General features: G+C 40.6%; 1 protein-coding gene across 3 annotated transcripts; it reads right to left on the reverse strand.

Moving 5' to 3' along the window:
- Positions 1-43,344: 43,344 nt before the first annotated feature.
- On the reverse strand, positions 43,345-216,063 carry NXPH1 (neurexophilin 1). 3 transcript variants are annotated; one of them, XM_038390849.2, is made up of 3 exons: positions 214,706-216,063; positions 213,848-214,009; positions 43,345-45,273 (listed from the first exon to the last, which is right to left on the reverse strand). In XM_038390849.2, the coding sequence occupies exons 2-3, from the start codon at positions 213,899-213,901 to the stop codon at positions 44,512-44,514; spliced, it is 816 nt and encodes a 271-aa protein (XP_038246777.1). In that variant the 5' UTR covers positions 213,902-214,009; positions 214,706-216,063; the 3' UTR covers positions 43,345-44,511. The 3 variants fall into 3 exon arrangements, with proteins under 3 accessions (XP_038246777.1, XP_038246778.1, XP_038246780.1); XM_038390850.2 differs by having other exon boundaries at positions 214,753-215,850; XM_038390852.2 differs by lacking the exon at positions 214,706-216,063 and adding an exon at positions 214,457-214,527.
- Between the last annotated feature and the right edge of the window lie 72,295 nt (positions 216,064-288,358).

Below are 288,358 nucleotides of genomic sequence, written 5' to 3' on the forward strand. Positions count from 1 at the left end.
ATCCCCTGCCTCCAGCATACCTCTGACATGCTCTCTCTGCCAGAGTAAGTGGCATAGATCCAGCTAGGCCACAGGTATACCAGCCAATGGGGAAGAATTCCTCAGCCAGCTTGTAAAGCCAGCTTTATGTCCCCTTTGCACCACTGCACAAAGAGACTATGGTCCGGGGCCAAGATTAGGCACAAGAGTCCTTAATGTTATTCTAGAATTGAGGGTTTGATGTTTTTGTTTACTTTAATTTTGTCTCCTGCATAGGGCTTGAGATGGGGGAGGGACAACCAGCAATTAAAAAATATATTTCCATGTTATGTAACTTATTACAGAAGACAATCCCGCCAGGAGAAAGTTTTTGTGATAAGAATTTTCATCTAAAAATAGCTCCCCCCGTTTGGTTTGTTATTCATTCAGTTGACAGAAAATCCATCATGAGAGAGTTTTGTGATAGGAAAAGTTAAAATGGTAACGCAAAAGCTAATGTACCTGATGCTTAGTACACTGTCAGCTATTCAAAGGCTTGTGCTACCACAAATCTCAGTTAGTTGAGCACAGCAGTAGTTATGAGGAGCAAAGAGCTTGCCAGACATTTTGAAGTGCCCTCCTGCCGTGAGCTGTCAATTTAAAAACAAGGAGCCAGCAATGGCCAACAATTGGCCGTTACTGGCATTTAAACAACAATAGAACAAAGACCAAATAAACCTACTTAATACACCAGAGATTCTTTAATTGGTAGGTGTTGATCCAAAATATAAATGATCCTATAGTTTCACTAGTGACAGGACCCCTTATACAAGGAATAGCTGTGTTCTGATTAGAAAGACAGTTTAATGTCTGAAGGAATCAAAGGTATATAATATCAGGACCCTTTCTTGCATGCTTTTCTATAGCCTATTTTCAAAACAGAAGGGTGTACCATGGTAATTCTATTATGTATAACACCTATTGGTGATGAATCCACAGTAAGATAGAGCTACTAGCAAAATGCATATTTTTTTTTGTAATGGAGGTACTGTTGGTGATCAGATTGCCCTTGTCCTCTGCATCCACCCCCACCTCCCAAAATTGAAATTGAGTAAAAAGTATCCATGACCAGCCATTGTCACCATGCTGCACACCAAGGTCATTCATTATTTCATGCTAACAGAATGGTTGAAACTACACTTTTCTGCTTCTAAATGCCAAGCCCCTACCACTTGAATTTTCATTAGGCCTGGTGTGTACTTAAAAGTGTTACCAGTATAACTATTGGGTTGGGGTGTGACTTTTTCACCAATGTAATTATACCAGCAGAAGTGATGTGGGGGGAAACACGTGGAGTCATGTCCCCCCATCCCCCGATTTCTGCCTGAGTTTTTATATATACAAGGAGTGGGTTCAAAATACACACACACACCCCATCACAGTTACACATCACCTCTGTTACCAGTATAAGCCCTAATGTGAATACAGTTTATACTGATGTAAAGGTGGCTTATACCAGCATAGTTAATCCCTTTTCCATACATAATAGTTATACCACTAAAAGGCACCTTTATACTGATATAACTGCATCTACATTGGGGTGGGTCAAGGGAGGGTTTACAGCTTTAACTCTATCCATATAATAAGTGGTACAACTTTCTAGTGCAGACAGGCCGTTAGAATCTTCACAAGCTGTGAGCAGGATAGGGCCTATGTCATACAATTGAGCATCCAACAGAAGGCAGTGGTACACAAATGCACTAGATAGTTTATAACTTAGCAAACCCTGCCACAAAGGGTAGGTCTATACTTTTAGTGGGGTGTGGCATATAGGCACAGGGTGTCCAGCTAGCACAGGTATAAATAGTAGAGTAGATAGAGAGGCACCGCTTAGGCAAGTAGCATAGAGAAGAATTTCCTACATGACTGAACCCTAGGGTATATACTGACAGTCTCTCTACATGTCCAAGTAGTGTCTCCCATGTCTACATTGCTGTTTTTAGCAGTGTAGTATCCTGCTGCTGGAGCCTTTCTCCACCACAGTGAAAGACTCTGGCAATGGAGGAACGCTTTGGCAGGGGGGAGGCATACTCTGCTAAAAATTTCAGTGTAGATATGGGAGGCATTGTTTGGGTGTGTACAGAGACAGGCCGGGTACCTACCCTAGAGTTCATGCATGTGTATGTGCATGTAGCTGCACAGGTCAGAGCCTGCCTTTCCCTGCAGCATGTAGCTACAGATACCCTACACGTTGCCACAAGTGTAGGCAAGTGTGGACAAGTTCGAAAATAGTCTAGCCATTTTTAAAGATATCTTTGGAGAGGTTGAATGAATCCTCTCAGTTGCAGAATATTTCTTTGAACTTACTAGATACTTTCCCCGCACCCGTAAGCTTGTACCTCCTCGATGAACTATGTAAAACTAGAAAATACTGGATGGACATCTCAATATGATTTATGAAAGCAGGATCTTTTACTGATAATTATTCTTATAGTAATTCTATTGAGATGTTAGGGCTAAATGTAAAACAAGAATTTCATTTCACAAAAAATGTTGCGGTTTCAATATTTGTTTCCATTCTGCACTGGAACAAAAACTAGACCTTGCAACATTTTTCTTGACAAATTCTGAGAAAGCCTATTCCAGAATAGCTAGTAACCCAAAATTAGGGCACTCATCTGGGACAGTGGAGACCCGTATCTGAATCAGACAGAGCAGGGTTGTAAATCTGGATTTGCCACTTTCCAGATGAAGGCCCTAACCAACAAGCTACTAACTATCCTTTAGTGGGGCTTGCTTCTCTTTCTCTCTCACACACACTCTTATAAAAAGAAAAGGAGTACTTGTGGCACCTTAGAGACTAACAAATTTATTAGAGCATAAGCTTTCGTGAGCTACAGCTCACTTCATCGGATGCATTTGGTGGAAAAAAAACAAATACAGACTAACACGGCTGCTACTCTGACACACTCTTATATAAACTCTAACAACCACATCTACATTTTGACCACAAATTACATCCAGGAACTAAGAATCATTCCCAATGAAAGGTTTGCTGAAACTGATACGTATCCATGAAAAAAATTCATTTAAATAAAACGACATTTTCTAAAAATTTAGCTGAAAAATTCCCAACCAGCTCTAGTTCCAACAAACATTTAATTTATTTTCTAAAAAAAATAGATTATAGCACTGCTTGCTTATATACACCATTTTCCTCTTTCCAAACAAATTAAAATGGGTGAAAATTAAATATAGAACTCCAATACCTTGGAAATACCAAATCAGCTTCCGGTAAAGTGACAGACTCCAGTATTTGATGAGGAGAAGTGAACATGGAGAATATGAACTTTTCTTGTTAAAATTTTGAATGGCATCAGTCCTGTAATTTTGATGGCTTCAGCTAATATCAGCTGTGATTGTTGCGGTGAATGGGAGATTTCATGTTATTCTGAATTATTCTTCTGCTGTTATGGATAGATGGTTTGTAAGGAGAGAGGGTTAAACTCACCAGACATTTAAATATACATAACAAAATTGAGACCTAGCACAAACAGCAGCTCCTCCACTGATACCAGGTCTGAAATTGGCCCATTTTGCCTGGTTTGGCACAGATCGGGCCAAATGTTCTTAGGAGAAAAAGGAGACGTTTCAACCTTATTTTGAGCCGAGTTCTGCCTGGATTCAATAGGGCTACTCACTTCTCCACATGTGTAAGGGTGGCAGAATATGGGCCATATTAGTATATCAGGCAAATATATAATTAGCATTTTTTTTAAATTGAGCATACTAGAAAAATACCTATGTATATATGGGGCCTGAAAAATACTGTTTTTCTGGCTCCTTCAGAGCCCATCACAGTCTATTGTTCCAAGGCATATTTAAAGAATTTGAAGTCCACCGATTAATGATCTGATCCTTTAATAGCCCTATGGGAACCATTACAATTCATCATACCAATGCTGCTAAGAGAATTTTTTGGTTCACAGATCACTAACCTCATAGAAAATGCATCTTAAAACTCCTGACTAATTTTCCCTTTATGGTTTTCTAATTAAAAAATGGCTAAACAGATTTCTTTCAAATTAAAGGTGGGGAAGGAAGCTAAGGGTGAAATACCCACTGGTGTGGATGGTAAGAACAAGAGCCTCCACCCTGGGTTCAGAATGAGGCTTCCTGGGGGAGGAGAGGAAAACTGACATGTGCAAATGGTCTGCTGCACCTTATGCATACAGTACTATGGAGGGATGCTATGGACCCGCCTTGCCCATCAAAGGCAGTGACGGGGATGGTTCATGGGAAGGGCTAAAAGGTATACAGATCCAGAAGCCCTAATACACTGTGCAAGTAGCACAGAAGAGACTGGAACATTTATTCCAGGTACTAAGCTGGAAGAATGGCCAAGGAGAGAATGGGAGCAGTCTTTGCTGCAGCCTAGAAACCTGGCTATGGACTGGGCGAGTGGATTTTCTGAAGAATTCATGAACTAATCCTGTTTTCCAAGCATACTCTTTCTATTCAAAAGTATTCACTGAATTCACTGTATGAATCAATTTCAGTCTCTGGTTTGCCTGTGAACTACATCTTACATTTCTTATTTGATATCTATGGTATGCAATTATGTGTCATCTGTGTCACATCGTGTTGTTTCTGCTCCCTAATTGGAAGATTGAAACTTTTGAAACAGAAGACTAACAAAGGAAGAATAGCAAATAATGACAACTGAGTAATACTCTTCTGGTAGGAGTTTACACAGGCATCTTCATTCCTGCTCAAATTCCTTCAGGCTGTAGGATTCACAAATATTTTCACAGCTTAATCTTCTACATGTTAATGAACAAGGAAGAAAAGGGAAGAAACTCACTGCACTGTTTCACAAAAATATTCACAATTCACTTCTATGCTGTTCAGCCAGCTCTTTGACTCAACTTTTCTTTGTCAGTTAAGGAATGAATGTTCTTATTAAACAAGAGAATCCTTTATATTTCCAATGGATGTAAGGAAAACTACAAACTTCGTTTTTAAGCACAATTGAGCCCTCTGGAGGAAATAGTTTTGTGTCTTAGTTTTTAAAAACATGAAAGAAAAACATTGGATTTAAGAAAAAATTTTATTCTAATGCAATATTTTAAAATGATGAAAATTCATTAAAAATAGCAACTAGTTAACTGTTCTGTAGTTTTGATTGGATAGTACTTGACTGCTAAAGCGGGAACAGGCAACTGGCGATGTTAAGGTGTCTAGTTGGATACTAATACTAAGGCTTCAGGGCTATAATGAGCTCCCATGGTGCACGGGTCTGGCTGTGTTTGGCTTATTGCAAGTTCTGTACCTCTGTGAGACAGTGCATTAGTTTTGGTGTTAAACATATATTGAAATCAGTGAGGCTCCATATATGTACAACGGCCCACCTTCACAGTGATGACTATAGGATTAGAAACTAAGGGCTTGTCAACACAGCAAGTTGCTGTGCTGCAAGTCAGAGTGCAATGTCACATGTGGACACTGCCAGAGTGAGTGTCTGGGAGTGAGTCTGAGCATACTGCTACTTCAAAGCATAACAGAGAAATGTTACTTTTAGGCCAAATGGAAGACAGTGTGGTATAATGGCTAGGGTATTAGATTAGGATTCAGACCTGGATTCTCTTCCTGACTCTGCCACAGACCTGCTGTATGACATTAGGCTAATCATTTTGTCCTGATCTGCCCCTATTTCCCCTTGTATGTTGCCTGTTCCACCTGTAAGATCTTCACAGCAGATAATAAATTTGTTAGTCTCTAAGGTGCCACAAGTACTCCTTTTCTTACAGCAGGAACCTAATCTTCCCATTTGTATTTACAGCACCTATAACAATGGGTCCCCAATCTCATTGAGTCCCTGAGACGCTACTCCAATATACATGACAAAGTGTTAATAGTAATTCTGTGCTAGTATTGCTTGCTACAGCACATGTGGGGTTATTTTTCATTAACAGTTGGGCTGAATATAGCATAATCATGAGCCTGATCCTGGATGAGCTTGTTCCTACAAAGGCGATGAGTATGGCAACTGCAAGTTTGGGTGACAAATTCATGGACGATTCTAAAATCAGAAGGCGCCACTTGCAAACACACAGGAAGAAGTTCTCCTCTGTGCACCTTGACAATTTGTCATTGGTTCAGTTAAGCTATCTGTGTAGATGGGTTTTTAAAAATGTATTTATAATCCATTTATCAGACATTTTTTAAGAACTGTCCATGCAGAGATTATCCTTCCCCCAAATATTACCCTTATGGTCATTGTCTAAAGCTTTGAATACCTTGGCCACATACTCAAAAGGCTGATTCTACATGTTATGCTAAATCCTCAGCCACTTTGATTGGTTTTTCCTGTTTTGGATTTGTGCGAAGTGCTTTTCCCCAATGAAAGGGTTTCTCATTGTACAATAAAAGCCAGGTCCAATATCAGCTTTGTCATATTGAGTGAGGCATCGCATTCTGGCTTCAAATAATTACTCCAATATAGCCCTCTGCAGCGCATGAGTCCCTATCAAAACTAAAGGAGTACTTGTGGCACCTTAGAGACTAACAAATTTATTTGAGCATAAGTTTTCGTGAGCTACAGCTCACTTCATCGGATGCATTTGGTGGCTGAAACCTATCAAAACTGACATTCTAAAATCAAAAGACTACCCACTTTCTGAGCCTGATCCTCCACTGCCTGATCCTCCACTGCCACTCCACTGTACACTGTCTAGTCATTTACATGGGTACAATGTGGATGTAAAATGCTACCACAGACTAGCACTAGCACTACACTCAATTGGATACAGGTGTAAATGAATACACAAAGTGCAAAGCTGTGGAGGATCAGGCTCTATGGGCTAAAGCATTTTGAAGCAGCTTCTAAACTTCAATTTCACACTACCAGCTGCGCCTCTGGTTTTCTTTTTGTTTTCTTTTTTTTAATTCCACTTACTCAATTTTTCTTTCTTCTTTTTTTCCCCTCCAACTTTCCTATTTCTGATCCTGATCCATGCTAGGCTGCCTGTTCCATCTCAAGCTTCTCAGCTCTTTCCTAATTGGCAAAACCCTCTTGGGAGGATAGCTTTCCGCCATTTCAACATCTTATATTATTTCTGTGATCTTTTCTACAGAAGGGCTGCTAGACACAAATGATTCATGTTCAGTTTGCCAAATGAGATGACTAATAGGAGTGGACAATAGATCTGTGATGGGCCTTATTGCAGCATTTACCCAGTGTATGTACAAATATATTATTATTTAGGTGACTGTCATTTTGCGGGGATGGCAGGAATTATTTATAAACTTTGGTTATATATTCAAACCAGAAAATCATCCTCCTATTTTCAAAATTGTCATCTCTCAGAAATTATATTTCCTCAAAGTCATATTAAATCCTAGTGGCAGAATATAAAGGTTTTTCCTAATTAATTCAATTTGGTTATGCAGATTTGGCTCTGTCTACATAATTTTTCATAAAAAGAAAAGGAGTACTTGTGGCACCTTAGAGACTAACAAATTTATTAGAGCATAAGCTTTCGTGAGCTACAGCTCACTTCATCGGATGCTGCTGTAGCTCACGAAAGCTTATGCTCTAATAAATTTGTTAGTCTCTAAGGTGCCACAAGTACTCCTTTTCTTTTTGCGAATACAGACTAACACGGCTGCTACTCTGAAACCTATAATTTTTCATATAGCATTTTTAATGTTACCTCTGTTACAAAGAGATTAGACTGCAGACATTAAAAAAATCTATGTAAAAATAAAATGACACATCTTACATTAACCCTAGTGTATACTGCCCTGCAAAGTTCTATATGCAGAGGAAATTAAAGTTCTTAAGTTGAAATGTAACTGCATAAATCATGCAAAACGATTCAAAGTTTCTAGACATCAAGAGATTTGCAGACTTGAGGTGTGATTGAAGAGTAATAGTGTACTTTTGTCAGTGAGTTAGCCTGGGTCTGAAAAATGGACTAGCTGATTGAAGGACTTGACCTAATGATCTCATTCTTCTATCTCCATTTTGTCCCCATGTTTCCAGTTCACTCTAGATCTTTGTTCTCAATTTCTTAGTAGAGGGAAATTTCCCTTCAATTCTACTTATGCAAATTTATTTCACTGAGCCTGTCAGTTTTGGTGAGATCAGCTTTTACACTGCCAATACTGATGTTACAGAGCTAGCTAAAGGTACCACAGGTGTCTGTAGTATGTACATGGGGTGAAATCTTTATTCAGTAAAATCCCAGATGCCTTTGATATAAATTTGTTTGATTGGTATAACTATACATTGTACAAGTATACAAGGTTCCAGAAAATATTAACCCCTGATCTCAAGATAAATGAAATTACACTTGTTTAGATATGGATACTTAAATTACAGTTATCTTGACTTCTTTGAATGATAGAAAGCATTGAAAGTTTCATATTTCCAAGAGCTTGCTTTATATATTTTTCAATAAGAAATGTTTCAAAATCAAGAATAATTTTAAAAAAAATAAATTCCCAGTAGTTCATTCTGGCCACATAACATGGTTGAGCTTCAACAATGACCCTGGCAGGGAATTAAGTTTCAAATAATAATAATAATTAATAATAATTTATTACTTGTATTGCAGTAGCACTTAGAAGCTCCAGTCATGGACCATAATCCCATTATGCTAGGTGCTATACAAATACAACAAAAATGAAAGTGAGGCCTAAAATAAATAATTTTCTTCACTTTCACAAAACCATAAACCATATTTTAAATTATGGGGGGAAAGATTTAACATTCTAACCTAGAGACTAAACTGTAAATAAAGTCTAGATCTTAGAAATAAATACAACATATATAATTCATAATAATGTATGTGGGAGGGAAGAAGGTCACCGCGTGGAGGGACACCAGAGCACGAGTGTTGGCTATCCATGCTTCCTTAGTGGACCCCAATTTAATCGACCCAGAGATCCAAGTGACAATTCAACCCTTCAAGTCCAACTCTTTCAATTTGTGTACAGCCAAGTTGCCTGTCCAGTACAAAGGCTGGTCAGGAATGTGGACTTTTGCAGTCTATGATGATTATCCCATCCCCATGCTGTTGGGGGAAGACTTGGCCAATCATGTGAAGCTAGCCAAGAGGGTGGGAATGGTCACCTGCAGCAAGGCTAAGCAAGCCATCACACCTAGCTCTGTTCTGGAAACTTCTACCAGGACCCGGTCAGAGGTGATGGACCCGGACCCCAGACCAACATCTGCAACAGCAATAGTGGATCCAGTCCCAGAGACCCAGAGAGAGCCAGTCCCAGAAACGGAACCGGCAAAACAACCGGCACCAGACCCATTGCCAGCACTGAATCTAGTACTTGCAACCTCAACACCAGAGGGCCCCACCAAACCTGAACCAGCAGCAGCCAATAACCCTACACCAGAGGCTCAGCCAGAGCCTGAACCCCAACATAGTGGACCAGCGGAGAGTGGTGCACAGTCAACGGAACCAGCCCTATTCCATACATCGCTTCCAGAGGGACCAAGCTAGGTCCACATTCCAATGAGGAACTGATGTCTCCGGCATCAAGGGAACAGTTCCAGACCGAACAGGAAGCAGATGAAAGCCTCCAGAGAGCTTGGACGGCGGCACGGAGCAACCCACCACCTCTCAGCTCTTCTAATCGATCCAGGTTTGTTGTAGAAAGAGGACTTTTATACAAGGAAACTCTTTCTGGTGGACACCAGGAAGACTGGCATCCTCAGAGACAGTTGGTAGTTCCAACTAAGTACAGGGTCAAGCTCTTGAGATTAGCCCACAATCATCCTAGTGGCCATGCTGGGGTGAACAGGACTAAAGACCATTTGGGGAGTCATTCCACTGGGAGGGAATGGGCAAGGATGTTTCTACCTATGTCCAGTCTTGTGAGGTATGCCAAAAAGTGGGAAAACCCCAAGACCAGGTCAAAGCCCCTCTCCAGCCACTCCCCATCATTGAAGTTCCATTTCAGCAAGTAGCTGTGGATATTCTGGGTCCTTTTCCAAAAAAGACACCCAAAGGAAATCAGTACATACTGACTTTCATGGATTTTGCCACCCGATGGCCAGAAGCAGTTGCTCTAAGCAACACCAGGGCTAAAAGTGTATGCCAGACACTAGCAGACATTTTTGCCAGGTTAGATTGGCCGTCCGACATCCTCACAGACGCAGGAACTAATTTCCTGGCAGGAATTATGGAAATCCTTTGGAAAACTCTTAGGGTAAATCACTTGGTTGCCACTCCTTACCACCATCAAACAAATGGCATGGTGGAGAAGTTTAATGGAACTTTGGGGGCCAGGATATGTAAACTTGTAAATGAGCACTCCAATGATTGGGACCTAGCGTTGCAGCAGTTGCTCTTTGCCTACAGAGCTGTACCACGTCCCAGTTTAGAGTTTTCACCATTTGAACTTGTATATGGCCACGAGGTTAAGGGTCCATTACAGTTGGTGAAACAGCAATGGGAGGGGTTTACACCTTCTCCAGGAACTAACATTCTGGACTTTGTAACAAACCTACAAAACACCCTCCAAACCTCTTTAGCCCTTGCTAAAGAAAACCTACAGGGTGCTCAAAAAGAGCAAAAAGTCTGGTATGATAAACATGCCAGAGAGCGTTCCTTCAAAGTAGGGGACCAGGTCATGGTCTTAAAGGTGCTCCAGGCCCATAAAATGGAAGCATCCTGGGAAGGGCCATTCATGGTCCAGGAGCACCTGGGAGCTGTTAATTATCTCATAGCATTCCCCACCTCCAACCGAAACCCTAAGGTGTACCATATTAATTTTCTAAAGTCCTTTTATTCCAGAGAATTAAAGGTTTGTCAGTTTACAGCCCAGGAAGGAGATGATGCTGAGTGGCCTGAAGGTGTCCACTATGAAGGGACAAGTTCTGGTGGCATGGAAGAGGTGAACCTCTCCATGACCCTTGGGCGTTTGCAGTGACAGCAGATCAAGGAGCTGTGCACTAGCTACGCGCCGACGTTCTCAGCCACCCCAGGACTGACTGAACGGGTATACCATTCCATTGACACAGATAATGCTGACTCAATTAAAGTCCAACCTTACGGGGTGTCTCCTCAAGCTAAAACTGCTATAGAATGGGAGAGCCAGGATATGTTATAGATCGGTGTAATCCACCCCTCTGGCAGTGCATGCAGGAAGGCCCAGATCAAGAATTCCACCCTGTAGTGTTTCTCAGCAAGAAGCTGTCTGAGAGGGAAAGCAACTGGTCAGTCAGTGAAAAAGAATGTTACGCCATTGTCTACACTCTGGAAAAGTTGCGCCCATATGTTTGGGGACGGCGTTTCCACCTGCAAACCGACCATGATGTGCTACAGTGGCTTCATACCGCCATGGGAAATGACAAAAAACTTATTCGGTGGAGTTTAGTTCTCCAAGATTTTGATTTCGACATCCAACACATCTCAGGAGCTTCTAAGAAAGTGGCTGATGCACTCTCCTGTGAAAGTTTCCCGGAATCAACTGGTTAAAATCGTCCTTGAGATGTCGAAAATATTGTTAGTCTTTATATTCTTGGTAGTATATTTAGAGGTGTATGCGTCTTATTAACTCTGTTTTCTCCTGAGCTCCAGGAAGAAATCCCAGCCAGCGTTTCACCCTATCTGTGATTTGGGGTGTGTGTCATAAATATAAAGGGAAGTATAAACACCTTTAAAATCCCTCTTGGCCAGAAAAAAAAACCCTTTAACCCGTAAAGGGTTAAGAAGCTAGAATAACCTCGCTGGCACCTGACCAAAATGACCAATGAGGAGACAAGATACTTTCAAAGCTGGGGGGGGGAGAAACAAAGGTTCTCTCTGTCTGTGTGATGCTTTTGCTGGGAACAGAAAAGGAATGGAGTCTTAGAACTTAGTAAGTAATCTAGCTAGATATGCGTTAGAGTCTGTTTTGTTTAAATGGCTGAGAAAATAGCTGTGCTGGATGGAATGGATATTCCTGTTTTTGTGTCTTTTTGTAACTTAAGGTTTTGCCTAGAGGGATTCTCTATGTTTTGAATCTGATTACCCTGTAAGATATTTACCATCCTGATTTTACAGAGGTCATTCTTTTACTTTTTTTTCTATTAAAATTCTTCTTTTAAGAACCTGATTGCTTTTTCTTAAGATCCAAGGGTTTGAGTCTGTGTTCACCTATGCAAATTGGTGAGGATTTTTATCAAGCCTTCCCCAGGAAAGGGGGTGTAGGGTTTGTGGAGGATTTTGTGGGGAAAGACGTTTCCAAGTGGGCTCTTTCCTGGTTATATATCTGTTAGACGCTTTGAGGTGGCAGCAATAAAGTCCAAGGGAAAAAAGGAAAATAGTTTGTACCTTGGGGAAGTTTTAACCTAAGCTGGTAAAAATAAGCTTAGGGGGTTTTTCATGCAGATCCCCACATCTGTACCCTAGAGTTCAAAGTGGGGAAGGAATCTTGACAGGCTAAATTAATCTAACTGCAATCATCATCATTATTGTCACTATTGAAGACTCATTCTATCTTTCATAAGATTTATGTGGATGACACTATATTAATCCACAGGTAATTCTAGAAGGTCCTCTGCTCCTGTTGAAAATATAGTTCTGATTTAAAATGTTCCAAATGTGAATTTTGCTAAGATATGTGCTTTAATTTAGATGTATCTAGGAAAAGCTGGTAATTACTAGATACCTCCTTAAATGTGATTTCCTTCAAGCCGATCTATCATGGAAAATGAAGAGATCATTTTACAATAGAATTCTGAGAAGCAAACATTATCAGTTGTTTACCCTGTGCTTAGGTCATTTAAAAATAAGAACAAAATCATTGAAGTATTGTTGCTCGAGATACTGCTGCTTGAAATTAAGGGGCAGCTATTTCTGAAGGTTTATCATTTTCAGAGTGCAGTGAACAACCCATTTGTTTTAATATGTATTCATAGAGTGAGGAACTGCTGTAATTTTAAAAGTGCCATTTCCTTATCTTCCACCAATATAATATCTTTGTTACATCCCACAGAAAAGATACCGGCATCTATAGGAAAATGAGTCTATCTCACTTGGTCTAATATATTGTTGCTGATTTATTGCTTCAAGGGGTTTCATTAAAGTTTCTCCATTGTAGCTTAATTTTTAAAACAAATTTTACTTCTTACTAGATATTCCCGAATACAATTAATCAGCATCGTAGCCATATATTTTCAGCAAAGAGGAGGTGAAAGTTACGTATGTGCCAAAGACCTGCAAAAAGCCAAACACACTGATTATGCCCTTTACTCAGGGTTTAAGTGGTGCAGCACACTGACCCTGTATTGACAGGCAAAAAATTGTCTTTGTCAATGGTCCTAGCTCCACAGCATTACCTCAACCCAATTGAAAAGCGCCATTGAAAGACTAACATGTTTCAAGCTCTGTTAGTTGGCCATGTTGTAGCCTAGAGAGTAAGTGTAGGGGAGATACTACGCTACAATATGACCAGCTAACACAGCTTCAGATATGTTATCCTGCATCTTAACAGAGCTTTTCAGTCATAGTAAGCTAAACCAGTTGAGCTAACACGATTGAAAAAATCACACCCATTTCATCCATCCCCCAGAGGCATAGTAAGTGTGGGGTGGGGCTGGTGAATCATTATTTTACAGATCTTCCCATCCCCATGGGGAAGGTTCTAATAGACTATTGCAGCTCTATGAACTGTATTTCCCTTTGTTGCTTATCCAAGCCAAACTTGAACTCAGGTCTCCAATATTGACAGGAAAGTATAGTGTTAACCCACTGCACCACTTGGCTGTCTTTCATAAATATTTGCATGGCAAGCTCCTTTCAATTCCTGTGAGATATTAATCCCCACTCCTATTCTCTTTTTATCTTCCAGTTCCTGGGGGGAGGCGGGGGGGGGCATAGGGAAAGAGAAATGCTGCTATGAAATAATCCAGGTTGCCTTTTGAATTAAAGCATTTTATAGTGATATTTTGATATTCACCTTCACACTCTCCTCCCTCCTCCTCTTGTCGCTGACACAGTAACCTGACTAACTACAAGCTTCTCTCTTATAAACCATAAACCATATTCAGAATTATAACATGATGCTGTGGATCCTCAAAGAATTGCAATGTGCAGTGATTTTTTTTAAAATGTGCACTGACATTTTAGGAATATGCACAGTGGTATGTGGAATATTAAATAAACCCTGAATTTACTACTCATTTCCCTGGTTAGAACCATCATTTTTTCTATGTTGCATCTAGTGCCTTTTAAAATCTGTCTGGGCTCTGCCATATTATGAGGAAAATGGGTGGCCTTAGTTGACTTATTAGATCTTTTCCATTCTGATTCCTGTAATTCTGTGATCTCACTGTGACAATAACATAAGCTTGTGGCTCAACAGTTTCATTGATTCCCATGTGTGGAGAAGTTTACATTTTCCAGAAATATGATTTCACACACACACACACACACACATACACACACACTTACTTGTGCTGGCCCAGATCCCAAGATTTTGTGCCCTCTGTGCAGGTGCAAAGTAGCCTTAAAAGTAGTGTTATAGCTCTAAGAGAATCACCTGTCTCAGGAGACCCTATGCCATACTACATCCTGAAAGCCAGACTAGGGGGTGTGGCTGAGTACTAGGATGCTCTGTTGATCTATATCTGCCATATCAGCCCCTTCAGGCAGCTCTAACTTAACTTATGCTGGGCAAGTGCGATTAACATTCACCCAGCAAGGTCTCTCACAACTCCATTACAATAGTAATTATGTAGACAGTTCACTGAAAATCTAGATTTTAAAGCAAAACTGAATGTTTTCAAAAATAGATGGACAGAATCAAAGACAGGTTATTTATCCAATAAGAATGGTTTCATTTATTTTATAAAACCGGAAGAATGAACCATCACAAATACTAAATGGCCATACAGAGCCAAGCAGAGTAATTAAAACAAGACTTGTGATGAGCCTTAGGTTCATGCTGTGTGATATTGACAGTGTTAGGGATAAATTGCTTTTATGGAATGGAAGGCTAGAATAATGCAGATGTGTGTAAACAACTTTCTCAGCAATGCAGCTAAACCTGAATGAACATAGACATTCTTTATTGAACTAAAAGTACCATTAAGAAGACAGACTTGCAGAATAAAGTTTGGGCGGAGAAGTCTGAACATCTTTAGAACTTGGCTTGTTTCAGAGTAGCTGAGTAAAAATATGGGACCACGTTCTTGAGTCCAGTAACGGCCACACCACCAGCAGAACATGACTGTAAAGTTGGCATAGGTACAACACCAGCTGTACATTGCTGGAGGATCTCCCTACATGGGGCAGTCACCCCATGTAATAGGATCCTCCAGTAGTGTGGAGTTGGTGCAGTGGCTCTTATGACCATCCCACCCTGTTCTCACAACATGACCTTGTACTGATATACGTCTAAACTCTTATGCTCTGACTCGCGTACTGTGTGCGTAATACCATGACTTTTAATTGGACTGTTCATGGAGTAAAATACCTTTATTCATGTTGAATTGTATCAGAATTTGGCCCTTAAGGGGATGTGGCCAGGGGACAAAGGGATAACTAGGGTTTCAATATGCCCACAGATCCCTGGATGTTATATTGTTTGTGTCTTCACTGGGCAGGGGACCAGCTAGGTCTAGCACAAGCCACCCAGGGTCATAGGAGCACAACATACACTTTGTCACCATGCGCTGCCTGCTATTTAGCCTAAGCCAAAGATGTGGGTCATTAAGAGGCTGAGAAATTTCTTGCAGGCAGCCCATCTGGGCCAGCAACACAAGTAGGAAAAATGCCAAGTCACATGCATTCTTATAGGTGATAAAAGCAGCAAACATGATCTCACTTTGAAGGGCATCAACAAATAATAACTCATGATTAGACATGAGTTCATGCCTGCTGTTGAGATAGTATTTGTTAGCTCCATCCAAGGCGACAATTAATCTTTGTAATTAATCCGATGCCTGAATCAGAGCCTATGGTAATAACCTGAATGGAAATTCTTCCATAAGAGTTAATACTAATAATAGTAGGTTACAATTTAGCTCCTTCCTGCTCTTCTCTAGTTTTACTCAGTATATGGGGTAGATCCCTGGACTGGGCCTCTGGAGACCTGTGTTCTATTCCTAACTTTGTCACTGGCCTGCTGAGTGACTGTGGGCAAGTCACCTTCCTCCCTGTGCCTCAGTCTCCCCCTTGTAAAAAGGGAGTAGTGAAGCTGACCTCCTTTGTACAGTGCTGAGAGGTCTGCAGATGAGAAATGCTATAGAACAACCAGGTGCCATTATTATTATTATTATTAGCAACCAGACCAAGTTATTCATTTGGATTCAGTTTTGTGTTCTTTTCCGACACCTATCTCTGTGTTTTCTTTCACATTGCCATCTCTCTCTGGAACTCCCTTTCTGACCCGGATGTTGACCACGTCCACCATGCTAATCAGATAGCTAAGCAGAATTATACAAATCAAAACATTTGCATTAGCCTCCCACTTGACCTAGTAATTATTTCTATTCTGCATCCTCCTTCCCCCTTCCCATATTGTCATCTCCCCCTTTTGTCTCATCTTTATGTAAGGTCAGACTTGATATTAGTTGTATTAAGGGATGCAGAATGTGGCTCTTCAATCTGAAGTACTTAGGAAAACATTGTCATCTGTTTTGTAAAACACCAGCCACATCTATGGCATCACATAAATACTTCAATTATTATGAGATGGCAGCATCAAGAAACCTTTGAAAAGGTTCCATCTAACCAGGTGCTTTGCAAACTTAATAAATGGATAGGCAGCCTACTTACTGTGTGGGGAATTGTTCCACCAACCACTGAAATACAGGAACCTCTGTACTGAAAAATAATGTGTACTTGCATACATACTGGCATCAAGTGAATCTTCTAGGCATGCACATAAAGCAAATAATCTGACTGAAAACAAAACCTGTAAAAGACTTGCAACCATTAAGCTGTGTATGTAGTGAGCCTGCGTAACCAGGTAACCTGCTTCCCTTTTGTCCTTTCTCCCCTTCCTTCCTCCTTTCTTTGTTACACTCACTTGTTGCAGCTCATTTTATATTCTATTCTGAGCTCTTCAAAGCAGAGGTTGTATCTTTCTTTGTTTTGCACAGTGAAAATTGTTTTACCTCAAATTTATTTCTAAGAAATATTCAAACCAGCTATAGAGCTATTTGAATACTGTGAAAAATGGTTTGTCTCCTAAATGATTCAAAGAGAAACAGCAACTTTCACTGAATTATGTGTTTGTCAAAGAGTATTTGACTAGCTCTCATAGTGTGCAATTCCTCTTGTAATGGATCCTGGAGGAGAAGCACATAAAAACCTTTGTAAAGGCTGCCCTTTGCCTCTGAGACCACTCTTCCTGTTAGACAAATGGTAACTCTCTTTGACGTCATGCTGTCAGCCATTCAGACATGGATTTCATTGCACTACTATGTCACATATTGAGCTTGTAACAATCCCCTTGCTACATACATACTCACAGTTGCCAGCTATGCTACATGACATGGTTTCATGAGCTTCACAGTCTTAAACAGCAATAAAATTTTTGGTCCAAAACTCCCCCAAGTCCCTACCTACTAAAGTGGGGTAAAGAATAATCTGTGCTTTAGCAGTATTAGAGCTAATCTCTCTAGGTCAGCCAGTAGAGGACAACATGATTTTATACCCCATGGAGTTTGATAGTATGTATGCACACTAGCCAGTATATTATAAACTAAAAAAAGACACATTCTCACTGTGTTTCATTACTGAATCTCCAACTATCACAAGTCTAATACGGGAAAGGAGAAAGAATAGAGGACATTTAATTATTTATTACTGTTATTTTGTGTTTTATGTTTATGTTTGAGCACACTGGGCAGTGATTCCACTTTGGGAACAAATGAGAAGTGACACTGACAGTAGAAAAAGTCATAGTTAACACAAAGCAAAAAAGCAATCTATATCTTAGTTATTATTATTGTACAAAGACTAGGCACATTAACCAAAGGTGTTTAATGTTTTCAATAGTGTATGGCAAAACATTATGTTTAAAGGAGGTGCAAAGTACAGAAAAATCAACCTGTACATGCAGGTATTAACTTATGCTCTTATACACATACATTATGCACACAAATACACAACATATGGCATACAAGAAAGACAGACAATAACTGAAGCAACAGAATTTCAGAATATACAAGTTATACAAAATGGTAATCAGATAAGGCAATGCCTAAGCACCACCAAAATGTATTGGAACTGTTTATATATTTAACTTCAAACTGTCTACTGTATGGCTGAACTAGTACTAGAGGAATTATACAAAACACAAGAGCTTTTGTATAAAGTGTTTCAGTGGGGATGGAAGCTATTTCATAAAGCTGGTTATCTCATTGTCACTTCTTGGCAGTCTCCAGCAGAATTACCCATTATCTAATAGCCTCCTCCCCCCGGCATAGTAGGTGTGACTGCAGAATAGGGCATGGCCAAAGAAAGGGATGTGGACAGAATGCTGTCAGAACAGCCCACTGGGAGCTACTGCAGTTATCCATAACTTAAAGCAGGCTCCAATCTGCTCCAAGTGGCACCAGGGGTCCAACCAGCCTGCAAACAGTGGCAGGATTGAAAGGGTATAAAAATGGCAGATTACAGCCATCTTGATCCCACCCCCAAGACTTAGTTCAAGCTTCATAGTATTTGTTGCCTAAATTCTATACCTAATTCTGTAATTAGCCACATAAATAAGTGGCCTAATTTTCATAACTGCTGAGCACCCACAACTGCCTTTGACGTCAACACCTCTGAAAACCAAGCCACTCTAAAAACAAGGAGTTAGGCACCTATATGTTAAAATCCTGGCTTCAGCTCCTACTTGAAAGTGCTCAGCAAAATGCAGGATGAGGCTTACATTAGTATCCAATTAGGTGAACTCAAATAAAGACCAGTTGGCAGTTAAAGAAATTTGATTTTGACGAATTCATAGTGAGACTGGTCAAAATACAGGAAAAATAAATATTTGTGAAATATATCATGAGAGATATGTCCCTTCTTTTCATCCACCTCTTTTCACCATTCATTGTGTTAGTCTAACTGTTTAAAAAACAAAATAAATAAGTAAAAACGTTAAAATTGCTAAAACCTTTTTTTCACTTTCAATGAACCTGCATTTCTTTAAAAATTGGGCATATTATTTTGTGTTGTCTTTGTTTTGCTCCACATACTCTTTCCAAAAGTATCAGATGACCTATCCTGTCAGTATGAGCCAATTTATAACATTTCAGGTCCAAGACAGGCACAAATTCCCATTTTGTTTTACTGTCGTATTTTACATTATTCCTTTGATTTGTGATTTGCTGCAATTTCATCTACAGTTGGCACTATCCTTCTATGGAAGATCAATTAAAGATAACAGGACAAATTCTTTCAAATTCTATTCAGAGTCAATTTTAATATTACTTACATGAGGGGATTGTAATCTTATCAAAAATGTAATCTCTCCAGTTTTGCTTGCACTTACTGGGAGCCTTAAGCATTGTAATTCAAACCAATATGATATGCAATATGAGCAGGGTCCAATTTATCGGTGTTCCATCATATAAGCTAAATAAATAACAGTGTAATGAAGAAAAATCAAAATTAGAAAAAAGATTTCCTTTAAGCTGCACAGCAATGCAATGAAATTTTTTGCCACTATATTTTAAGAGGCAATGAATCCCAGACCCAGTGCAGTCACTGAAACTGGAATTCAAAATAATACCAATTTCATTCAGAGGGTAAATGGCTTAGTGGATTAAGCATTGGCTTTGTATTGTCTTTATATTCAAGAGATGACATGGGATAGCCTGGAAGGTACAGAACAATGAGCTAACTTGCTAACCTTAAATGAGGATGAGCCTTTTGCCAGGAACTTCACTACTCAGCTGCCTACACTGAATTAGTCTGCTCAAATGTCAAGGGCTTCCTTTTGTAGGACACTGCACAATTGGCCAAAGGTCAATGGTTTCAAACACAGATTGAGACATGGGTGTGAGTGCAGCACTTCTGAGAATCCGACCACTTATTTAGTCATCCAAATTTGATCGATTTGACCATGAGGGAATACGGATTAGCAGTCTATTTCATTCTTGCATTCATATTTATATTGTTACAATATCAAAAGGCACCACAAATCTAAAATGGATGCTGTAGACATTTGAGGTCTGCTGCAGCAATTCAAACTCTGCTGAAGGCAGTAATATGTTTGTAAATAGTAGTTCAGATCTTTAAAATAGACTTATAGGATAATCATTTTTTGCCATTCATCATTTCCATATAGGTCTGGTTTTCAAGCACTGCTGAAACACATTTGGACCTGGAACATGGAACCCTTACTCATCCTGGTGAGCCACTGTTCAGACAAGTAGTCCCACAGACCAGAATGGGACTACTCCGATGGGTAAGGGCTCAGCAGCATGAGTAAGGGCTCCATGTTCTGGCCCTTTATGAGGGTGTGCACAAATTAGTTGTTTTTTTAAATTATTTCTGCTTAGTATTCATTGAATGCAAGGCAAACAACTGCTATTTTGAGAGGACAAACGAAGGCTCTGGACTGAGACTCAGGAGATTTTATTCAATAAATAGCTCTACCACAGACTTCTTGTGTGATTTTGGGCAAGACAGTTAATGCCTCTGTGCTTTGGTTCACCCTCTGTAAAATGGGGCTAATAACATTTCCATTCTCCCATCCTTAGTCTGTTTTGTCTATTTTGTCTATAAACTTTTGTGGGCGTGGACTATCTCTTACTATGGATTAAATCCTATCCCCATTGTAACCAAGGGCCATTGACTCAATGGAGCTCAGATTTCACCCTATGTGTTTGTATAACAAGTGACAAAATGGGGTCTTATTTGGGACCTGAAGCACTACCAGAATGACTTATCATTACATCCTTCATGTTCTGCTTACTTGGAATTCTTAGTTGCTGGCCATTGAAAAGGGCAGGATACTAGCCTTGCCTAATGTGCATCTGTGTTACATCTAACTCAGACCAAAACTAAAAGTTGATCACTTTCATAAGCACTAAGCTGATAAAAAAATAATTTAAAAAGCCCCAAAATATTGGGAGGAACACTACTATTCAGCCCCTTGTCTGTTCAAATTAAGCAGAACCTGAAACACCATTCTCATCAGTGCTGTGCTATGTTTTCTATTGTAATTCTTTTGTACTGTATTGACATGTATACCGCCTACTTCTCTTGTTAACAGTGAGACAGATAAAAGCTAAGTCCCAACGTCAAAGATTTAAAGCCCTTCCTATATGTCATGAAAATTGGTGCAAAATTCTTCTCACGTATAGTAAAAAGGAATATTTGCCCTTCAGTTTTGCATATAGATGCTACAGTATATTTCACAGGAGCCTTTAAGCCACCCTAAATTGTCTGCATTTGTTCAGTGAATTCAAATATATATTTACTACTCAACATGTTTAACTATGAAACAGAGGGCTCATCAGTTTATTGTACATTTTTGCTAAAATGAAGCTTGTAATTCAATTATGTATTCATCGGGGGTGAAAATGGAATATGTTCCAACCAGCAGCCCCCACTGTCCACATGTGCATTCTCAGATCAAACAGTTATAATAATCCCTTGTTAAATTCATCATTTTCCATTAGATGAGCAACTGTGGCTGGTAAAAGGTAATGGTTACAGTGTGTTACACAATTAACACAGTGTGAAATGAACTAAAATATGTTTTCTAAAGCTGATTTTTAATGGAAAGGAATTATTTAGGTACTGAATATGAAACACGTACCCAAATGTGGAATCTGTTAAATGCTTTTACCAAACTGACAGTGCACCTATTCATTGTAAACCTTCTCAGCTCCCATCAAAATTAGACTCTTGTCAAAATCTGGCAAGCAGCCTGTCAAATATATTCTTTAGGCCGATGAAAAAGAGTATTTGTATTTAAGGAAAAATCACTTAAAATTTCCCAGATGTACATAACTGATGGAAATGTTTTCAGCCTCCATAATGATTTCTACTCCCAAAATGCACTAAAGAATTCAGATAATCGCTGGAGTGACCTAGATGACAGACAACAAGTTTAGTATGAGTGGAGTGCATGCAGAAAACAAAATGACATAGCTCTGCAAAAAAAACAAAAAAACAAAAAAAAACAGAATAACCATAGGTGGGAAGGAGATGACAGATACAGAGGCAGCTGTGGGAGTGACTCCTGCAGTGAAAGACACATTGAGGATGACTGGATGTGGAAGCTGTGGTATGTACATGATCCTGGAGGGGGGAACCGGTAAGAGTTTTTTCTGCATGAAATGCCGTCTGATAGAGCTGATGGAGGAAAAGATCCGAGGTTTGGAGATGCAGATGGAAAGTCTGGTTGAGTTTAGGAAGGGGTTTGAGCAGATGATGGAGCAAAGATATGAGGTATCTGAAGGGAAAAGCTCAGACTCACAGATGGAACCAGGGCTGGGGAATTTTGAGGAGAGACTGGATGAGGAAAGTGGTCAGTGGAAACATGTGACTCAAAGAACCAGGCAGAGAAAAAGACGGGCTAGTGAAGGAGAAATAGAGCTTAGGAACAGGTTTGCAGAGTTGGCAAATGAAGAAGGGGCTCAGCAGGTGCTTGTTGAAGGTGGAAGGGTAAGGAAGAAGAGAAGAGAGGCTAGCCCTATAGAAAAAGGGGAAGAGTCAAGGGAGACTACACCAAATATGAGCCCCAGGAGGATACAGGATGGGTTGAAGAAGATTGTAAGGGAAAATAGGAATGGAAAGAACTTGCAGCCAGAGGGAACAGGGGAGACACTGGAGAATAGCACTGTCACCAGGAAAAGGCAGGTCTATGTGATCGGGGACTCTTTATTGAGAAGAATAGACAGGCCTGTAACTAGAGCTGATCCTGAGAATAGAAGGGTGTGCTGTCTTCCGGGTGCTAAGATACGGGATGTAGACCTGAGGTTGAAAAGGATCCTAAAGGGAGCGGGAAAGAATCCCCTAATTATCCTTCATGTGGGAACAAATGATACGGCTAGATTCTCGCTGGAAAGTATTAAGGGAGACTATGCTAGGCTGGGGAAGACGCTTAAGGAAATTGAGGCTCAGGTGATCTTTAGCGGGATCCTTCCTGTTCCTAGAGAAGGGCAACAAAGGTCTGACAAGATTATGACTGTCAACAGATGGCTTAGGCAGTGATGCTATAAGGAGGGCTTTGGGATGTATGACCACTGGGAGGCATTCATGGACAGAGGTCAGTTCTCTCGGGATGGACTTCATCTCAGTAGGGAAGGAAATAGACTTCTAGGATCGAGGCTGGCACAACTGATAAAGAGAGCTTTAAACTAGGAATTGGGGGGAGATGGATGGGAGATGTCCAGAAAATCTCCACGCCAGATTTTAGCATTGAGAGGGAAGCAGATGAAGTAAGAATGGATACAGCCGTGGGTAGGAGAATGTATATAAGGAGTGAGGGCGGTGTGGATACTAGTCTAATAGGTTATACTGGATGTAGAATGACTGTGCCTAATAGGGTACAAAATGTGAGCGAGGCCAAACAGCAAAAATTAAGATGTTTGTACACCAATGCGAGGAGTCTAGGTAACAAAATGGAGGAACTAGAGCTACTGGTGCAGGAAGTGAAACCAGATATTATAGGGATAACAGAAACATGGTGGAATAGTAGTCATGACTGGACTACAGGTATTGAAGGGTATGTGCTCTTTAGGAAAGACAGAAACAAAGGTAAAGGGGGTGGAGTAGCATTGTATATCAATGATGAGGTAGAATGTAAAGAAATAAGAAGCGATGCAATGGATAAGACAGAGTCTGTCTGGGCAAAAATTACATTGGGGAAGAAAACTAGTAAAGCCTCTCCTACGATAGTGCTTGGGGTGTGCTATAGACCTCCGGGATCTAATTTGGATATGGATAGAGTCTTTTTTAATGTCTTTAATAAAGTAAATACTAATGGAAACTGCGTGATCATGGGAGACTTTAACTTCCCAGTTATAGACTGGAGGACCAGTGCTAGTAATAATAATAGGGCTCAGATTTTCCTAGATGCGATAGCTGATGGATTCCTTCATCAAGTAGTTGCTGAACCGACTAGAGGGGATGCCATTTTAGATTTAATTTTGGTGAGTAGCGAGGACCTCATAGAAGAAATGGTTGTAGGGGACAATCTTGGCTCAAGTGATCATGAGCTAATTCAGTTCAAACTAAATGGAAGGATTAACAAAAATAAATCTGCAACTAGGGTTTTTGAATTCAAAAGGGCTGACTTTCAAAAATTAAGGAAATTAGTTAGGGAAGTGGATTGGACTGAAGAACTTATGGATCTAAAGGTAGAGGAGGCCTGGGATTACTTTAAATCAAAACTGCAGAAGCTATCGGAAGCCTGTATCCCAAGAAAAGGGAAAAAATTCATAGGAAGGAGTTGTAGACCAAGCTGAATGAGCAAGCATCTTAGAGAGGTGATTAAGAAGAAGCAGAAAGCATACAGGGAGTGGAAGATGGGAGGGATCAGCAAGGAAAGCTACCTAATTGAGGTCAGAACATGTAGGGATCAAGTGAGACAGGCTAAAAGTCGAGTAGAGTTGGACCTTGCAAAGGGAATTAAAACCAATAGTAAAAGGTTCTATAGCCATATAAATAAGAAGAAAACTAAGAAGGAAGAAGTGGGGCCGCTTAACACTGAGGATGGAGTGGAGGTTAAAGATAATCTAGGCATGGCCCAATATCTAAACAAATACTTTGCCTCAGTCTTTAATAAGGCTAAAGAGGATCTTGGGGACAATGGTAGCATGACAAATGGGAAGGAGGATATAGAGGTAGATATTACCATATCAGAGGTAGAAGCGAAACTGAAACAGCTTAATGGGACTAAATCGGGGGGCCCAGATAATCTTCATCCAAGAATATTAAAGAAATTGGCACCTGAAATTGCAAGCCCATTAGCAAGAATTTTTAATGCATCTGTAAACTCAGGAATAGTACCGAATGATTGGAGAATTGCTAATATAGTTCCTATTTTTAAGAAAGGAAAAAAAAAGTGATCTGGGTAACTACAGGCCAGTTAGTTTGACATCTGTAGTATGCAAGGTCCTGGAAAAAATTTTGAAGGAGAAATTAGTTAAGGACATTGAAGTCAATGGTAAATGGGACAAAATACAACATGGTTTTACAAAAGGTAGATCGTGCCAAACCAACCTAATCTCCTTTTTTGAAAAAGTAACAGATTTTTTAGATAAAGGAAATGCAGTGGATCTAATTTACCTAGATTTCAGTAAGGCATTTGATACCGTGCCACATGGGGAATTATTAGTTAAATTGGAGAAGATGGGGATCAATATGAACATCAAAAGGTGGATAAGGAATTGGTTAAAGGGGAGACTGCAACGGGTCCTACTGAAAGGCGAACTGTCAGGTTGGAGGGAGGTTACCAGTGGAGTTCCTCAGGGATCGGTTTTGGGACCAATCTTATTTAATCTTTTTATTACTGACCTTGGCACAAAAAGTGGGAGTGTGCTAATAAAGTTTGCAGATGATACAAAGCTGGGAGGTATTGCCAATTCGGAGAAGGATCGGGATATTATACAGGAGGATCTGGATTACCTTGTAAACTGGAGTAATAGTAATAGGATGAAATTTAATAGTGAGAAGTGTAAGGTTATGCATTTAGGGATTAATAACAAGAATTTTAGCTATAAGTTGGGGACGCATCAATTAGAAATAACGGAAGAGGAGAAGGACCTTGGAGTATTGGTTGATCATAGGATGACTATGAGCTGCCAATGTGATATGGCTGTGAAAAAAGCTATGCAGTTTTGGGATGCATCAGGAGAGGCATTTCCAGTAGGGATAAGGAGGTTTTAGTACCGTTATACAAGGCACTGGTGAGACCTCACCTAGAATACTGTGTGCAGTTCTGGTCTCCCATGTTTAAAAAGGATGAATTCAAACTGGAGCAGGTACAGAGAAGGGCTAGGATGATCCGAGGAATGGAAAACTTCTCTTATGAAAGGAGACTTAAGGAGCTTGGCTTGTTTAGCCTAACTAAAAGAAGGTTGAGGGGAGATATGATTGCTCTCTATAAATATATCAGAGGGATAAATACAGGAGAGGGAGAGGAATTATTTCAGCTCAGCACCAATGTGGACACAAGAACAAATGGGTATAAACTGGCCACCAGGAAGTTTAGACTTGAAATCAGACGAAGGTTTTTAACCATCAGAGGAGTGAAGTTTTGGAATAGCCTTCCAAGGGAAGCAGTGGGGGCAAAAGATCTATCTGGCTTTAAGATTCTACTCGATAAGTTTCTGGAGGAGATGGTATGATGGGATAATGGGATTTTGGTAAGTAATTGATCTTTAAATATTCAGGGTAAATAGGCCAAATCCCCTGAGATGGGATATTAGATGGATGGGATCTGAGTTACTATAGAAAATTCTTTCCTGGGTATCTGGCTGGTGAATCTTGCCCATATGCTCAGGGTTTAGCTGATTGCCATATTTGGGGTCGGGAAGGAATTTTCCTCCAGGGCAGATTGGAGAGGCCCTGGAGGTTTTTCGCCTTCCTCCGTAGTATGGGGCATGGTTGACTTGAGGGAGGCTTCTCTGCTCCTTCAAGTCTTTGAACCATGATTTAAGGACTTCAATAGCTCAGACATGGGTGAGGTTTTTCATAGGAGTGGGTGGGTGAGATTCTGTGGCCTGCGCTGTGCAGGAGGTCGGACTAGATGATCAGAATGGTCCCTTCTGACCTTAGTATCTATGAATCTATGAGTGAGGAGTTTACTGTATTTTCTGCATGATATGTGCCAAATTACCCAAGTATAACTGAAGTAGTCAGTGAACCACAGTATACAGCCATTCATAGATACAGAAGTTGCTTATCAATTCATGCAACTTCTGTCTGTCATAATAAATAAAGATAGCAGGTCTGGTAGCAGATATCTGATCTGAAAAAAAAGTTCCAACAGCCCTTTCATGTAGTATAGCATTTTTCCTACTTATTGGCTAACTGCAACACTATGAAATTTCAAGCTATGTGGCCCTTTAATTCCACATCTTCGCAATGAAGCACTTTTGGAAGTTACCAGATGGCGCTATTAAAGATAGTGTTGCAAGTTCTGTTCACTGAACGCATAAATGGTTAACTCTTGACATAAATGAATATTGTCAGCTGTACTGCTATTCTTTTTACATACTGAGCATATTTCTGGTAAAGTCTGTTCAGACGTAATCTCCGGGACCTTGGCTAAGACTCTTTTATGATCTGCTGCCGACAGGTTATATCCCCACAAACAAGCAAAACATTACAAGATGCCAAAACATTACATCACCTCCCCCAAATTTCTCACAGTGGGCCAATTCAACCTTGCTGTAAATGGTCAGAGTTCCACCGAGATCAATGCATCCATCTGTGCTTGCTTACACTAGGGCTGTATTTGCCTTTATATTTTGGGGAGCTAAATTATATGGAATGAAGGCACTAACTTTTCACCTCTGACTTCTCAAGTTCAACTCAGATCTCACACTACAGAGTAAATGAGTTTGGAGAGCTCATCCAAGTCTTTAATGACTGATACATCACACAATTTATAGTGCTTTATGATCTGTGTTAAGGATGCGCAAGTATAACTGTAGTGTTGTACAACGTTAAGAGGTAATCTGGCTGAGTTGTCCCAGCCTGTATACAGAATGTCTGGTTCTGATACTGCAGGGGCTTTAAGACCTTCACTTGCATGAGCATCAAATTTCTACAAACATATGTAAAAGAGATCTCGGACAAATGACATTCTACTAATACAAAGGCTAATTAGTGGTGGGCTAAGGTCTAAAGGAGCAGAGGAGTTGTTTTAATTTGGACTGTCTGTTTGCATATCTTAAGCATATCTGAACCTCGACCTTTTCAGTTTTCAGTCTCTTCTCTGTGCATCAGAAAATAGTGCTTCTTACTTCCCATAATCACCCATCCCATAAAATCATCCTTTTCTGAAAACCCCCAGATAGGCCGAACTCCACAGTAGTCTTTCCCAGAGATAACTGTAAAGTTATACTGTAAAGTATTAAACTGCGCTTCTTCCAAAAAGGCTCCAAGTTCATCATAATACTATATCCCCAAGACACCCTCCTCCCATCAGGTTCTCTGAACTTCATAGCCCTTCTTGTTCCAAGTCTCCAGACACATCAGGGTCTTCTCTACCACCTCTATCCCATCAAAATGTACCTAACTGATAACCCCACTTAACAGGTTTCCATTAAATTTCCAGCAGGTTCCCAGTAATATACTCACTTATGACTAGGGCCCTACCGAATTCATGGTCAATTTCACGGTCATAGGATTTTTAAAATCGTAAATGTCATGATTTGATAGGTTTCACAGTAGCAGCCATGTTAGTCTGTATCCGCAAAAAGAAAAGGAGTACTTGTGGCACCTTAGCGACTCACAAATTTATTTGAGCATAAGCTACAGGCATCCAATGAAGTGAGCTGTACCTCACGAAAGCTTATGCTCAAATAAATTTGTGAGTCTCTAAGGTGCCACAAGTCCTCCTTTTTGTCATGATTTGAGCTATTTAAATCTGAAATTTCATAGTGTTGTAATTGTAGGGGTTCTGACCCAAAAAGGAGTTGTGGGGGAATCACAAGGTTATTGTAAGGTGGTTGCAGTACTGCTACCCTCACTTCTGTGCAGCTGCTGGTGGAGGCACTGCCTTCAGAGCTGGGCAACTGAAAAGTCGCGGCTACTGGCTGGCAGCCCAGCTCTGAAGGCAGAGCTGCCGCCAGCAGCAGCGCAGAAGTAAGAATGGCATGGTATGGTATTGCCTCCTTTACTTCTGTGCTGCTGCTGGTGGGGCACCATCTTCAGAACTGGGTGCCCGGCCAACAGCCGCTGCTCTCCAGCCATCCAACTCTGAAGGCAACGCAGAAGTAAGGGTGGCAAGACTTCCACCCCCGCTAAAAGAACCTTGTGACCCCCCCCCCTGCAATTCTCTCTTGTGTCAGGACCCCCAATTTGAGAAACACTGGTCTCCCCTGTTAAATCTGTATAGAATAGGGTAAAAGCACACAAAAGTCACGGGGGGAGACCAGATTTCACATTTAGTAGGGTCCTACCTATGACATTCTTGCTTCAGATTCATTCTCAACCCCACTTCTGTTGTGACACCTATACTAAATCAGCCAACCATTTGAGCTAGGATGGATGGCAGTCAGGAGTAGCAGCCATTATGTAGCTAAACAAAAGTGTACTGACTTCAGTGGAAATGTTGTCACTGACTTCAGTATGCAGTCAGATCTGGGTTCAGATTAGGGATTTGGATAAAACTGTGTGCTTAGTACTGAACTGATATTTTTGTAAATATTTACCACAATGTTTAGTATGGAGAGAGATGGGAACATAGGACTCAAAAGAACCTCCTGGCCACTGAGTCCTGTCTACTGCTGTCACAGGCAGCCCATCATATAATGCCATTCATAAATTTATCAAGCTCCATTTTAAAACCAGTTGGACTTCTTCCCCTCACTACTCCTGTTGGAAAGCTGTTCCAGAACCTCACTCATCTGATGGTTAGAAAATTTATTCTAATTTCCAGCCTGAATTTACTCATGGCCAGTTTATACCCAGTTATGTTTGTGCCAGCAATGTCCTTTAATTTAAATAGATTTTTCTCCCATCTTGGTGTTTACCCCTCTATGTATTTATAGAGAGCAATCATATCACTTCGTTTTGTAGGCTAAACAACCCAAGCTCTTTTAGTCCTCTTTTACTCTCCTGACCCTCCTCCCATAGCAGGAAAAGTGGCCAAATACTGACCCAATAAGAAGATTGCATATGTTTGCAAGATGTAAATCATTAGGATTGTAACTGAATGTAACATTCACTGGAAAGTTAAATGATAGAGGGTGATATCTGATGCCATATTTGAAAATATACACAGCAGAAAAACACAGTCTCAAGTCAAACACACTGTACCCATTTCAAGATCATGTCCAGTTCAGTTACTTCAAATGACTGACAGACAAATAGAATCTGCAGCCAAATCTCTTATAACCAGCAATTTATTGTCAGTCCATAGACCTTCAGAACTGTTCTGTGTGATTCAGATTGTCCATATATTATTTTGTGATATAGCGAGGGTGTTGAATAGTTCAAACTTGGAAAGAAAAGATTGACAATAATGAAACTCTTCAATAGTGCCTTTCAAAAACCTCAAAGCAATGTCCTAGAACTGTAGATGGAGAAGTGTTGTCATCTCTTAGAAGAGCAGCTTGTCTTCAAATGGAATATGTGCAACAAAGGAAAGTCTACAAGGGCCACATGGTAACAGACCCTTGCACGACCGCATAGTGTGGGGCTGGAGGGGATATGGGGAAATTCAAGAAGCCTTTTTCCCACTTGTGCAGGCCCACACAGGAATGCCCAGTTCTCTCAAGAGAGTAGGGAAGAGGCAGAGCCATCTCCTGTAGCATGGGTGGCAACATCAGGTGGATCAGACTGTACCTTCTTAAAGGTTGCAGCCTAGGCAATTGCACTGCATCTTGGGGTGCTTGGAGAGGCATTTTTCCTTCCTGAGATACAATCCTTTACAGAGCTTTGCCTGGGATGATAACGCTTCACACTGTCCTTGACTTGGGCCTCTGATTAAATGTCACAATTTGGCCCTAAGAGAACTTGAAATATAAACAACTGAAGAGAAAAAGGACTCATCTCTGCCCAGACACTGTAGGAAATGAGCCAGTTTATGATGGCCAGACTGAGGGCACATGACAAAAATTGGTACTTTATTTATAACAGTTAATTAAATTGTAAATATGTATATAAACTTGTACTGATCTGATTGCATCCTTCCCTCTCCATATGTCACTTCTCTGACATTAGAAACTCCTGGCTGCAGAGATCTTTCCTTTGTATGGGTTTACAGCGCATCTTGCACAATGGGGCTGTCATTTTTATTGCAGCTAGTGAGTGCTACCTTGTATGAATATTCAAGTCCCTGCTGTGCCACAGTCTTCCTGTCACTTAAGCCCAGATCTTCAAATATATGCAGGTGCCACGTGAAATCAATGGGAGTTAGGCACCTAAATACCTTTGAGGATCTGGGCCTGTGGGCCTCAATTCCCCATCTGTAAAAGGGAGATAATAGTACTTCCCTACCCCACCGGGGTGTTGTGAGGATAAAAACATTAAAAATTGTGAGGCTTTCAGATATGACAGTAATAAGGTCCATACAAGTGCATTAGATAGATATTAACATATAATAAAAAATGAAAAAAGTAGCCTCAGGTAGGTTTCTGTCATCCATATATTTGCATTTAAAAGCTTATCAACAAGGAGCAACTCCATTTAAAACTAAACGACCTAAAATTAAAGATCGTAATCAAAAACATTTTTAAAGGTCAAAATCATTGTGTTGATGAAAAGATTAAAATCCTTTGCAGCCATGCATAGCTTATTTTAGCCATATGATGCCCATTACAATGTAGGAGATTGAGGAAATGGCTTTTGTAAAAACAAGGCAAATTGGGACCTCTGTGGTGCCATAATCCAGACAATGCTGGTATTTCTGCCAGCAGCAGGAATGCACAGGGCTGTTTCTAATTCGTAAGGATTTGGCAGCACGAACCTGAAAGAAACTACAGATCTCCTCCTCCTTTGGAAAATTATTTCACTTGTTACTAAATGTGGCATAGAATTGAGTCTTTACTAGTAGTAACTAGTTCCAAGAAGAGAGACTTTTCTGCCTCAAATTTACACTCCACTTGAGTACAAAAGCAAAGTTTCTGTCTTTCCTTTCCCCAAGATAGACAAAAAAAAATCGCTGGTTCCCTTGATACATGACAGTTTTCACGTTTAGTCAGTAAGCAGTATTCTGCTTAGTCCCTGCATATTCATTTCATTAAACTGTGTGACTGTGGTCTAAAAAGTGCCACTGTAAAAATGCCAGTTTCGTAATTGTGGCCAATTATCAAGCCAGAATCCTCAGGGGGGGGGGGCAAGATGAGGGCGTGCTCCTATACTCTTTAGCCCATTGTATTGGGGCACTCACCTAGGATGTGGGAAACCCCAGTTCAATTCCCCACTCCGCCTGAGGAGAAAAAGGGATTTGAAGAATAGTTTTCTACTTCTCAGGTGAGTACTAAAACCACTGGACTATACAGTCATTATCACTCTTGCCCACTTAATATGTAATTAGCAATACGCAGTGGAACAGCTTCAACAGGAGAGATTGATAGAGCCCTCCATATAGTCTAGTGGCTAGGGCACTTATTGGAGAGGTGGGAGACCCCTGTTCAAATCCCTCCGCCTTATGAGACAGAGAAAGAAATTGAACTATGGTTTCCCACATGCTACTTGAGTATCATAGCCACTAGGCTAAAATTTACAAAGAAGGCAATCTCCATTATTTGTATTTGGTAATTTAACTTGTGTTTTAGAGGGTTTGGCGTTTCGTATGTATTCTCCATCAGAATTTTTATAGCAGATTTGCTCAGCTTGCATGTTACAATGTGGTGAAGGTGTCCTGAATCAGGAATCAATTGAGCTAAATGAGGGAGCACAACAGCCTGTGTATTTACTGCAATATGTCCCACACTGATGATAGATGGAACATAACCAAAGCTGGCAGGTGAAAGGTTAGTATCTAGTGGAATGGCTACTTCCCCATTTTCTGCGAGGGAGAATGGGAGGGAGAATAGAATATGGTAGATGAGCCAACTAAAAGTTCCAAAAAATTGTAAATGAGACATGTGAAAAGATAATTGATGGTAAGTGACAGCTAATTATCTTTAGTTGGTAACTCGCCACCAGGTGCTCTGAACTACATAAGAGTAGGGAATAGGAAAGTAGTCTCAGGGCATTTTCTTTTAGGACAGGGAGTGAGAGACAGAAAGAAATCACAAGCTGGCTATTGAAACTCTGTGTTATAACTTCCTGTTATGTTTTCATTTGACTGGGCAGAGTACAGGTAGGAAACAGCTGGTACCAGTAAAGCAAAAGAAAGATGTATCTAGTGGTTAACGGTGGAGCGGAAATCTGAATTTCTGGGTTTTCTTCCCAACTGTGTCATTGATTTGCTCTGACACTGAGCAAATCACTGAGGTTCTTTATAGTTACATCTTCAGGCACCTAACTATCTTTGAAAATCTGGTCTTTAGCTTTTCTGTAGCTCTTTCTCCACTGTGATTAGGAACCTCCCTTCCCCCATTTTAGATTACACTTAAATCCTCAGATGAGGAATTATTGTATGTAACATTGATGTTTCTTGGTGTGCAGCATTACAAAATTAGTTGATGCATTCATTCTATTAGATGGAGTTTACTAAAACAGTTGATTACATATCTCTCAAACTCTCATGTGGAAAAGTAATCCTAATTAACCTAGATTAAAATACTATTGTGTGTACTAAAAATGGCTCAATGACCCTAAAAGAAGGGAAATGAACAGCAATGTATCAAGCTATGGCGAGGGGTCAATGGGGAACAGGAGTGATCATTGCAGGGACTGCTCTTATTTAACATTTTAATCAATTATTTGGAAGTGAGAGTAAGCACAGTAGTGAAGTTCACAGGTGACTTTATATAAGGAGGAGGTGTGACACACCAGTGAGGACAGAAGTATAATAGAAAGGGGGCTCCAGAGAGCAAACAGCTGCAGGAAGTAACAAGTTAGGAAAATGTCTGCTAATGCCCTTGAGAAAAAACTAATCTAAAACATAGATACTGAATAAAAGGGAGAGACCTGGGCAACAGTGGACCACTGTTTAGAAGTGATTGTGAACAGCCAATATGACATGAGCTTTCAATGTGATTTGGGGCTATGTGCACAGAGGCATTTAATCACAGAGCAGGAAGGTAATAGTCCTACTCAGCTTTGGTGGGACTGCACCTGGAATGCTGCATTCATTTTTAGGCATCTCATTACCAGAAAGATGTTAGAAGAAAAGCAACAAAAATTATCAGGGCACTGGAAAGAGTTGATTGAGGAAAGGTGATTAAATGGCAGAAATACAGATAGTTTGGCTAGATAATTTAAGATCAGATATAATAAGTCTACAAGTGTTTGTAGAGTTGAAACAATGAGAACTTAGTGTGAATCATGGAGCATAACTAGAACTAAAAGAATGAAACTGGAAAAGGGAATGTTTTAGCTTAACATGAGGAAAAAGCTTTCTGATAGTCAGCCGTATTAGACAGTGGTATAGTCTTCCTTAGGAAAAAGACAGAAGTTCACTTCCTTGGGACTTTTAGAATGAGACTGGACAAAAACACCAAGAAATGCATTGTAGGAAACAATCTCTTGCATTGGTGTAGAGATGGACTAGAGCATCTGATAGAAATTCTATCTATAATATCTTTGATTAAAGCAGTGGCGGTTAGTATATTTAGAAAAAAAACAATAAAAATACCACCACACCGTTTTGGGTCTTCTCAAATGAATGAATTCTGATACATTTATGCAGGCTGTGTAGCAAAGTAGGCCCATCTACTCCAATGAGATTATTGAAATAGTATTATAAGGACATAGCCCAAAGTGAATACATTTAGTTACACAGCAACTGTTGATATCACTTTTGTTCTCTGTGGCTCACTAACCTAACCATCTTCAGATGAGGTTACATTTAAGGTTTAATTTTTTGTTTCTTTTGTTTGGTCCAATGGTAATGCTGTGCACAACCTTGTGGAAGATCCAGTTTGGAATCAAGCTGTCAAACTCTTATCCATGTGCCAGCAGCAATGCTGACACACCATACCCAGGGCAAAATTTTAAAACTGAGTTGCCTGAAGGTTATTTCTGAAATAACAATGTATGTGCCTAATTTCACCCACCCAAATTTTTAAAATGTTAGTCTCTTCCTCTTTGGAGGAGTAACTTGCATCACACAACAGCAACCCCTTTCAGGGATTTAAGGAGCAAAGCTGATGGCTACTACAGAGAATCCTGTCTAGTCCTCCATAGCAGGATCATGATAGCTGTGATGTAGGGCTTCAAAGATGGAAATTTAGGGTGAGAGTTTGTTAGGCATCTGCCTCTTCCTGACCCCCGTTGAAAAACAAAACAAAACTAAATGATACCTGTCACCTCTTCAAGATCATCATGGGGTTCCTGACAAGCTGTGTTGTTTCTGCTTCACTCATAAACAGCAACAATCATTGTGCAATCTGAGTATCGCTGGCAATACTGTTGACCGTGGATGAATAAATTTTGCTTTTCTGGCGTGCTGTCAATACTAAAAACTATTTGATTTTTGGCAAACAAATAAAATATGGCTTGAAAAGAGCAGCTGGGTTCAGAACTTAAGTGCCAGATAGTAACTTTTCTTACTATAAATACTATTGAAAAAAAATCATCAATCAAAACTAGAAAGGGACTGATCACTCCAATGCAAAGTGAATGCCTGTGAACTCATGGGTGGTAAAAGGATCTTAGGAAATGTGTGGGTGTGGGTGTGGGTAGGGAGTTATGTACCTAACATGTATCTCTATTCTGAAATTTTCTTCTGATGTTGAATCTTTCATGAATACACATTTTGTATAGTAGCCCTAAACAAGAAGCTACCGTTAAACAAAGAAAAATCAATTGATACCTGCAGTATAAAATATCTGCTTTCACATAAATTATGTTAAATTTATGACAAAGACAAGGAAATGTAAAGTTTAACATGAACCACCATCCATCTGTGCCTTTACCTGTTTTGCCTATAGTAGACAGAGTGTGAGTCTTAGATCAGTAAGGCTCAAATCCTCCCAATAAGACCACAACTTGAATATAGGGCTGTGTAATGGGGCCATTGGAAGGGAATGAAAACCTCTTCCCCACCAGGCCTCCTGGCATCTTCATAGTCCTTTATCTCTGCAGGAACAGAATGGGGATGTTCTGCAGTTCATCTCTCTGCTCTTAGTATTTACCATTATGGTTAGCAAAGTTGTACTTAGCACATACCGCACCACCTAGCAGTAGATCTTCCAGCCTTGTCCCCATACCTCCCTGTCGTGTTACTAATTAAATAGTTCCTTCCATACAAGAAGCTCAAAGTGCTTTACAACAGTCATGGTAATTACGTATAGTCATACTTTTATTGTTTCAGATGCCTTCTCCACCAATAACTGGCACTTCCATTTTTGCTCAGCTTGAGGTTTATGCATCTTGTACCAGGAACTGAATAACCTAGATGAAGAAGAGCAACATTCATAGCATCTGTGCTGCGATATCCCACACAAGCCACCACAAAACTCCGCTTCACTTTATGTAAGGGATGTATGCCCCCTGTGTAGCCCATCTTCCCAAAACCTGCCTTTGGCAAGGAACTAAATTTGTTCTGCTACCAGGCACCCCACACCAACAAAAGAGGGATTATGATTTACACTGATTTTCATGCCATCTGTACTGCAATACCCAGGCAAAATGGAGATGAATGCAGAATGGAGTATCAAGTTTAACTTGTAATTGCCTTGGCTTTTGTCAGTTTGTCTCACATCTTTAACTTTACTTAATCATGCTGTAGATTTTTTTTTCTGCTGTTAATTAGGACTGGAGTTGCAGTGAGCAGCTGGTCTGGTCCTGCTCTGAAGCAATCACAAGTATCTGAGTTTTTTTTTAATATATTTGTATTCTTCTGAATGACTAAGATAAATGATTTAGCATCACTTATTCCACTCCTTTGACATCAGTCTAAGTTGAACTAGAGAACTGCCGACTTGAACAGCACAAGTGAAATAAACAAGTTGAAGAGAAATGTTTAACATTTTAATCAGAAAAAATAAACTCCCTCACATAACAGGTGATCTATTTGTTAGTTTGGGTAATGATAACATTTTAGTTAATTAGCAGGAAAAGTAGAAAGTAATGAAAAGGTTTTATTTTGCCCAGAGGAAGCATTACCCTTTTGGAGAGATGTTGTTATACTTATCAGCAGACGCTATCAGGTGCCTAATACCCAAGTGAATGCAACATTTCCACAGCCCTGGGAATTTATTTGCCCCTTAGAAATGTGGCTGTTGAATTTTAGCAAGTGTTCATTTCACAACCCACAAAAAAGATAGGTGTTAAACTTTGCTGTAAATATGGATGTACTCAAAATTATTTTGAGAATAAACTCATTTGTTGTTTTTAGCATCACTGCAGTAAGAGAAAACTATGGTTTAAAATTGCCCTTATTTTCTCTTAGCCAATAGTATGAGACCCTCATGTATTTACTTGCATGTTGTAACTGAAAGGTTTTGGATTTGGAAGTGACACTTAATGGCAGTATATTAAAAAGATTGTAGGAAATGTTCTGACTCACAAAAAAAGCCTTAAACTTACATTAAATGTAAGTGAAACTCAGGTCTTCAAACTTTTGCTTCTGCAAAATCAATCAAACCTCTTAACCTTTTGTGGTGCACCCAACACTGCTATAGTTGGAAGAGAACCTTTACAAAAAGTCAGGAAGGCTTTTAAGCTAAAATATTTGCAAATATTGGATAGCTGTTTAGAGTATCTTTGAGAAATGTATACTTTTTTTAAAAATATAGAGAATTGTATAAATCATACACAATTTTAGAGGTATACACAATTTACAATAGCTCTGATGTCTGGTGGTTTGAAAATTGTATGTTCTTTGGGGGAAGGGAGCTATTTTCTATACGCTTGTACAGCGCCTGGTACAATGGAACCCTGACCTGGTTGACCTCTAGACTCTACAGCAATTTAAAAGTTAAATAAAATTATTATTATTTTGCTGTTTTTAAGGCACACAATCTTTGACAAGAATGCAGTTACTCTGAGCAAGTTTTCATTAGAGATTTCACAAATCAAAAAAGAGTTCTACAAAAGCTGGAAACTAGGTTAAATTACAAAGGATGAATATAAACAAATAACATGAGTATGTAAGGACAAAATTAGAAAGGCCAAATCACAAAATGAGATCAAACTAGCTAGAGACATAAAGGGTAACAAGAAAACATTCTACAAATACATTAGAAGCAAGAGAAAGACCCAGGACAGGGTAGGCCCATTACTCAATGGGGCGGGGGGGAAATAATAACAGAATGTGGAAATGGCAGAGGTGCTTGATGACTTATTTGTTTTGGTTTTCACCAAGAAGGTTGGTGGTGATTGGATGTCTAACACAGCGAATGCCAGTGAAAATGAGGTAGGATCAGAAGAGATTAAAATAGGGAAAGAACAAGTTAAAAATTACTTGGACAAATTAGAGTCTTCAAGTCACCAGGACCTGATGAAATGCATCCTAGAATGCTCAAGGAGCTGACTGAGGACATATCTAAGCCACTAGAAATTATCTTTGAAAAGTCATGAAAGATGGGAGAGATTCCAGAAGACTAGAAAAGGGAAAATATAGTGCCAATCTATAAAAAGGGAAATAAGGACAACCCATGGAATTACAGACCAGTCAGCTTAACTTCTGTACCCGGAAAAATAATGGAACAAATAATTAAGCAATCAAATGCAAACATCTAGAAGAAAATAAGGTGATAAGTAACAGTCAGCATGGATTTGTCAAAAACAAATCATGACAAACCATCCTGAAAGCTTTCTTTGACAGGGTAACAAGCCTTGTGAATAGGGGGGAAGTGGTAGACAAGGTATACTTTGACTTTAGTAAAGCTTTTGATACTGTCTCACATGACCTTCTCATAAACAAACTAGGAAAATGCAACCTAGATGGAGCTACTATAAGGTGGTTGCAAAACTGGTTGGAAAACCTTTACCAGAGAGTAGTTATCAGTGGTTCACAGTCATGCTGGAAGGGCATAATGAGTGAGGTCCTGCAGGGATCAGTTCTGGATCCAGTTCTTTTCAATATCTTCATCAATGATTTAGATAATGGCATAGAGAGTACACTTATAAAGTTTGTGGATGATACCAGGCTGGGAGGGGTTGCAAGTGCTTTGGAGGACTGAATTAAAATTCAGAGTTATCTGGATAAACTGGAGAAATGGCCTGAAGTAAATTGGATGAAATTGAATAAGAACAAATGCAAATTACTCCCTTTAGGAAGGAACAATCAGTTGCACATATACAAAATGGGAAATGACTGTCTAGGAAGGAGTACTGCGGAAAGGGATCTGGGGGTCATAGTGGACCACAAGCTAAATATGAGTCAACAGTGTAATGCTGTTGCAAAAAAAAGCAAACATCATTCTGGGATGTATTAGCAGTAGTGTTGTAAGCAAGACACAAGAAGTATTCTTCTGCTCTACTCCGCACTGATTAGGCTTCAACTGGAGTACTATGTCCACTTCGGAGTGCCACATTTCAGAAAGGATGTAGGCAAATTGGAGAGAGTCTAGAGAAGAGCAATAAACATTTTAAAGGTCTAGAAAACATGACCTAAGAGGGAAGATTGAAAAAATTGGGTTAATTTAGTCTGGAAACGGGAAGACTGAGAGGGGACATAACAGTTTTCAAGTATGTAAAAGGTATTACAAGGAGAAGGAAGAAAAATTATTCGCCTTAACCTCTGAGGATAGGACAAGAAGCAATGGGCTTAAATTTCAGCAAGGAAGGTTTAGGTTGGACATTAGGAAAAACGCCCTAACTGTCAGGGTGGTTAAGCACTTGAATAAATTGCCTATGGAGGTTGTAGAGTCTCCATCACTGGAGATTTTTAAGAACAGGTTAGACAAACACCTGTCAGAAATGGTCTAGATAATACTTAGTCCTGCCACAAGTGCAGGGGACTGGACTAGATGACCTCTTGAGGTCCCTTCCAGGTCTATGATTCTATGAAACGGCAACTTTTAAGGAGGTTCAGGATATATATGTGTCATGAAGATAACATATGGATCATCTGTGGTTAAATTTAGAAAAGGAAGACTGAATGGCTTGATAATTTTAATGTTCACTATTTGCTCTCTTTTCGAGGACTGATCTGAAAAAAGAGTGGAGTTAGGATTTTTACACATTGTGTAATATTTAATACATAATTGAACTCAATTTGTCTTATTTACATACAATAGTTTTTTGGTTCCAATCCAGCTCCCATTAAAGTCAGTGGGGATCTTCACCCCTTGACTCCTCCGTGTTGTGACATGATCATATTAATGAACTATAGAAACTTTTCCTCTGCATCTCTCATGACCTAAAATCCATGCTAATGTTAGATACAGAATCAAATACAGTTCACTAGGGATGGAACATTCCTTTCAAGTTTTAGACTCTGTTTAGTATGATCCAGAAGGGCATGAATGTCACATGCAGTGCTGAAGTTGCAATTCAATATTATCTGGTGAGCACTGTCCTTTGGTCAAAATGTTAAAGGGAGCGGAAGGAGGTTGTCCATTTCTGGTGGCTGTCCAAGTCAGAACAAAGGATTTATTGCAATGCATGTTTGCCTACACATCTGACAGATTGTTTTCATAGCAATTTGGGTTACCTAGAGAATTCCAAATTAGAATATAGAATTCTGAATGAGAATACATGAGGATCCACCCACTGAATTACAATATAACCTTCTTAGAGTGAAGAGTTTTTTTTATATAAAGCATTACTATGAACAAATATATATCTGCATAGTTGTATGAACTGAAACAATTTGAGACTTCCATTCCACTCTACCGTGAATGGAATTTTTGCTATTTCTCCGTTCTTTATAAGGAGTTCCCATTGAATTCCATTAGTTTGGAACATCACACATTTTAAGCAAACAAAGATATGGTTCAAAGAACTGCTTTTCATATGGAATTGCTAACTTGCTTATGATCTCTGATGGCTGGGAGGGGGCCAGGCTATATTACAACCGTACAAGTGAAGCCTCAACAAGGAGAGACTAAGAGGGATATTCTGCCTCTGATGTAGATTAACAAAAATATCCACTGTCATTACATAAACTGAAGATGTTCCCATTTTCCTTAAAAGTTTAGCACTGTGATCCAGCACTGGAAAGTAAAGCCAGCCCTGCTTCTGTGTATCCCTGTTTCCTGTCTTCATACTTCCCCTCTTCATTCTAGTGTCACTAATGCCATTAGTGCCTTGGCATTGAACCAGTCAGCTCATAGCTGACTACGTTACCATCTGATCTAGTGCATTCAGTGCTTCACCATCTTGGATTTTTTATTTATATGAGGATGCTGTGTGTCATACATACATACGGTGAATCATAGCATACATTCTTGTGCCATTGTAGTCACTTTGTAATAATGATTGGTCAGTAGCAAATATTTTGGAGTCCCATACCCCATTATCAAACTGTCTCTTGCATACATAGTAAAATAATAAAAAGCACGAGAAAATTTGGGGGATTGGTCCTGCTTTTAGCTGGGGGTTGGACTAGATGACCTCCTGAGGTCCCTTCCAACCCTGATATTCTATGAAACATTAAAACAAAACAAGAAGCAAACAAAGAAAATACTCAATAGCCTGGTTTGTTAAAAACTGAACATCACCCCTCTCAATTCCAAAATATGTATATTTAGAAAGAAAATGTGCAACACCCAAAATCTTTCTTATGCCAGATATTTGTGTTCCAAAGTTGCCTGGTCTAACTAAGCACTACTGACTCACAGACCCAGTTACCCAGAAGTACATTATCTAATAGAGCCAGGGCACTATGTATTTACATTCATTAGATTCAATTTTCCCATAGGAAAACTAAAACCATGTTTCAGCAAGTTTACCTCACATGCAAGATTCCCCAAGAGAGTCTTGTGAAGAAACTAGGTACCTCAGCAATGCACTGAATTATAATTCATACTCACATCACTAATTCACATCCAGATCAACTAAAAGACTATTCCGAGTTCAAAGTCAAGTCAGTTCATGAAAAACAGTAGTCAATTAAAAAAAAACAGTTAAGGAAAATAGTATTAATGAGAGTGACGGAAGCAGCAAAAAGTACAAAGTTTCCATAGTTAGAAGGAGTTGACTCACTCACTATCCGTTGGTTGGTTTGTTTTTTCTATTGATAGTGGTTGTGCTATTGGTATATAGTAAGCAAGCATGTATATATTGCATAATTTGGAAAGGTTTTTTTTTTAAAAAAAGAGGTAGGAAAAACTGAAAATGGTGACCACTGAGTGCACATACAAAACTGATATAAATTACTACCAGTGATAACATTTTACACCCACTTTGCACAAATATAAATGACTACAAAAAGTGCAGGTCAGTGGAGATTCATGCCCTGTGTGAAAGGTTATTAATCATTATAATGGTTACTAATAATGTTTAATACTGGTATTTTACACACTCCTAAGATGAAATCCTGGCTCCATTGACTTCATCATGGAGCCTGTGCTTACTATGGAGTATTTCAACTTTATGTATTATAATATGCAGAACAGATACTTTTCACACAACATAAATCATGAATCACTAGCATTCTATTCACAATTACTAGCAGAGGTGAAGCAGAAGTAAAATCCTGGCTCTCCACCTTCCTGGACTTTGTGGAAATGTGGATCAGAATCTGAACTTTATGGCATGGACCATCTTTTTCTCCAAAACTGTGCAGAGTTCGCAGATCCAGGGTGATAAGATTGTCCCCTCATATTATGAAGGAATAATTTCCTTTATCATATTGTTTCGGAGGAGTTAGAGACTTGATACTGTGGAAGCTTCTCCTTCACTTGTAGTCAATGGTAGAAACATTTGTCATTAGTTTTATTCATTTGTTTCATTTTCATACTATTCTTTTGTAAGAGGGTTAAGGTGACAAAAGAATCATCTGGGATCTTGATTTAAGTCCCAGGCAATTCAACATGGGATTGGACGTGGTCTCTGATTTCTCACTTCTTAGACCTTTGAATCTCCGGAGCATTAGAGAAGTGCATGTTTGGGCTTTGGAAAGGCTTCTCTTTGTTTCCTGCATAGACTTTTCTCAGCATAGCTTTGGCAGCCATCTAGGAGCGAAGGATAAAATTCATGTGTGGGTGGGCACAAATGGTAATCCTAAGAGAAATGAGAGGGAATCTGAGATCCTTTCCATGCAACCTTCAATTAGGTGTAAACATATCAGTGAAGTTATTGTGGTTGGATAGCTGGAAGCTGGGGGGCAAAGTGTGCCACTATATACAAAAAAGATGCACAATCAACTGCTTTCCTATTAGAGGGATAAAACTCTTCAACTACATACAAGGAGGTCTGTGCCTACACTAGGCTATAATTAAGGCAAAGGCAGACTTGTGCACACACAGAGAGAACAACTTTTCCCACTTTTAAATTGGTAAGTTGCTTTCATTTATGACTAATAATAATTTAGGCCCTGCTCCTGCAAATTGTTCTTTGAGGGATGACTCCCATTGAAGTCAACAAGGCCCTATGACGGCATTGAGATCTGCCTGCGTGCTACAGCTTGGGATAATTCTGCACAAATTTGAAGATAGGAGATTGAAAACCATGATGGAGTTTGAGCATAGTCTTCTTGTTGGACCATTTAAACCACCATCTACACAGTACATATTGAAACTCAACTTTAAGTATTTTATTTTTATGTACAGTTCATTTTTTGTCTGGAAATAAAATATCTAAATACAGACAGACTGTAATGTTGTATGTGTATAGCTCTCAACAATACTTTAGCTGAATAAATGCTTTGTACATTATTCTGTCTTTTTAATGGAGTTTACAGCTACATTGATAAAATGGATTCCTCATTTCCTTGATTGTTTTTAACCAATAACAAGCAGAAAGACAATTACAAGTTAATATTAATAAGCAGCTCAAATAACACTGGTTAAACTATGTACAATACAAACCATTCATACAAATGAAGACTAGGATATTGAATTTGTTACAATATTTGTAATAAAGATAAGACAGCCACTTATAACTTACATGTTGTCTATCAGGCATTTTCCTTCTTGCAGAGAGAGAGAGTTTTTAAGTAGCTCAGCTGGTCTCAACTCTGCCAATTTAAATGTTCAGTGAAGAAATATGTAACAATAATGTCTGCCCACATGTAAATTCCAAATGTCTGCTTATCTGTACTAGTAATAGGCTCCCTCCACAGAAAAAGAGCCACCTAACGCCACCTTGAATGTGCCTACTGTATGCTGGAAAAAAGTCACTATACTTTGCTGTGTTCATATAATAAGGAATACTGAATTCTAGACACACTTCCCCCGCCCCCCATTTTAACAAGCATTTACTCCTATAGTATTATTTACCAGTACAGCTAGTCTAAGCAGTAGAATGCATGAGTGGGGGTTATTGATTGGCATGTATTCAAGACGTTAAAGGTGATTTCCAAAACAGTTTGTGTTAGAAACCATTCTCTGTATAGTTAATCCTTTTGGCTTGATGATAGGTTATCCTGAAACATTATGGATCAGACAATGAAAGCCCTCTTAACAGGAATCTTAATAGAGGTGAGCTGAAAAGAGTGCATGTCTATGTGGTTTTATTTCAAATCCATAGTGATTTACAACTAGACTGATACATGGAGCTGACTGGGCAGAAATTACAGTAGATTGTTTTCCACTAACATATTTGCAGCCAGTTGACAGCGCAGCAGAGTGTAGACACATTCCAGGCAATAGGGTGGCCTTCTTCTTTGAGGTAACAGCCCTGTCGTATGACCTCTCTTATTCCTCAGGCTTGAGTCTCAGACACATGTTGTTCATTCTCAACCCGAAGGGAAGTAGGGTGTGTCACTGTGGTAGTTGTAATCAGGACACACCTTTTGTACTAGTTTATAATCTGTACTATAAAAGGAAATGTAAATACAGATTACTTTAAAGGGCTTGGAGCAGAGCCATGACACATGACTTTGGGTCTGCTCTTGATAACATGTTTTTGAAGGGTCATAGTTGCAGAGTGTGTTCTTGGTAGCCTTGTCGACCTTTTCATATTCGATGCGACAGTTAAAGGACTTGGAATCTTTGGCATCAATCACCGTTTGTTGTGCCAAGTCAAATTCCACTATTTTGGTTGGGGGTACCAGGCTCACAGATACATTCCCTTGGCCAGTGGAATTGTGCCTGAAATAAACGCTAAACGTCCCATTGCCATGATCAACAATTTTCCCAGTTATTAAAAGGTTTAACTTCACAGTTTTGATGTTGGAATGAAAGTCGCCCCAGCCAAACATTTTCTTAAATTTCCCAGTCTTGACAATGGGCCGTCTCTTTGCTCTGGGTCGAGGCTCTTGAAGATCTGTGGAGTTCCTCAGCCAATCCCAGAGATCTTGCTCAGAATACGTTTCTGGGGCATCATATCGCAGGTCCAAATCTGTATCATTTTCTTTGCCATGAAAAGTCTGTGATAGCAGTCGGCTGATGGACAAGTCTTTGCTGCTTTCTGTCCATATGTGCTTTAGTGTGGATTTGGAGCTGCCTGATTTTAGAAGTTCTGATTTGCCGCCATTTGTTAAATTTGCACATGTGACCTGGGGGGAAAAAAAAAGATCAGATTGAGATAGGTACCTACGAAATCCATTGTTCCCATCTGAGGCCAAAGAGATTATAGTTCAGAATTAAACAGAGTTAAAATTAGTTTTAAGGATGAAAAGGGGCAAAGCCAAGGCTCTGCCTAATTCCCCCCCACACCCTCCACTTATAGACAAAGAGGATGTAATGGCTCTGCAGAGGGGATGCCTGATATCCTTGTACCACTGTGCAACCCAAGCCATATTTCAGTCCCAAGTGAATTATACAGCACTGAAATCCAAGTGAGTGTTTGACTGCTAAAGTGAAGATTACAAAAGTGAATATCTAAGTGAAATGAACAGTTCAAAAATACAGATCAAAGTTTTATAAAATCATGAAAACCTTGCCCTGAAATCCTGAGGAATCTAAAAACGTCAGGGCCAATTTCTCACATCTGGTCAGCACCAGAGCAAAAAAGACCTAAGCTAGCCATGTTCATTTTTCCCTTCTAGCTTTAAAAATAAAGTCTACATTGTCATATTTTCTGAAGGGTAAACAGAATAGTCTTAGTTTTGTAAGTGGACTGACACTGACACTTAACTCCTTTGCCTGGCTACAATGAGCATCACAGCAACCCTCGCTGGTAATTTAATCATATGGGTGTTTTAGGAGCCATCCCATTATCCTGTTTGCTTTTATAAATGCCTCCTCCCTTTATCAAAATTAACTGGACATATCGCCACTCCCTGAAACTCAGTGGAAACAATATAACACGTATAGAGTGAAGCCTTCTTGCTGGTGCAATCTAGGGATATTTGTATTGAAAGGCAGCAAATATAACAAAGATATTTCCATGTCCTGATGAACATGGAATTGAACTGTGTTGCTGACCAGATTTCTCTTTCCAGGGTAGTTATGCCACCTCCCAGACATGCTACATGGAAACTGAACATCTTGAAGGGATGACAGATATGATGACAGCTTTTAAAAAAAATATTAAGTCAGTCAGAGTATTAGCAGAATAGCACCAATGCCTTTCATGTTGGGGTGGGGACAGGGCAGAGAGAAGAAATAAACAGAATGTGCTCTTTATTTAGGATTAATCCCTTGGATGATTTTTCCATCTTTTGAATGGCAGGAAGGATAAATACTGCCTAGCATTTGATAGGTTATTTGTATTTGTGTCTTAGCATCAACTCAGTGAGCCAGGAGAGAGGCTGTAATGAAGTGTTCTGAAGGAGGACTAGTTAATGAAGCAGCCATGAAGATAACATGGGGAGAGAGACTTAAAACATAATTTTGCAGAAGCTTATGAGGAGTGAGAGCAAAATAGGAGAAATGTGGTTAAAAGAAATGTGCCAGTCTAGCATGAATCTAAACAGTTAATTAGCAGATTTAGTGTACCTGCATTCTGAAGGTAGCAAATAAATTGCTTATTGTCATATTTTACTCTCCTCACAGTTTGCTTTTTCTTCTCCTTCCTTTTTTCAAAAAACATTTGTGTTCCAGTAAGTTACATTTCATAGGATTAAACAGCAAATTCCCACATAACTGGATGTAACACCATAAAGCTCATTTTAAAGAAAAGCTCTTTTTTTTAGACTACATAAAACCAAGCACCCCAGAGAAGAAGTGAATATTTCTGAAATACTTGCTGTCGGCTACAAATCATGAGTGTTTTAAAAGCTAGTAATCTCAAGTTTAAATGGAAGCTTCAGATTCCAAGCAAGACACATTGTTTCATATCTGACCTAACAAACGCAATTGATTGTTACTCTCATTGATTTTGTAATAGTTTAAGAGCTTCTAGTCATGCAGTTGGCCCTGAGACCTCTGTTTGTGATTTTCTATTTGGGTAACTGGCTGCATTCAGATTAAAGACCTGCTCCTGCCCTCCCTAGTCAGGTATCTAAGCAAAGAGTCTGACTAAACAGTACAAGAGCACCCAAAAGGGCTAACAATACAATTCATTGCTCATCAAAGTAATATTATTTGCAAAATGATAGTATCTTGTTTTTAACCCTACAGCTTTTTTCCCATAACACTACTGTGTTGTATTGTAACTATACATATATCCCCTCAGATGTGCATGCCATGTAGTACATAGTTTGGCTAATACAGCCATGTGGAAAAGCAGGATTTCCTTTATGATTTTGTTATATCTGTGTTCACATCTACCCAACCATCTCAAAACTGTCACAGAAACTGTAATATAATTGTAAGAAAACATCCAAACCTATGACATTTTGCATGTTTGCGGAGCAAAAACTATTGCACTTGAAAATGATCCCATTTTAGCATAAAAATATCATGAAAACAGGACCAATTTCCAATACTCAATGATATGCAAAAAGTATTAAGTATTTCAATTAGTTGTGAATGTTTTCATCCCTAGAGCATGTACACACAGTTCAAAAATACATGTACTATAACATCCATTTTGCTTTCTCTTCCCTGCATCTCACTATATATATATCAGGTGCCATTTAATTCTTGATATGTTCTGCACTGAATTGTTTACCATACTGCAGTAGAGTTCAGTGGGACTCCTCTCTCATGGAAAGTTACTTGAGTACATTTTTGCAGGATGGGGGATTTGTATTCCCTATAATTATCATTGGGCCTACATAAACATCACAGTAAATTTAACTACCATGGACAATAAATGTCAAGATTTATTTGGGTTGTACTGTACACTACATTTCCAAAATCTGTACTATGATTTAAGTTTCTATCAACAGAAGCTCTTTGGACTGTCTCTTACTATAGGTTTATATAGTGCCTAGCACAAAGGAGCTCTGATTCTCATTGGGAGCTTTAGGCACAATCATAATACAAATAGTAATAGGTAAAGTATGAAATGCTGACAGGTATACTTACTACAATGCATGATTTTTTTTCTTCAACAAAGAAATGCTTCCTGACATTTTTAAATGATTATAATGCTGGAAGGTGGTGTTCAGAAGGGAATTACAACAAAGAGTAGAAGATATTTGGGGGCCTAATCCAAAGCCCAGAGCTCACTGAAAGACTCACAATGAGTACAATGGGCCTTGGTCCTTGCCTTTTAGATGGAGAATGCATATTTCCACCAGACCCTCTTGGTATCAGAAATCACACTATCATCTGGTCATCCTTTTCCCATGAATAATAACAAATTGCTGTTCAATATATTTTTTGTAATTTTTGACAGTGCTTTCAGTGAAAACAATATATGAAATTTATATTATGGAGACAAAGTATATTTTCATGACTATGGAATTGATTTGTATGTCCAGTTTCACTGAGTTTCAGCAAAACACTCCAGTCTTTGTCTGATCCTTTTAGAGACTGAAGACATTTTCACAGTGATATTTCACTGATTAGACCTTAACTTCATTAGATGTGTTTTTCATGAGTATTATTGTCTCATTTAAGACTCCCTAAGAGAGGGTAACTCATTTATCTCAAAGCCTTTGGGGTTCAATTTAAAGACATCCCTCATGCACATGAACCTATTACCTACCATAGTCCAAACTGGATGCTTGAGATCAGATAAGTTTTTTTAAAATCCAAGTGGTACAAAATGACTCTTGATTTCTCAGTCTTTCATTATACTGTAGATCTATTACAGTTCATTATATATAATTACAGTATTGGTTTAGAAATTATGCATTTATTCCTCTAAGTGTATGAATACTTGAGGGCAAATGGAAATGCAAACAAACAATCTAATACTCAAGGTAGGAAATTTCTCTCTTCAGGTAAATAACTAATCAAAAAATCCCAAGTTAATTTTGGCTGGCATACCGTAGTAGGAATTTGTCAACTCAGTGTTTGCATATTCACTGTGTAGAGCAACACAGTATTCTGACTTCCTGGCCAGATGCCTCAGGTACTTTGCTAGTACAGGAATATGAATACCACATAGGTCTAAATGGCACTCTAATGACGAGACACAAGCACTCAGAATTCTCACCTAGATCCAATGTCTATGCAAAAACATTATTGTTTGTTTGTTGGTTGATGGGAAGATCTGAAGATTTAGGACCCTGTTGTACTTTGATCTACTTTGCTGAGGTTCCAGTTCTCAGCGCACATAATCAGCTGAATCCACTAGAACATCCTCTGCTGTTGATGTCACTGCACATTCCCGGGAAACAAAACAAAGGGCACATTTCTTGTTCTTCTCATATCAACACTGATCAGTATGATCCCTAAGAAAAAATGATGCAGAAGGTGTCTAAGCTTTAAGGCCCAGACCCTCATTTGGATTAATTAATGGCATAGGTTCATTTACACCAGATGAGGATCTGGCGCTAGAAGTTGTTCTATAGTTCTTAAGTAAATAATCAAGAAATTAGAAAAGAAATGGGCCTGGAAGAGAATCTGGGCTTTTTTCTCTGCCTTGATGTACCATGAGAGGAAAATACAGGAATGAGGGAAAATGGATATTACAGCATAAAAATTATACTTGAAAGATAATAAGAAAATGAAAATACTCTGAGATCTAAGACTAAGGAATGCCCTTCATGCCAACTACTGCACATTGGAAATGTGTAGTCATCCATACTAGTGAAAATATTGTCCGACCATTGCTGACAGGGTCAGAAATATCTTGGGCAGGACTAGTCAAAATTGTTTCCATTAAAATTGTTTTCCTATGGAAAATTGGATTTTTGATGGAACAAAATTTTTTGCAGACTGTGTCTGTTTTGTGCAGAAAACTTTTAGTTTTCATCAAAAAATCTGACATACAGTACTAATGCAAATGGTCATGTCAACAGTTATTTCCATCCTTAATATCCAGGTGCCTAAAGATCTTTTAAAATCTGGCCCCAAGTGACTATTACAGGTATTATGTCATATAATATAATAAAAAAAATCACTGAGTAAGTAAAAATACGTTTACAATTGTTTTTATGGAACAACTTTACAGAGAGCGCTAATAACTTTTCAATTTAAGGGACAAATCATCCCCACTAAATTCAATGACAAAACTTCCACAGCAGCAGAAGAGCTAGAAAAGTGTCTGATGTTGTGTAGTTTGTTTTCATTTTCTTGCATGATAAAATAATTATGTCAGAATGTATACTGTTTGGCTTGTAAACCATGTCATTTCTCTTTCAGTTTAAAAGACATTATACCATCATGTGTAATATAATAGTCTGTAAACTGAAAGAAAACTGAGTTACAATACACAGCGTAGTTCCTCACATTACGATTTTACAGCTCTTCATTTTTGCCTCAGAAGTGTGAGAAATTCAGCCAGAATGGTTCTAATGGTGGAGGTGCAAGTGAATTTATAAAGATTTGGAGGAGGATTGAAATGTAACTGTATGAAATATCCTATTAACTCTTGCCCTCTGTTTTACATTTTTAGAAAGAATTTAAACTAAACCCTTGAAGCCTGGTGCCTATGTCCTCATTAAAGATTTTTCACTTCAGTGGATTATGACTTTTGAAAATTCACACCAGCTCCATTCAGCAGGGGATTAAATTTTCATGGAATAAATTAAAGTGGGTTAAAATGTCTAACAGAGTTTTAAGACCACTGCTTTATACAAGCATCACAGAGTTCTGTTAACTTTCAAATAAAACTCTAGCTAGGTAAATAACTTTTGTCAAGGATTTATTGCTGATTCCACATTCCTGTAAGCCCTCTTTTATTAATATTGGCTTGCCAGTTTCTGCATACATGTAGAAAGAAATATTAAACAAAATTAGAATATAGCTGAAAGGTCACCACACAATATTTTAATAAAAATCTGTACTGTCATCTGCTATATATATACATATACACACGATGTTCAAGAAGATGTCCTTTTTTCATATAAGTGAATAACCACATAGGTAGGATGAACAAGGTGAAAAAGACTCTAAGGCAGTCAAGAAAATGGCAGTTCTGTGCTGATTGAGCAGAGCAGATGACAGTATTCTAATGTGCAAAACATTGTGCTCTAGTAACATATTATTAATTATCCACATCTAGCTGAAAATTTTTCATTGTTAAGCTCTTCCATAAATCAATAAAATTTAAAAGCTCCCATATTAATATCAATGTGAGTAGACCATTACAGCTGTTTGTGAGTCAATGTGAGTAGTCTATTACTGCACCATATTTTTTGTAGAGAAGCATTAGAATATTCATATAACTAGTCCGCTTGATAAATGGATTATTCATAGTTGCATGAAGTAGCACGAAACTGCTATTTGATAAGGTTACAGTATCCACTAATGCTGATAGAATGTGTCATTTTCATGTCAAGGATATTGAGAGCCAAATTTTAAAAAATAGTTACCTAAATTGTGCAACCATCATAGGCATGCATAAATGAAAACAGGCACATACACAAGAGGCAGTTCTATGGCCAGCCCATGTATTCCTGTTATAAACAATCATCTGTTTTCATCTGCAGTTACCTATTGTGTATAAACAGATGTCTATTTTAGGGAGTCCGGTGGCACCTTAAAGACTAACAGATTTATTTGGGCATAAGCTTTGGTGGGTAAAAAACCCACTTCTTCAGATGCATGGAGTGAAAATGGAGGCATAAATATATTGGCACATGAAGAGAAGGGAGTTTCCTTATAAGTGGAGAACCAGTGTTGACAAGGCCAATTCAGTCAGGGTGGATGTGGTCCACTCCCAATAACTGATGAGGAGGTGTCAATACCAAGAGAGAGGAAATTGCTTTTGTAGTGAGCCAGCCACTCCCAGTCGTTATTCAAGTCCAAATTAACGGTGTAAAGTTTGCAAATGAATTGTAGCTCTGCAGTTTCTCTTTGAAGTCTGTTTTGGAAGATTTTTGTTGAAGTTTTTTGTTGACAGACTGGACTTCTACATAGAGTGCTTCTACAGACATGCACAGGCTGAAATTGTGAACAAACAGCATCACTTGCCCCATAACCTCAGCTGTACAGAACGCAATGCCATCCACAGCCTCAGAAACAATTCTGATATTATAATTAAAGGGACTGACAAAGGAGGTGCTGTAGTCATTCATGAACAGGTTGGATTATGAACAGGAGGCTGCCAGGCAACTCTCCAACACCACATTCTACAGACCACTATCCTCCAATCCCACTGAGGAGTATCAAAAGAAACCACACCATCTGCTCAAGAAACTCCCTGCTATAGCACAGGAACAAATCTACACAGACACACCCCTAGAGCCCCAACAAGGGGTATTCTATCTGCTACCCAAGATCCATAAATCTGGAACTCCTGGACACCTCATCATCTCAGGCATTGGCACTCTTACAGCAGGATTATCTGGCTATTTGGACTCTCTCCTCAGACCCTACCAGCACTTCTAGCTATATTTGAGACATCACCAACTTCCTGAGGAAACTACAATGCATTGGTGATCTTCCTCAAAACAGCATCCTGGCAACCATGAATGTAGAAGATCTTTACACCAATATTCCACACAAGGATGGACTACAAGCTGTCAGGAACACTATCCTTGAAGAGGCCATGGCACACCTGGTGGCTGAGCTTTGTGACTTTGTCCTCACCCACAACCATTTCAGATTTGGGGACAACTTATATCTTCAAGTCAGTGGCATTGCTATGCATACTCGCATGGCCCCACAGTATGCCAACATTTTTATGGCTGACTTAGAACATTTCCTCAGCTCTCGTCCCCTAGCGCCCCTCCTCTACTTGCGCTACATTGATGACATCTTCATCATATGGACCCACAGGAAGGAGGCCCTTGAAGAATTTCTCCTGGATTTCCACAATTTCCACCCCACCATCAACCTCAGCCTGGATCAGTCCACACAAGAGATCCACTTCCTGGACAATACAGTGCTAATAAGCAATGGTCACATAAACACCACGCTATACCTGAAACTTATTGACCGCTATACTTACCTACATGCCTCCAGCTTCCATCCTAGACACATCATACAATCCATTGTCTACAGCCAAGCCCTAGAGATACAACCACATTTGCTCCAATCCCTCAGACAGAGACAAGATCTTTATCAAGCATTCTTAAAACTACAATACCCACCTGGGGAAGTGAGGAAATAGATTGACAGAGCAAGACGGGTACCCAGAAGTCATCTGCTACAGGACAAGCCCAACAAGGAAAATAACAGAACAGTACTGGCGATCACGTACAGCCCCCAGCTAAAACCTCTCCAGCACATCATCAATGATCTATAACCTATCCTGGAAAACAATCCCTCACTCTCAGAGACCTTGGGAAGCAGGCTAGTCCTTCCTTAAAGACAGTGCCGCAACCTGAAACAAATACTCACCAGCAACTACACACCACATCCCAAAAACACTAACCCAAGAACCAATTCCTGTAACGAACTCTGTTGCCCACTCTGTCCCCATATCTACTCTAATGACAGGTTTCAGAGTAGCAGCCCTGTTAGTCTGTATTCACAAAAAGAAAAGGAGTACTTGTGGCACCTTAGAGACTAACAAATTTATTTGAGCATAAGCTTTCATGAGCTACAGCATCCGATGAAGTGAGCTGTAGCTCATGAAAACTTATGCTCAAATAAATTTGTTAGTCTCTAAGGTGCCACAAGTACTCCTTTTCTTTTTGCATATCTACTCTAGCGACACCATCATAGTACCCAACCACATCAGCCACACCATCAGGGGCTCATTCACCTGCACATCTACTAATGTGATATATGCCATCATGTGCCTGCAGTGCCCTTCTACCATGAACATTGGCCAAACCAGACAGTGTCTACATAAAAGAATAAATGGACACAAATCAGACAACAGGAATGGTAACATACAAAAGCCAGTAGGAGAACACTTCAATCTCTCTGGACATTCAATAACAGATTTAAAAGTAGCCATCTTTCAAAAAAAAACCCTTCAAAAACAGACTTCAAAGAGAAACTGCAGAGCTATAATTCATTTGCAAACTTAACACCATTAATTTGGGCTTGAATAGGGACTGGGAGTGGCTAGCTCACTAGAAAAACAAATTCCCCTACTTGGTATTGACACCTCCTCATCAGTTATTGGGAGTGGACCACATCCACCCTGATTGAATTGGCCTTGTCAACGCTGGTTCTCCACTTCTAAGGTAACCCCCTTCTCTTCGTGTGCCAATATATTTATGCCTGTATCTTTAATTTTCACTCCATGCATCTGAAAAAGTGGGTTTTTTACCCATGAAAGCTTATGCCCAAATAAAGCTGTTAGTCTTTAAGGTGCCACCAGACTCCTCGTTGTTTTTGTGGATACAGACTAACACGGCTACCCTTCCAATATTTTAGGGGAGATTTTTTGTAAGGCACAAAGGGCAGCTGTATGCCTAACTTCCAATGAAGTTCAATTCTATGTGCTTTTCAAAATGTCTCCCTTTGGGAGTACACAATACTCCCGCTACATTGTCTTGTGAACACTATCAGCACAATCTTCCAATCCTCGAGGATGTAATGAGGAGTGGAAATTTTTTTCTTTGCTAAGTATGTTTGCTTTCTACTTGGTGTGTAGATGTCAAAATCTAGCAAAACTCCACTGAAAGAACAAGAGTGCCGTTTCTTTAATGCCCTAACAAAAAACCAAGTAGCAGAGAGACAAAGAATGGTTCTCAGCAGAACCTCCACTGTGAAGCAGAGACATGAGTAGCTTCAGGGATAATACCACCTCTTGTGTTAGAATGCTGGTCTTTCTGTGATTCTTCACTATTGTCTCATGACACTCATCCAGTAAATGTATCAAAGAGATGAAGGAAAGTATCCAATGTTATTAGATACATGTACATGCATCATGTAATCTAATAACATTTGTCTAGCAAAGTACTTATTCACATTAGCAAAAAGAAAAGGAGTACTTGTGGCACCTTAGAGACTAACAAATTTATTAGAGCATAAGCTTTCGTGAGCTACAGCTCACTTCATCGGATGCATTTGGTGGAATCCTTAAACTTTAACAGGTAAATGTTTAGGCTTGTGGTATTTTTCTCATTATCAGTCCAAGTGGATGTTGTGGAAGAATGTTCAGTAGCAGCTCAACTACATAAAACAGGTTGGAGTCATACAGTAGAATGCTGCGGTAGATGCATGTTATTTGTTTTATGCACTGCAGTTTTTTCTTCCTACAATAGTGTCATACCTAATTAAAAGTGAAAATTAGTAGCCAGCAGTATTAATCAAATTCAATATGTGGTTCTTGGCTCTTGAGAGCGATGGTTCAATTGCTGGTGCCATCAATGAGGTCATTAATTTAAATCTAGATGAGTAAAAAGGCCTAAGGGCATTGACATATAAGCTGAAGGAGGATGTTCTATGAAAAATTGTTCCCAATGAAAGGAAAAACTTAAGGGGAAATATATGAACATTGTCTCAGCACATCCAGCTACTGGACAGTAAGCATAATTGTCAGGATTGTTGTGTGGAGGTCAGTGGTTATGTCCCTGCAACATAACAGTTTGATACAGCGCTTTTCATTCTCAAGTTATCCCAAAATGGTTGACAATGGGTTAAATATTGCTTATTTATTGTCTGTGTTGGCAAATACCACAGTCATTTTATACTTGTAAACTTGTGCCAAGCATAGCTCATGTGTCCAGAGAATCTGGGAATGAGATTTTATCAAAGCCTGAGTACAAGTTTCATAAATTCTTCATATTTTCTCTTTCAAATTCTACAGAAAAGGTTTCCAAATGTCTGATCTGCAGTTACTTGAGTTGTACTCAGCTGCTGTGCAAAACAACAGGGGGAGACTTCTTGAGCCTTCCTCTTACACATGAAGCAGCTGGACACAATGTGACTCAAGGAATCTTGGTCCAGAGGAGTAAATTACAGAGGAGTGCCCCAGTCCTAAGTGCTTCCTCCAAATGACTGGTGGCTGAAAGATTATATATTTTTCAGCAAATGCTATTTCTGTCCTAATAAAGTTGTGGTGTCTTCACTCTTCACTTTTTCTGTTAGAAAGAAGGAAAAACAGAGGGGGAAGGGGATGGTAATCTAGTATTCAAACCTGACTTCACAGGAGCTACTCACATGGGTAAAAAAAATTTGGACTTGTTTGGCCTGTTCATGCTGGCCAATATTTGGTTTATTGGGAAACCCACAAAATGTGTGGGATTTAGAGGTTATCTGAACCTTAGAAAACCACAGGCATCCATAAAATTAAGCTGGAATTCTCACAAAACAAGGCTTTGAGATTAGATCTCCAGCATGTCAGGGAGATCTGAAAATACCACAAGTTCAGACTTTCCTGTGAAATAGCAGTTCCACCTGGAACCAGGAAGTGCAGAGGTCCTCACAAATGAAAAAAGGAGAAAACAGAATTTTTGGAACAATAAAAACAACTTCATGTTTGAGTTCCAAGCAATGGTTTGAGTTGATTTTTATTTGACCACAGATCATTTTGACCATCTCCGGTTTGGCTGTGTTGAAGTCATTTGGGTAAATTCTGTCTATGCTTACAGCTATGCAGCCACTTTTATGCATGGGATTTCACAGCAGTGAATCAGTCCAGATTTTGGCTGATTGCCTTTAAGAGAATAAAAATTCAAATTACCAAGTCAAAAATGGATGAAGACCATAATCTATCGATATATTCCTATATCTGTCCAAAAGCAAGAAGTATCTTTTCATGGTCTCATCTGATATAGTTCTGTGGCTGAACAGCCATGGAAAACAAATTTACTTTAGCAAGAAAATTTCATTTGTTACCTGCCAACCACTGATACAAAACATAGCTTTGAAAAAATACTAAAAACCTCACTCCCACACTTATAGTTTCACTACAATATATTTTCTAAACAACATTCAATAAGATGATAAAAGCATTTCTTTTAAATAGCCATGCTTAGCAGTCCATTTTCCCGGTATGAAGGAGAGCTATTGTCTCTTTCATTAACCATAGTTAATGGTATTTATTATTATTTATATTATTTGAGAGCTTAGAGGCCCCATCTGAGATCAGGACCCTATTGTGCTAGTAACTGCAAAATACATAGTATGAAACAGTGTCTGCCCTAAGGCAGCTACAGTCTAAATAGACAAGACAGAGAAAGGGCTGAAGGAGAAACATATGAATGACTTGCCCTAAGTCACATAGCAGGACAGTGGCAGAGCAAGGCATAGACTCCAGATCTCCTGACTCCCAATCCAATACCCTACACAATAGATCACACTGTCTTGTTCATTCATGGAAAAGAAGTTCATTAAATTATTTGGCAGAATCAGATTAAATGAATTGGAAAGGTCACAGGCTTTTTTGGTGTCAGAAAGCCAGCCCAGAGGCAAGTTGTGGCAATAAAAAGAGCAGAAAATTAGCCAGAGCAGCCACAAGCTGCTGATTTAGCTCACACCAAAGGGATGGATCTCTGACTTCAGTTTTCAGGGATTTTCCCCCTTCTGAAAGCCGTGCAAAGAGCCGTAGTTGCCAACACTATCTTCCCTCCCTTAAAGTCAATCCCCTCAGGGTGTAGTGGGCCATGCTTGCTCATGGGGGTGCCATTTGCAATCCCCCCCATCAATGGTTTCCACTGGATTGTCATGTATTTAATCAAACTTGAATTTGATTTCTGCAAATATAGACAAAAGACTAAATCTTTCTCACCCTGGTCACATAACTAACTTCATTGACTTTTACATAACCACACGAGTTAGGTGAGCCCAGAGTTCTTTAGCTTAATCTACTGTCTTTAAAGTGGGTCAGTTTAAAAAGTTTTTCTATTTCTGGCTTTTATTTTTTTACATGTATTGGTCAAGTCCAGTGCCCACTTAAGTCGAGGGAAAGACTCCAGTTGAATTAACTGGGCATTGAAGGGAACTCTATTTCTATTTGTCTCAAACCTCTACAATCAAACATTTTACAAAACTTTTCCCATCATGTGTCTTTCCCTTTAAAATTTAAAATGTGGGCTGCAACCTCCCATTGTCAACACATACAAGAGATTCAGAATCCTGCAATAATACTTAACAAAACTATTTGGTTTCTTGTAAATTAACCTTTTTCACAATATTCAACTTCCTAAGCAAAGTGGCTCAAACTGAAACCAAATTCATTATCTTAGATAAACTTAACCAGTGGCAATATGGATAGAAACTGGATCTTAAAAAATAGTATCTGATATCTGCAAACCATCTATTATAAGAAATAAAGCAAAGCTGTAGCTTTTTGATATAGTAAATGAACAAGTTAAGTATGCACGCATCTTAAGCATCATTAACCAGTTAACAGTTTCTTATGGATATGACAGTTGAGTTGGTAGGTTCATATTCCCAAGGGGTGTGCATGTGAATGTATGTGTGTATATATATATATATACACACACACACCCCTCTTGGGTATATGAACCTACCCACTCAACTGTCATATCCATAAGAAATTGTTTTCTCCAAGTTAATACTAATTTAGCTATGATTACCAGTCACCAGGTAGAGTATTTTTTTGTGTAATGTTAAGTACAGTCAGAGAAAACACGTATTTGCCAAGTGTGAGTTTTATAAGAATGTTGTTGCATAGCTTTAGTAGTAAAATGCTGATTGTTTGCCTGTTAAGCTCAGGGTAGACTGATATTTGCATATAAAAGACACCCATCACAAAGGTATCTATGATTAAATGAAAGCCTGAAAGTTGCCAGTATATATCTAAGAACAATATGAGTCAGGGAGGGAAACTGTGAGCCCAGAACAAAACAATCATATTTAGGAATGACTAAAAGAAAATTGCTTCTCTGTGCTTCATTCGGAAACCTGAAACTTCACACGGAGGCAAAAGCAGTTTGTTATTAAACATATGTACAGCTTTTGTAATAAAACCCAACACAAGGCAAATCTCGAGTTGTTTGGCATTTTCCTGGCACTTAGGAGGTGGGAACTTTATACAAGCTGAACAACAAATGTTCACTGAGCCTCCTAAAAACTGTAACTGGCAAGATTCAGAAGCTCTGTTTCTGATGAGAGAACTGTCAGTAAAACAACCTAATCTTATAATCCCTTGATGACTGAAACTGCCATTGGCTTCAAGTCAGAATTCTCATCTGGAGGTCTTGAAAGAGTAGGCCAAAGTTTTCAGACTTGGACACCTGTAGTAAGATAGCTGTATTTCGTCTGAAAATATCAACCAACAATTTTAATTAACACTGGCATTTCTGAGCCTATTCCTGTTGACAGTGTAGGGTTAAAAACAACACTGCATAGCGGGGGATGTGGCAGAGATGTTTGATAATGATTTAAAGACTGTTAGCTTTAGGTTTCTAGTTCAAATCCAGCAAAGGTCAACAGTGATCAACTGTATATTGGTTGATGGGTAGTAGTATATGTGAAATCAAATAGGGATCACAGTCCATTTCCTAATAGACACTTTCTGTATCACAAACACCAAATTGCCAGTGGACGCTCTTCCTGGTAATCTGTTTAGAGAGGGAACGAACAGAACTGGCACTGAGATTGCCACCCATTCAAGAGTAGATTAAGAATTATCATTTCATAGTTGAAGGACATGTTGGAAATTTGCCCTGCTACTTCCTGAGCTTTTCCCGTTTGTGAACTGACCTGAAGATGAGGGATGTTAAATCATCACCTTAGACCTCTAATAGTTTCATTTAAAGATTATTTTAAGTGACCTGCAATTCAGGTGAGCTCAACCTAAAATTGTAAATAGGCATGTTTTATAATTAAATAAGTGAGACCAGATCCTCAGCTAATGTAAACTGTAATATTTGTGGGTTCTTATGAAGGATACTTAGACAAAGCTGAGGTAGATGCTTATTATTAGCTATAAGACCTAGACTATCCATGAAGTCTCTCTGTATCACAGCATCGCCTTGTGCTCAGTCAGACTCAGTGAAGCCCAAGTACAGCTCTCTTTAAAAGATTTCCTCACATCTCTCCTTTCCAAAAAAACATGAAAAAACATAATACACAACAATATATATACAAGTAAAGAAACCTAATAATGCACTAACAATTTTCTTTTAGTCTTTGAGGTGCCTGCTAGGTCTCATGGATCTATATGTCATTGCTTCAGTCTCCACATTGTGATGCTAAGTACCAGCCATGCTCTTCTTTCGCTGAAGACTTGAACTCTTCCTCTCTTGCTATCTCATGACTTGTCTCCTTGTCTTCCCTTCAGTCTGGGATTTGTTGAAGGTGTCTCCTATTGCGTCTATATGTCAGTCCCTCAGCAGTGACAATCTCATAGGACCTAGAAGCCAATTCGCAAGAGAACTCTGCCTTTGACCAAGTTTTTCCATCATAGATACAGGCATGTTCATCTTGCTGCAAACATTCAAGTTCTCATGACCCCTGTCATATTAAACTTTTTGTTTAACAGTTTTTGTTTGTCAGGTTTTTTACACATAGTCAAGTCATTTGTATCAATTTCTACAAAATTAGACATTTTTGTTTTTAGTTTTCTATTAAACAAAACCTCTGTTGGTGGCAACCCAACAGCTGATCATAACCAGGGGAGACTTGAGTAAAAGTAGAGAGGTTATTTTACCTGGCACTGATGCAACTGTTGCTGGACTACTGTATCCAGTTCTGGTGCACACAATTCAAGAAAGATATTGATAAACTTGAGATGGTTCAGAGAAGAGCCACAAAAATAATTAAAGGATAAGAAAAGATGCTTTATATTGATAGACACAAGGAGCTCAATATATTTAGCTTAATAAAGAGAATGTTAAGGTTTTACTTGATTACAGTCTATAAAGTATCTACACAGGGAACAAATATTTAATAGTGGGCTCCTCAATCTAGCAGAGAAAGGTATATTACGATCCAATGGCTGGAAGTTGAAGCTAGCTAATTCAGAATGCAAATAAAGTGTACATTTTTAATGGTGAGAGTAATTAACCACTGGAACACTTTACTAAGGATCAGGGAGGATTCTCCATCACTGACCATTTTTAAATCAAGATTGGATGTTTTTCTAAAAGAGAGTCTCTAGGAATTTTTTCAGGGAAGTTGTATGGACTGTGTTATACAGGAAGTCAGATCAGATGGTTACAATGGTTCCTTCTGGCCTTGGAATCTATGATGCTTGTTCCTCCTAGCCTATGTATATCCTGGGATCCAGTGGAAAAATTCTGTAGATATTCCACTGCAGATAATCTATTAGTGGTCAAAAGTCCACTTTGCCTATAGTTGCCAATATTCCTTGATCTAAAAATGGACTTTAAAGGGCAAATAAATAGAATCAAGATTATTTTGATTCTCTTTGACTTATCTTGGACATTACTAGATTGTACCGATTTAAAATGCTTTATCTTTCCCATTCTAGCAGAAGATAAAAGGTTAAAGGAATAAAATACGTGCAGCAGGTTAAAGTCCTAGCATTCAAATGCATATCCTCATTTTATAACACGATTGTGACAAGACCTTCATAATTATTCTCCCTGCCTCCTTGACTGCATCATTTCTAGAAAGAAACCCAGGCATCTTAGTAAATGTAACTAATTTTAAGTCTGTAATACACTTTACTTCAGTCTTTCTGAACCATGATTGCCCCTGATTTGATCCAATTACTCCTTCATGTTGCAAAGATATTGTAAAACAGCCACTGTTTCTCAAAGACATGTCTCTGGCTCTAATTACATGACCTCAGAAGTTAATTCAGATTCCCTCTTCTTTGACTGCTTAGCCTTACAGAGCACATAGTCTATCCTTATCTGAAATTTAAATAATAATAAGAGATCAACCAGAATTTAGGAACTAGGAAATTGATGTCATCTCACAAATGGCCAGCAGAAGCTGATACAGAGTTCAGGTTTTGGTATTTTCATATATGTTAGTAGTTAGTAAATAATCTTCCATTACATACATGTATGTGTGAGATATCTAATCCCAGCACAGGCATCAGAAGGTTTAAGGGAGCCTGAGCATGTCAATAACCTCACTGACTGCACCAAGGGAGGGCATGCTCAGGTGAAGAGGAGGGGATGGACTTAAAAAGAAGAGAGAAAGTCAGTTGGGAGAGGAGATCCAGGGGGAGGATGTAATGAGCTCCCTCTCTCTGGGAAGGGGCCTTAATAGAAGGCCAATAAGTCTGGAAGGGCAGGAAGCAGACACTTTGTTCCTGAGGTGAGCCGGAAGCCTAAGGGAAGATCAGGAGCTGCTGAGGGATGAAGGCCTGCCTGAAATCATGGGAAATTGGAGATCTGTGCCAGCCTTAGACTAAGGGGTGGGGTGAGGCACAGGAACCAGAGGACAGATAGGAGGTCCTTGCATTATAATTGAGGCTTGCCTATGAGGAAGAGGGATGGCCAGCTGAGCCTAATTAGGGCTGAAGATTCAGTTGTCTTTATATTTCTATTGGGCATGTTAAAGAACTCTGTGGCCCTGTGGAGAAAGGGGTCAGACTCTTTAAGATGTCTTGGTCAGAGGATCAGGCCACCCCTATAGCCAGAATAGGCCAAAGAATGCAAGAGGGAAACTGAGACACAACTGCTGCAATGCCACATCCAGTCATGAGAGGGCATGTTGCAGCAGCAACTCTGCTGCAGTATGTATACATAATATACATATATATACATAAACCAACAAATTGCTAAAGGATCCTGTGACAGATTACTTACTATTGTCCCACAGTTTATAGCATGGTACAGTATTACGTTTCTAAAAGTCTATGGATTCCTCATGGGATACATGTTAGTTTCCCAAATAGAAGGTTAAAATGGGAGTTACTTCCCTGCTTGGTCATGTAAAGACTGCTTAGATTTCAGCTCCAGCCACAAGGAAGATAGCATTGCTTTTCTACTGTTTAATTAAAAATAATGTACTGGTGTGGCCGAGACCTAAATCTGCCCTATGGTTTCTGAATCTCCCAGTCAATATCAATTTATATTGAAATGCACATTATTACCTTCTCCATTCTCATCAGTATTGGGATCTTTCCTCCCCTACTTCCTTATTATACTGGGACTTTTCTCCATTAGTAACTAAAATTACTCATGAAGCAGGTGTTTTTTACCAGTTGTTGCTGGGGACAGAGAAAAGACCTGACATTATATGAGAGAATGCAGTGAAACTACTGTGGTTGCCCTCTTATAGGTTGATGAGTTGGTGAAGTTCCATGGGGAAACCCCAGTACCACTGTTTCCCATCTTAGAATGGAGACTTCTAAGACTTCTCCCAGAAATAAGGTGGATGAAATTGGGGATTTTTTTTAATCAGAGTTTGCACAGAATTTTTCATCAGTTACTTTTGTGGAATTTTACACCTTGAAAATTTCAGAAGACTGAAATGTCTCTCAGCACAGCCTAAAACACCCCCACAGCTACTCTTAGGAGAACAGTCTTTCTGACATCTACCCCCAGACTATTTACATTATTAGGCCTTAGTTTTTTGCAGGAACTTGAAATAAACCCACCTGCAATCCTCCTCTTTATAGAATAAATACCAATATATTCAAGAGGCAATGTTCTAAATAACAAGCTACAAGCCAATCAGGCCACAGAACAACCCAAATAAAAATGTCCTGGTTTCCTTTACTGTGTAAAATAAAAAGAAAAGGATGGATTTTTTTCAATATATTGAAGAAATACAAATATTTAAATTGCATTAGGCAGATATCAGCTATTTATTAAAAATTGCATGAAAAATATTAGAGAAGATGAGATTTCTCATACTGAGGGATGAGAAAAATTTATTACTTTGCTCATATAGAGCAAATTTTCCTGAGATTCTCAAATCATTTTATAAACATAAACCAAACTCACAACATCACTGTTAGACAGGTAACAATTCTTATTCCCATTTCATAGATGTGAAAACTGCAGCACTGAAGGATTGTATGACTTGACTCAGGCCAACTAGTCAGTCACAGATGGAATCCAAGAGCAAACTTACTCTGGCTGCCCAATAGGCAAAATTGTAGCATCATCAAGAAATCAGTCCAAAAGATGTGACTAAAGCAGTTATATTAGAAGCTGCTCAATAAAAGTTCTAATATAAAAGTGGTCCTACCAACACAGATGTATAGTATAAAACAAAAGTCTGTTTATCTGGGATCAGTTTTAGGCATAGTCTTCAGAATACAAAGGGTATTTAAAATACTAAAAAAAAATCTGCTTTGATTATTAATGCAGGGAACAAATCCAGGCTAAAAATAGAAAATACAAATATCTAAAATTGAGTCTTGAAAATGAATGTGTATGTTGAAATTCAAAAGATGCAAAGTCGTTTTTCCAATAAACTCCCTGAATTACTTATAATGAAAAATGAGACAAGATAGACGAGGATATAAAGCTTCTAAATACTGGTCTAACATTGGCAAAGTCGGCTTGAGAATGAAAGGTTTACCGTTTTTGTGGACCTATGTGACACTTTCTGGAGAAGGAAGCCTTTTATTCAGGAAAGGAACAGATGTTTTGGCAGATAGCATAGAAAGAATCCTGTCAGAGACTATAAACTAGGCTTGAAGGGAAGAAAAAAGAATATGGAAAAAATGTGAAGTATAAAACAAAAGAACCAAAATGACATGGATAAAATAGAAATGCACAAAACGACAAGAGCTTTGTTTAAAATAAATAAATAAATGCACTCAACTCCTTGTAACTTTGTGAAAAAGTTTTTTATGCCAAAAGAGAAACTGAACTCCCATTTATACAGCTCATTGCAGCAGGGGGTGGGGAGATTAATTTTATAACTGCAGATGGAAATCAAATAAAGGGAAGAGCAAATGCCCTTTTTAAAGATCAGTTGAGAATGATCACAAGTTTGCAGCCAATATGAAAATTCAGCCAGGCTTTATAGCCAACACATTGGTGTATTTTTGCTGTAAGAACAAGAAAATAGCCAACTGTATAAATGGAAAAGAATGTACAATCATCAGCTGTCCTTGCACTGACAATTTCCTATTTAAGTGATTCCTCCATCATGAAAGCATCTTCTGCATCCCAACTGGTTTCCAGTTTTAATGGGAAACCGATCAAGTCAGACAACCAGTGAGATAAATCTTGAAAATAATTCCTTCTGTAAACTGAAATTTAAGAAACTGAGCACAACAGAGGCAATAGTGATTAATGTGTTTAAACTGGGCTGCTTCAGAGGCTTGATCCAAAGCCCATTGAAGACAATGAAAGCCTTTCCATGACCTTCAGTGGACTCTGGATCTGGCCCTTACAGCAGTATGCTATACAGACACTTTGCTGGTACAAACTGATTCCCTTTTCCCATTCTTTCTTGAGCTGCTGCTTTATGAAGGAAGAACAGCTTCCTGCTAAAGGCCTCTCCAAGCCTTACTTGCCTTGATCCCAGAGGTCTCTGATCTCACAACCCTTCAGTCATGCTAAGGCAACCAGCTGCCTTCCGACCTCTCTGACATGCAGAACTCCTTCCCCTGCCTCATCTCACTTAGCCCCGAAGGGAGCCAGTTTGCAAGCTGGTTGGATGTTCCAGCAACATCCTGGGACCCTGCTGGAGTGCCCATCTATAGCTTTGAATCTTTAAAGGAGAAGAAGAAGGTGGCTGAAAAGAAAAAGGTCCCTCAACCTCCCACTCAGATCACTCAGCTCAAAATCATTCCCTTCTTCCCAATTGCTGTAGTTCAGAGTTTTCCATTCCCACTCTGACCTGGAGGAAGTGCTGGGAAGGAGGGAAGAAGGGGATAGTGCTGTGGGCGGTGAGAAGAAGGATGGGGTTAGGGATTATTTTACTGTTTTACAACTCAGAGGTGCACACAAAGATATTTATGGTTGGTACAGAAGCAAGGGCCCATTTGGGAGCCAAATGTGCCCTTCTCTGGTCTTTTGGCTGGCTCCTGGCCCATTCACCCAGAAATCTAGAGACAGAAGGCTAGATTCAGAAGTGACATTTTTGGTGCTATAATTTCTACCCCACTCCACTCTTAGACTTCTTTATATACTTTCAGCTCCTTGGCATGTAAGTGACACCAAAGAGACTATCTGGCATATACCAGTAGATGTAAGCAGTGTCCAAGGGAGTCTGAGTGTCAGAGGTCCTAATCTTACACATGCCGCCTGGATGCGTCTAAACCAGGGTGTGCTGCTTCCTTTGGTCAACAGAAACAAGTGGGAGGTCAGAATGATCACAGTTGCCTCTCAGCAAAAATAATTTAGGGCTACTCACATTTTGGGGAGCCTGCACATGCCTCAAGCCACCTATTGTCCTTACTCACACATGGAGAATCTTTCTTGGTGTGAAATTTCAGGAACTAATAACACAATAGCAAACATATATTTATTCAGGACCCTGTCCTGCAAGCCCTTCTTGCCCAGAACACCCAATGAACACAATATGAGTTCCACCTGCAAAGGGCTTCCAAGATTAGGACCGTATTTATTTATCTATATTACCATGCACAGTGGCTTCATTAAAGGCAAACTCCCAGCTGCAAATGTACTGTGAGATACTTACCCCACTACGCCATCAAAGATACCAGGGTTCCCCTCCCTAAGGTATCATAAAATCACACCATTTTATACTTGCTTGGGCCTCATTAGTTGATCTAATGGAGAGAAAATTCAGCAAGTCACTTTGTGTTTGACTAGGGATCCATAGAATTTCCTAGGCAAAAAAAACCCCTAATAATGGCAGAATGTATTGCTCTTTCATAGAGTTTCTGCTGTAAACAGCTATACCTAGTGAACTACAATATTATTACTGCTTCATTTTTAACTCTATTTGCCAGTCTAAAGTTTAAAAAATAACCAGGACAAACCTGCTCTTTGAAATTTGGTCCCTTGCTTTGAAATACTCTCTCTCTGTTTTTACAGCACCCTTCTCTATGGTATATAAGCACCTCACAACTTGACCAAATACTCAAAATGAGCAAAAATGTTTGCGCTATTTTTATTATTTTGCCTTTCCAAAAAATGTGAGGCAAAAAAGCCCTCTCTTTCAGGTTTTCATAAGCACAGCAAAACAACACAATTTTTGATTCCTTCACTGTTTATCATTTAGGTCCCAATTCAGACAACTTATATGTACTAAAAGGGGCTAAGGCACAGTTTGAAGTGCTGTCCTGAATAGTGATGCTTTACTGAATTGAGAACTTAAAAATTAATATTGGCCCACCGTTAACACTCTGTGACATTCTATATCAGAGTAAGAAATAGAAATGTGATGCTTCAAATACCATTATGTGGTGCCCGTTGGGAAACGTTGACTTTTTTAATGGTGACCATTGTGTGAAATAGTTGAGAAGTGACATTTTTCACACAGCTGTATTAAATAACAAGAAATAAAATACATCTGTGTAAAAGGAGAGAATGAACATTTACAAGTACAGGAATGGGGAAGGAACAAGCTGTTGTTCTTGATAGAAAATTGACTGTATCAATGGTATTTTGGCATTCCATATTTAGTTTTCATTAGTGGGTTTCATGTCAAATTCTCACAGTTTATAAGTCTAAACAAGATTTTCCTGTCTGCTATCCTTGCTAGCTCAAATTCAGATCTGCAAATTAAGATGTGTTCTTTCTGCTTCATACATCAACCATCACCTAAACTGTTATTCCTGAATCATACTTTCACTAGCAATTTGATGATGATGGTGCAGCAGACAGAATAGAGTGCCGCTTGCTCTGCCACAGATATATATGTATTGGCTCAGCAATGCTGAGTGGGGGAAAAAAATTTGGGGTTTTTTTTGGTCTAAGCAGATCTCACTCAAAAGATGTATAAGGTGCAGGTCTAGCATCTGGAGCATCAAACTACTCATGATATTTGGGCTGACACATGGAACGGAAAAAAGGAATATGTTTAAAGGGAACTGCAACAGCCGTTTACCAGCAACAACACTAGTAGAGGCAGCACTAAAAATGGTGCAATTTGTGGATTTTATCAACTTGAGTGTTAGTGGCAGAGTCCTTCATCTGAAGAGGAAGTCACTTCTCCCCATTCCAGACTGTCCTAACCACCATCCCCACCCATACAAGGGCCATTCCAACTTTCGGGGATAAGCAGGCAGTCTGCTACCCATCTTAATAAGCAGTATCAAGTAATGACTCCAGTGGGCACTGATGGTCACTCTCAGATACTGTAATATATGCTCAGTCCTTCCTGGAAAATATGGAGCTTTTCTTCTGCCTCTTTTAAAATGCCAAAACAATGAAATAGAAAATTACATGACATTTTTTCAGTTCTCACTCACATTCCCTCTTGAGTGTCATGAGCATTTTCTTTCCAGATTCCTCAAAATCTTTGACTCAGCAAACAGGATCCATATATTGTGAGAAAATAATTTCACCTTGATGAAATACGATTAAGTGTAATCTACCTTGCCCTCTTCAGAGGAAACAACAGAATTCATTTCCAGTGAATGTGGAAAAAGCTGGAGGTTCAAAATGCCAGAGAACATATGGGCTGATCAAAAGCCCACTGAAATTTTTTTATTAACTTTGATGGATCACTGACTTCAATGGACTTTGGTCTCAAGTCACTAATCAATGCTATTAAAAACTGTGGATCTTGAAAGGAGGATCCACATTAGAAAACTAGAAATGGGACAAACACTACATTCGTGGCATTACAGGTGGGTCTAAAAAGGTTTTAATCTGTTGGAATTTACCTGCAGACACACCACAGATGCCAGACTTCAATCACAAAGAAGACCCCATTTTTATGGAACACACAAATGATAAATTGTTATGTCTGGGGCAGGATGGTTATTGTATCTGTACCATGATTCTGTGCTCTTTTTATTAACAATGAGGGGGGAAGGGAGAAATAAAACTTGGCAACTCCCAGGAGAAAACAGGGCATTGTCTATAAAGGCACAGATTTATTTTTAACAGATGTCAGCACTGTACTATAGAGCAAAAGACAGAAGCTTGTAACTCCAAAGTAATAATTTAATGTGGTTTGTGTTGAGCCTTGCAGTTCTCTGGGCCCCTTTAAAGTTGCCTTGTCTTGAGTTATATTCTTAATTCTTTACATTATAAAAAATATTCATATGCATACAGAATGTTAATACTGGGTCCTTTTCCCTTATTCATTAATGATTTTTATACATTTCATAGATTCCAAGGCCAGATAGGATCATTGTGATCATCTGGTCTGACTTCCTGTATAACACAAGCCATAGAACTTCCTCAAAATAGAGCATATCTTTTAGAAAAACATCCAGTCTTGATTTAAATATTTCCACCATGAACCTTGGTAAATTGTTCCAACAGTTAATTACCCTCACTGTTAAAAATGCATGCCTTATTTCCAGTCTGAATTTGTCTGGTTTCAACTTCCAGTCACTGGATCATGTTATACGGGTCTCTGCTACACTGAAGAACTCGCCTTTAAATATTTGTTCCCCATCTAGGTGCATATAGAAAGTACTCAAGTCACCCCTTCACCTTCTCTTTGTTAAACTAAATAGATGGAGATCTTTGAATCTATCGCTATTTGGCATGTTTTCTAATCCTTTAATCATTCTCATAGCTCTTCTCTGAACTGTCTCCAGATTCTCAACATCCTCCCTGAATTGTGGACCCCAGAACTGGACAAAATATTCCAGCAGTGGCCACACTAGTGCCAAATACAGAAGTAAAAGAACCTCTCTACTCCTACTCAAGAGTCCCCTGCTTACGCATCCGAGGATCACGAGCTGTTTTGGCTACACTATTGCAGTGGGAGCTCACGTTCAGCTGACTGTATACCACCACCCCCAAAATCTTTTTCAGAGTCATTGTTTCCTAGGATAGAGTTCCCCATCCTACATTCTTTATTCCTAGATGTGTATAATTAATTCAGTTGTGTTTAAACATATATTTGCTTGCACCCAGCTTACCTAGCAATCCACACCACTCTTTAACAGTGACCTGCCTCTTCATCATCTACCAGTCCCCAAATTTTGTGTCCTCAGCAAACTTTGTCAGTGAGGATTTTGTTTTCTTCCAGGTCATTGATAATAATGTTAAATAGTGTAGGGCCAAGAACCAGTCCCTGCAGGACCCTTCTGCAAACACACCCATTTGATGGTGATTTCCCATGTACCCCACGATTCCCCATTTTGAGACCAATCAGACAACTTTTAATCCATTTAATGTGTGCCATGTTAATTTTATATCAGTCTAGTCTTTTTAAGCAAAATGTCATGCAGTACTAGGAAAGTGGTTAGTTATAAAACATTTAGCAAAACTGTCTCATTGGTTGATGACAGACCAGGATCTTCCTAGGAATCAATTTTATTCCAATAATACATGCAGACCCATATGCTTTGTTTTGTAGAATTATTGGGCTATATATTTATATAAAGATGTTCTCTTCAGTATTGAAATACCAATAAAATATGAGTTTAAAAGTGACAAAGACAATGAACAGTTTCCCAGAGTGGATTTACTAGTTCTTTATAGGATGCTAGAGTAATTTCCTCTGACTGATATTCAGTACTTCTGTTTATACATCCTGATTTTGTTTGCTATATTCATTATTGTTAAACATTATGTTGAGAAGTGAGTTATATATCCAGCTCTACTTCTTCTAGATCCTTCTCCTGATTAGTGTTTTGTTGCACGTGGCTTTTGAAGGATTAGTCATTTTCACAAGACTGTGAGGTGTTTGGGTTTTTGTTTTGTTTTTTCCCCCTTCTGGTTTCATTTTCCTACATTTCTCTAAATTAATTGTAGAAACAATTTGCCAGTAAATGTTCCTGAGCTCTCCAAAGCAACTGTGAATTGTATTGCCCACCTCTTTCATATTGACTACTTCCTCACCATTATCACTTTGCATCACCTCATTGCCTGTGTTCCTGATTCCAAATATTGCTAAAATAAACAAAAATGATCATTATACTATACTGGCAGAATAACACTAATCATTTTCCTTCATCTAGGACTCCCAGTACCTAGTAGCTCCAGTATCCAAGCCTTTTCAATGTTTAATAGAATCGTAGGACTGGAAGAGACCTCAAGAAATCTTCTAGTCAGTCCCCTGCCCTCAAGATAGGACTAAGTATTATCTTTATTGACGTTCATCATCTCCTCCCCACATCCAACTAAACCAGCATTACTGAATTGCCACTTATTGCCACTATGATCAGAATATATTATTAATTTCAGGATTAGGACCCCATTGTGCCAGGGGTCTGATTTTGAAAAGTGCACAGCTCCCATAGCCCTGCTGAAGCTCGCTGAGTGTTGCAGGGAGTCAGAAATTCTGAAAATCAGGTCTTTATAAAAAGAAATGCAAAAACATTGTCCCTGTCCCAAGAAGTTTAACAAACTAAGATCTGCTTTTTATGTAGCCAAAGTTTTCTTAGAGTCCATGGCAATTATGTCTAAAGCTTCCCCACAATCAACTTTTAATTTGGTTGTCTCAACCAATTATAATATTAAGTCTTCCTTTTATGAATCTGTGCTGACCTCAATTAAATCATAACATTTTAGAGAGTGCCTGATTAGCTGTCTCTGTCCCTTATTGCAGAAATTAGGCTTATAAATCAGTAATTTCCCATCTTCTACCTAGTTTCCTTAAATACTGTATAAGGTTTGTTTCACGTCCATCATCACCTCCCCTGTTTCCAGGATGGTTTTGAATACACCTATGAAGGTTCTCCTATTTCTTTTGCCACTTCAGAATTCTGGGATGGATTCCATCTGGCCCTGGAGCTTTGTTAGTCTTCAGACATTCTAATATCCTGATCATCTGTCCTGGCATGGTCCTAATTTCCCTCAGTATTTCTTCTTCCTCTCCTGGGAAATTTAGGTCTGTTTCCAGCATCTGTCCCCCATCCTCCTTTGTGAACATTGAGGCAAATCATTAATTTAATGTCTAGTGCTTCCATCAATAAATTACACTAATCTCTTTCTACTGCTTTTTTTATGGACCTCTTGTTTCTCATATGCAGTGTTTAAAAATGTCTTCCTGACACTGTTATATCTGTCCTCTACGTTACTACTGTGGTGACTCTTCTGGTAAGGCACAGGCTTCCCAAATGGAGCATATATTTGCTCCCTCTTCTGTAATAGCCCTTACACAAAAGAAATATAAATCCTATCATGTGCACTAGCTTTTCAGCCATTTCCAATCTTCCATTATCTACCTAGTCCCAATTGTGACAGGTAGCACTTGTGAAAACTGCCCTCAAGGACTAATCATTTGTCTTATTTCCTAGAGTCTCACACCTGGTTTGCAAGATCTCTGAAGTATACATTATACTTCTAAACTATCATATTCTAATATGGACCTAAACTATTGGCTTCCTCTGAGTTCCTAACACATATATGTCAAGAAGCTGTATAAAAGTTTGTCTTCACTCAGTACTATATTAAAACAATAGAAATGGATTTAGCATTCACTAGAGAACACGCAAATTAAGGGCCAAATCACCCTTTCCGCAGAAAAACCTATGGGAAGGAAACATGTGGAGAAGAAAGTATTTTTTCTTGCCATGGGGGTGTTGGTGGGAGGATAAAGTTCATAGCATACTTGTTCTCATACACTACTCACCCTGCCTCTGGCTCACCCTCCTCTCTGTGCACAGATCCCCAAGCAAGCCCAAAGAGTGCTCTTCCCTCCACATTAAACAGGGATGGGGGATGATGTTGTGGAGACAATACTCCACTGATTTGAGTAGAAAGCGGAACATCCCTTCTGTGTGCAGATCTCAAAGTCTGCATGGTAAAGGGGGAGAGAATATTCCACCCTTCAGTTATTAAGTTCCCTCCACAGACAATACTTCCTAAACTTTTAATTTTTCTCCTTGCCTTTCATATTCTGACCAGTTGAACTATCTTTTGATAGTTTAAAACTCACGCATTACTCAAGACATTACCTCACCAGTTCGGCACAGGAGAGGAATAGTTATTTTGTGGTCTGATATTTAAATTCTCTGTTTTAATTAAAATCTCTGTTTTAATGTACACCAATAAGCAATTACTTTAGATCAGCATTGCAATGAGTAGTCATATTCAGTTGATTTCACCCTTTGTCATCTAGAGAAGAATTTTAGCACCTTTCTAATAAAGGCTACATATTTTTTAAAGGAGGATGCCTTTAAAAGCTGCAAAATAATGTATGTATACATACCTTAGATCTACCCAAATTCACACATGAAATCCACAGTAGAAAATCAAGTAATTACACAGGCAGTGTCTCATTTTCTACACATGTGTACCCAATTTGTATTTGGAATAGTGGGTTTTTCTACATGCAAATGCAGGCACAAACATTCACATGCTTTTTAGGATTAGACTTTTTGAAGAAAGGCCTTGAACTGTAGCATCTACACTCAGCAAACCTCATGGGCTATCGCTGTGTTTCTCCATCCACTGGAACAACTCATGAGAAAAAAGGGACAGAGAAAATTCGGGTACAGGCAGAGCTATATGCAGTTATTCTGTGGAGGAATAAACTGCACCCCTGAAAGGAGAGTAGCAGTCCCCCAACACAAAGAGGCAGAATGCCTCCTCAGTACTGCCAACAGCAATAGACCAAAAATCCTGAGATTCCCCCTCAAAATCATGAGATTTTTTAAAAAATCAAAAAATATTTTTAGTCTCTGTTTACTTTTTACTTTACTCCCCCTACTCCTCTGCCAACATATGTATGAGAATTTCAGATTGAAAAGTCAACCTTTATTACAAAAAAAAGTACACCTATCCCTGGCTGCTCAGATGAAGCCTTCACTTAACCTCTCCATTCCCTATTTCTATCTTGACTCTCTCCCTTCCTAGGTTATTTCCTCTGATGAAAAGAAGGAAGCAACACTTCCCAGACTTTTCCTTCCCCATTCTCCCCCACCTCCGTGTGCTTCCACTTTTCTGCTTGAGACTGGTCATCTCTCCTTCTGTCATGCCTCCCACTGCTCCAGGCCATCCTCACCCCACTTCCCTCCCCTCCACTGCTCTGTCCTACACCCCCTTCCTCCTGATTGTCTTTCCACTTCTCACCCCTCCCTCCCCCATCTCCCTGCACCTTGTTCCCATGCTCCTGCTCCCTTCACTCTTCTCATCCACCTTTCAGAGTGTCTCTTCTGCTCCTCACAGTCCCTGTGTCCCTGACTAACTCCCTGACCCTGAACCACAGAGTGACAGTCATATTGCCTCTGGGCCTGGCTTCAATCTAATTGAAAATAGTGGGAGACAGCCTCCAACTTTATTAAGGGTGGCCTTACTTCCACATGCAGACAGCCTGTAGGGATATGGTGGCCACCTTTCAGGCTTCAGCCCCATTGGCAGTGACAGCAGATGGTGGCCATTTTGAATATGGGAAAATTCATGAATTGGCACCCTTTCATCATGTTTGCATGAGACAGGTCAAAATACACCCTCAAATTACTACAGTCACGAGAGAATCGCAAGAGTCAGCAAGCCTGCCTCCCTGTGTTCCCACTGCAGTGGTGCAACTCTCTGCTGTTAGCATGGTTTGGCTCTGTGGTAGCCACATGCACATTGACTATCCCTCTTTGATTTCCTCCAGGCAGTATCACATCTTGGTCTAATCACAAGATTCCCTTTAATTTAAGATTATTCTTCTGACATAAACTCAATCCTTTATGGCTTTTACACTAGAGTATTTAGAAAAATAATTGAAAGGGAAGAACAATGTGAATGCAGCCTATGAGAAACTCCACTTCTCCTCACTGTTTGTATCTAATTTTGCCCCATTAAACCCAATATTGTATGCTGAACAGGTCACAGGACTCCGCAGGAGAATGTGCACATACACACCATTCTATCAAAAATATTCCCTTCATTAAAAATGTATGAATCTTCTTTTTCTTTTCTTTTTCTTTTTGTGTATGTCTGGGCGGCGGGGGCAGGGGAAGTGAGGGGGGAAGAGTGCTCTTCTATTTCCATCCATCACTTGCAAACATTCCCTCCAAGTTCATTCAATCAATCCTGTCAAAAGCGAACAGATCCATCTTAAAAATGTTAAGCCATGTTCAGAAGAAACCCGCATACTTTTCAAGAGAATCTTAATCTCTCAGAATATCCTCTTTAACTTTTCCTGACTTTCCACAATAAGCTTTGATCTCATCTAATATCAGTTTCAATGTGTCTCATATCAATATCAATTTCACTCTCTATCCTAACACAATCACACTTCTTCACCTGCAGCAGCATTCTGAATCATCAAGAAATGACCTCTCAAGTCAGCATGAAGGATTATTTAAATGAGAGGAGGAAATCTGAGATAACAGTTTAAGATATTAGGCACTACTTTCTAATATTTGCTCATTACTGAAAATATAAAAAGTTAATAAAAAAGACAAAGCAATATTGTTATTAAGTGATAAATGAAGTTAAAGAGGAGAATCAAATATCTGATGTGCAGTCCATGGACCCAATTTAAAGTTACGCACCATTTATGCAGGACTTTTGAATAATTCACTCAGGGGAAAAAAGTCCAAAATGTGCTGTCCAATAAAGCACAACGTTTTACAGTTCATTTAACCTATGCTTCTTTATGCACAAGTGGCCATATCTCCGTTATGCATCCAAGGGTGCACAATTACAAAACAAGGTGGACTGTGACAGAAAGGGACATGACCTGTTCCAATATACAAAATATATGCATTACCAGCACTCATTTTAGCAGAGGGAGAAGTAAAATAGAAGGTATAAAATGTCAAGCTGTTTGAATATAGCCTTAATTTACAAAAAATGCTCATAACCTGCATAAGTTTTATTCTGAGCTTTTACTATGACATTGAAAAAGTAAGTAAGAAAGGAATACTTGTGGCACCTTAGAGACTAACAAATTTATTAGAGCATAAGCTTTCGTGAGCTACAGCTTCATCGGATGAAGTGAGCTGTAGCTCACGAAAGCTTATGCTCTAATAAATTTGTTAGTCTCTAAGGTGCCACAAGTACTCCTTTTCTTTTTGCGAATACAGACTAACACGGCTGCTACTCTGAAACCTAAGAAAGGAATGTAATCTGGTATAGTAACTGCCACAGGACAGGCTGCTTCCTCTAACTCTGAGCGAAGACATACACTATTACTCTGTTTCATTCAAAAAATTACACTCCTGACACTTGGTTACCTGGCATCATACTTGTCTTATATGTACCAGTGTTATGTATTTCCAAAGTGGATTAAGCTAACTCAGAAAAGTCACTCTTATTCTGGAATAAGAGTCAGAGTGGTAGCTGTGTTAGTCTGTATCAGCAAAAATAATGAGGCGTCCTTGTGGCACCTTAAATTTGTTAGTCTCTAAAGTGCCACAAGGACGCCTCGTTATTTTTGTGGAATAAGAGTGTCCACAAGGGAATAGTCACTGCAGAATAGCTTATTCTAACAAAGGCTATTTTCATCAATTTCCCCATATGGACAAACGTTTACTCTGGCATAACTCCATTGACTTGAATGACTCACATTTCTAATCTGAGTCAGAGAAGAATCTAGCCTTTGTGTGGTACCGATGTTCAGATTCAAATCTGCACAATGCCAAAGTCATATTTCAGGGTTTAGATTTTTATCAAAAACCACAGACAAGGTAGACTCCATGTGCCAAAACAAAATGGTAGAAAACTGAAGATAATAATAATTAATAATTTCACTTTAGGTCACTGAATTGATATTTTGGACACTACTGAAACTTGGCTGAGCTAATCATGCTTTTACGTCCCTCACTGTAGCCTGAGTATTCGATTTATCGCTACCCACAGCTAAATGTGATGGCAGTCCTGTTTTATTGATAAACATGTACAAGAGTTATTTAAATTTTGGGAGTTCTTTGAATACTTTGAGCCTGATTCACCAGCATGTTATTCCAGTTTTCACTGGTGAACTGAAATTGGTGAAATTACATAGGCGTAAATTCAGCGGTCAATCAGGCCCATGCTATTTATCTGTTGAGTTAGTCCTTCTTTTGTTACTGTTGTTTATGCCCTGTCCCCAGGGCCATACCTTGTTTGAAGTACTTTTCTAAATTTCTGTCAGACTTGACTAGGAATTGTACTTCGTTACATGAGAATTTTGCTGATGGGTGATTTTAATATTTATGTGGATGCAACTATAATTTGTCTTTATTCAGTTTTGATTTAATTAAAGTTATCTATTTGGATCATTTTTGCTTTCAATGACTATTTCATGTCCCTCCTCTTCATCTAATAATTATCGCCCTAGGAAGTTGCTATATTCAGTTAGATTGAGTTCTTCTGTTACCAGTTTTGATTTGATGAGTCATGTTGTTATTTCAAAATTTAGTAGATGAGGCAGATGATAGTCTCAATAGAGATTTGAAAACTTTGGTGTAGATAGTTTCCTCTTATTCCACCTTTTGAATACCGAAATTTTAAGGGATACGAAAGCTGCAAACTATCATCTTCAATCCAAATGAAGGATGAGTAGGTCACAGATCTTGGAGAAGCTTGGGGTTTAGAGATTCTGGTTCAGTATGTCAGCATTTCATTATTCTAAGATTTGTCCAGGAGGGAAAATTTTCCCTGCTGTCATTTTGCATATCATAAGTAGGTTTCTTAATCAAGAGATTTGCTGAAGATAGAATGCCCTATCTAAGACTGAGTAATGATCTTTACAAATTTTCCTTGAATAAGTTTTCACCATTAAGAGATCTTTGTGTTGGTTATTTTATTTATTTTGCAATTTGTTAAAAACATGCCCATCACAGCATCTGTGCCCAACGTGAATCAGTTCAAACAAATTATAATTAAATAACTAAACTGTCAAAAAGTCAAGTCAGTGAGCGCTCTCTCAAAACACCAAAATTAAACTCAAACACTTCAGGCCACCTCCCTCAAACAAAGATAAATACAAGCAGATAAAGCTTGCACAGTGCCTTGAAAACAAAACAAAAAAAGGGCTTTTTTGGACCAACAGGAAAAGTAAATTCCAGGATTCAAGTGCCCCCCAACCCCCCCAAAAATGACAACTCCTTAATTCTAATCCCTCAACTTTCAAATTGGGGGACCACTAACAAGAGCATCACATTAGATCTCATCTGTCAGGCTGGTCCATAAAGAAAGGTGATTTCTAAGCTATTCAGAATATAAACTGTAATAGGGCTTTAATGATGAAAATTAACACCTTGAACAGCATCCAGAAACAGACAGAATGCCGTTTATTGTGCACAGTTATAATATACATCATAAGAGAAGTACCTCTATGGAAACTAGCAGCTGTGACCTGCGCTAGCTGAAGTTCCTGAATAGCAGTCAAGAGAGTACATATAAAGGACACTGTATTCATTCCCAGGCAAACAACCACATTAACCAAGTTTTAAGGTGGAATCTATTACTTAAACCAAAGAAAACCTTGAATGTACATTGTAATTTTGTAAAAATTACCAATGTTAGAAAGAAAGCCTAGAAATTCAAAATTAAGTTTTACAGACAAACTGAATGTAAAATAAAGTAACTCAAACAACTGTAACTCTGCTCCAAACCATCATTAACATCCCTATTCCTGTCTAATCTTAAATTTGAAAAAGACTCTACTTTTACAGTCTCTGGGTGTAACATTAAAAATTGTACCCACAGATCATAGGTTCTATAACTGCTTCCATCCCTACATTTGAGAGAGAAGGTGGGTGAGGTAATATCTTTTATTGGACCAACTTCTCTCGGTGAGACAGACAAGCTTTTGAGCTTTCACAGAGCTCTTCTTCAGGTCTGAGAAAGTTACTGAGTATGTCACAGCTAAATACAAGGTGGAACAGATTGTTTAGCATAAGTAGTTAACAAATATTTCAAGGCACCATTCAAGGTGAAGTGGCCCCTTAACATCCTTCCAGTCATGGGGAGGAAAAGAATGGGAGGGGCAAGCAGCTGGAGAGAGGGGTTTGTTAGTGGGTTATAGATTGTTGTAATAAGCCATAAATCCAGTGTCCACTGAATTTAAGATCCCTGGCTCATCTTTTGAAAGTATTGTGCAGATTTCCTTTGAGGATGAGAACCGAGAGGTCAGATAGAGAGTGATCGCGTTGTGAAAAGTGTTCACTCACCGGTGATGTGGTGTTTTTATCTTTTATCATTTTCCTGTGTGAGTTTATTCAAGAGCACAGTGTTGACTAGTTTCACCACATAGTTGCTATTGGGGCATTTAATGAACTGGATGAGATACACCACAGATAGGCATGTGTAGGACCCATGCATCTTGAAAGGTGTGTTGTGGACGGTGTTGATCATTGTAGAAGTGGAAAGATGTCTGCAGGTTTTGCATCTGTTGTTCTGGCGGAGTCTGGTGCCACTTGGAGTTGGTGTGTCCTGGTCTATGGGAAACTTGCTTCTGATTATGAGCTTGGAGAGACTGGGGGGAGGGGTTGTTTGAAGGCCATAAAAGAGGTTTTTTTCAGGATGGGGTCCCCATTGAGTATGGGTTGTAGTTTGATGATACCCTGTATGCCTTCTAGTCTGGGGTGATAGGCGACAACTAGGCATGTTCAGTTGAAGGGAGGTTTATTTCTGTACTGAAGCAGGTTTTCTTGGGGTAGTTGGGTGGCCTGTTCCATAACATGATCTACTTCTCTGGTGGAATGTCCTTGCTTGGTGAAGGCAGTTTTGAGTGTGTTATATTGTATATGCCAGACTTTCTTTTCAAAGCACTTTCTATGGTAACTGAATGGCTAGCTGTAGATGACAGATTCCTTGGTGTGTTTGGTGTGATTACTGGATCTCTGAAGGTAGGAATGGTGAGCCGAGGGTTTTTTGTATATAACTGTCTGTAGGGTCCCATTGTTGCAGCTGATTGTGGTATCCAGGAAGGTGGTGCTCATGTGGGAGTGTTTCAGAGCAGGCTTATTGAATGCAAGGTGGTTGTTGAAGTTGTAGTGGAAATCTATGAAGGATTTTAAGTCATCTATCCAGAGGATGGAAATATCATCGATGTATCTCAGGGTATATCATTAGTTCTGTGGTGCATTTGTCCAGAAGTTCTTCTTCAAGGAGGCCCATGAAGAGGTTGGCAGATTGGGGAGCCATCCTAGTACCTGGTGCTGTTCCCATGGTTTGGACAAAGTGTTTGTTGTTAAATGTAAAATTGTTATGAGTCAGAGTGAAATGGAGAAGTTTAGGATGTATATATGAAAGTTGTCCATTGACTTGTAAATATATAAGGCGGGCAGCAACGTCACATTGTGAGGGATGTTGGTGTACAGGGTGGCAACATCCATGGTGACAAGGATGGTGTTCTGAGGGAGGTTGTTAATGTTTCAGAGTTTGTAGAGGAAGTCAGTTGTGTCCTGGAGGAAGCTGGACTTTTGTGCGGTGAGTGGCTTGAAAATGATTTCTATGAGTCCAAATATTCTTTAAGTGAGAGCACCATGGGCCAGATATGATGAGTCTGTCTGGATTCCCTTGTTTGTATATCTTGGGAAGCATCTAGAAGGTCTCTGGGGTGAGTTCATGGGGGATGAGTTTGTAGAGTTTCTCTTGGAGTTATTTGGGAAAGGATTTTATGATATCCTTAAATTCCTGGGTAAACTGTAATGTGGGGTGGTCTTTGACTTCTTTATTGTAGGTCAGAGTTGTCAGTTGGTCTCGTTAATGGTCTCATCACAGTTAAGGACTACGATGGCGCCCCATTTGTGTGCTGTTTTGATCACTATCTGGTGGTTAGATTTCAGGGATTCTATAGCTGTCCTCTCGGTGGTGGAGATACTCTGGTGGATATGATGTTTAAGGATTTTATGGTCAATTTTTTACTAAAGCAAACAATGTAATTATCAAGAATGAGATTTCATCCTCTCTTGGTGTCTAGTCAGATGACTCTTTTTCCTTATGATTGTCAGTGGGGATGTTGTAATTGTGAGTGGTGTTGTCATTGTTGTGAAAGAATTCTTCTGCTGACTCCACCTCAAAGAATTCTAGCAACCCCACTCAGCTGCTCTTCCCCTCCCACTTACTTTTCCTCTTTGTGAATGGAAGGGTGTTAACAAGCAATTTAATCCTGAATGATCCCTTAAAATATGTGTTAATTACTTATGCTAAACCATCTCTTCCACCTTGTATTTAGCTGTGACACTATGAGGTTTGATCTACATGAAATACTTACTTCAGTATAACTATGGTGCTCAGGGATGTGAAAAATCCAAATCCTTGAGCGACCTAGTTATACCAAGTGTAACAGGGTGTCGCTGTGCCCTCCTCACTTCTGCCCCTGCAGTGCCTAGAAACCAGCCAGAGATGTCTATGTTGGTGCAATTACCCATGTTCTTTATTTACAGTATCCTTTCCCACCACTGTTTAGCTACAAACAGTCAGGGACTGCTAGCTCCTGCAGCCAGCAGAAAAGAGTTCTCTCTCACTCACTCTAATTCACCAGCTCCTCTGTTTCCTTCTCCCTTCTGGCTTCTTTCCAGCCAGCCTTTATATAGTCCCTGGCTAATGAGGCTGGCAGCTGTTCCCCAGTTGCCAATCAGGCCTGGGTTTAGTCAGCCAGCTCCAATTCCTCTTTCTTGATTGGAGCTGGTGTGAGAGAGGACTGGCTCAGATTTCCTTAGCCAGCACCCTCTCACACCGACCTTATCCCCATATGTTGAAAGCACTAGACAGTGAGCTTCTCCTGCTGACAATAGCTACCAGGTCTCACCGACAGACAGTGGCACAGCTGTGCTGATGCAAATTTGTGTTTCCCAGACATGAAGAGTTCTGTGTAAGTTCAAAAGCTTGTCTCTCTCTCCACCTTGTTGTTCTAATATCCTTCTACAACACAGCATCAACACATCGCTACATCTTTTCCGTGCCCACAATGATACTTTGTCATCACGCTGCCTTCTGTTGTTTCTTTGTCAGTGCTATATCATTTCATTAAACTGTCCTATGTGTGTTGACAACAAGATGTGTGTCTAATGACAATTAGATACCTAGCAGTATGTGGATTCTTTGTAAACAGTGAGAAATGACTGCCCACTATAGGCTGCTTGTCAGTGCAGAATTGTTAAATTAAGACTTTTGAAATAGAACGTAAATGGGTATAGTCTGTGCAACCACTGTACAATATAATTAAAAGCAAGGTTTCTAAATATCCATTTGCAAAATATGCATATAATACATTGTGTATTCATATTGTTTTTCTACATTGTGGGTATATCTATATGCACACACAAAATAATTATAAGATTGATTTATCAAGAACAGTATTGAACCTTCGTTGAACTATGAGGAAACAGCACCCTGAGGCTGCTACTTAAATATTTCCCACTGCCAGTCCCTTTTTTCCAGCCAACATGAAAACTTTCTACTCTAAACCTCAGCTATATTGTGGTCAATATATAATCATATGTGGATAACAGAGAAATCTCTGCCTATAATTTGTACAAGTAAATTGTTGCAATTTCAAATTAAGTTCAGTTGAATGATTCATGTCTCTAAGCCCCTTGGAAGTAATGGATGGAAATAATATTTAAAAGGAAAAAGCCAGCACATGTTTTATAGCAAGATGTTGATTGAAATTGTTATGTACATTTCCTTTTGTTCTCTATAATTAAAACTTTAAATCACACACAAAAAATCTGTGGAACACAATTTTGAAGAGATATATGCTGAGGAAAGTGAGCTCTACTGCTTAGACAAAGAGATGGGAGTCAGGATTCATGGGTTCTTTTCCAGCTTTTCAGATGAGTCACTGTGTAATCTTGAGCAAATTCATTAAGTGCCTCAGTTTATCAATCTGTAAACTGAACATCCAGTGATATTACAACAGGGGCCAGGCACAATAGCAGTGCCTGTTCTCAGGGGTGCACAGGACCTGTTCCTTCCTTAATATCAACCATTGGGGTGTAAACCACCCCAAATGGAATGGGAAGAGAAGGGGATGAGTTAGAATCATAGCTCATTTCTCCCTCGTCACTAGCCAGCTAAGTTGGCCAGGTGCAAAGAGGAGACTGTGTTGACCAGGCTTGCTAGGAAGTGTGCAGTGGGCAGAGAACACTGGGAGACACCGTGCCCTCTCAGGATTCTTCCTTGGGTGGTAAAGCTACACAATCTGACACAAAATCAGCCAACTCAAAAGTGGGCCTCAGTTCACTTGAAACTGGGCCCAGCTTGGCACCCAAGGTTCATGATCTTAAAGTGAACCTTGCAACACACAGTGAATTGTGACTGAACCTTGTGCATTTCACTGTTCTTCTTATTACCCATAGGATGGTACAACAGGCTCCCCACTGTCTGCTCAGCTAGCTTCATGGGCCAGTACAGAGGGTGATAAGGCCTTGGCCCCCACCTCCCTCTTGTCCTCTTTTCAAGGTGATTTAACCTATTTCAGGCCACCTGAGGAAATAGGCCCTGCACAATTCTGAGCACAGAGACCGCTGTTCGGCTGATCCTGACATAGGAGGTTCAAGCTGGAAAAGAGACCTCCTTCCACACTCTCTGACAAGGATCATTTACAGTATGCCCCTAAAGGTTTACATTAAAATAATGAAAAATTCACAGATTGGTATGATTTCTGTTCCAAACCAGCAAAAATAGGCCAGTTTCAACTGAGTTTCAGTCTGAGATTTGGAGCAGAAACGCAAAAGGTAACTTGTGGTTGCTAACTCAGATGGAATGAACGGAAATATCTGCATGAAATCCTGGGATGTGAAACTACCATGTTGTGTGTTGCTTTAATGACTATAAAGCACTTTTAGATTCTGAAATGAAAAGCACTCTATACAGCAGTAGATGGCTATTTAAAAGAAACATTTGCCAATAGTTACCACACAATATTATCTCAGGCCACAACTATTTCCTATTCTTATAGTCCATTTCCTATTCTATTTCCTATTCTAAATCTGTGGTATCTCAGACAAAACTGTGTGATAAATAAATTTAAAATAGGTGCCTAGTGGAATTTTCAAATCAATAGGAGTTAGGCACTAGGCACTTTCAAAAATCCCCCTAGGCATCTATTTGCAGCTTTAGATACCTAAATACATTTAAAAATCTGGCCCTAAGTGACATGACCCAGGCTACACACAGGAAGTATGTGGCAGAATAGAGAATTGATCATAGGCCTCTTGTGTCCTAGGCTAGTGCTATAACCACTGATCCAGCTTTTCTCTTATCATAGCTATAGTTCTGTTTGATTATTATCTCTTCATCTTAACCCTAGGCCCTGATCCCTCAATTAACTTAGCATAGACCCACCTTTATACCTATGGAGAACTTGTCTGACTTCAAGGGGCTCTGCATTAATACAGAGATGCAGCCACAAAGCATCAACTACAGGACTAGAGCTTTACATAGTAAGCTTTTTGGAGCAGGGACATTGTCTTCATGTTTTTTAAAAATGATGTTTGTGGCACTTTAGATTTAACATACAATCAGCACATTTTCTTTTGAGTTTTTGTTTTTCTTGCCAAAAATAAAAAGCAATGTTGTTTTTGGGAATCTAATCTCTGAAGAGGAGAAATTTGTCTTTGATATTAATTCAGTGCCAGCTCATGTCTTTATTTTAGCTGGAGAAATTCATTTCACGATTTTATAGATGGTGCCTCAACTGTAAATATGTTCCTATCATGTTCTGGCAGATGACAACAGTGTATAGTTTGACTAGTCAACGTGAAGTTTATATTGCAGAAACAGTGTCACACACCTAATGCAAAAAAGACATGAGCTGATTACAAAATGGCAAGAGTCTATACAAACATCTGCAAAAGCATCTACTACTCTCTGAGCTCAAATAAGCTGTCTCACCAGATGACTTCAAGATCACACTCTAGAATAGCACATACTACGGTTAAAGGTGAACTGCAATGCTAAAATGAAAATGGAATTAAGCCTAGATATATATGCTGAATACCTCCACTAGCCAGATGGTAGGGAACATTCAGCACAGAAATCTCCCCACTGTATTTTCCACTTCATGCATCCGATGAAGTGAGCTGTAGCTCATGAAAGCTTATGCTCAAATAAATTTGTTAGTCTCTAAGGTGCCACAAGTACCCCTTTTCTTTTTACTTTGAATTATGTCATCCATCTGTGAAATCCTCTAGCATTTATGGTTTCCCATCAAGAGAGTGCTTCACACTCTGACATCACCAAAACCCTTAGGCCCCGGTTTAATTCCATTGTCATTTTAATTTTACAGCTCAGCCTGAAGAAGACACACCCAAAGACTAGTCTGAAAATTCCAGCTAATTAATTGGTGCATCACTTCTCATGATACAGTAAATCCCGAAAGATCCCACCACGCTTTACAATTATATAAATTTACTATCTATAAAATGGGGATGAAGAACAGTAACTAACCCACACATTGAGCAATGCCCAACCATAAGAGAAGGGAAAGTTTGGGCCAAAGACACCTGGCAAGAGTGTCTCATGAAAAGGACAAGATGCCATGTCCATGTCCATGCAAAATACAGTGGTCATCAGTCAATAATGCCTCATCTGCAGAAATCCCTACATGGTACTGCACTAAAATTCACCACCGTGGATGGCTGAAGATCTTTGTCAAACCAAGCCAGAACTTGAACTGAGGAATTTAGAGATGTTTCAGAACTAGTGAAGTAGAAAACAGGCAGCACAATTGCACTGTGACATTACTATGTTGTAATAACTGAGGTCAGGTTAAACTTCAGGTTATAGACACCCTAGAAAAAGTGATGGAGGGAATCCATCTCACATATTTGTAGATCCACTGACCCTGTCCCCACACCTCTGCATCCCGCTTTATGCTGCCCCCAGTGTAGCCTTCACAGTAGGGGAGTTAGAGTCCCTGCAGAGCACAGTTCAGTGTGGTGTAAGTGATATTGGATCCCCCTTTCTAGGCTTTCAGCATCCATCCCCTTCTCCTCGCTCGGCACAGAGGGACTTCACCAGTTCAGCTGCATTCACCAGGGATATGTGCTCTTCTTTACTTGTTAAATTCCTTTTAAATAAAGGGAATATATCAGAAGCTGAATGCTTAGTGCATTCTGTGTTATGGTTGCTTTGCTGGTTTTGCCTCATTGTGGTATGTGTTCATTCGCTGTCCATTCCATCACTTTTTCAATGAGCAAGAAGGAAGGCGACAAGGATGATCAGCTCTCTGAAAATACAGTATAAAAAGGACAAAGCAGTGCAGGCTACTTCTCTAATATGCAGACTGCAGTGCTAAAGACTTCAGTTCCTGACTGGAAAATTGCAGCAAAGCACAGACTCCCATCTGGCTCAGATACTGGCACTCAACTGTAAAGGACTGATTGCGGATGCCAGGGAGGAAAGAGGGTAGTAATGGGGGCAGGAGGGTTTACAGGACACTTAACAGAGAGGGGAGGGGAGATGAAGAGACTGAATGAAAGCTCTTGGCAGCCAAGAGATACCGTAGAATGTAAGAAGACCTACTGGTTGAAATGCTTAGGCACAGTGCCCAGAGAGAGTATGGATGAATGAACCGGTTCAAAGGGAATTAAGAATACGCAGAGAAGATGCAGGAAAAGACAATGTTGAAGATGTATACAGGGGAGGAGTTGTGTAAGGCTATGAAGGCAAGGAAGAGAAATTTAAGCTTGATGTAATGGGGAGCTAGTCATAAGTGCTCAAACTAGAGGTGCTAGGGGTGCTGCTGCAGTGTTTTCTATCATATACAGGGTTTCCAGTTTGGTCAATGGTTCTCAGTATCCCCACTATACAAATTGTTCCAGCATCCCAGGAGCTAGTGGAGGGATTCAAAGGGTCTGCCAGAAACAATGAGAGATATTTCTAACATCTGTTTTGAAAATTTTTTTTATCATATAGACAGGTTATACTGAGAAGCAACATGGTCCAGCAGAAAGGGCACTAGACAGATACTCAAGAAACCTGGGTTCTATTCCTGGTTTTGCCACTACTTGTTCTGTGACCTTGGGCAAGTCACTTTGATTCTGTGCTTTCCTTTCTTTGTGTTGCCTATATTAGACTGTAAGTTCTTTGAGGCAGGGACTGTCTTATCTTAGATATTTATTATTTATTCATTTTATTATCACAGTGCCTGGGAGCCCTCGTTATGTACCAAGATTCCATTGTTCTCAGTGCCTAATACAGCAGGGCCCTGATCTCAGCTGGGGCCTCTAGGCACTACTATAATACAAATAATAAATAATCCTGAAACAGTAAATATTTATTGAGTTCTGTCAGGTATTATAACTAATTATTGCTATTTTCTTTTAAAGAGCTAATCCACCACTCCACAGATGATAAAAGAGCCTTTCAAATAATGGACTTAAAATCTATCTTTTCAGAACAATAATTCATTGTGAGCTCGTTTCTATGCTTTATGCAAATTGTTTGTATCCTTTGGGGATCAACTCTACACGCTTTAAAACAGTTTGTGTTAAATAAGTATTGGAAAGGTTCAGTTTCTGTACAATATAAAGAAGCATGGGGGTATTTTCTATTTCTAAAGGTTTTGTTATGTGTATGCACACTCTAAACTCCCTCCACAAGTCAGTAATTAGAATGTTGAACTAGGTGGGACTCCATCATCCAAACCGCCTCCTAGTTTGAAATTGACACATTGATAATTACACTCTCTGATTTCTCAGCTATGTAACTACCTTCCAGTAACTCAATCATACATTTATCTCTAATTTTTCTATAAGAATGCACCAAATACTTTACTAAACTTGTGAGAAAAAGTAGGTGAGGTAATATCTTTTATTGGACCAGCTTCTGTTGTGTGAAAAAGAAGCTTTCTAGCCACACAAAAGAAAGAAAGAAGAAGAGCTCTGTGTGGCTCGAAAGCTTGTCTCTCTCCCACCAACAGAAGTTTGTCCAATAAAAGATATTACCTCACCCACCTTGTCTCTCTAATATCCTAGGACCAACATAGCTAAAACTACGCTGCATTAGTAAACTTGTGATACAGTGGGACACATTTTTAGAAATGGCTTCTTGTTTCAGGGTTTCCGTTTTCTGGTACCCAGCTTTAGACACATTTAGGGGTGTATAGTTCAGAGGTTAATGAGCTCTCACAACTCCCTCTAAAAATCAGATCCTAGGTGTCTCATGTTTCACACCCAAAATTAGAAAGCACTCTTTAAAATTTGGGCCATTGTATTCTCTGTGTTTATTCTATCCACAAAGAGTTTCAAGTTTTTCCACTGACTTCAATGGGGGCAGATCCAAAACGGTTATCTATTGAAAAATAAATGAAATTACTTTGGAAAATTATTTGGTTTTGATTAATCCATGTTGCCTACTAATCATACTGTTGTCTTCTAGGTGCTCACAAAGAACCTGATCCAATGCCCATTGAAGTCGACGGAAACACTCCCATTGACTTCAATGGAATTTTGATCAAGCCCAAATTGGTTGGGAGCGGAAATTCCCCCTTAGAGTAGAAAGAAAAAATTTGGTTAATAGGGACAAAAACTTTATCTTACTGCTAAATAGCTTTAGCCTAGGTCAAACATAGAAAGTGCCAATAGAATGCTATTGAAATTAATCTTGAGTATCAGTTCTACAATATAATTAATGCCATACAATGTGTGACTCAAAAGGAAATGCTATAAATAAACTGTTTCGCTGATTTATTTCAATGAGTTTTGAACTTCAGTTCCCTCTATATGCAGCACTTTGGAATTGATGAGAATTTTGACATTAAACTGTTTGTACACCTCCTGTAGCTGGAATGAAAACATTAATTGATTTTCATAATTAAAAATTGCTTTCAGGGTTATTGCCCAAACACTGACTTGAAGCAAAGACAGATATTTAAGAAAAAGAAGGCACTTGGTGTCATCATTTCTGTTGGCACTTCTCTTTAAAGTTAAAAATGGTATCGGTTCTTTAAAGACAGCTTTGTGGTGGTTTCTGATGGGGCACCAGCTCATCTTACAGGAGCTGCAATGAAGAGGAGAGCAGAAGTGGGATCAGAGAAATCTGCTTCGACTCCATCCTCATTGTAAAAGTATTTATACAGCTATCGGTAGGAAGACAGTGTTTTCCAGGGCATCAAGGAGTGCACTGGAACTCAGGAAACCTTGATTCTAATCCTAACTCTACTACTGACCAGCTGTGGACCTTGATCATGCTACCTCACCTCTCTTTTATGGGGTAGGGCACTTATCCACCCTTCCATTGCGAGAAGAATCATCTACAACAACAACAGCAAAAAGTTTAAGAACTATAGTACTATCTGCTGTAACACTTGGTTCATCTTCACACTTGTTGAAGGACTGTGGTCTTTAAAATATAGTACAATGTTCCCTGGAAAGATTACTGTCTTGTTTCTGAATGAGACCTCAACACTAGGTTACTCAATATTGATTAACATTTAGAAAAAAAACACAGCACATTATTGTAATATCTAAGCACCTTTGGACCAGCTGAACAAAACTAGCACACAATTGCCACAATTTCTACCTCATTCAGACCTCTATTTCATTCAATATTTTGTGTAATAAAAATTAAAAGTATCAAGACAGAGATCTGCATTTTCAAAAATGACCTCCAATACGAGGATCACAATTCATTGTCCCTGTATGTTCACCCCTACATTTAACCGGAAGTGCAAAATTGTACGTGCAATATTGGAAGTTCAAATAAAACTCAGGACCAAAAGGTAGGCATTCTTTCCATAATAGTCATTATTATTAATAATAAATATTTATATAGTGCCATGACTTAGCATGGCCCATTACAGAGACCAGAAGAGATTTCAATCTAAGAAAAAGATCAGCTCATAAAACTAAGTATCGGTGCCTTAATGGCTACTTTTACTTGACAATGTTCCTGGATGGTCTAAATTTTTATTGATAAGAGACATGCTACATTGGTCAAGTAGGAACTCTAACCAGAACATTTCTGAAATTCAAATAAGTTCAAATAACATTTTCACTGTTATTTTTTCATATTTTTTGCTGCTGTAGTAGTTTGTTTCAGCTTGTCTATCTAGGTATCTAGCTATTTATTATGCCCCTCAGTGTCATAGTATTCAACCCCTTCATAATCATTCATTTATCTTCACTTCACTACACCTCTTTAAAATAGGGGTGTATGATCTTCTCCAGTTTACAGATGGAGAATGGAATCACAGAGGGCTTGACTTGGCCACCCTTAATTGTGTTGAATAGTGACTTACTACTCAGTTTGTGCTATTGAGTTCAGTGGGTCTATATGCAGAGTAAGATGTTTTGAGTAAGGATGGCAAAACCAAGCCCAGAGATATTAAATCTAGATTGTAATTTGGACTATGCACCTATAAATTAAGTGGAATAGAAACCCTTACAATGCTGCACGGATTGCCAAGACCTCGAGGGTCTCGAGGGTCTGTGTACATCGGGGTAAGCAGGCAAAATGTGTCTACTTACTTCTTCTGCGGAGCAAGTGGTCAGAGAGTGGTCAGGAAGGGGTGAGAAATGTGTTGACCTTTGGCTTCATCCCCCTACTAGCTGCCCTGTACAAGGGTGTTGTAATATGGAAAATAATACCCCTCCCGGCCCCAGAGCAAGGAGGAAGCAGGGGATGGACAGTAAGAGCTGTCTGTCTCTGAGGCACTATGTCTCAGCTACTCCTGGGATAGTGCAGCTGCAGCTGGTTAGGGCTCTGCCTAAAATCACAATCTAGAGCTAAATGACCTTCCCAAGTTCACACAGGACATTTGGGACAGAGGTAGGAACTGAACCAAAATTCATGAGTCTCAGTATAGCCCATGTTTCCTGCTTGGTCCCAAATCAGCCTGAAAGGCTATTGTCACAAGGTGTCCAGCTTAATTGCACATGAAGCTTGAATAAATTAAATATGCTTTATTGGCCTGATCCAAAACCCACTGAAATCATTGGAAAGACTCCCATAGACTTCAATGGGCTTTGAATGCAATGCAAACAGCACACTTTGAAATTGCAGCACAAATGTACACAGAGTACATTTGCAAAATAAGAAAATCCTTTCAAGAAGCTTGTGCTCTTTTTAGCTGTCACTGCTGCAACATAAGCAAATATCTGTCTCATCTTATTAGCAGATTTGTAAGATTCTTGTTATAATTTCAATTTCCCATTCATGTCTAATTATGATTTACCCTTGTTTATGGGGAGGTTTAATGCTCTATTTTATACAGGTCATGAAATGTAACAGGATTTGCATCAAAGACCCCAGATAAGTAGCTAGACATCACCTCACAAAAGAGCAGACCAGTTTAACTAGCCTTTTTCTGCAGGTTTTCTCAATCTGCTTTGCACTGGTTACAAAAAAGTAGGGTCAGAACAATGACTTAACCTAGAATTTCTTGCAGGGATTTTAGCAGTGCAATGTTCGGAACTGTTTTCTTGATCCCTATTATGTTGTTAGCCCAGAAGAAGGAAGAGACCGTTTAAAATATGTCCCAGCAGGAGCTGTCTTAATATTAAGAGTATTAAATCACCAACAGCAAATGTGAAATGTCCCAGCTTTGTTGTACAGCTTGTGATCCTGGTAAAGAATTGTTAAATTAAGCAACATGATTTTTTTTATTTTAGAAAAATATTGTAAACATGAAAGGATCACCCTTGTGCCTTGTAACACAAGCTGAGCTAAAACTTGTGAACATATAACAATGGTAGAGTCTATAATGAACAGCTCAGAAAAAAGGACTGCTTTGTTGTACATTTTTTTAATTGGGTCATGGTAGGTCATTCCTAAATCCCCAGGCAATCAACAAGAACTATTTTTACAGAGTTAGATGCAAAGCAGCAATATGAATATTCAAATATGATCTAATTAATTTTCTAGAAATCCAATGTCTCTGTCAGAGCAGAGATTATCATAATTTTATCCTTCAGATTTGAGAAAAATCAGAAAAACTCCAAATTATAAGAAAAATATTAAACAGTTCATAGTCTTCATGAACTGTAAGGGGGGGGGGAAATCTCTTTAAATTTGTGAAACTCTGAAATGTAGTCTTCTGATGACTTTTCTCCCTACACTAATGCTATTTTAATCAGTACTATTCAGAGAGACTTAGGATCTATTCTGAAAAGTGTTTAGGTTTCCACAACAAATCATTTTTGTCAAAAATGGGTATTTTGATCACTCATGCTGAACATCTGCAAACTAAATTTATATATGTGATGATACACAGACTCAAACTCCATAGAATAGTGTGTATACATTACAACAGATGCCAATTTTCCCCTTTGTTATTACAGAAAGGGGAAATGCCAGTGCTGTCTATGACAACAAGCAATGTGGCTTCTAATCCTTAGCAATAAATGTACCTAGCATATGAGCAGAAGTGGCACTCAGCCTGAACATCCATCACCATTTTGATAGTTTGAAGTGCATCTGGTCCCTTTGAGTATATTTACTGTGATTACCCAGTTCAAGTCTTTTCCCACTATTGTATGTGTCATCAACTGACAGTAATGAAAATAACTGCAGCCATTATTATGGGTTTTAGAACTTTGCCATCTGTTGAGTATTAGCCTTTGCCATCCCCCAACTGGCATTCTGTTGTGCCAAAATAGACACATGAGCACCACCATACTACACTTTTATAAATGTGTATGGCCCTTTTGTTCCCATGAATCTTAAGGAATTCCATCAATTAATATTACTAAAGCTTAGGCCCTGTAGTTAATAATGAACCAGATTAGACAAAATAGATATACATTTACATTTGAAAGCAGAAATCATGCCAAGCACTGAGAAACACAAAGTGGCCTGCTGCGGGAGGGATAATATGATATTCACAATCACATGCCATGCGCTTATGAGTCACAAGTTCAAATGTTGCCCAAAAAGGAGCAAATGTGTTAGAATTGAAAGGAAATTTGGTGGCAAGTGAAAGGATTTGGTATCCTCAATTCCGATGCCTAGCAGACAAGTGTTTATGTCACAAGAAACACCACTTGACACTAATTTGCACCCTTGTTAGGAGTCTCAGGGGCAAGGTCATGGATTATTTTGGCATGGTGTCCTCTGGGACTAAGAAACAACCGTAATGTGTTCATACAGTGATCTCTATTTTAAAAAAATCAACATTTGCTCACACTTACAGCCAGATAATTTCTTGCCCTAGCACAGGTGCTCTGGAGAAGCATGAAGGAGCTAGTTATAATAGGTGTCCCTGCACTTACAGTAACACAGGGACTGGCCCCTCTAAGCACTTTTGTGGACATGAATCATCTCAAAAAGGTTTGGGAAGATGATGGTCCCAGACCTTATGCCTTCCCTGCACTACCCTACAGTTGCACTGGGCATGCCAGGATGGGACAGCAGGCTACACCATCCAAAGTGGTGATACAGCATGTACCACTGCATATTCCCTCCAGGAGTTCAGCCTAGGGGAGGGCAGCTCTTCGCCAACCCCAACACAGTTAGGCCTGTGCCAAATTAATACCATCTAACCCCTACCCATATCATGGCATCTGATATACCACAGATATTGCTTTTCCAAGTAGGAGAAAAGTGTCCACTGTGTAGTAACTGTTGGTAAATGTTGACTTCTAATGGTGACCACTAAGTATGATATGGTACATAAATAAAAGTTAAAAAAATGTAAAGGAAAAGCACTGAACTGGATAACTGAATTCCGTAGAAATCCAGAAATGAAAGAAGTGTCAACTACAATTAATAAATGAAACACTAAAGTCCAGGTAACAAAAAGGCTCCGAAATCCATTGCCAACAAGAAGATCTTTGGAGACCTTCAAAAGAGTCATTTTAGTGCCACAGCCATGTCCCGTTTCTGACTGAAATGTTTCAAAAAGATCATGTTTACTTTCAAAGGTTATTATTTGGAAAATTATGTGACTGCAATTTCAGTCTCATGTCAATAAAGGCAAATTGGAAAGAGGACAATAATTCAATATATTGTCCTCAGCCAAAGAAGCTATCTTAAGCAAAGGGGTTATGGCAGTGAATTTGATTGAAGGATGAACACAGCCAGGTGTGAAGGAGATTCTTATGATATTTATAATGGCAAAAGATATCCTTTCTTATGTACTCCTGAACAGTCATATGGGTCACGAATATAAGTAACAAGAAAGTAACCACTCTGAATACAGATAATATTAACAACAGAAAATAAACACAATTCCTGAATCTCCACACAAGTAGAGGCTTGATGCACGCTACCTTTCATGACAAACTGGACCCAGTAGCTTTGGTTCTTTGAATAAATTAATTAGGGCTGTTAGCACTAAATTATAATAAAAACCTAATAGTTTAGAATTCATAATCCTATCAAAAGCCTGAAAAAGACTTAGCTTATTATCACTAGAATAAAAAAGTGAATAATGTGATAGTAGCACATTGGTGGTAAGCTCAATAAGTACTTATTCAATGAGTAATTGTTATAATATCCAACACTACCGAATAAATCAAACCAGAGATCTACAACAAAGGCTATCTTTTGAGTATGTGCAAGCTGACATACCAAGTAACATTGAGAAATTAATCAGGTAAGAGTTTTAAAAATTAAGAAACAGATGAACCAAAGGAAAACATCTAAGTAGGGCTATCAGCTATTCAGCAGTTCTCAACCATGGGTCCAAGGCCCCCTGCGGGGCCGCCAGCAGGTTTCAGGGGGGCCGCCACACAGGGCCGCCATTAGACTCATTGGGCCCCAGGGTGGAAAGCCGAAGCCACACTGGCCCTGAGCCCATCACTCGGGGCTGAAGTTGAAGCCTAAGCAGCTTAGCTTCGCGGGAGCCCCGTGGCATGGGACCCCATGCAGTTGCCCTGCTTGCTACCCCCTAATGCAGGCTCTGGCTTCTATATGCAAAAAAACAGATGTGGCATAGGTGGGCCATGGAATTTTTATAGCATGTTGGGGGAAGGGCTCAGAAATAAAAAGGCTGAGAAGTGCTGAACTATATTACATATGCCATGTAGTATGACTGACATCCTGCAGGGTGCAGTACTATTTGCTGCTACTGGACAATCCCCATGGACTAGAGCTGTTTCATCTCTTGGAGGCTGCAGTACACCTGGCTGTCTCAAAGACACCTGGCCCTGCAGCATGGAGACTGCTGGGAGCAGAGGGAGGAGGCACAGAACAAGGGAATTCGGGCCCCTGCGGGTCTAATTCAGGTTAGCCCACAGAGTCAGACTATAAAGCTCTAGCCACATGCTCTCTGCATCCTCTAGCCTCTGGAGTCCCTAAAGTATGTAAACTGCAGGCAGCAGGAGGATTCATTGAACAGAGAATACAGGCTTCTGTGGGACCAATTCAGGATTTTCTTTTTCATTTTTCTTTAGAATTCCCCAGCCTGTCATCCCTGTTAAAACACTTCCCTGGGACACTCTTCACGTCTGCAGTCCCAGCTTTTCACTTTGAAAATATGAGTGATCTTTAGGAAGGATAGGAGATGTGAGTTTGCTACCTCCAGCCCCAGCACTTATATTGACAACCAGAGTCTTGTCTGTTTACATTTTACTACTAGCACAATAGGGCTCCATTCTTGGTTGGTCCTTAGGCACTACTATAATAAACATAATTAATTTAAAAAAAATTAAAAAGAGAGAAGAACCTAATGAAACCACCAAATCCAATGTACTGTATGATCTTCAGTAACAGTCAGATGAAAAACATGCAGAGAGAAACTCAGAAACACTATTATGGAGACCGAGACGCACATAACACACACTTCACCAAAGCTCTGTGGGAAAGAGATTAAAACTGCAATCAGGCGAAGTGCTATATAATGTAGCTGCAATTATTTTCACATGAAAAATTGTTCCTACAGTTATTTCTATATTCTAAATTGTGGACACACAATTGGAGGGCACTTTTCAAATTAAGAACATTTAAATGTTTTGCATTTAAAAAAAAGACAGGGAAAAAGCCAAACCTAAGATTCTGCACACAACTTCTTTATATCCAAAAGTGAAGATGTAGACCAGTGGTTCTCAACCTGCGGCCCAATAAGCACACAGCTGCTGCCCGTGTGACATCCTCAGGGCCATACAGATAGAATTGGATGTGGCCCACAATGGTAAATAGGTTAAGAACCTCTGATGTAGACAATAGGAAATGCTACCAAAGCAAAAGCATGCTCCAGACCATCCTCACTTACAGCAGCACAGCTGGAATGAGAACCTTATTAGAGCTCTCTAGTGCAGGATATCAACACAAAGATTGAAAAACTGTCCACAAAAATGGACAATGTGAAATCTGCTATGCTACCTAAGGAAATTACATCAAACAAAAGCTAGGATACTGAATTGGGACAAAGAAAAAAGCATTAGCAATCTAAGCTGTTCAGCCATCCACAAACTGGAAAAGTAAAATACAGGTTTTCGGTTGAGCTACAACTTTTGTTTGACCCAAAATGAAACATTTGGTTTCAGGTTTGAGCTTTTTATTTTATTTTACTATTTTTATTATTAAATTGAAGGAAATTTCAAAATGAAAAGTCATCCTGAACTGAAAAATTGAAACATTTTGTTTTGAACATCTCTAAATGAAACCATTCAATTTTTTTTATTTTGTTTGTTTGTTCTGTTTTGGTGTGAAACAATTAGGGGAAATCATTTGCAGTGATTTGCAGAATGTTTCAGTTGACCCAAATCAGCATTTTTTCACCAAAAAAATGTTTTAATCAAAAAGTTTCACCCAGCATCAAGCCTAACATAAAACCAAAAAGTGCTCCTCTCATAATGCACAAAAAGGATCCTGAATGCTTATTGCAAAATAAATATATAGATGCATATCTACATCATCCCCAACAAAATGGCTGATTATGTAAAGAAAAGCCAGGCGGGCATACTGCTTCTGAACTCTGAATGATCTGGATGTCCAAACCAGCTCTCTAAAATAGCCAGTGAACCTATGCAATCATCAAGAGGCATGGCATTTATTATTTATTTCCATAAGTGATATAGCATTCTGTAAAGCCAAATTAAGAGAACAAAGATACTGAGAAAGGGCACACATGTCATCATACTGTATTAGATCAACACCTTCTAAATATAATCTCCTTTGAGGATAAATACTTAGGTGCTCAGAGGAACAAATTGATGAAATAAACAGAACACATTTTGGAACAAACTGATAAATTAAACAGTAATAAGTCACCAAAACCAGATGGTATTCATTCAGGAGTTCTGAAGGAACTCAAATATAAAATTGCAGAACTACTACTGTAGTATGTAACCTATAATTTAAATCAAACTCTGTACCAGATGGCTGGTGGATAGCTAATGTAGCACTGATTTTTTTAAAAGGCTCCCAAGGCAATCCTGGCAATTACAGGCGAGTAAGCCTAACTTCAGAATTAGGCAAATTGGTTGAAACTATAGTAAAGAACAGAATTATCAGACACATAGATTAACACAATATGTTGTGGAAGAGTCAATAGGGTTTTTGTAAAGAGAAATCATGTTTCATCATGCTATGATGTGATTGGAATAACAGAGACTTGGTGGGGTAACTCACATGACTGAAGCACTGTCATGAATGGGTGGGGGGAGAAAAGGTGGAGCAGTTGCATTGTATGTAAGAGAGCAGTATGATTGCTCAGAGCTCCAGTATGAAAATAGAGAAAAGCCTGTTGAGAGTCTTTGGGTTAAGTTTAGAAGTGAGAGTAACATGGGTGATGTCATGGTGAGCATCTGGTAGTTCTAGACTACCAGACCAGAAGGATGAGGTAGACAAGGCTTTCTTCAGACAACTAAGAGAAGTTTCCAAATCACAGGCCCTGGTTCTCATGGGGGACTTCAATCACCCTGACATCTGCTGGGAGAACAATACAGCAGTGCACAGACAATCCAGGAAGTTTTTGGAGAATGTTGGGTACAACTTCTTGGTGCAAGTGCTGGAGGAATCAACTAGGGGCCATGTTCCTCTTAACCTGATGCTCACAAACAGGAAAGAATTTGTAAGGAAAGTAGAAGTGGGTGGAAACCTGGCCAGCAGTGACCATGAGATGGTTGAGTTCAGGATCCTGACAAAAGGAAGAAAGGAGAGTAGCAGAATATGGACCCTGGACTTCAAAAAAGCAGACTTTGAATCCATCAGGTGAGCTAGCTATATTTTAAAGAAGCCTTACTGAGGGCTCAGGAACAAACCATTCCGATGTGCAGAAAGAATAGCAAATATGGCAGATGACCAAATTGGCTTAACAGGGAAATCTTCAGTGAGCTTAAACACAAAAAGGAAGCTTACAAGAAGTGGAAACTTGGGCAAATGACTAGGGAGAAGTATAAAAATATTGCTTGAGCATGCAAGGGTGTAATCAGGAAGGCCAAAGCACAACTGGAGTTGCAGCTAGCAAGGGATGTGAAAGGTAACAAGAAGGATTTCTACAGTTATGTTAGCAGGTATGTTAGCAGCAAGGAGAAGGTCAGGGAAAGTATGGAACCCTTACTGAATGGGGGAGGCAACCTAGTGAGAGATGTTGTGGAAAAGGCTGAAGTACTCAAAGCTTTTTTTGCCTCAGTCTTCAAGGTCAGCTCCCAGGCTGCTGTACTGGGCAGCACAGTATGGGGAGGAGGTGAGCAGCCCTCAGTGGTGAAAGACTGGGTTAAGGACTATTTAGAAAAACTAGACATGCACAAATCCATGGGGCCGGATCTAAAGTATCCGAGGATACTGAGGGAGTTGGCTGATGTGATTGCAGAGCCATTGGACATTATCTTTGAAAACTCATGGTGATCAGGGGAAATCCTAGACAAATGGAAAAAGCAAATATAGTGCCCAACTTTAAAAAAGGGAAGAAGGAGAATCTGGGGAACTACAAATTGGTGAGCCTCACTTCAGTCCCTGGAAAAATCATGGAGCAGGTCCTCAAGGAATCCATTTTGAAGCACTTGGAGGAGAGGAAAGTGATCAGGAACAGTCAACATGGATTCACGAAGGACAAGACATGCCTGACCAACCTGACTGACTTCTATGATGAGATAACCGGTTCTGTGGATATCTGAGGAAAACGGTGGATGTGATATACCTTGATTTTAACAAATCTTTTGATATGGTCTCCCACAGTATTCTTGCCAGCAAGTTAAGAAAGTATGAATTGGATGAATACACTATAAGGTGAATAGAAATCTGGCTAGAGCGTCAGGCTCAATGGGTAGCGATCAACGGCTCAATGTCTACTTGGTATCAAGCAGAATGCCCCAGGGGTCTGTCCTGGGGCTGGTTTTGTTCAACATCTTCATTAATGATCAGGATGATGGGATGGTTTGCACCCTCAGCAAGTTCGCGGATGACACTAAGCTGTGGAGAGAGGTAGATACGCTGAAGGGTAGGGATAGGGTCCAGAGTGACCTAGACAAATTTGAGGATTGGGCTAAAAGAAATATGATGAGGTTCAACAAGGACAAGTGCAGAGTCCTGCACTTAGGACAAAGGAATCCCATGCACTGCTACAGTCTGGGGACCAACTGGCTAAGCACCAGTTCTGCAGAAAAGGACCCTGGACTTCAAAAAAAGCAGACTTTGACTCTATCAGAAGAGCTGGCTACATTTTAAAGAAGTCTTATTGAGGGCTGTCATAAATATAAAGGGAAGGGTAAACACCTTTAAATACCTCCTGGCCAAAGGAAAAGCCCTTTCACCTGTAAAGGGTTAAGAAGCTAAGGTAACTTCACTGGCACCTGACCAAAATGACCAATAAGAAGACAAGATACTTTCAAAGCTGGGGGCGGGGGGGAACAAAGGGTTCTCTCTGTCTGTGTTTTGCCAGGACCAGAGCAGGAATGCAGGTCAGAACTCCTGTAAAGAGTTAATAAGCAATCTAGTTAGATATGTGTTAGATTCTGTTTTGTTTAAATGGCTGATAAAATAAGTTGTGCTGAATGGAATGTATATTTCTATTTTTGTGTCTTTTTGTAACTTAAGGTTTTGCCTAGAGGGATTCTCTATGTTTGAATCTGATTACCCTGTAAGGTATTTACCATCCTGATTTTACAGAGGTGATTCTTTTACTTTTTCTTTAAAATTCTTCTTTTAAGAACCTGATTGCTTTTTCATTGTTCTTAATATCCAAGGGTTTGGGTCTGTGTTCACCTATGCAAACTGGTGAGGATTTTTATCAAGCCATCCCCAGGAAAGGGGATGTAGGGCTTGGGAGGATTTTGGTTGAAAAGATGTTTCCAACTGGGCTCTTTCTCTGTTATTTTTGTTAGACGCTTGGTGGTGGCAGCAATAAGGTACAGGGACAAAAAGTAAAATATTTTGTACCTTGGGGAAGTTTTAACCTAAGCTGGTAAAAATAAGCTTAGGGGGTTTTTCATGCAGGTCCCCACATCTGTACCCTAGAGTTCAGAGTGGGGAAGGAACCTTGACAAGGGTGCAGGAACAAACCATTTTTGGGATTAGAGTGGATGAGAAGCTGGATATGAGTCAACAGTGTGCCCTTGTTGCCAAGAAGGCTTACGGCATATTGGCTGTATTAGTAGGAACATTGCCAGCAGATTGGGGCAAGTGATTATTCCCCTCTTTTCGGCACTGGTGAGGGCACATCTGGAGTATTGCATCTAGTTTTGGGCCCCACACTATAGAAAGGATGTGGACAAATTGGAGAGAGTTCAGCAGAGGGCAATGAAAATTATTAGGGGTCTGGGGCACGTGACTTATGAGGAGAGGCTGAGGGAACTGGGTTTATTTAGTCTACAGAAGAGAAGAGTGGGGGGGGGGATTTGATATCAGCCTTCAACTACCTGAAGGAGGGTTCCAAAGAAGATGGAGCTAGGCTGTTCTCAGTGATGGGAGGTCTAAGTTGGATATTAGGAAAATTATTTCACTAAGAGGGTGGTGAAGCACTGGAATGGGTTACCTAGGGAGGGGGTGGAATTTCCATCCTTAGAGGTTTTTAAGGCCCAGCTTGAAAAAGCCCTGGCTGGGATGATTTAGTTGGGATTGGTCCTGCTTTGAGCAGGGGGTTGGACTAGATGACCTCCTGAGGTCTCTTCCAACCTAATCTTCTATGATTCTATGATTCGCCAATCTATGAGAATTATTTGAGGGCATTAAGAAACATGTGGACAAGCTGATCCAGTGGATATAGTGTATTTTGGACTTTCAGAAAGCCTTTGACAATGGCCCTCACCAGAGGATCATAAGCAAAGTAAGCAGTCATGGGATAAGAGGAATGGTCTTCTCATGGATCAGTAACTGGTTAAAAGATAGGAAACAGAGGATAGAAATAAATGGTCAGTTTTCGTGGTGGAGAGAGGTAAATAGTGGGGTCCTCCAAGGATCTGTACTGGGATCTGTGCTGTTCAACATATTCAGAAATGATCTCGAAAGGGGGCATGGTAAGCAGTGAGGTGGCAAAGTTTGCAGACAATATAAAATTACTCAAGATAGTTAAGTCCAGAGTAGATTCTGAAGAGTTACAAAGGGATCTCACAAATCTGGGTAACCTGGCAACAAAATGGCAGATGAAATTCCACATTGATAAAAGCAAAGTAATGCACATTGGAAAACATAATCCAAACTATGTTAGCTGTTATCACTCAAGAAAGAGATCTTGGAGTCTTTGTGGCTAGTTCTCTGAAAACATCTGCTCAATGTGCAGCAGCAAGCAAAAAAGCTAACAGAATGGTAGGAACCATTAGCAAAGGGATAGATAGTAAGACAGAAAATATATAAATCCATGGTGCACTCAAACCTTGACTGCTGTATGCAGTTCTGGTTGCCCTATCCCAAAAATGATATATTAACATTGGAAAAAGTACAGAGAAAGGGAACAAAAATGAGTAGGGGTATGGAAATAAACAGTAGGGTAATATGGGTGCTACACTGCTATTTTTAGCACTTTAGCTTGAGGAGAATTAGTATGGGTATGTCTATGCAAATTGGGAATCTAGGGTGACCAGATAGCAAGTGTGAAATATCAAGAAGGGGTGTGGGTAATAGTCACCTATATAAGACAAGCCTCAAATATGGGGACTATCTCTATAAAATCGGGACATCTAGTCACCCTACGGGAATCACACGCCCAGTTCTCAATGTAGACGTAGCCAAAATTTACCTGGCAAAAACACTACTGTAGCCAAGTCATTGGATAAACTACAAAACTGATCAAAAATCAACCAAAAGCCAAACCAAATAAATACACATTGTACTGGGTCCTCAAGGCTGCCAAACTTGGGGTGAAATCACAGCTCCATTGAAGCCAATGGCAAAGCTCCCGTTGACTTTGATGGAATGCCAGGATTTCACCCATCAACTCTAAACAACAAACTCTTACCTATATTTGAAATAGGCAAAACTTCATTATCTTCATAAACAGCCTTTTCATGTTTCTGCTTGCAATAAACAGAAACACATTTCTTTTAACCTCAGCTGTTCTGGAAAGTGAAAGAACTAGTACCAACATTAGCTAGAAAACATTTTGTATACTCTCTTTCTCTCTCTCTTCCTCCTTCCCCCCCCCCCACCCCATTCTCAAAGATCTCCTTCCTGGTCACTCAGATATATATTGGCCTTATTTTCCATGAAAAACATATGCTAACTCTTTCAATGGTGTTGTATCAGCAAGAACCCTTTCAAGTGCCAGTGTACTTCACAATCTAGTTTTCCAGGAAATGTACCGACATGCCTTACAATATCTGGGAAGATAACTTCAAATGAGAATTTTGGGGGAACATGTATGCCTGATTATATTTAAACGTGGGACAATAAATGTAAGTTGTTAGTTTTAACCTCTAAAGCCCTCCCTAAATAACCTTGGACTACGCTTCTTAAGAGTTACCTCTCTTTACTCATGCCAGACATCAGAGACACTCAAGCTGGAACCCTCAGCTTTAAAGAGAGGAGATTGGTGGTACAGCTTTCTCTACTGTGGCTCTTAGCTCCGGAACAAGTTCCTTTCTCACGAGTTTGTGAACTTCAAGTCACAATGCAATTCACATCTCTTTGTGCTGGCTGCTGCAGAGGGTTTTCATGGGAGTTATGTAATCATAGAATATAAGGGTTGGAAGAGAACTCAGGAGGTCATCTAGTCCAACCCCCTGCTCAAAGCAGGACCAATCCCCAAATAAATCATCCCAGCCAGGGCTTTGTCAAGCCTGACCTTAAAAATCTCTAAGAAAGGAGATTCCACCACCTCCCTAGGTAACCCATTCCAGTTCTTCGCCACCCTCCTAGTGAAAAAGTTTTTCCTAATATCCAACCTAAACCTCCCCCACTGCAACTTGAGACCATTACTCCTCATTCTGTCATCTGCTACCACTGAGAACAGTCTAGATTCAACAGTCTAGATCTAATAAGCAGTATTGTACAAAGGGGGTCATGTTTCAGAAGATTGGTGAAGAGGAACCAAGGGCTCAGGAATGCAAGCTGAGGCAGCATGAAACATTGGCCTCTCAGAATATTTTTAAGAAATGCTGTTTTCTACAATTCTGCCACATCACTAATTGCTGATGAAACATAATGACAACAGTACAGGGTAGATCTGGGACTGGGAGGGGAGTTTTGTGTTCTGCTGGCTCTTTGATTTGATTTAGTAATTTATGGCAGGGGCACCTACTGCCTTGAATAGGTGACCATTTTACTTTTGTACAGCTTGAATAAATAAGACCACATAAAGAGTTATTAGTGGAATGACCAAAATGGGTAGGAAGTGTAATAACTAGTGAAAAAGCAGCATTATCAGAAAGATTGGAGGTGACCACCAAAAAAAAATGCACAAAAATTTTCAATGAAAATGAACATTTTTCATTGTCCATTTTTTTCTGAAAATTTTTAGATTTTTGTCAATAAACCAAAAAACACAAAACATAAAAATTCTTTGATGAAAATCAAAATGTTCTACAAAAATTACCAGTTAGTTGAAAAGCCATTTTTCCCAGAAATATTTTTTTGGGGGGGGAGCCTCCCCTAGGAAAGATATTTTCAGAATAGACTGTGATCATCCTGCCCAAAATATTCAACAACCCAATCCCTGTGTGATCACTTAAAAAAGGAGAGTGTATTCTGATAAACTTCTCAGTTACCACACTGTGTCCACCACCAAAAGCACAGAACCTTTTTACTTACTGCAAGACTTTCCTGTGGAAACTGCTAATATCATCCTAATTTTGCAAATGTGATATGAAAGGCACACAACGCGTATTAATCAACCCTTAATTCTGTCTTTGGGGCCACACAGTATATTTGTGAAGCTGATATTACTAATAAATTATATGATTCCACTAGCAACTTCTGCATCTTAAGAGCAGTTTTCAAAAATGACAAATAATACCACTTCTGAAAGCAATGCTGCAAGCACCAATAGGAAACATTTTTGCAAACTACAAACATTTCCTTTTTTTAAATAGAAATAATTTACCCATGTTTTAATTTCCAAGGGGAAAAACACAATTATGTCAATTTCTGACTAGATTATCACCAGTGGTGCTCCAAAATTAGGTCATCTAGCAATCAGTGACATCTGAGAGAGTGCAAAATATTACAGGCATAAAAGAGGTCTTTGCTCTTCACTTCAGTATAGAGTGTGACAACTACAGCCTGACTGCTATGTGTGTGTCACTTCACTGTATAAATAGAATTTTATTGCAATTCATCAATGTTTCGTTGTTTCTCTTGTTCTCATGGGAATAAGGCTGCATATTTTTCCCCTGGTTTTGTGGTATAGTAGGTGTAATGTACTTTTTATTTTGCAACATTTGTGTAGCATTATTAGACATCCCTTGACTACCTGTGGAGAAAAGAAGAGCCAGCTCATTAAAGTGCAATATCTGGGTGATCCTATTGCCTTGTGCCAGTGCAATTCCCTAACATATAGGAGTGAGTATCTGATCCTGATTGATACCTGGTCAGCAAGAGCTGGGAGCAACACTGCTTAATCCATTAAGGGAATTATGCATTGCTATCTCTCTAACTCTTGCTGGCAGACTCCTGGTGCCATGTTGCCTTGCCTCAGATGAAATCATGTCACGTCCAAAACTGTCTTCTGTAAAGGGAAGGTTGCCATGATCCAAGGAGCCAAAACAGAAAAGCCTTCTCCCAGTGTGAAAAATTGTATAATATTCCAAATTGTTATAGATTTCTGTTACTGCACTGAAAGGCTACAGTTTAGATGGAGAGGCACTTTTGCTCTAAAGTCTATTTACAGGTGCTTATAATATTCTGAAAGATTTTCTCATTTGGACTGAATTTTTTCATATATGTTTTTAGTCCAAAGTTTACTATTTTTGGTGAAGAATTTACAATAAAATTTAACTTGATCAGCTTTTCCTTTCAAAAAGGTGTCTTTTGAATTTTAAAGAAAACGCTCTGATAGTTTTGTGCATTGCTGACCCCAAAAAGATTTCATTGGCAAACTTCAAATTTTACATGTGTTTAGTCATCCGGAAGGAATGCATAGCTTGCCTAATTTAGGGGTTGCCTACCTGGGACAGTCAGGAAAATTAATCAAAATCAACTAAAGGTGTGAATTCAAAGTAGATTAATTAAACTGAGTTAAAATGTGGTGTGTATGTTCTTATTCAGAATTAAAGTAGCCTTATTCAGTTTAGCTTAATTTGTGGATTTTGTATTCACAAAGTGAATTAAGCTAAATGAAATTAAGGCCACTTTAATTCTAAATCAGAGCATCCACACAGGTTTAATTCAGTTTAACTAATCCATTTTGAAAATTCATTTGGATTAACTTCCTTCACTGTCCCCAGGTGGACAAGCCCTTAGAAGCACCAGATGAGAAACAGAGGCATTACTGTGTGAAAACAATGTACAGAGCCTAATTCAACAAGATATTACATTCAGTGCTAACTGAAGGTGCTTAGCTCACTGCAGGATCTGATCCATAATGCATTTTATTTAATTATTTATTTATTATTTGTGTTGTCATAATGCCTGGGTCCCCTAGTCATGGACCAGCACCCCATTGTGCTAGGTGCTGTATAAACACAGAACAAAAAGATGGTCTGTCTCACAAAGAGTTTCATTTTCCTGGCTGATTTAAGGCCCCAAGCCAGCAAAATACTTAAACATATACCTAACTTTTAAGTCAGTGGGTCTACTCATGTTTAAATGCTTTCCTGGGTCAAGCTTAAGATTCTGATCCAGCTTGTTGAAGTTAATTGAAAGATTCACTGGGCATTGGATTGCGCCCTAAATGCATAACAAGGCCTGATCTTGAAAGCTACTGAGCTCCTCATAACACCAGACAGTAGCGGAGCTGTCTCTCTCTACTAGTGGTTGTAATTGTATGTGGATGTTATTGGTCTTATTCTCATGAGGATTGTTAAGGAGTGGAATCTCAGTCTGACTAATAGATGCTCATACTGTAAGTGGGCCACATGCTAAATGTCCCTGTAGCTACTAGAAGACTGGTTATAGGAATTAATGTCACCCAGTTGCCTCACTTGTGGACTCATGGGCTTTAATTGTCTATTTGCCCCTCAGTGGCTAGGTAGCTGGAAGTATATGTTAAACAGGATAAACAGGTACTGAGCATCAACAGCTCACAGTGAAGAAAATGGGATTTGTGGGCCTTCAGCCCTTCTCAGGATTGGGCCCTAACAGTATATGCATGGTATAATAAACACAGATGTATTTAAAATCCTGATTAGATAGTGAATTTGCAAATCTGCATGAACACATGCAACTAATTAGTGTTTTTCATTTTAAAGAGCTTTTAAATAGCATCAGGGACTATTTTCACTTCTTTTCCTTTTTATTTATGTTTTTAAATCAATGAAATTATACTGAAAAGAATATAAATGTTAATACAGCATGATGGTTGATAATTTACATGTCCCAAAGTCAGGACATTCAAAACTATAGTTCCCACAGGACTCAAAACATCCTCATTACATATTGGCTTAAAAGTAATCACCAAACACTGTAGTAAAAATTTCTCTGTATGTGAAAGGGCCAAGTCAACATTGCGTGGGAATCATAATTTTTAATTTCCTGACTCTCCTGAGCATGTAAAGTCTCCCTCATGACATTGCACGGACAGTTTTTTGCATGTAATACTATACTATATGTAATACTTCCACTACATTTTGTAACAGTATGGAGTATGTCATTGAGTATGATAAGCACTAGGATTCTAATACCGTATTATTATGGAAAAGACATAAGCAAAGCAGAAACTGAGCTCTTATTAATCTATTGTCATGATAAAAAGCGTAATAAGAATCAGAAGTGACACTAACTCTTTCTATTCTCTTTGCAACGTTTCACTAGCAAACTTATGGTCTCTTTGGATGCCATATCCATAAGAGCCATCAACAATATGTGGAGCAATTTACTAAGGCTGAGAAAACAATTCTGATAACAATGTGAGGCTGCCAGAACTTGGCATATTAGAGTATCTCAAAAAATTGCCAAGGCTGGCATTTTGCCAGCACTGCCCAAGGCTCTGGAAGACTGACACAAACTATAAAAATAGATGTAAAAGCTAAAATGTGTTTGGTTTTGAGACACACTTCTCTCTTTCATTAAAATACCACTTGCCTGTCACACAACAAGGGACTGATGCCACAAGGTGCTAACCATCACCTCTGAAGAGATGCTGAACAGTGCATAAACTCCATGGGGTCGCAAGGTCCTCACATTTTCCAGATTCAGACCTTACACACATTCTATTGCCATGTAGGAGATCACATTAAAAATGTAGATGGTGTAAATTTTCAAAAGAATTTTCTAAGTTAGTTAGGAACACAAATCCCATGGAAAATCCCTTCCTGTGATCTAACAGCTGAGAGAGGCTAGGTAAATAGAGTGGATCAAGTTTTCAAAAAAGTGGAATCCCTCTTGCACCTACAAAAATGCACTCATATGCTTGCACTTCTATTTGCTTAAGAGAAACAATTGGAACACATCCATGCTGGGTAATTCTGCAGGCTGCACAATCTGCCATCTGGAGTGGGCAACTATCCAGTTTACATGTGCAAATATATTATAATTGCAGAGTCTGGGGGCCTTCAGGTTTCTGAACATTTGAACATTGAAAATTTGCCCTGTTTATACCAGAATCAATTGTGCCCATGATACAGGGGAGTGGATACTACACAAAATATTAGAATATCTTTTGAATTTTTAAATAGTTTTTTTCTGCCCTATTTGTGCCCTTTTTGTGTTTGCTTTCTGTAAACTTCATGAAATTAGCAAGACTGCCTGCTGAAAGTGAATTTCAAAGTCAAATGTGCATTTGGGGAAACAACATTTTTCACATATGCTCATACTCACATCCTCATCCTAACATGGAATAGAAACAATACCGTGTAACATATCTGGCCAATCACAACTAACCAGCACAAATCCAGACTCAAATTCCTTCAGAGAACTGTTCACAGGTTAAATAACTTTTTTTTCAAAAAGGTGAGGAAAATATAATTTAATACTTTGGAATATCAAAGAGATTTAAGGAGTTTTCAACATGCTAGTGGACATTCTGCAACCAGAAAGAGAGGTTAAATCTAAATTAGTTGGCTAAATTACTCACTGTGAATTACTTACAAAGGTCTACAGCTGAATACAAAGGAGAATGAGGGCATAGGCTTCAGTGCCCATGAAGCAAACCACTGGCTGATTCTCCAGTATAAATATTAATTAAATCTGAAAGGTTCCAATCTCTCCCTTTGCTTTTTAAATAAAGAACAAAATATATGTGGCCTGCTATGAAGGGCGGAGGGAGAATGATGTGCTACTTTGCTCTTTTTGGGTTCTCTTAGAAACTTCAAATTCCCACATACACGTCACATGATATTGGAAAGCTAAATTCCCTTCAGTGGATTTTTAGAAAATTCCTTTTGGGTGAGACTAGATTATGTTTCTACAATACTGTCAGTGTTAGAAAGTATATAACTGCCTTGGGCCAGAATCTGTAGTCCTCTAGCACACAAAGGGTCTGGTTTTGCTTCCTGAAGTCAATACCAAAACTTCCATTGACTTCAGAGGTGCAAGATGAAGCCAGTGGGAGTTCATATGGAATTATTTCAGTGCAGAAGCCATTTTCATGGGTTTTGTATGTCTGAGACACCGACAATCTATATCATGATGTCAGTTTCTACAGTCCCATCTATAACAGGATAAGTACTGCATTTGATAAATGTTAGTATTTCAATGTCCTATAACTCCCAGCATCAGAAAAAAATGTTTTAAATGTTTTCTTTTGCGCTAAGCCACAAACAAAGCACAGATTTCTCCCCTCCACCCAGCAACTGCAGAAGACAAATAGCAAAGTAAACTATTTTTAAAAAGCAGATGCAACTTCATTCTTCACAAACTTTTCTCAGATGCTGATCCGCACATTTCTAGTTGCTCTTCGTTGGGCAGCTGCTGAGTCATCACAGTGCCTGACATCTTTTTTCCCAAAATACTTTTAGCTTTAAAAAAATGCTTATTTGGTGCATCACTAGCAGCTTTTCAATTTCCTGGAGACCATGCCTTGCAGACCTCTGACGTGGAATTAGAACTTCTCCTTGCCAACAGAAGCAGGGCTTCCATTTATTATATCTACAATGTCTGTTTTCCCTGTCTCTTCCAGAACAACATAGGAGTAGATGTTGGTTACAAAGCATGGCCACAGCTGAACCTTCTCTCTTTCAGTTTCTTTTCTCTGCTATCTGCAACTATAGCATCGTATATAGCAGCAATAGCGGCAGTTAATGCTGTATTAGTAGAAACATGTAATTATATCTCCCCTGCACTACTCATACAGCTGGTAGAACCTTTTACTCTTTCTTTTCCCTCTAGGATTCTGTCTGATATGACCATGGATCTGTTGCTCCTCATAACACCAGGAGATAGCGGAGCTGTCTCTCTCTACTAGTGGTGGTAATTGCATGTGGATGTTATTGGTCTCATTCTCATGAGGATTGTTAAGGAATGTGATCTCAGGCTGACTTATAGACACTTATAGTAAGTGGGCCACATGCTAAATGTCCTTGTAGCTACTGGAAGACTGGTTATAGGAATTAATGTCACCCAGTTGCCTCACTTGCGGACTCATGGGCTATAAATTGTCTATATGCTCCTCAGTGATTAGGTAGCTGGAAGTATGTGTTAAACAGGATAAATGTTATGGCTGTTACCAGCCCTATGCAGCAAAAAGATATTCTGATCAATTGGATTTTTCACAGAACAGATGCATGCCTTACAGTATAATTCTATCTGAATTCAATGAACATAAGAACATAACTATGGCCCTACTGGGTCAGACCAAAGCTCCATCTAGACAAGTATCCTGTCTTCCGACAGCTGCCAGTGCCAGGTGCCCCAGAGGGAATGAACAGAACAGGTAATCATCAAGTGATCCATCTTCTGTCGCTCATTCCCAGCTTCTGGCAAACAGAAGCTAGGGACACCATTCCTGTCCATCCTGGCTAACAGCCATTGATGGACCTATCCTCCATGAATTTATCTAGTTCTTTTTTTTAACCCTGTTGTGGCCTTGGCCTTCACAACATCCTCTGGCAAGTAGTTCAACAAGTTGATTGTCCGTTCTGTGAAGAAATACTTCCTTTTATTTGTTTTAAACCGGCTGCCTATTAATTTCATTTGGTGACCCCTAGTTCTTGTGTTATGAAAAGTAGTAAACAACAATTCCTTATCTACTTTCTCTACACCAGTCATGATTTTATAGACCTCCATCATATCTCCCCTTAGCCATCTCTTTTCCAAGCTGAAAAGTTCCAGTCTTATTATCTCTCCTTATAGGGAAGCTGTTCCATACCCCTAATCATTTTTGTTGCCCTTTTCTGAACCTTTTCCAATTCCAATATATCTTTTTTGAGATGAGGCGACCACATTTGCACACAGTATTCAAGATGTAGGCGTACCATGGATTTATATAGAGGCAACATGATATTTTCTGTCCTATTATCTAGCCCTTTCTTAATTATTCTCAGCATTCTGTTCACTTTTTTGACTGCCGCTGCACATTGAGTGGATGTTTTCAGAAAGCTACCCACAATGACGTCAAGATCTCTTTCTTGAGTGGTAACAGCCAATTTAGACCCCATCATTTTATATGTATAGTTGTGATTATGCTTTCCAATGTGCATTACTTTGCATTTATCAACATTAAATTTCATCTGCCATTTTGTTGCCACCCAATTTTGAGAAATCCTTTCGTAGCTCTTCGCAGTCTGCCTGGGTCTTAACTATCTTTAGTAATTTTGTATCATCTGCAAATTTTTCCACCTGCCTGTTTACTCCTTTTTCTAGATCATTTATGAATATGTTGACTAGGACTGGTACAAACCCCTGGGGGACACCACTATTTACCTCTCTCCATTCTGAAAACTGAAAATGACTGGATGTAACTGCAATTTCTGACTTCCCTCATTGTGCTCTCACTACACCAAGCCTAGGTGAAGAGGTACGCCTTGAGTAGTCCCTGAAGCTCAGCCAGTTCAGGCTATTGGTGTAAGAGTGTGGTTGTACTTTAACTACTCAGCTCCCTATGACATGAATGGAAAGACTTCCATTGGATCAGACCCTAATATATGGATATTTCCAACTTTCATTGTTTTCAAGAAGACAGAATCTAAAAAACTGTCCCACCATCAAAATATATAGTATACTTGACTTTATATCCTCTCTTTAAATATAATGAAAGCAAATAGATGTTCTACCATCTCTTATCATGTCTTTTGATCAAAAGATTAACTAGGGAAAGGAATGTTTCTCTCTCTATGTGTGTGCCTGTGTGTGTACAGTACCTAATACAGTGGAATCCTGGTCTCTGTTGTGGTTTCTATGTGTTACCATAATGCAAAAATAAATAACAATATATACCAGTATTTCTAAAGATGTGCCAGTTTTCTAACACATCTTCATATACAACAGGACTTAAATGCCACTCCTTACTCAAGGCTGTAGCTAAATGCCACAATCTAGCCCTGGGTTAGTAAGGATCCAATCCAATACCCATTAAAGTCACAGAGAGTCTTTCCATTTACTTCAGTGGTACAGGATCAGGTCCTTAAGGGCTAATCCAATGCATATTGGTACCAATGAGAGCTTTGACATTAACTTCAATAGGTCCAACTGAGACCTAAATGAACAAACATAATATTAAGCAAAGTTAATATATCACAGAGTGTTCTTGTTCACTTGCTTTTCAATTGAAACTCAGTTTTAATTTTTTATAATACTAGTATGTTTGTAAATGTAATGTATATGTTTTTTAAAAATACTGGAAACTTAATAATGGAGAGACTTTGCTATGGGGCTGTGCTAATAGTTCTTTGCTGAGAAGTGAGGACAGAGCATTAATTTTCTATGTTCATTCTAGAGTGTGTCATTTAATCAAGTTCAGGTTAGCAAATTATGGTCTACTTTAAAACTTGAAGTGTAATTCTACTCTGGAAAATGACAGGAAAGATAGTATTGTTTCTCGACCCATCTTACTTCAAGATCAACCTGCTGAGTTTACTAATACAAAAGAAAGGGTGGCTTTTTCCCCCTAACTCTCAGCCCTGCAACCTCAGCCTTGGACATACCAGATACTGTCTGGCACGCGAATTGTCACTAATAAAAAATGAGCAATCAGAATGTGATCAAACAGATCTCCCGGTATAGACTGTAGCAGAATAGGATCCAGCTCACTCTCCAATAGCTGGAGGAGTCAAAGGTAGTAAAAACTTAGGATAGTGAAGCAAGCATGTGTGATTAACAGATGCTTTTCTCGACATTGGCATGTATAAGCAGTCACTTGATCTTTTGAACGTGATCACTTGAGCTCTCAGGTGAGAAGGAGCCATTTCATATGGTCAATTTTCATTCAATCCACATGTTAAGCAGTGCAATATATACTTCCAGTTAGCCAAACAGCATGAGGGACATGGATTTTATTTGGGTAATTGGGAGTTTGGATAACCGAGATGACAGGAGCCATTCAACAGTAGAGTGGCTTCCTCCTCCTCGCAGACCTGGCTGGGGGGATATCTGTTCTTCCCAGCCAGGACCACAGCATCCTCCACTACCCTGCACCTTGCAACTGCAGGGACTGGTGTCATGGGAGTGAGCAGTCCCATAACAGCCGGGCTGCAGGGAGCTCCATGCATTGCTGCGGGAGCCATTCAGTAGCTGGGTGGCTTCCCCCATGGCCAAGAGCTCCTCCTCCTCACAGTCATGGTGGGGGACATGTATCTCATGATGGGGAACAAGGAGGGGATTCACATAATGTGATGTTTGGTTAATAGGGTTTCGGATAAACAGGAGTATAATGAAGATGAAAGTAAATGTTCTCTTCAGTAATGAATTTTTGTTGTGGCTAGGCTTTAGGTACTTGGTTTTGTAAACAATGAACGCATTCATGTACTGAGAGCTACACTTAACCAGACTCCTTGGTTATGATTATGAAAAGGAAGAGAATGCTAATGTGCTTCATGTTGGATCACCTGTATCCTTTAAAAGTGAGCTCAGTGCTAGTGCAATAATAGAGCTATAGTTATTTGGCATAGTATGGATTCATCAGAAAAAGAAATTCCTTTAAAAGGCATTAACCTTTGTAGAAAATTGCAGACGGCTGTAATGGCAATTTGTATGCCTTATGTATTAGACAATGTATTAAGTGCCTGATCAGCATGAAATATCCATGGCCTTCTGAACCATACAAGCCCTGGATGCTGGTTCCACAGCAGGCAAGCTGACACATTCAGACAAAAGATCAAACTGCAGCAGAAAGCAAATACCAAAAATACCTCAAGTGAGAGTTATGAACAGGCTCCCTGCCTCCATTTTCAACCTCCTCTGGTCTTTAGACAGTCTTCCCACTCAGGGTCATATGAATGACAACAGGCATCTGATTTTTCTGCTTCCCTCCTCCTTGGTCCCACTCGCTCTTTGTTCTCTACCCCAGTTTTGTTGATACTAAGCTGCTTCTTCACAATTCTACCCTTGCTGTTCTCTTCTTCCTCCCTCATCCTTCAAATATGTATAGACTATCACAAATGCATTCAATCAATCACTAGGGAATTGGATGGCCAGTATCAACACCGCATGTCACTGTGGGATAATTGATAGATAACCTACAGTCTCCCATTTGTTCACTGGTTATAATAATTGAATTAGTCAATCCACTGGTTTGAATTTGTTTTGTAAAACCACAAAGGTCCAAATTTGCCTAGCTTTATATTTTGACAAATGATTCAACCATCTCCTCCTAAATTTAAGACTGACACAACATTTATTCTAACTGTATAAAGAGCACACTCACTGTGTAATATCAATAGCAGCACCACATTCAGATTTACTGGTACAGCATTATGGATGGGTGAACTTTAAAAGGCTTGGAGGAGCTTCATTCCATTCAGACAAGTACCCCTATGTCCAGATGCTTATCTGAAAATTGTATGAATGATCCAGACCTCTTGGATCTGTAGAAGTGGAGTCAAAGATGAGATGCCTGGCATGTCCTGCATTGAGCTGGGTTAGAAATACTACGAGAACAGTTTTTTCCATGGTATTTCAGCATTTCAGCTTCTAGTCCTGCTTGGAACAAGGATATGGTCAAAAAGCAAACAAATACAATACAAAACCCTGCAAAGGGGTTTGGTTTGGGTCCATTTTAAGTTTTTGGCAGAGGCTGAGCTCAGATTTTTGTTTAATCAGTTTACCAATCCCCAGTTCTCATGGGATGGACTCCACTTGAGTAGGGAGGGAAATAGACTTCTGGGATGGAGGTTGGCACAACTGATTCAAAGAGCTTTAGATGAGGAATTTGTGGGAGATGGTTGGGAGATGCTCATGTAATCTCCACACCTGATTCTAATAATGAACAGGAGGAGAATCAAGTAAATAAGGATACAGAAATGGAGAAAGGAATAAAGGATAAGAGAAAGGACAACAATAGGAAAGACAGTGCTAGTACCACTGACAGTAAAAGTCAGGAAGGCAGTAAAATGACTGTACCTAATCAGGCAAGGAATCTGGGTGAAACGAAGCAGAAACAGCTAGGATGTCTGTACACCAATGCAAAGAGCCCAGGCAACAAAATGGAGGAATTAGAACTACTAGTGCAGAAAGTGAAACCAGATATTATAAGGATAATGGAAACATGGTGGAATAGTAGTCATGACTGGAATACAGGTATTGAAGGATATGTGCTGCTCAGAAAAGACAGAAATAAAGGTGGTGGAGTAGCATTGTATATTAATGACGAGGTAGACTGTAAAGAAATTAGAAGTGATGGAATAGATAAAACAGAGTCTGTTTGGGTCAAAAACATTTTGGGAAAGAAAGATAACAGAGGCTCCTCTGCGATAATGCTTGGGGTATGCTACAGACCCCCCAGGATCTAATCTGGATAGCGACCTCTTTAAAATTTTAATGAAACAAATACTACTTGGAATTGTGTGATTTTAGGAGATTTTAATTTCCCAGATATAGACTGGAGACAAAGGCTAATAATAATGGTAGGGCCCAGATATTCCTGGATGTGATAGCCAACAGATTTGTTCACCAAACAGTCACCAAACCAATAAGAGGTGATGACATTTTAGATTTAATACTGGTAAGTAGAAGAACTAGCTGTAGACGGCAAACTTGGTTCAAGTGATCATGAGTTAACTCAGTTTAAACTAAATGGAAGGATAAATAAAAATAGGTCTGCAACTAGGGTTCTTGATTTCTAAGGCCAAACTTTAAAAATTAAGGGAATTAGGACTAATTCCCTAATTTTTTTTAGGGAAGTGTACTGGACTGAAGAACTCAAGTATCTGAATGTAGAGGAGGCTTGGAATTACTTTAAGTCAAAGTTACAGAAACTATCTGAAGTCTGCATCCCAAACAAGTGGGAAAAATATCATAGGAAAGGGTTGCAGACCAAATTGGATGAACAAGCATCTCAAAATGGTTATTAAGAGAAACAGAAAGCCTTCAAGGAATGGAAGAAGGGATGATTCAGAAAGAAAAGCTACCTCTGAGAGGTCAGAAAATATAAGACAAAAAGTTAAAACTGCCAAAAACCAAGCAAAGCTAGACCTAGCAAAGGAAATAAAACCAATAGCAAAAGTTTATTTAGCTATGTAAATAAAAAGAAAGCAAGGAAAGAAGAATTGGGACCACTAAGCACTGAGAATGGGGTGGACATCAAAGATAATCTAGGTATGGCCTAACATCTACATGAATACTTTGCCTCAGTTTTTAATAAGGATAATGAGGATCTTGGGGTCAGTGGCAGGGTGGCTAATGGGAAAAAGGATATAGAGTAGAAATTACCACATCCAAGGTGGAAGCCAAACTCAGACATTTTATTGGGACTAAATTGGTAGGCCTGGATAATCTCCATCCAAGAATATTAAAGAAATTGGCACATGAAATTGCAAGCCCAATAGCAAGGATTTTTAATGAATTAATAAACTTGGGAGTCATACCTTGTGCCTGGAAAACTGCAAATACAGTACCTATATTTAAAAAGTGATCTGGGAAAGTGATCTGGAAAACTATAAACCCATTAGTTTTACCTCAATTTTATGCAAGGTTTTAGAACAAATTTTGAAAGAGGAAGTAGTAAAGGACATATTGGTAAATGGTAACTGGGATAAAGTACGACATGATTTTTAAAAAGGTAGTCATGTCAGACCAACCTAATCTTTTTCTTTGAGAAGATAACAGATTTTTTAGATAAAGGTAATACAGTAGATCTAATCTACTGGATTTCAGTAAGGCATTTGGTACAGTTCCACATGGGAAATTATTAGTTACATTGCAGAAGATGGGGATTAATACAAGAATCTAAAGGTGGGTAAGGAACTGGTTAAAGGGTAGATTACAATGGGTCATGCTGAAAGTTGAACTGTCAGGCTGGAGGGAGATTACAAGTGGAGCTCCTCAAGGATTGATCTTGGGACTTGTCTTATTTACCATTTGCATTAGTGACCTTGTCACAAAAAATGGGAAAGTGCTGATAAAATTTGCAGATGACAAAAAGCTGGAAGGTATTGCCAATATGGAGGAGGACCAAAATATCATACAAGAAGATTTGGACAACCTCAAAAACTGGAGTAATAGAAGTGGGATGAAATTTAATAGTGCAAAGTGCAAGGTCATGCACTTAGGGACTAAAAACAAGAAATCTTGCTTCAAGGTAGTGATATATCAGCTGTAATTGACAGAGAAGGAGAAAGACCTGGGTGTACTGGTCAATCAGGAATGTGATGCAGCCATGAAAAAGGCTAATGCAATCCTAGGATGAATCAGGTGAGGTATTTCCAATAGAAATAGGGAAGTGTTATCACCATTATACAAGGCAGTAGTCAGACCTCATCTGGGATACTATCTGCAGTTCTGTTCTCCCATGTTTAAAAAAGATTAATTCAAACAGGAATAGGTGCACAGAAGGTCTGCTAGGATGATCAGAGGAATGGAGAATCTACCTTACAAGAGGAGACTTAAGGATCTTGGCTTGTTTAGCCTAAAAAAATGAAAGCTAAGGGGAGATATGATTGCTCTCGATAAATACATCAGAGGGATAAACACCTTAAGATAAGGGTCAATGATGGCACAAGAACAAATAGATACAAACTGGCCACCAATAAATTTAGATTTGAAATTAGACAAAGGTGTCTAACCATCGGAGGAGTGAAGTTCTGGAACAGCCTTCCAAGTGGCGTATTGGAGCAAAAAAACTAACTTGTTTTAAGATTGAGCTTGTTTTAAGATTTCCTACAATGGCATATGACCCATCTGCGACTGCTGTTAGCACATATCTGCAATGGCTGGAGATGGGACACCAGATGGGGAGGGCTCTGAGTTACTACAAAAATTTCTTTCCCAGGTGTCTGGCTGGGGATCTCGCCCACATGTTCAGGATCTAACTAATTGCCATATTCTGAGTTACTGCAGAAATTTCCTTCCAGGTCAGATTGGCAGAGAACTTGGGGCTTTTTCAGCTTCCTCTGAAGCATGGGTCACAGGTCACTTGCTGGTTTGAACTAGAGTAAATGGTGAATTCTCTGTAACTTGAAGTCTTTAAATCAAGATTTGAGGACCTCAGTAACTCAGCCAGAGGCTATGAGCCTACTACAGGAGTGGGTGGGTGATGTTCTATGGTCTGCAATGTGTAGGAGATCAGACTTGATGATCATGACGGTCCATTATGGCCTTAAAGTCTGAGTCTTTTTAAAGGAGATATCAAAGATAGATATCTAAAATTGATTGCATATAGCTACTATATATGCATGTAAATTCTGAATATGCAGGTTAGCTGTAGTGTATCCACACGTCTGGTTAATGTGCTAGCACAATTTTTTGTATCTGCATCACACTGAAGATCTGACCATTCACTGGCTATGTGAGTGTGATGCTTTAAATCATAAGATGAATTATTTTTAAAAGGAGTGTTCTTTGCTTAAGTGAAAGGCAATGTTTATGGTTGTGATATCTTAGTCCTTTTTCTAAATACACAGAGCTTTGGGGAAAGATTTGGTTTCTTCAGTCACACCCACAATACATTCTGCCCCACTTTTCCACTTTGCCCCTTCCAAAAAGAACATGTTTGTTTAATATTAAAGTTCCCTTTCAAAACCAAGTCTCTAACCCTACCCTCCAATTTATGCATCTGTAGTTTGTTTGACAGCGTAATTACAGGCTGTCCTCCCACTAACCGCTGTATTGAGACTTATGAAACAAGGTGGTGAAATATGTGCTGGCATCTGAGTAGTAAGCCAGTAATTTACCACAAGCACTTGGAAGAAAAGGAATGAAGAAGAAGCCTGCTATTTAAACTGTTCTGTTAGCATGCTTCATCCATTCTGGGGCACTGCTCTCCTTGAGGAACCCCTATAAAGGGAAAGTGTTTGGAGACCCCTGACTCCCTCTGTCATTTGGCACATTTGCATAGGAACTAGGCAAACATAACCAGTTGTATCCAAGTCACCAAACACCAGGACTGGTCCATATGCAGAAATAAATGTTGCTGAGAAAGATAAGACTCATGGATTAGGCCCCAAACAACATTAGTCTATTTTAAGTGCTATTTTCTCCATTGGGATTTTTATATTTACAGTTGATGGGTTAAATTCTAGGCCCAATTTTGATCTGAGTTTGGCCTAATGGGCATGACTGGGTATAAACACTAGCAGAATTTATCTGACTAATGATCTAAAGGATGGGGAAACCTATTATGCTGTGGCCCTTAAAAGGTTTTAGAAGTAAGGGAAATATTCTGGGGGCTGTATGTAGGCTGAAACCCGGCAAAAATCAGTACTTCTAGCCCAGAAGTGACACATTTCGAACTTCTCTCTGACACATCATGTCCCTTTCGTGAAATAGGCAAACTCTATCACTTTCCCTATCTCACTGGAGGGAGGTCCGGCAGCCATTTTATCTGCTTTCTGCATGACCAGATAGTTTTCTCCTGATTATGTAACAAGCCTCCAACCTGCAAGAAAATAACATTTGGAGTCAGTGAGCCTACTAGACCTGGCATGCTGGGGGAAGACTGTGTGGAGTATGGGGGGGACTCAAAGGAAAGCAGCAGTGTGACCTAGCTGACAGGATACAGATTTGACAGGAACTTCTGGGCCTGATACCAATTCTTCCCTTAAAATATTGTGTAACCCTGGGCAAACAATTTTAACTATCTGTTCCCCATCTGTAAAATAAACGTTATAAGACCCTGCTTAAAGTTTGTCCAGCATTTTTACAGATATAAAATACTACAGCATTATTATAAGTGGAATGCATTCCATTATTGGAATGCATTAAGCATTATTATAAGTGGAATGTCCATCTTGAGGTTTTGGAGTCAGATCCGTGGCAGATTTAACAGTCAGCAAGGTCAGAAAATGCTGACTGGGCCCCACCTAGTCCGGACCCTATCTCCTTCTCCCATCTGCCAGAAGCAGGAGAACAAAAAGGACGAGCCAAGGTGCAGGGTTTTTTTATTGGCCCCCACACACATCCCACATTCAAATGCACACTCACTTCCTTCACCCTCCCCCGAGCACACACACTTTTCCCTGCCTCATCACCTGCCTCCCCCGCGTCCAGTTCTGTGCCATGCCATCTGTTCCCTGGGCTCTGCACCGATGCTTCTGCAGCTACAGCCATCACCACTGCTCCTGCCAAAGCCAGAACTGCTGTCGCAGCAGCCAGAGCTGCAAGCGACCTCTGCTGCTGCCACCAGAGCTAGAGTCAGAGCTGCTAAGAGGAGCAGCCTGCCAATTCCTGATGCCCTCATTTGAATTTGCCCCAGCAATGGGAGGGGAGGAGGAGCCTCTGACTAAAACAGAGGCTCTGCCATTGCCAGTCCCAATATTCCCCAGAATTCATGGCACAGCCACTGTTTTGGAGACTCCCTTCCCAGGCAAATTGAAATGTGGGCAGTGGGGACCAGCACATTGCTCTTCCTAGAAGAGCCAACAGGCTGCCTAAAATGGCAGCAGCATAGGTCCTGGAACTAAGGGTGCAGGAGGGTGCTGCAGCACCCCCTGGCTTGAAGTGGTTTCCATTATATACGGGGTTTACAGTTTGGTTCAATGGCTCTCAGAACCCCCACTATACAAACTGTCCCAGCACCCCTGGGCAGCAGCCTGCGCCAGGCATATGTTGTGCATCTGAGCAGCCCTGAGCCTGCAGGGGACCTCCAAATTCAGGGACCCCTGAACAGCTGCACCAGCTATTCCTCTGCCACTGACATCTGCTTCCCCCCATTCGATTCTGGGGCCACACACTCACAAGTAACTGAGTCGGTCACCCCTCACTGGAAGGGGCTGGGCCCCCCGCCCCTCCTCCCCACCGCCGCCTAATGGGTTGATGCAAATGCATGAGTTGCATGTATCTAACACACTCCCAGCCATCAGCCCCCATTTTTATAGAGGTCCCAGTAAACCAACACCCACCTGGCCTGCAAAATCCCGTAGCATTTGAGCATGCCCAATACACAGTGGCAGATAGTAATAGATGTTTCCTATCCCATCCAGCGGGGGTCACAGCCACTGGGTATGCTCCAGTGCTGAAAGGGCTGCTGTTGGGAAATGCAGTTTCTTTCCATAGCCTCCTCTTGCTGTGGGACACTGAGTGGTATGGGCCTGCCTGCTCTAGCCTCTCCCCAGCCCCACAGCACTCTCCTCAGCCAGCCCCATTCTAGTTCTGCATATCTCTGCTAGATTCTGCACAGAAAATCAACATTTTGTTAGTATTACCCTTACAACTGAAGGATAAATAAAGCAGTACAAAAATACTTTATTTCAGCCTATACTTCCAACTTCCTTATTCTCATACTAGAAGGTATCTGAAAATGAAAACCATAAATACAAATAGAAGCCTGGTTTTAAAAAACAAAAAGAAAGACAGATTTTATTATTACAAATTGCCTCCAAAGATCCTGAGCAGCAGAAACTATCCTTTTGTAAACGTTTTGATCAGTGCTTGCGGTCTGAAGTAGAAAGTCAAGAACTTCATCTCAATTCAGCAAGCATGAATTTGTCATTGTGTCAAGGTTTAAGTCAGGGAAACAATTTGTACAGTACCTCTGAAGTTGCACCTGTAGCAGTTGCTGATCATATTTCTAGAGAAACTTTGCTTGAAACCAGCATAACTGAAGACCCTGTAAGCTGAGCTACATACCAACAAAGCCAAAGTTCCCATAGATGATCTTAAAACTGAAAAACCCAAAGACCTGTAGATGAACTTGAATGGAGCAAAACCAAAAGTCCTGTAGATGAGCAGTTCAACAATGTAGTACGTCAGATCCGTCTTCCTGCTGAAATAGGTTTGAAGTTCCCATCTGATAAAAATCACTTTCAAGATTCAATTGCATATGCTTGAACAGATTGGTCCTTGCCAGCTCATTGAAAGTGATATTCCACATAGACAGTTTCTTTTTTTCCTACAAACTACCATTTTTCATCTTCATTTTATGGAATAAAACAATGCACCACATGAAGATTTGCATATCACAGGGCTAGTATACTCATATCATTCAGCTTATGCATATTGTCACATTTGTTAGTTGTTCAGGGATACCGAAACTTGAAAATTAACATGGGCAACATGTTTCAATGATTGGAAGAATATGCTAAAGTCAATGTCTGTTCATGGGAGGATCAAAGAACATGTGCAGTCATATGAGGTAGCTGTACAGTTAGCAAAGTGTCACACTATCAGTGCATGTTTTGATAAACAAGCATCTGAAAATAAAAATGGCAAGAAGTATTACAAATATTGCTTGACACAATCAAAATTTTAACTAGTTGACGTCTCCTCTTCCACAGCCGCCATAAAGTGTTGGAGAGCAACAATGTGATATTTACTTGAGCATCATTAAGCTACTTGCCAGACATAATACAACTGTTGCCCAGTATATCAGTGACACCAAGAGAATCAAATACTTGACAATTATTGATGAACTAACAAGTCTTTTAGCATCAGAAACCAGGAAATGCATACTTAATAACTTCAAAGAAGCTACTTTTTTGCTATCATTGCAGACGCAACCATGGATATTAGCCAATTTGATCAAATGGCCATTTTGCATTGCTTTGTTAATATTGATCAAACTGAAGGAAAAGTAGATATAAAAAAAGCATTTTGTAAGCTTTGTGGCAGTAAGTGAGGTAGATGCTCCATTCTTGTGTGACCTGTTAACCTATGTTTTATTCTTCAAGTATGAATTAGACCCCAAATACATATCTGAGCAGTAATATGATGGAGCCAGTGATATGGCCAGAGCTTGTGGAGGACTTCAAACAAAAAAAAAGCTATCTTTCAGGCAAGGCAGACAAAGTGTATAGACCATACCTCTACCTCAGATTAACCTAGTTTTAGTTCATACTGCTGAAAATAAGACCATTCCAAACCTGAAGGTTTTCTTCACAACTTTTCAGGAAATATATAACTATTTTGCAGACTCTAGCCATCAATGGGAAACATTAATGATTAAGTCTAAAAATACATCTGAAGTAGTGGGTATTCACCCACAAAAGCTTATGCTCCAATACATCTGTTAGTCTATAAGGTACCACAGGACTCTGCCGCTTTTAAGTCTAAAAATAATCTTTATCTTCAAACTCTTGCTTGAGAGAGTACAGTTATGCAAAGGGAAAAGGAACTTGATGATGCACTTTAGGCCCTTGAAGAAGTTGACAGGATAGATGCAGCAGATGAAATTGAACAGGCTTCTGAAGAATGAAGGAGACCTTTACAACTAAAGGCAGTCTGCAAAACTAGATGGGCAGCTCAAATGAAAGTCACTGAAGCAATGATAGTAAATTTTCAGAGTATAATTGAATGCCTAGAAGATGAAACTGTTGCTGAATGCAGGAGTAGTAAGGACATACATTGAGCAAAAAGCAAGCTGTCTTTGATGGATCAGATGTTCTACCTCAATGTGTTATGGTGGAATAGGATCTTAGTTATCATGACTGCAGCCTCTGGAATCCTTCAGTTAAAGAAAATTGACCTGTTTCAAGTCATCTGGACATTTGAGAGCACAGTGAATGAGCTCAGCAACTCAGATCTGAAGAAAAGTTTGAGGAAATTATAAAAGAATCTCAGAACATGTGGGAAGCAATGGGTTTTGAAAAAGCAAACTATCCAAGCCACAGGAAGAGACATGTATGATGATGATGAATTTGCACACAATTTTGTGTTAGAAAAAAGGACAACTATTGAAGGAAATATTTTGAGGTCTTAGACAATATGATCAGGAAACTAAAATCTCAGTGTGAGGGATTTCAAAAGGTAGCTACTCTGTTCAGTTTCCTCCATCCCAGGTGACTTAAAGATATAACTTTAGAAGAGACAAAGGAGGAAGTTCTTAAACTCATGGGAAAAGTTTTCCTGTAGACTTTGTTCACAAGATTATGTCTTTCAAGATATTACCAATAACACAGAGGTGTTCAATTTGTCACTCGGAATCCAGAGCTACTTGAATTTCATAGTGTCATGTTCTCTTGATGATGTTTTACCAGAAATGGAAATGTTATGGAGACATTTTCTCACCAGACCAAGTGGAGTAGCTAGTGCTGAATGAGCACATTAAAACATATCAAAAATTACATTCATTCAACACTGTCATGGACACAGCTGAGTGACCTTGTTCTCCCTGCAATTGAGACAGATGAGACAGCTAAGTTGGAGCTGGACAGCATCATAGGACAATTTGCCAAGAAAAAGTGCTGATGAGGTGCAAGGTTCCAGTAACTGAAAATACACAAGCCAACACAATGTGGGTGAGATTCGACTTTTGTTTAGGCCTGTGATTTTTATTTTATGAGTTTTTTAAACTTTTTGTATTTAAAAAAGGCTAAGGTGACATGACCATTGGCCCTCATGCTGTATGTTTGCTGACCATGCTCTGACCCTTAAATCTATCCCTGAGTCAGATGGACCCAAAACTGAAGAAGAAACTCATTAAACAAACATAATAGTGAAGTTTCTCAGAAGTAGAGTTGGTTGGAAAAAAATGATATTTCCCCACAGAAAAAAAAGTCAAAATTTTCTATGAAATTTTTCAGCAAAAAATCAAAACCTGAAAAATTTCAGCCAAAAACTTTCAGCTGAATAAAACAACAATTGTGATTTAGAAATTTCACTATGGAACCTCATTCTTCTCTGTGGGCCAGGTTCCCAGGCTATATTACATCTCCCATAATGCATTGTGTCCTCCCTTCTTATGGAGCCACCGCGGTAAATCCTGAGAGTTCCTGGTAGCAGTGTATCATTGGAGGTGTTGTTTGGCTCAGGAACCTGGCCCACAGAGAAGAATAGGGGCATGAAATTTCCATCAACTGTAATGTCCATGAAACACCAGAGGGTGTTTCCAAATGGAAATATTTTGACCTTTGATGTTCACTTTTTGATAAAAATTTGCCACAGAAAACTGATAATTTTCATGACAAATTTTGTTTAATCAAAAGTCTCAGTGTTTTTGTCAAATACAGTTTCATTAGAAAAAAAATTATCGACCAAGCCTACCCAAAATCATACAAGCTGAAACTGGCAGAATTTCCATATCCTGGCTACTTTCAGCCTTCGTTTTGCACCGTTAAATACGCAGTACCACCTCATACTTATCCAGCAATTGCACAGTATCTCATTTGTGCATTTCTGGCGAACATTAAACTAGCCTTGCAGCAGAGTGTTAATATGTTTTCATAACTGATACATATCATAAGTATTCCAGATCATTTGGTGTCATTCCAAACAACATTTGTCTCTGCTACTATACTTGCAGTGACTTAGCCATTTTTCTCAACTTTGTATTTAACTAAGCTGAAACACACTTCTTTACCTGTGCTACTGACAACAAACATCTAGGATTGTTAAAACAGAGCGAATTTTTAAAGATGTGTTTACTTATCACTATTTCTTCTTTTTGCTTATTTTTTGTGCTCCTCTGAGCATGCACAATGAAGATCAATGAAATACATTCACTTTTGTTAATGCTCAGTTTCAGTCCTAAATGGTACATTGTAAATATGGAAGGGAAGCATTTATTTGTTACAAGGCAACTTTTGCTGTTGGAATTATATTTTACTTTCATGATTTTGGTTTTATGCTATACTCCTTTTCAGAGGTCTCGGATTTTGTGTGTATTTTTGCAGATTTATTAAGCATAACTATGTTCCCATGAAAGTAAAATAATGTAACAGTGTTAGACAGGCCCAAAATAAAAGCAGTGCACAGCCCTTCCCACAGTGGACATACCTAGAGACATTCTGCACCAGGTTCAGAATGGCAGAATGCATCCCTGAATACCCCAGCTTGCAGGAGGGATGTTCCTGTTACTTTGCTCCTCCTTATGTCCCAATCCCTCCCTGATCATTTTTTGAGCATCATGAACCACTGGGAGAATAGAAACTCCTTCCCTACACTCTCATGAACACAGAGATTGCTCTTCCACCTGACCTTTTTGCTTTTCATATCCTCCACTTCACTGCCCAATCGCCTAGAGCCCAAGCAGAGTCTGACCTTAGAGAACAATATGGTAAGGATGTTTTACCCTCACTGAAATAAAAAAGGGGAAGCTATAAATTGTACATTCTGGGAAGGCTGGTAGAGGAGCAGAAGGCCAGGGGTATATTCACAGACACATACATTTACCATGGAGCAGAGAAACTGTTGAAATTTTTTGCCCAATAATTTGCAACCTTTGTCAGAGGCCACACTATGTCAGCAAAAGTCAAGCTGGCATCTATCAAATAATACCCACACTCAGCTGACTTCTGAGAAGTACTGAAATCGTTAAGGCACAATTCTGAAAAGGACAGTAGCAGTCCATCCACTTTGATCTAGATGGATATTTTATATAATAAATGTGACCAGGACATAAGAATTTCCAATAGAAGATCTCCCTATTTCATCTCAGTTGCCTTAGTTGATCCACAGTTTAAGATGAACATTCAAGTCCCACTGCCTACTCTAAGTAAAAGATTAAAAGATGCTGATGGAAGAGGCAGATAGAAGCACAGTCTATTGAAAAAGGGAGAGATGGATGAGGCTGTGTTACCTGCTTCTTCCTATACTTCCAGCAGGTTCTTCTTTAAATTGTGGCTAAGAGCAGGGAAGCACAATAAATCTGTAGTAACATCAGAACAAAAAAAGTTCACTATTGTAACATGAGAATGTGGGGAAATCTGCATAGGTTTGAGTGGTTTTTTTAAAATTAAACACCAGAGGTTTGTTTTTTTTAATGCTTGAGGTTCAGCATATATAAATATATATGCTTTAGCAGATGTGCTTTTACATACACAGTTACTGCAATTGTGTAGGCAAATTGGCATTGGCACATGCAAATACATATGTTGCATGTACGATTATAATAATTATAGGTACAATTTATGTTGCTTCTTTCTTTTAAAAAATCTATCACTAACAGAATGAGAGAGACAAAGTGGGTGAGATAATATTTTTATTGGAGCAACTTCTGTTCATACATTCATAGCCTTTAGGGCCAGAAGAGCTCTGCAGCTCAAAAGCTTGTCTCTTTCTCCAAGAGAAGTTTGTCTATTACGAGATATTACCTCACCCACCTTCTCTCTCTTTCTGATATCCAGGGACCTACACAGCTAAAACTACACTGCAATTCACTAACAGAATGTGCTTCTTGACTATAGGTGTTGTCAAGCATTCAGGCTGGTCTCCTTCCCCTTCTAGCAGTTATTCAGAACATGTTTTGAGTGCAGCTGGGAAATACTGCAATTTTCAAAGTCATCTCAGGGAGTTAAGCATCCATATATCATTGTTTTTCATTTGGGATTTGGGTTCCTAACGTCTTCAGGCTGCTATAGAAATCCCAGCTATAGTTTCTAATGAAGAATAAGCCTGGATCTCAAGAAAATGGAATAACTAAACTTCTTACAGCTAAAGTCAACATGGAGATTGTTTTTGCAATTCTGTAAACTTCTTGGGGCAGTGACTTGACTTTTGAAAAAATCTCTGTAAAGTCCCCTCCACAACTATGGTGCTTTTTAATAAGGGTGACTGCTCATCCAGAAGATAATTTTGGTGCCACAAGTGTAGGAAGCAATAAGAACTGAGCAGGGTTAACAACAGAAGGGAATGATCATTTTATCCATTTATGTAATTATGTGGAGCCAAGCCGCAAGAATATGAAGCAAATATAGGTTCACGTACCTGCTGACTCAGATATGCATGCTGATAATGAGAAGCTGGTCTTAGATGTTGATAAAGATGAGAGAAAATACAATCAAACAGGACTCTTCAGAACAAGAATCTCATGTTAGTGATCTGTCCTGAATTTTGAGGTCTTAGACAATATGATCAGGAAACTAAAACTAAATTTTAAACTAAAATCTTTAAAATTTTTTGTCTCTTCTAAAGTTATATCTTGAAGTCACCTGGGATGGAGGAAACTGAACAGAGTAGCTACCTTTTGAAATCCCTCACACTGAGATTTTAGTTTAAAATTTAGTTTTAAATTTAGTTTTAGTTTCCTGATCATATTGTCTAAGAGCTCAAAATTTCCTTACATGGAAATAGTTGGTAGACAGTCCAGATAGCACTTTAATTTATTGCTACACAAATTATCCAACTGTACTATTTCTCCCATTTCATGAGGTTTATTTGAGTAGAGGAAAATACAATTATAGCTAGGCTCAGATGGTCATTCAAAGAGGTACCACAATAACTGGCAATATTTTTAGAATTCCTGCTAATAATAAGAATCGGGTACTGACAAATGTATTATGCTCTAGGATTAAGATGATGGGTGGATGAGTCCCCACAGCTCCAAATGTTTCTTCTTTAAAGTTCTGTCACACCAGCTACATATGCCATGCTTTGCAGTCGTCATCTTTGGCCCTCTAGCTTCCACAGATAATGTGTTGATTTTATTATTTTTGGAGAAAAAAATGTAGTTGACTTTTAAATATATATTTCCCTAGAATCTAGAGTCCAGCTAAGATGAGCCCAGTTCAGCAAGGGGAGGAAAACTGGTGTTTAACTACCTTTACGCTTCCCTGATCCTGTGGCCACTGGGGGCTGAGCTTGTTTCCTGTTAAGTTTGTGCAGCCTCAAAGCTCTTTGAGTTTATGCCTGACTGGTCACAGCCCCAAGAGGCCATTCTGGCACCCCAGGATCTGCCAAGCAGAAGGGCATCTCCACCACATCCCCTTGCTACCAGACTTCTGCCAGGGGGTGGCATCAGGACTGCTAGAGCAGGGCTATGCTCCATAGAATTTTCCAGAACAGGGGACAAACCCTCCCAGCAAGCTGGATGAGCAGCCAGAGCAGGAGCCAGGATCTACTTATGCTTTGTAAATGATCCTTTTATTTTAATTAAGATCTTTCTGTGGTTACACAGTCTTGAGAAGCAAGTCCACCAAGCTAGTGGTGATGTTATGAGGGCAAGTAAGGAATTAATGCACCATGACTTACAAAGTAGGGGATACAGAGAATGAACATCCAAGAGTGCTGAAGCCCTAGAAAAGCCTGATTACTTCCCAAACATTGAGTGTAGCAGGAAGAGTGCTTGGTGAAAAGTTGTGAGTCTTTATGTTTTTTAATTAAGTTTACATGCAACCTTATCCTTAGAAAAGGATTATAAAGTTTGGTTACATAAAAGTGATTCTGTGTGGTTCGATATTTATTCACTTTCATTGACTTCTATATCAAATTTGCTCAGTTTATAAATCAAGAGATTTTTTTCCTCCAGCTGCCAACCCTGCAAACTCAGCCTGAGATCTGAAAACAAAGCTGTGTTCCTTCTGATTTTTATGTTGTAAAGATAATAAATAAAGTGATGAAGATTTTACCAATCAAACTTGAATGCCAGGTTTCTGGAGGATGCTAGAACCAGAATACAATCTGTCTTGCTCTTCAATAGCTATATGGACACTACGAAAAAACATCCATCCAAGTGGGTAGTGCACACCTGAGCTGGGGTGGTTGGGGGGAGTAAAGCCAGAGGTTAAAGTAAAGGGTAGCAAAGGGAAGCACAGCACCCCCTGCTCTCCCTGGCTTGGGTAAGGGTGAGAGGAAGGATGGTCCAGTGGTTAGGGCACTTTTCAAGACCTTGGACAGCCATGCTCATGTCCCTACTGTGTGGCCTGGGCAAGTCATTCTCTGTGCCTCACTTCCCCATCTACAAAATGGGGAATATTAGCACTTCCCTACCTCATGGGAGTATTATGAGGTAAAATACATTAAATACATTAAAGGTTGTGAAGTGCTCTGATACTATGGTGATTGGGACTATATAAATACCAAAGATAGCTAGATAAGCAGCACTTCCCCACAGATTCCCATTCCTCCTTGGCTGATGAAGTCAGGCCTCCTGTTTCAGTGGACAGTGGTTTTTGCAGAAGGATCTCCTTCAAGTAAAGACAACAATCCCTCCCTCCCATATATTCACTCTCTTCCCCTCCGACAGGCCCTCATCTTTAGAGTCTTGGCAAGGAGTCTGCCCCTTAAGGGCAGAATTAGACGAAGAATATCTCCACTGCTGCTGGCAGATTCATTAAATAGACCAGGATATTCCAGAGACAGTACAAGTAACCTCGTATTTCCTGGGCTATCCCTATAAGAAACCTGGGATAGCTCTCAGAGTCCAGACTCATCCAGCTAGTGGAGGCAGTGAGAGAAGAATGTATGTTTGCAGGACGGGGGGATGCAGGATGGGGGAGGTGAAATTGTCTCTCAATCCTTATCCAAAGAAGAGCAGGATTGGAGACAGAACAAGGATGAAAAGCTCCCGTGAATGTAGAAGAAGGCAGGAACAGAGCAGTCACACAGTTGTCCAGAAGAGCTTGGAAGCAGGTATGGAGGGCCAAGTTACCAGGCCATCTCCCCAGAAGACTTTAACTGTAAAGAGGGGCAACTGAAGTGTAGGAGAGAAGGGAGAGTTCAAACCCCAGAAACTCAGTCTTGATTCATAAACCTCTTGGCAAACCTGAACAAAGGTTTAGGAGCAGAACCCCCAATGTAGGTGAGTTTAAATTGTTTTCAGATTTCAATCCTACAGTGATAACAAGAAGAATAATTATTTTTGAGCAGTAAAATGAGTAAATAATACTCAGTCAGGGAGCAGATGTATGAAAGTGACATTTTTACATAGGCACTTATCAGAGTATAACCATGCTAAGCCTGCATTTATGTATTCAGACTAATAAAATCCAAACTTTTCAATGCAACTTACTGATTTGCCCATTTCTGGGGTACAGTCCATAAAATTAACCTGGGTTACGTACATTTTAATATTCAAGTGTGTGTTTTTAATGATTTTGTCATATTCAAGTTACTGTGGTCACTCAGTATACTGGTGGCCTTATAAAAACACATTATATTCACATAAGCTCAGGCTACATCCATCACTACCAATGCTTTCTAGTTGGTACCAGATAAGCTCTTGATGATAATGATATATGCTAAAGAGATGTTAGGGAAGCAATCATTGCCACAAAGCCTTCAGAGCAGATGTCAAAATGGATTGTTACAGCTGTGAGAAATATTAGAAAGTAACTATCAACAATCCAAGGACAAAGACAGTAATATATACCATGGAAGTGCCTTAAAAAAACAAGACTAATCAGAGAATTGTCAATACTTAAAAGCAAAACTATTTCAGACACTGTCTAATTCTCACACTTACTCATGCTAAGTAACAAGTAAAGTTACTGAGGAAATCATAGAATCATAGAATCATAGAATATCAGGGTTGGAAGGGACCCCAGAAGGTCATCTAGTCCAACCCCCTGCTCAAAGCAGGACCAAGTCCCAGTTAAATCATCCCAGCCAGGGCTTTGTCAAGCCTGACCTTAAAAACCTCTAAGGAAGGAGATTCTACCACCTCCCTAGGTAACGCATTCCAGTGTTTCACCACCCTCTTAGTGAAAAAGTTTTTCCTAATATCCAATCTAAACCTCCCCCATTGCAACTTGAGACCATTACTCCTCGTTCTGTCATCTGCTACCATTGAGAACAGTCTAGAGCCATCCTCTTTGAAACCCCCTTTCAGGTAGTTGAAAGCAGCTATCAAATCCCCCCTCATTCTTCTCTTCTGCAGACTAAACAATCCCAGCTCCCTCAGCCTCTCCTCATAAGTCATGTGCTCTAGACCCCTAATCATTTTCGTTGCCCTTCGTTGTACTCTTTCCAATTTATCCACATCCTTCCTGTAGTGTGGGGCCCAAAACTGGACACAGTACTCCAGATGAGGCCTCACCAGTGTCGAATAGAGGGGAACGATCACGTCCCTCGACATCAAATCCCTCGACATCGATATCAAAGCATGGTCCAAATTCCTGAGGTTCTAACTAATAAATGTAACTAAGTCGTTATTCAGGAAAAATCACACTGAAGTCAATCCATTTTGACACCCTGCTCTGAAAGCTTGGTGGCAATAATTCCTTCTGCTTCCTTTCATATGTTATCTCTTCTGCCTTGATTCCTTCATTTTAGTGTCCCCTATAGGAATGGTATGTGATTCCTACTCCATCTCCAATGATAAAACTTCTTGGGATGACAGTTATGTGCCATGAAAACTAAGAAAGAAAGGAGTTCAGGATTCGATCCAAAGGTTGTGGTAGAGACACATGTTTCCAGAGTGAATATATCATTTTATAATCCAATAATTTTTATTAGCTGAAAGCTTTTTAGTAGAGCTGGTCAGATTTTTGTTTTGTTTTGTTATTTCCTGCAGAAAATTTTGACTTTTCATTCAAAAAAATGAAAACCAAAATTTTAGGTTGAAAAGTTTTCAGTTTTTCAATAAAAATTCAATATATTCTATGGAAAAAGACACTTTTCATGAAAAAATGAATTTAATAAAAAACCCAGTTTTCCATCCAAAAAGTTTCAACAGAGTATTTTCAACCAGCCCAAATGTTTAGTCAAGTGAAGAATAGGGGAGGGCCAAATTCTTGTCTGATGTCAATGGGCAAAGCTCCATTGAAATCAATAGAGTTGTACTCTTTTACACCAACAGAGAATTTGACCTTTTGTTTTTAATATGCTATAAAGAGACCCCAGGGCTGTGTTGTTAAAAGTAAGCAAGACAAAAAGGAAAATGTTAGCTGGCTTTAAAGCTCAGGATGAAAGAGGAGAACTGAACACCAGGATTTTTGGTACATCTTTTGTAATGTTGAATGCTGGAATTCCATACAGATGCAAGAACATTTATGTTCTATGAAAGAGTGGGGAGGATCCAGTAGTTATTGTCAGGTCTCCAAGCTAAATGCTAAATCAGCGCACGAGTTACATGGATTTCCACCAGCTGAGGATCAGTGTTTATTGTGTTAGGTAACATTGTCCTCACCTTTTCTCCAGTCCACCTGGTTCCACTTTGTAACTGTGAATATCATAATCATGGTGCTCTGCCCTGCAGCTACTCATCTACATGACCTAATCTATACACAGGGATGCAAGATTCCATGTCTACCCCAATATGACCTGACTAAACCATGAGCAATTATCTTTCAATGTTTGAAAAAGGTTCCTCGGAGAAGGGAGAAAAGTCTGTTTTAGAAGCACTTGTCAGGCAGTGCAACCAGTTCACATCTTTCCGTCCTGCAAATCTTAATCTCTTCACAACCTGTCTAGTTACATCTTAGTCTGTTCTCAACATAATCTCTGTTCTGAGGGATCTGGATTGCTCATGATCTAATAATATCTTCTATCATCTGAGTACAGGCTATTTTCCTTTCACATCTATCAAAGATACAGACTTCAAAATGTCAGCTAAAAACAATGTGACAGCATTGGCAAAAGATTTTACTCTGCTGAATACAAACATGCAAATCTATTGGCTGTTTTAACAAAAATAGCCCTGTCTTCTTCCTTTATATTTAAATTCTAATATTTGCTTTTCCAGCTTCGTTAGTTTCCTCCTCCTTGCTAATCTTCAGAATCTGATAGCTTCACTATGTATGCTAAAATGCATTTTCATAACTAACATAAACTGCAAAACTTCAGTTCTGTGTCAAGTTCTCTTCTGTCATTGAGTACTATAAATAAAACCCTTCCTGTTCTTCCTCCGCTGATACCGTGGACCATTTACTGCTATGCATAGAAAGCAAAGTGTGCACTCTTGCACCTAAATTTTACAGACTTTTCAAGTGTATTACAGCCCCATACAGCACATCCAGGTCCTCTCTGTGTGATTCTTTCTGTGTTCTTCATGTTGTTTTTATTTGAATGTTTTATTTTTTTTCTTCATACACTACAGACCACAAAAGCACAGGGGAGAACAGACTTTACCAACTAGGAATAGCAAATGAATGTATAGAAGGGAAAGGGAAGGAAATAACACATAACAGTAAAGGGGTGCGTGTGTGTGTGTGTGTGTAAGAGAGAGAGACTCCAAATGAGGCAAATAGCAGAACACAATATTGTGTAGTGCTTATGAATGGTTAGATTGTTACAGACCTTTCTCAGTTATGCTGGAGAATAAGGAGGAGTAAGTATTCTGCTGCTTGACTTGGCTTAGATTTTAATTCCATTTGTGGGAGGAAAGCAGAGGCTACTTGCCTTGTATTCCGCACTCAACAAGGCAGAGAAAGGGAGGCATAGAAAAGGGGGAGGTGGGGGAATTTGCCCCATCCCACTCAAAAACACACACTCATGGGCCAGATCAGGCACTTATCCGGGAGCAAGCTGTTCCATGAAAAAGGGTGAAGTAACTCACTCTTTCCCCAAGCAATGAGAAAGCAGGGAGGAATTGTTCTGTGGGTCTGCTCCAAGAACAGTGCAGCTGTGAGCCATTCCTTACTCAGAACAGTTTGTAAGGATACAGTCTAGCCTTAAATGATACATTATTGAAGTTGTATTGGAGCACGGATGTGAGCGAAGGTATGATTGGCCACATACGTTCAAAACTATGTGGACTAAGTGTTTCGTACATCATCCTTTACAGGGTTGCTCTCCCCCAATCCATTATACTAGTCTTCTAGACACTTTGTTTCTTAGTCTAACTGAATGTACCCTTATCAATAATAACAGCAGCTGCTGTTATATTTTGTCTTCACTGGAATAGTTTTAAAAATTCACCTGTAATAAAACAGCAATAAATCAACCCGGCTGTCTCAAATATGGGCAGCCATCAGAGGCAAAATATTGGATTAGTGGAGCCAGTAATCCGCTCCAATATGGCAATTCCTGTGTTTCTAACAATTTTCAATGTATTCTGTTTTTATTGTTTAAATGAATCTAAGACGATTGATTTTTCTTGTAGTAATAATTAAAGGCCAAATCCCAAGGTCCTTATCAGTTTTTACTCAGTGAAATTCCCACTGAAGTCAAGAGGAGATTTTCCAAGGAAGGGTTGAAGAAACCTGTAGGAACCACAAGATCTGACTCTATTTGCATTATTTGTAATCATTCTTTTTAAAATTGACAGTCAAAGGCATTTTACATGTAAAGGATTGTACATGTCAGGGGGGGCCAACCCATGGCTCCGGAGCCACATGAGGCTCTTCAGAGGTTAATATGCGGCTCCTTGTATAGGCACCGATTCCGGGGCTGGAGCTACAGGGGCCAACTTTCCAAAGGGCCAGGGAGTGCTCACTGCTCAGCCCCTGGCTCTGCCCCCACTCCACCACTTCCCCTGAGCCTACTCTCCTTTTCCCCCTCCAAGCCTCCTGAACACCACGAAACAGCTGATCAGGAGGTGCAGGGAGGGATGGGGAGGACTGATTGGCAGGGCTGCCTGTGGGCGGGAGGCTCTGGGAGCAAGGGGGAGCTGATGGAGGGCTGCTGACATATTACTGTGGCTCTTTGACAATGTACATTGGTAAATTCTGGCTCCTTCTCAGGTTCAGGTTGGCCACCCCTGGTATATGTGGTTTGACCTAATATGGGAAGACAAAAGTCGCAAATCAGAAGCCATAATCTCATATCAATGTCTGTGCTCTACCTTGACAAAAAGGAAGGCATTCTTTCTACAAACATAGACTAATGAAATCTACAACACAGCATTCAAAACCCAAATGTTACAGAAACGCAGTGTGTGATGTGACTGCACTCAACCATCTTATTCAGATCTTCACATCTTTCTTCTTTGTTACCAATCTTTCTCCTACTGGCACATCTGTGGAAACCCGTCACTTCTCCCTCCCCTCCCCCCGCCAACCTCCACCAACTACTCTCTTCACCAGCAGACACTTCCTTCGCTGCTGAGAATTGGATTGTTGCCCATATTTACTTGGTTTCCTTTTTCTAAGCATTGGAGATGACCACCTGGGGTTGTCTTTATCCCACTGTTATTGCTGTCTTTTATAATTACAGGACACTGACTTCTCTGTGCTATTTCTAAATGTAGTTTAAGCATTAATGAAACTAAATTTCCCTTTTTCCTGACAGAGCTGGACTATTTTTTCTGAAATGTTACATATTTACTATGATCCCTGAAATTTAATCTGTGGAAGGTAATCAGAAACAATTATCAAATAGTAATATTATATGGTGATAGAGAAATAATATGATGAAATCTTCGGGCTTAACCCTAAAACAAAATTTGGGATTTTTCCAAATGTTCAATGAGAACAAGTAGCAGGTTTTTAAATAATGAAATAGGTCACTGAGGGGGGAAACAGTTTGAGAAGCTATAAGCCTGTACAGCAAAATGTTAATGCCCTTTGAAATACAAAGGCTAGGGAGCTGTTCTCTTTATTGTCAGTGTTTTTACGTTTTCAGACTCAGGTCCAGAAGTGTTTATCTTTCACCTCAACAACTGATTGCTGTGCTAATACTATTTAAAACTAGATGGAAGAAAATTATATTCTCCACAAGGATTTGATGGATTCTTTTCTTTTGGTAGAAAAAAAATTATAGTCATTTTATTCACACAAAGTCCTGCATAGAAACCTCTGTGTGTAAATCTATAATTTGTTACTAGCTATTGGTGATTGCTGGGATAAATGCATGGGAACATTATTTATGTAATTGTAAGCAATGTCACATTTGGAGTTAGGACTTGGACCTCCTGCAGATTTCTACAAATCATTATTTTTTCTACAATTTGTTGTTTTTCCTGCAAATCATTTGGTTTAAGTTAAATAGGAGTGATGTTCTCAGACATGAGTAGATTCAAATTAATTCCTGTACATAAAAACCCGCATCGTGCAGCTGTATCAACCTTGTGACAGATCTTAAAGGGAAACTTGGGGATTAAATGTGCTGAAATATTCAAGGATTATTTAAGTATCCTGTGACTTGCAGTACGCTTTGGTCAACATGAACATACTTAACAGGGGGATCTACTGTGCTTTTTTAGCTCTCTTCAGATATTAGTCCAAAAGGAAATAATATCTCTTTGCAAACCTTTGAAAGATTTGAAATCCAAACCTTTCTCCATTCTATTGCTAATTTACTTTCCACCCATTCTTTTGTGCTGTTCCCCATCATATGCTGACAAGATGCGTAGCATAACTTAACATGAGACTTCTAGTTTCTCCTTTCTCCCTCCCCTCAGTGTCCAAAACTGTTATCCCTGAGCAGGCAAATATAAATCCTTCTTGGGGGCTACTGTATTGTTTGCTACCTCCTAAGCATGGCTGCAACTTCTCTGATCTCTGGCTACCAGGGTACATGTATCATGCTGTAGATCACGGAGCAGTCACTAGCAGGGACAAATAATTTACTTAGCAAAGCACAGGCTCCAGTAGTTGTGCATGGACAATATATAGTGGGGCATAACAGTGGAGAAATGGTCCTTCCTGTGCATTTGTTCACAGACCAGGCAGAAACTGACCCTAAGTGATTTTCTCAAAGCCACACAAGAAAGTAGTGATTGAGTCAGGATAATACCTCAAGAGTTCCTCTTTAATTCTCCTATGCTTAATCTACTGGGCCAAATAGCCTGCATACACATTCAGAACTGGGTCTTAGAATACCAAATTGTTTTACAGACTTTCTTGCCTGTGATGTTCTCTGTAATCTAGTAGTAACGACTCTGAAATAATTATATTTTATTTCACCTTATGTCAGACAACAAGTTAGCTTAGCACATTTTAATGGAGTGATGCTCAGTGCCTCTTGCATTTAATGAGTCCACATTCTGATAAGAGACTCTACTGGGATAAGGAAGCATAACAGTAATGAAATCCAAGATTTGGGTCCTTGGTTCATTAGGCAACAAGGATAGTTCTTCAGAATACTTGTTCCTAAAAGGAGTACAGATGCCAAGATTTTATTTCCCCCTAGGGAGTTATTCTGTGAACTGTCATTACTGAAGAAATCTGTCTTGGAAGAGTGGGGTGGACCCTGAAGAAACTCAACACACCACACTTTTTCAGTAAGACATTTTTAAAGTTAGCTTGTCTGTCCTGGGAGAAAATATAGCAGATCACATTTCTCAGTCACAATTTTCAAGATGGGCCAAAGCTTATATTGGATAAACAGTATTTTCTTGAAAGAATTTCTAGGGTTCCAGACACCTTTCATCTAAAATAAACAGAAAACTCACTAGAAAGCTCTGTGAGGTTTCATTATCACCAATCACAGGATTTACCTACCAGCTGACATCACTGTGGTTACCTGTGCCTTTACCCACAAGGCATTATCAGCATGCTATCCAGAGTCAGTCTCCAAAGAAGTATTTTCCAGGAGGTGTGAGGACAACACCTATACTGTGACTACATGGAAACAAAAAACGGCAATTTACTAACTTTGTAATGTCATTTCTTGACCTACAGAAGTTGTATTTCCACCTCAGAATTAAGTCATGTTAACAGAGGGGAAGAAAGTGTTTGTGGGACTGTCAGTGATGTTTTAATATGAACACATTTCTCACCACCACAGCTTGTACTCACAGGCAACCATTTGGGCTGTCTAAGAAGAGCAGTTGAAGAGTGAATGGACATGGAGTACTACTTCTGGAGAAAGTCCCTCCTGTAGGTTAAGGCCTATGTATATAAGAATTTTGGGGATGCTTGTGCTGCCTTGTGACAGAGTGCTAGCAGCAACACCCTGATCACTGATTGTGCTGCAGCACAGAAAAGGGGATTCTATTGAGGGGGTTAGGAACACCTAGGTGGTAATTACTAACCTCTTGATGCAACTGGCAGTAGTTGGGAGGATATAAGTGGGAGGAACAGGAAGCAAGGGGCAGAGCTCAGACGTCCAGTTGTGTAGAAGTCTCTGCCTGCAGTATACCTGTGTGACATTCTGTTTGCTAGAGAACTGAGAAATAAAGTGTATGTGGTGAAAGAGAAGCAGCCTGGGCGTGTTTGTGACTGAGGGACCACAGAAACAGGCTAAGCAAGGAGGCATGCTGAGTAGCACCTTGAAACATTCCCCCATTACATTAAAAGAAGAAGTCAGTCTCCGGGGCTGTCAATACAGTAATTTCCCCGTGAGCTTAAATTGGTGCTCATGCAGTTTAAAAACCACCTATTCATCTGACTAAATAAGCAACTGAAAATAAAAGAAATGATTGGGGTATTCACAATTATTCCATCAATAATGGGTGCTACAATGAAATCAGAAACAGCCTCAGTGAGCAAGGTAAGAAAGAGAACAGTAAGGGCAACCCAGGAAATGTTTATTTTTTAATTAGCATTTGTTTACTTTTAAAAAAATTGCACCTTAGGTCTTTGCAATAATCTCAGTGAGCCTCTTTCCCCATCCAGTTTATATGTCACCAATTGAACAAAATCTCAGAGAAAAGACTATGCTAATGTGTTCAATTTGTGAAGAAATAAAAACAAGTACAATGAATGTAGCCATAGCGTTCATTTCAAGAGTTAACAGGTGGACCTTACTAGCACTTCCATACTTCATCGTTGAGCTGAAATGGTGATTAAGAGTCATAATACATTTTTTCAAACCCCATACTTTGTCCTTTGATCAGAGTATTAGATTACAAGGCATGCATAATCAACAATATTGTAATTAAATTGCATCAAAGATTGCTGACCTTTCAGTGCAATCTTTAGGGTTAAATCCAAAACACACAAACATGCTTTTATCTACAGGAAGCATTTATCATTCACAGAGAAAGGTAACTTTTACTACATCAACATAATTAGCCCTGGCGTATTGACTCTATATGTCAGGCCTTGGCTGTGAGCTAACTTGTGTGAGATCTTGACATAATCATGTTAAGTGCTGCCAGTTTGCTTAGCTGCCTTGGATTAAAGAAGAAAAATGGTATCAACAATGTAGGTGTATGTTCTCTGCTGCATGCTAATGATGCCATTTGATCTAAAACTGTTGATATTTAGAATTTTCTGTGTTTTAATTATGAAAATAATCAATAGTATAGAACATGCATATTTTGTAAACAGACCATTAATTAACTTATTGATTAGTGTGGCAAGCAAGGGATATATATTCCACTTGAACGTTAAGTTGCTTGTACAATGTTTCAACTATAAATTCTAAAATATTGTTGTTTATATTAATCAGAACAATGCTACAGTTGATAATATGAGTAAACAGCTACAACACAAGGTTTTGCATATCTGCCCATCAGAGTCCAGTCCTCAGCAGTACTGAATACTCTTGTTGAAGATATTTGCCAGCCTCGCAGAATCTGGCTCTAAGAGTTCCTAGGCTCTGTGATCAAACAAATAATAAAAATCTGCAGAAAACATCACTTGTTCATTTCTCTCAGTTTCCTGAATTTGTATGCTGCTTAATGCAAGCACAACCCTCTGAAGAGTGTTCATTCTGGCCCCTTCACATCCTGGCCCCTTTTTAGATACCTCAGGCACCAGTAGATTTAGAATTCGGCATTCTACTCTGCTCCCTGCTTATCTCTGTTGGAGCAGCTACTATGGTTTCACAGGCAGCCTATAAACTCACAGAATACTGACATGTGATCACGACATTTGCAAATCTGGTATCACAGATTCATTCGCTGAGAATTTAGAAGAGCGCCATTTTTACTAGCAAAGGAAAACAGATTTAAAAATACACACAGCTAGATTGGAATATGTTAATTATATTTTTGAGAGTTTAAATAATTTTCCATAATGTGAGTAAAATCTTAATTGCAAATTAGGTATTACACTTTTAAATGTACGTGGGTTTCTAGCAACATGAGTCTCACTGATTTCAGTGGATGTTGCCCTGCTAAACTCACTCAGCACTTTGCTTATAGCTTCCTTAGGTGATCATCTATGGGCATAGTTTAATCTGTGCACAAAATAATCAGTAGAGCACACTCTCAGGTATTGGGTGGGCCCACCTAAGTCATCTCTACCTTCCTTATTTACTTATACCTCAAGGTATATTACAAGCACTGTAACATCTTACAGTTTAAAAACAGGCAACGGTAATGAAAGCAATCATAAGAAACAATGCAGGTACCAAAAATATCAATAAAAATCAAACACAATCCCATTACACAATAAAATAGAGCATGAGAAACAGTGATCTTTGATAGGGTCACATGAAACTAGAGCTGGGCCAAAAACAGAATGTCAAATCTACCCTTTTCAAATTTCATTGTGGAGGTGACTGGATTTGAATTCCTAGATCTCAAACCACCTCTAGGTTTTGGTTCCAGGTTGGCTCCAAAGCCAGATGTGGCCTGTTCTTCAGCTCTGTTTTGGATTTCACAAAACAAAAATAGTGGGAGTTTTTTGGAAGATTTGGGCCCCAAATGAAGGAAAATCCCGTAAGAATAGATTTCCACCATTGGAGCTTTAAGCTTGTAGGGTTTTTTTAATCCAAATCCAAGCCTTAGCCCTTTAACCTGCACTCTAAACCCCATACTAAACCTAATCTAGATCTGAATCCAGATCTGAACATTACCTTCTCAGTCTTTGTATTAAACTCATCATATCTTTCAAAATATGTCTACTGAGATATTAATCTCTGCTTTTCATGAGATATGAAAAGTCAATGTAGATAGATTCATGATAAAATGACTTATTGAAAAGTAGCAGCAAAAGCACATAATTAATCTAGATCTGATCTGGAGAGGGTTAATGGACAATATTATTCTCACCAAGAAATGTCACACATTTAGCTCACTGACATGGAACCCTTCTGGGGTCACCTGGGAGCCCCTTGTTCAAATCTTGGCAGCAAATCACTGGGACTGTCACACACTATTTCAATATCAAGATCCTCACTTGTACAGTTCTGGGGCCTAATTCTCCTCTTATTTACACCAGTGTAAATCAGAAGTAACTCAATTGAAGTAAATGCAGTTACACGTGTAAAAACTGGTTTGTTGAGAGGAGACTCCGGTCCTTTGACTGATCTGGAGTGCTCATCCTTTCCCCCTCCCCCATAAAATTGTTTCTACTCTTCTAGCAGGACAACCAGGAACACTTACACTTCTTCAAATTCTGCGGTGGCCCTGGCTACACCTTAATAAGATTAAGCCAAATTTCCATGTTAAGACCTGGAGATTAGGAGCCTTTCCTTTGATATTTCTTCCCTGAACAATCAATTACATTTAATTTATTTTCATGTATCTCAGACATATAATGCATCCATTTAGCATTCTGCTTTCTCATCGTGAGCACTTGACTCACATTTGTACTTACAGGATTCAGGCTGCACCGCTGCTTCCACCTCTCACATAAAGGGCTGCTGTCTTTTTTTGCTGTGCAAATGAGCAAAAGAGCAGAACGGTTCCAGCGTTGCCACAAATTCCACAGTCATACAACGTTTTCTCATGTTCTGTTCACAGATTTTAATTTGCAAATCCAAGTCCAGTTGGACATAAATAAATATGTTCATTGCTAACTTATGCTGGGTTGGTATCTAGAAATGCTGGATATACCAATGTCCTCAGGTCCTTTGACAGATCAGGTGTAATCTCTTCCTTCTTCTGGACTTAGATGAGCTCTGGCTCCAAATGACATATACAGGGCTTGCAACCAAGGGCTGGATAACAAGTCACTTTTTCTGAGGATAAATTCTGCAACAGCAGCAAAGCTGGCACATTTAAGTTAGATGCTAAAAACTTTGTTCTTCTCCCCAACAATTCATTTGAGATATGATAGACACATGGACCAAAGAAGCCTTTCATAATATATTCCCACCATTGCTCAAGCAGGGATAGCTTAATCTCTTCTCTCTGGGCCTCTGTGAGTTGCAATAGGAGTAGAAAAGTCTTTCCAAAGGATTGTCTTACCAATGCCTCTTTCTTTTCTGCTCATTCATCTGGCCTGTAAACTTCTAGAATATTCTGCAGACCTATTAATTTTTTTTCCTGGTATTTTCCCTGGTACTTAAGTCCTTTCTGTTAAGTTCCAAGGCCAGCAAAGATTTTGGCTCTTAATCATATCCTGGAAAGCTTTGTCTGTCAGTTAAATTGTTGCTTACCTCTTTGATTTATATACCAGACCAGTCTGGATGTTTGTAACTGTAATTCCATATCCTTCTGCACAGTTTGCATCTGGTATTCCAGAGAAGTTTTCATTTCCAGCTGGCTAGATTAGATCTGAGATCATTCATCATCAGTAGCTAATTCCTCACTAGCATTACTAAAGCTGCTTTGATCTTCTTTTGTGAAATTATCATGCCATTTCTTAATTCTTTTTGACTTGTTTTTGTTGCCTTCTGGTCATCTTTAAACTGCCAGCATTGCAGTTATATTTCCCACCCCTGTTAATCAACTCAAAATTTCAGAAATCAACAACTCAAAATTTCAGCCCCATGAAATCTTATCTATGCTCCAGACACTGATTATTCTGGCTTCTGAGTGATCAAAAGGAGGTATGGACTTCTGGACTTAGTTAATTTTTTGCTTGGAGAGGAACACTTGAACACAAACTAAGGATATTCTTTCCTTGTCAACTTTTATTTACAACATGCATACAGGCCAAAATTTTCAAAAGTGGGTAACTACAGTTAAGTACATAGGACCAAATTCTGATCCCATTAAAATCAATGGCAAATTTTCCATTAACCAAGATTTGGCCTCAAAATCCATAATTAGGGATAACACTTGGCATTCCTATTGAAACCAAGCTCAGACTCTTAAAATCAGGCCACTTTTATTTAGTGCCTAACTATAAATGTAGATGCTTAAATGTACCCATGCCAATTTGAAAATATTGACTTTTTTTCCTCTAATCAGCATTGGTATGTTTTGGTTCCTTAACATTTATTTCTTTTGCAATCATTGTTCTGCATTTATTGATCCTACGGAATTGGTTATCAAGATATGTAACTACCTTTAAAGTTAAATCCTTCCTCAAGGTCAGTTTATGTATATACATTATGTCATCACCAACTATCATTATAATATACAAAATAAACTGAAGTGGTTCTAATTCTGAGATTTGTTGTGTCCTCCTACCTGCTATAGCTTCCCATCTCTGACCAGTCCTCTTTTCCTCATTCTAATGCACCTTTGAATCCCTTATAATAGATCATTCCCATGCTATGTTTTCCAACATTATAAATCAACATCTGAGTGATCCAGTATCAAATGCTTACCAGACATCCAATCTAATTACTAACAAATTCACACAGACTTGTCAGGCATTATCTTTCTTTACCACCCTTATGAGACTGTAAAAATATGTCTAAGGCTCTGACCCTGCACTGAAATCCAACAACATGGACTTCTACCCTCTTGCAGAAGCCCACAGCTATATTCTCTGTGGCCACTGCCCCCTCCCGAAATGCACAAACACATTGTGATGAGTTTAGTTGGTGGATCTGCATCCACTAGCCACAGTTCTCCACAACCCCTAAGCACCCTCCCATGTTACAATAGTTGGAGACCATGAAGATCAGAGCTCCAAGCACACAGGTCTCCACCAAATTTCTACAGGAGCTCTCTATTGGCTATCTATCCCATAACCTCTACATGCAGCAAAACAACAAGTTCTGTCATTCAGTCTCACTGTGCCTTCCAAAGGGAGGGGAGAATTTAGGCCTTCCTTATAATATTTATTGTCAAGAGAATGTCCACTGGACAAAGCACAATAGCTTAACCTCTGAAAGAATAACCACTGCTATTGATCCAAAGAAAGGATGTGCAGGTGAACCGCGAATGTCCATCTGATCCAAAATTCATATCCATCCCACCATCCAAAATGTGTATCAAATCTGAAATTTCTTTTAACTAAACCCTGATTTTTATGAAGGTGTTATTTGTCCCTCAAGACCTTCATAAAATATGGATTTGCTTGTAGTTATTTTTAGAAATCAAGGCAAAGAGAACTTAATTTTAAAAAGCTTTAAAGAAAGAATCTTGAAGTTCAAAATAGAATTCCAGGAATAATAGACTAATGTTCAAAACATTCTATATGTGACGGGGCAAGGCCAGATGGCTATAGAAAAGTAGTGAGAGATAGATATATTAGCTCCAGGCTAAACAAATCACTGATACCAGGATAAGTGAAATGGCAGCTGCTCCAGGTCAATTAAGACACCTGGGGCCAATTAAGAACTTTTCAGAAGGCAGGGAGAAGGCTAGGTAGATTGCGACACCTGAAGCCAATCAGGACCTGGCTGAAACTAGTTAAAAGCCTCCCAGTTAGTCAGGTGGGGGTGCATGTCAGGAGCTGTGGGAGAAAGTTGTGCTGTTGGAGAGGCTAAGTAGTACACACCATATCAGGCACAAGGAAGGAGGCCCTGAGGTAAGGGTGAAGTGGAGCTTGAGGAAGTGAGGGCTGCTGTGGGGGAAGTAGCCCAGGGAATTGTACATGTCATGTTTCTAAAAGGTCAGCTACCATAGCTGATACTATTAGGGTCCCTGGGCTGGAGCCCAGAGTAGAGGGTGGGCCCGGGCTCTCCCCCCCCACCTTTGCCCCCTGATTAATCACTGAGACTGGGAGACAACAGAGACTGTGCAAGAAAGGATAACTTCTCCTTACCTCCCGCACTGGCTTATGATGAATATGGCTCAGTAGACTGTGACCCTTGTCTCTAGAGAGAGAAGGGTTACGTGGAGGGACACAGTAAGCCTCTGAGGCTAGCAAAATCTGCCAGGAAACGCGGGACCCACGGAGGCAAGGACAGAGCTTTGTCACATATGCTAAAACCTTGAAAATACAGGATTTTAAGTTTTACTATTTCAAGTGTATAAAAAATCTAGATCTGTGTGTGAGAGCCTCCATCTGAGCAGTGTGATTGAGATATACCTGTATAAGGTGATCTTCATCAGCCAAAACATTATAATAACCAGCTTTGGGGCCAATTAACAAGCTCCAGTAAATGTGATTGTGACACTGCACCCCATATTCTTCACAGTGATATTATTATAATATGATTATGGCATAATTCTGATGCTGTATTTTTTGCAAGATAGGTCATGTGAGATATCATTGGAAAGTTTACGATTTACTGAATATGATTATCCTATTTGTATGTATGTATTATTTTTGTATCTGAATGTAGGAATATTGACAATATATCTGTATTACAAATGTGTTTATACCTGGGGAACCACTAGGCAAAAGACTCTCAGTCTACATGGCTGGCTGAGAAGGACCCATTCAGGTTAATGAGCCATTAGGAAAACAGAAAAGGAGTACTTGTGGCACCTTAGAGACTAACAAATTTATTAGAGCATAAGCTTTCGTGAGCTACAGCTCACTTCATCGGATGCATTTGGTGGAAAAATGTGTTGAAGTGAGCTGTAGCTCACGAAAGCTTATGCTCTAATAAATTTGTTAGTCTCTAAGGTGCCACAAGTACTCCTTTTCTTTTTGCGAATACAGACTAACACGGCTGCTACTCTGAAACCTGTCATTAGGAAAACAATATGCCTTAGAAGAAGCTTATCTTCCTGAACCTAGGGAGTCTTCCTCAGGACACTACAAACAGCCTCCGACTCATGGCTGCTGTAACACTACAGGGTCATGTGATCAGGTCACCTGGTGCCAGACTCCAGCTTGGGATACCACTGGCTGGCATAAGAACCTAGCTTTGAAATGAAAGGGTTCTCACCATATGCAAAAGCTGGCTATATAAGGCAGTAGAGTGACATCATCATGGTTCTTCACTGACTCCCCACCCAAAGAGACTCTTGGAAACACCTAAGGAACAGAGAGACTGAACTGGAGGAAGTGCTGAATCCAGGCTAAAGGGATTTTAAGACTGTGAATTGAACACCTGGGGATTTTAAGCTGTAAATTAGTGCAGCTTGCCCCTTAAAAATCTGCAGCCTGCTGGTATCATCACTTAGGCTGAAGATCTGCTATTCATATCCAATGAATATTAATTATTTTATTAATATTAATAATATTAATATTATTTTAGTAAATATATTAATTATATATAAATATTATGGCCAATTAATATAAATATTAATTTAGTAAAATTTAGTATATTAAGCTTAGTTTGTGTGTTTTGTATATTTGCTAGGTAATCTGCTTTGATCTGTTTGCTAGCCCTTATAATCACTTAAAATCTATCTTTTGTAGTTAATAAACGTTTTTTTTACTTTGTCTAAAAGCAGTGTGTGTGGAAATCATAACTTGGGGCAGAAAACTGTTGTATATTTCTTCTCTACATTGAGGGAGAGGACGAATTTCATGAGCTTACACTGTACAGTCCCCTGTGCAGCACAAGACGGTATAATTTTGGTTTACACTTCTGAGGGGGGGTGCTTGCCTGAGTAGCTGGGAATTTCCTTAGCTGAAGCCTCCCCATGCAGAGCTGATCACAATGTCTGTATGTAACTGCAGTTAGGTGTGTCCCTACCTGTATGTGTGCTGGTAAAAGTGCAGGTTGAAGCCTGGGAGAGGGCTTGGCAGGCTGGTCACAGTAGTACAATGTAAAGGGAGCCCAGGCTGGTGGGTCGGGGGGATCAGTGGTATCCCAGGTCCAGGTGGCATCCTGGGAGGGGTACCCATCACAGTGGTCACTGTGTCATATATAACCCCTGCACAGCCATCTCTGTGGGGGCACATGGCCTGAGCAGCTCACCTCTCCCCATGCAGAGCCTTCCACAGAATTTCCCAGGAATAATGGCCCTTGAGAAGAACCCAGCATCCTCCAGGCAGGATGGATTGAGCAGGTAACTCCAGCAACACCAGGGGACAAGAGAAGGGGTGTATTGGAGCTAGGACTTGGAGGGAATGTGGTCCCAGTAGCAACAAGGGGTAGCTCCCATCAGCATCAGGAACCACCGTGTTGAGAGCAGGTCAGAGCACTGTGAGCTGTTTAGTGGGTCTGATGGTTGTCTGTGGGCAGGAGAGGTGTGGGAAAAGGAGGTAGGAGGAGTAGAAGGTCACCATGCATATCGTCTTCTCCTTTGCAATGTTGAAATGCGTTGTCTGCATGAGTATATTTATTGTGCATTTAATTCCATATTTGTTTGCACTTCACAGATACTGTCTATCAGCACAGATGTCCTGTGTTGAAAAACATGTCAGTTTTGAAATGCAATAACCATGTTAACAAATGCTTTGGAAATATGTCCAAGTCCATACCCAGTATGCTTCTACTTCAGTCTTTGGCAACAGAAACTCTAGGTGGTACTTCTGATGATTTTGGATGCTTTCACAATCAGCCAGTATTGCAGGGCAGGTGGGGGTGGGTTTCTACAAACATCACTGTCTACGAATGACAACAGTAGAATAAAATACCTTCAGAGACAGTTCCCATTAGCAACATGTAATTCCCTCACCAAGTTAGTTCTCCAGGCCAATATCCTCCTATCATTCAGCCCCTCTTTAAGACCAACCTTTTTTATGATATCCATAACATGTGAGTCAACCAAGACATATTTATTCACTAAGTCATTTGGGCCTCACACTAATTTGCAAGGCCTCTCTTCACCACCCTGGCAGAATAAAGCATACTTAAAGTGGATGTAAATGCAAAACAAAGGTGTTCAAATTCGCTGTGCCCATGCCTTTGCTGAGAAACCACATACCCTTACTGCTGTGACTTTCCCCAACCCACTGTTTTGTTATCCCACATTAGTGCCATGTGTGAAAAGAAATTGTAGCTTCTTAGGACAGAAACCATGTGTGACTATCTGTACTGGGAAGCACTTAGGAAGCTTCTGCGCACTGTAAAATAAGAATAACACCTCAATTAATGGCTAGATTGAGAATTTCTTCTTAGCTCCAGGTGAAGGGCAGAACCAAACTGCCCCACCCCAGCAGGAGCTCACTCTGAATCACATTTCCTTCCTTGCTCCCTCACTTTTTCCAAGGTACTGCAGCCCTTAACAGTATACATTTTACTTCCCTCCCCCACCTCTCTCTCTCACACACCTTTCTTCAGTTCAGCTCTGCTGGCTGGGTCAATGAAGGGAAATAGTCAAAGCTCACCCTACCTCACCCACTTGCTCACATGGCTGTGTAGCAGCTCTGTAAAACCTCTCAGAACCAGACTCAGGATCTGGCCATAAGGGAGAGTGGGGGTTTATACCCTTTTGCTCCTCTGCGCAGCCATGCAGGTCCAGTCTAACCCTAGAGTGCTATGTGATTCAAAGGGTGTGTACATGTGCTAGGTTCTTAAAATGAAGGTTCTTAAAATGAACCTTAAAATAGGTTCTTAAAATGAAGCAGAAGGAGCAGTTTTTAAAAATATACATTGTTCACACTTGAAAATTTGGTTTTGGCCATGAAAATTTAACAGCATTAAAACACCAAACCAAACCTCACAATATCTTTCTATCTATAAATATCATAAAAACATATACAAATAAGCCATAAGAATAGCCATACTGGGTCATACATGATCCATCTAGCCCAGTAGCCTGTCTTCCAACAGTGGCCAATGCCAGGTGCTTCAGAGGGAATGAACAGAACAGGGCAAACATCATATGATCCATCCCCAGTCATCCACTCCCTGCTTCTGGCAAACAGAGGCTAGGTCAGGGGTCAGCAACCTTCAGCACGCGACCCATAAGGGTAATCTGCTACTGAGCCATGAGACACTTTGTTTACATTGACCATCCTCAGGTACGGCCCCCTGCAGCTCCCTTTGGCCGGGAATGGTGAACTGCAGCCACACCAGTCAAGATTTTAAGACCTCTATCATATTCCCTCTTAGTCCTCTCTTTTCCAATCTGAAAAATCCCAGTCTTTTTAATCTCTCCTCATACAGAAGCTGTTCCACACTCCTAATCATTTTTGTTGCCCTTCTCTGTACCCATGCTGCACATGTTACAACTGTGCACAAAAAGACATATTCACTGATGCCACATTAGTTGTAAATCATTGCAAAGAACAACTGGAATCCTCAAAACCCAGTACATTTGTCAAAGTCTCGGATGCCTTAAAGAACTGCCATAACCTCCATCACTTGTTTTCTTTTTAGTGTTGGAAAATTGCAGTTTTTCCAGCAGATATCAGAAAATATATATTACTAACCCACCACTCAAGGGTCAATCTAGCCAGATACAAAACAACCAGTTTCTGTCCCACTGGTCTCAGCACTTGCTTTATGACAAGAAAACACTGCTTTCATAAGTAAATCTGGTATGTGATGAGAAAGTATTTGGCATCTTCCCCTGTGAATTTTAGTTAGCTTTGAGAATTGGAATTCAAAATGTCAGAGATCAAAAGGAGATTGCACAGTATACTGTACTTTCTGCGGCCTCTGCTGATATGTAAGAACAGAAAAATTGCCATATTGGGTTAAACCAGTGGCCCAGGTAGTCCAGTATCCCATCTCTGACAGTGGTCAAGTACAGATGCTTACGAAAAAGGGAAAAAGATAGCCATAGCTGGCAATTATGAAATAACCTGCCGTGGGGGAATTTTTTTCCAATCCCAGGCAATGGTTGAATTATACATAGAGTTTATATCCCTGACATTTTGTTTGTTTTATCCTACCTAATGTACTGTGGATGTTCTCATTATCCATAAAAATGTCTAATCTTTTATTTGAATGATGATAAGGTCGTGGCCTCAGTAATATCCTGTGGCAATTAGTTACACAGGTTAATTAAATATTGTGTTGTATATCCTTTTATCAGTTTTAAATTTGCTCTCTTTCAGTTTCAATTAATGTCCCTTTGTTGTTAAATTCTGAGAGAAAGCAAATAGAAGCATCCGATTCACTTTCTTTTTATCATTCCTCCTTCATGTTTCTTCTTTTCTCTAAACTAAACAGTCTCAGTCTTTTCAATCTCTTTCCATATGGAAATCTTTTCATGCGTCTGATTATTTTCATAGCCCCACCCACCCCCCGGGTCCCTTCTGCTATATCTTGTATGGGACTCTGTGACAAGAACTGAACATGGTTTCGGATGACGATATGCCATTTATTTAAATAATGGCATTATAATATCTACAGTATTATTTATTCAAACTAAAATTTTAGTAACACTCGGGTCTCCTTCCTGAGTAGTTATAGTTAATTTAGAACCCAGCAATGTGTACGCGTAGTTCAAAGTATTCTTTCTAATTAGCATTATCTTGCTTTTTTTTTTCCAACCCTGAATTCCATCTGCCATTGTGTTGTCTATTAACCTATTATAATTAGGTCTGCTCTGATCTCTCAACTAAATAATTTTTTCTCATCTCCAGATTTTTCCAGTTCCCTCTTCAACCCCTTTTCCAAATCATTAATAAATATATTAAACAACACCAGTCTTAATACAACCTTTCTCAATATTGAAAATTGTCCATTCATTCTCACCTTTATTTTTCCTCTTAGCCAGTTCCTAATCCATGACAATAATCAGCTTCTCATCCCAAAGCAGCTTAGTGAGTCAAACTTAATTATATTATTGTCTCTAGTATTTAGTGGCTTACCATAGTTACTTTTTTACCAACTTCTGTGTCATACATAGCATTGAATTAAGAATATTCTCTCTTCTTGTGAGCTATAGAACTAGATATTTCAAGAAGCAATCATGTAAACTATTGAGAAATTGCATCTCTAAGCCTTGTGCCACTTTGACCAGTTTATAGTGGGTATTTGCAGTCACCCATTATTGTTTTACTTAGCTGCCTCTTAATATTACACATGTAATATATGCTTCCTGATCAAGAGGCCTGGTAATATAATCCCTATAGTATATTTGCATGATTTCAGGTTTGTATTCAGACAGATTCTACTGTCTCCACTCAGAAAATGTATATCACTTAATTCTATGGTATAGTGCCATTCTGCCACCTTGGTGACTTCATCTACCTTTATGTATAGCTAATAACCAAAAAGAAAAGGAGTACTTGTGGCACCTTAGAGACTAACAAATTTATTAGAGCATAAGCTTTCGTGAGCTACAGCTCACTTCATCGGATGCATCCGATGAAGTGAGCTGTAGCTCACGAAAGCTTATGCTCTAATAAATTTGTTAGTCTCTAAGGTGCCACAAGTACTCCTTTTCTTTTTGCGAATACAGACTAACACGGCTGCTACTCTGAAACCAGCTAATAACCAGGTATTACAGTATCTTGTTGACTGCTGTCATTCCCCTTGTTTTGGAAAACCCCATTATGTCAATGCCACCTCTCACTGCTGAGCATTTTGGTTCACCTTGTTTTGCTTTTAAACTTTACTCATCAGTATATCGATATTTACAGATTTTATTGTAGGCTTTGTGGTTCTTTTTATTTAAAGTCATGGAGTTTAAGACCAGAAGGGGCCATTAGATCATCTAATCTGACTTTCAGTGTATCACAGGCAACCAGCACCCACACATTAAATCCAACATCCGAAATTAGATCAAATTAAATGAGACCCACAGAAGACTAACTTATAATGTGTGACAGGCAGAGAATAGAAGGGACCAAGGTGCACCAGTGCTCAAGGCCCCAGCAATGGCAAGGAAATGACTAAATAAGAAATACCCAGACAAGAAATACCCACACCCACACACTGCAGAGGAAGGCAAAAAAAAAAACCCCAAGGTCATTGACAATCTAATTGGTGTGGGGGAGGGGATTTCTTCCTGACACCACATATGGTGATCAGTTAGATCCTGAGCATGCGAGCAAGAACCAGACAGCCAAGCACTTGACAGAGTATGCTTGGTGCCACCTCAGAGACCTGATCCACCCTGCCCAGTGTCTGATCTCCAGATGTGCCCATCCCTGATGCTTTAGAAGGAATTTAAAATAAAAACCTCCCAGAATGTATTGGGGTAGGAGGAAAATCTTTCCCTGACCCCTCCTTTGACATCCGGTTACTTTTCTGGAACATACCTCTGTGATCGTAACCTGTCCCTCCTTCACTTCTACTACAATTTCTTTTATCTTACCTTACCTATGTCCCTGGCAGATGCCTTTGACTGAACTGAGTGCTCCTTAGCACCTGTCAGCTTTCCTTCAGCTCTTATTTTATATAATCCCCCAAACCTTTCCAAGTGTCTGTGCCAGCAGTCTCATTCCACTGTGGCAATAATAAAGTGTCAGCTCTTCCGCAGAGGCTCCCCCTTCTCTACCACTTTCTCCAACCCTTAATAAATTTAAACTCCTCCTCTTTATACCATCTTTTCATCAATGCATGAGACCTTTAGGGCCCCTCCTGTATAGCTAATCCTGCATGCAGAACTAGATGCATTTCAGAGAAAGTTCCCATAAATGTAATTTTTCTTGGTTATTTAAATTTTACTTCCAGGACATTTGTTACTCTTCCCTCTCCCTACGCCATTGGTACCAGTAGGCACTATGGCCATGGGATCCTCCACAGCTCTCACAAGATATTTAGTTGCAAGTCTCATGACACCTGCCACCTTTGCACCTGTCAGGCACAGTCACCACACACCCAGCTGTCAACATTCCTAATGGCTGAATTTGCTAACACCATGGCCTGCATCTTTGGTATGGAAGAAATGACAGCCTTCCCTCTACCTCTGTTAGCAAGTAGTTAGTCTCAGAGCTGCTATGACCTTCCGAAAATTCCACAAAACCCAGTAATAATTCAGCAAGCCAATGCACATTAAATCTTTTACAATTCCTTTCTTGTGGTTTTTCAAAGAACTTCAAATACAGACAGGTGATTGAGATGAGCTGTGTTTTTTTTTAATCCTGAGAGTACTTTTGTTGTCATCTAGACCTAACACAATCAAATAGTCATGAACTGAAACAGTATTTTCAGTGTCAGCAGCACAAGGCCCCACCTGTTTCCATTATGCCTACAACGTGTTCCCAGTAGCAGTTTACAAGTCTTGTATTCCAACAGAATATCCTTGAGCCGATACTATGCTTTGCAGTAAAAGTTTTTCATGTCCCTCTTGCTGGTTCCAGTGTTGTGTCCAGAGAATATTTTCTCTTTGATAGAGATAAAAATCCTCTTTATTAGCCAAATCCTGAAATCTTTACTCAGTTCCCTACTCGGGCAATATGGTCACTGATGCCAGTTGGAGTTTTCCTTGAGCGTGTTTCTGCCATAATCTTTTTCATGTAGAAGGTTCAGAGAGTCAAGCCTTCAATTTCTGAGGGCCAGATTGTGATTCCAATTACCGCAGTAGTCTGGAAGCAAACTAGCTGAGATCATGCTTCATCAACATCTCATGCACATTCCCAGTGTTTCTTTATTTAATACCTTTGAACGAACAGTAACATGGCCAAGAAAAGTTATTAAAGACCTGCTGACACCATTTGAAAAATGGGACAAGTAAGCACATTCTCCATGCTCCCTATTTCAGCATATCAGATTGATGCTGGAAAATGTAAATAGATTTCCCATTTACCTGGGATTTTATTACTTGTAGGAAATCACTGGAGCCAGGAGTAAACTATCTCTAGTGTTCCTACTGCAGAGAAAACATAGCAGCTGCTCTGATAATGACGTCTGAGGACCCAACAGAAACCTCTTTCAAGTGTAGTTGATGGTCCTGGCTGGGGAGTGTGTCTTTTTAGCTTTTAATTTCTGTTTAATTTTATCAGCAATATGTATTCAAATGATAAAAAGAAATCAGCCAGTTCCAGAGCTGCTGTAAATGTCATGAGCTGCGTCTGACCCATACAAAGAAAGGACCATGAATACAAACATGATAATATCTAGCTAAAGGGAGAAAACCCTCAAACACTACAACAGATATTTGTCTTTAGCTGCTCTGTTTTTAATATTGCAGTGATTAAATTAATTTGCCTCAGCGTAATAGCCACTATGCTATGGAAAATTTACTTCACTGTTGCAATATTTGGGTCTGATTTTTGCAAAGATTTGAGTGCTCTCAGCTCCAGCAGAAGCCAGTGAGAGTTGAAGAAGACTCTTATCACCTTATAGGATTGGACCTTTTAATTACCAAAGTTAGAGTCCTCATGCAACACCATTCCCTTTGCTTAGAGCAACTGTTTCCACTAATTCTTCTGGTGATGTAAAAAGAGAGAAGCTCCAGAGTCTGCTCCACAGTGGGAATTCTCAAGGTGATTTCATTGTAACTGTACTTATTTCCTCCAAGTAAAAAAATTATAATCCTGCTCCTGTTGCCCTGGATCCTTGTGGAGTTGGGTATAAATGGGAAAAAATGTTTCAACCATTTGTCTGACAAACTGAGACAGCAAGGCTAACATGTTCCAGATATGTCAGTTCTTTTAAGAAAACAGAAAAGTAGCAGCAAAAAGGAGATATTTGAGTGTTATAAATGGTACAGATTTCTCCCATTAAGTATGTCCCATTTTAGTGCTCACTGAGTCAATTGCTCACTGAGTCAACTGCTAACAGGATTAAGGCTGGATTGTGATTCTTCAGCCACTGGGTACTTTGGAGGTGGCATGGAAGTGCACTGCACCAGCAGGATCTCCTGAAGGCCTTGTGCCTCAGGTAGGATAGCATCTCAGGAGTGGAGGAGGAACACAACTATTTCATCACCCTTCCTCAAGCCGCAAGATGCACTTCTCCTATACAGGGCCAGCTTTCGTGCAGGGGCAAAACACCAACCACTTTATGGAGGCTAGCCTAGCAGGAGCCATCTCTCCCTCCAACACCTCCCCTACCCCATCTCCCACCCATGCATCCAGAACAGTGCTGAGGAGACCCCGTCTGTCCTAGGGAAACTACAACCCAAGTGGGCACATCCTCTCCCTCTTTCCCCATCATGTGGCCTTAGGGGGAAAACTACAAGGAGGAAATAGCCAGAGACTCCAGAGCTGGTAGGAGCAGCTGCAGAAGCAGCCAACGCAGGGACCTCTGGACATTCAGAGAACTTTCTACAGCTCTGACAGGACTCTCTCTGCCCTGTGCTGATTGGCAGTTTGTGAGGAAGGAGGGGAGCAGGTTAGAGCAGTCATTTCACCTCAGCTTCACTGCACACTCCCCTCCTGACCCCCTCATCCTCCTTCCTTCTTCTCCCCTTCCTTGACTCCCCTCTTCATATATCTTTCTTTCCCTGTCCCTTATCCCCTTCCTAAGTAAACCAACCACCCCCCCCAAAAAACCTATTGTACTGACATGCCATTTGCCACCATCACATTGTTCACTCTGCTTGTGTTAGAACCATTCCCCCACCTTCTGTCAGTCTTGTCTATTTAGATTGTAAACTCTCCAGGGCAGGGATTGGCTACTACCCTGTGTTTATATGGTGCCTACCACAATGGGGCCCATTCTTGTCCTTAGGCACGATGGTAATAAATATGTTCATTATTAATAATAATAGCACTGGCCACTGTGCTAGCCCAAAGTAGTTGGTTCATGTTATTGCAACGACTGGCATTGTGTCCAGCCACTTCATGAGAATATAATTTGGAGGTTTCTATTTACTTTCTACCTTTTATGCAACTGTATTGGACCAGGCACAGTCAAGACCTTAGGTAGGAAACCTCATTTTTCATTCTTGTAGTAACAATAATAGTAATACCTTCCTCTTCTATAATGCCACCCCCTTCTATGTAAAATCATGTCGAAGGGGAAAACCTAGGCCCCATTCCCACAAGTACTTGCACCTGATTAATTTATGCATGTAAGTAATTCCATTGGATATGAAAAGTCCAGCCACTCTCTGGGCCACAAAAATGCTGAATTAGGCATCACTGCTAGGCAGGGATGACAGTGTTATGGAACGTATAGGACTTGTAGAACCTATATACCTGTGGTGCCCAAATTCAAGATACCAACAAGGCTATAACTTTCCCTCTGTGTGTGTGCTGTGTGTCTATATATGAAAGAGAGACGAGGTGATGTTGTGGGACCATATAAAGCTTTTATCAGCATGAGTTTGAGATGGGTGCATTACTTATGAATGGCATAGCCATGAATGAGTTATGCAGATCCTCAAACAAGATTTTAGATAATTTTTTTAAATAAATTATTGGGACTATTTTTTGCCTATGAAGCCATGTGCCTCCATTAACATAAGGCCAGCTCTGCCGGGCTCAATGGGAGCCATAAAATCATTAGAAATAACCTAAAATAGCCTTTTTAGAAATAAAAATATAACAAATCTAAAGCCTGATATCCTACAGGGCTATAAAGCTCAGTCCAGTTGGGAAGCCTGTACTGACATCCGTGGGTTCCTGATGGGAAGGCTGGGTTTTTATAATCCTGCTCCTGTTGCCCCGGACCCTTGTAGAGTTGGGTATAAGTGGGGGGAGGCAAAAGTGTTTCATATTATTCCTACATTCACTCTAAAACCCTTCACGTTACACAGATTCAGTTGCAGTCAGTACACAGATTAGGATTCTGCTGATGGGAGAACCTCTCTTTCTGAACTCATCAGTACAACCACAGTATTTACTTGGCTTTGCTATAGTCCTACAATTGGAGGGCTGCCATACTGGTCCCCTTGGCCACTTCCTGTCATCTCCTTCAAAAGAGCCAACCGGTTGGCCACTCTGGGGGCTAGTCTGGCAGCTGTCAAGATTTGGATTACACTTCTTGAGCACAGGCATCTGCATCTGTGAGTGGCCTCCTTTATAGCTGTTGCCCTGGCTTTGCTCCAGGCTTCAGAACAGCCTCTGGGCTGGAGTAGGGACCGTCTGCTGCTGGGCTCTCTTACTGTTTTCCTTTGAGTCAACCTGATAAAAGAAAATATGCTTCCTAGTTGTATATGCATTTGTGATCAAATCAAATGTACTGCATTCCTCTATTTGTGGCAGATGTGCTAGGAGTTCTTATGGGCACAGCAAGTGGGATTGTTTATGTTGGACAAAATTTTGCTGCATAAGAGATGATTTCTCGAGAAACAAGGCCTTTCATATCTGCAGGGCTTTCTGGCCCTGTTTTCACAAAAGATTGTCATTAAAAAGCACCTGCAATGGTATGCTATCAAAAGAGCCATCCAGCCAGCCTATTTCATGTACATGCGGATTCAGAAGTTAGTCAAGGTCTCCTATTGTCACTGATCATTAGAAAAGCTACTTCATATCAATGTAGCTCTTGCTCTTCAACTAGGGGATAGAAAGTGACTGGACATAGGTCCCTTTGAACAAGAATGCAGGAGCCAAAGGCCATAAGGAAGCCAAATAGCATCACCCACCTTAATAGAGTGACACTGACAAATACTGTAAGGGGTTGAACTTTATGTGATGCAAGGACAGGAAAAGTACATGGTTGACAGCATCACAAAATTACGGAAGCTTGTCAGGTGCCTTTGCAGAGAAAAAGAAAATGTCAGAGACTTGCCCTCAGGGTCACCAAAACAAGTCCTTCCTGAGACGCTTGTGATTTCAGGATGCTTTCTAATGATTTAGCCTGTGGTATGTTTTCATCTTCAAAGGCTATTGATATATTTTTTATCCCTAGGGTAATTTGTAGCAAATGTCAGAGCCATTTAAGTTAATATATATAAAGTAGTATATATTTCACACTATAGGTGATGCATTATATAATATATAGGTATAGGGCTGGATTCTCCAGTCTGCCAAGCTCACATAAATGGAGCAAAGAGAACTTAAAGCAGCAAAAGAGTAACCCAGAAAATTTCCCCTGTATAGGGGGATTCTCCTCTGGCATAAATCTGGCAGAGGCAGCTCCACTGCCTGCTGAGCCAGATCCACCACCTCCTTTGCCAGAACTCAGCATAAGGGGAAGGAAGGGCACGTGTTGGGGTGTGGGGCTGGAAGGGAGAGGACTAACTATGGCAGACTGAGGTTCCGTTACACCTAATTCTCTATTCCTATAAGATCCTATAAGTTGTGGATTTAACTTACGTCAAGGCTTGATGGGAAACTGCAGTTGGCTGCCTGACAGCCCCCACTCTCTCTACACTCAGACTGGGTGCAGTGGAGAATCAAGCCCATATTATAATTCAATTTTTCAGTGTCAGTCAAGGGCTGTTGTGACAATCAAAAGGCACAAGCATAGGGATTGTTTGCCAAACTGAGAATAAACACCACTTATTTTCATTGATCCCTCTCGGGTCACCCAAGCTAGATGGAGCTACTGTTACCAGTCCATATCTTGGCTTTAGTTCCTAAAGATCCCTAATTAAAAATTAATACAACTCTCAATTATCAGCTCAGGTGAGTCAAAGGTGTTTAACATTCATTGTGTAACAATAGTATCTTATAAATGTGCCAAACATAAATTTATGTATTACTCTACAAAGAAACAGAACTCCTTAGAGTAAGGAGGATTAGACAGATCCCATTCCAGCAGCTCAAAAAGGGCAGAAAACTTTCCTAATCAGCTATCTGAGAATTCATCCAGGTGGGGCAATCCCCAGACAGCATAGAGCTTGCATAGCCTCTAAGATACCCACTCCTGAGGTCTTAGCATAAGGTGCATAGTGAGACAAGCAAGCGTAGCCAGAGCATTGCATTGCTCTGACAGTTGCTGGCTGGTGTAGTGTCCCCTTCAGGGTTGTTACCCTCAGACTACTCTAATTTATGCCTCAGGCTGACTTGGCCCCCATCAGAATTGAAGAGGGCTCAGAAAAGAGCCTGGAGAATAATTACAGGATTAGAAAACATGTCTTATAGTGATAGACACAAGGAGCTCAATCTATTTAGCTTAACAAAGAGAAGGTTAAAGGATGACTCGGTCATAATCTATAAAGCACCTGCAGGGGGAACAAATATTTAATAATGGGCTCTTCAATCTAGCAGAAAAAGCTATAACACGATCCAATAGCTGGAAATTGGAGGTAGACAAATTTAGACTGGAAATGAGGCATAAATATTTAAGGGTGAGAGTAATTAACTGTTGGAACAAATTACAGTCATGGTGGATTCTACATCACTGACAATTTTTCAATCAAGATTGGATTTTTTCTAAAAGATACGCTCTAGGAATTATTTTGGTGGTGCTCTATGCCCTGTGTTACCCAGGAAGTCAGACTAGATGATCACAGTGGTCCCTTCTGGCCTTGGAATATCAAAAGTGATGTTCAGACACTTTCTCCCTATCCTTCCCCAGTCCTGCACCAAGCACAGCTCAGCTCAACCCACAGGCTGATCCTGATACTTTTAATACAATCAAACATTCACTGAATTTTCCAGCTTTAGGGTTTCTTTTAGTTCTTTACCTAGGGCCAAATTCTGGCCTTTTTTATATTCCCATACAACCCCACTGAAGTCAGTATGGTTGCACAAGTGTAAAGAAGGATAGATTTAGGCCATTTGAGTTTAAAAACACAATTACTGTAGCATGGGGAAGGAGAGTGCTTTAAATCACACTCTGCTTTATGAAGAGTTTATCATATTCAGCTCTCAGGTGAACTTTTTTGTCCATAAACTTCACGTTAGACAATCTATTTACAATTAGAGTAGACAAAACACTATAAAATATATGATAGGAAACAGTCCTGCATTGATAAGGGAGTGAAACTGGCAGACTTAGGTCTTTTCCATCTCTACTGTCCAAGATTTTATTGTCTCTTACTAAATTTGCAACAAAGTTTCTTGGTTTCAACAGATTACTCCACGGATTGCTGTAACAATAAAATCATGAGTCAAATTCACCTCCATTATATTATGCTGATTTCAGCAGAGTTCTCCAGGGGTTAATTGGCCCTATCTGTTTATTAGAAATAATAATAATAATACTTAGCTTTTCATATGAAGATCTGAAAGCACTTAAAATAATACAACCACTGGGGAAACTGAGGCACGGCGGTGATGTGACTTTGCCCAAGCAGGTCATTGCCAGTGCTGGGAAAAGAATCAGGGTGAAATCCCTGTCCCATTGAATTCAAGAGCAAAACTCCCATTGACTTCAATGGGCCCTGGATTTCAGCACAGGGTGCTGACTCCCCATGATGCAATTATCTTACTATAATACCTTAGATTATTAAAATGAAAACCACTTTGAAAACTAATTGGATTTCGCCTTTTACTCTGTTTATCTGTTTCTTATATTTTCTATCTATACTTTGGTTTTGCTAAAGTTCTAGTAAGCTCCACAGTCTGATTCTGATGCTCTGTTGTGCTTGGTTCACATCCTTGCAAAGGAATATTTTAAATGACCAAAACATTTTTTTTCATTGGAAGTCATAGAAACCATTCAAATGATCCTATAATTAATTAGCTTTGGACAATTTTGGACCAAATGATACTGACGATGTCCTTTGAACAAACCATCATTCTCATTTCCAATGCATGGTTTCAGAGTAGCAGCCGTGTTAGTCTGTATTCGCAAAAAGAAAAGGAGTACTTGTGGCACCTTAGAGACTAACAAATTTATTTGAGCATAAGCTTTCGTGAGCTACAGCTCACTTAATCGGATGCTCACGAAAGCTAATGCTCAAATAAATTTGTTAGTCGTTAAGGTGCCACAAGTACTCCTTTTCTATATGCAATGCATGTTATTGTATTTGCTGTTGGCCACACTATAGCATTTGTTGTCTACAAGGTGATCAAAATAGGCAATTAACTTCTATCTAATCCCAAAAGAGGGCATTTATTTCAGAACAAGGTTGAACAATTTACTGTAATCATATAATGGCGAAGCTTACATTGCCACACAGGTCCATGCCCAAAGGGAATTAAATTCTCCTGGATCCTTGCTCGTTCAATACATAATGTTTTTCCACACAATACAGCAAATTACTAATGGTCCTGAAGAGTTCCAAGGAATGTGAACTTAGAAATGGAAACTGTCAGTTTAGTGACTCTGCTAGATGCTCTTTTATTTGAGGAATTTACCTAAGACTAGGTACTGAGAGATCAAGTAATAGAGGTCTGGTCTTTGCAGACAAAGTGTTTTACTATTCAGTAATTCTGCCACCAGAATTGTAAAGGATTATAAATAAAATATCCCCCAGTTATGCTCAGTTGATGGGCTCTCCCTTTTGTTCCGAGGCCTAATTCTGGCCCTGAAATACAGGAGCTAAATCAAATTAAGGAAAGCCTCAGCTTATGAGTCAAGGGGCAGAATTGAGCCCTTTATCTGAAACTGTTTTGTATTCCTTTGGGTGGCAGGAAATTGCTTAAAAGAAATGGATCAAGTCACATGCACGGTTGCAGCTACTGTACAACCCCTTGTTTTCAGGGTTAACAAAGACTTCCTAGATCCCATCTCTGTTAAAAAAAGAATCCTGCCATGTTATTGCAGCCTCCTGCTGTGGTGCCATTGGTATGAACTATGGCGAGCACCATGATGATGGAGCCTAGAGGCAGCAAGACTAGATATTCATCTGAAGGAGATCAGTGGGGAAAAAAATCAAAGATATGAGGCCAGGTCACAAAAAGCAGTGTGAAAAGGAGCAGAGTTCAAGAAATAGGTCATTATTAATCAAATTATTATAGATCAAGCCCAATAACCACATATTTCCTTGAGCTTGCACTCAGGGGCCCTTTTGTAAGACATTCACAGAGGAAGATCAATAACTCTCCGGAGGTAAGTGGCATAAATTGTCTCAACATATACACCACAGGAGCTTTACTGTGTGTTGTATACAGTAATTGCATTTTATAAATGGCTGTGGAAAGCTTCAGTCCTCATTGATTTTGACCATAAACTAAAAGGAGGCAAGAAGAAAAGAACAGCACTTTATTCGAAGAAGTCAGCTGAAGCTGCAAAAGAAAATGGAAATTTGGCATAGTAAAGATGATCAATTCATGTTTCTTGGAAAATGAATGCAGATATTTGAGTGCCTTCATTAGAAGCTGATAGCAAAACTTGAAAGGTACCATGAAAATCTATGTTCACCTAATAGTCAGCGGTGGTACATATCAGTAGGATTTAAGACTATAGGAAGTCTCCTAAATTATGACACTTTTAACACTTCCCATATGATCTGAATGGCTTATTAACCAAGGTTACTGAATGTTTGTGTTTTGATTTTGCATTTAATGTGTCCACTTTCACATTTCAATTGAGATTTTTAATATAACATAAGATCATCAATATGGCTAACATTTGGAACTTTCAATAGCATAGTTTTCAAGCAGTACTCTTTTGATTTTCTTCTTTTTTTCATGCCCTTCACAGCAAGCAATTCAAAAGGGATGTTAATGCAGCATAACAACTCTTTACCCTTTTTCAAGGCCAATTTTGCAATATGGGCAAAATGATTGGAAATGTAGTCCTGAAAAAGCTTAAACCATCTGTCAGGGACTCAGTTAAGAAGACACACACTGTCTCCCAGCCAAAGATGGGGATAAATTATGCCTGGCTGGAAATGTCCAAGGCATGTGGGTTACCGTTCAAGCTTATTAGGATGAATTACAAATTTTTTTATTGTTCATTACCCTAGTAAAATAATCTTTTCAAATTATAATAAGCAGTAAGCCATGCAGACTGGAAACAAAGCAAGTGGTAAACACTGGTAAAATGCTTTTAAAAGTGCTGTATCCCATCACATCAAAAAAAGATTATGCAAACTTGTGTGTGTGCACGCAGATATTTTTGTGGAAAAGAACAATACGCAGTAGTACATCTATATATGCACTTTATAAAGAATAATATTGTGGATGTGTAATTATCAGCTGTGAATATAATCATCCAATATTTTTTCATTAAATATATTCACTTAAAAGTTAAAGAACAAGAGGGTGGGGTAGTTTGATTAAATTACTAGGATTATCAAGCTACATGTTTTTTACTTCTTACATCCTTAAATCTTTTTCTTATTATAAAACTAGTGGCATTTTTGTAGAAAACTCTGGATCTTTACAGTTCTTAACCAGAGATTTTCAAAGTGCTCTATAAGCACTGGCCAGCTAAATACTCCCCAAATGCCAAAACATTCTAGGAGATTTGTATCATAAATACAATGGATTTTTTTTTTCTGAGCAAGGTAGAAAACAGACAGGCTTCTTACTTTTCCATTCTAACAGTTAGGAGCCTGATTTTTTTTTAAACCCTGTGAATGTGATTGCATATGCAACAATGCACATTTAGTTCTGTACATAATGTACATGTGAAGTTATCATGATTATATGCACAGTCATGATAATTTTGTGCATAAATGGCTATAACTGTTGGTCAACAGTTAAACCCATAACTGGTCATTTGCACTTGCAGTTATTCAATAATCATGATGATAGCTCAGGGACAATTTTTAAAATCAGCCCATAGCTGCTTTGAAGAGAGTGTGTTATTGCCAATTGGACCTGGGGAGGCAAACAGTGTCCCACCACTAGGGGTATGCATCCTAGATCAGCAGGAACCTGAATACCTTGGTATTTGTATGTATGTTTATGATTTTCATAGACTTGTGTTCCACTGAGCCATTTGTGGAGCCAAAATAATCTGGTATCTGATCTCTCTCAGTATTTTACCAGCCAAGAATGAAAGATTATGATAAGACCAGCTCTTGGCACCAGGATTCATCAAATAGCCACTGAAAACAATACACAAGCAAAGAGAAATACATGAAACACTAATACAAATACTAGAACTTACCCACACCTTCCTCCTCCTCCTCCTTAATCTTCTTACTACCAATTTTGGAATAACTGAAGGCAAGGGGGAAACACAGCTCTTCCATGGGGCAAGAAATGGATCATGAAGGCTGTGCATGACCTCTACTATTCCTTGTAATGGTGATGGCTGCTTTAGAGACTAAATGCAAGTCGTAAAAGGAGCATGCGTACAAATTCTGCAGTGGATTCTTCACACTCACCCAGTACAATTATGGGGTTGTATAGGTTCATTTAAATATGCAAAGATTGCCTCTTCCCACAATCAGCTCTCACCCTGCCAAATTCCCTCATCCCACCTCACTATTTCTGCATAGACATGTCCTCCTAAATGCTCTTTTTCGTATTTTTTACTAGAGAATGAAAGTGATGCCCAATCCATTAATACAGCAAGAAACAAACAAACAAAAAACAAAGCAGCAGCTGGCACATTAGGTGCTGTTTAGGTGCCAGCACTGGGGTCTGCACCAAACAAGATTATTTTTTGGTTTGTTTGGCTGGTTATATTCAATGGACAGCACACAAGAATCTAAGACTTATCAGAGGAGTTTCCCATAGATTCTATATGATTTTTCTGCAAAATCTAACCTCAGCTGCTCTTTCCTCATTTAGGTCAAAAATTTTAATATCTCCCTCCACTTTTGTGGTTGCAAAACATGGATGCAGTTTTGCACACACCGTTACTGGTTTGATGGCTCACACAGAGCAAGCACTTGCTATTTAGAGAGGATCAGGTCCACTGGCAACTTGGATTTGAACCTCTGACCTAAATATAGGAAAAGAATATAACTTTACCTTTGTACAGTGTAGGGGAGGGATTGCAAACAGAACAACACAGAAACCCAGGTGACATGTGGCAACTTGAGCTGATTTTGTCTAAGCAATTTTGTCTATTTCAGAAGGTTACCATGCTACATCTGCAAACTCCTTCCCTCTCCATAGGCTCATCATCATATGGCTGAGCCATCACAAAGGGCTCATTTGTCACTGTCATTACTCAACAGGGCAGGGAAATAAAGGGAAATAAGACCCCAACAACCACCCTTAGTCCCTTGCTCAGATTGTGATTCTAGCCATGGTAGGGAGAGCAGGGGCTACTCACCCAAGGAAGTGGGCAGCAGAAGGTGGACAGTGGGAAAAGCCCTGACTCCCTCCCCACCCTACTCACTGGCCAGAGTAATTGGTCAAGTGCATGGGGACAATAAGCTGTCCCACACAAAGAAATAAAGTAACTTCATCCCTTCCCAGAGCAAGTTGGGGAGGCCGGGGGGAGGGAATTGTGAATCTGAGTCCCAATTTGTTCTCTGGCTTGGTCCTGGGGCAGTGCAGTTTCATGACATCCCTTATTCTGGGCACACATTAAAGCCACAACCTAGCCCAGAGTAGGGCTGCTTCTTTCCAGTCTCCACTGAGAATCAGACTAGTCTTGTTCTCTATTTGGCCATCAGTAAGAGTTGGGAAGGACTATAAAATACCCACTAAGGAATGGCTGTGCAGATTGGACAGGAGATTTTTGCCCACAATCAGTCACCTCACCTCTAGCCGTCTATTGGGCACCACAGGCCCCATTTACACCAAGCAAAGGTTTGAATTGCACCAAGAGAAATACAAAATGTTTTTAAGCAAAAACAGCTGCTAGAAATGTCAAACGTCAACAGTTTTGTTTTATGTCCAAAATCTCTCTCACAGTTCCAGTACACTCTGTTAAGTATTGCATACAGTAAAGTATTCAAGCATCTAGCAATAAACTATATGTGTATAACACAAATGAAAAGCAGTCTAAAACTCAGAACTTCACCTTAATGACAAAGTGAAAGATCAGCTGAAACAGCATTAACATGGATCCATCTAGAGACTAATTGTTAGAGGATGAAAAAGAAGCCCATTTTGGTATAGTCTTTAATTTAGATTGCAGCATTTAAATGTTGACTTCTCTGCAAGCTGATGTTTTAAAGTTCAGAACAAACCCTGAATGCAATGTTAATGAGCTCATTATCTTACCTCTGATCTTTATGTGTTTAATTTCTTGATGACCTGTTTTATTTTTTTCCTCCCCCATAAGAGCAAGAAATAGTTCAGAGGCAGATGAATATTTTACATTTGTTTTATCTCTACTACACAGATCACATCACTACTCAACTGAATAAATGCTACCTAAATGAATTCCAGGGAGATACAAAGGTTTGCTACTCAGTACAACTCAGGAAAACCAGGTGTTAATAAATACTTCATGGCTTGTAAAAATAAAACCCTTTGATAATGTATTAGGTTGATGTTAATAAGGATAAACATCTGTATAATTTAAATGATATCTTTCTCAATTCATGCATGTTAACCATGACAAAAATAAAAAGTTAAAATGAAATAACCTTTTGGTTTAATCTGTATCTGTTTTTGAGTAACACTCTGCTTATTTTAGACATTGACAAAAACGCTAGTTAGTCTGGAACTTCAGAAATCTCCATCAATGTCAATGAATCAGCCTACCATATCTCATTAAGTTTTGGTCACAGTACACATGTCTGCCTCATCGTTGTATGGTGATTTACAAATGGAACTTTACTACCCAAAGCACTTATGTGCAGTTTTTGTCAGTAATTGAACTGCAAAGAAGATAAAAGAAGCTGACCATGAAACATCAAAAATACTGAAGCGGCAACTATGCTGGCAACACCTCAATGTGAGGATACAAATTGCAAACGCTACACAAATCACCACCAAAAAGAGGCTTTAATTTCCAGGACTGATTGGAAAAAAACTTGCTTTCTAAAGTGTACAAATCCTAGTGAATCATTTTTCCAGATACAATATATAGGTTGCAAGTTCACACAATAGATGGGTAGATTAAATAAAGATCTACAGTAGCTTCCGAGAGCTTTAGTTTGCAGCAATTGTTAGCTATTATTCACTGAAATCTAAAGAATGTATAAGCCACTTAGATTTAGTCCACTCAGATTCATTGCCCAACTCCTTGATACTCGTGTCAGAAACATTCTCTGAATCCATAGGCAGGCATTAAATACTATCATTTATAAGTGCCTTTGGAGAAAGGAAATTAGATATATAAAGGGAAACACAGAAAATACATATTCATATACAATGTTTTAGATCATTAGGAACAAAGAAGACTCCTATAAGCAGTAGTCAATTCGTTATTTCTTTGGAGACACTTGGAGCTGTTTAGCCCACAATTTGCAGATCTAGACCAGGTTATGGCGAGCCCTAATGAAGCCACACATTAAGGAGGAAAGGACTCCCTGCAGTTGCACAGCCTTTTTAAGGCAACCCAGATCTTAGCTCCAGGGCTTTGGAGAGAGCTCAGGGGTTGTGTGCTAGATGGTACCTAGAAGCAAGTAACTGGGCAGGGAGCAGGCAGAATCATGCCTTTGCCCTACCAGCACCAGCTAACTGGCCATATGAGTATGTGGGACTCTAAGAGTGAAGCGCATTCCCACCCCCCTCCCCCTGCTGTGTTGGACTCAGTAAAGAGGTAGATTGCCAGGGAGCCAGTTACAGCTTCCTGTGCTCTGGTCTTGGTGCAATTAAAGCAGCCTAATCGTGACAGTATTACTGAACCAGCTTTGGTGGAGTTACACATGGGATTAATTTCTCTCTCTCTATTTTGGGGTCCTAGCATGTATTTGTTTTATAATGTTTTATAATATGTATCTGTCTATGTAATACATATATTTATAACTAGAAAATGTGATCTAACACATGGTCTAGAGACTCGAACTACTGTTCAGGTGGATCATTTGAAATTCTAGCATTTGATGCCTGGCTGACCAAAATGCTGATGATAGTGAATGAAGTTTCCCATTAAAAAGCTGATGTTGGAGCTAAAATGTGATGCTTTTGAAATCTGTTATCTGGCATTTCTGATCGTCAATGTTATACATCATTTGTGCTTCATTGTATCTTAATGGACATAACTTTTACCCCAGGAAACTCAGCTCAATGGCTTACATCGTAAGTGATGAGTTTTGGAGTCCCAGCATAGTTCCACATTAACACGTCTTCCCGTCCCAATACAACCGTGCAATATGGTTATACATCATTTGTGCTTCATTGTATCTTAATGGACATAAGTTTTACCCCAGGAAACTCAGATAGATCAATGGCTTACATCGTAAGTGATGAGTTTTGGAGTCCCAGCATAGTTCCACATTAACAGGTCTTCCCGTCCCAATACAACCGTGCAATATGGCACAATTAACAACCTTTGCACAAGGAGGCTCAGCCTTGGAATAGCAGGGAATGTTGCAAAATTGTGGTGAAAAAGCAGAGCAATGTGGGGAAGTTTACCCTGCACTTTCCTTAAACATGGCTCCAAACAGCTGTGTTAGTGTCTCACAATCATGAAAAGAAAAGGAAGACTTGTGGCACCTTAGAAACTAACAAATTTATTTGAGCATAAGCTTTCGTGAGCTACAGCTCCCTTCATCGGATGAAGCTGTAGCTCACAAAAGCTTATGCTCAAATAAATTTGTTAGTTTTTAAGGTGTCACAAGTACTCCTTTTCTTTTTTGCGGATACAGACTAACACGGCTGCTACTCTGAAACCTATCACAGTCATGAGTACATAATTAAATGAGAAAAGGGAAATGAAAGAAAAGAAAAATCCGAGCCCCATGACAACAACATCGCTAAAATGTATCAGAATGCATTTCCTTTTTAATTGGGTCTCTGTCGTCAATCTGAATTGTGGCTATGTGATCCAGAATAGTCACCACATGCCTACATGAACTGGCTAATGAGATATCCGTTAACTGCTGGGTCCCTCAATTAATCACATAGCTGAATACTAAGTTAGATAACGATAGTTCTATTTGCTAAAATGTTAAAATCCAAATAGACACTTCCACTGGAGACTGAAACCAGAGTTCATGGTGGGGTAGCCTTAAACAAAGCTCCTTTAGACTTCTAAACATCTGCTTCATTATTTTTATTATCCTGCTACATTTTCGGAGTCACACACCCTGACTTTTGACTTTCAAAGTAAATCACACCTAAGGCAAAGAAAGGAAGATTAGTCTTGTGGCTCTGGTGCAGGACTGAGAGGTGAGTCCTAGACCCAGGTCTGTCATTGATTTCCTGTTTGTCTTTGGGCATGACATTGAACCTCTCTGCCTCAGTTTCCACATCTGCAAAACAGAGATCATGTCTATTTCATAGGAGTGACCTGCATCCTTGTGCAGAGGACTTAAATGGGTTGTGATGGGCATTGTGCTTTTGTACGGGCATATCTTTCACCCTGATGCTTTCAGACTGCTTTGGGGCCCTTGGAAGGATGGTGCCAGAGCTGCGCAAATTAGAAAGAGCATGTTGCGCCAAATGAGTAGAATTTTGCCTTACGCTTTGGAAAAGCACAAGATGTTATTTTGAATCCAGCGTCATTTAAGACTGATTTTCAAGCCTCCCAAGTGAGTGTCTAAGAAAAGTGTTCATTTACAAGTTAAAGTGTGAGAGGGAAATGTAGGGGGAAAGGAGAGGGGGACAGTGAGAGAAAGTGGAGAGAAAGTCAGAGCACTCCTGTTGACATGCCATTTACAACCTGCAGGGGGGGCAAGGGCATAACCCATCCTTACCAATGTCAGATCCACATCATTCTGTCAACAGTGTGTAGACAAACAGTCACCATGGATAACTATGTCTCGGAGCAATGCACTCAACAATTTAGGCTTTGAATACATATCCCTGCCTGTCGCCATGTTTTAAAAGTCCAGGGGCTGAATTCTGATCTCAGTTACACCAGAGTAAACCCAGAATCACCCACTAGAGTCAAAAGACTGAGATCAAAATCTGACTCTTGGTAGAGAGTGGCTCTGTTGCTAGAATGTTTGGCAAACAGCAATTTCCCTGCACTTGTGTTTGCATACAGAGGAATTGTTTCAGGAGCTTTCCTCTCCCTCCACCACAAAAGATACATGACTGATGCTTCACTGATCCTAATTGTTACACCTTGTACTCCCCCAGCTATTGTATTTACATGTTGTCTCTATCCACACACTTACACTGTAAGCACTTTTAGGCTGGGGACTATCTTTTTATACACGTGTCCAAGGTGCCTAATATACTAAGGTCCCAATCCCTCTAGGCAAATAATAATAATGAATGAATGAATGAATGAATGAATGAATGAATGAATGAAAGCAAACTGTACACATTCTGACCATCAGAATGGTAAGGAAAAGAGCAAAATAAATATTTAAATTATACAGGATTCAATTAGCTAAGAGCAACAATCACTGCAATTTGCTTCATACACATTTGCAGCTTCTCCCCATCAGATTGCCAACATTTTGCTGCATCCAATTGCATGGATCATGCAGCGTTTCGGTTTTGTTGCCCGCTTCCATTAGACAAATGAGAATCTGTTGTGACTAATGACCCTTACTTACACAGCATCTTGCTCTCACTGCCACTCGCATCAGTAGGCTAGTGAGGATTAGTTGCAGCTAAGACCGTGATGTGCTGGAGGGTGTTTGAGAGGGGCGCCCCTGGCTAAAATACCACCTACAAGAAGTAGGGTTGCTGCCTCTGCTTCGGATGCCATTCATACACACCCCTGGAGGATATCAATAAACTGTCCCTACCAGAGGTGACTTATCCCCTGAGCTCTCTGGAAGAGCTATTCTGTTGTCTTTCTAATGCACCAGATTGCATCAAGCATCAGGATTTATATATTTGTTAATGTCCTGGATGATGATAGCCCTTTTCCCCTATACAAGGTCTTTTCCCTGCCCCTGTTCCCAATCACACAAGTAAAATGCTCTGTTGTGCTCTCAATATCCTCTACATTTTCCAGGGACAAAGCATTAATAGTTCCTGAGCAGCTTCACAGTAGGAGTTTGTTTGTCAAGTGATGTTATTGCCTTGGTGTTATGAGGGAAAGTGTTTCTGTTTAAATAAGAAAATGAATAAATTCCCCCTAGTCCATCATCCCTCCTCTGCAAAGACATGGCCCCTGGGACAGGGCTTATGCCAGGCTAAGGGAGAAAATTTCTGTTGTTAAAATACTGGCACAGCACCATGGGATAGTGATTTAGTAATGTAGTCACTCCTCTTGCTTTCACATTAGGGCTAGATCCTCAGAGGGTATAAATTGACAGAGCTCCATTCACTTCAATGGAACTATGCTGACTTACACCATCTGAAGATCTGGCCCAGTCTGTTTTGGTCCAGTTAATTAGCAAGGTAGCAGGCAAAGATAGTGCTAGCTGCATGACTGTCCAGAAAGAGACTCATTCCTGCCATCTCATCATTAGAAAGACCACAATGCTTCAGCATCATATAACAGACCCTAAATATCAGGAAGCTAATGCAATGGTGAGTGTCGCATACTGGTTGGATTCGGGAGGGGGGTTGGTGCATTCATTTTGAACATTGGAAGGAGAGTTTTTATTCTGCTTTATGACTGCACACATTCTATTATACTAATGTTTTACACTTCTCTAGAACCTTCTATCAGAAGATGTCCAAGCACTATACAACTATTCATGCAAATTAGCCACACAACATCCCTGTGAGGCAGGGAGCTATTACTATCCCTATACTCAGAGGCCCCTGAATTACAGTTAAAAATGCAGTCCTAAGTCCACAGGAATTTCCATCCCAGAACAGATGGATGGTCCATCAAGTCTCTTTAGCAGCCCTCCAACAGTGGCCTATATATCATGTCAAATACAAAATGAAAGTTGAAAATCCGGCCCCGATAAATTACACCACTGGGGTTACAAACAATGTTTTTCTGTGGTGATTAATTTACATCATAAAACATGTCATAGTCACTATAGATGTTCTTCAACCAAGTGCAATTGCTGACACTTAGATCCTATGGGGATGAGAGTCCTCTAAGAACCTAGACAGATAGATGCTTGTTCATAAACACACAAAACGTATGTTACCATAACTGTTTAAAATGTGTTGCCTTTTCATTTCAAGTGCAAATTGAGCATTAAGCTATATGTTAAGCCTTGGTGGTCCTACCAATGATTTCTGGATCACCTCTTTATTACACACTACACACTGAGGACAATTCCTACTTTGTTTTCCATCTTAAACCCAGTTTTTAATCCATGACAATACTTTACCTCTCACCCCAGGATTACCAAGTTTCATCAAGATCCTTTTGTGAAAGTATTTATCAAAGGTCTATTGAAAGCCTAAATTATGTCAGCCAGTTCTCCTTTCCCAAGCCTTTTAGAACTCTTTCAAAGAATTCTAACAGCTTAGAGGTACCATTTACTCTTACAAAAGCAATACCAGTTTTATACTCATCTACAGTAGTAATTCTATTATTTTTGCCAAGTACTGAAGCAATGTTTCCCGGTCTATGTTAAAGTGTACAACACTGGCCGCACTACACGCCTCCGTGATTCCAGCTGTTTTTAATGATAAGTTACAACTTTTCATTGTTCACGTTACCACTGTTATCATTAGTTCTATAGAATGTCATCTGGTCCCACTGACTTATTGACTTTGATTGGAGGCGTTATCGTTACCTGTAACCGTGCTTTGCTTTCATTTCATGTAAAGACCAAGCCTAGGGGGAGATATTTACCCATTATCCTTGTGCTATAGATCAATTAAAAATAATTTAGTTTCTATGCAATCTCTTGCAGTCTCCACAATGCACAGTCAACCTGTGGAACTCATTGTCAGTGGATGTTGTGAAGGTTCAAAAGAGAATTAGATAAGTCCATGGGACTTGGTCAGGGACATAACTCCATGTTCTGGGTGTCCCTAAACATCTGCCTGCCGGAAGCTGGGAATGGGATGACATGGGATGAATCACTCAATATTTATTGCCCAGTTCTGTTCATTCCTTCTGAAGCATCTGGCACCAGCCACTGTTGGAAGACCTAGTATCATAGGCGTAGTTTGACTTCTATATTTGGGGGGGGCAGCTTCAGCAGACCAATGGGGTCACGTGTGGGGGGGGGGCAAATTCTGTGTCCCTGTACTTCCATTGCTTCCCTGGGCTTCCCACCTCTGCACCCAATCACCTCTGGCCCCCCACCTCTCCATCCATCCCCCCATCACCCTGGCTACCCACTGCCTCACCCTCCACCACCCATTGCCCCTGGCACCGCTGCTTCCCCAGGCTCCCCACCCGCCCCACTGCCCCCAGAACCTGCTGCCTCCCCATTCCCATTGCCCTGAGCTCCTTTCCATGGCCTCACACTCCAATAGTGCCCCACTTCTTGCCTTTTCACCATAGCGGCCCCCCCCAGACCACAGCACCTTGGGTGGCACCCACCCATAAGGCCGGCCCTTTCTCCTGGCCCTCTGCCAACTGCCTGGTGGTTCTGTTTTGCCCTTTGATGCCTGCCAGGGGCACTGGGCTCATCCAGCCCTGGGCCGGGGCCATCACCGGTCACCACTTTTTCAGCAGTCCACTTTCAAATCAATCCCCACTGTCAACACAGATAGTTTGGGGAGGCAACACCCCTCATGCCCCCCCAAATTCTGCCCATGCCCTGTATGGCTATTCTTATGTTCCTTCTTGCCCTCTTGAGTACACCCTCGAAGCTTGGGGGGGGGGTCTGGGAGAGCCACTCACTCTCCCTCAGGTGCCTTACTTTTGATGGATTTAAAGGACTCATCAGTATTTGTTTTGATACCTTTGACAGTTCTTCAGATTTCCTGTCAGGCACAATTCTGATTTTAACTACATCTGTGTAAATCTGCAGTGACTCCTAACTTGCTTTAAGACTGAGCTTGACTGAGCTACAATGGCATGTGGCCTATTGGCAACTGCCAGTAGCAAAAATCCCCAACTGCTAGAGATGGGACACTAGATGGGGAGGGCTCTGAGTTACTACAGAGAATTCTTTTCCAGGTATCTGCATGGTGGGTCTTTCCCACATGCTCAGCATGTAACTGATCACCATATTTGGGGTCTGGAAGGAATTTTTCCCCAGGTCAGATTGGTCAAGACCCTGGGGGGTTCTTCACTTTCCTCAGCAGCATCGGGCACAGGTCACTTGCAGATTTAAACTAGTGTAAATGGTGAATTCTCTGTAATGTGAAGTCTTTAAACAAATAAGTTGGGGACTTCAGTAACTCAGCCAGAGGTTCTGGGCCTATTACAGGAGTGGGTGGGTGAGGTTCTTGGGCCTGCATTGTGCAAGAGGTCAGATTGGATTATTACAATGGTCCCTTCTGAACTTTAAGTCCATGAGTCTATGAGACTCCACTGAAACCAGGAGAGTCAGTCGGATTTATGCTGATATGACTTACTTTGGCTAACCTCTACAGGCAGAAGTTCCAAAGGTACTCCTCAGCCACATGCACACATACACTTCTCCATCCTTCCAGTTGTCTCCCCATTCAGGATATAACTTCTCACAAACATCTCTAGGACCCCAAATTTACATTGGTTGTCCTTGAGCATGACACCCACCCCTGTCTAGAGCCAGCTGTACCCCTTGCGCAACAGAATTTGAGGAGATAGGAAGTGTTTGCTAATCCACCCACACACACACTAATAGACAACAGAAGCAAAAAAACCACAGCCATGGCTACACTAAGTGATACAGACTTTGCTGCCCACAAGACTTAGCATAGTACATAAAGCTTCTATGGAACTCCAGTGGGGATAGGCTAGCAGCAAAGACAGCAGGAGGCAGGAGTATTTTCCCTACAACTTCTGCTGACTGAGGACACTTCTGATCCCATGAAAACATTTTGCATGGTTAGGGTAGTGGGAAGTCAGTGCTGTTTCCCAGGGACATCTGTCTCCTGAAGATAGAAAATGTGGGGAGCAACCACTAGATGCCCCCTAATGTCTTCCAGATTGGGCCATTCAGCTACAACATTGTGGTTATCAGATCACTGACCCCCTGAAAACAGCAAAGATAACTCTGCAAGGATGTGAATACAGCAGCTGAAGGATGCAGGTAGCTGGTAGGGTGGTCACCTGCGGGTTAGGCATATGAGCTGTGTGCACTGGTCTATGTAAGTTCATAAACCTTGGCTGATCATCAGGCATTTGCCTAGAACACAAGGAATCACGTGGGTTCTGGTTTCTAGTTGAACCTTTTCTCAGCTCTGCTAATTATGTCAAGATCTTTTCCCATTGCTGAGCTTTCCAGCTCACTCATTTTCCCTTTTAAGCTTCTTGCCCTGGCATACAGCACCATAAGCTTGGTCTTCTTTGAAGATAGATTTGCTTGTTTCCTAGCTGCTTTAGAGATTCCCAGGACACTAGGTTCCTCTATTGTTTCATATATTGTAAATTAACAAAGCTTTCAGTTTGGAAAAACTGACAGGGAGAGCTAATTTGCAATTTCCAGTAACTGACCATTTTTTAAGACTAATGATGTAGTTCACACCTAACCAGACCTGCAGTAAAATGCGCCAGAGTGCGGCAAATCAGAAAATGTATATTTCATACCTTATTAAAAGGCTTTCAACAAAAATTCTTCCTTAATCTTTAAAATGTCTCTGTCTCCTCTGTTTTTTATATGATTTGTAAACTTAAACAATAGGCTCAAGTTAATCCTCTTTGTTAGATGGTTTAGACACTACACAGTTATTACAAGTTTCAGAGTAGCAGCCGTGTTAGTCTGTATCCACAAAAAGAAAAGGAGGACTTGTGGCACCTTAGAGAGTATAAAAATTTATTTGAGCATAAACTTTCGTGAGCTACAGCTCACTTCATCGGATGCATTCAGTTATTACAAGCTCTCTGTACTAAAGGCTATAAATTATGAAAAAGTTGGTTTTGTTTTATGGCATAAAAATTTCAGATTGCACTAGCCTGTATTGATAGCCTTCTTATAATTGGGACATAAGAAACCTGTTGTTTGTAACTCTTAGAATCTAATAACTTTAATTACAAATTTGTTTGGTTGGGCTCTGCTGAATGGTATGTATTATGTTTCTGCATAAGATCAAGAAAGAGTGTGTCATTATGGTGCATTTGCTCATGATTTAGGGCTGTAATGTCACCACGATAAGTTCTGAAAAGTCATGGATCATTATTTCTTTTCACATGACTGATTCAATTGCAGGGGCATCATTTCATAAAATTTCAGTGGGTGGTTGCTTTCCTCCCAGCAGTACTAGGAGTTTCCCCAACATGACCCCTGAGAGGTAGGGAAGCATTATCATCACCATGTTACAGATGGGGAAAGGAGGCACAGAGAGGCTAAGCAATTTGCCCAAAATCACAGGAAGTCTGTAGAGCAAGGAATTGAACCCAAGTCACCCATCTCCCAGATGATGCCTCAGTCACCAGGCTATCCTCCCTCCCCATTAACCATTGTAAAACTGTTAAATCCTGAATATTATAACAAAAATTAAAAGGCAAAATGTCCAGGCTTGTTTTATACATTATTCAGATTTGTAGGCCCAGCCCTATGAACTTTAGAGGGTAGATGCTGCCTTCCTCCTATTATAGTTCATCTCTCTTTAAAGTTCATCTCCTTAAAGTAACAAAGAGACTTAGAATATCAGGAAACTCTAACCATGTTCCCATCACTATTTTGTTGTCAGGAACACTTTGGCTTTATCCTCGCTGTGAAAAAGGTTGCAGGTGGGGGCAGAAAGGGGGTTGATTACAGTGAAATAACTAAGGCCACAATAGTTATTAGAGAGACAAGGTAAATGAGGTAATATCTTTTATTGGACCAATTTTTGTTGATGAGCTTTTGAGCTTACCCAGATCTCTTCTTCAGGTCTGGGAAAGGCAGTCAGAGTGTCACAGCTAAATACAAGATCAAGCAGATAGTTTAGCATAAGTAGTTAACATATATTTCAATGGACCATTCAAGGTGGAGTGGTCCATTAACACCCCTGTAAGCATAGGGTTAAAACTGCTGTGCAGGGTTCCTTTAAGGATGAGGACTGAGAAGTCAGATATAGAGTGATTGCTTTGTGAAAAGTTTTCACCCAAGTGTTTTTGTCTTTTATCATTTTTCTGTGTGATTTCATTTGAGAGCATAGTGATTGTCTAGTTTCACCCACATAGTTGCTATCGAGATATTTAGTGTACTAGATGAGGTACACCATATGTGTAATAGGCATGTGTAGGACCCATGGATCTTGAAAGGTGTTTTTGTGGGGGATGCTAATCATGGTAGCAGATTTTGCATCTGTTGTTCTGACAGTGCCTGGTGCCGCTTTGAGTTGGTGTGTCCTGGTCTGTGGATGCTTGTTTCTGATGATGGGTTTGGAGAGGCTCAGGGCTTGTTTGAAGGCCAGAAGAGGGAGTTCAAGAAAAAATATCTTTCAGGATGGGGGGGTCTCCATTGAGTATGGGTTGTAGTTGTTTGATGATACACTGTCTATGGATTCCAATGTGGGGTGACAGGTGACAACTAGGTGTGTGCAGTCAGAGTGGGGTTTATTTCTGTATTGAAGCAGGTTCTCTCGGGGTACCTGGGTGGCCTGTTCCATAATGTGATCTACTTCTCTGGTGGAGTGTCCTTGTTTGGTAAAGGCAGTTTTTAGTGTGTTATGGTGTGTATCTCAGAGCATATTTTGTGGTAACTGAGTACCTGGCTGTAGAGAAGAGATTTCTTAATGTGTTTAGGGTGGTTACTGGATCTATGAAGGTAAGTGTGGTGATCCGAGGGTTTCTTGTAAGTAGTTGTCTGGAGGGTTCCATTGTTGCAGCTGATTGTGGTGTCCTGGAAGCTGATGGTAGTGTAGGTGTGTTCTAGAGAGAGTTCAATGGACGGGTGGTGATTGTTGAAGTTGTGGTGGAAATCTATCAGGGAGTTTAAGTCGTCAGTCCAGAGGATGAAATATCATCAACATATCTCACTTATATCGTTGGTCTCGTGGTGCATTTCATTGCCCGAAACCAATGCACAATAGTTATGCACATAGTGGAGACAAGCTTACTACGAGGTAGCTAGGCAAGGTCAACACTATAATGCCCCCCTTGGAGTTGATGTCACCTCATTTATCTTGTGGTAAAATATTTGTCTTGTCTCCACTATGTTTTATAGTAGGATAGCTAAGGTGCATTCGTTATCCTGCAGTAAAATCACACCTTTCTTTTTTACACAAAGCTTCTAAGGGTTCACCTGATTCTGCAACGTGCTGAGGATTTGCACCTGCTCTTAGACCACCAGAAAACCCTTAGTGGTGATGGTCACAGTGTGACCACAAGCCCCTGACAAATCCATTCTGAATCTCATCTCCTGCTCTTTATTGGACCCCGGTCTCTGCAATCCTAAAAGACTCAACAGGACTCAGACTTCAACAATTGTCTTAAACTCAGCTACTAACTCATCACCACCACCCCCTCCCCCATCAAAAAACACACACATGCATTCAAGAATCCCAAAAGGCTGAATGTTTTCAGACCCACCCGCATGTGCAGGAAAAATTGCCCCACTTTCTAGGTGCAAATTCTAAAATGTGCATCATAAGTGCAAATGAGTGCACAGTGTAACGATGTCTCAGGATGGGCACTGTATGTGTGTGTGCACAGTGCTGGATGCATATGTGTGGAGGCCCTCCTGAAAATAAGCCTAATATACTAGAAGTCCAGGATACAATTTTAAAAACCATGAACATCCTAGGTTCCAGGACTTCCATATTGGCAATAGTAATTACATTTGGTTCTTGTGAGACACAGCTTCCTATTGATGGTGTTTTGGAAAACTCTGATGATTGATTATGCTGGATAATGGACCACTGTACATCTTTGTTTTTATTCTAGAGCCTGTTCCAGAACAGATTGGTGGGGTTTTTTTCATGTGTATTACATTCGTACCTGGAGTCTCAAGCTAAAACTGGACCTCCTTTGGGCTAGGCATGCTATCCAGCAAGATAGCAATAGGCAATTTTTGCCCTGAAGATCTTACAGTCTAAACAGAAAAGACAGACCAGGGTGGAAGAAAGGACGTATAGTTGTCACCAGTAATATCACGCTGCAGAATCAGGTGAACCCTTAGAAGCTTTGTGTAAAAAAAAAAGTGATTTTACTGCAGGATAACTAATGCACCTTAGCTATCCTACAATAAAACATAATGGAGACAAGACACAATTTACAATTTACAACTGAGACACAGAGAGATTAGGGGTACATTTTCCAAAAGTGCTTAAGTCACTTAGGAACCTACATCAGATTTTCAAATGCTGTGAAGTCTCATTGACTTTCTATGAGACTTGGATTCCTAAGTGCCTGTCACTTTTGAAATTGGGCTGGAAAGGTGCTAGGGAGGGAGCTGGGGGAGGAGGGGGGTACAGAGAGAAATGCAGGGAGGTGGAGGATTTGTTATATTGCTGGTGATTTATTTAATCTTAATCCTTTCCTATCCTAAAGCCTTTGTTTCCTGTCCCTAATAAAGTACCCTGTGTTATATTGTTGGTTTTAGTGTGGCATCTCTTTGGTTGGGTTTGAATTAATGTATTATGTTGTTTGGGTATTTGAGTATATTCCTTGTGCATAAAGTAATAGAATTGGTTATTTTCCCAGGGGACAGCATCCTTTGTGTCCCAGGCACAGAGAGGAGACACCTTGGATGGTGGCACCAGGTGCTGAACTAAATAACCCAGGATGAGGAGGGGGGAGAAGCCATTCCAATTAGTAAGCACCAGGGACAAGCTTTGAGCCACACCCTAAGGGAAGGGCTACACACAAATTATAGGCATGTATACAAAGTGCAGTAAATAACACCGGTTTTTATCAGATGTCAAAAAACTTCTGATTTGTCACAAAATTGTGTCATTCAATATTAAAGCCTGATTACAAACAAAGCCAGATTGTAATTCATCCTTCCATAAGGCTTGATTAATCACTTTTGTGTGAAAATGTCTAAGCTCAGAATATTAGCATCCGTGGTCTTCTCCTGGCATTTACAGATATCCCACCTAGCAGACAGTGGCTTCCATATTTGGAAGGTGGTCTAGAGGGTAGGGTACTTGACTGGGAATCTGGAGACTAGTGTGCTGTTCCCAGCACCACCACTGACTTGCTATGTGATTTTGGGCATGTCATTTCACCTCTCTGTGCCTCTGTTTCCCCTCCCAACCTATGTTTGCCATGTCTACACAAATACTTGCACCACTTTAACTAAAGGTGTGTTTTTAAACTGATTCCGTTAAATCAGTGCAAGCTGATGTATAAACACTCTTAATTTGCTTTAACTTAATTCAGTTTTGATTATGTATTTGTATAGTGCCTAGCTCAGAGTCCTAATCTCAGTTGTGGCCTTTGGGAACTACTGTTATACAAATAATAATAATCTTGCAAAAGCCATTTTAACTCCTCCTTCTCTACCTTGAGAGTTGCATCACTATAGCATCTCCTTCCATCCAGTCTGGTGTCTCTGTTGCTCCCCTGTACGTAGGGCCAAACCTGGGCTTGACCATGGTCAGTAGTTCAAAACCAACCAGACCTCTACAACCTAGCTTCACATCATGGGATACAGCTGCTAGCTTGAGTATGTAACACTGTATGGCTGCTAACTCCTGCTCCCCTAACCAGAATGCAGATTCCAGGACTTTGCTCTATGGAATACATAGCTCTATAACTCCTAGCATTTGTTTTTGGTGTACTGCTCCTTTAAATTTCTAGGAATCTGCTGATTCCAGCTGCCCTTTTGGAAGGCAGAATTGATGGAGCATGTCACAGAGCATGTTACCCATGTTGTGCTTTCTCAGGGAGACTTTATTTTTGTTCTTTCTTGTTTAGTTGGGCTGACTAGAGAAGCCAGTATCCCCAGAGTGGAGAATAAAGGCCAGAGTGCACAAAGGGGGTGAGGAAAGAAATATAAATAAAAGGGCTCAAATTGGTGGCGAAAATGGAAAGGATGGGTTGGTACGGGTTAGATAAAAAAAAGAGAAGTTCTACAAAGAGAAGAGAAGAAAGCCAGAGTGAATAAACAAAGGTGTAAACAGTAACACCAGATAAAAGAGAAAAACTGGTGTGAAAGAGAGAGAACTAGGAAAGGAAAAATGCCTTGAAAAGGGTGTTCAAGGGAGAAGATGACATTTCAAAGGCATGAAATGAGAGAAATTAAGAGAATAGAAAACACAGATGCTGATAAAGACTGTGGGAAAGATTAATCAAGATACATAAGAACAATGGGTGAAGGAAGAGAAAGGGAAAAGAAAGAAATACAAAAAGCTATAGAGACAATGCTCTATTATTGTTTATTTCTACTTTAGGAGAAGTTCAGATCAATCATTATTAGTGGTATGGACAGGGGTGTGGGTACATACACAAATACATATGCACATGTATGTCTATTGTTATGGCCCTGATCCTGCAAACACTTAGACACATGCTTACAGTTAGTCATGTTCATGTGTACATGAGTGTTTGCAGGATCAGAGCTTACATTCTCATACAACTCAGTGTATGGTATCAGGGTTGGGGGCACTGGTGTCTGCTCCATTGATGTTCTGCAGTTTCCCCACCTACCAAAATGAAAACACCTATGCGCCACCCTTCACTCACCAAGATGTGCATCCTTTAGCAATCCTCCCTGGAACCCCACATATTGGAATTTGTCAGAAGTTCTGCAAAACCTCAGTCTGCCCTGTTTTCTGAGACATGCAGTGAATGGTGTCAAGCCTTAATGCAGCAAAAAAAAAAAAATCTCCTGAAATCCTACTCACCTAAGAATAGCCCATAGAAATCACTTTTCTACTCAGTCAAAGACTTTAGTCTGGATTGGGGAGAATTTGGCCATTAGTCCAGAAGCTGCAGGCTGAAAGCACACTAAGGACTTCTGCTTGTATATTTTATTTGTCACATCTACATGCAGGGCGTTAGTAATTGCAAGTAAAATTGAAGTTCAGTGATCAAATGGCCAATGACACCGACTTTTGGGAAATTATAAAGCAAATTTTTATGTTAAATATCTACATCAAAAGTTTTCTTTGTACGTTTGTCACAAGAGGGAACAGGGCATTGGGATGGAAATGGGTGACGTTGCTAGGAGCTAGAACTGGTATTGTACAGTGTCTCCTGCTCTGCAGAGCTTTACCTATATCCTCTGCTAAACTACAAACTTCTGAAGTTTACTGGTCTAGTAGCAGGATACTGAAAATTAGACTCCATCTAACTACATGTCAACAGCACTTCAGGCAGCCCAAGTACAAGCTTTCCCACCCTGCTCTGCTGATGAGCTGAACCATAACCCATGAGAAATCTTCCCTGTGGTAATTAATCCTCCGGGAACATGCCATCCCAGCATCTCCTGAGTAGAGAACAAGCAACTGTAGAAAGGTCTCCATTGTGGAAAGTTTATATCATTACTGGGCAGAACCACCAGATGCAGGTTTAAAATATTCTGAAATTAAAAGACAAGTGCTTCCCATCTGGAATGCATACTGAGTCATTTAATGCTCCATTATTTATGGATAAGGATTTTCATTGTTGTATAGAAACAACTTGGATTAAAAAATAAATGGAAACCAGCTTGACATTAACATGACCAGAGATAATTTACTGCTCTTGTGTTTACGATGTGATCAAAGTCCTCTTTTTTCCTTAGTTCTGTAAGGAATCCATGTGTGACAGTCACTATATGGACCCCATCCAGAGCTGTACCTGAAATGCTCTTGCTACACCAATAGTGCAAAGCAAGCCGAAGGCCAACATGGCCATCAGTGGGAGGTTCATTACAATGCAAGGGAACAACCTGTAGCACAGAGCAGGGTAACGACTCCTAAATTATCATAAGAACATAAGAATGGCCCTACTGGGTCAGACCAAAGGTCCATCTAGCCCAGTATCCTGTCTTCTGATACTGATACTTCTGATACGGTAGCCAGTGCCAGGTTCCCCAGAGGGAATGAACAGAACAGGTAATCATCAAGTGATCCATCCTCTGTTGCTCATTCCCAGCTTCTGGCAAACAGAGGCTAGGGACATCATTCCTGCCCATCCTGGCTAATAGCCATTGATGGACCTATCCTCCATGAATTTATCTAGTTCTTTTTTGAACCCTGTTATGGTCTTGGCCTTCACAACATCCTCTAGCAAGGAGTTCCATAGCTTGACTGTGCATTGTATGAAGAAATACTTCCTTTTGTTTTAAACCTGCTGCCTATTAATTTCATTTGGTGACCCTTAGTTCTTGTGTTCTGAAAAGTAGTAAACAACACTTCCTTATCTACTTTCTCTAAACCAGTCATGATTTTATAGACCTCAATCATATCTCCCCTTAGCCATCTCTTTTCCAAGCTGAAAAGTCCCAGTCTTATTAATCTCTCCTCATATGGAAGCCATTTCATACCCCTAAACATTTTTGTTGCCCTTTTCTGAACCTTTTCCAATTCCAATATATCTTTTTTGAGATGGAGCGACCACATCTGCACACGGTATTCAAGATGTGGACTACCATGGATTTATATAGAAACAACATGATATTTTCTGTCCTATTATATATTCCTTTCTTAATTATTCCCAGCATTCTGTTCGCTTTTTTGACTGCCGCTGCACATTGAGTGGATGTTTTCAGAGAGCTACCCACAATGACTCTAAGACCTCTTTCTTGAAAGGTAACAGCTAATTTAGACCCCATCATTTTATATGTATAGGTGAGATATGCTTTCCAATGTGCATTACTTTGCATTTATCAACATTAAATTTCATCTGCCATTTTGTTGCCCAGTCACCCAGTTTTGAGAGATCCTTTTGTAGCTCTTCGCAGTCTGCCTGGGTCTTAACTATCTTTAGTAATTTTATATTATCTGAAAATTTTGCCACCTCACTGTTTACCCCTTTTTCCAGATCATTTATGAATATGTTAAATAGGACAGGTCCCAGAACATGACATCACTATTTACCTCTCTCCATTCTGAAAACTGACCATTTATATCTACCCTTTGTTTCCTATCTTTTAACCAATTACCAGTCCATGAAAGCACCTTCCCTCTTATCCTGTGGCAGCTTACTTTGTGTAAGAGCCTTTCGTGAGGGACCTTGTCAAATGCTTTCTGAAAATCTAAGTACACTATATCCACTGGATCCCCTTGGTCCACATGCTTGTTGACCCCCTCAAGGAATTCTAGTAGATTGGTGAGACATGATTTCCTTTACTAAAACCATGTTGACTCTTCCTCAACAAATTATGTTCATCTATATGTCTGACAATATTGTTCTTTATTATAGTTTCAACCAGTTTGCCTGGTACTGAAGTCAGGCTTACAGGCCTGTAATTGCCAGGATCGCCGCTGAAGCCCTTTTTAAAAATTGGCATCATATTAGCTATCCTCCAGTCATCTGGTACAGAAGCTTATTTAAATGCTAGGTTACAGACTACAGTTAGTAGTTCTGTAATTTCACATTTGAGTTCCTTCAGAACTCTTGCATGAATATCATCTGGTCCTGGTGACTTATTGCTGTTTAATTTATCAGTTTGTTCCAAAACCTCCTCAAATGATACCTCAATCTGGGACAGTTCCTCAGATCTGTCGTTTGAAAAGAATGGCTCAGGTTTGGGAATCTCCTTCACGTCCTCAGCCATGAAGACTGATGCAAAGAATTAATTTAGTTTTTCCACAATGGCCTTATCATCCTTGAATGCTCTTTTAGCAGCTCAATCATCCAGTGGCCTCACTGGTTATTTAGCAGGCTTCCTGCTTTTTATGTACTTTAAAAAAAATTGCTATTACTTTTTGAGTCTTTGGGTAACTGTTCCTCAAATTCTTTTTTGGCCTTCCAAATTGTATTTTTACACTTCATTTGCCGTTGTTTATGCTCCTTTCTATTTTCTTTCCTAGGATTTAACTTCCACTTTTTAAAGGATGCCTTTTTGCCTCTCACTGCTTCTTTTACTTTGTTGTTTAGCCACAGTGGCTCTTTTTTGGTTCTATGTTTTTTAATTTGGGGTATACATTTAAGTTGAGCCTCTATTATGGTGTCTTTAAAAAGTTTCCATGCAGCTTGCAGAAATTTCACTTTGGGCACTATACCCTTTAATTTCTGTTTAACTAATTTAACTAAGTTTAACTAATTTAACTAAGTTTAGTTTAACTAACTCATTTTTGTGTAGTTTCCCTTTCTGAAATTAAATTCTATAATGTTGGGCCGCTGTGGTGTTTTTCCTGCCACAGGGATATTAAATTTAATTATATTATGGTCACTATTACCAAGCGGTCCAGCTATATTCACCTCTTGGACCAGATCCTGTGCTCCACTTAGGACTAAATCAAGAACTGCCTCTCCTCTGGTGGTTCTAGGACCAGCTCCTCCAAGAAGCAGTCATTTGAGGTGTCAAGAAACTTTATCTCTGCATCCCGTCCTGAGGTGACATGTACCCAGTCAATATGCGGATAACTAAAATCCCCCATTATTATTATTATTGAGTTTTTTATTTTAATAGCCTCTCTAATCTGCCTGAGCATTTCACAGACACTATCACCATCCTAATCAGGTGGTCAGTAATATATCCCTACCGCTATATTCTTATTATTAAAGCATGGAATTTCTATCCATAGAGATTCTATGGTACTGTTTGATTCATTTACGATTTTTACTTCATTTGATTCTACACTTTCTTTCACATATAGTGCTACTCCCCCACCAGCATGACCTATTCTGTTCTTCCAATATATTTTGTATCCTGGTATTACTGTATCCCATTGATTATCCTCATTCAACCAAGTTTCTGTGATGCCTATTATATCAATATCCTCATTTAATATGAGGCACTCTAGTTCACTCATTTTATTATTTAGACTTCTAGCATTGGTATATAAGCACTTTAAAAACTTTTCTCCTTTTAGCTGTCTGACATTATATGATGTAATTGAATGGGACTCTTTTTTATTTGACTGTTTCTGATCAGACCCTGCCTGTATTTTATCATTTTCCATCCTCTCGTCCTCACTAGGACATAGAGATTCTCTATTAATAGATCCTCTCCTAAGAAATGTCTCTGTCTGAACCATGTGTTCCTCCACACCCATCGGCTTTCCCCCAGCCATTAGTTTAAAAACTGCTCCACGACCTTTTTCATGTTAAGTGCCAGCAATCTGGTTCCATTCTTCCTGTATAGGCTCTCTCTTTCCCAAAAGTTTCCCTAGTTCCTAATAAATCTAAACCCCTCCTCCCTATACCATCGTCTCACATTGAGACTCTGCAGTTCTGCCTGTCTAACTGGCCCTGCATGTGGACCTGGGAGCATCTCAGAGAATGCTACTATGGAGGTCCTGAACTTCAATCTCTTATCTAGCAGCCTAAATTTGGCCTCCAGAACCTCTTTCCTATCCTTCCCAATGTCATCGGTACCTACATGTACCACGAACACCGGCTCCTCCCCAGCACTACGCATAAGTCTATCTAGATGTCTTGAGAGATCTGCAACCTTTGCACCAGGCAGGCAAGTCACCATGTGGTTCTCCCGGTCATCATAAACCCAGCTATCTATGTTTCTAATGATTGAATCATAGATTCATAGATACTAAGGTCAGAAGGGACCATTCTGATCATCTAGTCCGACCTCCTGCACAGCGCAGGCCACAGAATCTCACCCACCCACTCCTATGAAAAACCTCACCCATGTCTGAGCTATTGAAGTCCTTAAATCATGGTTCAAAGACTTCAAGGAGCAGAGAAGCCTCCCTCAAGTCAACCATGCCCCATGCTACAGAGGAAGGCGAAAAACCTCCAGGGCCTCTCCAATCTGCCCTGGAGGAAAATTCCTTCCTGACCCCAAATATGGCAATCAGCTAAACCCTGAGCATATGGGCAAGATTCACCAGCCAGATACCCAGGAAAGAATTTTCTATAGTAATCGCCCATTACTAATATCTGTCTCTTTCTAATAGCTAGAGTTCCTTCCCCTTGAGAAGTAGCTCAGTGCGAGAGGATACCACAACATCATTGGAAGGAGGGTCCTAACTATGGCATTGTTTCCCTCTGTGCCAATTAGATGCTCTCCTTCCCTAGGACTTTCATCCTCCTCAACAGCACAGAGGCTGTCAGACCGGGGCTGGGACTGTTCTACTGTGACCAAGAAAGTCTCATCTATGTACCTCTCTGTCTCCCTCAGTTCCTCCAGTTCAGCCACTCTGGTTTCCAAAACCTGTACATGGTATGGTCTCTGAGGGTCAGGAGCTCCTTGAACCAAATGTACACACACGCCACTTGCCCATAAGGCAGGTAATCATACATGCTGCATTGGGTGCATTAAACTGGGTAGCTCCCACTCTGTTGCTGGACTTCTGCCTGCATTCTCTTTTTACTCCTGGAGCTGGTTCCTTTGTTGTTGTTTTGTTTATATCAAGGAGGTGGTTTTGGCTTTTAAGTTTAAAGAATGTTGAGTTCTAGCCCCACTCCCACTGGAGAACTCCCTCGTAAAACTCCCGTTAGCCGCTCCTGTTCACTAGCTCCTCTGGTCACTGGGGAGCGGGCTTTTTAAAGCCCTGGTTTTAAAGCTCTGGTATCTTCACCCCACCCCTTGCTGTTGCAGTAAGGCTCACGACCAAAGCATCCCTCACCTCAATGATGGTAATGGCCCCTTGGGACCTTGTGCCAGGGGACCTTCCCAGCACAGAGTCTCCCAGGATTTTGGGAGCATAAAGGGTGATATAAAAGCACCTCCCACCCCTCCTGAGTTATGCTGTGCATTCCTCAGCCAGAGCTGCAGAACAAAACCTTGGTCTCTGGTGTCTGTAGTTTAGGAATACAAAAAAAAACCACTACCTATGTGTGTACCAACGTGTCTAAAGCAAGAGTGCTCCAAACCCAAACATAGTTAGACCATTCCCCAGATTAGGAGCCAAATCCTGGCCTTTGTTGCACAGTATGGACGAGGCTACAGGAAGCCACTTCTTTCCTCTCCTCCCCAGCACACCCAGATACCGCCCCAGCAGGGTTACTCACCTAGCAGTCAAGACAGCACATAGTCCGACAAGGGAGCAGTCAGAGGAGGGCCCTGCGACAGTGCCCACTAATGCGTCACAGCCCCAAAGTGTGTGGTCTGCCAGTTGGAGGACTTGACTCAGAGGGCCAGCAATGTATGCTATCCTGTACAATATACACAAGCAGACAGGTGCATACTATTCCTTTTCAGGGCAGCAGTAACGTCTGCCTTACTGCATGTTCACACCCCATTCCTGGCTGCCCTGAGCCAGCCTGTCCTATGTTAGCTGTCTGACTTTTGGGGGCTTTCTTCAGCCAATACTGTTCCTCTCCCCTCTCTGAAACCTTCTCCCATTAGGAAAGGACTGGCTTTGGCCCTAAATTTCAGACACTCTTTCAAATACCGTGTGAAGATTCTAGCACTACGATTTGTTGTCACTGTTGATCAAGCAATAATTACACTATTGAGCAATCTAATTAATTTTGTGTTTTATTACTTAAGATCTGTGATTCATCCTTAACAGAGTTAAATTAATTGAGTATAAATAGGCTTGTCACATCTTTAGTAGTTTTCATGAAGGGTGTTTTACTTTAATTTGTGAAAACATGGAAACTGTACACATGATGAAAATCAATCATTCTTTTCTCATATCTTTTCATTAACAAAAAATACACATAAAAGGAAGATCTATCTTTTCAACATCACCTGAGATAATCAGGCGTCCTATATGGCTCAAGGACCTCATCCTGCTAAACACCCTCAACTTTCTGTGAAAGCGCTGGGCCTGTTTCTAATCTCACTTGGTATAACTCCTCTGTCTTCACTAATGGCCAGTAGTGGAAATTGAGATCAGAATCAAACCCACTGATTTCAAGAGAGATTATGAGTGCTCAGCACCGCGTGGGTCGGGTCCTAATTAAACCTCTATCCTATTAGCAAACTCAACATTTCTTTTAATTAGGAGAAGACAAGAAAACAAAGAATGGGGCAAACAGCTGTGCCACTGGACTGACACATGTATTCGTGAGCTATGAATACTGCTAAAACAATGTTCACCAAACTTCATTCTAATTCAGAATGGCTGTTCTCTTCATTGATGTTTGCATTCCTTTTATTCACTCTTTGCAAATATTTTCCCAAACAGATTTTTAGTTCATGCAACTCTTTGGAGAATAGCTGTTCCTCATAAAAATACCATATCCTCATAGAAATACCATATGCAGACAAAATAAGTTGCTGAAGCTTTACTAGTTATTCATTATTTGTTATTCTCATGTTCAAACAGTTTCAGTCAACCAACCAGGCAGCTGGAACAATACCGTGTGACTTAAATGATTAATCCCACACTATGAAAAACAAGTAGGCTAAGATTTTTTTAAAATAGGAGCTGAAAGTTTGCCTCCTAAGAACCTATTTAGGCACCCAATTTTCAAAGACACCTGACTAAATAGTCCTATTTTTGAAAGCACTGTGCCCCCTGAGTATCTGTTGACGATAACAGGAGCTGGTGGGTTCTCAGCAATTTTGAAAATCTGGTTACTTATTTAGATGGATTCAGGAGCCTAGCTTTAGGTTCCCAATTTTGAAAGTCTTGGTCACAATGGTCAGCAGTTCTGCAACCATAAAAATGCAAGAGATGATACTGGGCTTAAGTCAACACATTGCTTGTACTTTGTGTGGTCATTTATGCTTGTACAAAGTAGGTGTAAACACTATCACTCTGGTTTCGCAGTTTTTGCACCAGTTTCCACTCGTTTTGCATAGCTGTAAATGACAACACGAGATGCAAAACAGTGGTGCATCTAGCCCATTTATTTTATTTTCACCATAGGAGTAGAATCATAGAATCATAGAATATCAGGGTTGGAAGGGACCCCAGAAGGTCATCTAGTCCAACCCCCTGCTCAAAGCAGGACCAAGTCCCAGTTAAATCATCCTAGCCAGGGCTTTGTCAAGCCTGACCTTAAAAACCTCTAAGGAAGGAGATTCTACCACCTCCCTAGGTAACGCATTCCAGTGTTTCACCACCCTCTTAGTGAAAAAGTTTTTCCTAATATCCAATCTAAACCTCCCCCATTGCAACTTGAATTATTAATTATTAAGTATTATTATTAAGCAATCTAGATAGCTATATCTATATGTAACTATGTCAGCCTCTATACCTCTACAGCTATACATTTATATATTGTGACAAAGTTCCTGCTCTACCTTGGTAGGTATTGCGCTTCACAACAGCCCTCAGCTTGGCCGTTTTTCTGAACCCACAGTCCAGGTCAACTCCTCCTGTGTCTGACCAGGAGTTGGGAGAATTTGGGGGGAACCCGGGCCCACCCTCTACTCCGGGTTCCAGCCCAGGGCCCTGTGGAATGCAGCTGTCTAGAGTGCCTCCTGGATCAGCTGTGCGACAGCTACAACTCCTTGGGCTACTTCCCCATGGCCTCCTCCCAACACCTTCTTTATCCTCACCATAGGACCTTCCTCCTGGTGTCTGATAATGCTTGTACACTCAGTCCTCCAACAGTCCGCGTTCTCACTCTCAGCTCTTAGTGCCTCTTGCTCCCAGCTCCTCACACACACACCACAGACTGAAGTGAGTTCCTTTTTAAAATCCAGGTGCCCTGATTAGCCTTCCTTAATTGATTCTAGCAGCTTCTTGATTGGCTGCAGATGTTCTAATCAGCCTGTCTTAATTGTCTCCAGAAGGTTCCTGATTTTTCTGGAACCTTCCCTGTTACCTTACCCAGGGAAAAGGGACCTACTTAGCCTGGGGCTAATATATCTGCCTTCTATTACTCTCCTGTAGCCATCTGGCCCAACCCTGTCACAATATCTATATATATTATAGTTAATCTATTTTAACTTATTTGTATTTTCTAGTTCATGGGTTAGATTAACCTCACTGAATGTCAGTCTCTGGTATGGGAAAAACTGGGAATTTATAAGAAGTAATTTTACCGACTGAAAATGCTTTACAAAGATGGAATCTCCATTTACAGTCAAGGAGCTGAAAAATAAAAAACATCTTGTAGATTTTGTATGTAACTTTGTAGAGTTGCAAATTCCCATGGTGGTTTTCGAAAACCAGTGAGAATGTAAATGCTAAGCAGAGCTACATGTAACTGGGTGGCTGAGGAGACTGATAATGTGATAAGTAGCTTTTAGCCCATGGGTCACTGGATAAAATCAGGTTTCAGTCTCCTTTGCTGTCAAGCCAGCAACAGATTTACTTTAAAAAAATTAAAGTTAAGAAAGAAAAAATTGAACAGTAAAGAAATTAGTTAAACAAAGATTGAGTCCTGGACAATTTTCCATTTTCATCAGGTTAAGCACTGCACAAACTCTAATGGAAAGACAAATTCAAGTTTGCCACAGAAAAAAGCTGATTTTATAAATCGTGTCAATTTTATTTTCTGCCTTGAGCAGCTGAACCAAGAAATGTCATCTCTGGAATGGAAGCAGATGTCTCTGTCATAAGAAACCAGTTTTCTTTAAGTTGGCAAATATAGTCAAATTGGGTTCGATTCTCCACCCTGCATCAGATGAGCTCAGGCCCAGAGGAGACGGGTGCTTGCTGGAGCTGGTTATGGTTCCCTGGCCCTGTGCTGTTTGGTCCTGGCATAAGTTAGAGCAGCGGAAGAGCAGCTCTAACTTCCGCTACCAGCATAAGATCCCTAAGAGAGCTGACAGGGGGAAATTCATTGTAGCAGAGTTCTGCTCCCCCAAGTCCTCTAATGTCCCGACAGTGGAGGTTGGGCATGAGGCTGGCACAAGAGGCAGCTACATTGCCTTGTAAATTCCAAGGCCAGAAGGAACCACTGTGATGATCTAATCTGACCTCCCCCAGAGAACTTCTCCAAAATAATTCCTAGAACATATCTTTTAGAAAAACATTGACTCTTGCTTGGAGAATCCAGCCTGACCCTTGGTAAATTGTTCCAATGGATAATTGGATAAATTGGATAAAGTCAAAAATTTACACTTTATTTCCAACTTGACTTTGTCTAGCTTCAACTTCCAGCCATTGAGTCATATTATACCTTCCTCTGGTAGGTTGAAGAGCCTTTATTATATATTTGTTCCACACAAAGCTACTTATAGATTGTAATCAAGTCATCCCTCTACCATCTCTTTATACCAGTTTTACACTAGAGGAGAGTTCCATGATATGAGGTAGATTCTCTGCTGTCCACCTCCAGCCAGAAAGCAGCCACTTGGTGCCACTTTGGAGACTACAGCTCATTACTCTCTTCAGGCAAACAAAGAATAAGGAAGCCACCAGCTGTCCTAGCTGGCAAAAATTATCTGGGCTCGGTTGCAGCTTAAAATCACAACCCATGGGAAGAAGTAATGCAATGAGCTGGAAAGCACTTTGCCTCAGGCAAGCACAATGGGTTTATCTTTTGAACTGGTGTAAATTAAGCACATTGTAAAATTAGTGTGGGAAGAGAATATGGCCAAGTGTTTCCAAAGGCCCTACTTGACATAGTCAATGGTAGTGGCCTTCTGTGGTGGAAGAAATGGTCTTCGGTAGGGCAAAGGGAACACACTTTGAGAGGGTCCAGCGTATGCTTTTCCTAATTCTCCCTGTGCACTGAGGATTAGTTTGCATTTGACTCCTGTGAAGGGGGTCAGAAGACTCCTTCAATCTTCTCCAATGCCCCATCCTCCATTCCCTTATGCACCTGTATAGGGCTGAGCACAATTGATCCTTGTATCTGCATCTGTAAGGAGGTGAGCGCACATTGTTTTTGTTACATATGGTATGCAGTACTATAACATATAATGGTCTTTGTGCTCTCTATATGCAAAGGATGTTATATTTTAGTGCTGTAACATAGCAAATGCACTTCAAATAGGAAATAACTTGCAATTTCTGTACTAAAGATACTAAATACTCTCCCCCAACCTTTTGGCAGACAGAACAAACTGTGCCTGTTGATAAGAAGTAGGTAATTTCCTGCTGATTCCTATTCATAAACTGCTTATGAATGTTAGCATTGTAGGCCTTGCATATGACTGAAATTAAGATTCTCACTTGGCAATACAAGCTTTCCTGCACAGAGTTGCCTACAAAGGCTTCTAAAATTGTTAAAACTGTTTACATAAGAAGAGAAGCTTCTCTTTATTGAGAGCCATGACAGCTTGGTAGGCAGATAAAGCTTTACCCTAGGCCCATGTGTTAACTCTTTAGTAGTCCTGATCTTCATGTTCATTTACTTTTTAAATAGCAGAGAGAAAAATAGATCAGATAGATGCAAAATTTTCATCCATTTTTCTAAGATGCTTAGTCACCCAGTCCTGCCCTCGGTGAAGCCAAAGGCAAAGCTCCCATTGCCTTCAAGAAGAGTAGGGCTGGGCCCTTTCAATCTTTAAGGGTAATGAACTTTTAAAATATAGGATCTGCTCAAAGTGTGGTTACTGTCAAAGAAGTGATTGTGTAAGAAACAAATGAGGGGGGGTTATTGGGAGAGGTAGGCTTTTTGTTGGGGTTGGGTTGTTTTTTTTCTTTTCATTTATTATATCTATATCTATATCTATGTAAAACTTCTTGGGAGTTCCATGAACCAAAGGCCAAGTCCTGAACTAGAGTGCAAAGTCCCTGTAAAAGGTTTGGCTTCATGGGCCTGATCCAAAGCCCACATCTAAACAGAAATACATCTGGGAAGCTGGGCAATGCAACAGCCATTGTCTACATCAATTTGCAGCAACTATACACATCACCATTTTCTCCTTTTCTTATGCTATTAATATTTCACAATAGACTTAACATCAAAGCCAGGTCTGGAAGCCAATGGAGTTTCACCCACTTACCTCAGGGCTCAATTTCAATATCCACAGTGAAAATAAATATGGGTGAAATCCAGCAATGTATAGAGGGCCAATATTAAACCTATTCACTGCTGACATCCTAATTAAGCCCAGTTTGAAGTAGGGCATAAGCCTGGTGCTAGGACTTTGCAAAGGGATGAATTTCTCTAGCATATAATACAAAATTACTGACATTCCTAACCTGTCACATGTGAAAACAGCAGATTGCATCACCAAGATATAATACAAAAATGTAAAATAATTAACAGTTACCTTTGGTTGGCCCTATTTTCTAGTTAAATCCCCATCTAAGTATACTGCACACTGTCCAGGCAATGTATTCTGACTTTGAATGTGGACACTTCCCTGTTATTTAGTCTTCCTGGTATAATACAGAAGATGGCACCACATCATCCTAACGGACTTGATAGAAGGTAAATTTCAGGAGGGAAGATTTGCACAGGAATTCGGAATTCCATTTAATAGTGGATCATTAGTAGAGTCCATTTTAAGGATACAAAAAAATCTAGCCCTATATTTACTAGAGGATCTCGCAGCATCCATTGCAGCACAGAGGCCCCAAGCCAGAAAAGTACTTGAGCAGGTGCTTAACTTTATTTTTTTAAATAGCTTCACTGAAGTCAATAGGACCAGTTGCATACTTAAGCATGTGCTTAACTGCTTTTGCTGGACTGGTTAAGTGTTAGAAGATGGTTTCCATCTCAGTGAAAATAATACTGAGTGAATCCTCTCTGAAACCAGTGAAAAATGTATTAATTAACAGTAAATCCCAGACTGGTTTTGTTTGTATTAGCACAATGGACTCTTGTAATTACCAAACTTTGGTACATAAGCCATTATCTGCAAAAGAAGGGCTGGAGGGGTTGAGTAAAGTCTAAAGATTTCTGGAGAAGTCTGGTGCAGCTGTGCAAGCAAGGTTAGATAAAGCAGAGTCTAGGGCTGTTTAAAGTTTATGAGCTGGCTGCACCCACGAAGAATGACATTTGCCACTGTTCTGTGAAGTCTTAATTAACAGTGATGAATGCTGAATATTCTTCTAAGGGATCGTTTGGGAGTTTGGTTTGGTTTGGCTTTCTTTTCAACTATGTAAATTGTCACACCACTCTGCTCTTGGCTCAAAGCATAATGTGAAGTAAACAAGTTTGATTTTAAAGGAGTTAGTTGCAAATATACATAATATTACAGAAAAAATTGATTGGAAATGAAATAATGAGCAGAAAGTAAAGTCAATTTTTAAAAATCATTAGTGAAAAATCTATATACTTTTTCCTGGTATTTCTGTCCCCTACTGCTCTATTCTGTGATGGGCTCTGCAGCTTCAGTTAAAGATTAAATGTGTAGAACTATCATAGTGTTACTTTTTCTCATTAGGTGGAATATTGCTATTTGTATATGAATGTCCCTGTTTATGGCAGATAGGACAATTGCCTCACATTGAGACATCAGAGCTTTGATATCAAGTCTGTCTTTATTTTGCTGTTTGTCTTTATTGGTTGTGGTATAGTAGTTACTGCACAAAACTGGGAGTCAGGAGAACGGGGTTCTAAATCTAGCTTCACCATAGGCTCACAAACGACCTTTAGCAAGTCACTTAGGCAAGTGATATAGAAATTTGGAGTTGGGCACCCAGAATTAAGGGATCCTTTAGAAAACTTACAACTTCACATCTTTGTCCCTGTATAAGATGGAATAATAATATTTATCCACCTTTGTAAAGAGCTTTGAAATCTTTGGATGAAGGACACTTTGGGCCTGCTCCAAGATTTGTTGAAGCCAATAGAAAGACTTAATTGATGAGCTTTGGATCAGACGGTCTATGCACCGAAATATTCATATCACCAGCTAGTGTGCTTTGCTATCCTTAGTCACATAATTTTTGTAATATATAGTTAAAATATAGGTTATGGCACTGTCTTCTGCTTGTATATATATATCTCAAAAACTATGCAAAAGTAGAATGCACATGTCACAAAAGAAGCAGAAGAAAAAAATCAAAACAAGTTATGCATAGGTAATTCTCCAAACCATACAGCAATCCTAAAAAAAACAAAATGGTGTCTTATCACCTACTGTTATTCAACACATATCCTTAGATCTCACTGACCTTGACAGAAATTACAGGAGTCTAATTTTAAACATATCAGTTCTCAAAAAAAATCACTCTTTAAAATACTATGTCTAGGTTAATAAACACAGACAGGTTTTCCTTTAGTATCATGTCATATGGCTCCTTTCCCACTCTCTTCTAGAAGCATATATTTAGTGTGAATGTTACAAACAAATTCCACTTTCCATAAATATAAGTTCCCCCATGTCCCTCTTATACTCACTAAGCCTACAAGCAAAGGCCAAGAAAAAGTGTTTGCCAATGGAAACTATGAGGCAGTTGAGGAGGATGGAATCTTCACTCCAACCTGGAGCACCCACACAGACTGCCTACTGCTATATATGGAATAACCTAAGAAACATTGCTCACTGATGTCCCACATGTGAGTTTGTGGCCACCTGGATCTACACATCTCCATACCCTTGCCATGGCAAACCTCACATGTCAACATTTATATTCTCCATGGGGAACTGAGATGACCCTCTACAGAAGTCTCCTCCATTTCAAGCAGCAGATGTAGAGTCAACACTCTTTCTGTTCCCCTTCTGCGGATATGTAAGGCACTTACGGATTTGGTCCATAGTGTCTTAAAGCAATGTTGCAAGGTAGAATCTTGTTATGGACCGACGGATTTTTAGTGGGGAGTTAACATAAGGTGTTTTCCATCAAAATTACAACGCCATAGAGCAGCTAATATAGTCCAATACTATTCAAATCTCTCCAACGGTTATTCCAATTCTTAAAAGGTTTGAGTATCTTCAAATTTGTATTGCTATTATCCAACCCACCTACACTCTCTGTAGAAATGAATACATTGGCTTTTGCTTGTATTGAATTTTATAGTAATACTAATATGCCCAACATGCTGCAGAGAAGATCCATGAGACAATTAAGCGTGATAAGTACGTGAAGTTAAAAAGAAAAGTAGGAGAGAGTCTTTAAAATCCTTTTGAGTGGTTTCTCCTGTCTCTGCTATAATTCAGTATAGCCATTTTTGCAGCTAAGAATGTCATCCAGGAAGGCCTGGCATTTTAAAAAGTCAATGTTTGATACGCATTCTATGCTCATTCTATAAATAAATCTACAGTGAAGTGCTTAAACGTTTATTTCTTATTTTCAAAACTGGGAACTAAGCATAAAAATATTGGCCTATAAAATGCTTAAAAAGTAGATTACTAGAAACTAATACAATGCATTCTTGTCTATTGAACCAATGATGGGTCAAATGGCATTTTGAATCCTGGTGGAGAATATGAATATGACCTTCATGTATGCCATTTACAGAAGGCAATTTTATTTACATTTTTAAATCCACATAAAGGTGAAAGATGATACTGCAACAAAATTGAACATTTATTTTTTATTTTTTGCCCCCAGGCATAACTAAGCTCTCCCAAGGTCAAATGTAGTACAAGACTGAAATGAAGCAAGGTTTTCTCCATCATGCTATCAGTGTAGTTCTCCCTTGTCTGGTGATACTAGTGATCAATTTTCATTCTCCAGATGAAGAAAAATCTCCATCGTCTATAATGGTCAGACAAGAAACAATGAGGATAGACTTTGTTTGTTATGTACTTTAACTTCCTATGTACAAACTGATCACTAATTACATTTGCAGCTACTATAACAGGCTAAATCATGTGGGCTGTTTAAAAAAGACCTGGTCTTATAGGTGTAAGAGAGAGATAAATAAAAGTAACATTGATACTCTGTCCACTTTTAAGACTTTCTTAAAATCCTACTTCTTCCATGCTGCCTACAGCAAATGGCACTGGTTAGTATTTTGAACTATTCTTTTTATTGTTTCCCACCCATAATCACTGTCCGCTTTCTCTGTCCTTTGACTGTGAACTCCTCTAGGCAGAGAACATTCTTCCTGAAAGTGTCTAGCACATAGTGGGCACTAATATAATCAGTTGCCAACTTCACACGGTAAATAAGCCAAAATCAAGCTCATCCCATTTCAAAACAAAGCCAAACCAAGCCAATCCCTAAGAACCCCAACACTCTATGTGACTAGATCCCCCCGGTGTGCAGTCTGGGACTGTGGTGGGCCCTCAGTGCACCCCTGTCTCCCTCCCTTGCCCCAGGTTACCAGGAGCCAATCAAAAAAAAAAGAAGCAACAAGCTACAAGCCAAACACACAACAAGCTACAATCCAAAACCGAGCCAACAAGCTACTCACAAACCAATTAAGCCAAAAACAAACCCTATTTTGGCATTTTTTTCACAGGTTTGGCATGTCCACTTAGCACCTGTGTGGTTCCCATGATACAGTGTTAATAAGGACAGGAGATGTTTACAAATCATTGTCATTATATAGACTGCCCCCAAATGAATGCTCAAGAGGATGAGTATGTCTATGGGTGAGTCTGGTAGCCCAGCGTATTATTAAAATTGCCTGACTCTTCTCAGCTTAAGACCTTGTTTTCAGTTGCTTATAACTTTGCCAAACTTTAGCCATTTGTGCTGAAATTTTCCATGCTGGGTATCTGCCTCAGGCTGAATGTTTGTGGAAAATGTCAGCCAAAATAGTTCCAAGAACAAGGCTGGCACAAAACACGTTGCTCTGCAATGTTAAAAAAAAAATACTGATGACCTTTTCTTAGAAAAGCCCTAGTGCGCTCAAGCTCTGGAGCAAGGACTTGAAATTTGGTAGGGGCCTGGCCTTTGTGCCAAGAACATGATGTGGCTTTTCCTGTGACAATCTGCCTAACATTGGCCAAATTAAAAACCTTACAAAAATCTCAGTTTGTACATGCTCAGTAGAGACTTCTTAGACTTTTACAGCTGACATTTCCAAAAGTTCCGTGCACACTGAGCATGCTCCAGATCCTCATAGCTCTACCCATTGCCATCCCCGCGCAGTGACTGAGTTTGCTCCCTCTGGCCCAGGGATGCAGAAGTGAGAGCAGAGACCCTGTCTCTCCTGTACTCTGAGTGGACCCTGCTCCTGGTGACCAGACAGTGTGGAGGAGGAAGCTACCTGATTTAAATGCAGAGGAGATAAAAGCCAGACCTGAGAGGTTGAGAAGGCAGGCGAGTAGAGTAAGACAAGGAGCAAAGGAAAGTGATACTGGTATTTGGAGGCTGGCATGAGTGAAGAGGGGGAATGGGACTAGGTAGGCAAGGAGACTGGAGACAGAAGCTGGGAGGGGAAACTGGAACTGGAGACTGACATCATTGGAGAGAGAGAAACTTTGACTGGGAGTTGAGAGGAGGGACAGTGATTGGCTGGGCAAGGAGACTACGATTGGAAATCAGGGAACAAGGTAGAGATAGAAACTGAAATACAATGTGGAGCCATAAGGGATACTGGGACTGGCTGGGCAAAGAGACTGGGAAAGGAGGGGCAGTGGAGTGGGAGAAAGGAGGGGAGTGGAAGGAGAGACAGATGTGATGAGGAGTCAGGGTTCAGAGGAAGAATTGGGGTTGGATGAACAAAGATGACAAAGAGCCAGGCTCAGACATCTTGTGTTCTCTATATATAAACACAAAGGATGTCTGGATCCAGGAGCCTTATAAAAAATAGATATACTTTCAATTGGGTAGGGTTTCCACCCTGCAGGGCCTGGAATTGAAATCTTACTATAGCTGGGCAGATTATTAATAGCAAACAATGTGTTTGATTAATTTAGGCCATTTTTCTGTTCATGTATTATCCACTCAGAATGTATTTGATTTCTGCTGATTTATTCATAGGTGTCCACAGAACACTTTAAGCAAGCATATTCCAGCCTCTGGAGCTCTTTGCTTCACCTAATCACAAGTGCTTTTCTTTATTCATAGGGTGATTGGGCAGCTGTATCACATGTTATTGATCCCCCTCCCTGACTGGATGACTTGTGTGATGAGATCATCTCCCAGCATGGAAGGTTCCTTTCTCCACTGACCCTGACCACCATCTGATTGCACAATGAAAACTTTGGGCCTATGCTGTTTTCTTTGCTTTGGTTAAAGATCAACAAGCACGATGTCAATTTTGGATTCACAACTGATGCTTAGCCTGGAGTGCAGTGACATCAGGTCACTCCCAAAGCACAGCCATGCCTAACAGGCACAATTGAGCCAAAGAGCTATATATTATGAAGTATGTTTTCAGCTGGGTAACATCCCTGTTTGCTGGTGCACTTATGCCTATAATTACCTGAATGCACTTTGCAAGTCGGGAGGTTAGGGAGGTCAAGTGATCAATCTACTCTGAGGGCATAAAAATGCAGGTGCAAATTGTATGAGTGTAAGCTGTGCCAGTGGACATCAGGCCTCAACCTAGATGAATATGTGAACTTGAGTGCACTAGCTAACAAAGTAGTAGCTACATCTTTTATTATTTTATTATTATTATATTTGTGTTACTATAGCTCCTAGGGCCATTTTCATGGACCAAGAGCCCATCAGACATAGAACAAAAAGATGCTTCCTGTCTTACAATTTAAGTATAACACAAGAGACAACAGATGGATATAGACAGATGGGAGAGCGTAAGGAAACAATGAGATAATATTGATCAGCATCATATGGAGTTGTCTGTTCACACTGGCAGCCTAACCATTGTCAAGCTTTTTGTAGGCTATTGAGCTAAAGCAAACACTCCACTGGCTGTCAGCAGCATTGATTCATTATGTATAGTTAGGTGTGATTCACTCATAATATTATAATTGTATAAGTAAAGCTCAGAGTTGAAAAGATGAAAAGTTAGAGATTGAGACTAAAGCCCTCACTCAGAATAAAATTCTATTGAAGCCAATGGCAGCTTTGCCAGTGGAAGGATAAAAAGGACTGGGCTCTAAAAGAGGAGCCTTGTGGTAGAACAAAGCTGGGACCTGATTCTGCTAGACTCACTACCAGATTGATGTGTGCAGTATAAGAAGGATAGACTAGACTAGAGCACTCTCAGCTCTCATTGACTTCACTGTGAGTGGAGGTTGCTCAACACCTTGTGGGACTGATGTCATACTGACCACTGTTTGCCATTAGTAACATTTCTAAGCTTTTTTGTGCCCATGTATATTTGTTTTATTACATTTGTCAGAGAGGCCAAAAGGTTCTTTCTTTTTCTTTTCCTTCCAACTCTGACCAAGAATAGCCTAGGGACTTGTTTTGCATTCAGCTGCTTGTGACTCTAAAATGGCAATGAAATATTGCTCCAAAATGTTCATTGAAAAGTAAAATACTTCTCAAGCTAAGGACACAATTCTTCTTCTATAGAAGACAAGACAAAACTCTCACTGACTTCAACAGAACAGACTCAGGCCCTAAATCAATATGCAAGTGTTCTATGCTCGAATAAGTAAGGTTAAAAATCTAGCCTTCCGTGGTCATCATTCAAACTCATATTTCTTGTGAAAGAAGCAAAAAATCTCTACATCAATAGTAATTAAACTTCAAATCTAAGACAGAGAAATACTACTGTACACTGACCATGAAGGATTTCCTCAGATATGCCTCAGTTTGCATCTTTTTGTAATTTTCTGAAACAGTAAATGATGGTGCCCCGGTGTTGCATTGCCATATTACGTGAAAGGCAACAGAATGAGATGTCTGAAAAGTCATTTTTTGATTTAATTTCAAAGAAGATGAAGATATTTAACAGCAAATTTCTTAAGATGTTGAATTGGCAGCCAGATCAGTTCCCAGCTCATGAGTCGGAAAAAGTGTTTTAGAAAAATAGAAGCTAATTACTATATATTACTTGTGAATGGAATATATTTGGGATAAGAGGTTGTATGCAACGAATAATATATTATTTTAACAGGTGCCAGGTCTCATAATTTGGCAATAAATTCAGCAAGATCTGCGACAAGGATATTGTTCTACAACATTGTAACCTTATTAGATATCTAGCAAATGTGGTGGAATTTTGTTTGGAGTGGGAGAAGAATATATTTTAACTTACCTGTAAAAGTGCAAAACACAGATAGCATTAATTCAATATGGCCCCGATTCAGCAAAGCATTTAAGAATATGTTTAATCCCTAACATCTTTCTCCAAAAAGGCAGATACTTAACTTAAATATGTGTTTCAGTTCAAGCACATTCTTAAGTGCTTACTGATTCAAGGCCTATATCCTCAAAAGCCTGTTATCTATAGTTGATGTTGGCTCCTGCTGTTAACATTTATTCATAGTTCTATGACCACATGATGTCAAACCCTTCCTCTCTCATGTAATTTCTGCAAAGAAATGCAACGCTATAATTTTACAATGTCATAGCTATCTATAAATTGTGGGGATGAAGATAAGTAGCATTCAGACATTCCTTTAATTTACTCCAATCATACATTTACACATTCTGTTTATAAACTCTGATTATGACAAACTGAAAGAATAAAAAGTATCATTATAATCTGCTGTTAGCCTTGAACCCATCTGAAGAAAGCCTCTGTGTAAGCTCAACATCTTGTTCATCTGACCAACAGACATTGGTCTAATAAAAGATATTACCTCACCCACTTTGTCTTGCTAATAACCTGGGACCAACTCAGCTAAAACAAAACTGCATTGAACCCACCCATTAACTTCTATGGGACATCTGCTGTACAATAGTTCCCAAACGTTATATTTTATTAAAGACACACTATTTGGTCCATGTTCTGATATCCTTACTCATGTTGAATAGTATCTTACATGATGGAATGGTCCTATTAGTCAATGAAACTATTCTCAGAGTAAGCTGCTATTCAATAGAAGTAAGGATATCAGAACCTGACCCCATATAAATGTTTAGAGTCTGATTCTGCTACACTTACTAACACTGACTACTGCTTTACTAAGGTCCAGATTATGAACCCCTTACACTGAAGTCAATGAGACTCCTCATCTGAGTAACTACCTACCTGTGCAAAAGAGTGGTTTACAATCTATATGTAGCTGAGTAGTGCCAATGAAATAAATGGAGTTACTCACACAAAGACAGACTCCTAGACCCTTACTATGACCGGTATCATACACCATGAGTAGTCCCCCTGAAGTAACCAGAACTTCTTCTGGGGTAAAATGTCACTCAACATGAGTAAATGTCCCAGAATCTCATAGTAAGGTAATATCTAGTAAGAATGAAAGTGGTAGAACTAGGCCCATGGTTTTCAAATGGCTAGGAGTTTATTGTGTTATTTACTATGCACATCTTTTTTATGTCCTATCTCTCTATTTGTTCTACATCTACATCTTAGTTCCAGTGATCTTTAAATATCATTTAAATCAGAAGCTGTATCCTTCATAAAAATATAATATTGTTATGCTTTACCTAGTAATATTTTGTATAAAACCTTCTTGAATGTCTCAACCATTCCCCAAATAAATGTTAAAAGAGAACTTTGCTGTATGAGAAAGCGTTCTGTAGCAACTATTAATGACACCAAGGATGACTCTAAATTAGTGTTAAATTATCAAACTAACACTCTGATTCAAACATCTCAAAATTGTATAGTATATTGCTATTGATTGTGCAGCAATCCTGCATATCCAGGTTATATTATTCCCATTTTAAATACATACATACACTATTGATGAGATTGTAAATATACAAAGCAGTCCATTAACTTCATACAAGCAGTTTTATATACCTGAAGGCCTACGGCATTTCTTGACAAGATAACCTCATTGAAGAATTGTTTTGCTACAGTTCAATCATTAAAGACTTACAAAAAATGAATATGAAGATAAATATGTTGGCATTGTCAGACTTTGTCATTAAAAAAAACCTTTTACTTAAAAACTTTTAAGAGCTGCATAGATGTTTAGTATAGTATGCATTCCATTTAGGCTGGAGTCTAAATAGCAACAAAAAACTTGCAATGATAAAAAGCTCCATATGATCAGCAGGAGACTAATTCTGCAGCCCTGGCACAGGCAAATCTTCCATTGACTTAAATAGGAATTTTACCTCAGCTAATACTGAAAGATCAGAACCCAGTTTTGTCCTACACAAGTTGCCTTTTCACCACCCCTCTAAGTATATATATTTTACTTTATTTTTAATTCTTTCCACTGATTTGCATGCAGCTCCCAGACCGATGCAAAAATATTGTGCCAACTGCACATTCAAACTCACAGTCAGTGGTTAACAATAGGAAGATTGTTCCTGCAAGTTAGAAGTCAATAAATATTTTTTAACTTTCTTGAAATTGGGTCTAACATAGGTATCTATGGGTATCACTTTGCATATAAGGCATGATCCAAAGCCCTTTGGAGTCAATGGAAAGACTCCTATTACTTCAGTGGGTTTTGAGTCAAGTCCATAATCCTCAGACTTTATAACTAGCAATTAAATAATCAGTACATTTTCTTTTAAGTCAAGGAAACTGTACAACATACATAGTAAGTGCTTCCTTAATTTTCTTTGTTAGCAAGCTACATAAATATAGCTTTTAAATGACACTCCACTTAATATGTTTTACATATCTCTCATAGATTGTAATTACAGACGCTCTAAAAGGCATTGTGGTTTCAAGAAATGATGTTACTAGATCACTGCACGCCTGGCATTATGTTGGCAGTCAGCTCTGCCGCTAAAAGGAAGAATCAAGGGATCATTTCCCAGGGAGCTGCAAAGGTTTAGAAAATATGCAAAGAAACAGTGTGCAGGCATATTTGCATTATGTGAATTTTAAAAGTTCAACAGAAAATCAGAACACCCCTCCCTCCAAAAAGAAAATACCTCAAGCTTTTATTCTTAGAAAATCTTTGCACCGATTGAGCATGGATGAGAAAGTGAGGTTGGAGGAAAGCAAAGCACTAGAGTTTTCCATTTCATAGACGTCCGGAATACAATGTAAAACAATATAGTTTCTCTCGTTTCAAAATCTGTAAATATACAAAGCAGATCATCTCTCTAGGCAGACGGTCAACCAACCATCTAAGGATGGAGTGGTTCTAAGAGGAGAGGTGCCAAACCAACAGGCGCTGGCGAAGCTGGACAGGCACGTGTGCTAATTGACAGTGCATATCAACAGAAAGCCAAGCAGCTGGTAGACAAATTGCCTCACAATACGATAGAGAGGGGAAACAGCTATCGTCTGAAGAGGAAGAGACGGTAGATGGATGCAATAGGCTGAGGATGGGTGCAATGGGCTGAGCAGACGCCCTTCCCCGAGACATTTGTCTGTATCTGGATTGTCTGCAAGACACAGACAGTAATGGAGATGGCATTTTGTAGGTAGAACGAGCTCTACGAATCAGACAATACAGTCCCCAGGACCTGGTGTAACAGTTTAATCATGCGGAATTCAATGGCTCACTTCTAAGCAGATGCGGGACTGCCTCTGCGGCCAAATGCTTTCGCCTACTTCTAATTGGTGCAAACATCAATGCAAGACTGACCTAAAACTTTTTCCAACCCAGTCAATTTCAGTCACAGCCCGTTACTGAAGGGGCTTGCCATCAGTCATCCAGTTACACCTTTCTTGTCAACTCTGTGTTTTATTGACAACCACCTTTCAGCTGGCAGACCCCTAGAGGACAGCTCTGTCAATAGTAAGTTGGGATTTATGCGATCAGAGGAGATAGCTAATGATTATCTCTTACTTAAAGTAGGACGGCAGCTCGTGGGCGCTCCACACAATCGCTTATTTCACATGTGAGCAAACACTGAAAGTTTCCTAGCGAGCATTATCGCTGCCCTGCTCCAATCCCTAACTACGAAGCGGTTCAGAGTTCAATCAAATGTGTGGTGCTCGTAAAAAAAAAAATCAAGTCTTGACTAAACAAAAGAGTAAGTCTAGGTCGGTCCCCAGGAACTTGACGTGCCTTTGTTAATTAATCACAAAGTGGATTTGCTAGAGTGTGGTTTTCTCAACATCAGTAATGTTCCAGGGTCCATTTCGGATACATTTAACGTGAATATCTCCGACCAAAGGTAGTGCTGCGGGAGGCGATGGGCTGGAAAGAGACAAGACTGAGGCGCAAATGAAAGCATTCCTAACAAGATGAGTTACTTTTCCACCGATCCAATGATGATAAATTCAAGGTTTCCCTCCCCCCCCCCAAAAAAAAATCCTCACCCTGGGCAGTTTAGCCATAGAATACAATGAGTCTGGCTTGGCATCAGTTAAGAGAGACCCAGTCAGTAATGATAGTAAATATATTGATTTGCTTGCTCAGCCGTTTTCTTTTGTTACCCGTGAATAATCACTGCCTCCTCTGAAAGCTGGAATAATTAAAAATGTAAAGAGTCATTTTAAGTGGGATTTTTTTAAGTGACTCGGACAAGGAATTCGTTCCCAGTTTGGGGGTCGGGTCTCTTTAGCAGTGATTTAAAAGGCAGGTGTCTCCGTTTAAGTAGCGGGGAGCCTTAAAGAGAAATGTTTTATTCAAGTGGTTTCGCATAACGTAGCACCGATCGTTAACGAGGCATCAATCTCAGCTGCTCTGTCTCTTTGTTTCCGAAGCGAGGAAGAGAGAATTGCACTCTGGAGTCAGACGGAGCTGGAGCGCTGCCCCTTGAAGCCCCCAGTACACAGCAGCTGTCACTCTCCGCCCGCAGTTTGCAGCGCCGGTAGCGCGGACTGGTGCTAAAGGCGACGGCTGGTTCGGTGCCGGGGCGGTGGGGTGGGCGCGGGGAGCTGTCCAGGGTGCTGCAGAGCAAGAGGCGTCTAGCTCCACGAACTGTGACTGGTGGTAGGGTGTTTGGGCGGTCAGAGGAGGAGGGAAGAGGGTGCCCGGGAGCTGTCCAGAGTTCTGAAAAGCAGCAGGCATCCAGTGACTCTAGTGCTGGGGTGTCTGAGAACAAATAACCATTAGAGGTGAAGGAAGTCCTGGAGATGTTCTGAAAAGCCATAAGGATCCTGCCCCAGAAGGTGTGTGTGTGTGTGTGTGTGTGTGTGTGTGTGTGTGTGTGTGTGTGTGTGTGTTTTCTGGGGGCGGGAGAGGGGTCATTCTCAGACTGGGTCTGTCCAGGGTACTGACAAGAACGACACGAGTCCACCTCCACCAGCCTTGGTCCCCGGCTGAACTCTGGGCAAGAGGGAAATCCGCGGCTACACAACACCACCAAAGGGGCGGCGCTTCTGCTCCAAATTACCACTCCCGGTTGAAAACTAAGGCAAGACGCTTGGAGCTCTCCTGGAATCCAGCGACTGGCAACCGTTTTAAAAACAGCTTGCCCAGGTCACTTTTGTAAGTGTGCACGCCATTAAGCTTGAAGCTAAAGCATCTGGTCCGCGCTCTCAGCCCCTACTTCTGTACTGATGTAAATAACTGCTTTGGCTCTATTCAACATCTCCAAGGGAGGGGGGATGTTTATCAAAAAAAGTAGGTTAATCTTGCATTGCATAAAGTTTTTCCCCGGCTCCGATAAAGAATATGAAATCAGGAATCAAAAATAACCAGAAATGGGAAAGGGTGGGCGGTTATCTCCCCCGCCTCTTCTATAATGCCTACTAAGAATTTCCATTTATGCAGATTCCATTGGCCCTGATCCCTGCTGTCAGGAGTTCTTGACTGTGGTTTATATATCAGTAGATTGCCCTTCTCTGGTAGTCCCCCACACCCCCCTGCTCAGTCTTTGCGAGTAGAAAACTGAAAGGATGTGGTGAGAGGGAAGAGGTATTTTGAATCCCTCTTTGAATCACAGAGAAACCCAGCAAGATGGATTGTGTGGAAGGAACTGTATTTCTAAGCAGCACATTTTGTCATCACAGGTAAACTACATAGAACAGAAAAACGTCTCACAACACAAAAGAGATTTTCTGTCTCCTCCTGGGTTTAAGGAAATTCTAAATTGTCCCAAGAGGCCCTAGGGGGGCCGGAGCAGAAAGGGAGAACATTGGTGTTGCGAATAATAAATATTATAATGCTATGGATTGTCTCCTATAAATACACTAACAATGGTGTGATCCAATAGTGTTGTGTTGCAGTGGCTCAAGTTAGTTATTTTAGGCTGACCTTCGATTACGCCCACGCGTGTTGAAGGGACTTTCTAAAACTAGAATAAAATCTATTCTCTTTGTAACACCATGTAAAATACATGGCTGTTGTCTCTGTTGCTCTTTTCAGGAATGTGGGTTGTTTTTTTCCCCTCCGAAGGCAGAGCACTCGATAGAAGTTTAAACAACAGCCAACAATCCGCAGGATTAAACAATAAACTGGGGGAAGTGCAGTCCTGCGGAACGGCAAGCAGTTTGCATAGCATTCTGAATCCGCCAATATATAGCATATCAATAAAAGCAGCTCTTCGAAAGCTTGCATAGTAATTGAGATTAGAGATCTTTTTTGATATGGGTTGGCATTTCCTCATATCAATCTGACAGAGCCAACTCAGGAAATTGCTGGTAATATTCATCTGGGGAGCACTTTCATTAAACGTAATTCATTCGACTTTCACAATAAATTGAGTGACATCCTTACAGGAGAACCTTTTTATCCTTGATGAAGTGCTTGCCAAGCTTCGGGTTGGCTTTCCCCCCCCCCCCCCCCACTTTATTGTCATATTCCTTAAAGCAGAGTCGTCAACATGTCAATCTGCTGCATAAAAATGCGAAAGACGTATTTACAAAGCACCCAAGAGGTGGTTTAATGCTGACTTACAAGAAGAGCTAGCTGTGAGTTAAACTATCTGATAAATCACAATCGTAATTTAACAAAAATGCAATCGGAAGGGCAGAAGCCAATCCTAGGAAAGGAAGGGTGGGTCATGGAGTCATTTTCTCAAGGCGCTGTTTATTCCGAGCAATTGATTTGCTAACCAGCTTCTCTGCAATTTCGAATTTACTGGGGAACTTGTCTTTTTATTAATTAAAATGGCGGTTTAGAGGGACAGGGAAATATTAAGGAGCTTAAAATGGATACCTCTAGCTACTGACTTGGCTAATCACACGGAGGCGGGGATATTGGGTTACAGTCAGGTGCCTTTCCTAAAAGGCGAAAGCTATTCCAAACTGCTTCCTTCAGCGATTGAAAAGAGTTAGATGTATGCTAAGAACTATGCAAAAGGAACTTTTAAGTGCAGAGAAAACCTCCTTAAACTTCTACCTGCTGCACATGCCTCTTCACGAGTTAGGAACTTAAGCACTGGACAGAAATCACCATTCTTCACTTACTAGGAAATCTGCCAACTGCAAGCAAGCCAGTTCCCATCGCAATCAGAGTGCAGTGTCTTCCAGGGAGGAGCTATTCTATATAAAAGACAGCATTTTAGGTATTTAAACTCCATTTGAAAACGAAAAGAGTCTAGTTCAAGATTGTGTGAACTCACTAAAAAACATTCCCAATCCTCTGCTCACCCTCCCACCCCCGTCCCATCAAATAAACCAAAGGCAGAAAATTGATTATTTGAAAAAGCAATGCCCAAGTGCTTTCAGCTCAAAATACCCCTTTGAATATATTGTAGAGTGGTTATTGCAGGACAATGCTGCCTATCTTTTTTTTTTCCTTCGCAGCCTAGAGAAATGTTTGGAAAAGTAGGACATCAGGACCTATCTTAAAAATCACCCTGTTTTCACAGCCACGTCTTCTTTCACAGTAACAATTGCTCTCATTAAACAGGCAGAAATGACCGCAAACAATGCGACACATAGAAATCACAGAGGTACACAAACTCTGTAGCCATTCACTTCATGTTTTCTCCCCTTCCGAAAATAACGTACACTGAGGACAATTTTAAACAACTGATCTGCACGCGGAAAGCTATACTCGGATTATCGGAAGGCTCCTAAACTTCAGTAATGTTGGGGAATGATTTTAAAAACCGGGTCAAGCACCGAAGAATACTAGCAGTACATTTTGAAAACCATTAGGAAGCGTAATCATTCCTCAGAATGAATGGTTTCTGCGAACCTTTGTCTTGCGAAAACCAGGATCTCCTCTCTTTTTAAGAGGTTTCAGAGTAGCAGCCGTGTTAGTCTGTATTCGCAAAAAAGAAAAGGAGTACTTGTGGCACCTTAGAGACTAACAAATGTATTTGAGCATAAGCTTTTGTGAGCTACAGCTCACTTCCCACGAAATCTTATGCTCAAATACCTTTGTTAATCTCTAAGGTGCCACAAGTTCTCTTTTTTAAAAGTGCCATCCTGATAAGAATTTCCATCAAACAAAATATTAACCAGCTCTGTGTTTTCTTCCAGCTCTGGACCAGAAAATTCTCCCGAAAGGTGGTGCCTGCTTAAGTTAATTTAAATCTTTTGATATGTAACTTTTAATATATGGAAAACGCAAAGGCCACCAAAAATAGTATAAAACTTAATTTTCAAAAACAGCACTAGCGAGTAACTTCATTTTTAGCCTGGGAAAGGCGACAATATGCTTCCCTTTCCCAGCAACCTCCACCGCAACGCCAGAGGAGAACTAGTCAGTGAGTTTTGGTCACTTTTAGCCAGGGAGTGAAACAAATGCACCCTGTTGGTTTAATACAAAGCACTGGAAGTTCACAATAAAACAATCGAACTCAGATAGTCTATCCCGATGTGCATTGTTAAAACAGGTATACAGAAACCTGCGACCAACAGACACTTCGCCTTCACTGTTTGAGATTTCCAGGAAGAATGTACATCATTCAACCGCCGAATGACAAAAAGATTATCCAGTAGGAATGGTTTAACTGCCTGCATGCAAGCCTTCCGAAAGGTTGATTGTGTGAAATTATGCTTGTCATCTTACTTTAGCAAATCAATCGTGTTTCCTTTAACTGCTGCACAGGTATTAAGTTGTTATTCCATTTGGAATGTAACAATCCCGTGGATACACTTGTGCCGTGATCCGCAAACTCCAGTCGTTTGCACTCTTACAATGGATTGCTTTAGCAATTTGTGTGGAAATGGTACGACCCATCTCTTTGGCCCATCCTTGAGAAATAAGTCCACTTAGGATCTCTTTGCCAAGAACCATATGTTTTTCGCTACTTCTACAGCATGTTGCTTCAACCCAGTACAAAGTGTCTGACGAGACTTTTATTATTCTATTCTATCATATTGGAAGTGTGCAGGAATTAAATGAGAATAAGCTTTTTATTTAGCAATTATTGTAAAGCTAAAATGCCCTTTTACTATATATCATTCAAAATTAAGAAGTGCTAAGACTACATGTATGCGTGATGTTTTCTTTCTTGAGTTATATTTAGTGATGGGCCAGGGGCGATTTTGAGTTTTGATGCAACATTATCCGTTAAGAAAACTTAAATCAGAAAATTGCAACTAGAAGCTTTCGAATGAACAATGTGAAACTGAGGCTCGCTAGTTAAAATCGTGGCTAATAGTGTAGCATTTAAATACTTTCTGTAGTGCAATGTGCCTCATATCATATCCTCCAGACTGAAGAAACAGGAAACTTGTGCCCTTAAAGACTAAATCCTAATTCCACCAAAAAGGTACTCCTTTAGGCCAAAGGAAACGCATCTACTGTGCAAATCAAATCTAACCATATCAAGCAGTTCACCTCTTTGTATAGAAATATAGTACAAAACAGAGAGAGAAATATGTGTCTGTTCAAATCTGGAGTATCTTCTTATTTATAAATAAATATAATTCTGTGAAACCGTTTTCGCAAGGAAAGTCTCCACATGAAAATCCTATTCATTAAGATTTATCTGTATCAGCAGTGACCTCTATAAATTTCACATAAGGCCGGATAGAATACTGGCATATATCTCCATAAAAACAGAACTGCACTTTACAAGACTTCATTGGAAAAGGGGGTGGGGGAGAGAGAGGGAGAACACTGGCTTGAGCTGAAGTCCAGACTGGCAAATATCTATATTTGTTTAACTTGGTGCAGCCCAAGCTTGATAAGTACATTATCATTGGGTATTGTCTGTTTTAGATGTAAGGAGACTCTTTTCCCTATACGACCCTTCCCCAAAGATCCGCCCTGCACTTTAAACAAACTACGTGGGAATCCGAACGTAGTTGTTTTCACATCCTAAATGGCTGGGGGCTGAACATTTAAATCCTGGTTGTAACTGCTCTATGCTGTTGTATGCGTTTGTGTAAGGCTTATACACACGCACACGTACACATACAAGGTAGAGGCATAGCACAACGTTGCATCTTGCTGGTTCCAGACACTGCATTAAAGTTTTAATCAAAACGTCCTGCTTCATAGCTAATATCAGATTGTTATTACATGAGGGCCTAATTCGAACTTCTAAAGCCCCTCACAAAACAGGTTAAATCTATAGCAAGCTGTTGGAATCAATGTATAAAAACATTTATAGACATGATAGAAATAAGTATCTGGTTAGAGTGGAAAAATCGTTTGGATTTATTTTTTCCCTGAGTGTTTTGGCAGAAGATACAACCCAGCTGAAGAGTGTCCCCACCCCCTAAATTGTCTTTTATTCTCTATTTTATTGTATCATATTTTTGCATCGTTTTGAGGGAGATTGGAAAATTGTCTCCTTCCCTCTGTAATGCCAAGCCCTGCGGGGGAAAAAAAAAGGCATTCAGGTAATGAAGTCTGTAACTAAACGGTAATTGAATCAGCATAATTTGCACACTGAATGGTTTTCAAATGCTCCCAGTTTACAATTAAAGGAGAATTAATGCGCTTGTTGTTCAGAGTGCGGCGCGTTAGAATAAATCCAGCACTGTTGTTGTAATGAGTGCAAAACAGTTTAACTACCAGCAAACACATTCAAAATGTAGCACAACGTATCGATCTCGCGCCTGGGGTTGATAGATTATTTGCCATATGCTATAAAATTCACGGAAAGTAGCAACGTTTGCTGCAGATGTGCCGCCGACCTGTGACGCGAGGGGCGTGAATCGTGTCGGGAGTGTGTGTGTTCGAGTCCTGCCTCTGGTTAGCTGAGCGGTACCCGAGCGCCACGAGTATCCCTCTCTTCTACTATAACTGTCCTGTCTACGTTTGACATCATATTCTGCCTTATCCATTTCACGTTTCTAAGCTTCCAGCCCTGCCTCCGTCTACACCCCCCTGTCTGCTTTGTCCTGAGGAGGAAGGAGACTAGCTGGGGTGGTTTCACTTTTCTAAGCTCTGCCTCTTGACTTGCTGCTGTTCATTTGGGGAGGGCGTACGAGCAGGTGCCACACGAAAGTGTGCGTTCCCATCGGGGCCCCGTTGCTGCCCTGCTTACCCCCAAGGTGTCCTGAGCTGGGCTGAGACTGACGCGCAGCGCCCTCAGGCGGACACAGGCTGCAAGTGTAGGAAGCCGCGCGCGGAAAAGCAGCCCGGAACCCTTGCATGGAACCTGTGACCGGTTAAAGACACCTCTCTTCCAACCTGAACATTAAGTGTGCAGCTATGAAAATGCACTTACATGGTTGCAGCTCTTCCTTATTTCCACCCAGCCTGAGCCTAGAAGCAGCTTCAACTGCTTTTCCGACCCGAGGACGGATCCACAGGGCTTGGTTTGCCTTCTATGCACCATAGGAAGGAAAGGATGCGAACTGAAGACACGCTGCCTACCCTGCTTTGTTCTTTGTGATTATGTAGGGACTGAAGTGTGCGTTAAAGGAGATAACACTCCTGCTTACTTGTGTTCCCCTGGTAATCTTAAAGGGGATTTGCTACGGAAGTCAATGACACCTCATACAGAAAATACTCGCTGCCCTTGTCACTGAGTGTTTACACGACGGTACTGTATTCAATTGCCAAAGGAACGTCTTCTGTTGTGGCTCAGTGACAGTGATCCCCACCCGGAAGGGGTTCTAGCAGCAATAACAAGTAGTAAACAAGAACCTGCCAACCGTACAGAATGAGCGGGGAAGACACACTGAGAGGGTATTTCTAAAGCACACCCTTCAGAGAAGAGGCCTGGGGGAAACATGCCCCGGAAAGTGTACATTCGGAATAGAAAGCCTGAGCTTTTCTTACCTTCCTGAGTGTGGGGAAATGATGGGGTTTTAGAGCCCTTAGCTATTTGGGGCGTGTTTTGGGGCGATCACTTTGATTCCCCGCCTGCTTTATACACTTGCCGAGTATCCTGCAGAGCATACCCTTGTCCTCCGAACGAATCGGCAACTCTGGAAGCTACACTTCAATCCGGAGAGAAAGTTACAGACCCCTACTCCCTCTCCCCCCCCCCCAAACCACCGGGGGGAAGCTGTCAAAGCGAGGTGGCGCAGATGGTCCCCCTCCTGGTTAGTGTCACAAGCCTGCCCCCCCCCCCAGCAGAAAGTCGCCGGCAGGTGCAGCTGCAGCCCCAGCACCGCCGCTCTGTCCACCCTACAGGCTTTACACTCACGCACGCAGGGAAATTAAAGCAGAAATAGCTCCGGAACCTGACAAAGGGGTTGGAACCAAGAGCTCGCGCCCGAGATCCGAGTGGGGTGATGAGTTTTGGCTGGTTGGTTTTTCCTATGATGCCCGATTCCCCCCCCCCCTCCAGATAAGAGGACCTCTGAAACTTACCAGGTAGAGGGTAGGCTGCAGCAGAAGCACCGCGTACCAATACACAGCCTGCATCCTCCCGGCTCAAACTTCCGCGGCTTTCCCTTCGTTTGCTCTTTGTTCCTTCAAGACCATAGATCCACCTGACATCCACTTTACAGAACAAGCAGCGCTCTCACCAGCCTAGACAAAAATGAAATTATAGACCCCATGACCACAAGACAAGGTTAGACTTCCAGGCAAGGAGGGGGAGAGGAAGAGGGGGCGGGGGAAGCAGGAGGGAGAGGCGGAGGGGTGGGGGACAAACAACGATTAAAATCGAGTTAATCCAGCGTCAGAGCCAAGTGATCGCACGGTCCGGGGTTGGCTGGTGCGCGGCTGGGGCTGGCGCTCCTGGGAGCGGAGCACTTTGGCGAGGGAGGTGGCTGGAGCGCACCCTTGCTGGGCAGGAGCCTTTGGTGCCACTGGCTGCCAGACCCGCCCGGCTGTCTTATATCAGGAGGATCCGGGCTCCAGCCGGCTGCTAGTTCACCGCCACCGCCACCGCCACGCAGCAGCAGGCTGGAGAAGGGTGGGAAGCGGGGGAGGGGTGCAGGAGCTCCCGGGATTGGGGACCTAGGAGGCGCCTACCCGCTTACAATCAGGGCAACCCGATTCGCCTCCCGACCGGGCTCTGTTCAAGCCGAACACGCGCCCACCCGCCCACTTTAAAGAAAGCAGCTGCCTTGACTCTGCCCCTGCTCACTCGTGTCCCGAGCCGGGCGTGCCGCAGGTCGCCCGAAGACATGTGGCTAAGCGGATGCCCCCCTCCCCACCTAGCCCCCAGGAGGACCGCATCCTGGGGCAAGCCGGGGCCCCAGCGCTGCTCTCTATACGTACTGCCTGTAGGGTCCGACCGCAGCCAGGGATGCTCCATGTAAACCTACTGGGGCTGGCAGCCTCCTAGGACCCAGGGGTCCCCTTCGCGTCGCCTCTCCATGTCACGCTCGCAGATGTCCCGGGGAAGCAGGTGCCGCCGTGAATCCAGCGTGCGGGAAGGGAGACGCCGCTGGCTGGGACCCGACTCGATCCACGTCGCAGGAAACTTACAAGGGGGAGAAGCGAGAGGCTGCCGGGCCCGCCCGCTCCCGTCGGGCAGCCAGGCGCCGCGGCCGCCGCGCTGCGAAGCCTTCCCGGCTGTTTGTCTCGGTTACCCGGGACTTGTTGGCTGGAGCTCTGGGGGTGGGGGCCGCGCGGGGGGGCGGCCACGAGGCTGTTTCACTCCGGATCAAACCTAGCGGTAAAGCCCCTGGCCGATCGCGTCTTTAAAATAAAGCGTCTGAGCCGCGGACTGTCCGAGAGTCCCGGCCGGGGGGAGAGGAAGGCGAGTTTAGCAGCATCCCGTCCGTCCCTCCAAAGCGGGCGGCGAATCAGAGCCCGCCCAAGGCGCTGCGCCTGGCCCTGCCCTGCCACCAGGGGGCTCTCCCGGGCTCCTCGTTCCCGGCCAGGACACGCCGCTGCCTGCCGGCCCTTCCCACGGCATTAGCCCCGGGAGACGATTTGTTTCCCCTTCAGTAGCAATTAGTATCCCACGCCAATAAAGAATTGCTCAGCCGCTGGCTTCCCCCCCACCCCGACACACACGCACACCCACGCACACGCACACACACACACACACGCACACACACACACGCACCCCCCCGAACGGTACGATTCTTTCCGTGGATCGTTCCCGGCTGAGGCAGGCCAGCGAGCCGGGGCGTGGGGCGAGCGCAGACCGGCGGCGTGGACAGGCGAAGCCGGGCGCAGGGGTGGGTTACAGGTGCTGGGGGAGCCGCCTACCAGCCTCTTGGATTTAATGGAGGGTTTCCTCGTTAGGGGGCGCCGGGAGCAGCCCCGCGCTCTGCAGCCCCTCTGGGCTGAGCTGCAACGCCTGGCTCCCCGCTCCCCACCGTGGTGCTGCGAACGGGCACGACTTAGGAGCGAGGTCTGATCGCCCTTGTCTGCGCTCTTCCGCGCAGCGGGCGTCCCACGGGGCTTTGCCTTGGGACAAAAAGACGGGGTGGGGGCTATTTCAAAATGTCACCCGGTCCTCTGAAATGGGGGGGGAAGGGGCATTGTTTTCTCCAGGTGTGTTGCCAAAGGTCGCGCGCCGAAGCTCCTGATTTAGCGTTTGACAAAAGGGAAACCAAGAGCCAACCCGTCTGCACGGTCGGCTGGACAAGCCAGGGCTTCAGCTGTCCTGCCAGATGCCTGCTGCTCCCCACCGCAGCACGTCCCGCTGATTAATACCGCAACCCGACGGCTCCATTCTGATCTGCGAAATGTTGTGTAAACTCGGCTGCGTTTGGAACATGGCCATAAAAAGGTGATTTGTGATTAGTGCTTTGACATAAACGCTGCCAGTAAGGCACAATGTCCACTGCTCAGGATACCCACGGGTTGGACGCCTCAAGGCGTCGGAGGTCCCTGTTCCAGCCTCATCTGTCCCCCGTGTATGTGGGGTTCTCTGGTTATGGACGATGAAGCTTGCAGCCTGGAAGAAATCACCCCAATATTCTGCCACTTCAGAAATAGTTCCCATCACAAGGTAGCCCAGGCCTGGCTTGGGTGTCTGGTCTAGAGGCTACTGTAATACACATGAATAATGATGAAGAGATTCATTGGATTAGCTAGTTGCCTGGCCACTTTCCCCAACAGCGATGAAAATGTAGGAGGGAAACAGTCCCAGGTGATCAGTAGCCACATAATCTTCCTACCCCAAAGCAAACAAACCTGCTGCCTCTTTGGCAACTGCAACTAGCACCGCCATTGTGCGGCCTTCTACTGCAAGGTTTATCCCACACACCCAGCCTTTAACCAGTTACTGTCATAAGAACACACCCTATAACCCCCCGCCCTTGCCTTGGGCCAGATTCCACCGCTCTCCCAGTGCTAGTAGTAGAATGACTACTGAGCAGTAAGCTTATGCCCAAATAAATTTGTTAGTCTCTAAGGTCCACAAGGACTCTTCTTCTTCTTCTTCTTCTTCTTCTTTTTATTTTTTCTGATACAGACTAACACAGCTACCACTGAAACCTGACCCTGAGTTGAGTAGTAACTGACCCTGCAAATAAATCCCCCTGCTTTCAATGGGGCGACTCACAGAGTAAAATATTACTTATTGAGACCAAGGGGGCAGAATCTAGCCCTCTGTCTCTCATTTGCAGGTCTAGGGGCTCAATAAGAGGGAGAACGGACTTGTAGAGAAGATAGGATCCTTTCAGTTTGGCCCAGTATTTGGCCACAAATTCTGATGTCCGATAACTGTGAGCTGTGGAAGAGGATTCTGGGCATTGATATGTCCAAAGATCGCATGTATTAAGACTTACTGTCAAAGGATCTGTTCCCATATCTTAAGTAAATGGGAGATGAGGGAGCTCAGCATCTCCCTGGATCAGACCCTAGGAAAGGGGTTATGAGCCTTAGTGACCATGTCTTTGCTCTTTGAGCATCTGCCCAGTACTGACGGACATGCCATGTTCTGTCCAGCGTGCTTGGGCACCAAGGAAATCTGAAAGGGGTTCCTAGGAAGACGACTCTTCTTTATGTGTGTTATATCAGGCGCATTAAGAGGATATTACACTGGAGGGCCCAATCCCATAGTCCTAATCCAGGTAAAAGCCCAAGGGTCAAATTCTGGTCCCATTGCTATCAATGGCAAACCCCCTATTGACTTCAACAGGGCCAGGATGTCACCCTGAGTGAATTAAATGAAAGTCTTGCCTGAATAAGAAGGACAGGATCTGGCCCTGAATGCACTTTTCCACTTCCTGGCTACTCCTGGGTAGTTGTCTAATCACAGGGACAAGAGAGAGGTTTTGGCTGTATATACGTTTGAAAGAAATGGCTTCTCTTCTACACATGCTGAGCCTGATCCAAAGCACACTGAAGTCAATAGAAAGACTCTCCTTAATCCACTTTGGATCAGGGGCTGTTCATCCAAACCAGCTTCCAGTGAAGTCAATGGCAATTTTGGCATTGACTTCAGTTGGAGTAGAATTGGGCTTTACTTCAAAAAGGCTGTTTCTATTGTCACTTATCTATATTTTTGGCAGAGAGGAGTTGATGGAAGGAAAACAGCATGCTAAAGAAGCAACTAGGAAGCTGGCTGTGATTGATTTAAAAAAACAAAATGTTCCAAAGGATTCCTGTTATATGCACACGTGACATTTTTCATATGAAATGTGATGCTATTGAATATCTGACATTAACTACAAGTGACTTTTTACAAAATAATTTGACTTTTATGTGAGTCTATATAATATCAGTACCGTAGCCTGGGTGGAGTATTGGATTTTTTCAAAAGAGCATTTTAATTGCAGCCATTTGTATGCTGTTTAATAAAGTGGTCCTTAGCAGAACAGTTCGAGGAAAAGGACAGTCACTCAGTCACTGAGTTTTTCCCATTAAAAATCCCAATTTAAGGGTTTATAAGGGTGGATATTTTTTAAGCTTCAAATTTTATTTCAGCCATTGTTAAATTATACAAATTATTACAAAAATAGTTTTAGAAGACTCAAATGGATCAAAAAGAATGCTAAAACAATGGCAAGTGATTAGTCCATATAGTCATGTAGTTCAATTACTTTTGGTATTAGAAGAAAATCACAATAATAATTTAATAATAACTATCAAGGTATTGTCCTAAACATACCTGCTGGCTGTGCAAACTATATTTCATGTGCATAAGTGTGTAAGAAATGTATATACTAAGTAGATCTCAGTTTCTCATGACAAAACTCACACAAACGATGAATGATTATTTTCTTCTGTCAAACAGCATTTCAAAAATAAAAATAAAGGAAACACCTATGCACCAAAAAAGAAATAGAGGAGGGCCAGAGGTTAGAGCCTGAGGCCAGATTCTGAGCTTGTGTAAATGGACATATCTCCACTGGCATCAATGGAGCTTACAGAGATTTACCAGAAGATTTACCAGAAGTGCCCCCTGATCTAAATTTTCCCCAAAGTTCAGCTTATTTAGGATCCAGAGTTACACTTAGTGCCCTGGGTGAATTTCTGCTCTTATTAAAGTCAATTGAAGTTTTGCTCCATCTCTTTAAAAGCTATATTAGTATATCAAGGTGGCTGTCTTGAAATTAAAAACCAAAACAGTCTTTATCTTTCTATCAGTTTGCATGCTGAACTACTGAAGAATTCAATTGGTGTTGTGTATGCACAACAAAGACAGATTGTGGCCTCCCGTTAGCTTCATTGCCTCTGTGTGTTTGCACTACAGAGTATATGGGGACAAATCCTGTTCATATCACTCATGTGAATAGTCCCATTGAAATGAACTCTGAATGTCCATGCTTTGGTCCATTTAAAACAGACCCCTTTCACATATTTAATAGATTTTTTTTTGTTCCATGGAACTGTGCGTATTTTCACCAAGCTTTTATAATTATTGTACAGACTGAGTTCCTTGTCTTCATTCTTTGTTTACGTTTTATTTATATAATCTTTCATGGTCAGGATTTGATTTTATTGCAGTAATTGTATTTCTTTTCATAAAAATGGTTGGGGTTTTTTTATTCCATTGACCTATAAGTGATTACAGCCAGAGACACCATTCAAGTGACACTTTGTTACATTCTATATAAAAATACAGAGACATTTTAACCACTTCCACAGAGAAGACTTGAATTCATGAGATACATTTTTATAATTTCCCCTTCTGCTTCAGGACCTGATCCAGTTCCTACTGAATTCAATGGGAGGCACGCAGTCAGTGGGAGCTGAGGCTGGCTCTCAGTAGCTAGTGAATGGAGTAGATTGTAGTGTACAAAGGTGCACCAGAGTCTCATAGCAGTTATGCTAGTGTAAATCTGGTATGATTCTATGGACTTCAGTGGAGTTATTCCAGATTTGCACTTGTGTATATGATCAGAATCTTGAGCAGTGAGCTTGAGTTCAGTGGAATGCAATTTATATATTTCTATGTGTATCATTTACAACAAGGACTATACTCAGCAATTGCTTAATAACAAGACCATTGAACTCAAGGAGAAAAAATAATTGTCAAGATCATGAATAAAAATAAGTAAAAGAGCTTTTTAATCTTTTTGACATGGTAGGCCTTTTTTTCTAAACTGTAATTTATGTAATAAATCTTAGTATTTATTTTTCACAGATATTTCATTTATCAGATCTTTGAAGTGTTATACTGTAGCTATCTGAAAGATACAATAGTTTTAATTACACCCACAAGAAAACCAGGAAATACCATAAAGAAAAGTAATGGGAAGGAAGTGTATAGTGACCATAGTCTATCCAGAAAATACAAAGACTTGAGTGATTTTCCTAAAGACACAATAAGATTTCAACCACAAACTAAAAAAGTGTGTCTAAGTGAACCTCTTAATTAATATCCAGGTACTGGGATCCTTCAGGATGGTTACGCTAGAGATTATTAAGTGATAACTCCCCAGAGACCAAATGTGCTGAAGACAGAAAACTTGGTAACAAAAGTTCTGTTTAAAGTTTGTGTGTGTGTTTTCATGTGAAAAAACCACAACCTGAATAGCATCAGTTAGGAAGCTGTAAGGGTGTTAAATTGCACTACAGAAGGAATTAAAGTAGGGGAGAGTCAACAGGTCCAGCTGTCCCTGGGGTTTCATGTGACTGCACAGGGAGAGTAGAAAGGTTGAGAAGCCATCCCTTGTGGCCCTTGCATGCCCCATACAATGGCTAAGGAAAATCACAGTCCCTGAACTTGTGGGAGGGCAAGAACTATTCCTCCCGTGTACTACATGGAATGCACATTGCCTCATAATGGTTGGAGGGAGGTGCTGTGTTGCACTATATCAATCCATGGAGTAGGCCAGGCATGCCCCATTGAGAAGGCTGCTCCATAGAGAGTAACTGAGCAGTGGAGAGCTGGGGGACAGATTGTATCCCTCTGAGGCAAAATCCCTCCCTGAGGTTAGGATGGCACAGCTCTGGCCCATACTTGCTGGGGATAGTGCCTAAGTAGTACAGTATAGCCCATAATGACTGAATCTTCCCAAAGAATGTGGTCAAGTGCCATCCATTCACACCATATGGAAGAATAAGCTTCCTGTCCCAATACTACTATCACTGAGAAGAACTCTCATAATGTCTTTCTTTCTGTTATTCTTTCTTATTACTTTTCATGGGAATTCCTCATGCTCAGGAATAGCCTGGGCTTACAAACCTGGGGACAGAAGTTGCCTGTTTATCTACAAAACAGGCACAGCAAAGACAAAACCAGGCAAGTTTCCACTTTTTGCCCCATCAGTGTTACTTAGCTCTGTTCTGAAACACCCATCTTGAGAGGTGAGAGGACAGATCATTCTTCAAGCCCATCCCGTCCTTGGCTTTTTGGCCATCCACATGAAAGCAAGACTGAAAACTAGTGCTCGTTTTTGTCATGTGATCACTTGGTCACTGGGAACTGAACAGAGGCCACACATTCTATGTAGAACAACAAACAGCCACAGTTCCTATGTTTAAAGATACAACTGTTAACATATGAAAAGGGACTGTTTTGTGCCAGCTACTAAGTTAATATTCAGATCTGTAAATGAATAAAATTTTTACAGTAGCCATTTAAGTTAATTGTTTCTTAGGGGAGCCTCTAATAAAGGAACAAAGATATTTTAGGGAACAGACTAAGTGCATGGTTCATCTGTCAATCTCCTTCATGTTTAGTACAATCACTGGTGTGTAGAGGTAAGGGGAAATGGCCCTTATGCTAAATAGCATGAGAACTCAGACTCCATGTTTTTTTGAATTGTTTTACTGTATGATGAGTTGGTGAACTAAGTTCCACGTACTGCATCCTGATTTTGCTGCTAACTCAACAGACAGCACATGATATACGGAACTTGAGTGATGAGTTATTTCATTGAACTATTTCTTTTGTAGTCATGAAATTTAAAGTCATTTAAAGTCTGATGGCATTGTATGCCCCATACAATTTGGGGCCAGCTCCTGTTCCCATTGAAGTCAATAAGAGTTTTGGCATTACCTTCAACTGAAGCAAGACTGACGTCCTTATCCGATAGTTTTTGCCATGACATGCATTGTTCCAGTTAGGCAGTCTTTTTTCTAAGGCCTCAGTCCTGCAAGTGACTACACACAGGCAGACCTTACACTGGAATAGGGTTATACTATACTATGTTCTTTTTCAGTCTGCCTTTGAAATTACATTTATATTTTCTATTTGTTTATGTACAGCATGTTCTTTTTATGGCAAATTGCCACAAGCAAAAATATAATTGCATTGGACACTTCAATTATACATGCTGAATACATTAATATGTGTAATGGACTAGATCCCTAGCTGGTGTAAATTGGCATAGCTTCACGGAAATTGATGGAGTTATGCAAGTTTACCCCAAGAGAGAATCTGGAGCAATATATTTAGTATTCTTGAGATGTAATAGAAATATTAGATTGTGGTTAGGGGCCACGCCTTATGTAGACAGGGAAAGTTGCCAAATTTCATATGTTGTAAGAAGATAAATAATGAATTTCTTGTGTAAATGATTTTCAAAGATGAAGAACAAAAGTGAAATATCAGAATGACCATTGGGATTGATCTGTGTGTTGTGAAAACTTTTTAGAGCCCAGGTGACTCCCAGAAGACCCCTTAACCAAATGCAGACTAAAGCTTTTGTATTTAGAGTGATTTAAGGGGGGGGAAATACCAATGTGAAAGAAAGCTTCAATCAATGTAGCAAATAAATTATTGAGGAAATAAATGTATCTTCTCATGTGCAGTCATCACTGAGGTATGGACATGTGGCACAAAGAGAGACAGCTGTAGGATCAACACTGTTAGCATGTTTTGAAAACAAAGGAATGTCATAGAATCATAGAATCATAGAATCATAGAATATCAGGGTTGGAAGGGACCCCAGAAGGTCATCTAGTCCAACCCCCTGCTCAAAGCAGGACCAAGTCCCAGTTAAATCATCCCAGCCAGGGCTTTGTCAAGCCTGACCTTAAAAACCTCTAAGGAAGGAGATTCTACCACCTCCCTAGGTAACGCATTCCAGTGTTTCACCACCCTCTTAGTGAAAAAGTTTTTCCTAATATCCAATCTAAACCTCCCCCATTGCAACTTGAGACCATTACTCCTCGTTCTGTCATCTGCTACCATTGAGAACAGTCTAGAGCCATCCTCTTTGAAACCCCCTTTCAGGTAGTTGAAAGCAGCTATCAAATCCCCCCTCATTCTTCTCTTCTGCAGACTAAACAATCCCAGCTCCCTCAGCCTCTCCTCATAAGTCATGTGCTCTAGACCCCTAATCATTTTCGTTGCCCTTCGTTGTACTCTTTCCAATTTATCCACATCCTTCCTGTAGTGTGGGGCCCAAAACTGGACACAGTACTCCAGATGAGGCCTCACCAGTGTCGAATAGAGGGGAACGATCACGTCCCTCGATCTGCTCGCTATGCCCCTACTTATACATCCCAAAATGCCATTGGCCTTCTTGGCAACAAGGGCACACTGCTGACTCATATCCAGCTTCTCGTCCACTGTCACCCCTAGGTCCTTTTCCGCAGAACTGCTGCCGAGCCATTCGGTCCCTAGTCTGTAGCGGTGCATTGGATTCTTCCATCCTAAGTGCAGGACCCTGCACTTATCCTTATTGAACCTCATTAGATTTCTTTTGGCCCAATCCTCCAATTTGTCTAGGTCCTTCTGTATCCTATCCCTCCCCTCCAGCGTATCTACCACTCCTCCCAGTTTAGTATCATCCGCAAATTTGCTGAGAGTGCAATCCACACCATCCTCCAGATCATTTATGAAGATATTGAACAAAACGGGCCCCAGGACCGACCCCTGGTGCACTCCACTTGACACCGGCTGCCAACTAGACATGGAGCCATTGATCACTACCCGTTGAGCCCGACAATCTAGCCAGCTTTCTACCCACCTTATAGTGCATTCATCCAGCCCATACTTCCTTAACTTGCTGACAAGAATGCTGTGGGAGACCGTGTCAAAAGCTTTGCTAAAGTCAAGAAACAATACATCCACTGCTTTCCCTTCATCCACAGAACCAGTAATCTCATCATAAAAGGCGATTAGATTAGTCAGGCATGACCTTCCCTTGGTGAATCCATGCTGACTGTTCCTGATCACTTTCCTCTCCTCTAAGTGCTTCAGGATTGATTCTTTGAGGACCTGCTCCATGATTTTTCCAGGGACTGAGGTGAGGCTGACTGGCCTGTAGTTCCCAGGATCCTCCTTCTTCCCTTTTTTAAAGATGGGCACTACATTAGCCTTTTTCCAGTCATCCGGGAGTTCCCCCGTTCGCCACGAGTTTTCAAAGATAATGGCCAAGGGCTCTGCAATCACAGCCGCCAATTCCTTCAGCACTCTTGGATGCAATTCGTCCGGCCCCATGGACTTGTGCATGTCCAGCTTTTCTAAATAGTCCCTAACCACCTCTATCTCTACAGAGGGCTGGCCATCTCTTCCCCATTTTGTGTTGCCCAGCACAGCAGTCTGGGAGCTGACCTTGTTAGTGAAAACAGAGGCAAAAAAAGCATTGAGTACATTAGCTTTTTCCACATCCTCTGTCACTAGCTTGCCTCCCTCATTCAGTAAGGGGCCCACACTTTCCTTGGCTTTCTTCTTGTTGCCAACATACCTGAAGAAACCCTTCTTGTTACTCTTGACATCTCTTGCTAGCTGCAGCTCCAGGTGCGATTTGGCCCTCCTGATATCTTTCCTACATGCCCGAGCAATATTTTTATACTCTTCCCTGGTCATATGTCCAACCTTCCACTTCTTGTAAGCTTCTTTTTTATGTTTAAGATCCGCTAGGATTTCACCATTAAGCCAAGCTGGTCGCCTGCCATATTTACTATTCTTTCGACTCATCGGGATGGTTTGTCCCTGTAACCTCAACAGGGATTCCTTGAAATACAGCCAGCTCTCCTGGACTCCCTTCCCTTTCATGTTAGTCCCCCAGGGGATCCTGGCCATCTGTTCCCTGAGGGAGTCAAAGTCTGCTTTCCTGAAGTCCAGGGTCCGTATCCTGCTGCTTACCTTTCTTCCCTGCGTCAGGATCCTGACGATCCTGTCGATTTGTTTGATTACTTTGCTGTACGCTTGTAATGGCTGTGCTATGTACTGCCTCATCACCATTTCCCTCTTGACAAAACTTTACTAAAAATTCTTAGGAAGTGAAGCCAAAATCAGAAGAAAGAGAAATGACCAATTTTCATGGTTTATATCATTTAATGTAAAAATTTATGGTTTCCTTGACTTTGACAATGATGTGATTTACAAGGAGTCTTAATTACAGTGCATTAGTACAATCCTCCAGTGCCACCTTGTGTTTTCATATAATACTGCAATATATATCCTACGTTAAACTGACATTTCCCAAGCATAAACTGACAATTATGCACATAGCTATTCATAAATTTAAAATAACAGGCAAAGAGCTAGAACGATGTTTAAAATGAGACTAGATATTCTACTTTTTTCACATTTTGCATTTAACAGTGTTCTGTCAGCGATACAGCAAAACGGTCTTTTTTCACTCTGACAGGATTGTAAACACTGAACGTAAGAACATAAGAATGGCCCTACTGGGTCAGACCAAGGGTCCATCTAGCCCAGTAACCTGCCTTCTGACAGTGGCCAGTGCCCGGTGCCCAGAGGGAATGAACAGAACAGGCAATCATCAAGTGATCCATCCCCTGTCACTCATTCCCAGCTTCTGGCAAACAGAGGCCAGGGACGCCATTCCTGCCCATCCTGGCTAATAGCCATGGATGGACCTATCCTCCATGAATTTATCTAGTTCTTTTTTGAACCCTGTAATGGTCTTGGCCTTCACAACATCCTCTGGCAAAGAGTTCCACAGGTTGACTGCGTTGTATGAAGAAATACTTCCTTTTATATGTTTTAAACCTGCTGCCTATTAATTTCATTTGGTGACCACTAGTTCTTGTGTTATGAGAAGTAGTAAACAACACTTCCTTATCTACTATCTTTACACCAGTTATGATTTTATAGACCTTAATCATATCTCCCCTTAGCCGTCTCTTTTCCAACCTGTACCTAAGGCTAATTTTTATGTGGTAACCATGATCTCAAGCCTACTGAAGTCAATGGAAAGACTCCCCCTGATTTCAGTGGGCTTTGGATCAGACCCTTATAGAGTATTGTTACAAAAGCATAATATGTAATTATCCAGTAGGGCTATAATTTTTGCTTAAAACATGGAATCTCAATTTGCCAATTTAACAACATTCATCACTATGTAAATCCATGGAGGACCTATATTTAATGTCAATATGTTGCTGATTTCCAAATAAAATCGGAGTCACAGTATAAGTGGTAACATAAACCATTATGAATGTTTGTATCCAAAGATTTCCTCCTCATCCCGCAACCCAAACATAACTGAGAGTAAGGCTAGGATAGCAATAGCAGCACTAGCTACCATAAAGGGATGGGGGGAAGGAGAGAAGGCTGAGCCATGGCTTTATTCCTCACATCTAAGCCCTTCAGCAGTGTTAGTGATGCATCAACAGAAGCATCAACAGATATGTGCTCCCTGTGTGCCAATGAGCTCCAGAAAGCATTGTGCATGTTTAAGACACAATGTCTACTGAAACACTTACTGGGGTGATGTGCTTTTGCACTGGCCCTGACATAGGCCAGTGAAGACACAATAGGTCCCTAACTAATCAATGGTTTCACTTTGCATATTCTTTAGGTGCCTAGCCTGCTTAGCAGTGCTTCATTGCTGTTACACCCAAGCTATGTGCAAGGAGATCATGGCCAACTCTAGGTTTTGCAAGACACTATGTGAAATGATATTTGGTGGGTACAATCCAGTCTACTCCTCACCTGTTATCAGGCTTGTGGCCCTGTGCAGCACCTACCACAAAGGGGCACTGATTTATAGTTGGGGTTTCTAGGCACTACCATAGTACAAATAATAATTAATGATAATAACTGTGTCTGGTAAGTTGGTTGTGTGCATGCCTGCAGGGTCTTAAGCAATTAAATAGTTGGTTGTCTTAAATCTGATGATGAAGGAGGTATGTTTTATCTATAAAGACAACTATTTCCCTTACATTTAGGGGATATAACAAATTAGACTGAGGAGAATAAGGGTATTTGATTTTATGCATTTAAGATTCCACCCAACCCAGAAATGAAGAGATCTCTTTTGAATGAAAAATAGTTTCATAGCTGCTAAACCAGAATTGCATAATGAGCCCAAACCAAAAAGATGAACATCACCTTTTTGTCCACTGACGTCTCATCAGATTATGCAGCATCAGTCAAGCATCACATAACAGGCCTTAAAATTTAGATTCACATTTCTGGGGGTCAGTCACTTGTCCTACTTACATCTCCATCGTTTACTTTGTCAGTCAAGCAAACCGCCAACACATCTACTATTTCACAAGTAGGTTGTCCTATGTTATGCATTTATTGAATTTCTTCAGTTTATGCAATGCATCAGTAATAAAACCATCAGTTCATAAAAAAATCAAGTGTTAGGAGTAAGCTTTTGGAAGGATCACTTTCCTTTTGTGGGCACAACTTGTGTCCACATTTTTACACCCTCATTTGAACTGTGGAAACCCGCCTTAAGACTGCAGCTATCCAGATGTGTGAACATCATTCATTTCATGGGCATAAACTGTGCCTGTAAACCTGAAGGACAGACCTCATCTTCAATGAAATTATGTTTCTTAACCAATTGCACACTAGTTAGATAAGTTTCAGAGTAGCAGCCGTGTTAGTCTGTATTCACAAAAAGAAAAGGAGTACTTGTGGCACCTTAGAGACTAACAAATGTATTTGAGCATAAGCTTTCATGAGCTACAGCTCACTTCATCGAATGCATCCGATGAAGTGAGCTGTGGCTCACGAAAGCTTATGCTCAAATAAATTTGTTAGTCTCTAAGGTGCCACAAGTACTCCTTTTCTTTTTACTAGTTAGGTAGATGAGTATATACAATATATATGCACACACAGGAACTGAGATACCATTTCTATGTTTCCAAGATTCAATTTAACGTATGCTCAGATTCAAATGCAGAGCACAAAATTACTCCGTAATGTACAGAGGATAGTGAAGAAATACAAAAGCTAAATGTCTGTTGTTCAAATGGCTGATGTTGCTCTTTCCTTGGATTTCTCTGTTGCTATTTCTGTTTAGATGCCTCGGTCGTCTGAGTGACAGTGGCTAAGGCTCTCACAAGGCAAGAGAGATGCCAATTTTTGTAAAAGGAAATGGAAGTGCTGTTACTCAACTCTGCTGTAAGATCACTAAATCTTAAAGCTTGTCTCATAATGGAGGTGCAGTGAAGCAGAAAATTGCTAATGCAAAGTATATAGGAGAAGATCCACTACCTGGGGATACTGTTGAAGAGTGGAAAGCAGAGGAGTTCAAACAGGAACTCACCCCAGTAGCCAATCTTGCAAAGATAAGGAAGGAGGCATCCGTGGGCTGAGGAGAACACTGTGAAAATACAACGCAACTTCTCAAAAACATTTTATTACAGTATTACTCTAAGCTTAATTTTGTGTTACATGGCTTCAGTAATCCTATAGTGATCAGTGACACTGAGCCCTCTTCAGTAAAGCATATATCTGGCATACTCTACTGATTCTCAGCACCACAAGCTACATCAATATACCTACCCTCGGGCAACTGGGAAATTCATACTCTTTATTTTATTTTTAAAATGTGATCATCAAATGGTTAAATTTTTCAGCTATAAATACTAACTAAATGGGCTTCTGTAAATAAGATGGGTCCAATCTGATGATGAAGCCTACTTTAATATGGCTTTTTATGTATTTGTACAAAGCTCAGAACAACAGGACTCCAGGCCTGAATGAGGGCTCCTGGCACTGCTGGAATATAAACAATAATAGTATCAGCTCAACCATACAAACTCCACCACTAAACCTCAAGCAGATAAGAGATAACTAAAGTCATTGTGGGTATAATCATTTTGTATGTCTTTGTGGCATAGATGTATAGTAATGGTGGTTTCTATTTACAAAGTTTCTATTGTAATGGCGTTTCCAATTTATGCATAATATGTCCCTCCTCCGTGCAAGATCGTGCAGGAAAGGAATGCCTTTTTAACTGATACTGATCCTACAAACATTTATGCTTTAATATTAATCATGTGAGCAGTTCCATAGTATATATATGTGTACAAATGTTTGCAGGAGCATAACCTTGAGAGAAGAAGAGAAAGAGAAAGAGAGAGAGAGTTTACATTTGTATACTCTTATTTTAAAAGGCTTGAATTGTAACTTCTGTCTAATTGATTGAACCCTTATTTAAGCCAAAATAATGTAAAATCTGCGGACTAGTGATAGCATCTTTTTCTGATATGCTGTAAAACTTAATATTCTCTGTTAAAATTGATTTCACACTATTTGCTCTGTACAGCTGCTCCAAAATGGGATTTTTGCTATGAACATACTGTTCATACCTGTAAGGCATACCCGTAAGGCATCGTCTATAAACCATGCTGAGGTGGCATTTTATTACAAGGTAGGCTGGACATCCTTCTTGAACCATGCTGAATTGGGCATATGTTTAAAATAAATGGAATCCATGCTTCTTTAAGGGTTAAATAGGGCTTACACTGAAAACTTATTGCAAATGCTGAATCATTTGCTATAACATATAGCCCTCACAATATATCTTCAGCCATTATTTGACACACACACATGTATTTAAGCATACATATATATAATTAATATAATGGACTATAACTTCACAGTTAATGAAATGAGTCAATATAATAATTCCATGCACTTTTTAATACTTAGCACTTACATAGTTTTACTAATTCATTCTCACAATATCCCATAGAAGCAGATCAGTATTATTATCCCCTTTTAACGTATGTGGTATCTGACACAGAGAGGTTAATGGCCTGAGCCTATTCCCGCTAAAGACCATGGCAAAACTTCTACTGACTTCAATGGTTCAGGATTAGGCCATAGGTGACTTTCGGGAGTGGGCCTCAGGAGTTCCTGGTCAGTGTTTCTTTCTGGCCTGGCTGTCAGAACCTTCCCCTATTGTGCCTGAGAGAAATAATACAAGTGTTGTAAACACTTACAATATATTCATTTTCACAGTCATAAGTAAATCTGTAGTATCTGAGCAAATTGGTGCCATTGTTGAACCAGTGGATATAGCCAGTGGTATGTCTTCCATTCCCGAAGGCTTTACTGATCCTATAATAGTGAAGGGAAACATTCACAATGTTGCTGCTGCTGCTAAAGACAGTCTCCCTGAGGAACTGTCCAGTCGATCAACCCCTTCTGAATCATGTTGTCAGCCCTGATGGCCAGATATTTAAAGGGACTTTAACTTGCTCAATATTTTTGCCTCCATAATTTTGGGCCCTCTATCACCTGCAGATGCAAAAATGTGGTGGCAGCCTGTGCAAATGATAGCATTTAGACAACTTTCTCCCTGATTTCATCTGCAGATGCATCAACTAGCCACAATTAATTGTTGGTGCAAAAGCAGAGGCTATTTTTAAAAAGGTGGCCCTAGATATCAATCTGAAATTCCTCTTATGCTGTTGAGCTGCCCCTTTGCTTTTTCATCTCCAGGGAATGAGCTGTTAAGCCATAACAAGCTGTTTAAGAGACAATGTGAAGTAAAGACCTTGTTCATATGTTCTGTGTGGGTGCACTTATCATTACCTATGCAGGGCCTGAATCAGCACCACTTACTCACACAGAGCAAGATGTATTCTCGGGAGAAGCCCAACTGACTTCACCAATGGGACTGCTCACATGTATAAGTGCTATTCAATGAAAGCAAAGTTGCAGAATCTGGCGCCTAGTTTGTAAGCTCCTGAGGACAGAGACTATGCCAGTGTTTCCCAAACTCGGGATGCCACTTGTTCAGGAAAAGCCCCTGGTGGGCCGGGCTGGTTTCTTTACCTGCTGTATCTGCAGGTTTGGACGATTGCGGCTCCCTCTGGCCGCGGTTCGCTGCTCCAGGCCAATGGGGGCTGTGAGAAGCAGCAGCCGGTACGTCCTTCGGCCCGCGCCGCTTCCCACAGTCCCCATTGGCCTGCAGCTGTGAACCGCGGCTAGTGGGAGCCACGATCGGCCGAACCTGCGGACACAGCAGGTAAAGAAACCGGCCCGACCCACCAGGGGCTTTCCCTGAACAAGCAGCGTCCCAAGTTTGGGAAACAGTGCTCTATGCATTTCCCGTGATCTGTTTCTCTACTTCTAGCTAAAACAACATCCCGTCCATTTTTAACAAGGTGTGAAGGGTGTGCTACCCCTTTAAGGGACAGTCTGGTGCTCACAATCAAGCCCCGAGGCTAGATTATATATACGAAAAAAGGATGCTGATGGCGGTGAGGCAGTGCATCAGAAGTCATGCTGGTTGCTGCAGGCCCCAGGTCACTAGTCTAACCTAGGCCTGAGGAACTTGTTTTTCTGACAGTAAAGTGGGTTATTCTGATTTAAGTCTCTGAGACAAGGGGTTTATGGACTGGGTTAAGTGACTCCTCCCCCGACCAGAACTCTGCTGGGTGGAGGTAGTTTGGAGGCCTTCTATAAGGGGCACATTTGTCTGTTCATTTAGTGTTGGCTTTCCCCTTCTCAGATCTTATACACAGGAGTAAAGATTATAGTGATGGGGAGTTGAGGAGGATGAGAAAAGCAACTGTTCTGACTCACTTGGCATTTGGCCTTTTGTCAAGGAGGGTTAGTACCAGAAGTGCAATGGCTCTGTTTAGGCTCTCCCAAAATCTAGCAGTTGCTGACAAGAAAATGAAAAAATTAAAAGACCTGCATGCCGGCTATGTTATATTATATATTTGTTGCTACTTATACCCATTGTTCAAAGCTGGGAGAAATGTTACTTTTGTTTCCCTTTGGTCCTTCCTCAAACAAACTCCGACAGAAATCACAGCTTTCATAACATCCCTATATTCTAAGGCATTCAGACATTTCTGAATTAGTTTTTGAGTCTTTATGTTTAGTAACCTGGACAGCACATTGAGCAGCTCTTCAGTAAGTGTTCTCCTTCTTGACATTAAAGATGCATGAACCCTGCACTGAAACCAAAGAACATTGACAACCCATGGCTGTATTTAGTACCTAGCACAATAAAAGTATTTTATCATGAGATACAAACATTTTAATGCTGTCCCGTGTAAAGTTGAGCTTGTTATACAGCGAGGCACTAAGGTGTTTAAGAAGGATCCCACAATAATGAGTGTTTACTCTAGCTGTAGTAGGACTTTGTCATTTGGCTTAGCTTCATATCTCCTAACCCTGTTTTTTTCTTCTGTTGGAAGGAATGGTGCCAAGAATTCAAAACCCTAAATGATGATGTTATAGGCACTGTGATATACAAGAGAAATGAAAATAAAAACGAGATGCAAGATCAGTTCTCAATAAAGTGGTGACAACACAGTGACAAGAAGTGACATGACACAGTTCTGGCAAAGGAAAAGAGTGGAAATGGAAGAGGCAGTGAGCTGGTGGCAAAAAATTGTTTATGATTGTAAACAGGCGTATTGTAAAGATAAGTGAAAAGGACTAGTCATTGGACTAAAACCAGTGACTGACAAAGATGAAAAAGAGTACTGTGGTATGAAAGGCATCCTTTTATGTACAGCATCAGGCTCTTGAAAATGGGATACTGTATTACTATGTACCAGCTGATGCTAGATGAGCTGCTAGCAAAAAACTGAGATGAAAGTGACATTACACAGGAGAAACAGATAGGAAGCAAGAAGAGCCTCAGGTATGTATAGAATTTCTGCTGAACTGCTTAAAGACCTAGTGACTGAGTGAAAAATACTCACCTCGGTATGTCATCATGAAAGTCTGAGAGAAAAAGCAACCTTTTAATCCCTCCACATGAGAAGACTTAAGTAGTTGCTGAAAAAAGACTGTAAGAAATCAAGGGCCAAGAGTCCTTCAGGGTTCCCAGGAAAGCATTTGCTAACCAGCCCCTTAACAGACAAAGATAATTCTGGGAACGCTGTGTAACGAACATCATTATAGCTTCAGAAGAGGATCAAGGAAGAACTGAAGTACAGAAGAGCTCTATACAAATGTTTTTGCCATATAATGATGGGAAAAGATGATGTCTAGGATCTGATGTCATCCTGTGAATAGTCCCAAATAGTCCCTAATAGTCCCAAACTGCTGAAGGAGTTATGAAGACTTTAGGGAGGAAGAAAAGTGAAATATCAACACAGCGTCATCTTGAGTACAACACTTTTGTTTACAGCTGATGTTGTTCCTACTTTTGAATAGCATAAGTCCCTACTAAAATTCTGGAACAAATATGAAAAGAATGAAGTTGTAAACAAATGGAGGATAACTGAACCATGAGCAACTAGCAGCATTGGTACTCAAATAGTGCAGTGATAAGAACAGTGATAGATTAGACAGACAATTCCAGACAAATGTTAATGCTTCTTTAGATACAATTCAGACAGCATTTGCAGTTGGTAAAATTTGCACACACAAAATCTGTTTTGATAAATGGACTTTTTGTGTACAAAAACTATCATCTGTGCATGCAATTATTAGTGCACCCAAGCATGCACACTCCATCTGGGCAGGAACCAGATTTTCTCTTTCATAGGACCTATGTGATTTCAAAAGTTTCCAGTCCAAAATAACAAAAACAAATCATTTCAAAATTTCCCACAAAATTACATTTTGGAAAAAAAATATTTGGGGTCAATCAAAACATTTCATTTCAATAAAATCAAATTGTTTCATTTTGACTTTGACCTTTTAAAACATTAAAAACGTTTTTGATATAAAAAATGTGTTTTTAAAAATCATTTTAACTCAAAAAAATCAAAATGGGACATTTCACTCTGGTTAAAATGCTTTGTTTCATTTTATTTTCTAAATGAAACTTTGTCAAAATGGACACATTTTGAAAAATGTTTTGATTTTGGCCAAAAAGATATTTTTCACTGAAAACTCATTTTGACAAAAAAACTTTTGACCAGCTCAAGTGCACACAGATGTGTGCACATACAAAACAGAAAGCCGGAGTCTGGACAGCATCTCTTGTCTTGAATGAGATATAAGAATGAGATATTGTAGCCAGAACCACAATAGAAGGTAAAGTGAAATTAATCATAAATAATGCTAAGTATGAAGCTGGACTGTTTGAAAAGTGCAATTGTCAGCAAGAGTGCTTTTGGCCAAGAATATGGAGAAAAATGAACATGTAGTTAGCATTTTTGCAACCCATACTCCTTTCAGTAATTGAATGTGCTAATAAACAAGTAAGCATTTTAAGATATTTAAGATATTCACCATGGATGTACCATGACTTTTTCCTGAATTACACAGAGGAAATCCATTGACTTCACAGTGTTACACTTCAGCATTCATGTGTATTTGCATTTATTAGGTAGATGTATGATTTAAGTAAAATGTGAATCTTGTACTAGCCAATCAGTGTTTGGATGATATATTCTAATTTAAAAGGGGGACAACAGCAAGGAAACATAGTTGTACTAATTAAATCATACTTTTTACTCTTATTTTTGTTAAATGGGATTTCATAGACATATGAAGGTTGTATTTTCATGTAGTGCATTTTTTCCTAGTCTTAACCATGTATTTCATTTAGCTATGATGCACTGGATGCTTCTATGTTCTCAGTCGGGTGCAAGATATGAAACTTCAGTAGAAATATGTGATGTAAATTTCCATTTTATTAAGTAATATGATTTTAGGATTACAGGTTGTGACAAATGCAAGATTCTTTTAATTACAATGGTCTTACGGAGGTTCTGGGAATTAGCTGGCACTCCTGCATGTGTTTCTCATTACGTGTCACTATTTACTGACTTTTGAGTCATGGAGTTCTTTGTCTGGATCCCAGTGTTGCCCTGGGGAGAAAATAAGTGAGCCCTCAGACTATTTTCCTGTCTCTCTCCATGAAGTGGAGGGAGACTAAGTACCAGGCCGCATAGGAGATAAAGTAGCTCACAGAACAGCAAAGAAGAGGAAGATTTGATTCATGCTAACCCCAGGTGTCACTTGACAAACCTGTAATAGATAGTAGGTTTGCTTGTTCTGCAAAACTCCATTGAAATAATGGTAGGTTTCTGAAAAAGACCTAATTTTTACCCAGTGGCAAAACTGCTGGGCTTTGAGTCTCCATGTCCAACACAAGATGATGGTCATATGACTCAAAATGAGATGGCCACCCACATCAGTGTGTCATTTCAGAACACAATATTTAAGAGACAAAAGAATGACAAAGCTTAATCTTCTATATTGTCATCGTTGCTGGAGACCTACCATGGCTACTTTACTGTCAATAATTTCCTGCATATAACACTGAAATCAGATTAAGAGAAGCACGTCATTTTTCATCTTTTCAACCTTTCTATTTGGTCCTGTGACAATTGCAGGTCCTAGATCCACCAACATTTTAAGCCCCACATACTCTTTGTCTCCATCCCCATTCCTGGCGGCAGCAGGTGAGATAATTCCTTCCCTTCCACATCTCCTGGCAGTGAGGCTGTATTCTTTTTTCTTGGTGAAAGCTTCCCACACTGAATGGTGGTGGGCAACTCAACCGTTTCATCTCCCTGCACTGCTTCACTATAGTGGGGTCTAAGCTGTTCCTTCTCCTTACTCTCACTTGCTTGAGGGAAAAAGAGAGGAGACTGATATCTCCCACATGGGTAGAAGAAAGCCTTGCATCTCTAAAATGCCTAGTGTCTTTGGTCTCAGCTTTCTGCCAGAGTCTTCAGATAAAAGAAGCTCAAGATTGACCTCTTCACATAAGGTCTGTGTACACTGCAAAAAAAGTTGCATTCTTAACTCAGGTTAATTAACCCATGTTAAAATAGCAGAGAAGACACAGCAACTTAGGCCTGGTCTACACTGGAGGAGGGAGGGGCAAGCTAAGCTGGTCTAAGTTACGCAACTTCAGCTACAAAAATAGCATAGCTGAAGTCGACGTACTTAGAGCTACTTACCACGGTGTCTTCACTGCTGTAGGTCGACTGCTGGCATTCCCTGTCGACTCTGCCTACGCATCTCGCTCCGGTGCAGTACTGGAGTCGACGGGAGAGCGCTCAGCAATTGATTTATCACATCTTCACTAGACGCGATAAATCAACCCCTAGATCGATCACTCTGGAGGTAAATGTAGACATGCCTTCAGCTTTGAACGCAGGTTAGCAGCTCAAGTTCAAGTCTACAAGGCAGCTTGGTGTTCAACTCTAGCTGCTAACCTAACATTACTTTTTTTGGAATGTAGACAAACCTAAGTTACTGAGGCTGGGAGAGCAACAGTGTAAGCTGCTGCCTCTACTTCTTTAGTAGTGGCTCCTTGGGGGTGAATGATAGACACTCCTAAATTTGGAGGTCCTCTCTGAACTTTGGACCTATGTCCTGGTGCTCAGGGGATCTTGTCTTTATCTGTCATTGGCTATTTCAGTGCCTGCTTCTTTCTGCTAGGAAGTGTGTAGAACACATTCTTCTTCATAAAAAGAAAAGGAGTACTTGTGGCACCTTAGAGACTAACAAATTTTCCACTCTATACGGCTAAATTCAGTGCCTTGCATAACGACAGGTTTCAGAGTAGCAGCCGTGTTAGTCTCTAAGGTGCCACAAGTACTCCTTTTCTTTTTGCGAATACAGACTAACACGGCTGCTACTCTGAAACCATTCTTCTTCATGTAATTCAATGGTGACTATATAATTGAAATGCCAGAGGTATAGGTTCTGTTGTGCTCCTTAAATTCGGAAATATAATGCTACTGTCTGCAGACAGATCTACAAAGTAAGGCAAGATATTTCATAAGTGACCATTTCCAGCTGTATGGAATGTATAGAAATAGTGTGATCACATACACCTTTCTCTCCCCATGATACTCAGAAATGATTGTGACCTGATGTGGGAGACATGAATGCCTCCTGCAAGTAACACAGCAGCTTGTACAAATTTACTAGTGAAGTCAAAATCAAATGCGTAATTTATGGAACAGGTGTGCGTAAAAAAGACCATTCAAGCTCTTAATGTAACTGCTGTGAGTACTGAACAATTATTTTAAAAGGTCTCTTTCAAAGCTACTGCCATGTTCTTCCTAAAGAAAGGATGCACTACAGAGTTCTTATAAATGCTGCCCACCCTTCCTTATAGCAGTTAAAATAGTGTGCTAACTGCATATTAGAGGATTACGATTATTCAGAGGTACGCATGCTAGAAAAGCAGCATCCAACAGAAGGAAATTAAGCAGTTTAAAAATAATAATAATAAAATATCCCCAAAAGAAACATTGGGGTGAAATTCTGGCTCCACTACAGTCAATGACAAAACTCCCATTGATTTTGACAGAATCAGGCTTTCACCCCTAAGTTCTGGTTTCCCTTCCCCTGCCCTGCTCCCCTTCATCAGTAATGCATGCCCTGACAAACAAGCTTTGGCTTGTGACTGTAGTTGTTTCTCTGTTCAGCAGCATTGAGTAATAGTTTTGCAACTGACCTTCGCACTGCACCGACACTTTTCCTGACTTACTCCAAAAAAAGACACCTAGACCTAGCTGTTTGATAAATCTTGTCAAGCAGGAAGGAATGTGAGGATGAAAAAAGAAAAGTAATTCTGTTTTCAGCCTGGCAGCCCCTCAGGCTCCTTTCCAGAGAAAAGACAAACACAACCAGAATGCAGAAAGTGTTTACTCTTTGCTCTTATCCTTCCCCTCATTGATTTATCCCATTCAATCAACCATGACCCAGCCATATGGTTTTGTTGTTGTTCTTGCTACCTAACTTGCTATTACATCTTTTGAGTACCTACAAATGCTCTCTATAAATGCTTATTTGTGGTCACTTACCATTGTTCCATCCTCATATGCATCCCTGAGTGCAAAGGCACCCACGCCACCCAGCAACCAAAGGTAAACACAAACCCTGCTGACCACTGCTCATTGACAGACTCACAACAGCTGGGGGGATAAGAGGGAGGGGAAGCAGAGGGTTGGGGTGGCTACCAGATGAATGTGCAGGCTGGAGAAGGGAATTCCTTTCAGAAAGCTCCTGAAGAGCCGCTCAAGGACAATGCTCTAGAAAGAGGCGACCAGACCAACTGGCCGAAGAACCTGCAGAAACCCAGGGGGAAGGCAGAAAGGAGCCTTCCAGAAATGGGACAGCCAGAGTCAACAAATGCTGATCCAGCTTATCTAGCTCAATGGGCCTGAGCTGGAACGCAGTGGAGTGGGCAGGCTTGGGTTCCCCTATCAACACCTCTCCTTCTAATGGATTTAAAAGCAGAGAGAGTTTTCAGATTTTTTTTGTTTGGTTGGGGTTTTTCTAAACTTGAAACAAGGCACTTTATTGGATGTAAGGTGTCACAAACACAAAGAAACAAAGGTGTGATTTTTAGTACAGAATGACATTATCCAATAGCACCATCAGACTGAGTGAGCTCAGGTGCCACATCATGCCTGTACCAACGCACAGCACCTCATAGATATACAGAGTCTTCGGACTGTCATAGCTCAGCAAAAATCTCTAGCTATGGGAGTGTTCAGCTGTTGTGACCTGCACTGGATGTGCCATGTTTGTCTTTCTTCCACAGGACAGAAGTGACTTTATCTGTACAAAGTGCAAACTGGTCTCCATATTGGAAGAGAAGGTTCAAGGTCTGGAGCAACAGGTATCAACCCTGCGTTGCATAAGAGAAACTGAAAATTTCCTGGACAGATGTCAGGATATGCTTCTACGGACACAACGTTCTGAAGATTCAGAGCAGGCTGCACTGCGGGGACAGGAGGATGGTGAAGAAATTTGGCAGCATGTGACCTCCAGAAGAAGAAAGGGGAGCGTCCATGTACCAGCATCGCAGATACAGGTAAGTAACCGTTTTCATGTTCTCTCCACAGGTACTAATGCAGAGAGTGGACTAGATGATACATCTGAGGGAAGGGAACAGAAGGAGACTCCGCCAATTGGAAGTCATGAGATGCACTGTCCTAGGGATGCGGGTTCCACGACCACTGCTCCCAAGAGAAGGAGGCGGGTGGTGGTGGTCAGGGACTCTCTCCTCAGGGGGACTGAGTCATTTATCTGCCGCCCCCACTGGGAAAACCAAGAAGTCTGCTGCTTGCCAGGAGCTAGGATTCACGATGTGACGGAAAGACTGCTGAGACTCATCAGGTCCTCGGATCGCTACCCCTTCCTGCTTCTCCATGTGGGCACCAATGATACTGCCAAGAATGACCTTGAGTGGATCACTGCAGACTACGTGGCTCTGGGAGGAAGGATAAAGGAGTTTGAGGTGCAAGTGGTGTTCTTGTCCATCCTCCCCGTGGAAGGAAAAGGCCTGGGTAGAGACTGTCGAATCGTGGAAGTCAACGAATAGCTACGCATGTGGTGTCGGAGAGAAGTCTTTGGATTCTTTGACCATGGGATGGTGTTCCAAGAAGGAGGAGTGCTAGGCAGAGACAGGCTCCACCTAACGAAGAGTGGGAAGAGCATCTTCGCAAGCAGGCTGGCTAACCTAGCGAGGAGGGCTTTAAACTAGGTTCACCGGGGGAAGGAGACCAAATCCCTGAGGTAAGTGAGGAAGTGGGATACCGGGAGGAAGCATGAGCAGGAGCGCATGAGAGGGGAGGGCTCCTGCCTCATACTGAGAAAGAGAGATGATCAGCGAGTTATCTCAAATGCCTATACACAAATGCAAGAAGGATGGGAAACAAGCAGGGAGAACTGGAAGTCCTGGGATTACTCTCTCTTCCAGTTCAGTCCGGGACCCCTTATGTTGCCAAAAAGGGCATTAATCAGCACCATTTACGAGGGGCTTTGTGGGTTTTAGAAATGGACACTTGTCCACTAGCACTTAGAATGAAATCACTCTTGTATTTCATAGATACCATACAACAGATGGTAATGACTGGGTTGCATTCAACCCACAGACTAAAGACCAGCTCTTGCACCACTGAAGTCTTTGGGAGTTTTTCCATTGGTGAGATGCATCTCAGAGGCACAGCACAGAACGCGATGGGGAGAGGGCGAAGGTGGCTGTACATCACCTTTGTGTCCTACTGATCCTCTGCTCCTCCAAAGGCTGAAGAGGCCCCTGACAGGCCCTGAGGACTTGTCTAACTTACAGAAGCCTCCTCAGTTTGCCGCATGGGCCACGGCACTGCCGGGAACCTCTGCAGTGCAGTGTGCTATGGCCCTGTCCCTGACATGCCCTTCTTTCTCTCAGACCCACCCTCCTCCATATGCCCTGTGCCAGGGCTTTTGTGGGGTCTTCAGGAGGCAGCCTTACATTTGTCTTCTGCAGTGCTCTCAGAGGAGAAATCCTCTGCCAGCCAGACATGGGGCTTTTAGGGCCCCTTTCCCTGACCGTCTCTCTCTTGCCCTCCATATTCCAATACCGTTTCCCTGAACCATTCAGTCCTTCGTTTTAACTTTTATTGGAATGTAATAAATAAAACTTGCACTATGATTTTTTAACTGTTTTGATTTCCAAAAAGTTTATGGTTACTAGATTAACCACTTTGCAGAGAGTACATAGGCTAAACCACTCTAGTGCTGATAGTCCTTCAGTGCCTTCCCACAATTCCCCTCACGTGTCCAGAAGGACAGACAAGTTCTCTCACAATTCACCAGGAAAGAATCATACACCAGATCATAGAATCATAGAATCATAGAAGGTTAGGGTTGGAAGGGACCTCAGGAGGTCATCTAGTCCAACCCCCTGCTCAAAGCAGGACCAATCCCCAATTTTTGCCCCAGATCCTAAATGGCCCCTTCAAGGATTGAACTCACAACCCTGGGTTTAGCAAGGCCAATGCTCATCTTACTACAGCACAAAAAACCACAGGATCTGCCCCCACTACCCTAGGTACAGACACTGGTTAGCACAGCACCAGTGATGACACAGTAACTTGAGTATGGCTTTGCAGTGTGGCTGCTCACACCTGACCTAGATAAACCCCGAAGCTCAGACTCAGGTGCCAATCATTTCCTATAATTCCACAATGAAGACTTAGCCAATGAGACAATTATGGGCCATCTGTTGCTAGACTATGAAAGGAGCTTTTGTCCCACTGTGGTTTCCTTCTTTTTCCCCCAAGAAATTTTTTTAAAAAATTGAATGGGTTTATATTAGCAGCTGAATGAGAATTAGCCATATATCCACCCACCCTTATTTCTTTTCCCCACACAGTGTGAGGGACAGCTGTCAAACTGGCAGAGGGCCAGGGAAAGTATATGGATGCCCTCCCAGTCCTACTGACCAAAATAAAGACCTTCTCACTAGGAAATTGTTATACACTTTTCAACACCAGTGTTATAAAAGGTGTAAGCTTTACCAAAGCCAGAGTACAGGCATTTTTACCTCTGTGTTCGCTAACTCAACACGGTTTCAATGGCAAAGTGGTAAAAAGGTCTGCAACCTGCTTTCACTATAGCTGACTGATGGCACCAGTGCTGAAAAATGGCTACAAAAGTTCCTAGTGCAGATGAATGTAAAGAAGGAAGTGTCCCATGGGGGTAAAATGATATGCTCGGACCACCATTCTCACCATCCCACCTAGTGAGTAAAATCAGCGCCTAATCACCTCTGGGCTTGGCAGTTCATCACCCCGGAGGCACCTGTGAGCTTGCTGCATCAGTTATAAATGTAAAAAAATTGCTCAAGCCCTGGCTCCTCTTTCATTATAAATTAAACACAGAGTACAATGTGGGATAGTAAATAAGAATCAGGAGGGATTCTCACACTGAGAAAGAAGGACGATCAGCGAGTTATCTCAAGTGCCTATACACAGATGCAAGAAGCCTGGAAAACAAGCAGGGAGAACTGGAAGTCCTGGCACAGTCAAGAAATTATGATGTGATTGGAACAACAGAGACTTGGTGGGATAACTCATATGACTGGAGTACTCTCATGGATGGATATAAACTGTTCAGGAAGGACAGGCAGGGCAGAAAAGGTGGGGGAGTTGCATTGTATATAAGAGAGCAGTATGACTGCTCAGAGCTCCAGTATGAAATTGCAGAAAAACCTGAGAGTCTCTGGATTAAGTTTAGAAGTGTGAGCAACAAGGGTGATGTCATGGTGGGAGTCTGCTATAGACCACCAGATCAGGGGGATGAGGTGGACGAGGCTTTCTTCCGGCAACTCACAGAAGTTACTAGATCGCAGGCCCTGGTTCTCATGGGAGAGCTCAATCACCCTGATATCTGCTGGGAGAGCAATACAGTGGTGCACAAACAATCCAGGAAGTTTTTGGAAAATGTAGGGGACAATTTCTAATGTATAACAATTTTTAATGTATTGGAGGTTTTCTCCAACATTAATGGTTGGAGGAACCAACTAGGGGCAGAGCTCTTCTTGAGCTGCTGCTCACAAACCAGGAAGAATTAGTAGGGGAAGCAAAAGTGGATGGGAACCTGGGCGGCAGTGACCATGAGATGATCGAGTTCAGGATTCTGACACAAGGAAGAAAGGAGAGCAGCAGAATACGGACTCTGGACTTCAGAAAAGCAGACTTTGACTCCCTCAGGGAACTGATGAGCAGGATCCCATGGGAGAATAACATGAGGGGGAAGGAGTCCAGGAAAGCTGGCTGTATTTTAAAGAATCCTTATTGAGGTTACAGGGACAAACCATCCCGATGTGTAGAAAGAATAGTAAATATGGCAGGCGACCAGCTTGGCTTAACAGTGAAATCCTTGCTGATCTTAAACACAAAAAAGATGCTTACAAGAAGTGGAAGATTGGACAAATGACCAGGGAAGAGTATAAAGATATTGCTCTTGCATGCAGGAGTGAAACTAGGAAGGTCAAATCACACCTGGAGTTTCAGCTAGCAAGAGATGTTAAGAGTAACAAGAAGGGTTTCTTCAGCTATGTTAGCAACAAGAAGAAAGTCAAGGAAAGTGTGGGCCCCTTACTGAATGAGGGAGGCAACCTAGTGACAGAGGATGTGGAAAAAGCTAATGTACTCAATGCTTTTTTTGCCTCTGTCTTCATGAACAAGGTCAGCTCCCAGACTATTGCACTGGGCAGCACAGCATGGGGAGGAGGTGACCAGCCTTCTGTGGAGAAAGAAGTGGTTCGGGACTATTTAGAAAAGCTGGATGAGCACAAGTCCATGGGGCTGGATGCGCTGCATCCGAGAGTGCTAAAGGAGTTGGCGGATGTGACTGCAGAGCCATTGGCCATTATCTTTGAAAACTCATGGTGGTTGGGGGAAGTCCCGGATGACTGGAAAAAGGCTAATGTAGTGCCCATCTTTAAAAAAGGGACGAAGGAGGATCCTGGGAACTACAGGCCAGTCAGCCTCACCTCAGTCCTTGGAAAAATCATGGAGCAGGTCCTCAAGGAATCAATTCTGAAGCACTTAGAGGAGAGGAAAGTGATCAGGAACAGTCAGCATGAATTCACCAAGGGCAAGTCATGCCTGACTAATCTAATTGCCTTCTGTGATGAGATAACTGGCTCTGTGGATGAGGGGAAAGCAGTGGACGTGTTGTTCCTTGATTTTAGCTTTTGACACGGTCTCACACAGTATTCTTGCCAGCAAGTTAAAGAAGTATGGGCTGGATGAATGGATTATAAAGTGGATAGAAAGTTGGCTAGATTGTCGGCTCAGCGGGTAGTGATCAATGGCTCCATGTCTAGTTGGCAGCCGGTGTCAAATGGAGTACCCCAGGGGTCGATCCTCAGGCCGGTTTTGTTCAATATCTTTATAAATGATCTGGAGGATGGTGTGGATTGCACCCTCAGCAAGTTTGCAGATGACACTAAACTGGGAGGAGAGGTAGATATGCTGGAGGGTAGGGATAGGATACAGAGGGCCCTAGACAAATTAGAGGATTGGGCAAAAAGAAATCTGATGAGGTTCAACAAGGACAAGTGCAGAGTCCTGCACTTAGGATGGAAGAATCCCATGCACCATTACAGACTAGGGACCGAATGGCTAGGCAGCAGTTCTGCAGAAAAGGACCTAGGGGTTACAGTGGACAAGAAGCTGGATATGAGTCAACAGTGTGCCGTTGTTGCCAAGAAGGCCAATAGCATTTTGGGAATGTATAAGTAGGGGCATTGCCAGCAGATTGGGGGACGTGATCATTCCCCTTTATTCAACATTGGTGAGGCCTCATCTGGAGTGTTGTGTCCAGTTTTGGGCCCCACACTACAAGAAGGATGTGGAAAAATTGGAAAACATCCAGCGGAGGGCAACAAAAATGATTAGGGGACTGGAATACATGACTTATGAGGAGAGGCTGAGGGAACTGGGATTGTTTAGTCTGCGAAAGAGAAGAATGAGGGGGGATATGATAGCTGCTTTCAACTACCTGAAAGGGGATTCCAAAGAGGATGGATCTAGACGGTTTTCAGTGGTAGCAGATGACAGAACAAGGAGTAATGGTGTCTAGTTGCAATGGGGTAGGTTTAGGTTGGATATTAGGAAAAACTTTTTTACTAGGAGGGTGGTGAAACACTGGAATGCATTACCTAGGGAGGTGGTGGAATCTCCTTCCTTAGAAATTTTTAAAGTCAGGCTTGACAAAGCCCTGGCTGGGATGATTTAGTTGGGGATTGGTCCTGCTTTGAGCAGGGGGTTTGACTAGATGACCTCCGGAGGTCCCTTCCAACCCTGATATTCTATGATTCTATGAAAGACACCAGGAAACCTTGCAGAAATAAGTATGTAGTCTACAAATAAAAATGCAAGTTATATAGGCTGGGGGATCCTATGGAAAAGGAATCAAGACATTTCTGTGAATAACTCTTCCTTGAACAGGGAGCTTTAAACAACTGCTGCATCTTTGCTACCTTGTACTGTGATCCTGTCATATCTCGTAAGCTAAGCCTGGTCAGTATTTGCACAGGAACCCTCCAAGAAATATCTTGAGGCTTTAGGAAGAGATACTGGTGATTCAATAGGTAGGAATTATCCATAAAAGACACTATCAATTAACTATTTCAGGCTGAGATTAGGATGCAGCCCACCGATGAGGGTGCTATCTTTCAGATAAAATAAAATTGAGCTCCTTACTTGTGGTCACTAAAGACAATATGCCACTTTTGGGAGGAGCATTATTTCCTGTGTCTTGGTCAGATCCCACCTGTAATCATTACATTCTGCCTATCTATATTCCCCTTCAATTTCAATTGGATATGATCTGTATGGACTGTAGATGATCAAAAAGCTCACTTATGTGTTTTGTAAATACCATACAGACATTGATATGTGCTGAAATCCTACTTACATGCAAGTATATAAAATCCTGACATGGAATTTTTTGGTTTGATAGAATTCCCACCTCCAGCTCATACAAAAATCAATTACAGGGAAAATGCAACTGGACTGTGTATTGTAATCAATAGACCATCATGTCTCCAGCTTCTATTGAATTAGGTTTACAAAGCTCTTTTGTTCTCACCTGTCTCTGAGAAAAATCATTCATGGCATCCTACATCTCAGCTAGCGGAGACTGCATGAATCCAAAAGGTAAAACATTCAGTCCCCAGAGAGGGTGCCAGCTGTCTCATTGATTCAGCACAGCTCTTCGCCGATTCTGAAGTAGCACTGGCATAATTTCCAGAGAGATGTATAATGAGGTACCACCATGCTAACTGTTACCAAGGAGAAATACAACATCTGGTCTGGAACAAAGGAGAAGTCCATAGCTGGGGCTCAGCTTGGCTATCAGCATCCGCACATGAATGTGTGGGACACAGGGTTCAGCCTATGGCAGGATTCCACTGCCCTGAAGGAACAGATGTGGGGATGAAGTGCCATATAAAAAAATAAAAATAAAGGGAAAAATCAAACTTCTCATATACAGCTTCTTCGTATATTCCTCTATTAAAAAGTTACTTCTCCCTTCTCTTAAAGGGACACTGCCAACCATCTTGTAGGTCTAATTTTTTTTATCAATGGAGACAAAGACTAAGGCCCACCCTGTGTAAACATATAGTGCGTTTCTGTATTTATTAATTTTTATCTACCAGTTGTTAAATGTTTCATAGCACAAGCTACATAATGATGTAATCCCACTAAAACACTGACTCATAGTGACATGTTTTGGCACTGCAGAAGCTTAGGGTATGTCTATACTACAGCCACCACTGCGGCACATCTGTGGCACTACGGCTGTGCTGTGCTGCCACGCTGCGATAGCACTGTAGGGCAGACACTTCCTATATTGATGGAAGGGATTTTTCTGTCAATATAGTTAATCCACCGCTCTGAGAGGAGGTCATTAGGTTGTCAGACAAATCCGTCTATCGAGCGGTCTGCATTTACACAGGGGTTAGATTGACCTAACTAGGATGCTCAGGGAGAGAAATTTGCTCACAGCCCTGAGGGATGTAGCTAGTAGTGTACACCAGGCCTTAGTTCCTAAAGGGTGCCTATACGAACACCAGGTATGTACATACTTGATCACCCTCTTTGGGTACTGTGAACACAGAGCCAGCTAATGCACACAGAGCCAGCTAAGGCCTGGTCTACACATATCTTATACCAGCATAGCTCTGTCAGTCAGGGTGTGGAAGAAAACTACACACCCTAGCTACATCAGTCAGGTGAGTGAAAAAGGCACACACACACACACCAGTGACATAGCTATGGCAAAAAATACCCAGTGTAGACACAGCTATGCCAACGGAAGAATGCTTCCTATTTGCTTAGCTAATGACATTGGGGGAGGCGATGTTCTGACACCAGCAGAAAATTTCCTTCTGTCAGTGTATGCTGCATCTGCTCTAGGGGGCTATGCCAACATAACTTGCCAGCATAGGCTGTGTAGTGTAGACATAGCCTTAGCTTCCTTGATCTGCAGAGCTGAATATGTAAACACTGGGATTCTGTGATCAACAGCTTGTGAATGTGATAAAAACAGAAAGATAGAGTGGCAGGAAGAGGGAGGAAAGCATGAGCTGCAGCTTTAATTAACAGATGCATCCACACTGGGCTCTGGCTCAATTCCCCATTGATCTGATAAAATCGCCATCTAAAACAGCAGGATACTGAACCAAAATAGGATTCCACAATGGTACAAACATACTAGGACACCTTTCTGCTGAAAAAAAATTCTGGGTCTTAGAACAGCACAGAAATAGAAGGAGAAGATGCAGCCTCCGAACACTGATAAGAAATAGAATGGTGCCAGCTCAAGCATGTCCTCAGACACAAGCACTATGGAAGCAGAAAAAGACAGCTTGGCAACTGGGAATGACACAAAAATTTACCATTGGACTGGGAGGGGTTTGAGGGGATTGGAGGTTTCCAATCCTCTCTAGAATAAAAGCGTGAGGCCCAAGGGTGCTGGCGAGAGAGTTATTTTCTGGCCTCAGACACAGCACATCAACCAAAGTTATAAACAGTTAAACCTCTGTTGTGTGCTACTGTGAGATACAAATCAGAAATATTTCAGAGTAGCAGCTGTGTTAGTCTGTATTCGCAAAAAGAAAAGGAGTACTTGTGGCACCTTAGAGACTAACAAATTTATTAGAGCATAAGCTTTCGTGAGCTACAGCTCACTTCATCGGATGCATTTGTGAGATGTAGCTCACGAAAGCTTATGCTCTAATAAATTTGTTAGTCTCTAAGGTGCCACAAGTACTCCTTTTCTTTTTGCGAAATCAGAAATAGCAACCACAAATAACACATCCAATTAATGAAACTCACAAATAGAGACATCTGGACAGAAGTTAGAACCTTTGACAAAAGTGAGGGTTATTCTGCCTCTGACTGGGCAATTGTCAATAACCACTATCTGTGAACCTCATTGACTTTGTGTATTCACCCGTCCAGGTAGATCCAACACCTTGAGCTTAGATTTGCTGCTCCATATGTTTTCATTGTCAGTGCCTGAACGAGCATGAGTTATTTCTGTCAATACCATTCTGGTTGTCCTCAGGAAACAGAGACAGTGTCCTCCTACTTTTGACTGGATGGATTCTGCTCCTCTTGTAGGCCTGACCTTCAGGGATTGTTAGCCTTAGTGCTGATGGGATATCTGTTACCTTGGCAAATGAGAAGCACTTCCTGTTTGAAGTGACACTCTCTTTGTAAGGTTTGTTGCAACACTCTTATAATGTCAGATATGGAGCCCTTGAATCTGCCAAGGATTTTTTTCATCAATGTTTGTACTGACTTTTATCCTAATCCATTTAACTGTTCACAGTAAGAACTTTATGTGATGTGCTTGAACTGACTGTCAAAGAAAACTGATTGTGGGAGCATGAGACTCCCAGGACCCTTCTCAACCATCATCAGGATTCATGTAGCCCCACATTGTTCCCCATCTAAAGGTACCATGCACACAAATGTGTGGTTTTATCTAATATTCTGCCCTGCCCCAGCTCCATCAATCCATTAATCTCTTTTCCCTATTGTTAAGTATGTATATGCTGTAAAGTATGTGCTGTAATTTTTTGTGTTCACAAATGTGCTCACCAAGGGCACTGCTGTTAGTTCCTATGTAAGTTGCTCTCTGAAAAAAAAAAAGAGTCACCCAGCTGGAGTCCCTGCAGCGACTTCTCCATGCTGCAAGGCAGTGAGTCGTAGTTTCCCTGCCCCCCCCACCAAAAAAAATTATAAGAGTTCATTGTTGCCGCTCACTATATTGTGATTACGTATTCACATCACACAATTTATGTGTTCCTAATCACACAAATACAATCAATTCAATGGCACTGTCGTGCATGGTGTATGTGCCTATCAGTTCTTTGATGGCTGCTGAGTCCAATACATGACTGACAATCCTGTCCACATGTAGGACACACCCAAGCACTAACAATGCTCTGAATCCAAGCAGCAGATTCTTTTCTTCTCTGAGGCCAGTCGTCACAAAGCTTGATCCAGTCTGCGTCACAACGCCTCGATCCATCTACAAGCTGACTCCACCAACCAGAGCAGCATTCTGCACTCATTTCCCAATCATCCACAGAGATTCCAAAAGTTACTAATTCATCTTCACAAGCATCCTGAAACCCGCGCAGTGGTCTGCCTCTGTTTCTAGAGCCTTTGTGAGCATCAGTGTAGAGCACACTCTTTGGGATTCTGTAATCCGGCATTATCTTGACATGTCCAAGCCAACTTTTTTACTAATCTGTGTTCTCATGAATGACATACCAGCATGATTTAACACTTCCATGATTTAACACTTCCTGTCTTGCCATCTTATTCAAAGAATTTTATGCAAGCATCTGATATGAAAGTAGTTTCGTCTTTTGGCATGTTTGGCATAAGTTGTCCATGTTTCTGAGCCATACAGAAGAGTGGATAAAACATGTGTCTCCTAAATAGGGATTTTCCCTTTAGTTGACAATTTGTTATTGTTCCTGGCTGCTTTGCCGATTCTATTAGTGAGCTCAGCATCAAGAACTACATTGCAGGTAACAGTAGAGCAGGGGTTCCCAAATATGGTTCACGGCTTGTTCAGGGTAAGCCCCTGGTCGGCCACGAGATGCTTTGTTTACCTGAGCATCCACAGGTACAGCCGGTCGCAGCTCCCAATGGCCGTGATTCACCGTTCCCAGCCAATGGGAGCTGCGGGAAGTGGCACAGGTTGGGTAGACAAAGCGTCTCATGGCCCACCAGGGGCTTACCCTGAACAAGCCACAAACCAAGTTTGGGAATCCCTGCAGTAGAGCCAAGGGAGCAAAACTGATCAACAACATCCAGACGAATACCATCTAAGGTGATATCTGAAAAGAGTTCAGAAAAGCCTTGGTGCATAACAATCTTCTTCAAGCTTATTACTAGCCCAAAGATTTTGCGTGAATCAGAGAACTTGGTACTAAGATGTTGTAGGGCATCAATACTGTGAGCCACAAGGGCTGCTTCATCGGCAAACAACAGGTCCCTTGTGATGATCTCCTTCATCTTCGTCTTAGCTCTGAACCTTGCAATGTTAAACAAACCTTCATTATGTCTAGTGCTAAGATAGACACCCTCTCAAGCATCACGGAATGCATGTTTAAGCAGCAATGAGAAGTAAATATTAAAAAATGTAGGAGTCAGTATGCAACCTGGCTTCATTCCATTGTTGATGTTAAACAAGTCAGACTCTTGGTTTCCATACTTTACGGTTGCCTTCATGCCATTGTGTAAGGATTTCACAATGTTTAGCAGTATAGGTGGACAACCTAGCTTCTTCAGAACAGTGTAAAGCCCTGACCAACTAACCGTGTCAAAAGTTTTTGTTAAAGACATGTACAGTGGATTATGCTTCTTTCTGCACTTTTTCTGCAGTTGTCTTACAGAGAAGACCATGTCTGTGGTAGATTGTCCCGCGTGGAAGCCACACTTGCTCTCAGGATAGATTCTGTCAGCTAAAGTTCGAAGTCTAGGTAAAAGAATATGGCTTAAGATCTGTTCCGTGATGTTAAGAAGAGATATACCTTTGTGGTTATTACAATCACTTCTGTCTTCTTTGTTTTTATAGAGTTGGATGAAATGGGCATCCTTAAAATCTTGTGGAAATCTTGTGTTTCTTCCTTCCAACAGAGTAGCAATACCTCGTGCAATCTTTGCAGCAAGCCTTTGTTTGCACATTTGTAGATTTCAGCAGGTAAACAGTTAGATCCCAAAGCTTTCTCATTGGGAATCTTTTTGATGCTTTATTCAAGTTCCTCTAGTGTAGGTTTGGCATCCAGCAAAGTCATAACTTCAAACCCAGACAATTTGTCTAACACACATTGGTCTACTACGAACTCCCTTGAGTATATCATTCCATGGTGTGCAATCCACATCTCCAGTTGCTTCTCTTTATCAGTTATGATATTGCCATCCAAATTTTTCTGCGGGGCTATCTTGTTCTTTATCAGCCCAATGGCCTTTCTAAAGCCCTCATACAACCATCTACTGTCACCTGTGTCAGTTGCCTATTGGCCTGGCCAAAATTCTTGCACACACCTCCTGGAACCTATCTGAACAACCTTACAAGCTTCTCTTAGGTTGTTGAGTGAATCAGTAATAGGAGTAGACTTGTAGATGATCAGGGCAGATCTTTCCCTCTCAGTGAGTGGCAGCAGTATCTCCAAATAGTCTATGAACCAGTGAACTCTTGATTGCTGCATTGTATATACTTGTCTTCAAGACTTCTCATGCATCTGAAGCAGTTTCATTCTTTCTGGCTGTCTTTGCTACTTCTTCATTCAAAAGCTGTTTCTTGACAGGATCATTGATTTGGCACAAGTCAATATGAAGTTGTATGGCAGTTTTATTACAGTGAATCTTCTTAGCTTGAAATTTCACTTTTCAGCAGGCAAGATAGTGGTCTGTGCTACAGTCTGTACTTTGGAAGGATTGTGTGCAAGATATGTTTCATAGATTGATAGATTCATAGATACTAAGGTCAGAAGGGACCATTCTGATCATCTAGTCCGACCTCCTGCACAATGCAGGCCACAGAATCTCACCCACCCATTCCTATGAAAAACCTCACCTATGTCTGAGCTATTGAAGTCCTCAAATCATGGTTTAAAGACTTCAAGGAGCAGAGAATCCTTGCTCAAGTGACCCGTGTCCCATGCTACAGAAGAAGGCAAAAAACCTCCAGGGCCTCTTCCAATCTGCCCTGGAGGAAAATTCCTTCCCGACCCCAAATATGGCGATCAGCTAAACCCTGAGCACATGGGCAAGATTCACCAGCCAGATACTACAGAAAATTCTTTCCTGGGTAACTCAGATCCCACCTATCTAATTCCCATCTCAGGGGGTTAGACCTATTTCCCATGAATATTTAAAGATCAATTAATTAACAAAATCACATTATCCCATCATACCATCTCCTCCATAAACTTATCGAGGATAATCTTAAAGCCAGATAGATCTTTTGCCGCCACTGCTTCCCTTGGAAGGCTATTCCAAAACTTCACTCCTCTGATGGTTAGAAACCTTCGTCTAATTTCAAGTCTAAACTTCCTAGTGGCCAGTTTATACCCATTTGTTCTTGTGTCCAAATTGGTACTGAGCTTGGTCAGTACCAAGTCCATCTGATGCTAGTGCTTGGACCTAGGGTGTCTCCACGAAGTTGTTCTTCTGATGTTACCAGCAAAGAAGGTGTTAGTCACTGATAAGCCTTGACTGGCACAGAGCTTGAGAACTCTCAGATCATTGTCATTCATATGTCCAATGCCATGCCTACCCAGAATCCCAGGCCACATCTCAGCATTGGACCCAACTCTTGAAGTCTCCAAGTACCAGGATGGGTTCCTTCTGAGGAATCCTGCTGATGAGTTCTTCCAGCTGTTGGTAAAAGCTACCCTTTTCCTCATTGCTAGCCTGCATAGTTGAAGTATAGACACTTATAAGGTTGATGAATCCCTTCTGTAGACTAACTTGAAGTGTCCTGATAGGTATGGACACTGCAATCAGAGCTTCACATGATGACATAAGTTCATTTCTGTTAGCAAAACCTACACCATGCTCTCCCCTTACTCCTTCAGGTTTGCCATATCAGTAAATGGTGTAGTCTTTCTCCTTTATAAAGTCTGTGTCTGAGAGCCAAGTTTCTGAAAGAGCTGCAATATCAGTTCTGAAACACAGCTGTTTTCCTCAAAGTCGTATCCAGGAGTCAAAGTGAAAATATTCCGGCAAGCAATTCTGTTTATAAAAACAGTTGAGCCAGGATGTAAACAATGAGACAGGGTTTGTTTGACCCACCTTTTCTAAGCCACCGTCATACGAGACCATCCCTAAACAGGGCTGCTTGGAAAACTTGATAGCTGCCCCCAGGGCCCTTATGCCTCTCTCGGATCCCTGTGACCACCTTGCAGAGAACTTCAGTGCATATGCCTAGGCAAATTTATAGAGGAAGAGAGGCTGCCATAGACATGCCATCCCCCTTTAGACCACTGAGCCAGAATCCAAAGGCCAGAGCGAGTCTGGACGTTCAATGACATAAACATTGTAGCTTCTGCCAGAAAGCAACCTAAATAGAGCTGCTAACTGCCTACTGTTTCAGCGTGAGCACCTTTTCTGTGGGGTGAGATCTCTTAGCCTTTCTTCATCCAAAAGTATCCACAAGGCAGTAGAGGATGCAATTTAATGTCATGCCCAGGACACAAATATAATACCTGTCCAAACCATCCTCTTCCCTTTCTCCAACTCCCCAAACTATTTGCCTCCCCAGATCAATAAATCAAAGATCTCTTTTCCCACTCATCATCTTCTGCCTTCCTGTTGGCCCCCAATGATTCCTGTGCCCCCTTCAGCATCATCAGTCCATCTTTAATTCCATCAATCCATTCTCTGTCCACTGACACTTCCAGACCATTCTCTGGTCCCTACCCATTCAATACATCCTCTGTCCTTAATTAGTCAATTCTCTCCTCCCTTCCAGATTCCCCAAACAACTTATTATCTAGCCTTTCTCCCATCACAGACTCACACAATCAAATCTCTACCCTCTACATTTTGTTTTCCCCTCAGACTTCTCAATTAATTCTGTGACCTCCAAACCACCTTCTGCTCTACTGAGCCCATTAATTGCCTCTAGCTTCGTAGAGTCAAATTCAACCTCCATATAAACCTACTCAGCAATGAATTTCACAAGATTGCATGGGTCGGTGGGTTTATATGGGTGTAAATGAGGACAGAATATGGCCCTAACTCTCTTCAGGAAAAAGTAGCCTTGCTCAGTTAGTATTAGAGAAAGAACCCTCACACTAAACTAGACTGTGTACAAGGTTTTTTTATAGATCCATCTGAGTGAATTTAACTCACTGATCATTTCATCAGTCTCTCTGTACTGTTCCTAAAATCAGTCCCCAGACAGTTCATTGAAAAAATGTCATGAAATCAAACTCCTTGAGTAGTTCCATTTTGGTGTACAGAACATTTGATAAAAGGAGGCACTTATAGTCTTTCCTTAAACATAGTCTTCTGCCACTTATGTTCAAACCACTAAAAACTAGATAGAATATGCAAGGGCAGCAGTTCCTTTACCGTCAGGCATCTGGATTTGAATAGTGAAATCTACGCTATTTTTAGGCAACTGATACTAGCTTCCTACTAAGCTGCATTCTTGCAGTTTTCAGGCTTTCTGAAGTGGATTCTTACCATAAATTCGTTGTAAGTTGGAGGAGGCTTTTTAGTGCATGGGTAGTACAGGCCTGCTCCAAAGTCCACTGAAGTCAGTTGGAATCTTTCTGTTGATTTCAATGGGTTTAGAATCAGGCCCTTGAATATTTTTTTTTGTCCTTGTAAAATATAGGCAACTTGAATTAGGCATGCAACATAAATGTAATTATTATTCAAAACTCAGTTGAAGAACATGCTTTACTGCCTAGTTAGAGAATTCTACTGCTGAATTGTGTTGGTTACCAGTTTTGACCCAAGCAGTTAGCAAATATTTGGGGTCTGGCAGGTGATTGCCTTTAGGAGGAGAAATTGTTGATAGAGTCAGGGGTTTGTTTGTTTTTTGGGTGCGGGGGGTTGTTTGTTTTATTTTGTTTTGCTGAACTCCTGTTTATTTTAAAAGAATGTACAAAGCCTGGTTTTCCTGAACACAACAACAGGACAGAAAAGAAGCTCACAATTCCAAGCCTGCCTTTCCAAAAGGAACTCTGCCCAAAAAGCTCTCTCTCTTGGCTTTTTCTGAGGCCCATATTACAAGTGGTTCTCTTGCTGTCTCTTCATTTTTTCCTGGTCCTTACTGCCTACTTTCTGGCTGTTTCTAATTGCTACTGACTGATAGACACACATAATTCCATCCAGTTAATCATCAGCCCCTGTGCTGGCATTCAGTCTAGTCTTTGGTCAGTGACATTTTTTATCAGTCCCAGTTTCCATTGTTTTAGCTTTTAGTGAACAAAAGAGCATTTGATTGCTCTCTCGTCCTTTAGCATGAATGAAAAGCAGATATCACACCCATCAAGCTCTGTAACTGCCCATAGATAAAAGAGACACTTTGTTGGAGCTGCCCAACATAGTAGTGTTGTATCATCTTCTCCTTTCTAGCCACCAACCATTTTTATGTATGAAAGGTTTGAAATACAAGCTATAACATGAAATAACAATGTGATATTGAGAGTGAGACTGTTGTCTGGGGGTCAGAGCAGGAGTCTGGGAGTAAGGATGCCTAGATTTTATTCCTGCCTTTGTCACCAACTCATCTCAAGATTTTGAGCAAGTTATGCAACTTCTTTGTGCCCTAGTGTGATGGTTTGGGGAATATGTCTATGTAAACCCATGAATTCCATTTGATTTATTGAAATCTATTTCTGACTATAACCTTCCGTGTGGATTAAATCTTCCATTTCATTGTGGAAAACAGAAAATGTCTGAGAAATGGAAAAAAGGCCATCAAGGGCTATCAGCAGTTGAATAGCCTTGCCCTGGCAGGACAATGGAGGCTATTGCTCAATCCATTAACTGGTAACAATTCTCTGCCAGTGAGCTTACAAAGAATGAAATGGAAAAACCCCAACAGAAGGAAGAAAGAAAGAAAGAAAGAAAGAAAGAAAGAAAGAAAGAAAGAAAGAAAGAAAGAAAGAAAGAAAGAAAGAAAGAAAGAAAGAAAGAAAGAAAGAAAACCCGGTGTTAGAAACTAAAAGATGCTTTCTAGCAAAGGGGGACACACCATTGTCAGAACAAGAAGGCTGAGCAAGAGGAATGAGGGAACAGGAAGGACTGGAATGCCCTGAAGGACACTGACCAAAGACTCCCAGTGGTGGTGAGGGAGGGGTTTGCATGCAAGTGCTTGTTATTTTTCCATTGATCTGTAAAATCTCTGGTTCTTTTTCATGAGTAAAGTGTGTGTGTTTAATATGTTCTTTTGAAAAGTCTGTATGTTCCTAGCTTTAATTGCCATGTAGTCCTCAAAGGGTTAAACTGTAAAATGAGTGCCCATGTGGGGTGGCACTCTGGGAAGGCATGCATAAGACAATGGGGAAACTTGGAGGGGTCAGTACTTGTCTTGGGGCCTCAGTCAGCTGGGTCACTGCACCCCCATCCCAAGAAGAGGTATCAGACATGAATTGTGCCTGATAGGCTGGACTTAGAGACAGTGTCTGGGTGTTGCTCAGACTCAATAGGATTGGAAGCGCCTGAGATCCAAATATCGCATCAAATACAGCAACATAGAAACGTATCCAGGGCTGTATCACTCTGCTTCACAGAGGTGTTATTAAGTTAATTGAAGTTTGTAATACACTCTGAGATCCTCAGAGATAAGGGGATATATAACTGCAAAGAGCTATTATGTCATTGATTATTTTTTAATTAAGTTTTCCAGCTCCCACATCATAAAAAAGACCTTACTCCTCTTGTCACCAAAAAACAGCTCAGGAGAACACTTAATTATTTGTTGGGCCAAAACTGGAAAACAGCTCCACCCACAAGACAAGCTCCACCCACTTGAGATGCCAGAATGAGGCACCACTCACAGCAGTTTGTATAGATGTGCAAAATGTGATCACATGGGTTCTGGAGGCCTCCCCAAGTTAGTTTACCCTAACTGGGGTTTGGATACTTTCCTGGGCAGACCTGGGGCCTAGGACCCCAGTGGCATGTGACAACCTCAGAATCTCAGCTTTCATTTTCTTGAAAAATGTGTTTCTAATCCTCATGGTTTCAAAGAAAAGCTAGAAAATATGATTTGAGTATAACTGATGCAGTGACGTCTGTCTGAGTCTGCAGAGAGACTTTAGTGGAGAGGAGCAGCAGCCTCTAGAGTTAAAGAAGAAGCTAATTAGCACCCCCTGTTCCGGGCATGGGACTGTCTGGTGAGCTACCTTGGAGGTCTTGCTGTGCTCTCTGAGATTCTTTCCCTCTTGGCAGGTCTCGGTATTCAAGGGCTCTGCTCCTCCCTTTTGGCCTTTTGTCTCCATAGATAAGACTGAGTGTGGAAAAGGAGTGGTAATTCTCTCCCAAACACCATCCACTCATGGCACCAAAATGACCCTGTATCAACAACATTCATGATCTGCTGAAGCCCAAAGCAGGCGGGGACTCTTATTGAGGTTTGGCTAGAGAGCCAAACCCAAAACTACTTTACCCGAGGGGAAATTAAGACACTGAGGAGGCAATGACACTTTAAAGTCCCTCATGTTAGAGCTAAACTTACTGCTGTTCTATACATGTTTGATGCCCCCCTCTTTTATTGCTGAAAATTATTTTAATCAGAATTACAGAATCATGATGCTAAGGTTTTAGTAAAACCTGTTTACACTAATGGAAGGAATCCTACAGTATGGCTCATTTCCTTTATGAACTTTTTTGTCTGACTCATTGTGAGTCTTTGCCACACATTTTGACCTTGTCCAGTTTACAGTTAATCCCCCAGGTATAGTAAGCCTCCTGAAAAATCTGTGGTCCTTATATGGCCCCCACTACCATACTATCTGAGCACCTCTCAATCCATAAGGTATTTATTCTTACAACACCCCTGTGAGAGAGAAGTGCTATACGCCATGTTTTACAGGTACAGATGTACAGCAAGATTAAGTGATTGGACCAAGGTCACACAAAGTCATTGGTGGAGCAGGAAACTGAATTGTGGTCTCCCCAGTTCCTGGATCACCCTTCTTCTCAAATGAAGTGAACTGTGTTACTCTTTCATGTAGCACGACATAGCATGGTACCAGTGTCCCAGTCTTTAGCTGTTCAAATAATGAATATTGCTTCAACTAGAAATGCTTGCAGGTATTCTCAGCAGCAGTAGAATAGATAAGTGGAAGGAAGAAGCTAACTGATAACCCTTGGTAAATGATTAATTAGCCCACACGTATGCCAGAAAAGTTCACAGCTATATTTTAAACTTTTCTATAAACATACTAATAGACAACTATGAAGGGGTTTAAACTGTCAGTGTTAACATTGTGCTGATGCAACACAATTACTTTCAGAGTGTTGGATCTTTGTTCAAAAGGATACTGGCTCAGTAGCAAACTGGACAGAAAAAAATATATAATCTATGCAAAAGCTTGTCATTTGGTACCGTCTTAGAAGTACAGCTGCATCTGGAATCTACTTCATCTCAAGCAACTTATTCTATGTGGATCGAATTTACTTCTGGTGCAGAAGTCAAGTGCAAGATCATCTGCACAGGGGACTGGTGCCAGTGTACTCCCTATGCATCGCAGGAAGGGTCTTCATGCCAGCCCAATGTAGGTCAAAACAGAAGGCTCCAGTGGAGGCTGGCTAGAGGAAGGATCATAAAATCTGCATTTATGTGACTCTGTTGGCCTCCATACCCTATGCAACTGATGTGTAGGGATTGCAGCTGCTGTTTAAGCCCATAGGAATAGGGTTGGCTCTATGGCTCTATTTCACCTCCCTAGCCAATTCCTACTTCACCTCTTTAAAGCCCAAATACTCAGGCTATACAAGCAGAATAGATTTTAGTCTGTGTGTGTACAAGCACGAATAATTGTGTATGCATATGTACCTTGGATGTAATGTAAGCTCCAATGTGCTAGCAACACTCTTATTAAATTTATATGCAGTTTCAGTGGGTACAATATTCTTCACTTCCTGTCCTAAACAGTTAGCAACGTTGTTGAGAATGTTAATGATCATTGTGCTCTACTCCAGCAGTTCATGTATTTCAACCCTACAAAAAATATTCCTCTTTAGATTCCATTTGAGATTAAAGGTGCTATATAAAGGCAACGTATTTTAATTTGAGCAATAAAACAAGCAATGTTTAAAATCTTAATTGATCCATTGTGGGTACAGAAAAAGAATGAGCCTTTGGTGCACTGTAATACATTATTGAACTGTGATAAACTGGATGATAAGGGAAAGGAGCTGGCAAAGTTATTAAACTAATTGTATCTGTAAGGATATTAATTTAATTTATTGCACTTGATTATTATTGCCATCAAGCTAAAATGCAAGTTCTAAAGCATGAGTTAAACAGATGATTGGATTCAGTTTAGAGGAGAAAGTAAAGGATTAAAAAATGATAAATGCTTCATTAGGATAATTTGGGTAAAGTCATCCTTTTTCATAAGTGATTTATTGATTTTTCTTCTCATTTTCTAGCCTTCTTACTAGAAATTTTTAAACTCTCACTTTAGAAATAAAAAGGACTAATGTGTACAATTTCAGTTCGTTGGACATCAGCAGGCTCACTTGGTATTAAGAACTTTAATATTTGGTATTTCAGTAGAAAATCAGGAGACTATTTAAACAAAAACACAGTAATGGTAATTTCAAAGAGAAACAGGAATGGTTTTTCCTCTGCTTACAGAGAAATAATATGCTATAATTAATTTTAAAAATTTCATATTCATGGAACTGGCATAAATGGAAAAATAGGAGCATTAAAATTGAGAATAAAGGTTGCTGTTGCACATTCACATTCCAATGTACAAATGTGGATTTTTTTTAAATGTCACTTCACTGTCAAGGTTCGTGGTTGCTGACATCTACAATGTCATGTTAAGGTTCTGATGATGCATATTTACAAACCCCAACTCTAGTTTAACAAATACTTGCATAGGCGGTAATGTGTTCTAACAGATTACGGGTACGTCCACAGTAGCTGGTAGGTACTTCCCAACACAGGTAGCTGGACACACACTAGCTCTCCTTGAGCCAGCATGCTAAAAACAGCAGGGTAGCTGCCGCAGTAGAGGCAGCAGCACGGGCTAACTGCTCACGTGCAATACTACCTGACCCCAACCCTGTGGGTACATACATGGGTGGCTACCACCCAGGTGCCATCCATGCCACCAAAGACACACTGCTAGTTTAGTGCACTAGCAGAGCACAGCTAATGTGTCTGTCTATCTGCTCTGGAAAGCACCCTCTCAGCTGCTGTATAGACATACCCATAGGAGTGAAATTTGTCCCCATTAAAATCAATGGCAAAACTCCCAATGACTTCAAATTCTAATCCTCACCCTGACTCATTGTGAGACCTTCAGCCAGCTACTTAACTTCTCTGCCTCTGCTTTCCCATCTGCAAAAATGGAGATAATGATATCCAACGCACAGCAGTATATGAGACACATAATTCATGTTTGTGAAATGCTATCAAATTCTTGAATGAAGAGAGCTTGTGATGGTCCTCGATCAGGGGTTGGTTGGTATGGTAGCATCACCTAGTGATTAGGGCTTGTGCCTGGACTTGCGGGGGGTTGTTGGTAGGGGAACCCAGTCAACTGGACTCCAACCCAGGGCCCTTTGAGAGTTATCTGTGATCTGACAGCCAGGGGATGCTTAAGGCTGCCCTCCCTGGGCCACTTCCTATCACCCTCCTGCGATTGTTCCTAGGTCATCATCTGGGTTAAGGCATCTTGAAAGGAATCTACTCACCACACAGCATCTTCTGACAACTGCATGTAGCATGGTAGTTGTCATAAATATAAAGGGAAGGCTAACCGCTTTTGAATCCCTCCTGGCCAGAGGAAAAAACCCTTTCACCTGTAAAGGGTTAAGAAGCTAAGATAACCTGGCTGGCACCTGACCAAAATGACCAATGAGGAGACAAGATACTTTCAAAGCTGGGGGGGGCGGACAAAGGGTTCTCTCCGTCTGTGTATTGTTTTTGCCCGGACCAGAGCAGGAATGCAGGTTAGAACTCCTGTAAAGGGCTAATAAGCAATCTAGTTAGAGATGCATTAGATTCTGTTTTGTTTAAATGGCTAATAAAATAAGTTGTGCTGAATGGAATGTATATTCCTGGTTTTGTGTCTTTTTGTAACTTAAGGTTTAGCCTAGAGGGATTCTCTATGTTTTAAATCTGATTACCCTGTAAGGTATTTACCATCTTGATTTTACAGAGGTTATTCTTTTACTTTTTCTTCAATTAAAATTCTTTTTTTAAGAACCTGATTGCTTTTTCATTGTTCTTAAGATCCAAGGGTTTGGGTCTGTGTTCACCTATGCAAATTGGTGAGGATTTTTATCAGGCCTTCCCCAGGAAAGGGGATGTAGGGTTTGGGAGGATTTTTTGGGGGGGGAGATGTTTCCAAGTGGGCTCTTTCCCTGTTATGTATTTATTAGACACTTGGTGGTGGCAGCAATAAAGTCCAAGGGCAAAAGGTAAAATATTTTGTACCTTGGGGAAGTTTTAACCTAAGTTGGTAAAAATAAGCTTAGGGGGTTTTTCATGCAGGTCCCCACATCTGTACCCTAGAGTTCAGAGTGGGGAAGGAACCTTGACAGTAGTTCTCTTCCTTTCTTGGGTGGCAACTGCCTCCTCCTGTGGCATGGACCACTCTTCTGGGCCAGCTCAGTCCTAGGGCCTTCCCCTGCTGGGGTAGTCCAAACAAAGTAAGAGGAATGTGATGGGGTGTAACAGCCCTGCACTGGTACAGCAGGGGTTAACCCTTCTCTCTTGCCTGAGGAGGCCACACTCCCTCGGCTCTGCTGGGCATGCTCCAGCTGGATGCAGGATATAAATGGCAGCAGAGCAGCTCAGTCTGGGATGACTGCTGGCAAGAAAGGAGGTGTGCTGCTGACTACTGGGGGAGGACTGCTACAGAGACAGATGGACACAAATGCTCAGGATGCCACAGAGAGGGGAGAGACCATGGAGACTCAGAGACAGCATACTGCAGAAAATTGGGTAGGAAGTGTCCCAGGGAAATGGTTCTAGAACCATAGACAGGTGTGGTGTGTTTCAGCAGGATCCCCACCAAGCCGGTGGTGGGAAACACTGCCACCAACAGGGCCCTGGATCAGGACCTGGTGCTGAGGGTGGACCCGGGTCCCCCTATCCTGGCCACTGCCTGTCCTGGGTGGTGGCCTCGCTCACCAGTACTACTGACTCTGGCCATTAGGCTGCACTGCCCTATTAGCAAGGGCTGTATTGCTGACTCTGGCCGTTAGGCTGCACTGCTCTGCTAGCAACAGCCGGGCTACTGACTAAGGCCACAGGGCCACACACCCCTGAGATCAGGGCAGGAGCAGCCCTACAGACTCAACAGCGAGGCTGTAAGACACCTTTCCCCAACCCACAAAGGGTGACAGGAGTATCAGCCATATGATAGGGAATTAACAAAACTCAGAGTCCATATGAGAGGGAAAAGTTCCCTCTCAGGCTGTCTTTGTAGCAGCTCGTCACTTCCCTTAGGGAGGGACCTTTGGGCAGTTGCCTTAGAGATAGATTCTGCCATTCCCTCACCTCTCCTGGAGTTGCAGGTCTGCTCTCTTCCCCAGTGGTCTTCCACCAAATCAACTGCTTCCCTGCCTTTTCACTCCTCCTCCAGTTGGAGCATTTCCTACAGATGTGGTAGGGCAGGGCTGGCTGAGCCCAGAGCAGTTCCTTTACCCCTTGTTGTGGGGTTTGTACACCCCATCACAGGGCTATATAGTGGGGCCATGAAATGTGGCAGAGTGAGGAACAGAAATTCTTAGCTCCAAGTCCCTCGTCACCTGCACGATCTATCTTTCTCGCCCATAGTTTCTGTTCAGAACTTAGAATGTCCACAAACACAGTCTGCAGTTATTTTCATCTCCATTTTGGACCAGGCAGTGCTATTCAGGTTAGCAAAATCTAAATTGCAGAACTCTCAATGTAACCACCCAGCCTTTCCAAAATTAACCCGGAGCATCAGTCATCATGGAAGCCAGATAAATAAAACGAATATGGAGTTTTTAGCTGAGCACTTTGGGGAAAAAAAAAAGATAATTTTCAAACGGTAAAATACCTGTGTATATTTGTTCCCCAAAAATATGTTTGAGCCTCACCACCAAACTTCCCCCAAAAGCCCTCCTTTGGCAGAGGAATATATAAAATTTTTTAAACAGGTTGGCTCAATTTTGTCAAAGTTGGGATGAAAGGGCTCAAAACTGATCTTTGAGGCCTCAGTTAGGCAAAGCATTTAAATATGTGATTAATTGGAAGACTGTAGTAATCCCATCTACTCCAATGGGACTACTCCTATTTTTCAAACTCCACACCTGTTGAAGCATATTTTTGCCTCAGGAGTTGGGATGAGCGCATTATGAACTTCAAATAATAGAAAGCTAAACACAGGATACTTGAGGTTTATGTTATAATAGTGTAAAGCATGGAAACGTTTGCAGCTATAACTACAACATGTATTTACCTTCTAAAATATTTTCTTCAATATTCTTTCATAAAACTAAGCTGTTTGTCTCCTAACATGTAACATTGCTGGGAAAAAAACCAGAAAGTGAAACATCATTTTTTTTAGATGTAGCATCCCCAAGTTAAAAATCATTTTAGAAGAAAATGTTGAGTTTTATATTAAAAAGAGTTTCAGATTACAAGTCATTACAGACAGACTCCTGTGAACAATGTGGCTGATATATACAATCAAACTGTCTATTGAGGCATGGAACTACAATACAAAAGTAATCAGTGCAGAAAACAATACAGTGACAATACAATTTTAAATCCATTTGATAGGCAAACTATCAGCAGAAACTTCTCAGGGCGAATGGGTTTAAAACTCATTATCAGTATTCCAGCATATCCCATGACACCGCTTTATTTATTCAGATGGAGATGGGAGAATGTGGGTAAACACAGCCACCTTATACTCAAAAATTCTTTGTAGATAAATCCTTTGCTGTATTTGTTCTTTGGGCACATTTCATGAGGCTCTCATGCAATGTTACTGGCTACCGTAGGAAAAATAAGTTTTTTTTAAATATGAAGTGTCTATGCCTGTGAATTGTGCTTACCATTTAAAATGATCAGTGAACACACTCAGGGTCATAACGATATTGGGAAATACCTAATCGCAGCTTCTATCGTGCAGTTTTCCCAGTTGAGTATCTCAGATGTCTGTGAAGCATCGTAGAGCATTCAGACATGGGTTTTAAACAGCGCCTGGCAGAAGAGAGTCCTTTCAGCTAGACCATGTAATGAGGTAGCTTCCAAATCTGATGCAAAATATTTGTTTTCATAGAATACTTTTCAATTCTTCTTTTTCTTCCAATAACCATTCCTGGAAGCAGAATATAGTCCAAATGGATGAGCAGCAAATCTGCAGGGGTTAGGCAGCAAAGGAACCCTTCCCTATTCTCCAGGCCACACAAGCAGACATTCAGGGCTGCTGTAGTGAATGTAGTCTTCCTCTGTGGGAGAGTGGTCAGCAAACTGATATAGTCATTGGATCCATGGGCTTTCCCCACGTTTCTTTCCTGCTTTGTTTCTATCCCTTTCTACCCACACCTTGTAAGCTAGGCCCAGGAACCCCCTGCAGAGCAGAATTCTTTGGCTCATGCGTGTGGTCTCATTGCTTTGTCCCTCCCTTTCCTCCCCACGCTGTTTGCAAGAGAACCACACAGCTTCCTCTAAGGTCAACATCTTCCAGGTCAAAAAAGGAGGGGACAGGATTTGCTCCTTTGCAAGCAAATGAAATAATTTGTTCAAGATTGTGAAAGACTCAATAAAAGGTTGTTTGTCACAAGTTATGTATAAACCTCTTGGGGACACATTTTGAGAATTGCCAAGCACATACAACTCTCACCAAAGTGTGAATTCTTTGCTAGGTTTTGGATTGTTTGAGAACCTCACTGTACCCTTTAGAGTGGCTGTAGGAAATTAAGAGATGCAAACACAATTTTTTTTTAATTTTTTTTGCCATTCTATATGGAATTTAGGTTAAGTATGGGTTTCAGAGTAGCAGCCGTGTTAGTCTGTATTTGCAAAAAGAAAAGGAGTACTTGTGGCACCTTAGAGACTAACAAATTTATTAGAGCATAAGCTTTCGTGAGCTACAGCTCACTTCATCCATTTTGTTTCTATTTTAGTCATATGCTACTTTTATATAGGGGCTAAAAACAAGCAATTCTAATTCTGAATCCTTTCAAATTCAAAGGTTGGTTCAGATTTGAATTTTCATATCTGAACTGGCCACCACAGTTTTAATTCAGAGTCTGATCCTAAATTGGAAGAGGTCTATCTTCCAGCTCAAGGCTGCTATCAAACTGCCATTCATAAAACATTTTGGCATGAAATGGAGAACATGCTCATGGGAACAACCACATTAGTGCAGTTGTCTGCCATTGCCCCTAGCCCTGACTTGGGATTCAAATGAATCCAAACCCTAGTCTAAAGCTAATCTGGATCCTTGGGCATCTTTCCGTTTATTTCAGTGATGTTTGGATCAAGCCCTTGCAGAACAGTTACTGTCATTTGCCTTTTGGATGGGATCTGGGCATTATTGAATGATTCAGATAGGGTTTTTTTCCCATTCTTGTTGTACTCTTTGTCATAGAGATAATAGCAATCTGTGCTACTTTGACCTTTTCATTGTTTAGTAATTTGATTTGAAGGCAATTCCCACTCTCATCCTTAGTAACCTGTGAGGAGGAAGTGAAACACAGAGGTAATTCAAAAGACAGACTATCAAAAAGGTTTAAATAACTGGATCATTAAGATTCTGATAACCTCCTTTTCATGACAGAGATGGTAATGAGGAGATGAAATAGCATACTATTCATGAATTCATTGGGAAAATGACTGTAATGAGACCTGAGTACTGGAAATAATACAAATATAGTCCATTCTCATTTCATCCCAAAGATTGACATTTTTGCAATCATCTTTGCATTCATTTCTTCCTGATGTTTCCCTTGCATGAAAATCAAACCATTTTTTCAGCTGATCAGGACATGCTCTGTGCACACTGTACAAATTTCTCTCCATAGATATTGATAAAAATAAATGTCAAAATGGTCAATGTGCTTGTTTACACTTCACCTGGAAGGATGATCTTGTATACTCCATCAAAACATCACATTAACAGATCAGTAATGTTGCATGGTGAAGTACTCAAGTATTCAGGAAATGCTAAAACTAAGTTTGTATGTACAACCTTAACTTTGCCTCTTATGATAAACTTCAATTACATGATCAGATACTATTTTTCAAAGAATATAATATAATATACAATGTGTTCTACAAGTAAAACATCTTGTGTACCATTTTATGTATTCCAGAAAAATTGAATCCATGCAAGTCTGTCTCATCTCCAGCTCAAACTATACACACACCCCTATGTACAAGATGCAGTGAATTAATGAAGGTCTTCTGCAGAACCCAGCCTAATTCAATGTGCACCATACAAGAGGCACTTTGCAAGGGATTAAGATTTTCTTCTTGTAATAGGTTGTGCTTTCCATTCCATTCTTCTCTCACTTGAAAACAGTTGAACTATATTCCCCTCAAACATTTCCAAAAATAGTCACCTTCAGAAAAAAAAACTAGGCCAGAAAACTTTCATTCCAAAAGGTGAGCATTTTGGGAAGCTGACTGAAAACAAAAACAAAAACAAAAAAAATCTCTAATGAAAACTCTTCAACTTTAAATATAGCTTCAGTTTGCAATTGAGTTATACTAACTTATTTCATCATGTGTGATCCCAAAACACTTTACATACTATTTGTTGTGCTTCTCAAAGCACTGAAATATAGCTGTATCTCAGATAATGGGAAGGGACAATTCAGCAACTGGAGTAGGTACAGAGAAGGGCTACTAAGATGATATGAGGAATGGAAAACTTGTCTTATGAAAGAAGACTTAAGGAGCTTGGCTTGTTTAGACTAACTAAATGAAGGTTGAGGGGAGATATGATTGCTCTCTCTAAATATATCAGAGGGATAAATGCAGGAGAGGGAGAGGAATTATTTAAGCTCAGCACCAATGTGGACACAAGAACAAATGGGTATAAACTGGCCACCAGGAAGTTTAGACTTGAAATTAGACGAAGGTTTCTAACCATCAGAGGAGTGAAGTTTTGGAATAGCCTTCCAAGGGAAGCAGTGGCGGCAAAAGATCTATCTGGCTTTAAGATTCTACTCGATAAGTTTATGGAGGAGATGGTATGATGGGATAATGTGATTTTGGTAAGTAATTGATCTTTAAATATTCAGGGTAAATAGGCCTAATCCCCTGAGATGGGATATTAGATGGGTGGGATCTGAGTTACCCAGGAACGCATTTTCTGTAGTATCTGGCTGGTGAATCTTGCCTATATGCTCAGGGTTTATATTTGGGGTCGGGAAGGAATTTTCCTCCAGGGCAGATTGGAAGAGGCCCTGGAGGTTTTTCGCCTTCCTCTGTAGCATGGGGCACGGGTCACTTGAGGGAGGATTCTCTGCTCCTTGAAGTCTTTAAACCACGATTTGAGGACTTCAATAACTCAGACATAGGTGAGGTTTTTCGCAGGAGTGGGTGGGTGAGATTCTGTGGCCTGCGTTGTGCAGGAGGTTGGACTAGACGATCAGAATGGTCCCTTCTGACCTTAGTATCTGTGAAACTGTTTTAACACTGTGCCACAACAATAGTTCACAACAGAATACAAAGAACACAAAGTGAAGAAAATCATATCATTACGAATGATTGAATAGAGGAGAAAGAATTTATAATTACTATAGGCAGAAAATAATTTTTCAAGTGGTGAAAAAATCTTCCAAGTTCGATTTTCAAAAGACTGGTGATTTTGTGTGAAACTCAGTTTATATGGGTTTCCAAGGCCTGAAGTTCAAAAAGGTTTGCATCTCAATAAACCCATTTTCAAAATCTCATTTGCAACCTGAACCAGACTGAGGGTGACTACTTTTGCAGTTTGAGGTGAACTGCACTGGTGAGCTCCTGAACTGGTGTTTCCAAAAAGAAAAGCAGTACTTGTGGCACCCTAGAGACTAACAAATGTATTTGAGCATAAGCTTCTGTGAGCTACAGCTCTCTTCATTGGATGCATTCAGTGGAAAATACAGTGGGGAGATTTATATACACAGAGAACATGAAACAATGGGTGTTACCATACACACTTTAATGAGAGTGATTAGATAAGGTGAGCTATTACCAGCAGGAGAGCAGGGGGGGAAAAAATCTTTTGCAGTGACAATCAAGGTGGGCCACCTCCAGCAGTTAACAAGAACGTCTGAGGAACAGTGGGAAGGAGAGGGAGAGAATAAACATGGGGAAATAGTTTTACTTTGTGTAAAGACCCATCCACTCCCAGTCTCTACTCAAGCCCATGTCAACTGCATCCAGCCCGCAAATCAATTCCAACTCAGCAGTCTCTCATCAGAGCCTGCCCTCTAAGTTCTTCTGTGGAAGAACAGCTGAAACCTGAACTGAAACCTAACTCCCTTCTCTTGAGAAAAGTGCCATGGGATGTTTAATGATCACAAGAGGCTAAGACCTTGGATTTATCTCTGATCTAAACTGTCACCTATAGCAGCACAAGGAACCACTAGCATCGTGCTGGGATATTAATTCCATCCTAATTGCGAGGGAATAAGTTCCCCCTCCGAAGCACAAACACTACTTCCACTAGAATCCTGGGTTCTTCAGAAGTCTCTTATTCAAATACTGACTAGACCCAACTCAATTTGCCTTATAAAATCTGGCATAAACACAATCCAGGGAGGCACACTGTAACTAATGTTTTTTTAATCTCCATCTGAAAAGATGCAAAATTCATTAAATGAACCACAGCCATCAGGTTTCCCTTTCATCACAAGACTCCTTGTGCAAAGGCACTAATGTACTGGGACATTCAGAGATGTCATCTCTTATTCTTCAAACTCACCTACAATTACATGGCACTTGATGGCTAGGGATTTTTGTTCCCACGCTATTTGGTTCCATTGAATGCTATTCAAAATATCAGTGTCAAAGCATTGTTTGATGGCCCCTGATTCAATTAACAGCATTGTGTTTCTAGTGTACATCTCCACTTGTCATAAAAGCAGGTAACAGTGTTCTTCAGGAGATCCATTTTTATTTCACATAGGTTTAAAAAACTGCAGTTTGGAATTGGACATTCCAACTGCCATTCTGTGACAGGCTAATACATGGAGAATGCTGACTAAAATCCAAAACAAAGGGAGCAAGACATTAGGGGGAAAATTCATGTAGCCATAAGTGCGAGTTAACATAACTCCTAGGTCAAACAGATCACTGAACATGCTGCAGTTCCTTTCCCATCTCTGGCTACCTCCATGATTCTTATTCAGACGATCACTAAGAGCCTGTTGTTCAGTGCTGGCTCATTGTCAACATTTCTGTCTACCTTCACTTGTAGAAGCCTACCCTCTGATAGCCAACTGCATCAAGGCTTTATAATTCAGCCATACTGCTTTGGGCCCCAGTTCAGCAAGGTACTTAAGCATGAGCCTACCGTTAAGCATGTGATTAGTGACTATGATTGGGCTACCCACATGGTAGGTGTGTGCCTAAGTGCCCTGCTGAATTTGGGCTCTGGAAGCCTTTGAGTGTCCTGTATGTATAGTGTACAGAGGACATTGCATATAACTTTTTTTTAAGCTAAAGATTCATAATTAATATAGCCAGGCAAATTTTACAGCTCCCGTTTTTCCCCATTCAGGTTCAGGATGACCCCCACATTCATTCATCCTTAAGACCAAACAACCCACAAGCTGATGAAACGAAAAGTGCCACTGAAAACGTCTCAGTAATAAGAGATTTCACACCAGTATCAAACTCTCTACATTGTAGCTTTCAGTGACATAAAATGACGCAAAACACCTAGGTCTGGATCTGAATCTTGTATACATCGATTTCTCACTTTCACTGACTTTAACCTAGTAGAATTTAGGGCAAAATCTGGCCAACTGAATAATTACACTTTATTTAAAACTTCTGCCAAACACTTTTCATTCTATCACCAAGCATGTGACAAATCCTGGATGAAGCTTTTTGTGACACATGACATGTAAAGCCTCCACGTGCCTTTTCAATGACAGCTGCTGGGAAGAAATAGCATCCTCCAGCTGCACAACTTTATCCTTCTCTCACTTGTCAATTGAGATGTTTGGTTTTAAAGTGGCACTCTGTGCTGTACTCTTACAACTGCAATTGTCACTTGAGGAAAGGAAGCCAACAAGCTCTATCAGTGGCATCTGATGGGGAATAAAATCCTTCTTCCCAAGGACATAATAGGCAGGATGTCCCAATTCATTCTCTGTTTGTTGCATATTATTAAATGACACAGTTGGAATTAACTATCAGGCAATGGGCACATAGACTACACAAAAATGTACAAAACATACGCAGGGTATAAAAAGCAAGCATCAGCCCCTTCCCAGAACAGAGCCCATTAATCACATTGATCTATTCCTGGAACATCAGTCTTCCAGCCAAAGTCTTAAGAAAATCTTTGGCACAAATGCAAGCTCATTGCAATGCCACAATGGGGTGAAACTGCAAGAGGAGGAAAGCAGCAGCAGCTGCCTACCTACTAGATGCATCTGCAGGATAAATCTTATTGTGAAATACCCACATTAAACCCAAACATATGTAAAATAACTCCAAAATAGTCAATCAACAGCAAAAAGCATAACCAGCACAACAAACCACTGAATTCGTATATTCTGCTCTGCAGTATCACAGAATTGGCTACTATGCCACTCTCAGATAAAAGTACTGGGATAAATTTATTTCTGGTGCCACTCCATTCAGTGACTTCAGTGGAGTTTACACATGCCATAAATTTTCACCAATGTGCTATGGTCAAGATTTTCGTAAGTGACTAGCGATTAGTATTTGGATGCCCAACCTGAGATACCCTGAAGGAATCTTTCAGACAGTGCTGTGCACCACCCTCTGAAAATCATGCTCTTTTTAATGTCTCAACTTTTGATGGGTCTCAAAATCACTCTTTTGATATTCTTGGCCTGTGTTTATGCTATATCTTGTGACTTCAAGCTCTCGCTTACATATTGTAGTTCTATTGCCTAATAAGCAAAAAATGTACCATTTAATAGAAATCTAATTAAATATTTATTTATTTTTTCATCGTGGCCTTATTTACATAAATGTATCATATTTTTTCAGCTCATAGGACAGTTCAAAATGACACTGTTAGACCTCTAGTGAAAGCAATTCTCTCTTAAATGAAGACAATTGAAGTGGTGCCAAGGAGGATTAGGTTAATTGAGGAGCCCCTTCCCAGGTCTTTGCTGCAGTGTAGGAAGAATCTGTCTTGAAAGATTATCTATCCCCTTGCATCTCCTGTCCTGGAGCATAGGATGAGTGGTTGATAGAAGCTGCCAACCCTCTGACTTCTCCTTTTCAGCAACAGTGAGGAAAGACTGAGTCAGGAGGAGCCTCTCACTCCTGCATCTCCTCTCTGGTAATGAAGGCACATGGGGGAGCTATCTGTGAGATGCTTCCACTTCTATTCAGTGGTAGGACTGCAAGGAGATTGTGCAAAAAGGGCCACAGTCACTGTTTCATAGGAAAAGACAACATATATGGTGATGAGGGCTGTCCCAGATACAGACTTCATAACAGAAGGCCAAGGGTGTGAGGAGAGAGCAGGAGGGGGCATCTTTCTCACAGCGTGGTTGTATACACAAAGTCAGGTATCTCTGTCCACCCACTTAATGAGTCTGGAACTTCACTTCCACTCCAAGCAAAGCCTCTTTAACTGACTTCATTTTATTCTCTGAAAATCTTCTAGAATGTACATCCTGTGATTTTCCTTGGCAACTGGTTAACAGCCAGCAAAAGACTCTCTGGCAAACGCCCATTAAACTTCACACAATGTTCCTATATCAAAGAGCTTTTATCTTTGTTTTGTAGCATTATTTAACAAAAAAAAAGCATCCTGCAATGGCAGATAAGCTATACAAGAGCTGTTCATTATTTGATGTTTCCTGTGCTCAGAAAAAATGACAATAAACAACTAGGAGCCATTTTGATATTTTTGCTGCTGCTATTCACAGAACAAAAAGAAGCTACATTGTTAACATCCTTGTCCAGAATATTGAAGTGCTGGGTTTTCCCAGGAGGGATTTGGATATAGAAAGCTGCATTATCAAAGATTTTAACTGCTCTTTTCCTTTCCATATCCTCCTGAGTAGTTTCCTGTGTGCCATATTAACTTTCAGGAGAACCACTTTTAATCTTAGCTGCTATTTTCTTCCTTAAAACACTGTTAAAGGGAACCTCACTATTCCTGGTATAACACTTTGACTTGAGATTTTTCAAAGGCCAGTGACCCTTCTTAATTATGTAATGAAGATTTAGCATAGGGTATTAGCTTATGGGCAGGGCTGTATTTCAAGTACATGTGGTATAATTTGTTATCAAGGGATGAACACTAATGGCTTATGAGGCAAAATGTTACCTGAGGGGAAGACACTCCACCTAGGCAAAGTGTTGTGGGGTGGGATGCGTTGGATTTTTCATCATTTTTAATTATTCATTTATATTTTAAATGGGGAGCCCAGTTTAGTTCACCTCCTTGGGCCATTACAGACATTTTACCCCCTGAGTTAATCCTGAGTTCATTCCCCCAAATGAATATTTATATCATTCAAATGCAGTTTTTAATTAAACATACCAGTAGCATTATCATTATTGCACCTGAAAGATTCAAAGGCAGATCAGAGAAATGCTGCCACAATAGAATTCACTGAATTCTTCTCACATGCCTTTCTAAGGCTGATTACCTTTAAAGTAATGAGAATAAATTGTGGGATAATATAGGACAGATCTAATTAAGATAATGAACTGGAGATTATGAACATTGCTACTCTGTGTTTGAAGAATTTTAATATATTGGGTTAACAGAAGGTTAAGCATTCACAAAAAGAAAGCTATAGAAATATATCCTGTATTTCTATTGGCTAACATTTGATGTTTCATGCCTTGGAAATGTATCAGTAAAAAGGAGGCTCGGGGGGAGGGGGAAATATAAAACATGTTTAAAGAAAGCTATTTCATAAATTTTTGAAGTGAATTTGTTTAACACTCAAATAGAAAACAGAATGAGACAATTCTTCCTGCAAAGTGAGGAATGAAAGGAAAGCAGACAGGGAGACATTATGAGAAGCTGATGGGCACTTATAAGGTTATATTATGGAGAGTTTTATCTTAGCAGTCTATCTGACGTGGCTATTATAGCTCAGAATAAATATTTCTTGAGGGAACAGCCTAATTAGGTTGCCTTCAGCAGCAGCAAGGAAGGGGTGGGGGGGAGAGAGAGAGAGAGCGGTAAATGACCTGTTGGGGAAAGTAGACTGGATATGAATTAGAACTACTGTTCTGTTTCTCTGCTGCTTCATCTTCTAAAACAACGCAGCTCAGAGAGACAACTGTTATGTGGTGAAACTAGAACCCAATAATCTTTTGTAATCTATGGTGAATTGACAGAAATGGTCCTTTTCAGACATACAGAGGTTCATTTTTCAAAGCAGTGCATAAAAGCTGCTGCCTTGAAAAGATATCCCAGATAATTCTGCATAATTACTCAGCTATGTTGAATATTTCACTTCAGAAAGAATAATTATTGGCTATTGGAAATACAGAAATCAACTTACTACTAGTTAGTTAATACTGATATACCGGATTGTGCTTAGTAATGGAGACCTGTATTCAGAATGTTTCAGAACTCCACTCCCTGAAGGGAGCTCTTGGTAAGATTGGGCTTATCTATTCAACTCCTTCTGAAGGTCATCAGCATTCATACTTCATGGAGTTATGTTAAAAATCATAGACTATTTGGTCCTCCAGTATCTAGATAGGGCACGAATGTGTTGTATGAATATTCTGCACCATCGCGTATTTCCTTCTATAGCCAACCAACAGTGCTAAGGGTGTTAGGAGAGATGAGTGTCTTTGTGGGAGTGCAGGGTCTGCGATTGTGTGGGAATGCTCCATGGATGGAAGACATAATGAGAAGGTGGGAGTTTTCTGGTGCTTTTGTGCACACATGCAGCACCTGGGTGCAATCTGGTCCACTCTAAGTATAGGTCAGTTCTGCATTTCATGATATACTGCTGCAGAAAATACAATCTAAGGATACAATCAGTGGAAATTTTTCTTGGGTAAATATTGTGAGATTTGGCTTGGAAATACCAGTTTAACAGGAGAAACAGTGTTAAAGTAAAAGAAATTATCTCCTACAGGAACTAAGGTCCATCACAAACATATCACCTTCCACTCAAAGTACAAGGTATATTTCTTTGACTTTGCTTTCTCTAATATGGACATATAAATGTATATCAACATATATTTACATGCATACTATATTCAAAACAAAACACTCCACTGCACACTCTTCCTCTGGGGAGAGGATGGGAGAACAAACAAATTGCAGATGTCAGTCAGATAGCTTAATGCATTATTGTAAGAGAATCAGATACTATGCAGATGAGCATGGTATAAGAACCTAAATGGAATAGAACCCATTGTGACAGATATAGTAATTTCCTGTAATCCCGGACAAACTTTACTGAATTAAGTTTAAGTATTTTAGGAGTTTATTGTATTAAAAATGCAAATGTGTACGTATTATTGTGGGACTGTATGTAATGTCTCTAGGAGAGAGACGTAACTAATGGGACGTCTTATGACCTTCAAAAAGGATTATTGGAAATAAAGTACCTGCTCCAGTTATGCAAGAACTCGGTCTTTTGAAGCCTCACCCTAGGGAGGAGACCTTTGTCTACTGATCACCTTTCACACGAGGACAGGATAGGAGGCCCAAACTGTATAAAGGAGTGACTCACAGATGCATAGAGTGCTTGTTCTGAGCCCAGGTGGTTATGAACTTGTAACCACAGAAAACCCCCTTCATGGGGTTTAAGGAACTGACTCCTCCCAGAGCCTTTGTTGGAGCTGGGGTGATCTATGGTAAGCTTATTAGGATGTTTTAATCTGCGTTCTCTGTAATGATTTCACCTTAGAAATAAATGCACTTGCTTAGAAAAGGCTGTGTGGTAACTTATATCCATGGGGAATTGTGTTCTGAGGAGAAGGCAAAGCAGGCCTGCTTAGACAGTATGACTTGCGGGGAATTCACAGAGTAGGCAGGAAACTGAGTAGCTAGAAAAAATCCTGGTTAAAAGAGAGAGAGAGAGACACATCTCTCTTCCCAAGAGAGGTGACAGCTTGGGATCCAGAAACCTAAGAGTGGGTACTTTAGGTGGACCATAAAGGGAAAATTCAGGTGCAATTGCCCTGAACTCTGATACTTATGACTGTCCTAAAATCTATAGGGAAAGCCTTGGAGAATATGCAGAGCATTGGAGCATTTGCTAGGTCATATGAAGGACTCTGATGGGTTTACACCCCATACAAGCCCCGTCAGGGTTAATGTGGGCCAGAAGGGGCTAATTAGCCTTGTATGTTACACCTGGAGGGGCACCAGAGAATGGTAAAGCCTAATGGCAGATGAAGCCCATTTTGGGAAGGAGCTGGGTTAGGATTATAAACCAGAAAATGAAAGTAGGAAGAGGCTGCAGGGAGGGAATCTGCAGTCAGTCTCTGGGTACAGACAGGTGGTGATTGAGAAACTCAGTGGGGAGAATAAGCCCTGGGGTCCTAGACTGGAAAGAGCCTGACAGTCTGGGTAGGAAGAAGCCTAGGGAAGGAGCGGGAGTGAGCAGACCTTGGCAGCTGCTTATAGGATCCCTGGGCTGGAACCCAGTGCAGAGGGAGGGCCTGGGTTCCCCTACCAGTACCTGGGAAGGTGGCACAGGAGCTCGAGATGTGGAACAGAAGACTGTCTGAGGCAGCTTGTCTGGAGAGCTTGTCCAGTGGGCTGCTGTTGTTACCCCAAAAGGGAGAACTACACAGTGATCTGATCAGAGGGATGAGTCATGAAGAGAGAGAACCCTGAGTCACAGTGAGAGAGAGGGCCATAGCGTGAGCAACCAATGGAAGGGGGCACCATATGGGGTGAGAGCGAATACCCAGACACAGCCAAAAGGAGGATGCATGTAAGGTCGGTGGACCCCTTCATGAGGACGTGCTAACTAAGAACGTGCTGTTTTTACATATTCCCTTTTCAGAGTAGAACTTTAAGCTTGATCTGGGACCTTAGTGGGCTTTGGATCAGGCCTTTCTAAGAAAACCTGGCTTATGTGGATGACTTGTGTGACAAAAGTAGGGCTGCTCTAATAATTTATTAATACTGTATGTTAACATGGTGGTGGTTATGTTTACTGTATGGTTAGGGTTGCCAACTTTGTAATATTTAAAAAACAGACATTCCAGCAGGCATGCCAGAACCACCCCGTCCCACCTCTTCCCCCCCAAGACCCCATTCCTGCCCTGCCCCTTCCTCCTGAGGCCCCTCCCCGCATTTGCTCCTCTTTCCCTCTCCATCCATCACTCAATGCTTTTCCCCTCTCCCCCCTCTCTGCATGGGTTAAGAGGGTCTTGCCTGCAGAGCTGGGGCTGGGAGTTGCAGCCACCCAATGTAGGTAGGAGGTGGCCCTGACTGAGTAGGGGCTGGCGCGGGTGATGGCTCAGTGCGTCCATGCGTCTTCCGCCCACGGTAACCAGATTTTGGGGTGTCCAGTCAATAGATCTGACCATCACCATCAGGTCCCCTTTTCATCTGGACTTTCTGGTCCAAAACTGGACGCTTGGCCACCCTATGGTTATAGTGGGTTAAATCACCACCCTGTGGGGAAACAGGCAGAAAAGCAAAATAATGGCTTGATGTAACACTGTCCCCTTACCAAATACTTGAGGGTTGTTACAGGACAATAGGAGAGCCATTGAGCCTGAGGAAACTAATTTGTCCTTTTGCTGATCCCAACAAACTGGTTTGATTACCAAACCCACAAAGCTCAGAAACTGAGAAGACAAAGGAATTCTGGCTGGATTAAAAGTGACTCTCCCTAGATGGGCGGCAATCATTTTTGGGGGAGCTCTTCAGATTGACACCCAGCACCCTTTTAGGGATCTGAAGAATCTAGGCCTGCTGGGATCATCATCACGGGATGGTTTATCTTTAGGTAAGATAGGTACATGTAGTCCACTTTGTTGTTTTAAACTCCTTTTCTCTGAATGCTTTGTTTCTAGTGTTAAGTTTTAACAATACTTGGTCTATTCTATTCACCACTGGTCACAAACTCCTGAAGGGAAGAAACACAGGTGCCAAGCCCAGTCAGACAACCCCAATGATTCCACCCCAGGAAAGGTAGAAGCACAAGGCCTGGCTGCCCATGGGGGAAACAGAGATGCAGCTACCCTGAAGTTATGACAATGTAATCAGAAGCCTTAGTGGGGCAAGATGCAAGATATCCTTCTGTTCCAAAAAGTCAATACACTAACTTCTCCAACATCTTAGACAACATGGAATGTTGTTAGAGTAGATCACACCATTGTGCTAAAATGAAACAATCTCTGTAGTGTCTGATCTGCAGGTCTGAGGGATTTCACAAAGTTTTAAATATGCATTAAATGGATTTGTTAATGGTTCAGAAGGCTGTAAAAATGAAAAAGCAAAGCAGCCCAGTGAGTTTTGCCTTTGACTTCTTCAGAATCTGAAGAAGAGCTCTCTGTAAGCTCGAAATCTTGTTTCTCACCAACAGAAATTGGTCCAGTAAAAGACATTACCTCACCCACCTTATCTCTGATCTTATTTTCTTAATGTTCTCTTCATTCAAAAATTGCCAACGTGCACTTTGACAAATTTGGTAGGAGAACAAAATGTAATCCCAAACTAAAGTCATGTGTGTTAAGAGGGAACTTTTGTCACTAAGTTATAAGCCTCTAAAAACAGGGGTTTGTAGTGGAAAGGTTATAGAACCTTACACTTACAGCATTCTACAGTTAGTCTAAACAGAATAGCCATTCAACTAACAGAGGAGATGACTGAATGTGTTCAGAAGTCACAAATGACCTAATACAAAGTCAAACAAATTATTATTTATTTTACATCAGTATTTAGAAGCCCCAACCAAGATTGGGGCCCCTGTGGGCTAGGCCCTGAAGTAACACACTGTATAAGAAAGTCTTTTCCCCAAAGAGTTTGCAATCTAAAGACAATATAGATAAAGGAAATAGCCACATTTTTTCAGATGGGGTCCTGAGGCATGGCAAGATGAGACTAAGGGTGAGTTCCTCACCTCTACTTTGACTCCTTTAAACCAGATAAAAGGGCCAGAGTGACATAAAAGACCTTAAAATCTCCAGGTGAAGGATTGCCCTGGTGCTGACCCTGTGGAAGAAAGCCATAAATCTGCCTTCCAAGGATTCCTTCACAAGCCCTGGCATAAGGGGTATGCTGGGATGAGACTGAGGGCAGGAGGGACATGTTGGAGGTGGGTCTGCAGCACATAGCACTGTGCAGATCCCAAGGCGGTGCCATGGACTGTAGTGCTGACTGGAGAGGCTGCAATAATGTAGACCCTGAAGACAAAACATAGAATTTCACCCAAAGTGATTTGCTCAAGATTGGCTGTGCCAGATCTGACTCCCAAGCTCCTGAATCCCCAGCTCGGTGCCGTAGACAAGAGTACACTTCCTTCTCTACATAATAGCTTGATTGCTTTTATTTGGATACTAACTGAAAAATATTGACACCTCTAAGAATTTCGCCATTGGACTGACTGCTTCAAAGTGTATGTTTCTCTTACAGTATTGAGGGAATACAGAATATGCTGATTCTGAGATGCATTTTTAATAAAACCTGAACCATTCTAGGATGTGAATGTAGTTTAAAACGATTTCTCATATACTGCTAGTGAAGTGTGCAGTGCTGGACCGTGGTACTTCAGCTCTCGGAGAAGAGTAAGGATGTGTCCTCACTACCCACCGGAGAGGGAAGTCGACCGGAGAGCATCTCCTATAGATGCAGCATAGTGAAGACACCAGGGTAAGTCAACCTAAGCTATGTCAACTCCAGCTACGTTATTCACATAGCTGGAGTAGTATAACTTATGTCGACTTACCCCTGAAGTGAAGAAAAGCCATAATTGTTCTAGCTGAGTCTCAAGGCCTTTGAGTGGAATAAGGTCTGCTGAATCTTGGAACCAGAGAACTCCCATAGGCTTTTGTATTTCTTTGTGTAGCAGAAATAACACAAAGTTGCCTAATGACCCTTCGGTTCTTTGTGTAGTTAAATGTGTGCTTTCCTTCTCTTGAAATAGCTCTCCTGTGTGTGGAGACAGTAGGTGTGGAATTCTCAAAGGCATCTGAAGGATTTTAATGACCAATTTTTCAATAGAAATTAATGGGAATTTTGTGCATCCTAATTCCATGGCTTTGGAAATCCCACACTCAGTATTTATTCTCTCCCATTTATGGGCCATTGGAGTGAGGGGTGTGATCTTAGTGACATCAACCTGTACCAACATACTACACCACCACCACCACCATCTGTAACAACATCTGTACCAGTGTTCTTCAGCATAGTCACCTCCATCCAACATCTCTCCATAAAGCACCATTCCAGGAACACAAGGCCTCTAGGCCTCCAGACTTTGTCAAGTAGGGCACAATGCCACATCCCCAAGAGGCTTTAACCCTTGTGTAGAAGATGCAATTGTGAAGTGCTGTAAGAACTTCAGGTACTGGGACAGGAGTATCATGCATAGGCCAAAGAGGAGCTGGCATTCACCAGAGAATTGATCAACTAGATCAAATGAGAGCAGACCACCAGAATGGCCACAGTCCTGCCCGGTCCTTGACCTCCTGGCTGGGGAGGCTAGCCCTTGGCCCCACCCCTACTGTCCCCCTCACCCCCATATCCTCAGCTCACCATGCCGCCAGTGCTCTGGAACAGGGGGGTTTGGATAGGGCATGGGGGTCCCAGGGGCCTGTCGGGGGTGGGGATGTGGATAGGGGTTGGGTCAGTCAGTGGACAGGGAGCAGGGGGCTTGGATAGGGGGTGGGATCCTGGAGGCTCAGTTAGAGGTGGGAGGTCCCAGGAGGGGGCGGTCAGGGGACAAGGAGCAGGGGGGTTGGATGGCTCAGGAGTTCTGAGGGGGGCAATCAGGGGGCAGGAAGTGGGAGGGGCAGATAGGGGGCGGGGGCCAGGCTGTTTGGGGAGGCACAGCCTTCCCTACCTGGCCCTCAATACAGTTTCGGAACACCGATGTAGCCCTCTGGCCAAAAAGTTTTCCCACCCCTGCTCTAAAGCAAAAATCGCCCAAAGCAATAAATGTAGGTTGTTTAGAACTTTCTTGGGTTAAAGGAATCTACCAGAATCCACTTAAGGTAACCAGATTGGAGAATACTGTAATTCCTTTCAAACTGGGGAGGAAGTCATCAAGTGTTGAGAGGATATATTTTTGTCTCACAAGAAAGAGAGTCATTAAGTCTTCTAAGATTCACACATTGGTATTTTTCCATTTTTTTTTTTAACTGATACCATTGGGGCACACCATGTTGTTGGCTCAGATTTTCTTGATTCTGCCAATCCATTGTTTCCATTTTATGACGTAACAGGAAAAGAATCTTGGAAGATATATGTACATTATATGGTTCAGCATTGTCTCTAACAGTTATTCATACTGGTTCTTCTCTCAAAAGGCCAATATCACCTAATGCTCCATCGAGTTCTTCCACCTTTCTCACTAGTTCAATCATGGCTGCCACACTGCAGCTGTTGGCCTTTGATCACCTATATTCTGAATGTAGAGCTTTTGTCTTTGTAAATTGTTTCTGTGGTGATCTAGCCCATGCAGTTCAGAATACCTCCAGGGAAGTCAGGACTATGGATCAGGTGACTTCAGCTCTGGAAGAGGTTGAAGGTGGTTATAATTCCCATTCAGAAATGATGGTCACATCTGCTCCTGAGTCTATTTTAAAGTTAATAGTGTTTCAATGAATATTCAGTTTCACTATCCAGGCAGGCTCTGTGTCATTACACATGATAGATCCCAGAAAGAATGTCTCTTGATTGTCTGTCTATAATATTAGTCAATTCCCTGACCCCCTTGGTACAGCAAACATCTGAAAAATGTCCATATTTTGTACATTTATACACCTTGCACTGTTAGCAGGACAAATGTTGGGCTATACATTTTTCCATCATGCATACTTAGTTTGAAAGGCTATTTAGTCTGCCTGGAATTTCCTCATTAGCCTCAGGGCTTTTATGGTAATGACTTTTAGAATTCATGCTGTATCTGTTTACCACTTCTAAACTAGCTTCAGGTTTTTCAAGTTTATCCTGCCTTTTGTTCTGCTGTTTGTCTAATGCAGATTGCTTTGCTACCTGTACAGCTCTGGGTAGATTTAAGTTGGTCTTTGATTGTAGTTGCTGTGACAGGTTCTTGTCTGTTAACCCAGTAACCAGCCTGTCTCTGATATTTTCATGTTTTGCAGTTCCAAATATCCAAATTTTCAGCCAATGCATGCAGAGCTCTTATAAAAGATTCAACATATTTTTTCTTGGTTCCTGAATTCTCTGAAAATATGCTCTCCCATAAACCACATTTTCTGAGTTTTCATCAAATATAGCCAAAACTCTTTCATAGCCATCTTTGTCGGCCTTCAGTAAGGTAAAAGATTTACAGATACGCTATGCCTGCTTACCCATAGCATAAAATAAAGATGATACCTGAATATCTCCAGTTTCCTGATGGAGTCTTGTGGAAATGAAAAATGTAGCTTCCAGTCCAACCATTCTGAAGGACCATTAAAGCTGAAGTGCTCTGGGGCATTGAAGAGTGGCATGACGATGAGCTCAATCCTGCATTGTTTATCTTCTTTTCTATTCTCCTCTGGCACTAGTTTGCTTCTGACACCACATCATGTACACTTGTACATGGTAGGGTACAGGGCTGCTACTAGCAGATCAGAAATCTGTACCAGACAGGGACTGTCTACAGAACTTCCTTCCCAAAGAGATGTGTTCACTTTAAGACACTTTAATGCACTGCAAGGTTTTGGCCTTGAGCAGCTAAGTTAACATTCTTGTTACAGAACAAACTGAAGTCATGTCTCCAGGTAGAGTTCCTCCGGGCCATCTCCACTGGCTCCATGGACAGTTTGAGGAGCAGTAGGCACTGTCTGGAGTTCTCTGCTCGATGTCCCATTTTGGATCTCTGCTTTTGTCCCTGTAATCTTCACTCTCATTCCTGTTGGTTCGTTTTTTTTTTCATTTGTTGTCCCTCAAAATCATGTGAGACCTGGTTCTGGTAGCTCCTCCCCTTGGGATGAGAGTGAGGGCCTTTAGCTGTGGACGGACTGCCCATCCTGAGAGCCTCAATAGGTACAGAACAAACACGACATTTGCTATCATCACATTGTTCATTCTGCTTGCATGTTTGACCACCTTCCCCCACCTTGCATCTGTCTTGTCTGTTTAAATTGCAACTTCTTTAGGGACTGTCTGCTACTGTGTTTGTGCAGTGCCTAGCAGAATGGGGCTCCCACTCTTGGTTGGTTCTTAGGTACTACCATAATAAACATGGTTGATAACTAAGGCTATGATGTAGTCACCGAGGTCATGGAAGTCATGGAATCTGTGACTTCCAAAGCTCTCCGTGACTTCAGCCCTCACAGCTGGGAGCTGCAGGGTCCCGCAGCCTCCCACAACGGCAGGGAGCTGTGAGGTACCCCTGCCACCTGAGGCAGTGGGCCCCCCAAGCTCCTAGCATTGCCCAGCCCCTTCCCATTTTATCATGGATATTTTTAGTAAAAGTCAGGGACAGGTCACCAGCTTCTGTGAATTTTTCTTTATTGCCCATGACCTGTCCCTGACTTTTACTAAAAATAGCCAAGACAAAATCTTAGCCTTATTAATAACACACAGTTGCTTGTATAAAACCCACATTTGCACCCACATCAGATAGTCCATTTGGCATGCACAGTTATCCAACAAATTGATGTGTTCTTGATGCACAAGTTTGTGAATACGAGATTTGGGGAGGAGCGGGGGATAACTGAAGGTCTGAGTTTTGAACTCTTGTTCTATGGATCTTTGTATGATATATGGAAATGAACTGTGATCCCTTCAAAAGACCCTTGTATACACATAAGAGAGAGAAAAGAAACAGAAGACAATGCTAGAAAAGTAAAATTCCCTTGCAGTGTTTAGGACAAATTTAAAAGGCCATATCTTAAAGAATGAAATTCAATTTATACTCCATATATAGAATTGTGATTAACAAAATAGCCACCAGATGCCACTATTGCTTTATACAAATAGCATTTCTCTGGTTTTGGGACAAGTTCCTTGAAAATGTGTATGATCTGGTTATTAATATTGGCAATCTCTTTCTTACAAGGAACTTGTGGAAGTATTGTTAACTGCTACAAAAACAGGTTATATATAGAAGTATTAATTCAGGTTTCAATGTTTAAATATCTGTTACCATAGCAACTGCCACATGGAACAGACCATAACTAGCTGAATGAGGAGCTTGGAAGAAATTATTGATCAGAAAATTCAATTACAATGTCATTATTTATAGGCAACAACTGAATCTCAGCCTGGACCAATCCACACAAGCGGTCCATTTCCTGGACACTACTGTGCTAATAAGTGATGGTCATACAAACACCACCCTATACCGAAAACCTACTGACCATTATACTTACCTACATGCCTTCAGCTTCCATCCAGGACACACCACACGATCCATTGTCTACAGCCAAGCTCTAAGATACAACCGCATTTGCTCCAATCCCTCAGACAGAGACAAACACCTACAAGATCTCTATCAAGTATTCTTAGAACTACAATACCCACCTGCTGAAGTGAAAAAACAGATTGACAGAGCCAGAAGAGTACCTAGAAGTCACCTACTACAGGACAGACCCAACAAAGAAAATAACAGAACGCCACTAGCTGTCACCTTTAGCCCCCAACTAAAACCTCTCCAACGCATCATCAAAGATCTACAACCTATCCTGAAAGATGATCCCTTACTCTCACAGACTTTGGGAGACAGGCCAGTCCTTGCTTACAGGCAGCCCCCCAATCTGAAGCAAATACTCACCAGCAATCTCACACCACACAACAAAAACACTAACCCAGGAACCTATCCTTGCAACAAAGCCCGATGCCAACTCTGTTCACATATCTATTCCAGGGACACCATCATAGCACCTAATCACATCAGCCACGCCATCAGGGGCTCGTTCACCTGCACATCTGCCAATGTGATATATGCCATCATGTGCCAGCAATGCCCCTCTGCCATGTACATTGGCCAAATCGAACAGTCTCTATGCAAAAGAATAAATAGACACAAATCTGACATCAGGCATCATAACATTCAAAAACCAGTAGGAGAAAACGTCAACCTCTCTGGTCACTCAGTAACAGACTTAAAGGTGGCAATTTTGCAACAGAAAAACTTGAAAAACAGACTCCAAGGAGAAACTGTTGAACTTGAATTGATTTGCAAACTAGATACCATTAACTCAGGCTTGAATAGAGACTGGGAGTGGCTGGGTCATTATACTAATTGAATCTATTTCCCCATGTTAAGGATCCTCACACCTCGGGTCAACTGTCTGAAATGGGCCATCTTGATTATCACTACAAAAGTTTTTTTTCTCCTGCTGATAATAGCTCATCTTAATTAATTAGCTTCTTAGAGTTGGTCTGGCAACTTCCACCTTTTCATATTTTCTGTATGTATATATATCCTCTTACAGGTATGTATATATATCCTTATATCCTTCATCCATTCTATGCATCTGATGAAGTGGACCATAGCCCACGAAAGCTTATGCTCAAATAAATGTGTTAGTCTCTAAGATGCCACAAGTACTCCTGTTATTTTTGCGGATACAGACTAACACAGCTGCTACTCTGAAACTGAACAGCAATTCCTATGAGTTGGGGGGTCACTTATTAAGAGGTCTATATTACTTAATATGGGAAGCACTTCCCTATGATAATCATTACGGTTTCATCAGTGTTTCTATTATGAACTTTTATTATTAGGGAGTTCTCTTGGAAACCACTTTTCTTCCCCCTATTCCATCAGATTCCCACTTCGGAACAGAGTAGATATTTGGTTCTTTATATTCTACTGGTAGAACATGCCCAAAAGAAATCATTTAAAAGATATGACAGCAAACAAAATAAATGTTTACTGAATTAAGCAAAACTTGCTGATGGGAGACCATGTGGGAAGGGGCATGTAGGGTCATGTGTCCCCACAGATGTGCTACTTGCTTGTACTGAGTATGCTCACATGGACTGAGCATGCTTCAGCAGTGTTACTGAACTGGCTGCTCTCTTCTCCCCCTCCCCCCACCCACACACGCTATCGACAGACATAGGTCATCTCTGCAACAATCAGTCTATAATATGATATATGACCATTTGTAGGCAACTAAGAATCACATTTTCAATAATGTTTCAGATTGGCCACCACTTTTGCCTACACAAAATGCTCCACACAAAGGGCCAGATTTTATTTTCCTGTACACCTGAATAAACCCTGAACCATAGATATCAGTGGAGTTACTCTGGATTTTCACCAGGGAAACTGACTGCAGAATCTAGCCTAAATGATATTCTGCAGGCACAAAAGAGGCAGCAACACACCTAACTGAATGTATGCCTACACAAACACACTAACTGCACATGCAATGTTGTGAAGTCAAAGCAGAATGGAATCTTTTGAAAATGTAACCCCACATTTTGAAAAGGGTCTAATACTCTTCACATGGATATTTAGTGTTACACAGTTGCAACAGGGGTGTGGTGAAATCATTTTTTCTGCATGTATGAGATCTCAGATCTCCACAGTAGTAACCTGGATTATTAAATACAGAACATAACCCTGCTCTATCTCAATATTCACAGAGTATTTTTCTATGTTTTTATTTATTTTGCTAAATGATACATGAAATATACCTTTTGAAAATACTTATTTGTAAATACAAAACAATATTTATATTATAGATTCAGTTTTAGTAAGTCACTGAACCATATTTTTGTTGCTGTTGTACTGACTCCACTGATCTATCAAGACACACTGAATTGCTCCAAAATACCCAATCTAAACTTCTCTAATACATCACAAGTCTCTTGACCACAACACTTAAGGCTAAAAGCTTTTTTAGACTCTCTGACCATAATGAACAAAGGATCCTAGCTAGATAAAACTGTAATGCACTATTCATGTCAAAGGTGTAACACAATCTTTCCACATCCAGCTTAGAGTCTAGGGTGTGTCTACACAGCAAAGAAAACCCCATGGCTGGCCTGCCAGCCGACTCAGGCTCATGGGGTCCTAGAGCCTGGGTTCCAGCCTAAGCCTGGAAATATAATGCAATGAAACAGCCCCACAGCCCTAGCCCTGTGAGCCCAAGTCATCTGGCACAGACCGGTTATGGGTTTTTCTTTGCTGTGCAGACATACCCTAAGATGTTTCTCTTAGAGCTGCCACAACTCCTATACACTCTCAACATCGTCTTCTGTATCATGTGATACTTCCAGAGGGGGCAGAAACAACGCACTCCCAGGACAGGGCAGTAGGAGGCTGCAACTAGGGAGTTTTCTTGCCTCATTGCTGTACAAGGTTCTGGGGGGTTATCTGGCCACTGGTCTGCTTGTCAGTAAGATATTACATCTTTTATCTACTGATTGGATATAACTTCCTCCTTGTGGGACTGAATCTGCTCCCCCTGAAGTCAATGAGAGTTTTGCCATTCACTTCAATGGGAACAGGAGCAGACCCTATGAGCTCTGTGGCTTTAAACCCCTTTTTGGTGTTTGCATCTCGGAAAGTGCTTCTAGGAAACTGTCCATGAATACAGGGATGTGACTGGATGGCTCCTGAGTCGGTGTGCACAAAGGAAAGGGAAGAGTCCTTGCAGCCTCTCCATTAGCGGACCTGTGCGAAGGCCAGACATAAGTTCTCCACCTTCTTCATCTGAGACCCGACAAATCACCTTTTTTTCTTGTGAAACCACATATCCCAGAATCCTTTCTATTCTATATCTCCGAATCCTTTACTCTGCTTCAACCAAAAAACTAAAATGTTATCTCTTTAATACTATTGCCCCTTGGCCTAAGTGGCTAGCCAATATTCAGGGCCTTGCCAGGTTGCCTTCATTGGGAAGAGAAATTGGTTATAGGAGTTGGGTGTTTCTTTGGTACAATCCTAATTATTTACAAAGGATGAACATAAAGTCCTAGTTCCCTGAACACAGTTGGCACAAACAGTAGCTGGGACTTTCCCTGCTCACAGGTTTCAAGTCTGTCTTTCTATCCAGCGCTCTGAGCAAAAGAAGCTCTCTTGGCTTCTTCCCAGGACCGCACTCTCATTGCTGGTCTTGCTGTGTGCTCCCTTTCTCATTCATTTCACATGCACACACAGACAGCTGTAACCAACCCCTGCATATTCACACCAGCTCCAGGGAAACTCCTTGGGTCATAGGGCTCAGTTCTACTTAGGTTTGCCAGACTGGTCCATGCCTTCAGCTATGGCTTTGGTGGCTTCAACTATCTTAATAAAGGGGCATTTAATTACTCCTTCCTTAATAAAGGGGCATTTAATTACTCAGACTTTCACATTGTGCATATCAGTCTGATAGTTTCACATTTAAATATATATCAGTGTTTTTTCATTTCTGTGTTCCCAGTGAAAAATGCACTTTCATCAGTGGCTTATCCTCGTGCTACCTAATTATTGCAGTTCTTTGCATTTGGAAGATTTTCTGTGAAACTAAGGCTAAAAAATTATTTAAAATTGAAAACAGCTGAATTCTCTTCTTATTTACTCTGATGCAGAGTCAAGAGACTCCAAATTTAAAGAATCAAGGCCTAACCATGTAGGAAGCAACATGGTCTCTAGAGAAAAGACCACTGCACTGGAACTCAGAAGACCTATCTTCAATGTGACCTCGTAAGTCACCTAATCTCTCTGTACCTCTTTTCTCCCTCACATCCTTTGTCTGTCTTGTCTATTTAGATTGCAAGCAATTTGGATCAGTGACTGTCTTATCTGCTTGTACATTATGCCTAGCACAATGGGGACCCAGTATTGGTTGGGGCTTCTAGGTGCTATAATTAATACTAATTATTAATACACAATCTGTAGTAAATTTCATGACTTGCTGCAAATAGATGTACAATCCAACCACTGCTCTATACTATTTTGATCTCTTAAATTTAGTTCTTTGGTAATACTGCTTCAGATCTTTGAAGCGCTGGTAAACTTTGTCCATGATTTCTTTTTCATTTCACTCTAATAATGGAAGGAATAACATGGAACCAATTTATAATTTTTTCACAAAACTACCTCATTTTTAAGGGGAGAATCCATATAAAGAGAATTATAACTTGCACATTCCACTTAAGCAGTTAAATACTTCCATTCTAATTTACTATAAACAGAGTTTACACCAAATCCAGTGCTGCTGAAGTCAAAGGAAGCTGGCTTCAAGGACACTAACATTTAACCATATAAACAGGTTCCATTTTCTATAGTAAATTTTGAGCATGATATAAGAACCAACAGAATAGAATAGGAGCATGAGGGGGCTCAGGACTCCGCACCTGGTGGCAGCTCACATGCCCGGGAGCCGCAAAGCCTGAGCATGGCAAGCTTAGCCGGGGGGTGCACGGGGGCCGGCGCATAAATGCATATTTAGGGTTCTTCAAAAACTTGATATCCCATCACATTGCATTTTTGGCCCTTTGTGTTTTGTGTTTGAAAAGCAGATTCTGTGTTCACCATTGAAAATCTTGGTTACATTCCAGAACAATGGTACAGAATTCAGAAGAAGCCCTGCCTAGATTATATTTTATCAGGCAAGATGGGAATATTCTTCAGATTTCAGATAAAAAAAGATCAATTACATGGCTGAGGAGTAAATATAAAGTATTTTAATGTGTTTATACAAAGTGAGTTTGTTTATACTTGGACCATCAC

This window comes from Dermochelys coriacea, chromosome 2, assembly GCF_009764565.3.
Source record: "Dermochelys coriacea isolate rDerCor1 chromosome 2, rDerCor1.pri.v4, whole genome shotgun sequence".
Lineage (NCBI taxonomy): Eukaryota > Metazoa > Chordata > Testudines > Dermochelyidae > Dermochelys > Dermochelys coriacea.

Excerpts from the sequence above, each read along its gene's own strand:
- NXPH1 (XM_038390849.2), bottom strand. The coding sequence starts at position 213,901 with ATGCAGGCTGTGTATTGGTACGCGGTGCTTCTGCTGCAGCCTACCCTC. Across the intron at positions 45,274-213,847 it reads TGCAGCCTACCCTCTACCTG|GTCACATGTGCAAATTTAAC; the intron begins GTAAGTTTCAGA and ends TTTTCCCCCCAG.